Source organism: Simochromis diagramma, unplaced genomic scaffold (genome assembly GCF_900408965.1).
Source record: "Simochromis diagramma unplaced genomic scaffold, fSimDia1.1 OVJJ01000413.1, whole genome shotgun sequence".
Classification (NCBI taxonomy): Eukaryota; Metazoa; Chordata; class Actinopteri; order Cichliformes; family Cichlidae; genus Simochromis; species Simochromis diagramma.
The window spans coordinates 3,294,778-3,562,954 of record NW_024386948.1 but is presented as its reverse complement, the minus strand read 5'-3'; the positions used below and the strand labels follow the sequence as shown (position 1 = coordinate 3,562,954).

General features: G+C 41.0%; 16 protein-coding genes, 1 long non-coding RNA gene and 1 pseudogene across 23 annotated transcripts; 8 read left to right on the top strand and 10 right to left on the bottom strand.

Annotated features, from left to right (window-relative positions):
• Nucleotides 1-1,203: 1,203 nt before the first annotated feature.
• nop10 (NOP10 ribonucleoprotein homolog (yeast)) lies at nt 1,204-5,993 on the bottom strand. The gene is made up of 2 exons (XM_040038262.1): nt 5,760-5,993; nt 1,204-1,527 (listed from the first exon to the last, which is right to left on the bottom strand). The coding sequence occupies exons 1-2, from the start codon at nt 5,811-5,813 to the stop codon at nt 1,387-1,389; spliced, it is 195 nt and encodes a 64-aa protein (XP_039894196.1). The 5' UTR covers nt 5,814-5,993; the 3' UTR covers nt 1,204-1,386.
• Nucleotides 5,994-6,392: 399 nt separating this feature from the next.
• Nucleotides 6,393-10,768, top strand: LOC120737501. The gene is made up of 7 exons (XM_040038260.1): nt 6,393-6,538; nt 7,493-7,991; nt 8,076-8,173; nt 8,314-8,555; nt 8,674-8,802; nt 9,857-9,937; nt 10,053-10,768. The coding sequence occupies exons 2-7, from the start codon at nt 7,519-7,521 to the stop codon at nt 10,644-10,646; spliced, it is 1,617 nt and encodes a 538-aa protein (XP_039894194.1). The 5' UTR covers nt 6,393-6,538; nt 7,493-7,518; the 3' UTR covers nt 10,647-10,768.
• Nucleotides 10,769-10,825: 57 nt separating this feature from the next.
• Nucleotides 10,826-20,598, bottom strand: LOC120737503 (lysophospholipid acyltransferase LPCAT4-like). Its single transcript, XM_040038261.1, has 13 exons — nt 20,004-20,598; nt 18,230-18,593; nt 17,753-17,865; nt 17,573-17,633; nt 17,181-17,239; nt 15,578-15,612; nt 15,028-15,082; nt 14,634-14,716; nt 13,736-13,861; nt 13,472-13,625; nt 13,190-13,282; nt 12,970-13,108; nt 10,826-11,470 (listed from the first exon to the last, which is right to left on the bottom strand). Exons 1-13 carry the CDS (start codon nt 20,091-20,093, stop codon nt 11,313-11,315), a joined length of 1,530 nt encoding a protein of 509 aa, XP_039894195.1. The 5' UTR covers nt 20,094-20,598; the 3' UTR covers nt 10,826-11,312.
• A 7,160-nt stretch (nt 20,599-27,758) lies between these two features.
• lpcat4 (lysophosphatidylcholine acyltransferase 4) lies at nt 27,759-38,791 on the bottom strand. The gene is made up of 13 exons (XM_040038385.1): nt 38,357-38,791; nt 37,088-37,451; nt 35,076-35,188; nt 34,189-34,249; nt 33,953-34,011; nt 33,124-33,158; nt 31,106-31,160; nt 30,713-30,795; nt 29,729-29,854; nt 29,473-29,629; nt 28,636-28,728; nt 28,209-28,344; nt 27,759-28,079 (listed from the first exon to the last, which is right to left on the bottom strand). Exons 1-13 carry the CDS (start codon nt 38,447-38,449, stop codon nt 27,928-27,930), a joined length of 1,527 nt encoding a protein of 508 aa, XP_039894319.1. The 5' UTR covers nt 38,450-38,791; the 3' UTR covers nt 27,759-27,927.
• A 2,850-nt stretch (nt 38,792-41,641) lies between these two features.
• Nucleotides 41,642-47,974, bottom strand: emc4 (ER membrane protein complex subunit 4). Its single transcript, XM_040038301.1, has 6 exons — nt 47,836-47,974; nt 46,386-46,530; nt 45,540-45,654; nt 44,771-44,924; nt 44,534-44,694; nt 41,642-42,369 (listed from the first exon to the last, which is right to left on the bottom strand). Exons 2-6 carry the CDS (start codon nt 46,487-46,489, stop codon nt 42,334-42,336), a joined length of 570 nt encoding a protein of 189 aa, XP_039894235.1. The 5' UTR covers nt 46,490-46,530; nt 47,836-47,974; the 3' UTR covers nt 41,642-42,333.
• Nucleotides 47,975-49,768: 1,794 nt separating this feature from the next.
• Nucleotides 49,769-64,390, bottom strand: si:cabz01101003.1 (ubiquitin carboxyl-terminal hydrolase CYLD). 2 transcript variants are annotated; one of them, XM_040038298.1, is made up of 17 exons: nt 64,282-64,390; nt 63,812-64,034; nt 63,204-63,321; nt 62,709-62,866; nt 59,456-59,959; nt 59,165-59,270; nt 57,429-57,889; nt 55,793-55,958; nt 55,498-55,639; nt 54,286-54,408; nt 53,745-53,836; nt 53,587-53,650; nt 52,063-52,261; nt 51,866-51,974; nt 51,662-51,780; nt 51,036-51,243; nt 49,769-50,952 (listed from the first exon to the last, which is right to left on the bottom strand). In XM_040038298.1, the coding sequence occupies exons 2-17, from the start codon at nt 63,977-63,979 to the stop codon at nt 50,768-50,770; spliced, it is 2,922 nt and encodes a 973-aa protein (XP_039894232.1). In that variant the 5' UTR covers nt 63,980-64,034; nt 64,282-64,390; the 3' UTR covers nt 49,769-50,767. The 2 variants fall into 2 exon arrangements, with proteins under 2 accessions (XP_039894232.1, XP_039894233.1); XM_040038299.1 differs by lacking the exon at nt 64,282-64,390 and adding an exon at nt 64,106-64,275.
• Nucleotides 64,391-64,725: 335 nt separating this feature from the next.
• Nucleotides 64,726-91,357, bottom strand: LOC120737527 (adenylate cyclase type 2-like). The gene is made up of 26 exons (XM_040038297.1): nt 91,082-91,357; nt 88,280-89,530; nt 84,340-84,537; nt 83,979-84,140; nt 81,818-81,967; nt 80,931-81,085; nt 79,457-79,568; nt 79,212-79,339; nt 77,516-77,674; nt 77,275-77,434; nt 76,333-76,470; nt 76,159-76,184; nt 75,960-76,013; nt 75,034-75,097; nt 74,837-74,934; nt 74,652-74,736; nt 73,938-74,075; nt 72,822-72,899; nt 72,319-72,494; nt 70,288-70,372; nt 70,020-70,178; nt 68,611-68,757; nt 68,387-68,494; nt 68,079-68,193; nt 67,722-67,846; nt 64,726-65,967 (listed from the first exon to the last, which is right to left on the bottom strand). The coding sequence occupies exons 2-26, from the start codon at nt 89,174-89,176 to the stop codon at nt 65,833-65,835; spliced, it is 3,852 nt and encodes a 1,283-aa protein (XP_039894231.1). The 5' UTR covers nt 89,177-89,530; nt 91,082-91,357; the 3' UTR covers nt 64,726-65,832.
• Nucleotides 91,358-101,389: 10,032 nt separating this feature from the next.
• khnyn (KH and NYN domain containing) lies at nt 101,390-118,506 on the bottom strand. 2 transcript variants are annotated; one of them, XM_040038294.1, is made up of 9 exons: nt 117,618-118,506; nt 115,392-115,650; nt 112,749-112,883; nt 108,961-110,777; nt 107,269-107,399; nt 105,211-105,307; nt 104,965-105,072; nt 104,640-104,741; nt 101,390-104,553 (listed from the first exon to the last, which is right to left on the bottom strand). In XM_040038294.1, the coding sequence occupies exons 2-9, from the start codon at nt 115,611-115,613 to the stop codon at nt 104,304-104,306; spliced, it is 2,862 nt and encodes a 953-aa protein (XP_039894228.1). In that variant the 5' UTR covers nt 115,614-115,650; nt 117,618-118,506; the 3' UTR covers nt 101,390-104,303. The 2 variants fall into 2 exon arrangements, with proteins under 2 accessions (XP_039894228.1, XP_039894229.1); XM_040038295.1 differs by lacking the exon at nt 117,618-118,506 and having other exon boundaries at nt 115,392-117,611.
• A 3,233-nt stretch (nt 118,507-121,739) lies between these two features.
• Nucleotides 121,740-135,562, top strand: ripk3 (receptor-interacting serine-threonine kinase 3). The gene is made up of 13 exons (XM_040038296.1): nt 121,740-121,913; nt 122,752-122,915; nt 122,992-123,157; nt 124,137-124,292; nt 125,765-125,916; nt 126,320-126,369; nt 128,077-128,238; nt 128,924-129,006; nt 129,449-129,512; nt 130,975-131,039; nt 132,670-132,721; nt 132,845-133,035; nt 134,807-135,562. The coding sequence occupies exons 2-13, from the start codon at nt 122,758-122,760 to the stop codon at nt 135,026-135,028; spliced, it is 1,521 nt and encodes a 506-aa protein (XP_039894230.1). The 5' UTR covers nt 121,740-121,913; nt 122,752-122,757; the 3' UTR covers nt 135,029-135,562.
• A 4,066-nt stretch (nt 135,563-139,628) lies between these two features.
• On the bottom strand, nt 139,629-152,473 carry si:dkeyp-74b6.2 (cerebellin-1). Of its 3 annotated transcripts, XM_040038290.1 has the most exons (11): nt 152,260-152,473; nt 150,916-151,150; nt 149,950-150,316; nt 149,729-149,824; nt 149,401-149,634; nt 149,165-149,312; nt 149,054-149,080; nt 148,895-148,959; nt 148,619-148,741; nt 145,245-148,329; nt 144,027-144,327 (listed from the first exon to the last, which is right to left on the bottom strand). In XM_040038290.1, the coding sequence occupies exons 1-10, from the start codon at nt 152,273-152,275 to the stop codon at nt 147,928-147,930; spliced, it is 1,713 nt and encodes a 570-aa protein (XP_039894224.1). In that variant the 5' UTR covers nt 152,276-152,473; the 3' UTR covers nt 144,027-144,327; nt 145,245-147,927. The 3 variants fall into 3 exon arrangements, with proteins under 3 accessions (XP_039894226.1, XP_039894227.1, XP_039894224.1); XM_040038292.1 differs by lacking the exons at nt 148,619-148,741; nt 148,895-148,959; nt 149,054-149,080; ... (4 more) ...; nt 150,916-151,150; nt 152,260-152,473 and adding exons at nt 139,629-140,492; nt 141,484-141,603 and having other exon boundaries at nt 143,714-144,327; nt 145,245-145,377; XM_040038293.1 differs by lacking the exons at nt 145,245-148,329; nt 148,619-148,741; nt 148,895-148,959; ... (5 more) ...; nt 150,916-151,150; nt 152,260-152,473 and adding exons at nt 139,629-140,492; nt 141,484-141,603; nt 144,424-145,238 and having other exon boundaries at nt 143,714-144,327.
• Nucleotides 152,474-160,084: 7,611 nt separating this feature from the next.
• On the bottom strand, nt 160,085-166,025 carry LOC120737607 (E3 ubiquitin-protein ligase TRIM39-like). Its single transcript, XM_040038411.1, has 10 exons — nt 165,881-166,025; nt 164,604-164,834; nt 164,419-164,512; nt 164,216-164,320; nt 163,212-163,445; nt 162,910-163,057; nt 162,590-162,616; nt 162,202-162,266; nt 161,666-161,788; nt 160,085-161,303 (listed from the first exon to the last, which is right to left on the bottom strand). Exons 2-10 carry the CDS (start codon nt 164,828-164,830, stop codon nt 160,917-160,919), a joined length of 1,410 nt encoding a protein of 469 aa, XP_039894345.1. The 5' UTR covers nt 164,831-164,834; nt 165,881-166,025; the 3' UTR covers nt 160,085-160,916.
• A 6,269-nt stretch (nt 166,026-172,294) lies between these two features.
• Nucleotides 172,295-175,976, top strand: LOC120737577. The gene is made up of 2 exons (XR_005696767.1): nt 172,295-172,374; nt 175,518-175,976. It is a non-coding gene; the product is annotated as an uncharacterized LOC120737577 (long non-coding RNA).
• On the bottom strand, nt 175,557-180,478 carry LOC120737573 (nuclear factor 7, ovary-like). 2 transcript variants are annotated; one of them, XM_040038368.1, is made up of 8 exons: nt 180,289-180,478; nt 178,889-179,243; nt 177,884-178,117; nt 177,582-177,729; nt 177,262-177,288; nt 176,874-176,938; nt 176,338-176,460; nt 175,557-175,974 (listed from the first exon to the last, which is right to left on the bottom strand). In XM_040038368.1, exons 1-8 carry the CDS (start codon nt 180,375-180,377, stop codon nt 175,588-175,590), a joined length of 1,428 nt encoding a protein of 475 aa, XP_039894302.1. In that variant the 5' UTR covers nt 180,378-180,478; the 3' UTR covers nt 175,557-175,587. The 2 variants fall into 2 exon arrangements, with proteins under 2 accessions (XP_039894302.1, XP_039894303.1); XM_040038369.1 differs by lacking the exon at nt 180,289-180,478 and having other exon boundaries at nt 178,889-180,281.
• A 6,064-nt stretch (nt 180,479-186,542) lies between these two features.
• On the top strand, nt 186,543-190,414 carry LOC120737535 (annotated as a pseudogene).
• Nucleotides 190,415-194,438: 4,024 nt separating this feature from the next.
• Nucleotides 194,439-198,069, top strand: LOC120737575 (polymeric immunoglobulin receptor-like). 2 transcript variants are annotated; one of them, XM_040038372.1, is made up of 8 exons: nt 194,439-194,546; nt 194,963-195,301; nt 195,388-195,469; nt 195,653-195,879; nt 197,190-197,238; nt 197,324-197,406; nt 197,594-197,637; nt 197,751-198,069. In XM_040038372.1, the coding sequence occupies exons 1-8, from the start codon at nt 194,498-194,500 to the stop codon at nt 197,790-197,792; spliced, it is 915 nt and encodes a 304-aa protein (XP_039894306.1). In that variant the 5' UTR covers nt 194,439-194,497; the 3' UTR covers nt 197,793-198,069. The 2 variants fall into 2 exon arrangements, with proteins under 2 accessions (XP_039894306.1, XP_039894305.1); XM_040038371.1 differs by lacking the exon at nt 194,439-194,546 and having other exon boundaries at nt 194,815-195,301.
• A 5,829-nt stretch (nt 198,070-203,898) lies between these two features.
• Nucleotides 203,899-213,244, top strand: LOC120737572 (E3 ubiquitin-protein ligase TRIM39-like). The gene is made up of 8 exons (XM_040038367.1): nt 203,899-204,024; nt 207,250-207,842; nt 208,012-208,107; nt 210,225-210,458; nt 210,683-210,830; nt 210,927-210,953; nt 211,285-211,460; nt 211,552-213,244. The coding sequence occupies exons 2-8, from the start codon at nt 207,261-207,263 to the stop codon at nt 211,921-211,923; spliced, it is 1,635 nt and encodes a 544-aa protein (XP_039894301.1). The 5' UTR covers nt 203,899-204,024; nt 207,250-207,260; the 3' UTR covers nt 211,924-213,244.
• Nucleotides 213,245-213,847: 603 nt separating this feature from the next.
• LOC120737574 (C-type mannose receptor 2-like) lies at nt 213,848-218,879 on the top strand. Its single transcript, XM_040038370.1, has 6 exons — nt 213,848-213,907; nt 214,012-214,056; nt 214,198-214,563; nt 214,920-215,267; nt 215,858-215,946; nt 217,050-218,879. Exons 2-6 carry the CDS (start codon nt 214,020-214,022, stop codon nt 217,149-217,151), a joined length of 942 nt encoding a protein of 313 aa, XP_039894304.1. The 5' UTR covers nt 213,848-213,907; nt 214,012-214,019; the 3' UTR covers nt 217,152-218,879.
• A 24,716-nt stretch (nt 218,880-243,595) lies between these two features.
• On the top strand, nt 243,596-267,309 carry LOC120737588 (deleted in malignant brain tumors 1 protein-like). The gene is made up of 16 exons (XM_040038382.1): nt 243,596-243,668; nt 245,098-245,118; nt 245,518-245,862; nt 245,962-246,273; nt 246,795-247,106; nt 258,107-258,421; nt 258,612-258,923; nt 262,872-263,186; nt 263,319-263,630; nt 263,714-264,025; nt 264,216-264,524; nt 264,659-264,970; nt 265,097-265,408; nt 265,534-265,845; nt 266,280-266,377; nt 266,632-267,309. The coding sequence occupies exons 1-16, from the start codon at nt 243,611-243,613 to the stop codon at nt 266,731-266,733; spliced, it is 4,059 nt and encodes a 1,352-aa protein (XP_039894316.1). The 5' UTR covers nt 243,596-243,610; the 3' UTR covers nt 266,734-267,309.
• The last annotated feature ends 868 nt before the right edge of the window (nt 267,310-268,177 follow it).

Below are 268,177 nucleotides of genomic sequence, written 5' to 3'. Positions count from 1 at the left end.
TGAAGTTTAACTGACTTTGGGTTAATTTGTGATGACTGAGTGGTCCCTTAATTTAAATTAATTTTTTTTAGCAGTATTCAATGAGCATAAGGAGGTGAATTTTAGTACTTTTCTCCTTTTGGTCTGAATAACTGTTTGTTTCCCACAAAAATATGGGTGTCAGTCCAAATGCACTTTTTTGAATTACAACTTTTTTCCTTTCTAAACTTTGTCACATTTTAAGAAAGCAGACAAATTCTTTAAAAAAAAAAAAAAAGGACAAAAAAACAAAACAAAAACAAAACTATATTCACCAAGTTATAGTTCTCTAATCCATCTAAGTTAGAAAAAGGTAGCACATTATTCAGCTGACATAATGGTGACTTCCCTCACAATGTCCATCCATTATTTAACAATTGGAGGTCAGCTTTGTACCAGTTCTTTGTATTGGCTTCTTTTAAATAAGCAGTAATCAACATTTAGCATAAATACTGTTTGAGTTTGTTTTTTTAAATAATATCCTCTTGTTTACTCCAAGGTACAACACCATGACATCTACATTTCCTTTCTATTAGTTTGCATCATGTTGTGCACACATCGTGATGTTGGAGTAACTTGCAGTTCCACCTTTAACATGTTGTCAGCAGCAAAACACAAGTGAAGTGTTAACCTGCTGGAGACCTCTGATCACAGCCACTCAGTACCAGTCAGGACTTAAAGTGTCTTCTCTAACAGCACTAAATTTCAAAATGGAGCCAATCAGAATGTGGGACAGGTGGACAAAAGATATATTAAAAAAAACAACACAAAACAAACAAACAAACAAAAAAACCCCTGTGCAGTCACACACAAAGAGTCACCTGGCTGTCGTATATCTACAAATCGATCCAGTGTTTGGCTGCAAAAGTAAAAGAATGATTTAAAAAAAAAAAAAAGAAAGCTTTGAGAGGAAGTTATGGCTGTCTTGGGAAACAAATGGAGAAAATCTGCAGGCTCAGCTAAAGTGCTTCCTCAAATCTATCATCAGCTGTGTGTTTTCATAATGCCACAAATTACGTGATCGTGTTATTTTGGATATAGGGAAATCCTGTAGGACAACCTTCATACTACAGCGCCCCCTGGCTGGTGGGTTGGTGGCACATTAAAGACTATCTGCATTTAAATGCTTCATTTGTCCAACAAGCTGTCACCCAGTCTGGATTTTAGACACACACAGGCAACACGTGAGGAGCTATGACGCAAAGATTTATTTAGTATGAACAAATTAAAAACCGCCACCCTTAAAAAAATATGAACAAATTCCATCATCGCATCAATAGAGGGTACGAGCAGTCCTTTAAATCCGGCTCAGGTGTTTTCTCGCTCTTCTCCTTGTAGCTCCATCCTGGTATGTCTTTCTCCTCCTCCTCACATGACAGGCTTGGGCTGCTGGGTCAGCAGTATGTTGAAGCGTTTCTTCAATATCACCCGGTGCCGGGAAAACTTGTCATCTGGGGAGAATCGAGCCGGGTGGGCCGAGCTGGTGGGCTCCCCATCTGGAGTCACCTTCTGTGGAAAGAGAAAAGAGTGTGCTTGTGCTTTTTAAGGGTTTCAAATCATGAAAATAGATTTTCAGTGCGTTTTCAGATTTCTCCATGACAGCTGGCGGCGTTGCAGAGCTAACACAGGGAGAGAGAGACAACCATTCAGACCCAGGACCAGTTTAGAACTGCAGCAGTCAGAAGTCATGGTCCTCATAGCCCAGTTTTGGACCCTGAGACACAGACAGCAAAAGCTGTAGATGACGCTGAGGAGAACCACATCCAGCACCTGGAAAAAATCAGCTGTGGTGGCCTCAAGAGTTGTGTCCTCTCCCTCTACACAAACAACTGCATCACTAAAGACCTGTAGGTCAAAATCATGAAATGTGCAGATGACATGACTGATGACTCTCCATACAGATGTGGGGTTGAACAGCTGTCCCTGTGGTGTAATCAGAACAATCTTGAGCTGAATATGCTCAGAAATGGAGACTTCAGTTGGAGCTGTTCAGCACCCCCCCCCCCTCGCCTCAAGGTGCCGGTACACCCTCCGCAACGGTTACAGACAATTCCATTTATACTCACTGTTGAGGCACTGCAGTATTCTCCTCAACGCCACTCAGAAAATACTGCCAATTACAGAGCTGATATCAGAGGAGAAGTCACAACTAGATGCAAAGACATTGCTGAACTTTTCTGGGGGGGGTTTCCATAAAGTCTCATATTTTCAAACTGTTGAAACATATTCCTCTAGGTAACTGAATCTCTGAGCATCTGCAATGGAACATCATTAAAATGGCGTTAAAAACTTAAATGATCTTACACTCATGTCTTCAAGCCATCTGCACAATGTTTCAGGTTACAAAAATCTAGAGGTGCATGTCTGGTTCAAGTGACACGACGCGTCCCAGTGTTAAAGACGTAATGTTTGCCACAGGGGCAGGAAGTACTTACTCAGCATCATTGTGTGTGCTGTGGAAACCTTCAGGTTTCTGGGATCCAGAACCTCCCAGGATCCAACACAGACAAAATCATCAAGAAGACACAGCAGAGGATGAACAGCCTGAGCTTTTGCAAGAAGTTCATTCTCTGCACTCTGAAAAACATTACTGTATGGTTTGGATTTAACAGGACGAGACCAGACTATAACAGACACTGGGGTCTGCAGGTAAAACAAACAAACGTTGGTGCCGACCCATCCTCCATGCAGGATTCGTACAAATCCAGAGTCAGGAAACAAGCAGGTGTTTCCTGACTCTGACCTATCACAACCTGAGAACCTTCACAGACATACTGCAAACAACCTGTTCCAACTCCTCCCCACTGGTAAGCGCTACAGAGCACTTCATGCCAAAACAAGCAGACACCTGGATCGTCTCTTCCCACAGGCCGTCACTCTGTGTAACACCAACACTCTCATAGTGTTTGTACTTAAAACATCCATTATTACTGCTGCTGAACCGAATCGAGCTGTATACACCGTTTTGTTGTCTATATACCATTTACACAACACTGTCAAGTTCCCATTTATTTACTGTATGTATCGTAACCAGGTATCCCTTATTTATTCATTTAGTCCAACACCTTCACACTAATCTTGTTGCAATTGTTGGTGTCATGGTATTATTGTCTGAATTCATTGTTTGTCCAGTCTGAGCCCTATATTCCTCAATAAAGCTCCCAATTCAGACCAATTTGATCTTAAGTGGGCTGGAGGAATAAAAACCATTCTCCAGTAACCTATATCTGAAAGAACAGCTCCAACAGTTCCCTTTTCTTTGAGTGTACAAAATATTTCCATGTTCACATTCAATCACTGAGATTTCCTGTGTCTGCACACTGCTTCTGCCTCAGGCTGTGTGTTTACTGGCCCCAGGCAACTAGACCACCTCCCAACTTTACAAGCCAGCACAAGAGTTTCTTCACTTGTGACCTAACTAATAGGTAACCAACAGTTGTTGAGCTAAAACTTGCCCATAATTTCTCATTTCCTTCAAGGTGATTGGAAAGTCACAGGATGCAAGACGCCCTTGCTGTCGAAAGGGCTTTCCAACAGAGGCAGATTTAATAAACAACATGGTTAAAATGAAAAGCAACTCAAAGATGTACATTTATTTATTAGGAAGAAAGATAAAACTACACGACAGCTACAGGGAAGTCACGCAAGAAAATGCTCACATTGAATGTGACAAAAAAAAAAAAGCATGAGGTACCTCAAAGTCGACTAAAAGCATTTAAGTAAAAACTGCCAAGTGTTGGACATGTCCTTACGGTGGACGAAATGCATCGAGGGCAACTCCAAACATTCGTTTGTGGGCGCATACCCTCTTACGTGCCCAACATATCTGGTTATTCTGTAATCGCAGATTATTTCAAAACACCCCGATGAATACCACCAAACACAGAAACTGCGTCTGTGCAGTCCTAACCCAGGATCTGTCTGCTTAAAAGTTAATGTGTGATAACCTCACACTCAAGAGATGGAGGAAGATGGAAGCAAGAGCGGACCGCAGGGGAAGCAGGAGTTACGCTCTAAGGTAAGGACCGCTTAGCTGTGTGGGAATTCCAAGCTGAACGCCAACATCACCTCAAATTTCTACAGGTGTGCAATCGAGAGCTTGCCGACGAGCTGCATTACAGTTTGGTACGGAAGCTGCTCTGCCAGCAGAGCACATCACTGGCATGAGGCTTCCTGCCATTCAGGACATTTATCTTCAGCGATGCCTCCGTAAAGCACACAGCATCATCAAGGACCACAGCCACCCAGCACATCAGCTCTTCTCCTTGTTACCATCTGGCAGACGTTACAGGAGCCTGTCTGCTCGGACTACAAGACGTAAAAACAGTTTCTACCATCAAGCCATACGACACCTCAACCACAACACTTAAACAAACACACACACTCCACAGGACGCACTCAGAAGCTACCCTGCAGCTTCACAAGTACTCTGTATAATCTGCACTGGTCACTCCACTTTATTGGTATTTATATATTTTTAAAAAAAAGTGCAATACTGTAACAACTGCCACAAAAAACAAAAACTTTTGTACTGTTTAGTTTGTACTGCTGCTGCTCATTCCTGTGCAATATCCCATCTGCCCCCCCCCACCACATTCCTATTTAAGATTTTCTTTATTTAATCACGAGTGTGTACATATATTTATACACATACACACACACACACACACACATATATTTAGTCAGTTAACTGAAAATCTCTTTTTTCTTTTACTACATGTTATTAATATTTTGCTCTTACTATTTATTTTATTATATTTTATTTTTTTTCTACTGTACCATTCTGCTGAGTGACTGTCTTCTGCTCATCAAATACATTTCTTTGCGATGTTGACCCTGTGCTAACTTGCATATGACAAATAAAACTGAAAACTGAAAGCTTAACGTCCCAAATTATCTCATGATACCTGAAAATCAGACACTGAATCTGTGCATGCGTTGCTCGCTGAGGTTACCTGGTTGGTTTGCATTACTGAGGCACACTCCAGAGCAGTGCTGGACTACGGTGAAGAGGTGCAGTCCTCGTTGTTGGATTAGATTAAGGGTGGTCTCACATTTATACAAAATTTACAGGGGCGACAATTATAATGAGCTCTTCTAATACAGCTGCTTATAGAGCTGGCTCTGCTGTGACCAGTCAAGCTCTAGACGGGCTGTCAGCAGAGAGCAGCCTGTCCGCAAAACATTACACTACAGATATTAAAGAAAACTGTTGTTCCAACTTTCTGCAAAGTCACACCGCCCCACCACACCTGAGCTACATGCCAAAGCCTACTTTAACTTCTGCCCAATAAACTCTGTTAACGGTCGTGTTTTACTACTTTCAGCCACCTACTTTTATGTTTCACTTGCTCAATTTGACATATTCCACTATATTACACTGACCTACTACTTAATAGCTTTAATTAAACGCATACGTCTTGTATTTTGTCGTGTTTATTTTGATTTCAAAGCAGTTTTACCTCAAGCTATGACAATTATCGAGTGATACTCTACTCGGGCTTTTAAACGTATGCGACTGTACAAAATGCGTATGGTGGCTTCGTGACGATAAAATCCCCGAAACGTTTTGCTGTAATGTTTACTGTATACAAACATAAATATAAAAAACAAACAGACCATATTTTAAAGTTGGGCATTTTCCCAGGTGTTTCAGCTCTTTACATCTACGTTAACGTTAGCAGCGAAGACGCGTTTACAAAGAATAAAGCGAAACATGTCGGAGATAAACACAACTTTACCTTCAGAGTGTAGACTCTGTCCCCGTTTTCATTCAGGTAATACTGCAGAAACATCCCGACCGAGCTGGTTTGTTTTTACACTTCAGGGGTTCAAAATATGTATACGGAGCTGTTTATATCGAAAACAACGCAAAAATTGCTGTAATGCGCTCTTTTTCTCTTGGATCTCCACGTGCAGCGGATGTTGGTTCGCTCAGGGACGGAAGAGCGGATATCCGGTTCAGCACTTAAAGCATTCTGGGAAACGAAGTCTCACTAGCTTTTTCTACCCTTTGCATTCCGTTTGAATCTCAAACGATACCCTGGAGACAAGATCCGAACTCTGTTGCCATTAACGCGATCGCTTATTATTGTCACGTGACCCAGTTTTAAAAAATAAAATAAAATAAGATAAGATAAAAAGATTAAACCTGAAGTTTCTTGCATAATTTGCTTTTTTCCGTTAATGATTATGTTGTACTCCTTCATAAAACATTACAGCACTTTGTATCTGCAATCAAAAAGAGACAAATAAATAAATAAACAAAACAATGAGCCCACATGTCATAAAGAGTTGCAATGGATAAAAGCTGTACTATAAATAAAGTAATTTGTGTATGTATGTGTGGGGTGAGGGAGGGAGGGAGGGGGCAGAATTCTTGTGCATCACGGTGGGTGAAATATGGAATGTTTACGTACAAAAATTTGCCTTCGTTTGGTTTCTTTTGAATTTTGGTCTGAGCAGAGTGTGCACCTACTACAGCATCTAAGAGAAGATTAGTTTATCTTCACTAACAAAGGTAAGGCAACCGAGAAATGCTATTAACTACAGTGTGCACTGTTTCTGTCGTGTGCATGTAACGCTGAAAGGCTGTCTTGTGTTTGCAAACACCACTGTGTGGATATCTTTCACTGAGCACTGATTGTTTTCATAAAGGTTGTCATAACTGCTCATGTTAAGCCACTGTGTTGAAATTAGAGGTGACTCTGTACCACCAGTTCAGCTAACCCAGTCTTAAGCATCTAAACTCCCTCACCTAAACACTAAGTTAATAATAAAAACTTATCTGCATGCACTGAGCCCGGCTAAGTAATGTTGTTGTCTAACAGTCACACAGTTAGAGTATACTCTGCTAGAGCACACAGCCCACAGCATCACTGTTTTTATTCTTACTACGGTCTTTTCAAAGGCAGATCGCTCTTCTAAGCTTCTCAGGCTCGGCTTGTTTGTCGTTTCTGACATATGTCCACGTAGGTGACACGGTCACAGCTCGTTGTGTTATTAATGACACATTTGTCTTTACACCACGTTAAGCATTTACATGTTAGTTAATGTGGAGCTGTCCATACATGGAGTTCCAAAGCACCTGTTTGCAAGAGTGAAAGCTGGCTTTAAGATAAGACACGAGCCTTTGGGCATCAGAAGAGGCAACGTTTTTATAATCTTCAGTTGTCTAATTTTGGGAATTGTGTATAAATTGGAGCCTCAGTTTCCTGTTCTTGGCTGCCAGCAGTGACACCAGATGTGGTCTTCTGCTTCTGTGCATTCAGATATGCTTTTCTGCTTACCTTGTGTGCACCTACAAGTGTTTATTTGAGTTACTGATGCCTTCTTATCAGCTCCAACCAGTCTGCCCATCATGCTTTCACCTCTGACATCTAAAAGAGTGTAACACAGAATGGTCTTTCTTGATCCTCATCGATCCTTTAACTGTTAAAATCACCAATACGAATCGCCCTATTATCTCTGACAGTAAAGAAGCAAACGCACAGAACCAGGATGGATCCAGCTCGGTTGTTTCCATTCTCCCTGCAACATCCCAACCCCCACCAACACCTTCAGCAGCAACACTGGCAGCACCTTCAGCAACAGCAGCTCTATCCTGTGAGCTCAGCTGCAAGGGTACTTCCATTTGTCCCCCAAACAAGAGCTGCAAAAAGGCAAAGAAATAGAGTAGACTGGCATCCAGGAAAGGAGCAGCATGCTGTGCAGCATCTCCCAGCCCAGGTGGACTCCTTCCAAATCCTCCTGCCAGCTGTCTACCCGCCTCCGCTCCACCTCCAGCCTTTATCGCCTGGCGAGCCCCTGTATAGGCCCTACTCTCCTCAACAGTCCTACTGGCTGCCCATGCCCACCTACAGTTACAAGGCCCAGCCCTACATACAGCTGCCTTTCAGCTCCAGGCCCGGGCACCTCCCACCAATTCTGTGTCCGCAGATCATGCTGCTCCCTCAGACTCACTGTGCAAACCAGTAAGGGCTCTATTACTGCACATGTTACAATAACTAATACTGGATATGTCTTGATTGTGTCTGACCCCACCATTTGTGCCACAGGGTCTACATAAATTCGCCCGCAGAGGTGACAACAGCATCACAGTGGACAGAGGTGCATGCAGGGTCAGGAGGTCAGGGGTCAAAGAGCTGTGCAAAAGGTACCTGAACAGCTAAGCTGACCACCAGCTGAAAAAAAAATCAAATATGATTGAAATTTAATTAGACTTTTAGCAGAGTAGTGAGAAATAAAAGCTAATAGTTATTGTCCCATTTTTACTATGTCTGTCTTCACTAACAGAGGACCAGAAGAACAATCCACACAAAGGCAACCCAGGCAATGAAAGCAACCCAGGCAATGAAAGCAACCCAGGCAATGAAAGCAACCCAGGCAATGAAAGCAAGACTCCCAAAGAAAACATCCCAGCCAGTCTTACAGAGGACTGTTGTTTTCCCGGACCTACAGCCTCTTTAGATGAGGAAGCAGTGAACAAACATTCCATTGACGAATGTTTTAGTCTCCTAGGGCCCTTCTTTGACCAGGTGAGCAGTTGCATTGAAACTGTAAACAGCCTTTTTCAACCAAGTCATCCACAAGTAGAAAAAATAAATTTTGTAAGCTGTGTTTGTGTATAGATATTTTACCCTTCGTCTGTTCCAGCTGCTTCCCACTCAGGCTGAAGACCCCAGGGAGGAGGAGCATGGAGAGGCTGGGTACCTGAACATGGAAAACAGTTCCTTCCTGGAGTATATGGATGAGCTGTGCAGAGACGAGGAGTTTGTCAGTGAGGTAAACTGTCCATGCATAACACTTTCATTATATTTAGAGCAGGAAGACAGCATCACACCAATAAATTATGTGAAGTGTTATATATTTGTTGCCGTTAGCAACTGTTAAGAAAAAGCTGATGGGGACCTGTGGACCTGTGATTTGAATTACTTGTAATAGCCAGCAGGGGGCGATGCCTCTGTTTGTAAACATTAAATCTGAATGCAATAGTCTGAAAAACAACCTGCTCCTTACTTGATCGGCAGGCTCAATAACCACCGTCCTGATGAGTTCATGGCTCAGTCAATAATTTGAGGATTTACTGAATAAAACGCAAAGCTATGTTTTGTATGTTTTGGGGCCCATTGTAGAGAAAAAGAATGATTAAGCAGGTGAGGCTTTAGTGTGAGTGGACAGTTTCCCTCAGATTGTCCACCATCCTCCAGCTGTTCAGGAAAATGTGTAACCTCCCTGTGGTCAGTTAGTGGTTGCTGGAGGTAGCTGGGTGTAGCTAGGAGAATGTGGTCCTAAAAAGGGTCTGGCATGTCTGCAAATACTTGTCGACTAATTGCCGAGTCATAGTGAAGCTTGTAAAAGTGCAGCTGACGAGTGTTCGCAGGCAAGCTGGCGTCTTCCATGAAAAACTACTGACAGAGGAGGTTTGCAACTGGTTAGCCACCACTTGCCAACTAGTTGGTGAATACAGATTTTTACCTAGAGTCCAGTTTTTTTCCTGGATGACCCTGAAGGCCCTTTCACATTGGACGCAGCTTACGCTGCGCTCACCGCTAGCTAAAGCAAAGGACACAAAATTTGTGTCCCGCTGACCACTACGCTCTGCTTGTACTAGATGTGCATGATCCTCGTAATTTCAAAAAATTGTATTTCTCTAACTTTGTATCCTCTACAAGAGTTTGTTTTGTATTATGTTCACATGTTTAATAAAAACATGTTTCACTCATAAAAAAGCTTTGCAGCTATACTTGCAGCACATTTTGCACACAGCACTTCCTGAGTATTAGCCCTTTTTATGATGTTTTGTTGTTCAAACTGTTGCCTTTGCTCTTTGTGCCAGGTGGAGTCCACGGTGAATATCGAAGCCCTCATGCCTCTCCTCTCTGCCAGCCAGGACCTTTTTGAAGAACAAGAGCAAGAGGTAGCATCCTTTAAATACTGATACAGTACAGTAACAATAATTAAAAAACAAAAACATAAACATTTATTGAAAATGAATGTTTAGGGAATATTTTGTTTTTTCTCTTGCTCTACAGATGATCCTGCAGGAGGAGCTGCCTCCATGTCCTGCAAACAGCGATCATTTCTACGGAGAAACACCTTCGGTATCTTCACAGTCACTCTCTTTGGACGCTCCAGGCTCCCTCTTTGCAAGTAGCCCCAATAGAAACGGACAAAATTCATCCCAGAATGAAGTTGGGATCAGCTGCTCCCCCCTCCTGCTTTCAAACCTTTTACAAGAACCGCCTTCACCCAAAACTCTCGAACAGGAGGTTCAGGCGAGCGAGGAGAACCAGACCAAACCCAAGACCAACATTCTCGAAGCGCTTGCTGCGGTCCTTAAAAGAACACGTGGAACAGAGAAAGACAAGGAGAAGAAAAAACTGCAGAAAAAACAAGGAACCCAGTCATTTAAGAGAAAGCGGAGCCGGGAAACAAAACTAATGAGCACTGCAGAGCAGTTTTTGGAGCCGACAAAGAAGAAACGGCTCAAAAGTCCCAACGTTGAAGGGATTTTTCGCGACACAATGCCCCAAGTTCAAAAACCCCCCGCGTCAAACAACCAAGCCGGCGGGAAGAGGGGACGCTCGGGAGAAAACGCAGGGACGGCAATGGAGCAACTGGAGTAGAGTCCCACAAAAAAAAAGCAGGAAAGCCAAAAGAAGCTAGGAGCAACAGTTTGAAAGAAAAATAAATGAGTAAGAGAAAAATGATGTTTATTTGTGACAAACACCTCAGGACACTTAACGTCCATTTCCTGCTGCAGTTTGATCTGTTACAGGCGCTTAAGGCGGGAAAACAAACAAGGTTTTGTAAATGAATTCACAGTTTATTTGTTAAATGTAAACATGGTTCATTCACACAGAATAAATCTTCCAGAGTATACTTTGTTTTTGCACATGCAATTATCATCATCATCATCATCATCATCATCATTATCCCTTTAACAACACAAAAGTCACTAAAACACATATGAGTGGAAAGGTTATAAATACAAATGACAGTGACTGTACACGATGAGGATGAAAAAAAACCAGGAGCTGTCCTCACACCTCAGAGCACCACAGCAGCATCACTCAGACTAACTTTAAACCTCAGAGGTTCTTCTTTTGGCTTTTCTGTGTCGGTGCAGACTAATAGGATATGTAACACTTTTTGAAACATAACAGCTGGAAAAAAAAAGACTTAAAAGCTGAAAATACAATCTTTAGCTGTTTCTGTTCTGTTTCTATCTGGCCCCGCCATCGTGCACTCTGGGGAAACACAAAGAAGGTCCAATTACAGAGAGGAGATCATCATTCGGACTTCTTGTCCTCATTAACGGAGCTGTTCAGGAGGCTTCTGTTGTTGTTCACAGACGTCCCGTTGGTGGATGGCAGTCTCTTGGACTGCAGGATCTCCTTCATCACTTTCTGATATATCGGGTGGGTTGTCAGCACGAGCAGCAAGCTCTCTGTGGAAATGTGAAGACATTTTAGCCCCTCCCATCCCCCTCAGTTTAGTTTAACACAGCACAAGGCACCACAGCTCAGTGAAGACCAAGCTCAGGTTAAACACATGTATCCTCTAGGTTTGATGATTATTTTTTCTGATAGAAATTTGTAGTATAAAATATAAAGTTACTAATAAACTAGACAAAACTGGCTTTTCAGTCGGCTGATGCAGAGGCCCAGATCCCCAGGCTCGGGGAGCAAAGAGGTTATTTTAATCACTGTCAACAGTAAATAAGTACAAAAAACCTGAGCTGAGTAAAAGAGCTGTCACTTCATCAAAGAAGCCCACAAACATGGTCCTGCAGGCTAGCTATGTGTTTATGCTCCTGTGTTAATGCAGCTAGTTTATTATTTACAGACGTAACTCTCTGCTGGTGGATGTGATGGCCCTCGTGGGTTCTTAATCCTTTGAGTTATCTTCCTTCCAGCCTTGTGTTTCATGTAGTGTTGCACATCAAATGTCGGCGTGCATTATTCCCATTGGAAACACGAAATTCAGTTGGAAATTCAGCCTCAATATTCCAGTTTGTGGTTTCAAAGTTTTTGTTATCCCGTGTTTTTCTGACACGATTAGTTGTTAGTGAGTCCAAACTCTTGTTTGGCTCCTAAGCTCAAACACCGCAGCATCACCTAGAGTTCAAAACGTTCTTACTGAGGGATTTCTAATAAGCTAAAACGTGCAGCTCTGCTGTTACTTCACACATAAATGACAACAGGAAATAAACAGCAGCTATATTTGTGGGATTATTGAAGTTGGGCTAGCTGGGATATAACAGTGCACTGCCTGGTGGCTAGCTACAGGCTATGGTTAGGGTAATATAAACACATTAGCACAGTGAAGCTGGAGCATGAGCGTTTTCCCCTCAATAAAAATCAATGTGAAGGTCCCTGATGGGCAGAGACAAATGAAATCATATGACAAACAGGAGAACAGCTGAGAGGATCGATCCACAACACAAGGTTAGTAATTAATATGCTGCTGTGTGGTTTGTATTACTGGCTATCAAAACGTCCTGATCCTCTGCTTCATGTAGCCACTGAAATCTTAGGCCGACTCAGAGTGATTCTTTTATGGGGCACTCACTTCCGTGTCTGGTGACCCGTGAACCTTGTAAGCCTTTAAACACTGAGCTTAAAGATGTGCTGCACATAAACGGTGCTAATAAACAACCAGAGAAGCCCACAGTGACCACTGATTATTTTTAGGGGCTTGTTTAAATAAAATAAAACACAATACACTACAACACGTTAAAGCAGATATTAGCCTCATCCAAGCAAGGTCGATGCTTCATCACTTGACAAGCGGCTAAAACTTCCTGTGTCTGCACCTTTTTCGCTAATCCTCACACTCACCACGAGTTTGTAGTTTGTATGCAACAACGCTAACACGCAGCTCTATAATCTCCAGCGGCTGCACAGCGATGTGCTGTCAGCAGCTGCTTCGCCGTTTGACTCTCACCTTCAGTGAGCTGCTCCTGGTCCTCGGTGGCAGTGTCGTAGAGCTCCTCGGTGCTCTGCTGAGGAACACCCAGCAGTGCTCCCATGAGCTCGGTCAGCTCCTCTTTAGTCAGACTGCCCCTGCCCTCTCTGTCGAACGCCTGCAACACAAGAAGGCTGTGTCATCACCGACAAAAACAAGAGGTCTGCTCGAAATATGAATCTAAGAGAGCAGAACTTACAGCGAAAGCAGAGTGAAACAGAGAGATCTCGTCCACATGTCCGATAAGGGCTGCCATATTGAAGTAGATGTGTCTGAGGTCCACAGTGTCATCCTGAAACAAAACAAGCACACAAAAACACGTTCTCTGTCACCTGAGCTTTTATTTTGGTGGCCTTTCTTCTGCTCTGCTTCCTTCAGCAAACTCATATGCTACTGAATAAACTGACAAGCCTCAAAAACCAAAACATCTGGAACATCTGTGGCTGACGAAGAGCTTGGTTGGCTCTAACAATAAGAGTACCTTAGAGTAGAGGCTGCAGATGTGGATGGCTGTCTTTTTGTTAAGCCCGAGAATGGAGGCGAGCTCCTCTGCGTTGGCCTTTGTGCCCTCGGCTCCTGAGCGACACCTGTCAATCATCCTGTCCAACGCTGCCTCTACATCACGTGGGCCCAGACTGATAGGAGAGGAGGACAAAGACCACAGTGTGAGGAGAGGATGAGGAGGAGTTTCTCACATGATAAATAAACCAGATTTAGTAAAAGGTAAATCCAAACGGGCTCTCACCCTTTTCTGTATAGAAGTGTCATTGCTTCTTTCCCAGGAGACTCAAGCGGGACAGAGAGGTCATTCAGCTTGCTGACTGGAATCCGGCCTGCCATCACGTAGTCTGAGGCAGGGACTCCCAGAGCGCTAACATACAGAAGAAAAAAGCAAACAGATTACAACAACTGACACACAGAAGTCAAACAAAGATTTCCCTTTAATCTGCCTGAAGAGTCCTTTCAGGTCTGGAGTGATTCTATTTGAATTACTGGATGATTCTGTTATTATTCTAACATTTTCTTCTTTCTAAATGGAAACACTGGCTGTGAGCTCTGTTAGGATCAATGTGACTCCAAAGTGCAGTTTACACATACACCAACAAAAACAACTAATGTAGATATTTATTCTTCCTACACCAAAGTCATTATACAAATATTTGGTCCCTGAGATACCAGAAAAACCAACAGCAGGTGCCTTTCAGCAAGCCTTTTTTATTTAAAACAGCTAAAGCTAGTTTGAGTTTCATTTCAGAATGATAATGAGACATCTTTAACGACAGTACACTTATAAAAACACAACATCCAAAACTCTTATGAGGCGATCAATGAGCCTTAACTGGCTGTAATCAGGTGGATTCATCTTATGTAAAGCACAATACTGCTAAAACAGCTGAGTGTGACATGTCAGGGTCTCAGATGAAGGCCCAGCTAAGCCGCACAGTCCTGCAGGACACTGGATGAAGAAAATAGGCAGTTTTTGTCATGTGTTCAGTGGTTTCTGTGATTCCTTTTAGTTTGGAGGGTCACACGTTTTAGTTCGGCATGGCTGATAGCAGACGGCAGTTTCCAGAAGCAAGTACTGATACACTCAGGCGAACGAGTGAGTCATAATAAAAGCAGCTGTGTGACGTGGGTCTCACCTCGCCATGACTTTCTGAACGTTGCCTGCAAACAGTCTGGAGTTCTTCTTCTCCTCCTCGGACGGTGTGTAAACCGGCAGGAACTGCAGCACAACAAACAGGCAAACATTGATTTGTGTGTTTACAGCGTCTAGACGACAGTAACAGCTCAATAGAGAGGCAGGCACACGAATCAACACAAACGCACGCAGAGGATCTCGTCTGCAGACACGTGCGCTGTCAAAGCAGCTCTAAAAACTGAAGACGTAATCTCTGCCACACCTCCGCTCACACCCTCCACTGCTGATATCACCTGCGCCAAACGCACATTGTGTGCACCTTTACATCATCAGATGTGCTGATAACGTCTAATGATTGATAACAAGCGTGGTGGTTAACCTCGGCGAGCTCTTACCTCAATAGTGATGTTGGTGTACGGCTGTGAAAGCGTGTGAAACAGCACCTGAAACCTACCGAGACAAAAACAGGAAGATATTGGTTATTTTTTCCAAAATCCACACATCCATCTATTTTCTTCCACTTATACAACTTTCAGCCCTAAGAAGTAATTCATTGTAATATATGTGACTCATTATTACATATTTTTCTTAAATAAACTGATTGCTGATGCTAAAAAAGGGACCTGTGCAAAAACCTGTGCTTACATTCAGTCTCAGATTTAACTGTCTGAACTGTCTGTTAAATTCATTATTTTTTAAGTAGCCCTCTGTATAACTAACCATTCAGGATTTATAACACTGATGCAAAGCTAACAAGCTAATACTCACTTTCTGTGTATTAGTTAAAACTCATGAGCAGCATTTCTCAGGCCCATGAGCAAGTTCATAAAGTAAAAGAGTTAAAAAAAAAAAGGTCCAAAGTCCAGGAGGCTTCCAGCTGATTCCTTGTGCTGCCTCAAAATGTCAAACACACAGATTCTGAGCTGGAGAAGTGAGCAGACTCACCAGTTGCTTCCTTTGTATGTCCAGCGAATAGTATCCTGAGGGAGAGTCAGAGAAAAGCTTGCATTAAACTGTTTAGCATCAGTCTGAGTGACGCATTTTCTCACAGCATGTATGACTTGAACAGTATTTCATTTCCCCCGTTTGCACACGCTGACAGGACCCAGCGTGTGCAAACGCCACAGTGTGTTTAAATGGTGCCTGGCAGGCCTCACAAGTACTTGTCAGTCAGTGACTATATCAAAGACTCCCACATGACATTAATAACGCTGATTTGGCTCTCTCAGTCTAAGATTAACTCTCCTTCGGTATTAAGATTATCACTACGATTGTCTTCATTCTGTCTTGTTGTTTTGTTTTATTATGTAACTTTACTGCCCTCCTCTGTGTAAGGACCTCTGGTCAGCCTGTACTCTGATGTGTCTGCAGAGCAGTTTAGTTTCATCGCTCTGACAAAGAAACTCTCTTGGATACTTGGAGGTCAGGAGGTAGAGCCAGAGAAAGCCATAGTCGCTGGAAGGGCAGTGTTTCGATCCTCTGCTCCCCCAGTCTGCATGTTTACTTATCCATGGGGGAGCTACTGAACCCAAAAAAGGGCTTATATGAATCTCTTTGACTAGGTGAACAATGCATATAGTAGAAAGTGCTCAAAGTGATTGCTCCAGTGTGTTCATCTTCCTTTTAGCAGGACTATTTCAAAAGTTATTGGTGGTGGGCTTGGCAGCCTACATCCACCCCAGCTCCTCCTTTTCCTTCTGTGCTGTATTTGGCCTAAAATCACATCAGCTCACAGACGCCTGCTCTGTGACTCTTTCGCTGTGCTAGCTGAACAGCTGCAGATAGATGTAACCTTTTGACTGCAGCCATCTCGGCTAAAATAACTCACAAACCCTGCCTGGTACTGGGAGGAAAAATTACATTTCTGGTCTTCGCCTCCTGTCAAACTAGACTCGTATGTACGTCGCTGCAGAGGATGCTGTTATGGAACGAGATGCATGTAGTTGGCGGCGCTATCGCAGCGTGAATGTGATCAACTAACCTTCAGGCTTAAGTTACAACCTTTCATTTTGACTAATTTCTTAAAATGTTGTTATTACCATATAATCTGCCTTTCCATTAAACTGCTGCTCGTCACTCATCAGTGTCACGGCTGAGCAAACATCCTGATCTCTTACAGAACTATGCATCTCTTTAAGCAGAGACCAAGACCAGGAAATATTCACCGACAGATAAGCATTACTTAATGGAGTCCAGTAAGATGTTATTAATATGCCAAATCATGACAGCCTAAGGTGTGAGGCTTAAGCAGCTGCAGATAAATGTCTTTATTTGCAGCAGGTTTAACTGCATTCATTCAGATTAACTACAGGCAGCAAAACAAGTGAAAGCTTGCCTGAAAAACCCACCCCCAAATCAACACATAACTCTACTGGCAGGAAACTAAATGTTGCCTCTGCATTGTCGTACAATTACAATTTATTACATTTCATTTCATGGAGGTTTTGTCCTCGTCGTAATTGACAAAAAAGTTTGGTTTCATTCACAAAAAGCTGCTGTGTTGCTGATAACTAGCAGATCAAGCTGCTGCTTTAATGATTTTACTCACCAGCTCGTTGGGGTAATGCAACACGACGGGCTGGACGGGGACGCCGGGAACGAAAGCACCTGATGTGACAGAGACACAGAAATAAGACAGAACTCCTCACTCACTTCTCAATCTTTGATTCCTCCTATTACGTCGAGTGCTCAGCGCCTGAGACACGGAGTGAGAGGAGTCGAAGCTCAAAGCATGTAACGCGATTAGATATGCTTTTGACCTCCATGTATTTGTTCTTTTACGACCCAAATCTGCTGCGTAAGATCTCAGAAACAGTGTTTTTAACTTTTTTTTAATCATTATTATTATTAGGTTTCGTTTTTAATGAAACATGGCATCACGTGAGATTTTATTTATGTTTTAGGGGGTTTTCTTTGTCTCTGTGTGTAGATTTAACTCACCAGTCTTGAATCTGAGCAGACAGCGGCCATTAGTTGTGGTTCCTTCAGGAAACATCAGTATCTATGCAGGTATGAAGAAAGGGCAGTTTCAGTCTTTATACTTGAATATATTAATGATCCCTTTTTAGCAGAAAGACGACATAACCCACAAGAGTATCGAGTGACACAAAAACATCTCACCTGAGGCCAGGATCCATCGGAGGTGACCCTCTTGTTTAGCTCTGAGACGGCTTCTTTCCTGGACTCAGGATCCCTCCTGCTCACAAGAACAGACTGATTGCACTCCAGCAGAGCTGAAACATTAAAAAAAAAAATCCCAGAAATCTAATCAGGAACTATTAGAGCAGATAGAGCAGATTAGAAGCTAGAGGAGTGAAGCTCCTGATCTTGTCACTGGATCATCTTCATTTTTTACTTTAGATATTACTACACAGTACGTGGGCATCCTGTCTATACTGCAAATGCAAGCTAGACCTCAATAAATGACTAAAGTGACAGCTCAGCCTGTAAAATGTGAACTGTGTCTCAGTCAGCAAAACAAAGAAACGCCAACAGCTCCCATCAGGATACTTTAAAAAGAAACTCTTTAGCGATCCAACAGGTGCTTCCAGGTGTATAAACAATGGCAAAGTAAACAAATTCCATCTCTCGCTTCACCTCCTATGACCGGCAGGTTTATGTTTTCCGACCGCGACACAACTGACGGCACCCCGGCTGGAAACATGATCACCATGTCCAAGAAGCTGCTGTGGGGCGCCACTACCAGGATCGGCGCCTCCTTCACATCCGCCTTACGACCTTTCACCTTAACCCAATGGAAGCCCACGCAGAAGAACACTGCACGGCCCAGCAGCCACAGGATCGGGTGGAACAACCAGCGCCGCCAGCCTGATAAGGGTTTGGAGCGTTCCTCCTGAGACAGGCCAGCCAATCTCGGCACAGCGACGATCCAAGCAGCGATTAACAAGATCCACGCCAGGAAGACCCGTATGGGGAGCAGGGTGCAGCCCAGGATTATGCCCTGCAGGATCAGATGGGTAAAATTAGAGTTGTTTAAACATAATGCAGGGGTCCCATCAACTGAAACACATCATCGTGGCTTTCATTCATTTTTAAGAAAAATAATTCTTAAAAAACACACAATTGATGAAAAAAACGCATGTTAAAGCTTTAGTTCTCGTTTGTATGCGTAATAGTATGTTAGCATCATTAGAAGACCAAAATATAGATGATCTGGGTACAAGCAACTACAGTGAACTCCTCCGTGTCAAGGTTCAAACGAACTTTTCAAAGAAAATCCAAACAAACATCTGGTTTACAGATGTGTAATATTTATATACTCTGTACAGAAACACTATGATTTGGATTTATAATCTCTATATCAAAACAGAGATGCCTCATTGCGGAAGAACTGAGTTTTAAAAAAGTAGATGTGAGTTTGTATGTTAGCAGGTTAATGTGACTTGGTGTATAACCCATTATAAAAGGTCTATAAGTCTCGATAAGTGGCATGGGTAGATCTGACCATGAAAAACCTGACAAAAGATTTAACGTCTGACCTTCACTACATCATTGGCCTTAAGAAAAGTCACCAACATACAGTCTGAGAACAGACCTAAAAGTTAAATAGTTTCACCCCATCCCTGAATCAAAGCATTTACCTCTAATATGACCTTTAAATTCACTGCTGCTCCTAGAGACACACTTCTCTAAAATCACTAATGGAGCATTTTCCTCAGCCTTATTTCATCTGTTCAGTTTGTTTAGTTTTTAATGTATTTACAGCAAAAATATGTAAAAATTGGTTGATGATTTAGGTTATATCAAGTTATACATTCAGAGAAAAAGGTCAGAATAGAAGTTTTTAGATATTTTTCCCAATTTTAGGTAATTACTATTGGGTCCTTATACTTATTAAGTAATTAACTAATTTTATTTGCTAAATTTGATTACTAATTACAGTAAAAGCGTGGGGAGAATCAGGTTACATTAATTGAGAAATTCATACCAAAATTTACAGAGGAAATAACAAAAAAGGACCAGAAAAGGAGATTTTTACATACTTTTTCTAATAATAGTAGATAATTTTCCTCAATAAATAAATATCCATCTAACATTCCCGTTTCATTTACTCACTTTGATTATTTAATTGGATTTTGATTATTTTAATTCTGATTATGTTTTAAGTTAATTTTAAGCAGAAATATGTGGGAAACTGAGCTTTTAAAACAAAATAAAACAGGCGATCACATCTGGTAGCATAAATTAGCATTTTGCGGATTACCTTTATAACCTCCAAAAACCGGAGACAAACCCAGAGTTAGCAAGGGTCTCTGGTTAAGCAGAAGATTAACTGTTTAAAGCAGGGCAGTAGGTCTGCCTGACATCCTGCCCTACTTCCAAGCATAAAATCAATACATGTAATGAGTACCTTGATCCACTGCGCCTTGGTCAGCTTCAGCTCATGAATGAAAGGGTTGGGGTACTCCTGTGTAGCAGCCCTGCTGCTCTTCCTCTCCATGGCGAACTAGCAAAAAAAAAAACAAGTTTTACTAACTATAAAAAGTTCAAAAAGTGATTCAGGCTCCTTTGCTGCTGAAAGTTTATCTAAAAATGCCAGAGGAAAGAAAAAAAGAAAGGGAAAAACTGGTCAGGGTGCGCTCGTTGCTCAGCACCTCTCTTTTTTCAGAAAAGTGTCCTGGCAGTTTGGAGTTTGAAAACCTGAGTGTTAGCTGATGCTAGCTCGGACACCCTTAGAAACAAAGATAAGCTAGCAGAAACCACGAATTTTTCAGTTTCTACTGTCCTCATGGCCAAACCGCACACATACTAAAGAATTTATACCCTCTGTTTGTTACTTCATCACCTGTCCCGCCCCTTTGCTCAGCCCACGCCACTGAGCCCTGAAGTCAAAGTGCTGGGTGAGAGGTAAACTTTACCTAGGTGAAGGTACAGAAGCTCACTTACACCAGGGAGCAGTTACAAATTACACTTTAAAATGTCATTTTAATTTCATAGAAGTCCCAAATACCCATTATATGCATCTCAGCCTGTTAAATATCATATTAGCTCTGTATATAACATACGGACCATACAGGTTTTGGCTGCAATTTAGTTTGGAGCCACCGGGAGGTGCTAGAGAGATAGTTACTTACTCTGAATGAGGTGGCTGAGTTAAATTAAAATATAATTTAATTTATAATTAAACTGAAATATTCATTCAAATGAGTTTCCATATTTAAAAAACAGAACACATTTTATTTTAGTTTTAACACAGCATTGACAGTGTGTTCAAATGCTTGAGTTAAACTTTTATGCTGACTGGTTTTATAAACCCACCTTCCATTGGCTATATCTTATTAAGGCACAGTTTTCTCCATTTCTATTTGGGATTGTACTTTTTCAAGTTTTACTACCGTCAGGCTAGTAGTTAGTGGGTAAAAAATTAAAAACTGGTAATCTAACAACAACCAAAGCTATACTCTTATTTGCAACCAATCAGCAACCTCCACGAACCACTTTTATCCAGTTTTTCCATATACATTTTTCCCTAGAAACTGGTGGTTGTATCATACCCAATATGAAAGACAACTCTCGAATATGATGTGACGCATTAACAAAAGATTTTTGTAGCCACAATAAGGCATCCACTGGTCTTGGACTCAGTTTGACGCCTCAGTGTTAGCATGTTAGCTGCCGTACTGTCGATTTTTGCAGCCAGAACTTACTATATTTGAGTGTCATCAGTCATCAACACTAACAAACTACATTCATAAATGTGCTCAGAAGGGAAACCAGATGTCACCAAACTAAATGTGAGGCAAACACTGTGTATGTGTATGTGGTGCAATTCTGAGAGTTAGCCTGAATATTATTTCAGTTATTTTGGCTGCACCTCTGCTCTTCTTTGGGTTTCAGTTTGGAAGCGTAGATAAATTGGCAAACCTTTTTTGAGCCATATCAGAAAATTTTTAGTAATTTTATGCAGTTTTGGGACACACATATAAGGCTAGCAAAAACAGACAAACCCATAGTACTGCTTTATTTTCTTTATGGTAATTCCCATCATATTCATCAAAATCTACAAAACGGGAGCGACCGTGGCTCAGCGGGTTGGGAAGAGTATCTGTAACCGGAAGGTCGCCGGTTTGATCCCCGGGCTCTCTGTCCTGGTCGTTGTGTCCTTGGGCAAGACACTTTCCGCTGCAGATTTCTTTTTTCTTGCCGTAAATAGGTCAGAATTTCAGGTTATTATCTTGAGACACCAACCTGCAACACTTACAAACAGCAAAATAAAACACATAAATACTAAAAAATTCATTTGTGGAAACAAGCTTCCATACTTGTGTTACTTGTGTGATAATGCTATCTTTGTGCTAACTTCCACACTAGCATAGGAGTTGTTGTTTACCCACTAGTATCAGAGACAGCTACAGTAGTTCCAGTGTCTGGTTGATGGTATACCTGCTCACTTACAGTTATATATACAAACTCTCTCTTCTATTTTAATTCAGTTGCCAAAAACAGACAAAAAATACAGCTTAGCGCTATTTTTTATTCAGTTTTCATCTTCTGTAGGGGAGAGTGAGGTAAGATGAGCCACTTTTTACTCATGTTGCCCTGGATGTGAGAAAAAATGACACAGAAATAGAATGATAACATATTCCTTTATTTCAGGATGTCTCCTTTCAAATGTAATGATCAGAATCTATGTCTGATGACGCTGCCCAAAATAATGACCTATTAAAAAAAATGCTCCTTTGGCTCAACTTGCCCCAGATTAGGGGTAAATTGAACCTAGTCAGTGGGTAAACTGAGCCATCTTGGGGCAAACTGACCATGTAGTTTTTAAAATGTAAAACTGATCATATTGTGAAAACAAACCAGTTTAACAGTTGTAAACCTGTGAGAACAAACCTGGAAACTGGTGGTTTCTAAACAAACCACCAGTTCAAAACCATTTATTCAAAAGAACTATTCAATATTCCAATGATCAAGGTTGCAGGGGAATATGAACTGTTGCTCCCTCCTTGCAGTTCCTCCAGCCTGTTGAGGTTGAGGTAGCTTCTTCAGCACATCCTTGCGTGGGAAAGATGCCTCATCATTTTCCTTGAACACAAACGTGGGTTTCTTACTGCTAGTGATCCCTCGGATTCTTCTGAGAAATCTGGCACTCACTTCGTTGTCTGCAAAGCTGTCAACCAGGCCAATGTAATGGTAGCTCCTGGATTTGGATGCAAATCTTACGATGACAAAGTCACCAACTACCAGGTCTGAGACATCTGGTTCACTTCTTTCATCGCTGGAACTCTCATACTCAGAAGTGTCTTCAAATGGGATGGGAACATCACTCTCCTCAGAGCTGCTTTCCACTGCAATTTTTGTCTGGGTTTGTTTCCTCTTCCACATTCCTTGCTTTTTGTGGATTATTTCTTTTTTGCCTTTCAGTTTATTTGTCCTTTCTTCATGGGCTCTCTCAATTGCCTGCTTTTCAGGTGTATCAGTCAGGATTCGTGTCTTCACACGCTTTCGATTTGTTTGTTTCCTGGGCTGCTGACTTTTGGGTAAGGGTAGAATATCAGTGGGAGACACATATCGAGCATGGTTGGGGTCACTTCGTGAACCACATGCATGTACAGGGTCTGGTAAAAATCTGGAACTGCTCTGCAAGCTTCTTGATATGCTCTGCTAGCTCCTTCTCCACCTCCTCAGAGAAGACTCTCTTTGCTGAAGCTGTTCCACTATAGCCAACCGATTTGACCTCTTATGTGTCCCTCTTTTTAATATATCTCCTGAGTGTTGACCTGTCAATTTGTCTTTCTTTAGCCACTGATCTTATGGACTTTCCTCCCTTGACTTCACTCGCTGCCCTTTCAATCTCCTCCAGGGGTGTTGAGCCCCAGCTGGTCTTCCGTCTGTAGGTCCTTGGCATGATATCTTTTCTATAATAGTTAACATATGACAAATACAACAAAAGGGTTCAGTATACTGAACTAAAATACTATTTAATAAGTCAGAGCCTTAAATAAATTTCAGTGCCTTATGGTGGGGTAGGTTGAACCATTGGATCAATTTACCCCATAGCCTTTGGCTCACTTTGCCCCATAGCCACCATTTTGAAAAAAACGGGCTAGCTTAGCAATTTAGGCTAATCTTTAGAAAACTTCTTCAGATGATATTATATTTTAGAAACCCACCAACATGTATAATATATCATTTTAGACACAGATACATTTGTTTTAATATTACAGTCAATTTACCTGATATGCAGAAATTTTACTTTGACAAGCAAAAAACATTTTTTTGTGTAATACAGACTTACCCCTTCTCCAATGTGCTCCTCTTTAATATAGCAGGATGGAAATGATGAGTGCTTCCTGGATTTATGGTCACATGACAAAACATGTACATAGTTACCTAGATACAAGGGGTGGTTCAACTTACCCACTGGCTCATCTTACCTCACTCTCCCCTACCGGACGTCCAATCATATCATTAAATGATTTTAATCATGTGAAGAAAATCCGATATGGTGACAGCCCTAAATAACTCAGTGGTTTACTGTAAGTGGTCGGGGATGAAGTTAAAGTCCACCTCTGACTAAAGAAAACACATTTTCAAATCATAAAAACTGCAAATCCACCAAACTGATTTAAAACGAAACTAAAACCTAAACTAGTTATCACAGTTACAGCTAACACCAAGGTGTTTTCCAACCTTCCCACCTTCTACAACCTTTTCTCACTTCAGTCCGTATTTCTTCTGGCTCCTAACTCTACTTCTTTTGTCCTACTTTTCTATTTGCATAAACCCACTGGGGGTTATTTATTAATAGCATGCTGAGGTTTCTCCCCTGCCCCTGTCTCTCTCTGGATTACTGTCCCTGCATTAAAGGCCCTCCTTTCACCTTCATTTCATGAATCTACGACTCGTTCGCTTCTGCCTCATCACTCAACAAAATATTCTCCTAAACTCTTGGAGATCATCAGGATGTTATTTGGTAACTATGAAACAAGCATTTGTGTTCTTCTTGGTCAGCAGTGGGTTTCCTCCTTGGACTCTCCCATTTCTTTCCAGTCTCTTTTTTATTAGTCAATCGTGAACTCTGACCTTAACTCAGGTTTTTACATGTTGTTCTGGGGTCTTTTGTGACGTCCCGAATAAGTCGTCGACGTGATCTTGGAGAAGTTTTAGTAGCTCGGTCACTTCTTAGTGTTCTCCATTTGTGGATGACTGTGAAGTCCCAAAACCTTCGAAGTGGCTTTATAACCTTTTCCAGACTGACAGATGTCAGTGACTTTGTTTGTTAGCTGTTTAAGATCTTTTAGCCAGCCTTACTTTGTCACACAGCTCCTAATAATGGCTGGGCGTGCCTACTGGGCAGCTTCAAAAACAACTTTTTACTTAGTTTATCTTTGTCTAATATTAAAATCTGTCTGAAATTTGTCTAAAAATTTGTGAAAAATGTAGGTGTGACAAATGTGCAAAAAAAAAAACAAACCCTCAGAAATCAGAAAGTGGGCAAATCATTTTTCACAGCTCTGTCTTTTGTTGCACACGTACACTCTTTATAGAGGCAATTTGCTATCAGCTGTTGATAGCAATGAGTTGATAAATCTGCACTCGACTGTGTCATCCAGATAAGGTGACTTCTGGCTCCAAAACCACCAAATGGCAGATGCCAAGACACCAAAGTTGAGGCTTCAAAATGAAGAGATTAGATCCAAAAATCAAGTCACAGCAGCTATGTCCATGTTTTATGCCCTCTGTGGAATACAGAGGGCATTGGATCACGGTAACAGCTAATTTAGAGCTCTGCAGTGAGTCTTGGTAGATCCTACAAACCAACTTATGTGTTGATCCAGCTTGTGTTAATTACCGCATGGTTGTGTCCCAATGTGTTACCCGTGGTACCCAACAGTAGAAACAAATACAATGCTGCAACTTTCTTGTTGATGTGCATCTCTATGGAGATATAACTGCACAGAGAACACAATCACATGGTAAATAACACAAAATGCAGCACACACGACCATAAATGTGGCCAATAAAGCGTTTTCAGAGGGGTTGCATTGCAGCCCCGACACTGACTGGGATAAACAAACACAACTCCTGATCATCACTGCCTGATCAGTGCTGCAAAGCAGACATAGATCATAAAAAATGTGACATGTTCCTGATTCTCTTCCTGAAACGAGACCCGGTGTGCTCCCCAAAGCCTTCCCTAGAACAGATACTAGTTTGGTTTTTCACAGAAACAGGATCAAAGACTGTCCCGATTCTCTCCCTGTTCCACTGTGTCATTGATTTTAGAACGAGCTTTAATGTTTTTTTCGTCTCACTCTGTCCTGTTTCCCTTTGTTCCTTTACAGCCTCACGCCACCATTCCTCTCCTCGTGTCTCACAGTCAAACTCTTTAGACACTTTCCTCATGTCCTACTTTCCAGCTTTTTGAACTTTGCCTTTTGCGTGCCCTCTGCACTAATTGTTCACTACGCTGGCTGATCATAGTCTGAGGCCTTTAGCCTTCGGCGCAGAGACGTATTTATATAAGATTTGCCAGTTACGACTTGTAGGTTAAAAGTCGGTTACCGTTTAGCTTTCTCATTTTTCACCTTTAACCTTTGAACGTGAATAATTAGGCGCTAAGAAGCAGAGAGAGCTAGATCAAAGTATGCTCCAAATTAACCTGCGGATATATAAAATTGAAGAAATTGAAGTATAAAACAGGTCAAATGTTCTAAAACATTGATTCTGTTCATACAGTTGTTTAATGTTTTCTATTTTTTTTCATGATGTACAATTTTGGAAACTTTTGTCAACTTTTTCACAACAAGCCGGATATTTCAAAGGGTGAGAGGACTCTTTGTATAGAGCTGAATTGCTGCTGAACTTATCCAAACGCAAGGCTGGAACAAAGCGTGTAACATACTGTGTTTGTGGGCGACAGTCCATCTCCTCTTTAGGGATGAGGTTTCTCTGATTTCGAGTTTTTCGACCTGTCTCAGAGTTCAGAGAGCGCTGCAGCATGGTTCTGGATCTTCTTTATTATCTATATGTTTTTTTTTCTTTCCTTGCATGATGGAGTTTTAACTCGCCCTTATAAACACAGCGATGCTGGTTTTGTTTGCGTTTGAGAAGGCGTGCCCTCGAGGGGTAAAAGGTCACATACATTCACCCAGATCCAGTGCGTGTTTCAGAGATAATTTTTAACCCAGACTCTTTGCGGCTTTATTTTTTTCTTTAAATGTTCAGCTACGTTGCTCATGCTCTCTGGGAATCCTCGGTTTACAGCAGGCAGTGTTACTGAGTAACGTGAGCAGTTGTGAGATATTCCACCAGATGTTTTAAGAGGTTTTGCACTACTTTTGCAGCCTTTTATCTATTTCATTGTGCTCTTCAGTTTTTAAATATCATTATCTTGCTCATTATTACTCAGCTTCTTTCACAACCCTGTGGAGCAACAGCGTGAGCACAAAGAAGTTAACCAGCTCACCTCCTGCAACCACTTTTCCGAGAATATGCGCTTCTTTTGCAGTTTGGACTCCTGACATTTCTTTGGAGGTGGAGGAACACCAAAGTAATTGCTTAAAGGAGCTTGCTTCTTCGACATCTTTAAGAGTTCTGAACAAATGTCTGTCCTCTTATGAAAATCTTATGTACGCAAACACGCGTTGCAACTTCTTATCTGGTGCGCGTCTTTTATTTTGACAGTGCATGCGCACCTGTGTACCACTTATGTGCACCCCGGTTATAGTCAACTTTTTTAAAACTTATATTAGCTTTGTCATGTCTTTTATTGAGCTATACATTCAGATGGCACGTTATTGGGCATACGTGTACAACTGTTTTTGAGTGAGTGCATATACTTCTCAAAACGATTAAAGGAACACGTCAAGATTTGACTATGTGAATGAAAGAGAATAGAGTCAGAATTCAGGAATGATGGAGGACATGACAGCAGCTCATTTACTTGACACTTTATTTGTCACGTGTAAACAAAAATACACAAATTCATGTAGAAAAAATAAACCTTTGGACTCTTATAAAAACCCCACCTCAGCAAACATTCAAAGAAACTTTATAAATAACACGTTCAAGACCTTTGGACTTTAACAGCATCTGAAGCAAAGATTTATTCAGAGTAACACACACACACACACACACACACACACACACACACACACACACACACACACACACACACACACACACACACACACACACACACACACACCTGAGAGAGGAACTGTATAAATACTTCAATGAACACATCACGCCTCACATGTCTACAATCTTCTGTCCAGTATTCCGGTTCAATCTGCCCCCCCCTAAAATAATCCACTGCGAGGTCCTCATTCAGACTTCTTGCTGTTGTTGTAAACTGATCCGTTATTGTTCACAGACCTCCCGTTGGATAGAGTACCTGCAGCCTCCTCGGGCCTCAGGTACTCTTTCGTCACTTTCTGAAAGGTTGGGTGGGCAGTCAGCACCCGCAGCAGACTCTCTGTGGAAACAAATCCACAGCAGGGATGGTTTTTACTACTGTCTAGTAACAGGCATTCACTGACCGCCCTGGTTCTTGAGGGAAATTTGTTCTTTTGCAGCTCATCTACACTGTTCAGCTGATTCTCACCTTCAGTGAGCCGGTTCTGATCGGAGGCGGCGGCGTAGAGCTCGGCAATTCTGTGCTGAGGGATGCCCACCAGCGCCTCCATCAGGTCCGACAGCTCCCTTTCACTCAAGCTGCCTCCGCCCTCTCTGTTAAACAACTGAAAAACAAACAGTGAACAATCAAGAAAACAGCAGGAGGTACAAAAAGGCTCCTTATGGAGGTGAAGACTGTTTTTGTGCAAGCCGATCGAGCCTAAGTTCCACAGTTTGAACTCAGGGAAGAGTCACAAATCCCACTGGGGGAGTCAGTCTTAAAAACTAAAACATGCAGGGCTCTTTAATTCTGTAATTTCTTACTGTGGAGTTAAAATTATATCCTGACTATGTGTCATATTTCTAAAGGCAGACAGGGGAAAGTGGAGAAAGGTGAGGCGATCAGCAGGACTTACAGTGAAAGCAGAGTGAAGCAGTGTCTTCAGGTCAACACATCCAGTCAGGGGTGCGACACTAAAATAGATGTGCCTCAGGTCCACAGAGTCATCCTAAAACACACAGATTACATCAGCACCTTCTCCCTCTCAGCTTTTTAAATGTTGCATAATCTGAAAAAGCACAGATGAGTTATTATAACGCCTCATTTATAAATCAAAACACCAAAATCACAATGCACTCCTCTTTATGATATGCCCCAAGATCTGTTTGCTCTCGGTAAACACAGCAGGGCTTTTTAAATCCAGGATCCTGTGGTTAGAAGAAGCAGCTGCGAGTTTGTGACTTATCGGTTAACATTCATCAGGGTTTAGTTTGTCCTTGCTCCTCTGAATAGATCTGCTCTTTCTGTGGATTGTGAGAATCATCTGTACCGTTCTCACTCGAGCGTCGCACAAACTCTTTAACAAGAAGCTGGCCGACGAGCTTTTAAAATGCTCTGCTCAACCTGCTGCCAGTAAGTACGAGTTACAGATGGATGGAAGGGTTTGCGTTTCACCTCGTCACTAATTGCTACACAAACATCTGCAGTTTCTAACGGCAACAGAGAAACGCGCTGAACCTTTGTCGTGCCCTCCCTCCCTGAAGAATCAGTTCATCGAAAGCAGCTGAAGCATTTCATTTTGAATCTTGTCGGCTTATCGACTTCTCAGATCTGAGTATAGTCGACTCCGCTGTCGCGAGTTCTTGTGAAAAACAAATATTTGGTGCACACAGTGTGCACTCAGGCGCAGTTTATAGCCATAAAACCTAAGAGGACGGTCTGACTCGGCTGCAGCGCATACACCCGACCATACCTTAGAGTAGAGGCTGCAGATGTGGACAGCTGTCTGCTGGTGGCTCAGCCCGAGCATGGAGGCGAGCTCCTCTGCGCTGACCTTTGCACCCTGAGCTCCTGAGCGACACCTGTCAATCATCCTGTCCAGAGCAGTCTGTACTTCATGTGCTCCCAGACTGACGGAGAGGAGGATAAAGGAGGTGAAGTAAGCTGATGTGTGATGGAGATGAAAGGTTTTAAAGTTTAGTAAAACATGAGCGGGAGTAATCTCTCACCCGTTTTTGTGCAGCAGCGTCAGCGTTTCTCTGGCTGGAGACTCCAGTGGGAGGGACAGACCACCGACTTTGCTGACGGGAACCCCACCCTCCATCACGTGGTCTGTAGCGGGGACTCCAAGGGCCCTAACACACAGGAGAAACAGCTACGTCACAACAACCAGCAGACACAAATCCCTCACCAAGAGAAAGCTTTTACTTTTCTCCTCTATCTGCCTCGTACATAAGATCCAACCTAAAACTACATGAAATATAATTTCCCGTGACCGCTCACACGTAACTACACATCATAAAAATGTGACATTGCAGAGATAACACACAAAAATCACCAAACAGAGCCAGAAAGTATTTAAAAACTCAGAAATTCAAGGACCAGAAGGCATGTTTAAACCTGCAGTTTCTCTGCATGCCACCAGGTGGTGACAACTGTTGGTAAAAGATACATTCTGGTGCTTTTGAGACAAACTGCTAACCACTTGTTGGCCCTCTGGGATGTGTGATAGGTAGGATCAAGTGAATAAGGTTCCAGTCACACAGGCCTAGAGACTGGTCTGCAACCATCTGGCAACCGCCTGTTGCTATTGACATATGTGCTGCTGGGGCCTTGTGAGACCTTTCTATTGGCTTATCTGAATAAAATTAAGCTAAACGTGTGCAGTAAGTCTTTTAATGGTAACAATACTTAGTTGATGTGGTCAGTGGAAGTACTGCAATTTTTGAATCTCCACTGTTGGTTTTGCTTACATTTTTTTTGGTGCTTGGACACAGGAATTACAGGAATGTACCTCCATTGTAATGCATGTCTACTGTAACATGAGCAACAAACCGGTTCCCCATAACAGGGAGAACCAGTAAGTGGGATTGTTAAAAAAAGAAAAGAAAAAAGGAGGCATTCAACAATCCACTTTAACTTTAATTAATCAGCGGCTGCAGCCAAACTGTTAGGCTGACGTGTCATAAAATGAGGGAAAATGTGCGCCTCACCTGGCCATGAGTTTCTGAACGTTGTCTGCGTACAGGTTGGGGTCCTTCTTCTCCTCCTCTGAAGGGTTGTAAACTGGCAGGAACTGCAGCACAATAAAGAGATAAACACTGTTTGTGTAGTCACAGTAACAACTCAACAGAGAGGCAAAAGTCAACACACACACACACACACACACACTTTTTTTTTTAAACCACGCCAACTCTGTCACACCTTTCCCCACACCCAGTCATGGCTGTAACCTGTCACTACAATTAACAATAATGTCAGATTGTGCTAAACACACACGTGGGCGTACACACCCACATCACTGAGGTGTGGGTGTGTAAAAGGACATTTCCACAAGTTGTCGATATATACGCTTTTGTTTGATAAGCTGAATGACCAGTTCTCACCTCAACAGTCACGTTGGTGTACGGCTGGGACACCGTGTGCCACAGAGCCTCGGTCCTAACAGACAGAGCAGAAGATTAGATTCATCATGAAATAATTAGCATTTTGTTTTGATTAAATCACAGTTCAGGCAGGATCCTGTGTGCAGGGGTGCTACTGTGGGGAAATATGTTAAAGGGATCTTGGTGCATAGCGCTCGATAATACTGTTTAAGAACACCTGTTTTGGTCCCGTCTGGTCCCGAGTCATTTCTGGAGGGGTATTATATTCACCTGAATAACAATGGCGCCACATTTGGCTGCTATGATGGGACAAGATCACATCTGTCCCACCAAAGACGAGCTGTGAGGTAAGGCAGGATCATTGGAGTGGAAAATCAGCATCCCCCCTTCCCTGTGTACACTAGCTACCTTTGATTAACATTTTCCCCACCCATCATTTGTCCTTTGTTTTCTGTTCTTGTGTTTTGGTATACAAAAAGAGTAATTCTGAGTTTTGATGTTGTATATTTTGTGTCAAATCTCTAAAAACGCAATAACGACATAGCAGCAGACATGACAGCAGTGAGAGTTGTCAGGTGCGGTCAGTATTACGCTGGAAAAAACGAGCACATTTCCTTAGAGTGCGAAGTCCGGAACGCTTCAGCCTCGTTTAGCTTCACAAGGGCTTCTGAAAGGTCATAAACAAAAACGCTCTCTAGGAGGAAGGCTTCCTCCACTACCATACTCTGACAATATCACACTTCTTTCTTCACTAACTTACATTTACACACTTATTACACTAAAATTTTGACCCTTATGTAGAGCTTTTTTAAAATAAACAAAAAAAACCCAAAACAAAACACTGGTTTCTGCTTTTTAAATTTTGCTCAACACGATCTCCATTCTTCTATATTGTCTACATCATAACATTTTTACAAATGACTTGATTATTTGCAACAATATTGCCAATATCCTTGCATTTTCCCCCCAGTGTAACTGAATTATTGATATGTTGTATGTGTTAAAAACAGAAGCTAAACCTGTTGGTGTGGTGGGCGGTTCACCATGGCAACGTATGCTAGTCTGGAGCAAGTTATGTTGGAGATTAGTGACAGACAGGTATGAAAACGATGGCTGCTGACTAATCTGAAGAATTGCATCGACATTCCTGGATGATCTCTCAGCTCTGTGTACAGAGAGTAGGACAAACTTGAGTTTTTAAAGTCTTTTTCTCTCCCTGATGAGCATCAGTAAGAAATACAGATTCTTAAAAGCAGCTTCAAAGGTTTACAGAAGTGGGGTGATTCTGTTTATATTCTCTTCTTGCTCTCAGACTGTTAAACACCAACAGAGCTGCAGCTGGAAGGAAAAAAACAAACCATCTCCCAAACAAAACTTTGATGGGACCCTTAACTGTAAGCACATGTCTCTTAATATTCGAGCCGTGGCACCGAGAAGTCTTTTGAACTTGTGCAGTCAGACTTTTTGCCCACTTTCCATCCCAGCTTCAAACAGGCCAAACTTTATTGATACAAGAAATCTTTTCTAGTCTGACAAAAGCACTTGAAGCTCACACACATTGTGTGTTTGTTCTCTTCATATCTCTCTGATGTAGCGGTTTTATCTTTGTAAAAAATATACACCCGTGCCCGTGATTGGTCAGACTGGCGACGCCACCTTTTTCCACACGAACGCGCTCATCTCAAGCGACGTTCGTGCGACTGCTTATCCTGATTGCAGATGTTAGCATAAGTGAAACCAGATAAAGCCAGACGTCTTGGTTGTGTTGGACTTGTTTCATAGCACAGGGCCCTGCTGATCTGTTACAGCTGACAATGATAAGCACTGCATTGAGCTTCTAGAAAAAGCATAAGGATGCTGAAAAGCTGCTCTTGTATAATTATTTTAAGCACCAAGTTCTTACTTGGAGCTTACCTTAAGTAGATTTTTATTTTCATTTGTTTCTGGGGTTTGCTAAACTAAACCCTGACATTAAACATGTGTGACAGATGTGCAGGTGAAGCAATGAAGGAACTCACCAGGCTGTGCCTTTGTACGTCCAGCGAACAGTATCCTGAAGAAGAGACAACAAATTTAAATAACCATTTAAAGTTTTCTTATCTTTCCTCTGAGTTGCTTTCCCAGAGTGGGAGGGGTTATTATTCTTTTATTTTATAGCATATATAATACCAGTCAGTCCCGGCACACCTCGGTAGTACCCAGTGTGCAAACACAGTGCCTGAGTAAACATCACAGTGTGTTCACAAATGCAACCTCAGCTGATTAAAATACAGGACTGTGTGTGCCGAACGCATCCCAGGATATGATACACTAGGCACTAAGGAGTTAGAGTTATTTGTTTATTTCCCTAGCATGATAAATCTGATTTCAGGAAGTGAAATCAGATTTTCAAATATGCAAAATATAAAGACGCCGACAAGACACGTTACGAACCCTTAATGAACACCAAGGCCATCCTTAAAGACATGATTCATTAAAGCCATTCAATCATATCATGTATGGGGTGCATGGGAAACATTTGGATAATGTTTGAGGCCCCTTTACCCAAATAGCACCTCCCTGGTACAGATCTCTCTGTGGATGAACAGCTGCAGTTTCAGGCAAACCAGCCCAGTGTGGCATAAACCTGAGCTGTGATCACAGACCTCTTTAAAAACAAAGACCCAGGAACATTTGAGAATATCTGTCACAGACCGAGGACACGGTCCAGGTACGATAAACGGAATCAGAGCCGACAAAAATGGCAGTCCTGTGTAAAATATGGAAGGGCTCAAATGATTAATATAACCTAAAAGAGCCAAAGAAGGCGTCTGCTGTCACCAGCAGCACGCCCATGGTGTTACTCACCAGCTTGTTGGGGTAATGCAGCAGCACAGGTTGGACAGGAACTCCAGCGAGAAAGGCACCTTTCGTGACACAGATGGAGACAGGAGGAAGAGAGGAGCAGTTAATCACACAGCAGCAGCACAATGTGCAGCTTCGCCCTTCCCGCTCACACAGGTCATTCCTGCATCATTTGTTCGAACGGCTGGAAAACCAGCATGATGTCACCTACGTGAGTCGCACGCGTAGGTCCCACTCACCGGGCTTGAATTTGATGAGAGCACTGCCGTTAGTCGTTGTCCCCTCGGGAAACATCAGCATCTGGACAGAAATGAAAAGAAGCGGTGAGCTGAGAGAGCGATTTCCAGGCTTGTGATGTCATGGCAGTGTTGCCACCTCACACGGGACTTTCAGACTGCTTATGGCTCCTTTCACTTTAAGCTCTTTGGGAAATATCAACATCCCTTATCTTCTCATCCACAATTTCACATAGTTATTTTACTTTTCTCTTCATAAACACTGAGTCTTTTAATCTGTGTCCCCTCTTTTTCTACCAGCAGTAACAGCTGCCCCGAGGTGACTTTTTCAGTGTGTAAACCAGGGGTCCCCAATCTCAGTCCGCGAGGGCCGGTGTCCCTGCAGGTTTTAGATCTCACCCTGGGTCAACACACCTGAATCACATGATTAGGTCATTACCAGGCCTCTGGAGAACTTCAAGACATGTTGAGGAGGTAATTTATCCATTTAAATCAGCTGTGATGGATCAAGGATACATCTAAAACCTGCAGGGACACCGGCCCTCGTGGACTGGGATTGGGGACCCCTGGTGTACACTGTTGTTAAGGACACAAATGTAAACAAATGTGTTCCCGTGAGGCAGAAAAGTGGCTCATTTCCCTCTTCTTCCATCAAGAGGACCTAATCTAATCGTGATCAACTGCTCACTTGTGACAAACTACAGATTTTTTCTAAACCACAAGTAGTAAACAACAGAAGGACCATTCCCATTAAAAGATTATCTTTAATCTGCTTTGCATTCCTCAAACTGCTGCAAAGTCTGATGTGATAATTTGGTAGAAATTTCACTTCTGTAAACAAGAACCCAGCCGAGGGAGGAGTGACATTATGTCAGCCGCCAAAGTCTCACCTGAGGCCAGTAGCCGTCGGAGGTCAACCTCTCATTGAGTTGAGCGACAGCTTTTTTTCTCGACTCTGGATCCTTCCTGCTCACCAGCACAGACTGGTTGAACTCCAGCAGAGCTGAAACACAATTAAGAAAAGAACAAGAATCAGAACCAGAAAGCAAGACACCCTGTAAGACGCAGCAGATCAGGAGCGAGCGGTGTGGGCCGCTTCTTTATCTTTGGATCTCCTCGCATGCTTGCAGAACACAGGGGCGCTGAACTCCAGGCCTCAAGGGCCGGTGTCCTGCAGGTTTTAGATCTCACCCTGGGTCAACACACCTGAATCAAATGATTATTTCATTACCTGGCCTCTGGAGAACTTCAAGACATGTTGAGGAGGTAATGTAGCCATTTAAATCAGCTGTTTTGGATCAAGGACACATCTAAAACCTGCAGGACACCGGCCCTTGAGGTCTGGAGTTCCCCCACCCCTTACTCTAACTGTTCGATGGCCAAATATCGCTCTGGATTGTTTGTGTGAAAAAGGTGGAGAGCGAATGCCTGCTGTTATCAGCACACTGCACCGTGAATACCTCCACAGCACAGGAAAATATGATGTCACCCAGGCACTTGTCATTACAAAAATGCAACCAAGTGACTAAAAGCAGATTTACAATCCAGAGGAGAAAAAAAGCTTTCTTAAAAACTTATTTGGGGGCAAAGTTGGGAAACTTTTCAGGTGTTTATTATCAGTTGTGTGGTTGTTCTATATGTGCAGTTTAACCTGTGAAATTAAGTTAAATTAGATAATGCTGCAAAATAACAGCTCAACTAGAAGTGCTGAGGGGTTTCAGGATGGATTCCCAGCAGTGAGTTTGTTTTACCCTGTGGTGGAGCTTTCTGACTGACTTCAGTTAGAAGTCAGTCAGAGAATTCAGCTAATTCAGATGTAAAGACAAGAGGATGAAAAAAGAGAGAAACAAGAAAAGATATAACTATATCTATAACTGCAAATACTGCGCATTACATTTTGACTTCTATGAAATCCAACCTAGATAAACAAGTAACTGGATAAACAAGTAACAAGTTCCTTGTAAACAAGGAAGTCTGCACTTGAAGCCTCGACCTTCATGTTGTCATCGGAGGCTGAGTCAGCAGAATGGCCGAGGGGTTCCCGTAAAAGATAAAACACGCGATCAAAGGCAGATTTCTCTCCTACAGCAGACATGGAGACATCTGAAAGGAAGCAGCATGTACGCCCTATGTAAGACCATAGCTCAGCAGCACCTTACATCAGCATGCAATAAGCTGTGTGGGCAAGTTTGCAGGGCTTCTAGCACGGCGGCAGCAGAATTCTCAAGAAAAGGAGGCACACATTAATCTAACAGTTAATTTCTTTATTCATTATCGGTGTCAGAAATGTGCGAGTGTGCTTCAGCTCCTCAGAGGCTACGGTGATGGCTTCAACGCAAACAAGTTCACGGATCATCTGCCTCCATCTCAGTCTCTTTGTCTCATTTCTGCTCTTGTCCATTCTGATCATTCCCAGGGAAAATCTAAGCATCTCCATCTTTCTGTCAGTGCCATTGTCTCCAAACCACACATTACATCACATCACAGCAGGCCTCACTACTATCTTGTAATCATACCGTGTACATTATAACATACCATAATAGACCCATTTCTGTAATATACTTACATATCTATATTATTGCTAATATATATTGTAATATATCTATATCACTAAAGCACTTCTGGATGGATGCAAACTGCATTTCGTTGCCCTGTACCTGTGCAATGACAATAAAGTTGAATTCTATTCTAATTCTATTCTAAAGCTTCCCTTTCACTCTTGCTGCTATGCTTCTGTCATGTCATAGTTCTCTGACACCTATCCCTGTACAATGTATGTAATTTCTAACTGTTTTACTTGAAAATTGCCATTATTGTCGACCCACAATAAAAAAAAATGCGCGTGAAGGAAATGTATACATTGATAAATCTTAAGAACTAGCTAAGATCTACTCTTGTTTACCTCCTATGACCGGCAGGCTGGTGTTCTCTGACCTCGACACCACCGTCGCCAGCTGGGCCGGGCAAAAAACCAGCATGTCCAGAAAGCTGCTGTGGGGCGCCACCACCAGCACCGGAGCCTCCTTCAGGTTTGCCCTGCGACCTTTGACCTTAATCCAGTAGAAACCCAGAGAGAAGAACACAGCTCTGCTCAGCAGCCAGATGATTGGGTGGTAAAACCAGCGGCGCCAGCCTTCTACGGGTTTGGAGCGCTCCTCCTCGGACAGGCCGGCCAATCGCAGCCGGGCGATGGGCCACATTATAAGGAAGAAAAGGACCGCCAAGGTGACGCGTATGGGGAAGAGGATGCTGCCGAGGATGATACCCTGTGAGATCAGAAGAAACACATTAAATGCGCAGTCACACATACGACCCAATAAATCTCATACCGCTCAGAAACTGGACTTTGCATGATTTGAAATTAGCAGCGCTGCGATAAATACATTTGTTTAAACCTAATTTCATCAGAATGAATCACAGTGGACATTTTTGCTTAGCAAATATTTACAAATGAGGCACAGATTTCTGTCAAATAATGTAACAGACGTTCTCCTTTATTGGTTAGTTAGTTTATTCAGTCACCAAAGTCCCATTCTGTGACAGGAAAACCCTGATTTGTAGCTATTAAATAGGCTTTTTTTTTTAATGGTTTTACAACTTTAGTCTGAAACTACTGAATAAAATTAAGATTAGAGCTTTGCACCTGTGAAGTTCGTCCTGCGTATAAGGGGAACACACTCAGATGCCCATAGAGGTGCAGTTTCACACATGTTTATAAATTGAAAGCCTATCTCATTACTTCCCAGCCACACTGATAAGTTTTCCAAAGTTGTGCAACCCTCTGGTATGTTGTTCTCATCATCAAGCCCGCTTATCCGTGCTGGGAAACATTTATGACTTGGCTCATTTGCTTGTGATCTCAGAGAAACAGGGAGCTGTGGAAGCCTAAACTGAAGATTGTATCGATATGAGAAAAAAAATTTTGGGCAAAAATAGAAGAAAATGGGAAACCGGAAGAGTCCCACGAGAAAACGCTTGATAGTAAATACTTCGTAAATAACTTTTTAGTGACTGGCTCCTCTTTCCGTGTTGGTAAAAATCATCATATGGTTGGTTTCAGGTGTTAACACTCAATGTTTGAATGACTGATGGTCACTAAAATTAAACACGTCATCATATGCGTTTTTCTATTTTATTTTCTATATTAAATCGATATATATTTGAGCGTTACCCGGATCCTTTGCTGCCTGGTCAGCTTCATCGTGTGAATGAACGGATGTGGATACTCCTGCGTTGCCGAGTAACCGTCGTCGATCCTCTCCATGGCGCGAGGTAAACTGGAAAAGTTTTTATTAATTTTCTTAAAGGAATTTTAACACTTAAAAAAGTAATTTACACTCCCTGAGGGGTTGATTAAAAAGTTACATAAAGCTGTCACTTCCCCTGTTTGCTTTTATTTTAAATTAAAAAGTTAATTAAAGTGCCTCGCGCACTCTATTAAAAAGAGCAGTTAGCTAGTAGAAGCCAAACGCTCGCGTGCAATCCTTTGAAGCAGCAAAAACATAAGACGACAACCATCTAAAAACCATCTAAAAACCAACTTCTCCGGTCCTTCTCCTCCACATGGCCAAATAAACGCCACAGCAACGCCACCCAGCCTCATTTAAAGCTTCGCCTCACCCCGTCCGTCCCCTACGTAAGCTCACAGCCCGGCCCCACCAGCAGGACAGCCAAGTCGGACCAGACAAACCGGTCGGAAAGCATCTATGGAATTGTTATTAAAAAAGAAATAAAAATCTGTGTGTGGGGGGGTGTGTGTGTGACAAATTGAGTGTTACCATACGACTGTCAAAAAAGTGACAAGTGATGTCATACAAAAAAACAAAACAAATTTCAGTAATTTTAACACATCTAGATTAACTTTAATAAGTATAACCATAAAGTGCATGCGCAGAACCACCGCTCGAATCAGGATTCTATGACGATTGTCTCTCCCTCGAGGATCTCATCATTTGGATATTTCAATTTACCAGATTTTTACCAGTCCTAGCTTTTTCATTTGCTACTTGTGAATCTTATACCAGTATGCTAGCTGGCTAAAGCGGAATTTATACTAGTCTCAGGTTGGGGTGTACAGATGTTGGACAAGGGATTTAGACACATTTGGACAGGGTGCGAGACTGGGTGAATGAAGCTGGTATTACAAAACGCTCCGTCAGCTCAGTTAGAGGAGGAAGGTGCTGTGTAAGCACCAGTCCGTCAATCTCTCAGAAGGATGAAGTCTGCTCAGTCCTGAAGATGTGCAGTGGAGGAGAGAGTGTCCAGATGTGTAACTTTGTGTCACTGTGTGGCATGGCAGCTGCTCCCTGACAGAGAAGAAGGCTCTTTAAACATAATCTCTGTACCAGTAATGCAGACGATGCTACCCTCTCTGTGTGTCCTCTGTGCTGTTTGTAAATATAATGCACACTGTGTGGCAGTACTGTGATAAGATGAAGATACCTGTGAAGAAGACTATATATATTTAATATGTTTTGGCACATTTCTGAATCTCAGATGTTACATTAAGAGCCAAGCTTTCATGTTTATTCACTGATGACTACCAAACGCTGTGAAAGCCTCATGGCCTCTGGGGTTTCTGCCATACCTGATCGTTCTGTTCTGGGTGTTCCTGCTGATAAATCCACACCCACAAGAAGAAGCAAAAGGAATGGAGGAATGGAAAAGTTTGGAATGAGGCAAAGACAGAAGTTGAAATTCACTGCCGGCTGAGCTGAACTTTTATTTTGATACTTACTTCCTGTAATTGGCTAAATGTTGATACAAGCGCGTTGTAAAGGCCTGCTTTCAAAACAGGCTCATAAATGTTATTCACCAAGACGGCTCTGTGTGAAGCCTGAAGCATCCATTCAAAAATTATTTACTGGTATCATTTATGTTATATATATGTATTTCTTATTTTCCCATTAGACATACATGATTTAACAAAACACACATTTTTAATCTTCTCATCAGGGACCTATAAGTATATGTCCTGATAGCCAGCAGACACACACCCACGCATCCTGCTCACTACAGCAGGTGGTGAGCCCACGTCTCCTCTTCAGGCTGGGCCCGGTTGGGTCTCATGGGGTAAGACCCTGGCACCAGGCACTCTCCCTTGAGATCCCTCCCAGGCCTGGCTCCAGGGTGGGGCTTCAGTGGTTTTCTGAATCCCTCCACCAAGGTGTGGGGAAAGAAGCCAGTTGAGTGTGTACATACATATATAAGAAGTAGAAGGTGAAGCCCAAAGTGGTCCAGGTGGTAAAAGAAGGATTAGGAGCTAATGTGATGTTCTTTGGTTTTACTCTGTTAGTGTTTTTGTTAGTTCCTGCAGCACAGTCAGATATATCAAGAGTATAGAGGAGTTCTCCTGAGACAGGCCGTCACATAAGGAGAGCTGGATGGGGCTGTAGAGCGACTTTAACCCAGCAGGAGCCTCTGCTCCAACCAGTACCTTCATTTGCACCAAAACAGCTGAAATGGATTCAAAGTGGTTTCTGCTTCTGAACCAGAGACTAATCTCACTGAAGGATCTTTTAAAACCAGTTACATTAAAGGAATATCTTTGCTACCTCTGTGAATTCATGACTGTGGTTCAGGTTATTTATTTCCAGGATTTCTGAAAACATTCAGGACAGTGGGACTTAACTGAAAGTGATTAACATTTGAAGCCAACCCCAGTATAAATCCAGAAATCCTTTAAAGTGTTCTTTATGACTATGATAGACAAACATTTGAAAAAACCAAAAAGAGACTTGGGAGGCTTTGTGACATCTCAGAAAATCCAAACTAAATCAGACCTTTTGAACTGGGTTTGTGGACAGGGTGCGGTAAATATCAGACTAAAAACAATCTTATCGGCCGTGCCTTCAGGTGTGCATTTTTCTCTTGCAACCAGTCATATTGTGTAATATCATATCACTCTGACATATTAAACAACTGTGTGCTTATGGCTGAAAAATGTCATAACTGAGCAAATAAACTGAAGTTTTTTCCTCCAGATTTAAACATGTTGGACAAGAAGACCCAAAGTCTGACATGGTCCCCAGTAGTTCACACCTAAATCACCAAAAACATGAATGGTAAATGGCCTACATTTGTATAGCGCTTTACTTAGTTCCTAAGGACCCCAAAGCGCTTTAGTCATTCACCCATTCACACACTGGTGGATGGCAAGCTACATTGTAGCCACAGCTGCCCTGGGGCGCGAGGCTGGCGCCACCGGGCCCTCTGACCACCACCAGTAGGCAAACACGGGGTTAGTATCTTGCCCAAGGATATTTGGCATGCAGCCAGGAGGCAGCCTGGGATCGAATCACCGACCTTCTGATTAGTGGCTGACCTGCTCTGCCACCCCTACAGCCTTCATTAGAAGTTTTATAGTTTAGTTTCTGTGTAATTCCACTGAACATTAAGTATCTTCATGAAACAACTTACCAAAAAAACCACTGCAAAAATAATCAAACATCCAAACTCATTTGAATTCAACCAATAAGGATTTATTTCCTAGAATATTTTCATAGGGAAAAAAACAAATCTGCATAAATTAAACAAACCTATAAATTAAACAGGTGAGTAAATGCTGTGGGCTAGCTTGGTGAGTTCATGTTAACATAATGAAGCGTTCACAACAAACTGAACGACTGATGGAAGAAAAACAAGAAAGAAAACTACTCTACTATTCATGAGAAATGACCTCCTCCCAGGGACTCCCTCAGGAGTTACAGGTAACACTCTGCCATTAGTGATGTTTACCCTCCGAAAATAACCTTGTCGATAATCTCGTATTTTTAGCATGTGAAGTATGTGTCAAGTGAAATTACAGTAGTTGAACAGAAGTAAATATGATGATGATGATCAGCTGGCTTTAAGAAAAGAAGAACGTCAGAGGTGACGGCAAACGTAAGCAGAGCAGCTGGCGGAAGTAACGTTTCTCTGATAAAAGGCAAATAGTGTATGTGTGTGTGAGATGAAACCCTGGCGGTGCCATTTTAGCTGCTGCGCTCGAGCCTGGATCTGCTGAGGACGGGAAAAAAAAGCCAGCTGGATTTTCCTCCATGTCAGCTTTGCCGGGCGGCCTCGGTGGCGCGGCTCAGGCGGAGTATTTACAGTATCTAACCTCTGAAGGTCAACATATCAATCCTTTGCATGCACACGTGGTCCTCTTCACAACACCATCCCTCCTCCCATGATCTCCATCCTCTGTGGAGAAGACAAATGTGGGTACAGTGAGAGGCAGTAACCAGTGTGACAAAACACCTGCAGGGACCTGTGTGACAACTGAAACACTAAAACTGGGAAACACTACTCGGTTAAACTAATTACCCATACTTAATTAATTGGCAGTTAGCTGCTGGTTTCAAGCTCTTATAGTCAGGAACACGTGGCTGTCACTGTGACAGGAAAATAAAGAAGCCTGAAACACTGCGAGCTGGAAAATGAGTGGAAACTAGAAGGAGTTTTTTCACTAATAGTGTAAAATACAGACAATGTTTAACCTCGTTTAGCTCTTTTCCCCATACAGCCGACATCTGAAGACCTCCCCTCTGACACCTCAGCATATATCAATAAAAAGGTGCTTTGACCACCGTTAGAATACTTTCTGGGTTTTTTCTGGGTAGCTCCACAGGCAGACACCACCCTCACTAACTTCTGATGCAAACAGTCATTCATATTTCCCTGTAAACAGGCCTTAAATATGACATAAACCACTCAGTGATGAAAAGAGCTTCAGATGTTACTCCAAGTCTGCTTTCAAGGGGTAAAGAGGTAAATGATGCCCAAGTTGGACTGTTTTCTGACTAATTCACACAGGCCTACACACCAGTTAGCAACCATCAGGTAACCTTTGTTTGCTAAAGAAAAAAAATGTGTATTCCCCAACTGGTTGGGAAGTGGTTGCAGGAGGTTGCTGGGTAATACCAAGTGAAACTGGTAACAAAGTTACTTCCGGCTGTGCACTTATACAAGCGGTTGCCATAGCAACTAGCTCCGTATGTTTGATTCAGGGACATTGCATACTCTTCCTGAGGGAAATCCAGAAGCACATCAGGGAACTTTTGCTTGCTGCACCTACAACCAACTTGCAATCGTTTTACTTGCAAGCAGACCTGCAAATGATTCAGTCACACTGTGAAGGAAGGAAGGAAACAGACTCTCAGCATTAACTGTTTGATGTTTATGTGCAGTCACCCCTCAAAGGCCCACTCTGAGGTATTTTAACATTAAAAAGGTAAGATTTTATTTGTTCCTGCATGTTACAAAGATGTTTCTGACGACCAAATAAATACATCATTGATAACGCAAGGTTTCTCCCATGACCTCAGGAAAATTTGAAACTAAGCCAATTCTGCCCCCTACTGAGCTAGAAACAGTAGTTCAGCAGGTTGAGGATCGTGACACGTCTGTTTTATAAGAACTTAATGAAGAAGCCAAAAAGCCTGAAAACATGAAAAAATTACTTTACAGACCAAACCTACTGTGCCATTTTTCAGGTATTGTGTTTCTGGCAGACAGCGCAGTGGTTCACACATTCACAGAACAAGTGAAGGGTCACCACTTCCACACACATCCCTTCAAAGGCTGCATTAGAAAGAATCTGCCAAATCAAACATGTAGAGCTGCTCACAGCAGCTTTTATCAACAAACAGTCCGACGAAGCCAAAAGCTGAGCTAATGGAAAGCTTGTGTCAGACTCTGTACCTCATTTTATTGGCTGTATTTTTAACTAGAATTACTCAAAATGTGAACAAAGTGTGAAAATCTGCTCAGTGGCAGATTGTACTGCTCCGTCATGACAAACAATGAGGTGTTTTTATTTTCCCCTGTAAACAAACCACTTACAGCTTTCCCTTTTTATTTGTAAGCAGGGGGTCCACAGAAATTTGGGGTAATGAGCTGCAGAAACCTTTATCTAATTTAATAAAGTTTAAGCCCAAACATCGGCTGTGCTGCTGGATTTCTTTGTGGACAAACTGAGACAAGTTTTATAAATATGAATGTACTTAAACTTTACACTTAAACAGAAGGGACAATTCTAAAGGTTAACGTCATCATTTATTATCATTTTTTACTATTACTACCATTATACCCATTCTTATTACTACTATCATTATTATTAATATTACTACTAAAAACACTGGGTACCAGCAGTGCTACCTGTCAGCCTCCTAGTACACACATCTATGGTATCAATTATAGAATCTGCATCTCAGCCCTTGTTCAAGTCATTGCATATACAAGATGTACAGAAAACTTGACCTCTGACCTTCAGGTCAAGGTCAAACTCATCTTAGATTTTTAGTAGATACAGTTAGGGTATCAATTTGAAGAACTATTTATCCCTGCTGCACGTTTACGACCTTACCTGCGGCGGATCTATGAACGCCAGCCAATCGGACGAGTGTGTCGGGAGCAGTCCCATCGACTGACACTTGTAGATGGCCAGCGCCGAGCCCAGGAGGTTTCCGATCAGGTAGACGAGGCCTTGGAGCCACTGCTGGCTGGAGCTCTCCAGCAGCTTGAAGGCTGAGGCGGAGAGGATGAAAGGAGCAGTTAGCATCCGGTCAGGAACATAAACGGTGTCTGAGCGCTGGATACTCACTGGCAGACATGGACATGAGAGCCTGGATGGGCCTCCAGGCCATCATGCACACCATCATGATGGGGAAGATGGAGATAGTGTTGCCCGACATGTACATGATGAACAGGTTCATGGGGATCTGCTTCAGGGGCCCAAGGGCCACGTCCCAGCACCTCTGCACCACAGCAAGACGAGAGAGTGGGCGGGGTCAGACCAAGTACCACATGTTTGATTTAAATCCCTGCTAAAGACCCTCTTATGTCCACCCAAAACTAAGCCTCGCTTTCTTTACTGAGCTCTTTTCTTTTCATTGTAAGCAGATCACCTTCATTCTAACACTTTTGTGAGGAAACATTTTGACTGTAGTCCTATTGTTTTAAATGTCCTATCAAAATAAAAGCGACTGTCTTTAAGGCACCTATTCCAAAGTACGGGCTGACCACTCATGGTGAGAAGGCACATAGACTCTCCTCTGTGCCAGTTCCAAAATCCACATCCAGTTTCTGCCCAAAGTACTGATTCCACATGTTTGACAGAATAACTATGTACACCATGGTTATTATAGTCATTATAAAGCTAGTACAAAAACTATACAACTACAGTAAAAACAAAATCTGGATGGTCACTGTAAAAAGATTTGTTATTGTGTTTATTTCTCACAAAAGTAAAGCAAAACTAATTCAGCAATGGTAGCTTCACCTATGAAGTTAAATAGACATTAAATCCACAGACTGGTGGTTGGGACCATTCAAACAGGAGGGAAAATGTGTGTATCTGGAGCTTTTCTCACCTTCTCCACCAGGTTCTTGTCAGTCTCCTGGATGCTGGTGTCGGGGACCGGTTTCTCAGAGTAACCGATGGGGTAAACCACATCTCCCTGACCGCCCTGCCGGTCACCGCGGCTCCTGCAGCGGGAATAAAAATGACCAGATTTAACCTTTATTCACCGTCTCGTAAACTCTGCCGTTTAATTTAATATCAGCATTTAAACCACTCAAGACAAGAGTGTAAAGCCCACATGCACACACTGTGAGGACGCCCAGGTAAACAAAGAGAAACTGGATTAGGTGATTTCTAAAAAGTTTGGAGGCAGAAATAATCTGTAGTTTAGGCGGGACATAAGTAAAAGGTTGCTAGTTTAAGTCTAGCAGGAGACACAAATGCCCTTTGGCGTTGAATCAAGATGAGCATTCGATGTACAACTTCTAAGTTTAGACAGGACACACTCCCAAACTGTTCACTGGGAATGGGACAATTACCTGCCAGGAAAGATTTTGAGCCATACTGAATGTAACACAATTACTTAAATTCTCAGTTTATGAAACTTTAAATAAAAGCAGCGACCTGTACTGAACTGAATGGACTTTTTTCAACTTTAATTACACCTGGAACACAGCAGTCTGGCAATGCAGGGAGGCAGAAATATTGAAAGGGACGTGCTGAAAAGTGAAACCATTACAGGATAACAGACTTGTTGTTTAATAATTCATTAAAGCCAGAATCATATCTTACATGTAAATTCGATCACCTGGACAGAGCTGTTACCTGCACTACTCTCACCTCCACGCCAGAGCTTTTGTCCACACCTCCTGGTGGTGTGGACAAATGTTCAGGGTACGTGTCAGTTTCCATTTACCTGGTGTTGCCCAGGCTCAGCTCCAGAGCCCACTTCATCCTCCTGGCACCGCTTCCTCCTCTTGTTGACAGAGCTCCTCCTCCTTGTCCTCCTGGAGACGCCATGGCAACCAACTACACTGCTGGACCTCGGAGACAGAAAGCACCTGCACAGATAGGATGCATAAATAACTGCAGACGTAAAAGGCTTGTGCAGCTTTCTGTTAAGCCAAAGACAAAATATGAGAATAAAACACCAGTCGATAAAAGGAAGTCATTGATTTCAGACATCGAACAGGTTTCATCCTTTTAATCTTCCCCAAAAGGAAAACATTTTAACCACTTATTATAAAGTAATGTTACATTTAATCAGGAAAATAGAACCCACAAATCCATCAACACAGGCAACACTGCCTTAACCACACACAGCCACCTTTACTACTGCAGAAGCAGCAGCTACACAGTCGCTGTCACTTCAGACCCGTTTTAAATCTTCACAGAATAGATTAAAAGATGCTCAGTTGGTACCAAGAAGATGTTATGGACACCACTACACCACCAGCACCTGAACTGCAGATAAAGGCAGAATGGATCCATGCTTTCATGCTGTTTACTGGTAACTCTGACCCTACCATCTGAACGTCGCAGCAGAAATGGAGGCTTATCAGACCTGGCAACATTTTTTGTTGTCTAGTTTTGAAGTGCAGCAAGGCATTTTCACTCAAAGAACTTGGCTCGCTACATATTTTCCATGCAAACTCTAGAGATGGTTGTGTGCCAGCAGATCAGCATTTTCTGAAATACTCAGACTAGCATGTCTTGCAGCAGCAAGCATGCCACGTTTAAAGTCACTTAAATCAACTTACTTTCTTATCTGATGCTCAAGTTTGAACTTCAGCAGGACGTCTTGACATTTCTACTTGTCTAATGTATTGAGGGCAATGGAGAAAGAAAGGTGTACCTAATAAAGTGACCAGTGACCTGTCACCTTGTGTGTGTGTTTTAATGCTGTCAAATAAGGGAAACAGAGAAGACCTTACTCTGCAACTAACAGTGTGTGAACACACTGTGATCTCTACATGCTCTAACAGAGGAATGGCCCCTAAACAACATAAATTATTACTATCAGAGTTCCCAGTTTGTCTCCATCCTGTTCTTTCTGTAACAGATCGATCCTGGGATAACAGCCACTTCTCTGTTTTTTCTGCAGATAAAATGTCGGAACAGCTTCGGTGTCTCTGCACCTGCTAACAGCGGCCACCTCTGTTGTTATAGACCTAAAACACTAAGCACAGTTTCCCGGAGAGCTAACATTAACGGTTCAAGTGTGTACTCAACACACTGCCAGCTATAAACACAAGCGAGTCGACCAGAAGCTAAGCAGGAGGTCACCAGCGCCTCACAACGCTGTCACCAAGCAGCACGTTATAGGTGAATGAGGCAGCGGAGCGTTATTTCAAAAACTGTTGTACCTTACAGAAACATCCAACACTCTCAGGAGCTTCTTTAATCGGTGTCGTTTTAACGGAAAGAGTCGAAGCTTCCGACGTGCGCTCAGGTTTAGATAACCCCCTCGTCGCTCTCTCGACGTTTCCGGGGCTCTAAATGATGACGCAGTTTGCTGATACGGATATTACGTCATACGTCCGCTAAAATAAAATAAAATATTTATACCCAAGGGGAAAATATAATAATTAATTTTACTTTTTTAAGTTATAGAAAATAATTTGCGGGTTTAAAAAATTACCATGTACGGAGAAGATTTAAAGTGAATATTCATTTAAATAACATGGATGGTTAATTGTGGTAAGACTATTTAATTTGAGGAAAATTGAACGGCAATATGTCTGTGAAGGTTCTCAGTCATCCAGGTCATCGTAGTCAAAGGAGCTTGCAAAGAAAAGCGTCTGGACTTCTTTAAGTTACTTGAAGACGTTTCACCTCTCATCCGAGAAGCTTCTTCAGTTCTAAGGTCAAATGGTGGAGAGTCCCAGATATAAACCTAGTGGGAGTGACCCCCCACAGAGGGACAAAAGGACCCCCTGATGATCCTCTAATCGCCTGAGCCAAGGTGTGAAACTGGGTGTGGGTCCCAATCAGCCAGAGTTTCGGGTGCGCTCATTGTGAAACCTGGCCCCACCTTATCATGCGAATTCCTGAGATCAGATGGCCCAGGATGTGAGTGGGCGTTAAGGCGTCTGGGAAGGGATCTCAAAACTGGATTATAGATGGCAGAGAGTTGGTGTCATAAACCCCCGCCTCTGTTCAAAGATGGTCGCTCACAGTGGACATAGATGGCTTCTTTCACCCCTCTTTCAAACCATCTGTCCTCTCTGTCCAAAATGTGAACATTGGCATCCTCGAAAGAGTGTCCTTTATCCTTAAGATGCAGATGGACTGCTGAGTCTTGTCCTGTGGAGGTGGCTCTTCTGTGTTGTGCCATGCGCTTGTGAAGTGGCTGTTTGGTCTCTCCAATGTAGAGGTCTGGGCATTCCTCGCTGCACTGTACAGCATACACCACATTGTTAAGTCTGTGTTTTGGCGTTTTGTCTTTCGGGTGAACCAGTTTTTGTCTGAGCGTGTTGCTGGGTCTGAAATGCACCGGGATGTCATGCTTGGAGAAAACTCTCCTGAGTTTTTCTGATACACCGGCTACATAGGGGATGGCTTCTTTCACTCCTCTTTCAAACCATCTGTCCTCTCTGTCCAAAATGTGAACATTGGCATCCTCGAAAGACCTCAGAACTGAAGAAGCTTCTCAGATGAGAGGTGAAACGTCTTCAAGTAACTTAAAGAAGTCCAGACGCTTTTCTTTGAAAGCTCCTTTGAAAATTGAACGGCAGTTTTTTTCCCCCCGCAGGCGGTGTAGACAATACTCTCACATTCACACACTGGTGTGTGAATGTGAGAGTGAATGAATAGTGGCATTGTAAAGCGCTATATAAATCCAATCCATTATTATTATTATTATTATATATATAATGTAGACTTCACATGCTTGTGACACCAGTGTTCTGTTTGTGGTCGATAGAGAAAATCCACAGAACAGTGTTAAAGGTATGATGGGTCAGTGATTTTTTGTTTTATTTTGATATATTGATAATGTTTCTTGTCGTTTCCCGTTTAAATATTATATATTATAGTTTATTTAGGGAAAGCTTCACTGGAAGAAAGTATAGAAAATATACAGAACCCATGTTTTTAAGGAGCAGATTTGAGAAAATTATGATTATTTCTCACTCAGCCGTTTAAGAGTTGGGAAGCACAGCGGTGTGGATTTTTTGCTTCACAGCAAAAAGGTCCTGGTTTAAATCCACCATAACCAGAAGACGATAGATGGACATGTCCCACATGTTTTAGATTTCTTGACAAATTTGAACAATAAAAGGCAAAAACACTAAGACATAGGAACAATATCAAATCTTTATTCTCATTGCGTGTAGCTGGATTGCATTAAAGAACCTGTAAGCAATCTAACAGTTTAAACATCGATGTGCAATCTGTGCTGTCAGTTACAGGGAATACTATTATATACAGATGAACTGACGTGTAAATAAAGCAGTGCAAACTGAACTGTGGCAGTGGTTTCATACAGTGTGAGAGCATCATTAAGGCACAGGTAAGCTCACCAGCAGGTTGGCAAGTGTACACAGCTCTTTACCTAAACATAAGGCTCTTTGTTCAACAGGCACAGTAGAAGTGTGGAAGTATGGCTGACTGTTTTCTGGATGGACGGTGGTTTATTCTCAGACCCTCACCACTCGTCGTCCTTTACTGGGCAACACTTCACGAAAGAGTTTAAAGTGCATCTTGTTTTTAGACAAACTGCAACTCCTGATATACAGAAGATGTGAAAATTAAGGCCGTGCCATAAATCTGCAGCAGTTTGGCACTTAAACAGTTTTAAACATGGATGACCCAAAAAATTAGCCCCAATAACAGACCTACAGATGTAAAACAAACGTCAACCAGCTTAACCTTTGCTGTTTTACACCATCTTCTTAAAAACCTTTGGACTCTTGCTGCTACATCTGCTATTTTTACATCTCTGAGTGTGTGAAGCTGCGGACAGCCAATTCTGGAGAGTGTTCCTGGGGATGAGCAAAGTTTCTGTTACAAAAAACCTCCTGGGTCTGTACATGAAGGCCAGTTTGTGTGTCTAACATTACCCACAAAGAAAAGAAGCTGCACTTCAACATTCCCGTCTCACTGGGAACTTCAGTCTCTAACCCCACTTCACAGGAGGGAGTAATAAAAAAAAATGCTGGTCATGGTGAGAATAAGGCAGATTTCATGTTACACCTGATATTCTGAAGTGCAACGTTTTATTCAGACAGCTGTGCGAAGGGAAGAACCTGAGGACAACACGTCCACTTCAGTCTGCACGTGTGCTGAGTGTCCGTGTCACTTGTACAGGCTGAGCTCGGGGCTGTGGTACAGGCACATGTACGAGTCGCAGAGCAGGCGACGCGCAGCCTCCCTCAAGGAGCTGGGGTCCACTCTGCTCAGCTCCTCCTCTGACAAGCTCAGGTAGCGGCCCACCTCGGGACAAGCCTTCACTTGGGGGATGTTGAAGCCGTTCTCTCCACCTGTGTGAGAGCACATGGAGAAACGTGAGCATGTGCTCCTCGCTGGCTGAATGTAAGATTCGATTATCGTGTTTGAGTTTCACCTTCCCGATCCGCCATGCTGTCGAAAAACAGCCAGTCGGTGTCGAGGGGCCCGTTCTTGACGAAGCTCACGTAATGGCTCGTCTCGATGCACGTCACAGCGAAGAGAGACATTCGCTGTCGCATGCAGTGCAGGGGGCCTGTCCACTGTTCCCTGGGGACGCCAATCTTCACCGGGCTGTGGGACGCTCGTTTCCTGTGACTGTGGACCTGGTGATCAAAGTCAATGAGTAAAAAACACAGACTGTATATAAAAGAAGGCAGCAGCTACCATGAAGCCAACCACTGAATCACAAGTGCTCATACTTGGATGACAGAGTGGAGTGCTGAGATTATGTGAGGAGCAAGCAGCAGCATCCAGCAGTTACAGTTATAAACATATCTGATATTTAGTGCAGAGTAAGACACTTACAAAATAAGAGTGCTTATTTGGCAGCCAACTTTCAGCACAGGGTACAATCTTAATCTGGTATCATATACAGAGTACCGAGCGAGTCTACAGAGTATCAGCGATCCAGAAAACCACAACACTGGGCTGAATTAAGCTGGACTCCTGCAGACGATTCCATCCTTAAAGCAGAGGCTCTTTGGTGCATGTCTCTATAAACCTGAAGCAGTGAAGGGCTACCTGAACGTTGCAGGTCTTGCAGTACTGTTTCAGATGTCCAGGAGTGATGTCTACATCATCGTAACACTGCAGACACTCCCACTCAGCTACAGCCTGACAGATAGTACACTGCCTCAGAGCTGCAAGAGAAAGGAGAACATAAAACTTAAGCTACTTCAAATCTTCAATGAGCAGGAACAAATCGCTCCCTGTGATCGTCCTTACTGTCATCCAGCAGGTCTGTGATGTCCAGGCTGAGGGTCGGCAAGATGGCGTCAAACATTTTGAAGTCTTTCCCAAACCTCGGCATGAGCAGCAAGAGGCAAGAGGGAGCCTGGTGGGCACATCAAGCCACACATAAGAAAATATAGCAACTCCTTTTTACTCATATTGATGTGAAATCTCTGGCTTATTTCTACCACCTCAACAAACTTGAGGCCGGAGTGGAGGAAGGAGGACTCCAGCAGGGTCTGGACGCTGGCGACCCTCATGGATGACGCTGAGGAGAGGGGGATCGGGGAGTTGACTGGGGAGAGAGCCTCGGGCGAGGAGGGAGAGGGGGTAAGGGCAGGAGGGAAGAGCTGATAGAGGTGACACTCCTGTGGCTGCTGAGACATCGATCTGAGGAGAGGAAGAAGGCAGGAAATTAAATATGTAGAATGAGCTCAAGATTTAGGTGATGATCAGGCCTCAGCTCCTCTAACTCGAGCTACTGAATTTGACCTTTAACTGCTAAACCTTTAACGTTCGATGCATTGTTGTGGAATTCATAAACAAATATTACCTCCTGAAGCATGTGGTTTTCTGTGTGGTGCAGACCATCCAACATGTCTATGCTTCAGGTTTTATCAATGAAACACCAGCGTGTGTGTGTGTACGGTTTTTAAATGCAGTCTGCAAGCCAAGCTTGTGAGATGTAGCTGTCTAATTATGCTGCCCTCTGGCTGCACTGTGGATCATGTCTCATTCAGTGTTGCTTTGTTATTGTTTCCCTCGAGACCTTGTTTAACACCAGAACAAAGCCACCGGGTGCAATCCTAAAACACTGACAGAGCAGGGATTACAACAATGACCACCTTTGATGCTTGGCTGTGTAAGCATATAGTTATCCATAAATATTTGGATAATAACAATTTTCCTTGTAGTTTTTGTCTCTGCACGCCTTCACAGTAGACTTTAAATCAAACAAGATGTGAGCCAATTTCCAGCTTTAATTCAAGGGGTTCAATGAGAGTATTGCATTAACTCTTTAGGACCTGCAACCATTTTTACCCTTCAGCTATAAAAGACTGATGGGGTATTGTCATTACCCTGCCAACGATAGACAGGTGGGCGGGCCGCGTGGTCACGATAACTCAAGATCAGTGCAACACAGGACTTTCAAATTCATAAAACAGGTGCATCTATTAAAAAACACTGGCAAGTTTGAATAACAGTGACCTTGAAGTCAAGGTCAGAGGTCAAGTTTGAGATCCGTTGAGTCACTGAAGTACATAAAAGGAAGGTGAAACACTTCATGGAGCTCTAAGCAAATAACAACATGGACAAGCATGAAAACACTGAACGCAGTCTTCACAGGGACACTATAGACACAAGAGGCAAGTCAAATAGTTTTAGGAAGAGCCACAGTCTTTGACCTCCAGGCTGGAAGTCCCTTTTCCTTTAGTTAGATTTAGACAGTGTGAACTTCAACAACAACAAAAAACAACAACCAGACAAATATTTCCATCACCTTTGAACAAAAGTGAACTGGCGGCAGGTTGCGTTCTCACAGAGGAATGCATGAAATGTAGAAGAGCGACAGTGTTGGAAAAACGTCATCCAAATTCAACTTCCAACCACGTCGATGCAACAGCTAACCTGTGTGTGTGTGTGATAATGACTGTGTGCAGGTAATCTGGGAACAACAGTCCAGTGAGAAACTGTCCTAGTGTCGGCAACATTACCTGATCTTGAGAAGCGGCTCGACTCGGAGAAGCTGGAAAAGCTTGTTGAGAAATTCTTCAGGATCTGACAGAAAGAACAAGAGAGGTATGACAGCATTCCTCGAAGTCTTTAACTATGTTTGCAGCACAGTCCCTGGTGGAGGAGAACACTTGCATACCTTTCTCCTGGTTGGTGAAGCCCATATCACTGTTCGCAGCTTCCAGCAGTCGCCTCAACGCCATTGTCTTACTGGCACACACATAGCCGTACCTTTAAAAACACGGCAGCACAGGAACGCCTCAGACACGTCACACAGATATATAACAAGAATGTGAGCACAAGTTATGAGCGCTTCAGCCTAGCGACACGTGAACATGTGGTGTTTAATGACTGCAACCTTCTGGGCCTCGTATTAGAATGACATTTGTGTTTAACGACCACAAACAGAACACTGGATTAAACTCCACATGCTTGTGATACCAAAGGTCACTATTCTGGATAAGTAGCAGTAGTGTTAGTACTGTTATCAGATAACCATGGCCACTGACTCGTGTTTTAAAGCCAGTCTCAAGTGGTCACTAGAGAAACTTCAGTTTTTGTTGTAGAGATGGTGACAACAGAAACTGATAGTAAAGAGACAGGAAATGGGCACAACAGTCCCTCCATCATACCTCCCCGTTCATTTTAACCAAACAATGACCAGTGACAACAGCACAGACCTCCGCAGTGGGTTGACAATGTCGCAGCGTAGAAGGTCCTGAGCCTGACTGGAGCTCTGGTCGGTTTTAGGGTCGGTGGGCCAGAATAACACACAGTCAGCTGAACTGCAGCAGGAAAACAGACTGTGGAGACAAAAGCACACAGGTGGGGTATAAAACAAGCAGCTGGGTGGAATCTTGGTGCACCCCCTCATTTAATGCCAGGCTCCTTCATTTCTACCTGTAGGTAGATTAGTTCAGCAGTGGTGAATCGTCCATCCTCACGCGCACACTCTCAATGCAACAAATATACATCATGCAAAAAATATTAAAAGTGAGAATTATTAATAATTCATTTGGGGCATCATGTAGCCCACAAAACTGGCAAAGCTATAATTTGTTTATCTGCGTGACGGCTGCATAAACAAAGCTTTTTTTAAACCAGATATCTTTGTCCAGAAGGAGGAAACTAAAACTCTGTGCATAAAAGAAATCGAACCAGTGAACCGCTGCAACTGTCTGGCGTGCAGGGATGCTTGGGTTCAGCTGTGCTTCACCGATCAGCCTGTTAGACCACTTCACCATTTGACTGAGCGATATTCTGTTCTTTACATGTAAATATCCAAACCAGGACACCAAGAAGAAAAAGATAAGAACGATTCAGTAAAAGCGCAATAAAATAAAATCATCATTGTTTTTATCAACGTGGAAGAAAAGAAGCCTTCTCAAACATTCTTGCACACAGCTTCACAATAACTGCTCCAAGATATTTATAACACTGAACATATTCCACAGTCGGACATGTGACATCATATGCGAGTGCACTTTCATGTCTTTGCTTTGGATATGTTCAACTGAAGGTAGCAGTTTTAGACTGCTGACCTTCCTCTAAGTCACTGGTTTCCACGTGGGCGGAGTTGTGAGATGACGGTCTTAGTCATATCTACTCTCTTCCTCATCTAGCAGCAGAAATAAGCCTGTCACATGCATCACTTCTAATGGTCACATTTAATATGTATTGTATGTACAGTATTGTAACAGTATACACAGCAGAGGCACAGCATGTCTGCTGTAGATCACAGTGACAAAAAACATTCATTATCAGCCTTTTTGTGAACCATCTGAAAGATCTGGTATAAATCTGAAAAACCAGCTTTTGTCAAAACAACATATTTACACCAACAGTCTTCTTTCTATGAGATGTAGGACAGTAACTAATGTCTCAGATGTTACCTGAACAGCGTAGCATCCAGGTAGCAGGAGTTGAGGTGACCCTGGATGCCTTTCTTCCAGCCCTGGTAGAGCTCCCGGGCCTCATCCCCCTCCACAGGAGGAGTGTGCTCCTCCACGCGCTCACTGCCCCACTCTGCAAAGGCTGGCAGCCACAGACACAGAAGATAGTATTAGATATCAGAGCGTCATAAATGCTGCTTTAACAGCGATCATCAGCACGTATGCAAAAATGAGACAGAGAGCTTTGACGGCGAGGTGCTGGCGTGGCCTTGTGTCAGATTACAGCCTACTTTACCTATAGAGTTGCATCGCTCCACTTGATTGACAGGCATCTCGGGGGCGGGGAATCTGGAGTCCCGTCTACAGTTGCGAAGCTTTACGAAAAGCCCCTTGTTGGCCGGGCAACGAAAGTGACGCTCCCCGAGGTAACTGCCATCCGTTCCAGCAGACAGCTCCTGTTCCTGAAACACACAGACACAGACACACACACACACACACACACGCACGCACGCACGCACGCACACACGCACGCACACACACGCACAGAGGGTGGGAATTTATTAGCCTAGTGCAAACCAGCATGATAGAAGGTCATTAAACTAATGGAGTGAAACCTGTGACCTGCTCCAGGCAGGCAGCCTGAGCCCTACGTACTGACCTGCCCATCCTCCCTCTGGGGCTCATATCACCCCCCTGTGTGATATGCGGCATATTTGTGCCTAGAGCCCACACATCAAACTCCAAGTTTCCTCTGCTGCTGTAACAAAGTATTTGATTCAGCTGTTGATGGTAAAAATGAATCCATTGGAACAATATACTGGAAGAAATCAGTTTCTGTACTGATGCTTGATGCGCCATTACAACTGCTATAGATTAAAAAACAAACAAACAATTAATGTAGCTGAAGCTGTAACCTCTGTAACAAAAAGGTGAAACCACAGCACAAGTGCCAAAAACTGCAGTACCTCTAATGCCCACTTGAGGCTGTCTCCCAGGATGAGTCAGCCCCCACAGACTCCTACATAGCAGATCTATCTCTATAACCTTAAACTAATCTATACTTGGAGTGATTCATAGTCACATGGCCACCAGATACCACAGACAGTGAGCAGCATACTGCAACTTCAAGTGCAGGGGGCTAAGTAGTTCCTGATGCCTTCATCTACCTTCTTTTCAGTGCATGTGTAGGTATTGGGATGTCACACATTTGCATATCCTCTTTTGAATCTGCGAGTTCAGCAACTCAAACCCTGCTTTGTTTGACCTATTTCACTCTTAATGGGACGATAATTTACAAAATGGACATCATGTTGTAGTAATTCAAACTCCTAACTAAAGACTGGGCCCATGAACCCGCCAGGTAAAAATTTGCTGAGGTCATGGATCAAGTGACAAGAATAATATATACAGAGTATTTATGTAATAGGAGCTTTCCTCGAAAAACGCAGCATTAAAGCACTTCTGCAGAGGCTTCTCAGACAACCTGCGGCCAGCAGAACACAGAACAGGATCAAGAACAGGCAAGACTTTATCAGGAATCAATCCACAAGAACTGCCAACAGTTTCTTTGAAAAGCGAACATGCAGAAACATGAATGCTTGGTATGAAAGGTATCCTTTAACAAAGAGCGAATGATCTTCTTAAGTGTAAACAAACTGCGGCTTCCTTTTCCGTTGCCCTCATAAAAGTTAACAGGAAGTTTGTGTAATAATGAAAAAGGATATGTGGTGACAAATGTGGTGATGGAAATAACCCGTTTTTGTTTAAATAATAATGCTAACATGACTTTACCGGCATAAGAAAACAATGATTCAGTTATAAGCAGCACCTGCTTTCAATCCGTCTGGGAAGTAAAAAACTGATGTAGAAAACTCTGTATGAGTGTACAATCTCATTAAAGTCATAAAAACTGAGGCACAAACTGTCCTTACCAGTTCGATTCCTGCCACTGGCTCTGAAATCCCGTTTATCCATCCAATCCAGCGGATAACTCCAAACAGCGGCGGATCATTCACTTCAACCATCGACCCGACCTCCAGATTGCTGCCCGATCCTGCCTCTCCATTCTCTGCTGCGTCGTCACCGTTACCCGGAGCCCTCAGCGGTGAGGCGGGTCCGTGAGTGCCATTGGTGTGCTGCTGCTGGCCGGCTGTCAGGCCTTGCGGTTTGGGAGGGGGTAGAGGAGGAGGGGGAGGAAGCCCGGGTTTCTGGGCGGGTTTTGGCAGAGGCAGAGGGGGAGATTTAAGTGCTGGTTTGATTGGGGGCATCAGGGCTATCTTTGGTGCAGAGGCAGGCGGCGATACAGGGACTGATTTAGTAACTGGGGGGAGTGCCACCTTCAGGACGGTTCTGGAAGATTTCTGAGTGGGGTTGGTTCGATGGGACTTTGGTTCTGAGGACGCAGAAGTGAAGATGTTAGATGTTTATTTTTACTGTTATGCTCCTGCAACGCTTCGTCTCTACAAAGCTCAGGTGTAAACACAGTTGTGTCCACATAGCCCTCATTCACGTCCACTCAGCCCTTATGACAAAACACAATTCCTTGTTTTGACTGCGTTTTCATTTGGTTCAGTTACACATCTCTGTATTGCTTTTACTTAGTGATTGTTGGTGTTAATCGTTTCTTTTCTGCAAGATGTTTATAAAAAGGTGAGGTCAAAAAAAATGTGGCAAGTGACCCATTACAAGCAAAAACACTTCACAATTTGATGTAAACTTGGTAAGTGCCTCCTTCAAAGTTGTCATTTGCTGCTTTCTAGCTCTTCTAGCATAAAGAAAAAAGACAGCGACTTATCGAGCTTCGTTTCATTTTAGGAAGTGTATTGATTCACAGTTCATTTTAATTCCATATTTATTCATATAGTGCCAAATCACAAAAACAATATTGCAAGTGAAAGAGCCTACAATAATACAGAGAAAACCCCAACAATCATATAACCCCCTCTGAGCAAGAGCTTTGGCAAAAGTGGGAAAGAGAAACTCCCTTTTAACAGGAAGAAACCAGAACTGCTGTCAGGTCGATCTGTGCACGTTAGGTGGACAGAAAAGAGGCACTTGTCTTTTCCCTCTTGGTGACTTCAGTTTATGAGGAGGGAAAAGCAAAATTATTTCATCACTGCATGTAAACAGTTTAAACGCGTCTTAGTAAACCAATGAAAAGAATCCCCCTTAAGACACTGTGTGGTTATGTAGGCCCAAGGTTTATATGGTTGACGTGATGCAGGTAACACAAAAGTAATACAAGTATTGTAATGACTTACTTTCTGTAATGAAAGAAAAAAAGCTAGATTTGCGTAGTTTGTAAGTCAGGTTAACAAAGTCAGGTGTAATACAGGATTTTTTTGTTTGTGTTTCTGACTCAACCACAGAATCTAAAAATGGAAGCAGTGCTGAAAAAGGCACAAGGAAATTACCTTGATGTGGACAGCTGCCAAATTTAGGCAGGTTAGCCTTATTGTTTCTATGTTTCTCGGTCAATTCTCATTTGACCGTGTTAATTGTGGAAAAATACTGGAACTAAATCTGCCATTTTTTAATTTAATTTTTCTATATAGAAGTCAATTTATGTTAAGAAGAGTGATTAAAATCTAAAGTTTAAAATCTAAATTTGTTGAGTTACCTGAAATAACTGAGGCCTGAACTTTCTGAGTGTAAACAGCTGCTTTACCTAAGGAAACCTTGTTGACTGACACCAGCGCTCCATAAAGGATTGAAGGAATGTGGCAGAGCTTCTCTCCCTTGTAAGTCCCGTCCCAGTTACCATCAGGAGTGTCCTAATGTACATAACACAGAGTCAAACATTAAATGCAAATAGAACGGCTTCACCATTACACTGTATAAGACCGTCAAAGCGAGGGAAAATATTTTTTGCTAACAGTTAAAACATGTCCTATATTCTACAAAAAAATAAAACAAACAAACAAACAAACATCTTCTCTTTCTCATGGGTCATACTGACCAGAATGGCTCCCACGTACATTCCTGATGAGGCCCGGCCTGGCAGGGGCCCACAGAACACCACTTCCCCTGCACAGACTTTGTCATCCAGGGGGAAACACACACGCTGACCAGGGCGAAACAGCGGGGGTGACGCAGGGCCTCGGACATGGTTTTGAGCTGTGATGGGTGCCGAGTCTGCAGTTCGTGGAAGGATGCTAAAGGGGGACACCTGAGAAGAGCTGTTGGGTGGATGCTGGTGGAAACTAATGTGACGACTGTGCTGGTGCTGCTGCTGCTGCTGGGGCGGCAGCTGAAAATGGTTTGGGCGGCCATTGCTGCTATGGTGACCGTTGCTGCTGCGGTGTTCTCGCTCGCGGGGTCGCTGGTGTCCCTCGGAGCTGCTGGACCACTGGCGGGGCCTGATGTGACTGGCCGGGACGAAGAGGGCGCAAGCTTCGGGGCAGGTGAATAACCTCTGGCCTTTGTAAGTGCCGTTGCTTTTTCCCCTACCCACCGCTGAGCCCTGGAGGACAATCACACACACAGTTAACATAGTTACACTGCAAGTGACACAGCAACTCAGCTCCTACATCTGTGGTTTGTATATAAACCTATGATTTGATTCCCCGGATATTTTGGTGCAGTTTTATGCTCGCACCCTTGGAGCTTTATGTATGCAGTAATTGTGATGATTGTGGCAGCCACTGATTATTGTTGGCAATGGCACTCCCTGATGGCAGCAGCCTCCCCATCAGGACAGCACACTGTAGGAAAAGTGTGAATTAATGAGTTACATTATTTATTTTTATGAACTTCCAAATGTTTCTTTTCAGATAAATGTAGCTTTGGTTAGTCTCCACCCTGTTCATTTTAGCTTTTATTTATTTATTTTGTTTTTTAGAAATGTTCAATAGAACACATTTAAGAAACTAATAACAAGTACTACAACATAAACACTTGAGTTAAAGTCACACCAAAGCCTCCTCACACAGGTTGACATAATTACCTGAAGAGCGTTCATGTGTACTATTGTTTTATTTTAGTGAGTACACATCTAGTTTTTATTTGTATTTCTGATACCTGTATCTTTTTGTCATATTTCATTTTAGTTAGCTACAACTCAAAGTCAGAGTCAACTTTACTGCAGCAGACATGAGGACTGCACAGTGGACTCAACAGCTTTACAAATATGAAAACACAGCACAACAGCAATGAAGGTTAGTCATCATATGTGAATGTCTGTACTGATGAATATTAAACTAAAGTTATGCAAACAAAACTATTGCACAAGCCAGCAACAGTTAAAAAGGAAGCATTGTGGAGGATGACTGTGTGTTTTCATGTATACAAACAATTATAGGATTGTGTGTCTGTAGTGCATGATTATGTGTATTTAAAATGAGTACACAATCCTGACTGCCTGTGGGAAGAAGCTCTTGCAGAACCTGGCAACCTGGTGCCTCAGGCTGTGACAGCGTTTGTCAGATGAACAAGGTCCAAACTGGCCAGATCGCAGCCTGATCAAGCATTGCTTGAACGAACCTTATCCATGGAGGCCTCACCCAACAACAACAACCTTTAGGACACAAAGAATCAGCTGCCCAGTTGCTGCCAGTTGCTGCCAACACCACACTGCCAAAGGTATAGGACACTCCCAGAGGTTCACATCCCAAAGGTCTGCAGATAGTTTGGCAGCACAGGGGCAACCTGAACAACATTAGGAAGGATTTTTATAAATATCTGTGGGTCACTTGATTTCACACACAGGGGTGAGGATCCAGTGGTTATTTTATGTAATCTGATGTGAGGAAAATACAGTCAATGGACGACATGTATAACCAGCATTCAAAGTGGATATTTTCCAAATAGGTTTAAAAAAATTAATTTCTAATTTAATTTCTTCCTGTACTTAAGTACAAGGATTTCAGATGTGTCACCATTTTGCCAATGTCTGGAAGAAGATGGGAAAAACAAAACAAGAAACCTCTGATGGAAGGAAACTGGTCGGGATGTTTAGGAGCCACCAAGGCTCAAGCCTGACATGGAGTGGAAACTGCTGCATGACCAGTGCTTCTGTCCACAGTGAAGACAGCTTGACCTAACAATGCACTGAGAGGGTGCTGACCAAGAAAGAAGCCCCTGCTCCATAACTGACACCTTCAAGCGCGATTGAAATGGGGAACTTTTTTTAATAGTCAGACATGCAAACCAAAGAACACTGTAACAACTGTAAAGCATAGTGGTGATAGCATCATGCTCTAAGGCTGTTTTACTGCCAGTGATACTGATACATTGTCCTAAGTGGATGGAATAATGAAGGAGGACTCCCTCCAAAATTTTTCAACTTCCCCGCAAAACAGCTGGACAGTTGAAAGTTTACATAGTTGGGTGTCATCAGGACAATGTTCCCAAACACACATTAAAACTGGAATGGATGAATGAAGCTCACACTGAGCTTCTTGAATGGTATTCCCAAATCTCTCACTTCAACCCTAATGAAAATCTATGAACTACGCTTAAAAGCTGGGCCTTTGCCAGGAAACCAACAAGTTTAAATAAACTCTACCAATTCTGCCAGAACAGTGGCCAAACATTCAACCAGAATAATGCCAGAAGCTTGCTGATGGCTACCAATAGAGTCTGGTCATGGTGCAACTTGCAAAGCGATCCTTAACTATATATTAGTGGGGTGTATGTATATATTTGAGCCTGTATTTATACTTTTGACAATGTGCATATTCGAGAAAATCCAAACATTTTTTAAAACTTGTGCACCCAATTCTTGTTTTGTTTTTTTAAGTCATTAAAGATGTATGTTGTACAATTATCCCACCCTGGAAAAAGAACAACTGAAAGATATAATTATGAGTCCAAAATTACCCTGACATTCATTCCAGTGAAGAGTGGATGTAAACTTCTGACCACAACTGTAAATATTCTGCTGTGGAGGGTGGTTTTAACAGTGTAGCTGACTGGTGTACAGCTAGCACCCACAGAGCAATATCAGCACTGATCCTGTGACGCTTCTGGGTAATGAGTCAAAAAAAGATCCCAGGAAGTCTCTTCTTTTAGCGATTTTATACTCTGGCTCTTTAGCTGCCATCTTTTTTTTGCCCAGGTTTGGTAACGAACAGCTATTGTAGGTAGTGAGAAACCGCAAAGCAGGTTCAACAGTATCAGCTATACCATGCAACGCATATAAGTAGTTCAAACTGCTGATTAAAGCAACTTAAAATATTTGAAAATTCAAACAATCCAATGATTAAGCCAACCTTGAGTTGGACCCCAAAATACACAGCGCTGCTTCCTCTGGTTAAGGGCCCGATGTACTTCAGCTCTGCCTCTGCCAGCTCATCCTGCTGACCTATTTGGACCCACAGCGGGGAGTCAGACGGCAGAGAAGCCAACTGCTGCAGCTTCCCAGGCTGGTCTGAAAAACACAGAACAATACAACAAACAAACAAATAATTAGCAGATTACAAACTTCTAATTACATTTGATTAACATCCTCTGGGACAGTTTTTGGTCACATTTCAGGCCATAAATGTACTTATAATAGAGAAAAGCTTCAGTGTGCTCTACAATTACTGCGATAAACAGCCATTACAGTGTGCACAGTGTGCAGTAAAAACAGGGCAGCTTATGAGTAACTGGCAGCACTTAAGAGACACAAATCTGAACTCTCTCGCCTTAGAAAGTGAGCTAAATCAAGCTTCGAGCACATTTTAAGTAAGCAGCTGTAAAATCTGCAGTATTTTGCATCTTACTTAGAAGTTTTAGTCGAGCCTCTGGATCTCTAACAGCCTCCAGCAAGCCAGTGAGGTCAGTTGGGACATCAATTAAGACTCTCCTGTCTATTTTTCCCATGAAGTCATTGTCCAACACCTGCAGGAAAAGACGAAAAACACATGTGGGAGAAAAAAAACAGGGAGAGGAGGGATGGTGGTGTGGAGTATGAAAGAAAAATTAAGAACAAAACAACAGGAAATTTAACTCTGACGATTTTAAAAGCAGGAACTCAGCAGCGGCTGGTGGATGCTCGAATCTGAAGTGCAACATAGTGAATGTGTTAGGAGCAACATAAGACATGGGCCACCCAAGTGATGCATAATGTATATAATTAACTGAGATTGCACAAAAACACCACTTTAAAAGTCTTTTCGAAATATTATCGCAAAATACTCAAGATTACTCCACCAATCTTAATTAATTTTAATCATTCTAAGTAAGTAAGAGAAATAAAAACAGCTTGTATTAGTAAAGTTGACGCTGACAAATGGTAGCACCTTTCAGACTCTCCTCCTAGCACTACACAACAAGTTCCTCCATGTGTCAAATCTTGTGTAAATCTGTGAATGCAAATATATGTTAATACCTTAACCCAGGGGCTGTCCCCTTTTCTATCCAAATCTTGCTCCTGGCAGATGAACCCCCGCTGTAGCGAAATGGTACCTTCCAGCTGGTCGCGCACCTTTATGTCGGTCGAGATCAAGAACGTTTTGGGGGGGCGGCGCTTCCTGATCTGCTCATGGGCCCCTGACATCTTACGTGTGTGTGAAGTGTGGCCGGTTCACAGTCGAATTAACCCCTTCATTTTTCTAAAAATTTGAGAAAAATAGTTAATTAAAAGATACGTAAAGAGGGTTTAAAAAAAAAAAAAAGAAACAACCTGTCTGTCGGGCCAAGTGGCAGCAGCGGCAGGTAACGTTTAAATTTTCCTCACTGGCGTTCAAACTGAAGGTTTGTCAAAAGAAATGGCAAAAGGCTAACTTTCCGTCATTTTCTCAACCGACAAAGACACACGGTTAGTTTTGTAAGTTTCGTAGGCGTCTATCAGAAACTCACCAACTTCATGGGCTCCGACCGTCAACATTTCCCCTCACATTTAAAGGAGCTTCGCTGCAATAACAAACCATACTGTGAAGCAGGAAGCGGGCTGACTGACACCGGCGGGGGCCAATAGCAAGTTAGAAGCCATAACCGAGGGAGGAGCGTAGACCAATCAGAGCACTTGTGGGCGTTACCGTGTTAGGCAAAGGGGGAAATTCCACAGTTCTTGTTAAAGTGCTCACTGATGCACGTAGGAAGCTTCCACACACACACACACACACACACACACACCACAGAGACACATGTGTTTTTTTTAAATTTTTTATTAGCTTATAAATAGAGTGAATTCTTCAACTTACACAGAAATACACATCCAAAAAAAGAAGACGAAGAAATATTCTGAGCACAATCAGAATAGGATCCTTTAAAACATAAAATAAGTCTTTTTAAAGTGCAAAATTTCCAAATGTGCATCATGTGACTCTTTTTAATGGCGTAATTATACTGATATTCTGATGTTTTACAGCATAATTAATGACAGCTATGGGGCCACACTCGATAAATAAATCATATTTCAGAGCTATATGGTTTTATTAAATCTCTCTGGCTCCAGCAGTGAGGACATATGACCAGCCAGTCCTTATTTTTTTCAGAATTTCACAATAAAAGCACAGGTTAGAGAATAATAACAATAACAATAACTAAAAAAATCACAAAAATAAATATATTTTACACAAATATTTTTCTTTCCTATCCCATGGAACAGCTTGTGATTCCCTCAGGTTAAAGCAAAAATATTACCAAACCTGTTTCCAGCTGCACATATAAACCCTTTTCACAGGCGTAACTAAAGTTATGAGCAGTGCCAGTGTTTTTCCTTCAATGACGAGTCATTATATCAGAAGACAGCAAATGCAGCAATACAGTAAAAAAAACAAAAGTGAAAAATGTAAAGATATCTGAGCTAAAACCTAAATGTCTGTAGTGAAAAACATAAATAATCTAAAATAAAATCCTCTAAATGTAAATCCTATATGATCCTTCATATAACAGCAGTGATCTTTGGTACCTTATAACTTCATACACGAGTATTGTGTGATTCAGCCACGACCAATGTACCAAAAAAAGCATATTTCATTTAATGTTTTCATAATAATACAATGAAAAGTGTCTGCAGCAGTTTCACATGAAACACAGATACAGTACAGAAACAGTAGGCAGCATGCGTGGAAAGGTCCCTGCTTTCGGCTGCTTGCTTGCAGTTGTGCGCCTTCCTTTGACCAGTCTGAGGTGGCTTCTCTTCGGTGAATGTGAATGATTGCCGGGTGTTGACCTTTGCCGTCACATCACACAGAGGCCGTGCAGGTGTCTATAATGACTGCCGGCCTGGCTGAACATACAGTGGTGTTTTATTTTAAGTCCTTCACACTGATTGTGTTTCTCCGTGTGGAAAAAGAAAAAAAGAAAACCCCAGAATGAGTCATGCAAGTGTGAGCTTGGCTGCTACAGACAAACAACAAGCACCTGCAGCTTGTGTCTGGGCCGTGGCCTGCAGTGAAGGCTTGATCAGAAATCAGGAGACGTGTGATCCGTGTTAACAAAGTAGGTGGTGAGCTCCCCCTTCCCCTTCACATTCACTTTTCCTCTGAGAGTGACGCCGTATCCCACAGTCTGGACCATCTGGGATGTCTCCTCGGTCACCTGCGAGCCAGAAAATGACAATAAAAAGAGTTAGGTTATATGTCTCTCCAGGCATCTTTAAGCTGCTGTGCCAAAAAAACCCCACACCTGAGGCAACAGAAAAGCACAAGAGGCAACGAGCTGCCAAGGCAGAGCTCACAGCTCAGTATGAAAGAAAAGATGGTGTTGTGCTGGAGTCACATTAAGAAAAGTCCTGACCCCAGTTAATTCGATTATATGAATCCGACCACGTCCTGTCACTCAGCACGTCCAACCAATGAGGAGGGGAGTAGACATCAAGACCTTATTGTAACGAGAACCCGATGGTGCTACAGGACTGATCTTGTTCCTCTAGAACAATTTGTTTCCAAACACATGGCCCGTGGGCCAGAATTGCCTCAGCAAATTTGTTTATGTGTGTCTGTCTGTCTATCTATCTATCTATCTATCTATCTATCTATCTATCTATCTATACATATATACAGACTTTTTCTAGCTTTTAAAAAATCCATTTAATTTAAACTTAAGAAAATTGATTCTATACTTTTATACATGGTACAGTATGATGTTAAAGCCTTAGATTTGCTTCCAAAGAGTCAGCTTTCTTGTCATTCTTAAAATGCTCTTGGACAATAGTTCTCCAGGTTTTATGAAGGTATTTCAAAGTTTTCTTTGGACATTGGCTGCTTTTTCACTCGTTTTCAGTTCAGTCTTTTTGCCTTTTAAGAGTAATGTTTGTTGTTTTTATGCTTGAATCCTTCAAGCATAAAAAAAGGCTCCCAAACAAAAAGCAAGGGACCAAATTTAGCCACTTTGTTACTAACAACCTGTTGTAAAAACACTCAATTTGTTTTTAATTTCTTTAGTTGAATCTATTGAAAAAAAGCCAAAGATAGCATAGCTTGTGTCATGGTTCTGGGTCAATTTGACCCTACATTTTGAGTCTCTTGTGTTTTGGTAATATTTTGTATTATGGTTTATGTTCTGGTTCACTAGTAGTCTCTGTTTAGTTCCTTCATTATTAGATTCCCTCTTGTGTCTTGTTTTTCTTGCGTTCCACTCTACGTTTCCCCCAGCCCGTCATGTCCCCCCTTTGTCTGCCGTTCCTCCACTCCTCTGTCAAACTCGTGTGTCAGTCTTGCATTCCTTCATTTCCTGTTTTATTGTGAAGGTCTTATGTTCCATGTTCAGTGTGCTTAGTTTAGCTTCCCTGGTCTCGTCATGTCTAATTTGTCTCAGCTGTGTTCCCATGTGTTTTCTGTTCCCTCGTCGTTGTACTGTGTATCTAAGCCTCTGTCTCCCTCTGTCCAGTGTTGCGTCTCCTTCATTCCCTGCTGTGTGTTCTGCCTGCCTGCCTGCCTGCCTGTTTAGTTACTTGTACATTCCAGTTTTAGTTAGTTTTGCATTGTCTGATATTCTGCAATAAATTATTATTAACTTAAAAAATGTATTATTTGCCTCCATGAGTCTGCGCTTGAGTCCTCTCTTGCCTGCTTCACACAACCAGCACATGGCAGCTTGACATACATGAAATAGTGTTTTTGGACCAACAAGGTGATTCACAGGCAGCTATTAGCTGAAAACTTGGCATATCTCATAACAATATTGAAACTTTCATCAGACTGGCGTCCTTTAATAATGCATTAATGCCTTTACAAACATCAATAAACCACCATACAATATTTTATTATCATATTATAGGCTTGTTACACCAAATCCATCAAACACTGGTGAGAGAAACAGACTCAGGATATATTCCAAAAAACAAAACTGACCTGGATCTTGTCCAGTACTCCTGTACTGTCCATCCTGCTGGCCACGTTAACAGAGTTCCCCCAAATATCATACTGAGGTTTATGGGCTCCGATAACTCCTGCAATCACTGGGCCGTGGTTGATCCCTGAAGGTGAACAGCAGACAGAAGTTATTTCAGGGTTATCAAGACTGTCTGAGGAGGTGAGATCAGCACCATCCATGCACCCGTGTTGTCTTTCTTTAAATCATTTAGCTGTTTATAAAAATGAAAAATAAACAGACATCATGCAACTTCTGATTCGACTCTGAAAATAACAATAAATAACCAGACTATAAATAATCTGTAACATCTGCATTATTCTTCTGCAGAGACTCACCAATCCTCAATTTAAAGCTGTTAAAAGAGTGTGTGTTGATGTTTTCTAGTTTGGCCATCAAAGCGATGGCGAACTCCACCATGGAGCGCACGTGGCTGTAGGACATGTCACATTTCTGTAGGGGGAGCCAGAGATCACAGTATTCAGTCAGAGGGAGCGTGTGCAGTTTGTTTACACTTTAAAAGTAGACCAGAAGATGGCTTTGCAAGCCTGGATTTGCAAATCCAAATTCCTTTCCTGAGTATGTCAGTCATCCTGTGTGCAACCTGCAGGTAATAACCTAAAGCTGTGACTTCAGGGTCACCAACCTTTCTTTCATCCCCCGGAGCCAACTGTGTCAGCCCTGCAGCGGCCATGTAGGTGCTGCCGATGGTCTTAATCTTCTCCACCGAGGAGAACTTGGGCTTTGAAAGAAGCTGCGTGAAAGAGACACAAAGAGGAAGAGAGAGTGAGAAAGAGGCAGAAAAGACAAAACGTTCCAGCAGGCTGGTGCTGACAGCAGCAGGACTTCACACCGTCAGCTTCCTCATACCTCATCGAAGTCTGATATGATTTCGTTGAGGAATCGCAAACACTCCAGGCCGTCTTTGTTTTCGCTCGTCTCGTTGTAAAACTCCTTGAACTGAGGCACCGATGCAAACATCACGCACACGCAGTCATATGACTGACTGTACAGGTCCTGAAAGGATGTAAAATAAAATTAGGATTAAAAAAATAATTCCAGCATAAGCCTATTTTCATCCAATTTGCATGCAGGAGCCTTCAAAAGTCAAACCTGTTCTGCTGCTTTTTGCACGTGAAACTCCAAAAAGGTTTCATAACTGGAAACTAACGTGTTGGTGCCAACACTCAACTCACTCAACATCCAAAAATCATTGATTTTTTCCCCTCCACAGTGTTTTCAGACTAACTACTCTCAAATATGGCTGACTGAATGATTGAGGTGGTACAAATAGTAAGAAAAATATATGAAGCAGAAACTTTTTTCCCTTTATTTCCTGTCAAATATGTGCTGTTAACCAATAATTCACACGAGGTCAGAGTATGTACAAGTAAAGGCCATGAGAATTAAAACCACTCTAAGCACTGTTTTTGAGATTGTCGTCTACTCTTTCACTGTATGATGTCAAACAGAGTGGACATCCGTAATATGGCCATCTCAGCCAAGAATGCCCCACCCACCTATCGTTCACAAACCTTCTGTTTGCAGGGGACAGCCAATCAGAAGAAAACTGGCTTAAAGGCAGAGATAAAGCAGCTTGTCTTTGATAGAGGATGAACTGAGGAGCTGCACCAAAGCCCGATAAAAGACAAATATAGGGGTGTGCAACCGACTAGATTTAAACCTAAATTCTCTTTTTTGGCTTTCAAATAAAGTTTTTTTTCCCCATCAATCCATCCATCTTCTGTCATTTATCCAATTCAGGGCTGCAGGTGGGTGGCCGAAGCCTATCCAAGCTGCCACAGGGTGAGAGGAAGGGTACATCCTGGACAAGTCACCAATCTGTCACAGAGCTAACACAGAGGGAAGAACATGCAAGCTCCACACATAGAAAGACCAGATGGTGGATTTAAACCCAGGACCTTCTTCCTGTGTGGCTAAATCGCTAACCACTGTACCACCGTGCTGGTTTGTTAAAAATATTCCTTAAATCTATGTTCAATTGTGCCAAATAATCAAACAGGATAACTGATTTTTGCCTCAATCGAGCAGTTCTTGATAAATAAGAATTATTTTGAACTGTGAATCATGCAAAGCTCCAAGGACAAAAATGTGGTGCTGCAAATCATCCTTACACGCCCACTTTCATATTTCCTCATTAAATTCCTCGGAATGTCACACAGTGGAAGATAAATATGAGTATCAGGCTTGTTTCCAACTGGATCTGTATTGAACAGATAAAGGACAGAAGCTGTGCACCTTGGGAATGTCTTACTTACCTGGTTATTGATGTTTTTGCCCACGAAGAAAGAGGCGACGTGGAGTGGCAAGACGTTCTGCAGGAGGAGCTTGTTGACGTTCTCCATGGTCTCCATCTCATCTCTCTCTGTCTTGAAACAGCGCTCCAGCAGGAAATCTACACGGCAGCTCAGCTCATCCTGAGAGAGAAGCGAAGAAGCATTGGTTTAAACCCGGATGTGACATGCACGGCATTTCCTTTGTTAAAGAACTTTTTGCACAAGGACACACACAAACACACACACTCACCTGTCTGGCCAGTATGATGCATACAATGTAAAAGATGGACAGCCAAATCCCAGACATGATTTGAGGGTCCTTCAGGACTCCGGGCCTGTGGAAAATCCCATGCATGTTATTATATGTAGAACCGTGCAGGCTTCTAACATGTTTCCATTACATATGTTCAAAGACCAGTGTCTTGTATCACACACAGCCGATGCGGCCGGCGCCCCCAGGCGGGCCTCAGTCTATAGAAAGCCGATGAATAAGTAATGCTGATGTGAAACTCCAGACCAGGATTCACAATCTGGACTCTCAGAGGTAGACAAAGAGTAGGAAATCCAACACTTTGGCTTGGCAAAGCACACTATGGCCCAGTTCCACCTCATCTCCTACACCCTCTCCCTGCACACTTTTACTTCCTGTGGAGGCTCGTCCACATTCAGTGCTGTTCTAAAACAAATAGCTTAAAGCCGAAGTGGATAATTAAGACCCCCCCTATTAAAGATTAGCAGCACACTTCTAAAGTGGAGCGGCTGATTTGTGTCCGATCATTTATAAACCAAAATCAAAGGCTTATCCTGGTGATGTGTTTACCTTTTTTTTTTTCAAAAAGGTCATGCTTCTCAACTGGAAAAGGGTGGAGGACTTAGGCTACGTCCACACTAATGGGTTTTCATTTGAAAACGCATCGTTTTCTCTCAGTTTTGGCCTCCCGTCCACATTGACATCGAGCATTTCAAAAACGCTCACGAAAACACATACATTTGAAAACTGAGCTGTCCCGTCGCAGTGCGGGACACTCGAAAATGGAAACTTTCTAAAACGATGACGCATTTTAGTCATGTGATGCCGTCATGTGACCAATTAAACAAAGATAGCGGAGGGCATTATACAGCAGTTGTTTTGATTGCTCTCAATTTTGACAGCCCTAAAAAAGATTAACATCAGTTTGTACATGCTCTTGTACAAGCTTTTCAAACTCTTTAATTCTCACTCGCTTTTGCGCATGCACTGTACTGGAACGTAAGCGTTTTCAGCCGTTTCAATGTGGACGCACAACTCTGTGAAAATGACTGAAAACGCTAGTGTGGATTTTCAAATCTATCCGGGCGAGTGTGGACGTAGCCTCAGAGTTAGGAGCTCAGGGGCTCAGAGTAGACCCAATACTCCACATAAAAGGAGGCAGTTGAGGTGGTTCAGGTATTTGACTGGGATGCTTCCTAGATGAAGTGTTTTGTTTGTAGATTACATCTGTCAGCCAGCTTGAGAACACCAGGGTGTCACACTAGATAAACTGAGACTAGAGAAGGCAGCCTGGGGGTTGAGGGAGGTCTGGGCTTGTCTGCTTAGACTATTCTTATTGTGGAGGGGAGGGTGGTGGTGGTGGGGCTGGGGGGTGTTAGTAAAATACTGTTACACTTTTCTTTCATTTTTGGCTTTTTAAAAAGACACATGAAAACACATGTAGATATTAGTTGCAGCTTTATTTATCATGACAAGTTTAACATAAGAGGAAAAGTTCTGTCTTTAAAATCACATTTACAGCTTAAATTTGGTTGCCAACATTTAAAAATACTAACCACCACCCCTCATGTCCTGTTATTTGAAAATCGTTCCTTCCCAGTCATCGTGTTCACAGCATTTTCTGAAAACCTGAGATTGACCTTGAGGTTAAGATTCAAACTCATTCAAGATTTATTTATTTTATAATTAAATTTTATTAAATTTTATCATTTTATTTTATTTATTTGTTTTTACATTTCATTATTATTATCATTATTATTATTGATCGTTTTTACAATTCTTTATTTTTTTAAACATATTTATTTTTATTATTTTTTTCATTTTCATTTAGACACTATGGTATCAACTGATGCAATAGTGCCTTTTGAAATCTATTTATTAAAATCTGCTACAAACATGAGATATTGGAGGACTTGAACCTTGCAAAGTTATTGTAACCATTGCTCTGGGAAATGTGGAGAATGAGGCGAGTGCTTTGCTTGTTTATCAGCGTTGGCTTTTTCCATATGTGGAGAAGTGAAATGTACTCACTTGGAACCATTATAAAACAGTTCGATGAGGCAGGTTGATCTTGACTCGAAAACATAGAGGAAGAGGGCGAGGTAAACCACGACAGCCAGTGTGAGCAGCAGTGTTTTCACAGACATGCACGTCCTGGTGAACACAATCACTCCCAGCATGGCCAGCAGGCAGCAGTACAGGTAATACTGCATGTTTGGACAGAGGGAGGTAGCAGGAGAAATATGTGAGTACAACAGGTTAGGCGTGACTTGGAATACTTCGAGTGAAATGTTCCAATAAGTTCAAGCAGCTATGTAACTCTCTTGGCCAAATATCTTTCAGAAATGTAGGAGCTAAATGTCAAGTATTTTAGCAACGTTCCAGTCTGTGCAGAGACAAAAAAACAAGTCACATAGATCTATAGATAACAATGTCATTAAGAAATCTAACAAACTATCATACTGCTCCAAAGAAATGATAAAGTACATTATTTAACATGTAATAAAGGCGCAGTGAAGCATTTATTTACTCACAGGCAGCGTGTGGAGTTTCAAACTTTCCCACTCTGTAGTGTTGGCTATGCTGGTGCAGTTATTTCCAGGAAGGAAGTGCTGCAAGAAATTTAAAACAGTAAATGAGATATAACAGAGTAAAGAGGCCCATTTAGTTAATCTACAAAAGATCAATAATTATTTAGCCATAAACTGTTTTGTTATGAATGAATTTATAGCTAAACGCTATTCTGTGCCAAAGTCTTGAGTCACCCCTAATTTCTTTTTATTTTGTTAGGAATATAGGAAATAATTGCAGTGATTTACTGAAACAGATGCAAACATGCTTTGAAATACATTATATAGGGCATATGTTGAGATCTGGGAGAGTTCTGGGGAGGCTGATACTGTTTCTACACTGAACAAAAATATAAACACAACACTTTTGTTTTTGCTCCCATTTTTCATGAGCTGAACTTAAAGATCTGAAACCTTTTCTACAGACACAAAGGACCCATTACTATCAAATACTGTTCACAAATCTGTCTAAATCTGTGTTAGTGAGAACTTCTCGTTTGCCGAGATAATCCGTCCCACCTCACAGGTGTCAAGGTGCTGATTAGACAGCACGAATATTGCACAAGTGTGCCTTAGACTGCCCACAATAACAGGCCACTCTGAAATATGCAGAGAAAAGTAGATTGGCGGATTTTTTCTCTAAGGACATTACTTTCAGATGATGGTCATCTGCTGGTGTCCAGTGTGTCCTTAAAAAAGGTAACACTCATTATAATGAGATATAGCAGGTTTTCAGCTCTTTGGCAATAACCTTGTTGATACAAAAACACAATTTTTATGTCTGTCAGACTGAGTTATCTTTCACATTTTTAATAGATTCAACTAAAGAAATGGGAACAAATGTGTTTATTACGACCAGCTGCTAGTAGAAAACAGATAACTTCCTCTAAAAGTAAAACGACTGGACTGAAAATGAATGAAAAAGCACCCGATGTCCAACTTTGAAAGAACTTCAGGAAGCCTGGAGAACTGTTGGTCAAGAGCACTTTAAAAAAATAAAAATAAATAAAAATGAAACAAAAAGAGAGTTGTTTTTTACTCTGAGACGTTACTGGCAGAACGACCGATGAAGGAACTTACAAGGTTGAGCATGGCCATCAGCAGAGTGATGAGCACACAGATAATGATCACAAACAACCGCAGCACAGCCCTGGTGGCGACGCCGCGGGATAGCCCAGATATCCACTGGACACCCACCGGCATCTTGGAACGCCATTTCTGTGAAACAATAAAAAAAAATGCTCATTACGTCACCTATCTTAATAAAGCTATTTGCAGCGATTTCAGTTGCTTTAACTGTGCATAAACAAGTGTCTGCATATTGAGACGTTTGCACTTTTCATCCAAACTGTGAAGCAGTATTTAATTAAATTAAACTGAATTCAAATCGCTGCTCTTTTCAGAGTTAAAGTGAGATGATAACGTTGATAACACTCGGTAAAAGTGAAGGGGTACTCTTGTGCAAAAACGGACTGAGGAGATGGACAGAGGCGTGTTAAATGTGTCTCAGCGAGAGTTGGTATAAGATTGGGGTGTGCATGGTTTGGTTTTCATTGTTTTCTTTGCTTTTGTCTTGTATTAAAAATAAAAAATGCAGGACTAAATGTGCAAAAGCTCCTGTGTGTTCCTCTGGAGCCGTCAGTCAACCCTGAACCTGGACCGTTCACACCGCAGGTGCACGTACGCGTGTTTTCTCTTCATTTGAAGAACCACTGACACTGAAACCTGGACTGTCGATAAAAGGCGGATCACCTGTTGATATGTATTAAACACAGCCCGCCTGGGTTTGTTTACCTCCAAGTATCCAGTGAAAGCAATGAACAAGAACACCACCATCACTGCAAAGGTCACACCGTAGGACACCGCCATCACGAAGTTCCTGTGGAAGAGTGAAAATTCATAATTCACACCACTTTCTCCCCAAATAATAAAAGACGTGTGCGCTTGTGAGACGGCAAGCAGGAAACAGTATTACTCACATCTTAGAGACCAGCATCTGGACGGTGAAAAGAGCGACGAAAATTAAACCTAAGCAGCTCATTGAGTGGTGCAAACCCTCCACTTCTGAAAAGCGGAACTGAAAACAAAAATAGTGTAAATGGCTTAAAAATGCTCAATAGAACCTTAAAGGCGCTTAAAAGTCCAGTAATCTCATCTTTGACCTGAATGAATCTACCTGTTTCTCTAAGTTGATATCGTTGAACAGCAGAGTCAAACAGTTGAGCTTCTTTGCTCTCTTCCTGAATGAAAGATTGGAAAACAATCAGAAGACGAATCACAGAAGCCAGAAATATTCAACAAATCAAGTTTCTTAAATTAATTTTAATGACTAACAGTCACGCAGTCTTATGAAAAACTACATACACCCCCACGGCGTCCACAGGAGTTAAGAGGGTACGGTTGGAGTCAGGCACTGTTAATGTCAAATGTCCTTAATTAACTGAACATCAGCAGGTGTCAGAGCACCTAATTTGCTGTTCTGGAGCAGTCAGGTGTTTGTTAACACAATGACATGATCTGACAGCAAATTCACCCCCGAGGTCAGACTGTGCTATGTTCAGAGAAACTGCACAAAGCTCAGACTCTACAGGCCTCAGTTGGCATGTTAAATGTTAAAGTTCATGACAGCACAGTTAGAAAAAGATTGAACATGTATGGAAGGCTTCTTCTCTCAAAAATGAACAGGTTAGGTTTACAAAGCTGCAGCCAAACACAGACTATCAGCTGTGAAGCACGGTGGTGGAGGGGTCATGATTTGGGCTTGTTTTACAACCACAGGGCAACTTGTGCTCGCTGAGTCGACCGTGAACTCCTCTGTTTGCCAAAGTGTTCTAGAGTCAAATTTGAGGCCATCTATCAGTCACCTAAAGCCTGGCTGAAACTGGTTGATGCAACACAACACTGGTCCCAAGCAAAGTCCAGACCTCAACCTGAAACAAATGCTTAAGCGGGACCTTGACTGTGCATAAATAAATCCTCACTGCCAAGAACAGTGGACCAAAAAAGTTCTACGAGCGACTGAATCGTGGGGTGTGCTGAGTTTTTCAGAGGACTGTTAAAACCGTTTTAACTCTACAGGAGCACAAAAACAATAAATCTTACCTTTTAATGTCCAGCGTGTCCAGCGATCCCCTAACACTGTTATCAATGACCAAACTGGGAAAGAAAGAGGAACATGTTAGACACATCCAGGGATTAAAGGATGGATGTTATTGTTCTATTTATTTCTATTAAACTTGAATAAACAACTAATGCTTTTTTGCATGACTTCTCTAGTGATCTTTGGTGATCTTTTACTAACCAGTCATCTTGTGAAACCGGGCGTTCCTGAATCAATCACACAAACAAACAAAGATAAACACAATGGAGTTAATAATGAAACGCTGATTAGAGGCCAAGCAAAGGAGGTGATGTGACACGCTGCATTTCTGAGGGAGAAACTAAGCAGCAACAGCACAAATGCACAGATACATACGGTGGTTGACTTCTTGGGCCGTCTGGCCTCGGGGTTGCTTAGGCCTTCGAAGGGGTTGACGCTCTTCCAGGACTGGAGGTACTGAGACATCCGCAGTGACGCTCGCTGCCTGTTCTCCCCTGGTGTAAGATGGCTGGGCTGAAATTGGGGCAAATATTACAGCTTAACATGATTTGAACTGTGATTCATTTTCCTAACAGATACAATACACGCAACAGAGGGTTTCCAGAGGGGACACCACTATCATCTTCCTAACAGCTTTTAATCTAACAGCTTCCCTTTTTACACGTAACGGTTTACATTGTGGTTGCTGTTGTGAAATTACATATTACAGCAACGTGTTGATTCCTTAAGCTGGGCACAAATACGGCTGAAATTCCTAACATGGAATGAGGCACAACACGTTTGATCTTCTGGCGCGGCACTAGAGCGAGAAAACACTCAAAAGATTCAATCTGGCACCTTCTGCATTTTAAAGACAACGTGTCACAAGTTTGTTTAGTCACGGGTCAAGTGAGCGGGAACAGTGATGGTATTTTCACGAGTAAACTTAGAGTCCTTTTGAGATGATTTCCCCGCAGTTGTAAAGAAATTCACAAGAAGACAAACACGTGTTTTATTTGAAGTCAGAGGTTGGGATTTCCAAGGTTCGAGGAAATGAAAGGTGTTTCAGCTTGATTGGCTGCAGTGTTTTTAACAGGAAAATTTAATGTGGGTATTAATAAGGTTACCAGGGATCAAAAATACTACAAAAATTTGACTGATAAAGTAAAAACACAACACACTGTAAACTGAAAACCAAAGTATAAGAAAAAAACAAACAGCTTCTGCGAATATCTGTATTTACCACATAGTTTATAAACTTGGAAAGGAGTAGGATGAAGTTCACATTTGTTTGATATAAATACCTGACCCGTGTCTCACAGACGGGCAGACACCTACCAGTCCGTGCCTCCTGGGAGGACGGTGTGGCTTCTTGGGGTCAATCACCAGGTATGTTTTTCTGCCCTTCAGAAGATGGTCCCGACTCCCCCCGTCCCCATCCTCAACTTCGTACGCTCCGTCCAAGTGTTGGAGCGTCTCCTCTGTGATGTGGACCCGCCTATAGATGAACAGTAGAAATAATAAAATACACACAGCTCAGAGTTTCATTATGTTTAAACTGACTTTAAGCGTCTCTCACCCAGGGAGACCTCCGGACTCCATGTGGTTGGCTAAGGTGACGTCATCTGACCACACGTCGTACTGCCACTTCTGCAAGCCAATTACGCCGCAGAGCACATTGCCCGTGTGAACGCCTACTCGCATGTTGATCTGCACCCCGGTTGCCTCTCGCAGGTTACTACAGGGAGACAAAGGCATGAATCAAATCAGAAACGTTCAGCCCTGATCATTTCTGGCCTTGTTTCGTCCACAGTGCTAAGAAGACAAGAAAAAGTACCAAAAGACAAATAAAACAATATATATAAGTGTATATATATATAATATACATTGGTTCAAAGACCCTTCAATAATATGGAGAAAACGCCAACAATCAGACAGCCCGTATTTGAAAGCACTTGGTGACAGTGGGAAGGAAAAACTCCGGACCTGCTCCAGACTAGGTTTTGTGTTCAGCATCAGTTACCATGGTGATTTAGCTAGGTCAGAAACGAGCAATTTTCCTGACATGGAAAACTCTGACGTCAAGCTCGACACAGCTCGCTGAGGCGTTAATCTCATAGTGCACCACTGTGGACCTCAACAAAGGGCAGAGACGGAAAGACAAGTCAACAGGTGACAACAATGAGTGAGGGGGAAACAGGAGAGGAAGGAATAGAAAGTAAAACCAGATCAGGTCACATGCAAAAGCAAACCTTCAAAGTAAAACAAGGAGCCAGTGAGACAGACAAACCCAGAAACAAAAGAAAGGAAAATAAGAAGAAATCAAAAATCAAAAACATCCAGCACTTCCGTTCCTTTGTGTTTTATCTTTAAAACATCCATTGTGTGTGTTTGTGCTTTTTCCTTTTTATTTGTTTTTCTTCCGTTGCGTTTAAAAAAAAAGAAACTTCTGTTCTGTTATTCTCTACTTCCATTTCTATTTTTTTTACACTGTATTTTATTAAACTTCTATTCTTGGGAACTGCTAATGATGAAAGCAACAAAAATAAGAAACAAAGGGCTGCAAATACTTTGCAGAAGTGGCAATCCCCTGTTTGTGCAGTGAAACGCAAGAAAAGATGGTGATGCAGCGGAAGAACATTATAATCTTATGTTAACGTTTCGTTAGTTTAAACAATAACCCACACTGACCGCCCTGTAGAAGCTGCTTCTGTACAAAATGTTGTTTTTAATTTATGCCTTAGAGGGGAAATCAAAAATGAAAGACTATTAAAATAACCCCCAATCATTAATGTCAATCACTAATCTTCCCATCAGACTGACACATGACACTGTAATGTAAATTTATACACCTATTTTTATCCAGATGTGAGCAAAACCGTGCAAACAAAGCCAGATATTTTGACATTTCATGAACATTGTAGGACAAAATCACACAAGACCTCACTGAAATAAACAGCACCAGTGTATTATGGACTCTTTTTAGTTGCCTCTGTATGCTCCCAGCAGCAGGATAAAGTCTGCTTTCAGTCGTACATTTGAATATGAGTGCAACAAGCACAAAGAGGAACTTAAACAGGGTACATCACATGCAAATTCACAAAACCGACGTGCTTCACTCAGATGGAAAATTATTTTTGGCACGTCAGACGTTTTAAACAAACGTAAAGCACATTTCTTTTTCTTACAGTCATCTGTATGCGTGGAGAAAAACAAAATCGCCTGAAATACACCTAAATATGAGTAAAACTTGAAATAACTTGAGATAAACTGACCTGATGGCAGTGCACATGTCCAACCCCATCTTAACACAGTTCTTGGCGTGGGTGGGAATGGGGTCAGGCAGACCAGACACACAATAGTAGCAATCCCCCAGGATCTTAATGCGAAGACACCCATTCCTCTACATATGGAAAGAAAGGGACGAGAAAGTGAGTCCGGGAGGTCAGAGCTGACACAAAGCAAGTCTTTGTGGGGAAATGAAAGGGTTATTTCGGGGTGGGTGAGCTGGTATTTGCACCTTGGCGATCTCGTCGAATCTGCCGAAGAGCTTGTTGAGCACAGCGACCAGCTCTTCGGGTGTGCAGGTGCTCGCCAGCTTCGTGAAGCCCACGATGTCGGCGTACAGGATGCTACATGAACCCACACAGACAAACACACCACTTTACTTTAAGCCTTATTAACTGACACTCATCCATTCATTAAAGGATCTGTTCTATGCCTTAAAGTCCTTCTAATCATCATAATCATTGCACGCCACCCTCACACCTTCCCATTTCTGGCGACTAATGAATAAACTGCCTTCATCGTCACCTCTGAGGTTTCCACAAGTGCACTGCAAGACTGTGTTAGCCTGCTACCAAGCTAAAATCAGGACGTTTTATAAGCATTTAGATAAAACTGCTAAGATACCTTATCAGCTAACTCAAACTCTTTTTACACACATAAGAACAGGTGTGTAAATGTTAAAGGTGTAGCCCTATTGTACAATCTAAATATAGACCTTTCTATATTTAGATTGTACATTTGGTCATAATTTGGTAAGTCTGAACTAACAGCACCCTGCGGTAATGTTAAAGAACAACGTAAATATCACATATATGACGCCATATCAAAGTTGGTGCCATGTGGTTACAGATGATTATGTTTTTTCTAGATCAAAGTGGTTCACAAACACAGCGCTGCGTTTGTGTTGTCTTCAGGAAGGGGCCTTGTTCTCACGTCAGCATTATGTCATTTGATCAGACATCAGACACAAACAGATGACGCTACTGCTACATTTGTTTGTGGAGGGGGGGGGTGGTGTAAACAGCAGAACCGTGTGCTGGAAACTTTCACTGTGACCTCACCCGTCCACACCTGAATTTGAGACAATTTAATAAAGGCGTGCCAAACATAAGGGCCGTGTGCCGGAATTGGGCCGGTAAAGACGTCAATCGAATCTGACCCACTTTTAACTGTATTTTCATGAGTTTTACAGCTTTTCTGACAACTAACAAAAAGCTTCTGTTTTATAATTACGGGTCAGTCTCATTAATGACCACCCAGAGCTTTTTCTGATATTTGACACATTTACTCCTATTAGATTTCTTTCATTTATTACAGCAGCATTGCTTTGTCATGTAAACCTTCTTTTTCTTATATTAAGGTATGTCAGCGATTCAAAGAGTAGTTAAACATCTTCTTAGGAGAGTTTCTGACCCCTTTAAGATCAGTGCTTGTGTCCCACGATGCAAAGTCAGCTTGACATTCCTGATTTCCTACTTTTGAAGTCTTTTCTTGGTACATGTGTATACAGCCGGCGAGTCTGCCCCACTAACCTGCTTGAAAATGTCTGCTATCTCTTATTCTGATGTCATTCACTGCATATTTTTACATTTTCAGGACTTTGTGTACTTCTTGAGATAGTTAATCCCACCAAACATGAATAATAGAACGAGATCACAGTCGACATCACGAAAGGACAATCAGCACTTTCTCCCGGCGATGCTCACCTGACGTCTCTGTGCTGCCGTACATACAGGCTGTGAAAGTTGTTTGAAGTTGATTTATTCTCGTCGTCGCTCTTGGGACTCGACAGCCTGCTTATTACCTCCGTCTTCAGCTCCACGGCGATGTACCGTGGCAACACGGACAGCAGGAGCTGCTCCTGTTGCCGGGGAAACAGACAGGACGGGGGTTACATGTGTGTGTGTGTGTAGAGAAGGTGGGTGAGGAGTTCACAATGGCTGTAAAAGAAAGAGATGGCCATCAAAAGCCTCCTTGAAGCGCTGCCATGTTTACTCGGTGGATCAAGTTTCATCTGTTTGTTTACTTGCTGTAAATGGTTCCCATTCAGGCTCGCCTATTATATACGCTGCTCGACTTCAGACAAGTGAATGATTAATCTATTGGACTAATAGCAAGAAAAGCATACAGTGTCACATAAAGAGGACTTTAATGAGAGCGATTACACATACGAGTCAATTAAATGAGCTGCCCCCAAGAGGAATGGAGGAGAGATTAATTTATCAATTATCTCATTTGTTTATTTTACTACTTTAGCTGTAGGATGGATTACAGCACACTCTTGTATCTTTATTTTGGAAATTTGAAGCAGGAGCGAAGAAAATTAACTTTCTGGCTCGTCACGCTGGCAGCGAAAGAGACATCGAGACAAAATTATATTTCATTAAAGGCAATAAAACACTCCAAGCCAAAATCAGTAAAGGGCGGAGTCAGGTACTTTAGTTTTGTGTCATTCATGTAAGCAAATAACTGCAATGTGCTAAACAAAGGTAAGCAGAGCGGACGAATGCTCTGCCCAAATGAAACGACAATGAAACGGGTCTGAAAGGAATTCGTGGGCCTGATGTGAGTCACGTCTGTTTGAGAAGCTGACCTGCTGATATTTCTTTATTTCCTTCTGGGAGCGTATGGCGCTGAACTCCTCTCGCTTCTGATTGGATATCCGGAGGTCTTTCTCAGTCCTGTACAGGTGAAAAACTCCCACGGCGTTCACGCATGCAAACAGCACAGCGTTCGCCACCAGCTGAGAGAAGAAACAGTCAGAGGAGAGGGGGTGGTTATACTTTAGCCGTCCTCTCATATGCGCTGTTATATGAAAATTAGAGACACAGATCACGAGATATGTTTCACTAACTGAGAACTGCAAACTGCACAGCTGCTTACAAACACATTTAATTTGATTTGATCCATGGATCATGAGCTTGAATGAATGCCGTGGCAATTTTTGGACTTTTAATGATTTCTTTGAGCTGTTCTTTGTCCAGGGTGGACAAGGTTGAACATATACTGCTTAAAAGTATACATAGAGGCTCAAATATATACATGCACTCACTTAAACATTTAATATGTTCTACAGTGTCTTCTCACTAACTTCTCGTAAGTGGTCATGACTGACTCCAACTGGTAGTTTCTCTTTGCAGCATAAAAATGATTTGTTTGATAGAACTCATCGAGAAGATCTGAGAAGGAAAGATTGTAGATTTACAAAAGCTCATCAGTTTAAATGATTTTATGTAAGTACAAGTTATCCGATGTGTCACCACTAAGACCTGAAAGAAGACCCACGGATGTTCAGGAATAACCCACGAACCACCAAGGCTCAAGACTAACATGAAGTGGAAGCTGCTGGAACACCAGCATCACTGTCCACAGTTTGAAGCCAGTTTTACATCATGGATTGAGAGGGCGTTGACCAAGGGAGAAGCCTCCGCTTCAATCTCGACAGGAATTTGCAGCTCTCCACATGGACGAGCCAAATGCCATCCAGAGAAAAGTTTTCTTGTCAGATGAGACTGTTATGAATTGCAAAGCACGTACCCAAATACAGACTCAAAAGCTGAGCTGAATAAACAGACACTGACCTTTGTTTACAGAAGCAGAAAAATCCCAGACCCCCAAAACAAAGTCCTCAAATCCAAATGCGGAAACATGCAGGCAATGTACAGGAAACAGAGGAGGAAAAACAGTAAAACAAACACAGGCAAACAAAGGCTTTAAATAGACACGAGAGTTATCGGGAAAAACCAAACAGCAGGGCAATTAAGAACCAGATGAACCTAAACCAGGACAGGAAAGGAAGGAAAACTAAACACAATGTACATGAGGCAAAAGACTAGCAAACAAAACAGATGGGCCGCTAAGCCACTTACAAACAACTTGACATGAAGTAACCCTAGATACTGAGATTTCCAAACATACATAAAAACTGGTTTTGGATCCGATAGAGTAGGCTAACATTAAACTTCTGGAAAGACCTTCAAAAGTCCCCTCGACCACCTTATTGAGGCCAGGGGCTACTTATCTTCGCTAGCAGGCCTACCACTTATATTACTGCAGAGGTCCATGACCTTCGTAACACACAGTTATTACTGCTTTCTAGGGGATGCCTTCTTTGGGGATCTGCCAGGCCCGGGAGCCGCTGCCAGTCCCCATCCTCACTATGCTTAAAAGCCGGGTCTGTGCCAGGAAACCAACTTATTTAAATGAATTCTAGTGATTCTGCCAAGATAAGTAGTCACACATCTAGCCAGAATTATGCCAGAAGCTTGTTAATGGATATCAAAAGCGTTTTCTTGAGGCCCAACATGTCAAGAGACAGTAACCCAAATATTAGTGGGGGGTGTGTCTATATCTGACCCTTGAAAATCCAAAAGAAATCATTAAAAGTCACACACATGATGAGCGAATATGAACATCTGACCACAACTGCATGTGTTTATGACTTCACTAATAATAACAACAGGTGATTTACATTTTTCCAAAGTAACTGAGCCCTGTTGATACCGCTGTATCACTCTATTTGAATTTGAGGTTTGTTTTTTTTCTTTTCTGGCTCATGCAAAAGGAAGCATCTCTCCAAAATTTACATATGAACTTCCAAAGCACACACACCAATTATAATTTCAGCACGACCAAACCCTTTTCATTAATAAGAAATAGGGAAAAACAATTAACGTCACAAGAGGAAGGCTAACATGACCCTCGTGCCGTTAGAAACTAGTTTAAATATATTCAAATATGACATGTGTGTGAACCTGCACAGCCAGATCTGGTGTCTCTGGTCTGGTGACAGGAACGTAGACGCTGATGATGATGACGTGCGAAACACTGGTCCCTATCCCGACCATGAGGGCCCAGGCCAGCGAGAGAGGCAGCACCGTGTACACGCTGAGAGAGAGGAAGAGGAAGAACGCGACCTAAGAAGAAAGAAACATGCAGCAGTTTAGAGCTTATCCCAGCTGTCCTGGGCGTCTTTTCACTTTTAACTTCTCCTTTGTTTCCCAAGGAGTTGCCACCGCGGACAGATGTGTATGTTTATTTGGCGCAGATTTTACACCGGAGCCCATCCTGATGTAACCCTCCCATTTATCTGTGCTCAGGACCATTGGGACTCACCTGTTCCCACGCTGTCACTTGTCCGCCCGTGAAGACGAAGACCATCGCAGTGATGTATAGTATCCCCCAGACGAAGAGGGCCAGCGCTCCTCGACAGCGCCTCACCGTGGCCAGCCAGGGCAGGCAGACGAGCAGCATCGTGCTCAGGCAAAGAACAATGCTAACAATGGACAGAGCGCCCACATGTTCGCTTATTGTCTGTGAAGAGACAGAAAAAGTGAAATAGTGCTTTAATGTCACCAACATCTCAGCTGTTTGAAAGTTTTAAAAAATGCTCTAAAAGAAAACTAAATTGTCTGCTCCTGCACAAACTCCTGCACAGCATTAACAGTGGCAGGGAAAGGAGCACTTCCTATTAATATTAATGCATTTGGAAGAGCTTACTTTGCTGTTTACTATATCCAAAAAACACCTGCCTGCTTAGCACAAAGGAGCAAAATTAAAATGCTTTTATTCATCAGACATGAAAGACGGGCTCAGCTTCAAACAGGTGGTGCCATGTTTTTAATCTGCTTCAGCCACAGGAAGTAAAGGTATTTTAATTTTCACAATGACAGGGAGGATTGGTTATTTTTAAAATGGAAATATTAGTTTTGACTAAGTGTTACGGCCATCTATCCACTTTAAAAGTTGGTATTTATAAATTAAACGGGAGGGAGATTAGCATGCTAGCTTGGTGATGCACATGCAGTGTGTGGCTAGCGTTAGCACTAAATACTGCCGTGCAAACACAAGACTGGACAGTATTATGACTCAAATGTAGGTTTATGTGTTTCAGAGAACATAAAGTGAATTGAAATTCACGAGTACAATGAAAAGAAGTGCTTTCTCCTTTGTCATTATATAGCTTAGCTGGGCTATAAATGAGAAGCAAAATGTGATTATATTTTATTTAACTTCTTAGATGTCTTTTAGACCTCAAAACAGAAAACTTGTTGAGCAGGTAAAGGTGAATAGTGAATGTTTGGGATAAGCTCGAGTGAAAGCCTTTGTTCAAGCCTAAAAAGGCGATTAATCAACTTTCTCCCCCCCACCCAAAATTTAGATATAAAGTGAAGCCTTTGTAAATACCATTAGCAAAAATGTTACCTTGCATATATGTACATTTTATCTTGTATAATAATATTGTTCTTTGGTTATACTGGATCTATTTATTCTTGCTCTGTCCAATCTACTGCTGTAATGATATGAATGTACCTATCTACTAGGGGTGCAACGATATTCGTATCGATATTGAACCGTTCGATACAGTGCTTTCGGTTCGGTACGCATATGTATCGAACAATACAACATTTGTAATTTATTTTATCAATTTTCCTTCTGACGATGCTATCTGTGTTGAGCGCTCAGTGAATCTGTGTTCGACTACTCCGCCTAGGCTGCACTGTCGAGCGCAGATCCACTGAGCGCTCAACACAGACAGCATAGTCAGAAGGAAGAGCGCAGGGCAAGCTAGCGAGACAGAAGTTAAGCTCTACTTGCAACAGGCAAATTGAACCTCATTCAGATCTGGCGTTTGGAATTATTTTGGTTTTCATGTGACGTATGACCCTGAAGGTAAGCGAGTCATGGACTAAAGTAAAACAGTATGTTGGATGTGCCATGCAATGCTCAATTACATTGGTGTGAACTAGTGTGTTAGCGCAGTTAGCTCGTTAACGTGTTTGCCGTCTAGCCCCATGCACGGAGCGATCGGCGGTAGCTCGTTAACGGAGATTTGCCGTGTTGTGGTGTTAAGGTCATTTCAACGAGATTAACCTGAAAGCACTAGTGGGAACACAACGAATATGACTGCACATTTACGCCGACATCATCCTAGTGCAAAGACAAGTGGAAGCAGACAAAAAAAAGCAAGCATGCTACTAACTTTAGCCGAGTCATTTAGACAGCTGTTAGCACATGATTCTCCTTATGCTGCTGAGAATATAGCCCAGAAGAAGCGGATAGTATAGCTTTTATTTTGGAAAGAGCCATTTCTCTGTAATAAACTCTCTTTTCCAAAGATGAGTGATTCCTCAATCAGATACAGGGCTTGCAATGTCGCTAGCCCGACGTCCCGGAGCTAGCGATTTTTTCAGTCGGGCTACCAAAATCTATCTCTTCCCTGCCCGTCGGGCTATTGTAGGAAAAATATATGTCAATGCTTTTGCATTCTTTCAGAAATGTAGCTGGGTAATTATGTCATTGGCATCGGTGAGCCACTGTCAATATGTGACATATTGAAGTCGCGTTTGAATTTGCGCTTGTTTTTTTGCTTTCACTTTGCAATCGTGCGAACTGTGTATAGAGAGCGACAGCACTGATCTGTGAGTGATGATAATTTGTGCACCAATTCCTCTGACATCGTCTTATTAATCGTTAGCTTACTATGCAAACATGACAAGTGAAATCTCCCGCAGCAAGCTTAAACATGTGAGAGGTTGATCGCGCAGAGAATCGCTGAGCTTATGTGAGTGAGCGTGTAAAAGCATTTCAGTTCTGCTGAGCCAAATAAGACAGGTCAGGGTGAAGAAGTGACAGCCAAAGAAAAGCTTACCACAAAACGGAGAAGTTATGACAAATCAGACTATAAGGCAAAAAGAAAGTGCAGCTTTATGGTTTCATGGACAAAATAATTTCTGTGGCTGCAATATGATGAGCTAAATAACCAGGGCTGCACATAAGTGGTCCGCAGGTGCGCATTCGCTGTCAAAATAAAAAACACGCACAAGGGTTAGGGTTAAATTTAAAAACTGTACTTTTGAGTTAAAATATATATTTATAATTTTAATAAATGACAAATTAAAAATGCATGAACATTTTTTTGTATCGAAAAAATATCGAACCGTGACACCAAAGTATCGAACCGAACCGAACCGTGAATTTTGTGTATCGTTGCACCCCTACTATCTACCTATCATTTATGGGACTAATAAAGGATATCTTAGCTTATCTGATCTTATCTGAAAATGATAATTTTTTTTTAGCTTTTTAGATAATTTGATGTTTTATTTTTATTGTATCGTCTGATACGATAGCAACCGGTTCTTACAGATCACCCTTTTTTAGAGACAGAAAACAGTACTTAAAACAGACTTTTCAAAGGCAGGTAATACTTGTATATACGGCTTTCATGTACAACAGTGACTTGCAATTGTAAGAAGTCATGTGGTCTAAGTGAAGTGCAACAGGAATGCTGTTGCGTTTTGGTGAAACAGGTTTAATCCTCCATTTTCTTGGTGCCGCTGGCTGTAAGATTTCTCCTTTGCTTACGCTCATGTTGATAATCTCAAAAGTGGCAGTTCTGATCTTTTCTTTTAATTCTTTGGCATCTACGTGACTTGCACTTATCTGACTCTATATGCTGGCTATGTTTTGGTGCTTTAGGTCTCAGTCACAGGCCACCTACTGGCAACCATCTGCGCAACAGAAGTCAGATTCACACACACACACAGTTATAGAGCTCTTTACTGTTTACTGAACTCTAAGAACTTTTAATCTCTCAGCCTATCACACCTCGGTGGATGCATTTTGGGGTGAAGTATCTTGCCCAGGGAAACTTGGACTAAAATAGCCATCAATGAGGCTACTCTGCGTTAAGATAAGATAAGATAAGATAAGATAACCTTTATTAGTCCCACACGTGGGAAATTTGTTCTGTTACAGCAGAAAGTGGACAGTGCAAAGTTACATAGCAAAAAGTAGAAAAAACTCTGAATACGATAAGAATAAGATACTGATTATGTTGTCTGATCTACAATTTCAATCAAATTTTGAACTCAAGAAACTACAGATCCACGTTCTTTTATTTTGGAAACAGCAACTGTGTGTGATGTGGACATCTACTTCCCTCTTGCATCAAAATCAGACATAAAGGGACCAGGAAATGGACCTCTGGTGCTCAGTGGGGTGCATTTCCCAAACTGAAGCATGGCTGGTTAGTGTTCACTTTAATTCTCACCCTTGTGGCGGCGAGGACGATGATAATGACCAAACTGAAGACCAATGTCAGCACCAGTCCAGACACCATTAACGGAGTCTCCTCCACGCACTGCAGACAAGCCCTGTGGGTGGCCTGATAGCAGCAGCACACGCCCTCTATCACAGTCTGCCTGGACAGGTTGCTTCGTCGGTCGTCATCTTCGTTGGCCCACCTGATGTCGATGCTGTCCCCGGATTGGCTGGCCCTGGGGGAAACACTGGGTAATTCTGGCGAGCTTCCACTCAGTGAATTTTTCGTTTTTGCTTTAGTAGTTATGTCAGTTTTAGAATCAATGCTATAGTTGTCATGACTGTTTTTAGGGGTTTGCTCAAGCTGAGAGGTGTTCAAGCTGGATTCAGACAGATTGATGGGAGAGATCCGGCTAGCCTTTTCGAATACATTTCCATCGAGCTCAGACAGCTCTTCATCACAGGAATCAGCGCTTAAACTCGCGCCGCCGTAACCGGGAAGGGATTTTGAGCTGCCGTAGTCCGAATCACTGCAGCTGTTCTTTTGCATCGAATCCCTGCTGTCACTTTGTAGCTTATCACGATCTGCACCTGCTCCCCTCACCAAAGAGTTGGCTTTGTTTGGTTCGGGGGCCTGTGCAGTCTTGGCCACTCCCACCTCTACGGAAACCTGGGATGCACTGAGTCCTGACTCGCCTCCGATGACGAGGCTGCCTGTGCTACCATTTCTGCTTTTAGCAGAGCGCTTTAAGTTGTCTGTGAAGTCCTCCAGCTCAATGATGTTGCGCCCGTTGACTTTGCCCTCCCCGTCGTTGGAGACGACAACAATATTTGGCACCAAGGACAGCTGCGAAGCTTCTGCTCCAGGCTTCCCCTCGTCCTGGATACCTCGGGACTCGTCTGGCATGGTGACCCAGTGTGAGTGCGAGGGCTTTCGCAGTCTGCCAACCTGTCACTTTGCTTTTCCCCTTGTGCCCGTCAGCTCCTCTGCATGACAAAAACACACTAGAACAGTGTTTGTTTGTCTTTACTTTCCCTTGTCGGGTGCTGTTAACGTCTGAGCAGCAAGGAGAAGAGTCAGAGAGTATTTCAGAGAGAGTCCAGCTCCTCTGTTTTCAGCACTCTGCAAGTCAGGCGATGAGGCTAAAGACGCTCCCTCTGGATGTGTTACGGACCCAAAGATTGTCGATAAGGAATCTTAAACTGCAAGATAACCTCTTTAGATGAGCTCTGATCCATACTGGGGGGAAGAAGGGTCTCCCTGTCAACAAGAAAAAGACAGAAAGACCACACATTCAGCAAAGGTTAAACCAAGTCAAGCCTTCACCTTCAGCTTCCAAAGCCTGATAACACGCGCACTCAGTTTGTACCTGCCCTCGGTTTTAATGCTATTTTAATGACTGACTTCTTCTAGTCCTTTCCCCATTATGCAAAAAAAACTTGTTAGTCTGGCTGCAGGCACTTCCCCAGTAACACACTGTTACCCTGTTCAGGTGTGTACTGGAATGACACGCAGCTGACGCACTCACTGAGCATTGGAAACATTTTTTCAAGCCACCACCTAGATGCAGTGGTTTGCTCTGATCTGCCTCTTCCCCTTTCCTCACTCTATCTGATTAGTATGCAAAATATCATGACTGCCACTTCCAAGTCCCCATCAATTCACAGATTAAAATATCCTTTTGATCTGTCCAGTCTGCTGCAAAAAAAACATCAGATATCAGATTTAATAGCAGAGTCATGGAGGGATTACCCGGTAATTCATCTGATTCAAACCGCTCACCTTGACCAACCTGCACCCGGTGCAGGAGGTCAGCTTTAAGCCGCACACTTTGAGATTGAATGACAACAGCGTGGTTTCTTTCATTCACTCTCTAACACAGGAGCACTGTGTCTGCTCATGTGGCAGAGACAGCGCAGGTATTGTTCTTACTTTGTGGTCCTTTTCCCATGCCCGCTGGTTTCACTACTCTATTCTGTGTCTGTGAAGCACTTTACAGAAAGAAGAAGGGGCTTTCCAAGAAAATCAATGCAGATACCTGGTCCAGGTTCTCAAAACTGTGTAAAAGACTATTTCATAGTTAAGATTGACAGTTTAATAAAGTGTACAAAACAGGATCTCTTTTTTAACACTTACAGGACACTTAAAGCCATTTTTTAAACCACCTTTTTTAGGTTATATAACAAAGAAAGGCAATTTGAAAGCGTACAAAAAAAAATCTCGTTATAAAATTATTTTAAACTTAATTCTGTGTGCTGAATGCCACAAACTCGACCCACTGTCTTGACTTTGGCGACTAAAAATCATTGGTCAAGCCAAAGAAAGTCCCACAATTTAAGGATTTCTCGCACAAGTTCAAGGGCAGCTGGTGAAGTTTAGAAAGAGCCTCTCACAGAGAGATTTTACCTGCACGGAAAACCTGGAAATCAGAGTTTGTAGAGAGCTTTAAAAGCAAATTCAGACAAAAAAAGATAAAAGGGGGAAGGTAACAAAGCCACCTCTGTCTCTGTTTCTGATGGATGATGGAAGCATCTGTCAGAGTTTAATAAACTGGTAATTGGCTAAAAAGAGAGGGATAAAATATTAAGGAGTGAGAACAGTTTAAAATAGGTCTATCCGTTTGACGTGCGGCGCTTGCTTTTGTTGGGTGGTTATTGTCGCTTTAAAACCGATTTAACTGTAATAAATTAAAGCGGCGACGTGAACTGTGCGTCAAGGCGGAAAAAAGGCGCTTTTGCGCATTAACATCTGCGCTACAGTTACTCGATTTAAACGGCGTCAGTGTGTTAGAAAGACAGGTGAGATTCTTACCTCATTTTTTAATGATGTTAACGTCTCACTCACTGTCACTTACAGCCTTAGATCCCCCCCACACAGTAAACCTCATTTCCCTCTTTACGCGTAACTTCCTCCCTCATCCACGGAGCGCTCACACGCAGGCTTCACTTTCACAGAAGTTCACAAAAATTAATAATAAAATAAAAAAGGTGAAAAATATCCTGTGAATTTAGTCCTTTCTTTTCGAGAACAGACGTCAGAAACTTGCTGTATGTCTGTGCGCACCGAGCGACCGCTGGATTGGTTCTGGCGCGAGGCAGGCAGGTGAGCGGGGGCGTGTGTGAGCACGCGAGGACGAGCGCTCCGGTCAGGCAGCAGCAGCTATGCAAATATGATGAAGGTAAACAGAGAGGCAGAGACTGCCGAGGAGGACGGGTCAAAGGTCAGGCTGCAGGTGTGTCGTGTTTTCCTCAGCGATCCTGCGTGGAAGCTGAAGATCTGACGCTGTTTCGGGGTTTTAGAGGTGATATTAGCTAATGAGAGAGCTGCAGTGAACCTGGACTGTTTTCAGCAAAGCAAACCTCAGCTCTGGAATTTTGGATTCTTGTTTAAAATAACTGAATTCTGACTCCTGTGTGGATTTCACAGCTGCCCCCCCCCCCCAAGTTGCTGATTCTAATCTTTAGCTTTTGTGATCTTCCCGATTTCTTTGGGTTTTTCCCCCCCATATTTATCATGACTTCAAGTTTCAGATCATGAATCAAATTTTAATATAAGACAAAGATAACAGGTAATTAAAAAAAAGCAGATTTTAAATTACGGTTTCATTTATTAGAGACAAAAGCTACCAAAACTGAATCCACACTTCATGCAGAAACTCAGATGGGATCTTCTCTTTGGTCAGAAAAATGGTTCTTCAATTTCTTTTGTAACTGTAGACTGCAAAACAACTGGAGACATGAGATGAAAACAGTGCAAAAAAGAGTACACTGTGTGGAAAACTGGTGACAAAAAGTGGCCAACAGGAAACGCAAATATATGATAAAAACAATATAGCTCAGCAGAAACAGCAAAGATGAAGGAAAAGAGAGAAAATGGGAGGTACAAATAGTTCACAAGGAGTAAAAATATGCAACGAAAGGGGAAAACATCACAGCTGTTTCATTGCATAGATGTAAGAGGTCGAAATCACTGCACCAACTTGCAGGTATACATAGAGCCTGTTTGTTGACCCCTCTCAGAGGAATATTTCTGCTATTTGTTGAATCGCTTCACACTGACCTCTGAATCATTCAAGCATAAAACAGGGATGAACCAGTGTTGTGACAACTTAGCAAAGAACCAATTTTAAATTGTATCTTTAGGCCAAAGATATAATAGATTGAAAGGCACACACCGCACATATAGTACGTAAGTAATATACATTTAAATCTAGTATCTTTCAAATCAGGTTTATTGGCCGACTAATATTTTTTCTATATTGGCAAACCAGTCATTTTATGACATCAGCAAACACACACGTTCGTACCATGGTGCAGCTGCTGGTTTTACAATCCTGCAGAGCATGCGTGATGAATGCGTGCTAAGATCAGGTATGCACGATAACACTAAATCTCAAATTACAAACACACAGCAGTGTGCTAATTGTGTACTGACAGGGACTAGAAAGAGAAAGTATATTTCTTCTATATTGGCTTCCCTTCATTGGCTTCCTGTTAAATCCAGAATTGACTTTTAAATTCTGCTCCTCACATACAAGGTCTTAAATAATCAGGCCCCATCTTATCTTAATGACCTTGTAGTACCATATCACCCTATTAGAGCACTTCGCTCTCGCTCTGCAGGCCTACTTGTTGTTCCTAGAGTATTTAAAAGTAGAATGGGAGGCAGAGCCTTCAGTTTTCAGGCCCCTCTTCTGTGGAACCAGCTTCCAGTTTGGATTCGGGAGACAGACACTATCTCTACTTTTAAGATTAGGCTTAAAACTTTCCTTTTTGCTAAAGCATATAGTTAGGGCTGGACCAGGTGACCCTGAATCCTCCCTTAGTTATGCTGCAGTAGGCCTAGACTGGTGGCGACTTCCCATGATGCACTGAATGTATCTTCCTCAGTCATCTTTCTCACTCACTATATGTTAATACACCTCTCTGCATCGAATCATTACTTGTTATTAATCTCTGGTGGCAAACCTGACCTGGTTCTGCTGGAGGTTTCTTCCTCTTAAAAGGGATTTTTTTCCTTTCCACTTTCACCAAAGTGCTTCCTCTTAGGGGAGTTTTCTCTGTTTTCTTTCTATTATTGTAGGGTCTTTACCTTACAATATAAAACTGAACTGACTTGATCTGAATTCTAAGAAACAGAGAAGAAGTTTACTTGATGTGTTTGATTTATTTCAGTGAAACTTTGTTTTTTTGCTGAGCCAGTTTAACGTTTCCATAAAAGCAGTCAGTTTCTCAGGAGTTGCTTAACGCAGTTGGGTGGAACCACATTACACAACTTCTTAAAATAAAACTAAAGATGATTCTTTAAACCAGCAACAGTGAGATTTCATGTTTTTTGAGTGTATGCAATTTACAGTCCATGTCAGCACATTTGAAGCTCTATTATGAAACCTCATGTATAAATTTGTTTGCAGGCTCAACACTTTTGAGAACGGGATCATCATGGGCCTGATGGATATCAGGTTAATGTTATCGGTTTTTATTATGGAGACACTGGTGTGGATGTCTCGTCATGGTGATTACGCTGTCTTTTTTATTTTTATTTAACTTGTTTTTTGTGTTGTGTGACTTATTTTTGGCTTCTGGAATAAATAAAGAATGATTTTTTTTCTTTTAAACTTTTTATGTGCTAAAGGTGGCACTGTGGTGCAGCTGTTCTGGCTTTTGCATGAGTTTCCTCCATCCAAAGATGTAGCTGAAGGTTAGATTCAGTGTATCCTATGTAGGCTGGACGGATGGCACTTCTGATCAGCTCTATGTAAACACCAATCAGTCTCAAGACGACTCAGAGTCAGAAGTGTTTTGGGGTGAAAATGCTGAATTGACAATGAGGCGATCTGTCACTTGACACAACTGTTAAAGCAGAATCAAGGTCCTACGCTTAAAAAAGCACTTTTAAAAAAATGTTTTGTACCTCTCAGAAGGAGTTTTTAAAAGCAGAATGGGAGGCACAGCCTTCAGCTTTGTGGCAACACCTCCCAGTTTAGATTTTGGGAATTTGCACTGTCTCTACTTTTGAAATTATGCTTGAAACTTTCCTTTTTGATAATGCTTATAGTTGGGGCTGGATCTTATAGTTGGGGCTGGATCAGGGGATCCTGAATCAACTTTTTAGTCACATTGCTGTAGGTTCAGATTACAGCTTTATCTTGCATGATGCACTCCCAGCACTACTGCTGGCGACAGATGGCCGTTCCTACCCGAGCCTGGTTTTGCTGAAGGTTTCTTTCTGTTAAAAGAGAGTTTTTCCTCCCCACTGTCACCAAGTGCTTACACATGTAGATTTGTTTTATTCTTTGGCTTTATCTAAATCGGTGTAAGAGGACTGCTGTTGTGATCTGACTCTATGTAAATAAGATGAACTCAGAGCCAGCCCAAGGTTTCATGGAGCCCAGAGGTGAACTTGATTTGCAGCCCCTGCCTCTAGCGAAACCTATTACCATCCACCATTGTCCATACTTGATCATTTGTGTATTATACAGCTAAATACAGCCATTATCGTGGCTTGCTAGTGTGCTAGAAAGAAATAAAATAAACAGAGTGCATTTTTAAAACAAATTAAGTGTTTTTGAAATGTCCCAAAGGGCAGAACAGTCGCAAAGAATTTAACATAGACCTGAATTTATGATTTAAATAAATGTAAATAAATGAAACAGACACTACGTAACTGACTAGAGAGCTAACAACATCATCAGCATCACCTAAGCGCACCACACCTTGAATGACGTGAATGTGCGTCTGGTGCTTCTGTTGAACCCTTTAAAACCTGAACCAAGTTAAATATCAACTTGACGAGTTTTAATTTGTATCGTATTTACTACATTTGCATTTTTGGTGCATTTTATTGCTGAAACATGTATTGTGAAACTTTAAATTTAGGTTTTTGTAAAGGGGAAAAAACGAAACACTGACGCCAAAATAAAACAGGAAGCATGAACACTGAGACAGAGACCAAAGCACAAACTTCGCAGAGATGAAACGTAAACAAACAGATGAAACATGGGGAAGAAACAAAGGAAACTAGAAGGGAAATAACTAAATGGAAACGTAACATACACACGAATCGACTAAATGCAAGGGAACTGTCACAGGAGGAAGGGGACATAGAGAAATTTAACTAAACACAATGCACACAAGACAAGGAAGTGACAAAGTAAGACAGGAAGTACAGACTACAGAGACAAACTGACACACAGACAGAAAGGGAAACAAACACGGAGACAAGACTGACTGCATACGGGGGACGCAAGGGAGGACACACGGAGACGAGACTAAGACAGACTGGACATGAAAGGGAACAAAATTAAACATCTAGAAACACGAATAACTAAACTAGGAGAATACAGACGAGACAATAATCACAGTAACTCCGAACTGGATGAAGAACACAGGAAAAAAAACCTGAGAACCATGACATGCATCACACGTGATACACATGGAGTTACAGGGTTAACTAATGTCACTGATCTTAGTGAATATTAATGATAAATAGCTATATGTAGTAATTCATGGAGCCACTCTACTTTAAACCCCACTTACTATTGTCCACAAGGACGTCATTACTTTATTGTCTTACTTAGATATGATTTCAAACCATCTGCGTGTCCACCATCATGTGACAGGTGTCCAAAAAGGCAGCGAGTGCTGAAAAGTTCCCCCATAGAGGCTAATTTCCCCCTAACCAATGCCTGTCTTTTGTGCCTGGATACAGCCCAACATACAACACAATGGCAGCCGGTCATGGAGAGAGAGCAGGACTTCAGAACAGGCCAACAGGAAACAAGCTGCTTTCAGGAGACCTTTGCGACGTGTGATTCACTAACCAGCGTCACTCCATCAGTGCTGCTGATTCAAGCAAATGAAAGCTCACACTTATTTTAGTGGAACTGACACAATCTGATGAAATGAAACTGTGCAAGTTAAATCAGGAAACACAGAGGTGGAAAGTTACAGCCGATGATGCTGCTGTATCTCTTTTTCGGGTACCAGGCCTTACAACAGCAGTGAACCGCTTGACTTTTTATGTATTATGAGTAAAGTTTATCGCAATATTGACAGTTTTTTCTCACGCTGTCTGTACCTGTCAGTCACTGGGATACAGGGAGATGGGTTAAACTGGTTTTGCAAAGGCTGAGCAGACCTACAGTCTCTACCTTAAGCTCCTGCAGGGGTGACTAAGACACTGCTGAATAATTTATGACAGGCAAGTTAATTAAGTGACCTTTAGTTTCTCTCTTTATGCCTGAGGGCCTGTGTGAGAACGCTCCCCACGTTGCTCAGTATGATCCTAAAATAGATGTGAGTGTATTTTCTCTATTGTTCCAAACTCAACCAACCAGTTTAAAAAGCATCTATTCTCAGCAACAGGTGGATGACACGTCCAAAAAAAGTAGCAAGTCATAATCTCTACCTCTTGTTGTATACAAACAAAGAGAGCATATGCATTGTTGAGTCTTTTAGTTTTCTTATCTGCAAGAGAGCAACTAAACAAACTAACAATAGCAGAAAAGGAAGCAACAGAAGGGAAAGAAACCAAAAAAGCAATACAATAAACAGGGCAGGATTCTTTGGAAAAACAAAACAAAACAAAAACCAAGATCTTTATCCTTTTGAACTATCCCGGAGAAAACATGTCTGAACTTCATCCCAAAATCGAGCTGCTTCAGGGTAGAAAGTTTGTGAAACCTCGTCCTGTAACTCTGCAGCTCCACGTAGAGCAGAGCTGGTTCTGATGTAAGCTAATTACACTGATAAAAACTCAACATCTGTTTAAAGTCACTGCAGAGAGGTATGAACCTGAAACTGCAGCAAGGATCAAAGCCTGGTGTGCACAGACATGATAGCGGCTGAATCAGGTCTCAAAACGTGACAGAGAGCGACCTCTGGTGGAAACTCTTGCAAACTGCTAGTTTATTTCAAATAGAGATTAATGAAGTGATTCACCAGCTTAAAGCAAACCTGAATCTTATGTTTTATGTTTTTAACAGGCGACTGTTGTTGTGATTTGGTGCTATATAAATAAAATTGAATTGAATTTTTATTTTTATTTTTATCGCAAGGCATGAAAGTTTTTACGTTTAAAGAAGCCCTGACGAGGTGGATGATAACAGAATCAAGTTGGAGTAAACTGAAAGCGACATGCAGTACTGTGCGAAAATCCCATCACCTCAATATTTCTTTATATTTTGCTGTAAAAATAGCAAAATAAAAATAAATAGGTTTATTGAAAAATGTGCAAACATACTTGGGAATACCGTATATAATAGGGCAAACACAGAGTTTGTACAGTTCTATCAAGTTTAAAAGTCTTCTTCATTCGTCAGTTAAAGAACAAATGATCTGTTTTGTGACAGGCTGCTAGTAACAAAGTAAAGACACAATTTAAACTATTATGTGTAGATTTAGGTAAGCAGCAGGTGTGGACTTGTGTAGCTGCCGTGAAGCAGAGACGCAGGGCTTTTAGTTTGTTTTTCCACTGCATTTCCTGTATACAGCCCCATGTTCTTCTCATGTCCAAACTGATGCTGACTGAAAAGACACCACATATGCAAATGAGTTTGAATGCCCCTTTAAATTTACTCTCACATGCCTTTTAATGTTTCTCTGTCTGGTGCCAAGGCTCCAAAATGATGATTAGGGGAAAATATAATGCAAATCTAAACCTTAATGAATGGTTGGTTTGTTCAAACAGGGCTGGAACTAATATTATCCATGGCTGTGTTCCTCTCATTTCTGAAACAGAGCCGTCGTTATCAAAATTAATAATTCCCCTCTGGGTTATTCCTGTTGTTTATGGCTGCTGATATAAAAGTCTATAAATCAGATTCATTTGGGAAAGATAAAAAAATACAGCTTTTCCTTATTTGGGTTTTACAACATGTGTTTGTGTACTCAAAAAATATGAACAAATCCAACATGAGACCTATCTTTTACTCTAGATTACCAAAAAAGATGAAGCATAATGCTTTATTAAAAATAAACTACATTTTGAACTGCTTCAATTCTTCATGGCATAGATTCAACGAGGTGCTGGAAACATTCGTCAGAGACTTTGTTTGACACTGACATGACAGCATCACACAGTTGGACTGAGATCTGGTGACTGTGGAGGTCTTTTGAGGACAGTGAACCAATTTTCATGCTCAAAAATAAGTTTGAGATTATCTAAACTTTGTGACACGGTGCGTTATTTTACAGGAAGCAGTCATCAGAGGAGAGTACACTGTGGTCATACAGGGATGGACGTGATCAGCAATAACACTCAATTAGGTTGTGTTTTTAAAAAATGATTCCCATACAATTTATTCCTGGGCCTTGGTATGGATATGCTCTCTGTTCCTTTAAGACAGCCTTCTTCTCATTGGCTGGTCCTCACAAATAGGAGGTGTCAGTAGCACATCATGATAGTTATGTGCATATACCTACAAGTTCAATAGCCTTCTGAAGCCTGAGCTCCTTGTTTACAGAGATTACATCCACATTACATGTTCCCTGTTTCACTTAAACTTTTAGCCATGTTCCAAAATTGTAAGTGTAAAAATGATAGAAGGTAAGAAAAAGAAGAAAAAGAAGAGAGTGCTTGTTTTAGGATTTTTCTATTACAATATGATGACATCAGCTTTTATGGCACCAATGGGACATTATAGGGCAAGATATTGAAAAAATAAATCTTCTCTTTCATATGATATATTACTCAATATGGTTTCTTCATATTGGCTTTTTCTACTGGTCGATCTACAGTGGCTTGCAAAAGTATTCGGCCCCCTTGAACTTTCCCACATTTTGTCACATTACAGCCACAAACATGAATCAATTTCATTGGAATTCCACGTGAAAGACAAATACAAAGTGGTGTACACGTGAGAAGTGGAACAAAAATCATACAGGATTCTAAACAGTTTTTACAAATAAATAACTGCAAAGTGGGGTGTGCGTAATTATTCAGCCCCCTTTGGTTTGAGTGCAGTCAGTCGACATTGCCTGATGAGTGCTAATGACTAAATCGAGTGCACCTGTGTGTAATCTAATGTCAGTACAAATACAGCTGCTCTGTGACGGCCTCAGAGGTTGTCTAAGAGAATTTTGGGAGCAACAACACCATGAAGTCCAAAGAACACACCAGACAGGTCAGGGATAAAGTTATTGAGAAATTTAAAGCAGGCTTAGGCTACAAAAAGATTTCCCAAGCCTTGAACATCCCACGGAGCTCTGTTCAAGCGATCATTCAGAAATGGAAGGAGTATGGCACAACTGTAAACCTACCAAGACAAGGCCGTCCACCTAAACTCACAGGCCGAACAAGGAGAGCGCTGAACAGAAATGCAGCCAAGAGGCCCATGGTGACTCTGGACGAGCTGCAGAGATCTACAGCTCAGGTGGGGGAATCTGTCCATAGGACAACTATTAGTCGCGCACTGCACAAAGTTGGCCTTTATGGAAGAGTGGCAAGAAGAAAGCCATTGTTAACAGAAAACCATAAGAAGTCCCGTTTGCAGTTTGCCACAAGCCATGTGGGGGACACAGCAAACATGTGGAAGAAGGTGCTCTGGTCAGATGAGACCAAAATGGAACTTTTTGGCCAAAATGCAAAACGCTATGTGTGGTGGAAAACTAACACTGCACATCACTCTGAACACACCATCCCCTCTGTCAAATATGGTGGTGGCAGCATCATGCTCTGGGGGTGCTTCTCTTCAGCAGGGACAGGAAGCTGGTCAGAGTTGATGGGAAGATGGATGGAGCCAAATACAGGGCAATCTTGGAAGAAAACTTCTTGGAGTCTGCAAAAGACTTGAGACTGGGGCGGAGGTTCACCTTCCAGCAGGACAACGACCCTAAACATAAAGCCAGGGCAACAATGGAATGGCTTAAAACAAAACATATCCATGTGTTAGAATGGCCCAGTCAAAGTCCAGATCTAAATCCAATCGAGAATCTGTGGCAAGATCTGAAAACTGCTGTTCACAAACGCTGTCCATCTAATCTGACTGAGCTGGAGCTGTTCTGCAAAGAAGAATGGGCAAGAATTTCAGTCTCTAGATGTGCAAAGCTGGCAGAGACATACCCTAAAAGACTGGCAGCTGTCATTGCAGCAAAAGGTGGTTCTACAAAGTATTGACTCAGGGGGCTGAATAATTACGCACACCCCACTTTCCAGTTATTTATTTGTAACAAATGTTTGGAATCATGTATGATTTTCGTTCCACTTCTCACGTGTACACCACTTTGTATTGGTCTTTCACGAGGAATTCCAATAAAATTGATTCATGTTTGAGGCTGTAATGTGACAAAATGTGGGAAAGTTCAAGGGGGCTGAATACTTTTGCAAGCCACGTCCCTACCCTCACCTATGGTCACGAGCTGTGGGTAGTGACTGGAAGAATGAGATCGCGGATACAAGCGGTGGAAATGAGCTTCCTCTGAAGGGTGGCTGGCCTCTCCCTTAGAGATAGGGTGAGAAGCTTGTCCATCCGAAAGGGGCTCAGAGTAGAGCTGCTGTTCTTCGCATTGGAAGGAGCCAGCTGAGGTGGTTCGGGCAACTGACAAATATACCCCCTGGGCGCCTCCTGGGTGAGGTGTTCCGGGCAAGTCCCACCAGGAGGAAGCCCCTGGTCAGACCCAGGAAACGCTGGAGAAATTATATCTCTCGGCTTGCCTGCGAATGCCTGGGTGTTCCCCGGACAAGCTGGAGGAGGTGGCTGGGGAGAGGGAGGTCTGGACCTCTCTGTTTAGGCCACTGCCCCCGCGACCCGGCCCTGGATAAAGAGCACAAAGATGGATGGACGGTTTCTTCATATATTTCTTGAAGGTGAGCTTTGATCTTGGGGACGAACAATGAAGGTTAAGATCAAATGCTTAGCCCTCCTAGGCCTTACATCTCCCAAGGCCTGGATTATTGTTGTGAGGTTTGAAGATGATCGAGTAAGCTGTGGGTAATATACAGCTGTTTTTAGCAATCTACCGTCACACAAAATTTCAAAAATGATATCTCAAAAACCAGACTGCTAAGAAACAGACGGACAGACAAACAAACGCAATTGATTACATACTCCCTCGCTTTAGCTGGAGAACAATACATCCTGATGGACACAGGACAGAAATTGACAGAGGACAATAGAAACACCATTTAAAAAAATATTTTAATTACGAACATGAATAAAATATATAAATATTAACAATACAAATAAGATTACGGCTATTTACTCACACTGAAGTAGCCCACATTAACAATGACATTTGGATGAAGAATGAATTTTCCATGTTTTGGTTTGCTCTTAATTTCTTCATCCAGACATACCTTAAAGATATAATTATAGACTCATAACCAAAGTTATGCGAAACAAAAGACCTAATTAAAATAAGTTAAAATATATAATTGTGCAGATTTTTGCAAAGTTGGGTTTTTACTTTCTCAGCATGACACACTCTCTTACACCAGTTACTGTATATCCAAAAATCTATTCTCAGTGCCAACTGCCTCTGATAGAAATCTTTCAACCTATTTTCTAAGTAAACCGGTGGCTGTAAAATTAAAGGAAAAACAACAGAAAAATACACAAAATATGTAATTTTATATTACCCAAGGCAGACTAACTGTTTATAAAATGGCTCTGTTATGATACCATATGGGATTCACAATCGTTTTCCCAGAGTTAAAACTACCCGGAGAAAGATAGTTAATAGGTGTCATTACACAATGACTATATTGGTCTTATAAAAATACAAAAAAATAAAAATAAGACTCTGTTGCTGAGCTAGTGTCTCTAAGGCTGGTTTTATGGTCACAAATGTGTCCATCTGCGTACAGCTTTTGGTCAAACAGGGGGGTTTTCCCCCACCCAAGACGCTCTCCCATGCAGTCCTTTGAGATCTAGACTGCAGGTCGCTGTAAGTGGATGATATTTGCAACTGCAGAATGCTGACTGGTTGACAAGTGGGCTGGAATAGAGAAGGGAGCAATAGAAGAATTCACCAGGAATCGGAGAACCTCGAAAAATGACTAAAAAAATAAAGCACGAATAGCACAGACAGTGGCTGCAGTAATATTTTCATAGTTTTTAACACTCGGTTTCACTTCAGCTCTCTGTATGTAAAAAATTCGCTCACAGACAAACAAAAGTAGCCTGCACAATGGCGGTAACATACCTTGTACACTGCCTCCATCTGACAACAGCGCTCACTGCAGGTGGACAGGCAGTCCCTGCTACCTCTGCTCAACCATAAAACCAACTTAAACCTAGGAAGCTGTACTAAAGCTAAATGTCAATATTAGCATGCTAACCAATATGTTTATATATATTTACATTAATTTGGTGTGTGAGAACCAAAATGTTAATTTGGTGTTTTTGCATGCTAAAACGCTAACTATGTATGTTAACATTCTAGCTAATATATTCATGCTAATGTGTTAGTTTGGTAATTAGCAAGCTAACTAAGGCGTTAACCATATGTTTGTGTGTCAATTAGGTGATTTAGCATCCTAACTTATGTCTTGACCAAATTTTTGGATGTTAATTTAATGCGTCAGAATGCTAACTAATGTATTAACCATATATTCACATTAGTTTGGTGTGTTAGCATGCCAGTATTTGGCATTAAAGCTACACTGGAATGTCTTCAGTTTTACTGGTGCTTTGACAGAAATCAGACTAACATAAAATACACAATAAACACTGACAGCAATGCATAAATGTAGAAGAATAATACATCTGTATAGTTCTGAAAGAAAAATCAAAACAACAAACACAAATAATGAACTGACAATCACTGAGGGATTTTTCTGGTTCAGTTGATAGAGCTGGTCTAGTTTTAGCTTTAATTAAGGATCTATCTATCTATCTATCTATCTATCTATCTTTGTAGTTGCTGTTGTGCTATATCCATACAGACTGTATATGGGAGATGGATGTAACCTCCGAATTTGAAATGTGAAGCCAAAACCAGTGTTGCCAACTCCTCAGTAAGGAAAATCGCTATTGGCTGTCCTAAAAGTTGCTAGAAGTTGCTAAATAACGTCATTACCTAATTTGCACAATTGGTCATGCTTATGTACTTGTAACCTATGTTGTAGGAGACAGAAATATCGTGGAAGAGACATAAAGTGAGTAAAAAACACAATAAATTAATTTAGAATATATTTAGAACTACAAATTAAATTTCTTTTAGCAATTATTGTGTTTTTTTATGCCACAATTCTAACCCACCTCCTGTGTCTGGGCTGGGTACTGGCAAAAGTGACCTGAAATAGGCACTCTGGCAGAATTATTTTGTGTGTGTGTGTGTTTTTAAGTAGCTTTAAACTTTGTGATTTGCAAAAAGTTTGAGCAAAAGAAGAACTGACTGTGTTACAGTCAGTCACTCATGTGCCATTCATTTGCAGTTTTGGAGGCGTAGGGGGTCAACATCTCCTGCTCTGACAGCAGCTGGGTTGCGACTGCTGCGTGACAACAATCCGTCACCTGTGAGCGCTTTGGCACAGGCGAGGTGCCCATGGTGACATCCGCTGCTTGATGAGAGAAAGAGTGATACGTGCTTTCACATCAAAAAGTGGTTCTAAGTCTTCCTAATAACACCACCAAAAGTTGCCAGATTTGTCGCTAGTCGCTTTTTAGAAAAAAAGATGCTGAGGGGGCCTGAAAACTCGCTATATATAGTGACAAAGTCGCTAAGTTGGCAACACTGGCCAAAACTGAGTGTACAATATTCTAATTTTCTCAGCTAAATCCACTTCACCTTCATTGGTTCTGATTAAAAAAAACAAACCACAAACCAATGGATGATGTCACAGTTGCTAAAATCCATCTTTTACATAGAGTCTATAGTCACACGAGAAAATGAATAACAACTCTGTGAGAAAACTCTATGGTGAAACACTAGAACTGAGAGACTTCTAGTTTGTTGATTGCTGCTCCAAAATCAGATCAGACAGCACATTGATGTCCGTCTCTGCCGAGTGGCACTGCAGCACCAGCGTCACCATGTTGTCCTGATTAGGGAAAACCTGACAGAGCTGCTCTCTCAGGCTGGCTGTTTCTTCAGGACTCCTCTCGGTCCGGACCCCCTGGCCATGACCTGTAGCACCATACTGCTTCTGCTTCTGTCCCATGTCCCATCCCTTTCCTTGCCCCTCTCCCTCTACCCCTGCCAGCTGCTCCCAAAGCGTCCAGTGCGCCCCCTAGTGTTCGGTCACGGAAGTTGATGACCTCTGTTTGGGAGCGTGGCTGTTTGGAGGAACTGAAAGATGAGGCCGAGCCAGCAAAAGAGTGATTTCCTGGATTTGGACTCCTGAAAGATGTTGAGAAGGAAAATGAAGCATCATGTGAAATTATTCTCAAAGGATTGGATAAGATCGGATATCTTGGGTCTGTTACCTATGCTCTGAACGCAGGAAGTCATCCAGGTGAGGCCCTCCTCTTCCAAGAGGGTCATCAGGGACCATGAAGTGATCCCCGACAAAAGTGTACTGAAGAAGACTGGACGAGCAGCAACAGATCACAGAGGAAAAATGTATTTAGTGAAAAACATTGTGTAGGGTATTGACAGTATTTTCTGTCAACCCAACTTTTTGGATCTTTTAGATAAAAATGGACAAAAACGTCCGGAGACTGATTTTTTATTACATTTGGTAAATGTGAGTGAAACCATTTCAGTGCAAATCAAAATTTCAGTCCCCCTGACTGCGCAGCACTGCCCTACCTCTTTTTAATGATGTCCCTCCATACGGGGGACTCGTCCAAGAGGTCCCTCAGGTTGTCGTTGGTCACGATCACTCCGCCTGTCTTCTGTGCGTGCTGCAGTATCATTCTGCATAAACACAAAGACATGGGTATCAATTTTTGGCTTATCTGAACTGTATCCAGATAGACTGGAGTGTGTACAGCAACAAAACCACATGAAATGTGATGGGTTGTGTAAACAAAACAATATCTCAGTGTCTTGTACCTGTCATCATACGAGCTGATCCTCTTGCCTTGGACCTCTCTGGATGGTGTGTAGGAGAGCAGGCCCAGCTGCTGCAGCTCTGTCAGATAGTGCTTCTCTGGGAGACAGACACAAACAACTCTTTGTTTACGAAGCAGTCTGCTATGAGGGGAAACACCCACACGCATGCTGAAAGCTCACATGAAGTCTGCATTCACCAAGCATGACTTGTTTTCTCGTTTGAAGTCTTTTGCAGAATCCAGAGTTAGCAGGAGCAAGGAGCAAACACGCACAACAATGGGGTCACAGCCTGACCCCAATGAGATGCTAGCTACACACTCATAGAGCGGAAGTTATAGCCATGAAGTAGAATTTTTGGAATTAAACCTTTTAGTGAAATATTTTCTAAAGCTGCAGTTTCAATCACTCATTTAAATTGAGCTTCATCAACAGTAAAGCTTTGTTTTTATTAACTGAGTTTAACACATCTGCTTAGCAAGCAAAAGTTGCTGGTTCGATTGTGATCGGAGACACGGTGTCTTATGCAACACATTTGTTACCTCTGACAGACTAAACTAAGTTTCTTACTTCAACAAAAAAATAACCAAGAAATGAATCATAAATCAAGATTTTTCTTAGCTGGGGCCCTAAAGTCTACACACGTCACTCTTCCAGTGCTTTATATTTATCTGACTTTAACCTGTCAGCTCCTTTGTGGCAACTATGTGAGAACAGAAGGAAGTATTGGCCAGTAAACTCTGGCAGTAAAAGCAGGAAGGTGTCATGTAAGCTGAGAGCTGCATGCTCTCGGCTTACACAGCTCTCCTACCTACACCAGTGCTCTGAAAAATTAAATACACCCTTCATGCTTCAATAGTCTAGCAGGTTTTTCCCAGCACACAAACACTTGGACACAGTGCTCGGCTTTGCCTGTGTTCTTTATTTTCTTGTTGACTTCCACTTTTTAAAGTTGTCTTCTCAAATAATGCCCAGTTTTCGCTCAGTCCTTCTGGCTTCTCCAGCTGCCACCCGTGAGGTTCTCTCCCAGCCCGAGGATGCTACTGTGTTAAATGGGACACCGAAAACGCATACTAGTCTCTCCTGGCACTGCCCCCTGAAACCTCTGCTCTACAGCTGAGCCAGATTAGCCAGGCATTCACTTATGATGACAAAAATGTAATGACTTGAATAATAATAATTTATCCACAGAAACTGTAAAAAAAAAAAACCACACAAAAAAAACAACAACCAATGGCTACATCTCTACATCTCTACATCTCTACAGACTCTACAGGGCTCAGTTAGCAAGTTCGTGACAGCACAGTTAGAAAAAGACTAAATAAGTATGGTTTGTTTTCTAAGGGCGGCCAGAAGAAAGACTCATCTCTCTAAAAAGAACATGACAGCACAGCTTAGATTTAAAAGGCTACATCTGAAAAAACAACAAGATTTCTGGTGTAGATGCTAATATAATACCATAATGCACAGCATGGGGTTGGCTGTAGCCCAGGAGGTAGAGCAGCTCATCTGCTAATATCCTTGGGCATGTTGCCCAAGCTTCTATCTATGGATGCTAACATCCATAGATAGAAGCATCCATCGGGGTATGAATGCATGTGAATGTTAGATAGAAAGCACTTGCAGCAAATCTACAACAAAATAGCTGAAAAAGAAAAAAATCAAGGTGCTGTGAAAAGCTCCAGACTTTAACCCGACTGAAATGTTGTGAATAGACCTCAACAGAGCTGTGCACCAACTCATGCCTGAAAACCTCAACGAACTGAAGCAATTTTGTTACGTGGGCCAAAATTCCTCCACAATGATATGAGAGACTGATAAAGTCAACAATTCATTGGGTGTACCTAATTATTCACACAGTCATGTGAAAGACTTTCTTTTTCACATGTCTGTAAGTCAAAACTTAAACCAAGTGTATTCCAGTAATAAAAAAACTGCTCACATTTCCTGCTGTGTGCTACGTGTGAGAGAAGAGAACATCATTATGTGATAACGTTATGACACTCTCCTGACACTGACAAGAGTTCAATTTCAGCAACACATTAAGTTTTAAAGCGTTACCTTTGACCCTGGGGTCGCTCTTTTGCCTCCACTGTGGAATTAGGGCGCTGATTTGACGATGGCCTCGGTCCCAGAAGTGCTGTACAGCCAGAGCAATTCCCCGACAGGAGAAGAAATGACCCAGTCCGTGACTGTGGAAAAATGAAGATTGCCATTAAAGTGTTACAAATAATGCTTCATATGATCACAGTTCACTGGACTTTCTTTCTCTTTTATCACTATGTGTGTCTCCAACAAACATTAACATTGAAGTTGAAGTGCAGTGAAGAATAATATGCTGACTTCCAGTTCCTGGAACGATTGTGCTGTCCAATCAAAAGCAACAGATAAAAATACATCTAAGAGGAACTAGGCTACATGTCACTATGCTAATCACGAAACAGTTCCTAATCCCCTGCAGTATCGGACCTTGTGACCTTATCACCCCTTTGTTTGACATCTGTATCTCTGATGATATGTTGCACTTATATTTCCCACCAGAATAACCCTTCAAGTTGGAATTTCCACTCGAAAAGTCAGAGAAGGCCCACCAAACCAGACTTCCCAATCCAGGATAGCAAAACAGTAGTGAAACTGCAAAACTAGCACTCGCTATTACCACTATCGTGTATTTGTGGTTCACCAAATAAGCCATATGAAGAGCATCAGGCTTTACCCATGCAGTTCGAAGAAACCAAAATGTGTTGCTACGTCCCTCTGCAGCCCCTAATCTCTTCAGTGTGTTCAGCTGGTGGTAATTGGCCACACCTAGTCAGGTGTTGATAAAAGCATATCTGAGGCAGGCTTTCAAAAAGCCTCACCAGCCGTGCCTTGGTGGTACCAGCCATGTTAGCCAACCTGCTATGCATTTTAGGATTAAAACCTCTTCTCACCTACAATCTGGTATTCGTCTCCTCTCTTTTTTGTTGCGGCTTTTGAGCCGGGTCATAACTGTGTAACACGGTCAAATCGGGACCAATGCAACTCCCAGCTCTGAGGTAAAAATGACTGCAGCATATGCATTTGTTGATGGTGCCTACTCTTACCCATCAAACCCTTTAAAAAAAACTGTTTAGCACCTACATGCATAGATCTCTGTTCCTTCCCTTCGCTTTGTGTTTCTGTGTAAACGTCATGCTTCGCCAATAGTTCTGGGTCAGTTTATCTTCCTGCTCCCACTCGCTGGGTAGGTAAGCTCATCGCAGACTACAATTATTAATGAACACACTGCCATCACAACTTTATAAATCTTTAAACAGAGTCTACACATCAGCCACAGGTGTTCCTTTACCATCTATTACATGAGAAAATACAATCACCATTCCTGGAAAGTTTACAGAGGCCCACTGCAGCATGGGTATCTTATTAATGCACAATTCCATTGTTATAACATGTTTAAATGTGTAAACATGCACTCAACTAATCATGCACATTCATAAACTGTGGCATAATGTACCACTAAGCTGGAATAATAACTATATCTTTCATTTTAAGCTTTTGCTTTTAGAGCAAAAGGACACAAAGAGTAGATCCTCATTTCTAAATATGTTTTCAAATTCTCAAGAAGTCCTTCACATTTGGCCTAACAGGACTATCTATATTTCCTGTTCTCATATTCCCTTCTCATAAACACCCCACCAAAATAAATCTTCTACTCTATTGTATACTTTACCACATTTTCCCAGTACGAGATTTATTTGCTGTAATTCTTACCTCATAGCCACGTTACTCCCATCAATTATGATCGTCCTCAGTGTTGGGTCTCCGGGCTGGTCTGTCAGCTTGAGTTCAAAGGGGATCTGCAGGCTCTCCAAGAATCGCTGCTCTCCTGTCACCACCACTGAAGGAGTAGACACGAAACCCCGTTTGTCCCTCGCTCTGGTGGGAGACGAGTCCTTCGTGCCAGGGAATAAAGGCTGAGGAGCTTGAAGGGCTTGCTTAAAGGAGTGCTTTGAGCCATTGTTCTGAGCATGATGATTCTGTTTTGTGGCAGATGGATTAGGCAAGTAGTTGGTGTTGCCTTGTTGCTTATGAGATTGGAAATTGGTGAGCTGAGGATCCATGGATGAGGCATAAGTAGGCATTGGTGGCCCTTTGACCCCAGGTAGGATGATGTGGTGAGGAGTTTGTGACTTTGAAGGCTGGTGTTGCTTTTGCTGTGAGGTGTACAAGGTCACCGGTGACTGCTGGGGTTTATTATTCCAAATATCTTGTCCCTCAATAGGGACACTACTATCAATCCTTGACACCCTTATCTTTTCTCGCCCATCGAATTCTCTCTCTTCTGGAGGTGTATAAGGCTGAAGTTCTGGTATTATTTGAAGTTTTGACCCGCCAGTGTCCAAGACCACATCATCCATCTCTCTCGGTCCTTCTCTGAAGGCTCCTGCCTCTTTGACTCCCTCTTTCTGCAGCTGCAGGAGCAGCTGGTGAGTCGATCCATCAGGCAACAAGTTGTACAGTTTGGTTACGTTCTGTTCGGGGTACCCACAGCTGGCTGCCGCTTTCTTCAACACCCCCAGCACAAAGTCTTCCTCTTGCTCTTTATTCATTACGTCTGCGCTGACTTTTCCCTGATTGTGTCTTGCATCCCCTGTTGCGTCTTCCCCCTCTCGTCCTTCTTCTGTTTCTCCATCGCTACGTATGGCTCCACCGCCTCCTGCTATTTCTCCCCCATCTTCTCTGTGTTCTGTTTCACAGGGTCGGTTTTTCTCTGTCTGATTCAGGTCGACAGCGCCTTCCCTCTTTGGGTTTGGGAGAACCCGATTCCTCTGCTCTTGGTCACTGCGGTCCTGCTCCTGTTGAACTAAGTCCAGAATCTGCGATGCCTCTTTAGGTCCTGTTCTGGCAAGCACTCGTTTCACAACCTCCTCTGTGTATCCCATGGCGGTAAAGAATTTCAAAAGAAGCCAAAACTCCTTGTTTCCCATCGACAGCTGCAACTCCTGCTCTTTTTCCTTCCCGGATGCTGTTGCTTGGCCCAAGTGCTCTTCTCCCACCTCCTGTGGTGAATGCGCGGGTCTTTCCTCAGCACCCTCTGCCCTCCCTCGGGTGCCTGCAGACATGGAAAAGGCCTGGAAGGAGTCTTTATTTGCAAAGTCATTTCCTGCGCCTGCAGCCATCCCTTCAGCCCATCGCTCAGTAGTGGTAGAAGAATCAGGGACTGTTTGCTTTAGGGCACTGGGTATTTTAGACCTGTCCTCTGAATCCCCATGTGGCCTTGCCTCTGTATTTACATCAGTCAGTGATGAACTAGGGCTTGATCCAAGTCCCGTTTCTTTCACCAAGTCCAACAGGATTTCCTTTACTGATCCTGGCAGCACAAGAAGATCCAGGATGTGCCTGTCTTCCCACTTCTCCACCAGAGTTTTAAAGGCCCGTCGTGAATCCAGGGACTCACCTGAGCCTCCGTCCCCCATGCGCTTGGACTGTGTGCCCTCATACCTCTCTACCAGGTCTGTAATAAGAGAGTAGGCTCGCACCACCGGCTCCACCAGGCCAGATATGAGCAGGAATCCTGGAGAGCCGACCTGATTTGGTAGGAGAAAGACAGAAAGGCATTAATCTGAGTTCTACCAATGACTGAAAAATAATAATATAACAGATCATTTAGACCAAAAAAGACCAAAACAAAAGAATAAAAGAGTTCTACTTAAACAGATCAATGTTTAATTTATTTATTTTGCCTTTGCTGTTTCCTTTAATGGATTGTGGACCAACTGTTAATTTTCAGGTCTTGTATCCACGGACCATTATATCATACAATGCATGAAAATTCAATAAAAACTTAATAGAAAGACAAATCATTGTCTGACAGTATCCAATGAGTATTTCAGTATTTGCATTTCAACATAAACCATCACTACTTGAAAGACTGGATGATTCACCTGCGTGCAACCAAAACTATAAGCAGACTCCAAACAGAGTAAATACCATTCTCGCCTACAAATTCTTCATATTCAAATACAGAATCTATTTAAAAAAGACTGAGAAAATAAAAAAAGGAAGCAGGATGGTGACGGCTGTAATGGTAAAGTTAAGTCATGGAATTATGAACCCATGGGAGAGGCCAATGGTAGGTGTCAGGGTGGCAACGTTTTCATTACAGTCTATGGCTTCTCCAGGTGTGGAAATCTGCCAGTACAGTTACATACACTTACAGGGCACTTTGTTAGGTACACTTGTTCAACTGTTCATTAAAGCAGATGTCTAATCAGCCAGTCACATGGCAACAACCCGTTCAAGTTCAAACCAAGCATCAACCAAGCAAGTGATTTTGAATGTGCATGGATATTGGTGCCAGTGGTTTGAAAAGCCAGATGTCAGAGGAGAATGGCCAGACGACCTCAAGCTCATAGTAAAGCAAAAGTGCACCATATGGACAAGACTACTGGGCCACATCTCCTCCGGTCCTGCATGGACATGGACTTAGCTCCTACCTGGAAATCAGGTAGTCACCCATAAAACTCACTCCTTAAGCCTTAATTTAAACATTTACACACATTAAAACTGGGACCTCAAAATATTCTTACTGGAGTTTCCTCTTCCTCTTAAGTAAGATTATTAAGATACGTTCCAAGAAATTTACGGGCAACAAATCATACTGAAAAAGAAAGTTGTCAGAATGCAGAGTTGCATTTTTATGTTCTAGAAGTCGTCTTAAGAACAGACCAGAAGTTCCCAAAAACTGTTTCACGGTCTTAGTTTTGAAGGCAGTTTTTAACTTGTGGAAGGCGTGTGACACATTTCCATCTGATGGCGTAAAACTGATATTGACTAATAATGTGATTTCTTATTGGAATAACAGGACTGTAATCTCTTGATATCACACTATTAGTCACTTTGTTGCATCATCAGTGAATAATGGCACACTAAGCTTGTTAATGTATTACACCCTTTAAACCTTTTTTACTTTCATTTAATGTGTTTTTTTCATTTTAAGTCTCTGAGACCCAGAAATGAACTTCTGTACACTCCCAGTGGGTTCTAGATATCATGACTAGAGAAAATCCATAACAAATTGAAACTGGTGAACACAATTCTTGTTTTTAAGTCAATAAAGATTATGTATGCTGTGCTTATCCCACCCTGGAAAAAGAACACTTCAAAGAAATCATTAAATGCCCCAAATGACCATGACATTAATACCCATAATTATATGCACATCAGTTGTGTCACATTGGTTGCTACCCGTTAAAAATTGGGCAATGACAAACTGAAAGACTTTAAAACAGATCAGGTATTGTTTATAAGGAGGATTTCTTTGCTTATTTGGGGCAAAAGTGGAAATAAATACAAAAAAAGAAAAAAAACTGTTGTTATTCTAATATCAATATCAGCTCAGATTTCTACAATTTGTGCATCTTTAATAAAAATATCTATTCAGTAATGATGAAGTTATTAAAAGGTTAGAGAACCAATGTAGTAGACAAACAAAGGTGTAACAAATGCCTCTCTATAGTAACTAATACTGTGAAACCGGCCTGTTGTTGAGCTCTTACCACTATATGTGCTGAGGTGCTTTTGATCAGGCTGTCCATGAACAGGCCTTTGGCTCCGCAGAAGACACAGTGAAGCACCCCAGGATACTTAATCTCCTGCTGTTCCTCCTGGTTCACAACTCCTTTCACAAATAACTGAAAAAAATAAACAAAATAGTGTTGTTAAACTTTAGTAATTATGAAAAAGAAGCTCCATGGGAAGAGCCAGAGTTGAATGCTCTGTCCATACATCGTGCTGGGAATATTTAAGGTTTTGATTATTTTCTACACTTAGAGAGAAAGGTGGAAGTTCAGAGACACCAAAGGACTGACTGCACGAGAACGGTCAGTCCACTTACTAGCCGGATGTGTCTAGGTATTGTGTACTACCTAGTGGATAACGTGGATAAATTTGTGTTTATCTGGGAAACACTTTACATTTCGTAAAGCATATCTAGCTACGCGAAGGCGTTTAGCTCAAACATGCAGTCAGATTGAGGTCAGATCACGTTCTCACCATAAACACGCTTCGTAGTCTGTTTGGGACCGAGCCAAGACCACCTCCTCTAAATGGTCTCGGTGCAGTTGTTTTGCTGTGATCACCGTGTTCACATCTGCACAAACGAATCGCACCGAGGGGGAAAACAAACAAGAGTTCGTTTTGGCTGATGATGAACCTCTAGATTTTTGTAACCTCGTACCATTTGCTGTTGCTGCAAAAGCTGTGGCGAGCATAAATGGCTCTGGCTGTGTGATGATGTCACCATTGGCGCACAAAGAGACCGACGCGGTGGGTACGAATGACTGAACCCTGACCCCACTGAAGTCCATCCACAGGAGATCCACCTTCCCCTATTTGTGCTAAAGTTTCAAAGTCTGCAACGTCCACGCTCTAATCTAGCTGCGGACGTTAAAGAAAGCAGGAAAGGTAATAAGCAGTTTATTATAGTTTATGTTTATAAAATCATCTGGCTGACAGCAGCTGCAGCAGATCCACTGACTGACACTCTATCTCCACCTCCGTTGGTCATTTTTACACCTACTATTCTCGTTTGAACATCCACAGCTGCGGTCTGCACATGAAGGAGAATTTTTTTTAGACACAGCTAAAACAGGACAGTAAAACAATATAAAAATAAATAAAACACAATACACTGACATATCACTCAGTCAAGCTGATATTTGCGTCTCCCAAAATGGCCTTTAGCAAAGAGGAAGTCCACCTACGTATGGTTTGCATGTCTTCTCAAACTGCCTATATGCCCGACAATGGTGTGATTACAGCTACTACTGTTACACTACAGCGACTGACTTTGCAGTGCATCAGTCTGCTAGTCTTTGTATGAGTGAACGAATCTTTCTGACTGCATGTGTCAACAGGCACTTGCATATGTGGACTGAAACCTAACGGGTGAAACAACACTTAAAAAACTTTGATGACTCATTACCTGGGAATGGTACCTTAACACTCAGTAGACTGTAGACACAAAAAACCCAACTAAATTTACAGCTGACAAAAGTGGGTTAGCCCTGCACGAGGATGCAGAAATATGGTGCACAATGGAGAAAGCAGGGCGGTCGACGATACTGAAATAACAGTAAAATCAGAATGATTGCACAGGAAACTTGTTTACTTGAGTGATTAGGCAAAAAAAAAGCCAAAAACTGGCTCGGGCGGCCCCTGAGATAAAGGCTGTGATTCGGATAAAGAAGAAAAGATTTCCCGTGAAAGTTGATGCAAGAAAGATTAAACACTAAAAGAGAAAGAAAAGGCCTCCTGAAATGACAGATCGTGATGAGAAGCTCAAAGTAACGAACGGGCAAATATTCCTTAAAAGGGATATTGCCGAGAAATGAGAATAGGGGTGATGAAAGCGCTTCAGTTTCACAGCTCTTAAATAATTTCCAGCTACCGTACGCAAATATTTGACTACTCAGACGCACACTTTATCTCGCACCTCCCTCCTGCTTGATTAGCAGCAGCGAGGTGTGCTTTTTGGACATTTTGATGTCTCTCTGGCTCTCTTTGCAGTATTTCTAAGTAAGTCACAGCACATACATTAATTCAGTTCAGTTTTATTAATATGGAGGCAAATCACAACAACAGTGGCCTCAAGACTCTTTATATTGTAATGTAAAGATGATACAATAATAGAAAGAAACACGTAACTAAGGTCACCTGATCCAGCTCTAAATAGAAGGTGTATAATTCATCACAGTGAGTTTGTTGTGGTTATAAAGCAAATATGGGTCACTGTCACGCCCCTCCCACCGTCACGCCCCTCCCACCGTCACGCCCCTCCCACTCTGGTAACAGAGTGGCCCTTGAGCTATCAGCTGATGATTACTACTTAACTGCTAAAGCTCCCCATAAATGGTATTCTGGCTTGTTTTCTTTCACTGCTGTGGCAACTTTTTAAACTAAAGCTTAAAATCAATGCAGTAACACTGGATAAGGAAAAATTAGCACCACTAATGTGAACTCAAGTCCAGTTTCAGTTACCAGTTAGAATTACTGATAAGTGAAACTGGACTTGGCCAGAGGTTACTGCAGAGAGCAACCTCTGGCAAAGTCAACTTCCATCGTGTTTATGAGCCACACTGCCTAATAACTTATCTCTGTTCTGGACTGATAGGGCATTATAAACAAGAGCAGGGCCTCACCTTGGCGGCTTTCACACTGGCGCTCGGCCCTCGCAGTTTCAGCCATATTTGGCCGTTGCTGCCGTGAGGCAAATCGTCTGCCCCGATGCTGAACGCCACACTGAATATCCGCTCCACCGTGCTGTGCAGGGAGGTCAGAGACCCCCGCAGCATCCCGGCGCACGCAAACTCATCCTCCAACTCCGCCTCTCCTCCGCCTGCGTCGCTTCTCTCGTCATCCATCCTTTCTTCTTAAATTGGTGACAGACGGTCAAACATACTGCGAAAAACACATTTCAGTATCCGTCGGGTTAAAAAAGGTTAAAGGAAGAAAACATACAAACTAAGACTGCTGCCAGTCAATATCTTAGTTATTAGAGTGTCTGTTGTTTTGGATAACTACAGCTGGCTTTTTTCTAACATGGGTAAAAAGATGTTTACAGTTTTAGAAAGGTGAACTCACGTAGTCCAAAAAAAGCATGAGAGATAACCAGAACTCACAGTAGATTTTAACTATCTTTAAGCAGCTCCTGCTGAAAACCAGTTACGAATTTTCCCGTCTGAGGGAAGCTTGTCATTTCCTCTATTTCATTCTGCTGGGAATCTTTCCTGACATCAGCGAAAGACAGGAGTTTCAAGTCAGTGCAGCTTTTGGACACCTCAGTCACATGCTGACCTTTTCTCTCTTCCGACCGTAAATGATGTAAAGAAATATCTAAAAATATTTCAATAGTCCAAAATCTAAACATAATCAGTTTACCATCAAAATAGTTACTGGTTAGTAAATGTTGTCAGCCTATTCCAAGCCTGAAACTGCACATGGAACCTGAGGGTCTTGGCTCACCCAGTTCAGAGTATAGCTTGTGGTTTCAACTGTTAGGCTTCTGAGGTCTAGATCAGCTGGATAACTCTTCTTCTTCCTACTTCAGATGCTCTCTTTAGAGGTTGCCTCCCTCTTTCTGCCTGTTCTCCATCACTATTATCCAAAACGTCCTCTGCGGTCTTCCTCTTTTCCTCCTCTGCTTGTGTCCAAACCATCTCAGCCTTGCCTCCAAACCTGTCAAGCTGAGCTGTCCATGTTTATACTCATTCCTCATTTATCCATAAAAAGAGGACCTATGAAAACCTAACCCTACCTCAACCTGATGCAGGTCACTAGCAACCCGGTCTATCTTCAACCTAAACATAGAGCCCTGCGTCGGGCCTGCATAGAACCTACAAAATAACTGACACAACCAGGTACCAGCATGTATACCTGTGCGGTTGCAATCACTTAATTTCTAGGGTTTGCCGTTACGACTTGCTTATTGGGTGTAGATTTCAAGCAGACTCAAAAACACAATTCATAAACATGATGCAATAATTCTGAATAAAATGCAAGTGAAATATATAAAATCAACAGTTCATTTATTTTAAATAATAAGAAATCAAGGAAAATATCCTCACTATTCAAGTACGTGTCATTTGGCCAGATTACAATAAATGTAACAACTACAGTGTACTCAAAATGACATTTACGTGTATATTTTCTGCTCAAGCCTTCTGTTTGCCAGATGTAGCCAATGAGAAGAAAGCTATCCTAAACTGAGGGACGCTCCAATGGCCTGTTATCAATAAACACGGGTATAACTGATGCAAACACGCTCTAGAAGAGTCTAACAACTAAAATATGAAGCTGGAAATAATGGGAGCCCTGTGATACCGAGGCAGTGTTTGAATGCAGCAGGTCTTGGCTGGAGGGGAACCGTTCCCCCCCTTTTTTTGTGGAAATACTCATATAGTAACTCACAGTCATCTGCAACAAGTCAAGCGGCTAGGGGAACACCCGCTGTAATGCAGGCTTACCCACATTTCAAAGCAGGGGGCACAGAATGACAGCATTACAAATACGTCTCCGCCACCTTTGTACCTGAAATCATCGGAGTTCATGTAAACAAGACTCATATAGTATTACCAGCTCCATACAAAACATCCGCTTTAACGGCCAATCCGCCACTCCAGCTCCCACCCAGCCAAAGATCTAATTTATAGAAATAAACTGTAATCTAGCAGCAGCCTGTAAACAATGGCCCGATGATTCGGCTCTATTAGGACCTGCCTGAGTGTTTGGGAAACGCTTTTCTATTAGATCTGAATTCCAGGAAACGATCTCGCTTCTCTTAGCGGAACACACAAAAAATGGTTTCTAAATATATAAAAGCATCAAATAATAACGATAACAGTAACGCGTCGGTGTCGTTTTCTTACGTGAGCTCGATCCGCGCCGTTAAAGTTTCGTTTCCAGGAGAAACAGCGGCGGCAGCTCCCCTTCAGTCTTCCGCAACCGTAAAACAAAAACAACTACGCAAGCGGTCCAAAGTTTACCACATGCTCCTCGACGCTCACTGCTCGGAAGCACAGCTCACAGTCACGTCCCTGTAGCGGCGGCGGCAGCAGGGGCCGGGCGGATGAGGAAGCCAGTGAGCGCCGGGCAGGGACATCATACCAACCGGTGAAAACCCCCGAGCACAAAACCGAAACTAAACCAGCGAGCGAGGCCCGGGTGGTTACCTCTTACTGGGTCACCTGTAGTAATACCCTGATGATAATAACCCTGCCGAGGCCGTGCGCGGCTGCAAGGGAAAATTACCGGACACAGAAAGAATTTACGGTATGCTCCTTTATTGATTCAAATAAAGGAGGGCTCATAGGTTTTGTCTTTTGTTTACGTGAAGCTTGACAAAAATATACGACTGTGTGATTAAACCACGCATCGGAACATGTGTTTTAAAATACATTTAGGTGTTGACTTTTGTCAGAGTCACAATGGAGATAAAGGGGATTTCCACTGACGTCAGAACGGGTTTTTCTGTCGCTCCTTTTCTAGTTTTTCTAAATTTTTTTCACTTTGCTCACTGACAGGCTTTGTAAAGTGGAAAGCTGGGCTGTTTGGTAACGCATTTCTCTTTCAGTAGCTCAAATTTAAAAAAAAGATATTATTTGTTTTTAAATTTGCAGGTTTTTAATAAAAGTCTCCGTCCACGGTTCGAGGTGGAAAAAAGGGGGGTAGTTTGTCTATCTCGAAGACAGGAAGAGAGCTGCTACCTCCTACACTACATCCGGTGTCAACAAATCCAAAATGAATGACAATGAGCTCATCACCTTTAAAGCTTTTCTGTGTGGGTAAAGTCTGATTTAGGTCATATCGCTGAGCTGAGGAGCTTCCTTAAAACCAAAGTATACATTTATTATCCTAAAGTCTGGGAAAACTGTGTTTATAAAGGAAGTAAGATCTGCTGAATAGCAGAAAATATGATGAGGTGACAGCTTTACTCATTTTTCTACCATGACATTTATTTAAAAACAAAAACAAGCAAAGAACTTCAACAGCTGTTGTACATAGACCCTTTTTAACCACTCACATGCCATGTCATTAGGTACACTTGTTCAACCGCTTGTTACCACAGATGTCTGATCGGCCAATCACTCAGCAGCAGCTGGGTACATTTATGCGTGCAGATAATATTAAGACAAATGGCTAAAGTTCAAACTGAGCATCAGAATGAGGAATGAGGAAGAAAGGTGACAGTGAACATGGCATGGTTGTTGGTGCCAGGCTTGTCTGAGTATTTCACAAACCGCTGATCTACTGTATATTTGCACACAAACATCTCTAGTGTTTACAGAGAACCGCCTAAAAAGGGAAAATATCCAGCGAGCGGCACTTCTGTGTGCGAAAATGCCTTGTTGATGCCGACAGTAACCCAAATAACATCTTGTTACAACCAAGGTTTGCAGAAAAGCATCTTTGGATGCACAGCAGTCTGGTAGCAGACTACAGCAGCAGAAGACCGCAACGGGTGTCATTCTTGTCAGCTAAAAGCAGGAAACTGAGGCTACAGTTCAAAACTGGAGGAGAGAAGATTGAAAAACATTACCTGCACTGATTAGTCTCAAATTCTCATAGGTTTATGTTTTCCCTTTTATTCTGTCACCCCTCTGTTATCTGCTGAGTGACAGCTAACAGCTACCCCTTACTGTACAGCCTCATACATTTCTCTTGCTCTCATGATTTACCTCACAGAATCACTGTTTCACACGTCTTTGAGTTACCACCAACCATAACCTCCATTGTGTGACATAATGAGCTCTGTATACACTAGAACCCCCATATGATGTGTGTTAAGCAGTTTCTGTGGAAGATACTTGTGCATCAACAATCAACTGCCCTTCCAAGTCATTTTTTCTTCTTTACATCTTGATAAAGAATCAGAAACAACTGAGCATGCTCACTAGATGCTTCCACCCCACAGATGCAACTACATGACTGTATGAAAATCAATGCCTTCCTGCAACACGAAGTGCACGTACACGTGTTGCGTTTATCTCTAATTTATCTCCTGCATGCCTGCATGACACGTCACTGAGGAAGACAAACACTTGTTATCAGTGGTTATATCGTGTCTGTTCAGAGAATAGTGGTTTATGTTGGTAAGCATCATTTTTGTTTTAGACGTGCTGCAACATTTACCACGTGTTGTGTCATTCTTATGTAGGTTTGATAGCCAGATCAGGTTTTTTTTAGTTTTACACTGTTTCTGCTCTGTTGTTTAAAGTGAGAGATGAAGTATGGAGGATTGAAACACAGCACAGCAGTGCAAATCCTCCTTGTCAGGCCTGCAGACCTGATTAAAATGTTTCCCAAAATCTTGAGTTGTAATCTGAAAATTCTGACTCACGAACTTAAACGTCTGAGAAAAAGCTCAATATTAAGAAAATAACTTGAATTTTAAAGATTATAACCCATTGGTTTTTGCAGAAAATTCTAGATTTTTATTTCTTCCACCTATGACACCTCATGTTGCCCTCCTCAGGTGAGACATCCCCCTTCATGTCCCCAATAAACATTTGCAGCTGTGCAAACAGAGAGGTGCTCTTTCTGCACACCTGCATGCTCAGTACCTGGCTAACACAAAAGGCTTGAAAAAATGAAAGGTGACAAACAAGGTGATGGTTTTTGATAGTGAGGAACATTCAGTGGATTCTTTTTCACTGAGGCAGTCTTTGTTTTTCAAGAGCAAAGCCTGTTTGAACACTTTTATGTGCAGCTAGTTTCATACTTGAAGGGCTGGCTGTACCCAGCGTGATCGTACACTTTATGAAGGTCAGTTTGAAAAAGCAACCCAAAGATGATCACAGTAGCTGAGCTAACAGTTAGAACTTTAACCTGAATAGTTTGCTTGTTTTTTTCTGCTAGATCAGGTTTGTCAGACATAACCCCCGTGGGCCAGAACTGGCTGGACGAAGACTCCAATCCTCCAATCCAGTCATGCTACACCAAAGCAATTAGCTAATAGATAAACAATTAAAGGACAGAAAAAGGCACTTTTTTGTTTTTGTTTTTTTACAATCTGCTATAGAAATTTCAGTCTTTTTTGACAATGGGTCTAAACATAAATCATGTCACTATAGATTAATTTTGCTTTATGTCCCTGTATGTCATTGTGATTCAGCATGGCCTTCATTCAACCTGAGTTTGACATTCCTGCTCTACAGGACAAGAATGCTCAGCACACACGCCCTGATTCTTTAGCATGTGATTGCAGAGCAAATGATCAGTCTTGCTTTCAGGCTTACATCGAATAACAACATGTCAGGTGTGTGTTCAGACACACCTGTAATAAAAAAGCAAGACACAGGAATGTCTGAACTGGGGCGGTGTTGTCATTATTTTAATCATCTGGAAACAAAGCCTGTTGATGCGAACCTATAAACTGTTGTCATTACATAATGACGTGTTTGGCTTTTAATGCCAGTGTTTTTAATTGATCATGTTACAAAGTTAGGGCTAGTTAACCTGCATCTATAATGTTTAACCAACCTTTAATGAAATTACCCTAAGAAAAAAAAAAAGATCAACACAGGACACTATCTTTTCTTACCTGTTTTATTTTTAAATGTATTTTATCTGTATTTATTGGTGGGTATTTATTCATTTTAATTTCAGGATTATCTTTACTTCCTGGTCTTTATTTGTCTCATTTGTGTTTTGGCCCTGATTCATCCACATAAAGAAGCTCAGGCCAAGACAAAAGCGTGTGATGCCTGTTTTGTCAGTCCTCCATACTTGCGGTGTTGTGATTTTGTAAAACCCTCCCATTTACTATAACTCAGCTGACATACTGACACACTGAGTTGAGCACCATCTGCTGGCCAAATAAAAAAAAAAATCTTACAGAATGATTATTACTCTCATAGCAACAAAAAAGTCTTTTGTAACTTTTCACCTGATTATTTCTCCTCTTCCCTTTTTTTTGGTGATAAATAACACTTAAAGATTTAAATCTGTGAAATAAAACTAGGGTTAAAAAAACAAACAAAAAACGAGCAGGACAGAAGCAGAAGTTAAAAAAAAAGACATTTATTGGCCGGAGCTGAACTTTCGCTTCTGCTTCCACCAGGTCCAGCCTCTAGTAGCGAGTAGAAAGTCACTGAATAAGCACAAGGGTTTTCACACTTACTCGGTATGATTGAATGATGACAGAGAGGAGCGAATAACTAAGGGTGAGTAATTCCCCATGTTTTGAAAAATCCACTAGATTCTTTTACTAATGTTTATGTGTGTGTCTTGCAACGAGTTTGTAATGGTTTCAAACTTTAATGTAGTGTCAGTCTGGTTCAAAGAAGACACAACATTAGGCATCCTTTAAATTAGTATAAATTGCAGTTTAGGGGAACAACAGAAGCTACTAAGTCTCTAATACTTCACAGTGTTCACTAAAACAAAGTCTACAGAGGTAGCTTTCACAGCAGGGCTGTCGTGTTTCTGCATTGTTGACACGTTTCTTTTATTTTGCCGACTTTCTGGAATTTTTGTAGCGTGTCAAGGCCCCTGAAAAACAAAGAGTGTGGTTTCCTGTGTAGGCGTTGAGGTGTGTGTTGAAAAGCTAGTTCTCTGAATTTTACCTTTTAAAATGGACATTACCAGAGGCACTTTAGTTCCTCCTAACATACGGTTCAGCTTCCTCAATGACTGAAGCAATAAAGAAAATCAGTATTTATGACGCTGCTGGCAGCAAATTGAACAGATGACCACATAACAAGGTAACACCTGACAGAAGTTAACATTTTTCAAAGGGGAACACATTCAAACTCCATGACGTGAAAGTCTTTAGCTAACACTTCTGCTCTTTGGGTACCAATTTTGGCATTTCAAGCCAAATAAACCCAGAAAAGTATTTATTTTACCTACTTCTTATTTGTATATGGGTAGGCATGTTGAATGAAGCAGTGCCACACTGAATGCCATTCACACACACATTCACACACTGGTGGAGGCAAGCTACAGTTGTATAATAACAAAAGAAATTTCCCTGCTGTCTTCATTTATATAATATTCTAGTGAAATATGGCACTGCGCAGCTCTCCCACTCACGCGGAGATTGGAGACTCTGATCTGGCTGACTGGGAAGTAAAAGGCTCTGGAGGTTTCGGACAAGTCTACAAGGCCAGACATCAAAAGTGGTGCTGCGATGTGGCCGTTAAACTGCTCCACGATGACGATGGGTAAGTGGTTACCCAAACTGTTTTTAGATAATAACAAGAGTTGGATTTTACTGACGGGGGAATCCGACACACACAGGACCAGTTCATCCTTGCTGCGTGAAGTCAGAATGATGTGTAAAGGAAGCAGCCCATACGTCATTCCAGTCCTTGGGGTCTTTAAAGGTCATAGTCCCTCTTCTGGACCAGTAAAGCTTGGGCTGGTCATGGAGTTCATGGAGAGAGGATCACTTGCCAACCTGCAGGTAAACAACATACCTGATCCACTTAGATGAAGGCCAAAAGGCTTGACGAATTATAGTGTCTCAAAATTTATTGGATAGATTGGCCTAAAATTTCCTAAACAAGCCCTTCTAAAATGCTGTACTGTTTTTTTCAACATGTAAACTACCTCTCCTTGGGTCAGGGAAATGTCATGTTTTAAGTTAAGGGCTTGTTTGGTTGAGCTTAGATATAAATTGTTTTTTTCAGTGTACAAGAATCATTGCCATCATGGTAACAAGTCATGTGCTTAAAGCTAGGAACCACTCATAAGAAGAAATCAATGTTAGCTAATAGTAAATAAATCTTGGTTTGATATTGTTTAGGTTCAGATGAACAATACAACTCCCAATAATGATTATGGCAGTGTGGGTTATTTCATTACAAAAATTCCATTACTGTCTTTTATCCATATGGACAGGAGAGTAGACAAGGGGACTTTGTAGCTAACCCTAGCACTCGCTAATTATGCATACTGTAACTTCAAGTCTTAAAAGTAGAGCATTATAACATGGAAATCTATTGGGATTCACCTTTAGGGAAATCCACACATATTTGTGACTCAGTTTACGGTCAGTAGTTCAGACTTTATCAGTATGTCTGGTTATAAAATAATTAGCTTTACCTTAGCTGATGCTAACATGCTAAATTACCATGTCAGTTGCAATCATATAGACATCGTGTCTTTAAGCTCAACCTCAAAGAGCCTTTAGGGTGGCTCTAGACTAATATTGATTGTTCTCTTTCTTAAAATTGTTATAAGGATTAAAGGTTAGGCCGGTTTTCATGTGTAACATCTTTAAACAACAAAGCAGCTGAACTGGAAGAGTCCAGTTACAAATACCTGGGTTTAAATTGAGAAATTATGTATGAGTAGGAGATTATACTGAGCTAGATGAGAAAAATGTAAGACAAGAGATTGTCAAAGTGTAAAGCCAAAATGATCTGCCCTTACTCTAACAGAGAACTTTACAAGGACCCCCGCCCTGGCCACTGGCCTTCAGACTGACCCACCAGGTGGCCCTAGGTATAAACTTCCTCCACAATCTCTCTCCTGCTCTGCTGCACCTGGACCTAAAGCCGAGCAACGTGCTGCTGGACTCCTTTCTGAATGCCAAGGTGATTGTTTAGACTTTATAAAATGGTGCTCTGCTGATTTAGAAGTAATTATTTTCTATAAATTTTGGAAGGAAAAATACAAACAGCTGCGTTTTCTTCTTCACATTGAAAACTCAAACCTTTGAATCACCAGCAGAGGTCTTATATTAGGGTGACCATATTTTGATTTCCAAAAAAGGGGACACTTGGCCCAGTCATAAAGAAATTTAATAATACTATTTGCTTAAAGAAAATTGTATTTTCTCTAATGCTTTCCATCTGACTCTGAGCCACACTCTTTAGCCTAACCACAATGACATCATGGTGTTTACCACAAAAGGCTTTGCACAACTGTAAACAGACTTTAATGCGTAAAACTGGTGGAGTTTCCTCTTGAAAGAGTCCCAAACCTCATCCAACTGTATTTACTGTGACTGAATCAGAGACGTTATGAGAAACAGGACTTCCAAAGTATCTTGAGTAAAGATGTTGGCAGGATTGTTCGCGATGGAGAGCATCCACCCAGACAACTGAATACTTGTCAATCACAAGCCGTTAGCCAACAATTATTTATTTGATAAATCTCCTTTGGTACCAACCAAGGTGACCTTGTGTTCATCTGTTGATGATTAAATTTAGGTCCTTTTCAAGCTTTGAAGAGACAAAGCATGAAATGGACACGTTTATTACATGTTTGAGTGTTTTATTGGTGACTCTACAAATACAATAATGATAGCCAGAGTCTAGACTACCTCTTACCCTGTGACAGCGGCAATAGGTCCAACTTTCTCAACGAAGCTAAATTTTGATGATTTTGGTGAATAGATGGGTTTATTTTTTAATATGTTAGCAGATATTAGATTGATTTGAATAAAGGGTTTTAAATCCATTTCTTACTATTGTTAGCTTAATATTGAGACCATTTGACTACTTTATTATGAAGCACACCTGTAATAATTGGGTTATTAAAAGGTTTTTGGTGAATAAAAATGGTTTAAAATTAGCTTACATATGATTTTATTACTACTATTATTTTTTTCTAATTAATAATATCCTCTAAAACTCTTAATACATCTAAAGACATTTAAAAACATTTGTTCTGTGATGTGTTTATAAAATTAAAATGTAAGATTTTCAGAGAGTTGGCCAATATAATTAATTTTGGGGGGTTTTTACAAAGTAGTTTTACTTCAGCATTTCGCATGGATTTTTTGCTTTGTCATTTCAGGGGTTACTCAAGTGCAACTTACATACTCCACAAGTCATGAATGTAATTTTAAATAATTATCCATGACTGTTTTCATGGATAACATCAAAGACCGGAAAGATTGCAGTAAAATGAGATAGATAACAGGTTGAGCAGTTTCTTTTAAGGTGTCTTTAATAAAGCAGTAATATTTTTAATACAATGCACTGTAGGTTTGTGTAAAATACAGTATTTTTGTCCAAACAAACTGCCTGATTGTCTTCTCCTTCCCTCTGTTTCCGTGTAGCTTACAGATTTCGGCCTTGCCAAGTTTTCCCAAAGTGTCACACGGAAATCTATGAAGTACAGCGACGAAGAAGAAGGGGGAACTATCAGCTACATGCCCCCAGAGGCATTTAGCATCTCATACAACCCAACTCGGGCATCTGATATCTACAGGTAAAAGAGTCAATTTTTCCTTTGATATTGAGGAATTAGTACCAATGCCAAATTTCACCTTCACACTCATCTTAAAACATTAGATGGTGAACTTTGCATTCTAATCCACAGCCATTAACCACAGGCTCATTGCTGGTGGGTAAATAAAAATACGAGTGGTAACACACGAGGCTAACAGGTTCCAGGGAACTTGGCTGAGGAATAATGTATCGTAATTGTAATCATGTGACTTCCTCATTTGACGAACTGCAGCCAGTTGCTTAACTCCTCCCTCTGTAATCTGGTCGTGTTGTTGTTACTGATGTCATGGAGCAGACTGACAAACTGATAGCCAAACTCGACAATGACTGCAGATATACATTATTATAATTGCTGTGTTTGATTTTCTCCATCTCTCTTTCAGCTATGGTATACTGTTGTGGTCCATCGTCACAGGAAAAGAACCATATCCATGTAGGTAGCTTCCATAATCTTCCCCTTCCTTGGCTCAAAAACAGCTTCTATCCTTATTTGACTCTGAGCTTCACATTATTGAATGCATATTGACAGAGCCCCCTTTATAGCCAGTGTTTTTGATTCTAACTGGCAGCAAACTGAAGCCACATAGTGGAAATTCACCATGTGTAACCAGAAGATAGAATAACTAAACTAAAGACTCCACTGACTGTTTTCAGACAATGAACCGACAGTCAAACAGAAAGTTTGACGGTCTGTGATCAGCATAGAGTCTTAGGCTACGTTCACAATGCAGGCGAAAGCGCATCAAATCGACTTTTTTGACCCTATGCGACACATATCCGATCATGGTATGACAGTTTGAACAGAACAAATCTGATATTTTCAAATCCAACCTGGGTCACTTTCGTATGTGGTACTGAATCCGATACATATCTGATGTTTTAGAAAGCGACTGCTGTTTGAACGGTCATCATCATCAAACAGACAAAAAAAAATCGGATTTGATCAAAAAATAGGAATTGAGCATTAAGACTTGCAGTGTGAACGTAGCATAACAGATGGCAGTTACTCCCAGTCTAAAAAGTGAAGCCCAGTTGGCCATCATAGAACCACTGGTTGCTAGGGAAAAATGTGTATTTCGCAAAATTGGTGAATCCTGAATGTTTCTGTTAGTGAGTGAAATCAGTTGCAAAGAAAGTTCAGCTGTGATTGCCTTGATTGCTGGCAGATTGCAATAATTTCCTTTAGTTTTTCATGTTAAATTTTTTGTTCAGGAATTTTTAGTAAAACTTGTGTCCCAGCTCTGTATCACAACATCATAACAAGTATGTCTGTGCAGGTTCTCAGTCATCCAGATCATCATAGTCTAAAACATGCAGCTTTTACTTTGTAAGCAAACCTTCTCCAATCTCGCTTTGTGTCGCACTTCAGTTACAGCTCTGAGAGCAGCGGGACAGTGTTTGTAGATAAATCTGTCGCTTCCATTCAAACTATGCAGCAATATTCTTCTTCTTAAGTGATTTGTAGGATGGCATTGGCAGTCGTGGTCCTCCAAGATGCCCTCTCTCACATAGAGTGCGGCATCTCATTTGGTGTTTTCGTCACCAAATGTCACCTTAATCTCACACCTCTAAGTGGCTCACTGTTAACAGTACATGGTTAGCAATCACATGTCTGCAAAACTCAATAGATAAATGTGTGAAAATGGCCCTCGCTTTTTTAAAAGACAAAATCCTGAAACAGTAATTGATATGTCGAGAAAAACGTTCACAATGTTCTGCTGTCATGTTTATAACTTGTTTTACCTCTGAAAGTCATAAAAATATATGAATAAATAGGGCTGGTTTCAATTGCGCGGTTGCATCAAAAGTGCAGATATTGAGTTTATCTGGTGAATTGGTTGGCAAAGAGGCACCTTTTAACATTAGCAGGCTTATTTGAAGTCATGCTTTTTGCCACTCAATAAGCTTAAGTGTTAACACTTATGTTATAGCATAAGTGTTATGCTACCCTGGAAGAGGGCAGAGAGTGTCCCATAATAGTAAGGTAAATTTAGCAAACCAAAAAACACTTTACTTTTAGTCCTTTGTTCATATGAAGCTATTTGTTAGAGAAAATTTAAACACATCACTTTAAAATAATCATCAGTGCAGAAACGTAAAATGTTGATGCTCTCCTGACGCACACATCCCTCTGATGCAGATGCATTGTCCAGCATAGTTCGTCTCCGCATCCCGCAGGGAGACCGTCCATCGCTGGACGAGATCCGTTGTTTGGCTGCAGGGCGTGCCGGGTTAGCACGACTAATGGAGCTCATGCAGAAATGCTGGGAGGCTAAACCTGCTCAAAGACCCACTTCTCATGGTAAGAAAACTGGGTGGGATGGTTGTCTTAGAGCCTGAGGTGGGGCCCTACTGACTCTGCAAAAGCTTAAATCTGAAGGTCCTTTTGTCATCAGGGTCCCTCAGATTTTTAATGATGTGCCTGAGGAGATGAAGCTTGCAGAATCAGTGAAACAGTTTTATAAACTTCCTTTTATGTCATGCGGTCTTTCTGTTCACCCTTTTTATTGCTTTTTAAATTTCTTATGTGTATTATCCGTTTTTATGCTATTTTATACTTAATGCAGTAAAATAGTTTTTGAACCACAGAGGTTGAACATTAGCATTGTTCTTAAAACATCTAGCATAGTTGGAGACTCTTGTTATTGATTAGAACAGGACTAAGCAAAGAAATGGAGATTTTATTTCTATAACACATTTTAAACCAAAGTGCTTTACATGCACACAAAACCCAGCTTCCTTAAGAAGCTCAAATTTGGGTAAATTTGATTATAAATTTGTGAATTCAGTTCATTATTTGGCTAATAAATAACAGCATAACTTTTAGTTTTAAACGGGTGGACTAATAAATTTGTTAAGGACAGTATTTACTTTATATTTCACATTTTTAATTGCTGAAGAAATCTTTCAAACCAGGTTATCTAAACTCTGAAGAAAACCAGAGCAGCTTGGCTGGCCCTAATGTTTTGTCTTCACACCCTCTGCAGTGTGCACAATTGTGACAGAAGAGCTGTATAAGATGCACAAACGTGCAATTATTGACGCCGTTCATGGAGTGCTGAAGAAACTGGTGAGGGACAAACCTCTTGTTTTCATAGACATAAGTAATTTTGTTACTATGTGAAACTTTGACATGACGCAGCATATTTTTTTGTTTTTTCTTAACCTCCTAGGACCTGGCGTCCACATATGTGGACATCACATTTTGGGTTATTTAGACCAAAATACTCAATTTTGCTCTAGAAGGGCCTGATATCCACTGACGAGGACGTTATACTGCTACTGTTCTATCAACATTTTAAACAAATATCCTCATATGTGGCTCTCATTTTTCATAAAAACAAAAATAAGGTTAAAAAAAAAATCTGGTAATTCTTTGTTTTTACATTCATTGGGCCCCAATATGCCCAAATATCAAAGAGAAATTAAAAATGCATGCCGTGGAAGAGTTCGGGTCTTAGGAGGTTAATTTACGTCACGGACTGATTTTTTGTTTCTTTTCCTCTTTCCAGGACCAAACGGAATCAGAGGAAATGACTGAGCAGTTTGAGAGGTTTTCTATTGCTCAGTCTGCAGGTCTGTTTTACCATAATCAGCGTATATTAGATTCTGTGATATTGTTTTGTATGTTTCGCACCATGTTTAACACCACACATTTAAAGCGTACTTGTGAATACATTACAACTTGGTTATTTAATAGGTGTCACAGCAAGAAGAGCAATACGCCCTGGTTCAGATATTTATACCAATATCTGAAGCCAATAAGCATATTTTTGATTGAGTGCATTAAAGAAAAAGTCTTCAATATTTGAAAATGCACTCATTACATTTTTTCTTGTCTGTTGCTATGTCAGATTAGAGACTCAAGTCAATGCAAAGATAAGCTAATTTCTCACTTAGTGTCTAAAACATGATTTTTTCTAAAGCTTCCACTTAAAGTTTCTACGGAGCCCCACAGGGGACATAGGAGAAAAAAAATTAAGACGGACTTTTGCGAGATCTCGCAAAACTAACTCGGGATCTCGCAAAAGTTTTGCGAGATCTCGCAAAACTAACTCGGGATCTCGCAAAACCTTTGCGAGATCTCGCAAAAGTTGAATTCCAACAATGGCGGCAGCTACTTAGTTGTAATATTACTTTGTGATCCTTTCTGGGTCACAAAATAAACTTTTAAGATATTTTGAGGTGTGAATGTAGTTGTGTAAACGTCAGATATCTGCTCGGTTTACAAGACATCACATATTTGCAAAAGTGCTCCGACGTTTTCGGAGATCTGACACCCACCATCTCGAAGCTAATGGGAGGTCGAGACCTACTACAGCTGGGAGGAACACCGCTTTCCCGGCACATCATGCCTCGACCTCCTGGTCGGCTTCGAGCTGGCGGCTAAAACTTTTGCGAGAGCTCGCAAAACTTTTGCGAGATCCCGAGTTTGTTTTGCGAGATCTCGCAAATTTTGTGAGATCCCGAGTTTGTTTTGCGAGATCTTGCAAAATTTGTGAGATCCCGAGTTAGTTTTGCGAGATCCTGAGTTAGTTTTGCGAGATCCCGAGTTTGTTTTGCGAGATCTCGCAAATTTTGTGAGATCCCGAGTTTGTTTTGCGAGATCTTGCAAAATTTGTGAGATCCCGAGTTAGTTTTGCGAGATCCTGAGTTAGTTTTGCGAGATCCCGAGTTTGTTTTGCGAGATCTCGCAAATTTTGCGAGATCCCGAGTTTGTTTTGCGAGATCTTGCAAAATTTGCGAGATCCCGAGTTAGTTTTGCGAGATCTCGCAAAAGTCCGTCTTAATTTTTTTTTCTTCCATGTCCCCTGTGGGGCTCCGTAAGTTTCTGTGTGAAACAGAGCAAAAAAACCAAAAAAACCCCAACAGATTTGTCAAAACCAAACTTCGCTACAGCTTTCATGTTCTTCTAATTGTCATCAACATGTAGCAGTGTGAACTCTATTTGTCTTTCCGGCTAGAAAATGAACTGATGCTACAAGCCTGTTTTATCTATATAATAACAATAATAACAATAGCAGTATATTTTTTGCAGTGAGCACCATAGTGAAACCTGCAAACATTTGTGAAGATGTCCCTACAGGGCGCCCGCCCATTCAGGTGAGCAGAGAGAGCCACGTTTGCTTGAGTTCAACGCTGACAAATTATATATAGTTGTCAGAAAGGATTAGCTCCAAACACCATGTAGGTTTGAAATTATAAACCAACCATCAGTGTTGTAGTCAGAATGAGCTGAGTGGCAAAAAACAACATTCAAATACTCAAAATGTGCTCTATGACATTTCTTTCCCTTTTGTCATGAATTGGCCAATACAGTATTGTTTCAACACTGCGCTTCTTCAGTCACGGGGAAATACTGTGTGCATCACTTCCAACTGCACTAGGGGAATTTTCAAAGAGGAATCCTGAACACAGCAAATGTAAAATAAGCACGACAACCTAAGCATTACATGTACAAGTCATGGAAACCCATGCATGGGGCTCCTTGTGCACAGGTTTTGTGCTGACGGTAATGCCAGAGGAGGTTTGCAACTTTTAGACTCAGTGACCCCACTCTGTAACGCTACGTGGTCTCACCCAGGGTCAACATACCTGAATCAAATGATTAGTTCATTATCAGGCCTCTGGAGAACTTCAAGACATGTCGAGGAGGTAATTTAGCCATTTAAATCAGCTGTGATGGATCAAGGACACATCTAAAACCTGCAGGACAGCGGCCCTCGAGGCCTGGAGTTCCCACACCCCCTGGTTTAAGAAGCCATCAACCTGGAAAAATCCCTTAGTGACTATGGTTGCTCCCCTCCCCATAACAGACTGATAGACTTTCACTTCAGGTTACATATGTATTAGAATCATAAAGCGGACTTTTCTTGAAGGACTAACTAATGATTAATATCTAGAACTGCTGGTCTAGTGTTTTTTTTACATTAAGGTTCACATTGGGCCATCACTGAACAAAAAAAAAAAATCAAAAATACCCCTTCAACATATTGTAATTCAAGTGGTCTGAATGGTAACTAGACTTCTGCAATACATTGTGGTTTAAATTTCATAATAGAAAATAGTCCATATAGGAAGTAAGACCAAGTGGTGCAATCATCTAAGTAGAGGACTTTCATATGGGGGGGATGGAAATGGACTCTTACGTTAAGCCAAAATGTAACGCTGACTATGAATCACATACATGTAATCATAGTTGTGTAATGAGAGGGGCGTAGATGTAGATCTGTCTACCACACATTTAATTATATTGTTTCACTTGACAAAAAACAAGAAAAAACTAAAGTTTAAAACATTACAGTAAGTGTAGATGCTTTCCAAGATGTGTATTTTATAGATTTACTCATAAAAGAAATACGTTAATCTTGTTTGTACATTTTTAGCATATCTTGTGAAAGAACGACAATCGTGAGAGACTTTTAGTGGAAAGCATGTGTGTTTTTAGTACCATTATTAGTATCAGTGTTACTTATCTTGAGCCCTAATCCAAGGGAAGTTACACTGCGGTAAAGCTCATCAGCCACTGTCGTCACAGTTTTACACACTGTCACTACACCAAAGCCACAGGAAGCATCTAAATAATTTTCACTGCACTCGGATCCCATTGAGACCCTGTAAGAACTGTAAGAAAATGAGGCCGGTAAAGATTGTTTATCCTCACTTTATTCCACATTCTTCATCTTTGCTGTAACTTGCAACAGAGCAATTCTTTTATTTCCTTTTTTTACAGGAAGTGGCTGGCAGTTGGCCTGCAAATCAAAGAGACAACACTAGAGTCAAAGGTAAGAAGGAAGTTGTTGCTGAAGCAGAACAGAAACGGTTGACTGAAGGGGGAACCGTTTGTTGCAGTCAAATAAAGTGCCTGTTGTGGCTTCATGTCTGAAGATAAATGTGTTGCCTTCCAGAATCACCTTCACATCGAACTGCCAATGTGTCTCAGGTGGACCAACCCCACTCAGCAGGCTATAAAATGAAACCATCCTCTGTTCAGCCCATTCAGTCGCAGCCCCCGTCAGCTCCTTCGAGGAAGCCGCAAAACAGATCATCGAAAAACATTTGCCCACCTTTTAAGCAAAACCATTTCTCTCAGTACCAGGTGTGTGTGTTCGTTGTTTTTCACCGACTTAAAGACTTTCTCCACAATGAGCAGGTCTAATGTTTTTCAATTAAAAGAGCTTGAATATACTAATTAACTTCATAAGTTAACCTAATTCAACACTTACCAGGTCACCAGCAGAGACGGGCAGTAACGTGTTAAAAGAAGTATGTTACTGTAATCCAATTACTTTTTTCAAGTAACAAGTAAAGGGATTATTATTGCAAAAAAAGTAATTGAGTTACTGTTACTTTCCCATAAGCACGCTGTGTTAGTGCGTTACTAAAAATTCAATTGTATATGATGGATTATGCAGAAAAAAAGAATTGGACTGAAAGGACCATTGCTTTGTTACATATTCAAGTTTTGTATCATGTTTTTAAAAAGTAACTAAGTAATGAAGTTACTAATTACTTGCAGAAACTAAGTAATTTGTAAAGTAACTGGATGACTTTCTTGGAGAAATAATCTGTAATTAGTAACTAATTACTATTTTCAAGTAACTTGACCAGCACTGGTCACCAGTGACCTGGCAAGGGTTATGTTCATGTCTACCCTTTTTTCCTATATGGTACACCCAGTCTGGAATCTCAGATGGCCAAATGAATATATGAATGTGTGTGAATGTTAGATAGTAAGGAAAAAAGCGGTTGTATGGATGGCTGTGAATGAGGCATGTTGTATAAAGCGCTTTGGGTCCTTCAGTACAGTAGAAAAACAATATATGAGAACTGGTCCACTTTCCATAACTATTTTATGAAGATCTGCTTGTTTAGCATGCAGCTACATAACCCAAATGTGTCTTGCATGTTGTGCCTCATAAATGTTAAAATGTGTCAAAATAAAAGCAATTCTAGTAAAAATATATGTAGGCAGTAGTTAAAAACCCGAAAAGAGCGAACTTGTCCAAAGCTCTGCTGACTCAGTAACTACAGAGCTCCAAACATCATTTGGCACTAATATCAGCACAAACATATACAACAGGAGCTTCATAGCATGTGTTTCCATGTCTGAGCAGGTCCTGTAGGTGGTATGTGAAGGTGTCCCATTACTTTTGTCCACAGAGAGCCAAAATCTTCAGTTAGATTTGAGCTTCAGTCATAGTTTCTTATGCTAAGAAATGTTTTGATTAAAAAAAAAGATTAAAAGGTTTACTGCATGATACACAATTTTTAGCCACGAGATGAAACATGGTACGCTCCATTCCAGCTTCATGTTCAAATTTTTACTTTAACTTTGTATCATTTACAGTTCACAGCGGTGTCTGTGGCTCAGGAGGTAGAGCAGGTCGTCTACCAATCGGACGGTTGGTGTTTTGATCTCAGGCTTCTGTTGGTTGCATGTAGAAGTATGTTTGAGCAAAATACTGACCCCCGATGTATCCACTGAACAATGAATGTATGAATATTAGGTTAAAAACACTTAGAACGTAGGAAAAAAGTGCGTGTGTGTAAATGACTGAATCAGGCTTGTAGTAAGAAAGTGCTTTGAGGGTTCAGTGGGGTTACTGTATTAGGGACGTCGGCTCTCAGTGACATCATAGAGGTCCAAAAGTAGAAAAACTGAAAAACAAAAAGAGCTGTCTGAAGCTAAGAAAACCAAATGAAATGTTTCCAAAATAGTTCTTAGAAAAGACAAAAAAAGGACTGAATTTTAAGTGCTGGAAAATGAATGTAAATATTTTTGTTCAATCTTACAGCGGCTCAAACTAACATGATTTTCTTTTATTCTGAACCGCTTTAAACAAATATTCTTCTTCTTTTCTCTGCAGCGTCAGTCCTCTAGCCCTGGTAATTTCTGCTATCCTGCCACACCTAGAGTCAACATGCACTTCTGCAACGTAGTTGGATTACAACTTGGTGACAACAACACCATGCACATCTGCGCCACAGATCCTTTAGAGCGGAAGAGACACCCAACAGCACCATCTGCCGTTAACGTCCCTCTGCCACACTTGGGAAGCTGGGGGAACAAGGCTGGAGGAGTTGGCTGAGTGTATTGTCTAATCTTCCCTCTTTCTTTTTAACTTCTCAAATTTGAGATCATATTTAAGGGTTTTTTTTTTTGCACGTTTTTTTTTTTTAATCTGTTGTAGTGGATTTTTATATCTGGACAGGTTTCTGAAAAAGCTTTTTGTTTTCTATTATTTTCTGTATTTATTCTGTTTATTTTGTTTGAAATGCTGAAACCAGTGAAAAAAACATCACACCTTTCTTTTGCACTGTCAGCAGTAGAATTATGGGCCAAGTCTGGTCATATGGTTGATGCTTTTTCACCTACTGTGGTCAACAAATATCCAAAGACACAGTGCCAGGAAATCATCTTAAGCCAGAAATTGCCTTAACGGCAGACTGACTATTAATCACAACAAGTCAATATGTGTTATAAAACCAAACGTAGGATTTGCATTAATGCACAGGTCTCCGACTCCAGGCCTCAAGGGCCGGTGTCCTGCAGGTTTTAGATGTGTCCTTGATCCAACACAGCTCATTTAATTGGCTAAATTACCTCCTCATCATGTCTTGAAGTTCTCCAGAGGCCTGGTAATGAAATAATCATTTGATTCAGGTGTGTTGACCCAGGGTGAGATCTAAAACCTGCAGGACACCAGCCCTTGAGGCCTGGAGTTTGACACCCCTGCAATAATCCATGGATACGGGTGGGACTTCTTTGGCTTGTCAAGGAGGTTAAAATTAAACACATGCCTTTCAGCATATACTGTTTGTATTACTGTATTTTTCGGACCATAAGGTGCACCGGATTATAAGGCACACTGTTGATGAATGGGTCTGTTTTCATACTAAGGTGCACCGGAATACAAGGCGCATTAGGCAAAACAAAATCAGATCAAAGTTTACTCAACTCATTCTTCTTGTTTCCTCCACTTCCGTACCATTGATTCATTAATGTTGAATTCTGTCGCAGCTGCTCTATTCCCGTGTTTTTGCAGCATAATAATGACTAACTTCGTGTTGTGGATGTATTATGTCAGCTGTTCTCCTGACTGAAATTTGGTCCATTGACAGCATCAGGAACCCTCACATTAACTTTATCGAGTGGAAAAAAGTTAGCGTTCACCCTCCAGCTTCATTGTGTTTATGCTATGCTAACATAGCTGCGTCGCTCGTAGCGCATCATTATATAGCTAGCCAAACTTCAGCAACCCTACAAACATCACTGCTGTTTAGTATACGGTATGTGGAAAAACCTGGTTTGTACTGTATTTGTATGTTTGCTTACACATGCTGTTTTGTTGGCGCATTAAGTGCAGCCGAGATGTTAAAAAATAAAGGAGCTGCATTAAAATTGGCCCATTATGGACTGTCCAACCTCCATATTTTAAGAGGGCAGCTTTGCAGCGTTCACAGTTGAAAATAATCTTTATTTATCTTAAACTGTGCCTTGGTGCAGACCCCCCATTTTAGCAAATCTCCCCTTAGCAAGGTTTGAATAGCAGGTGGGTCACATTGGGGATATCCACTCTCTTGTTAAATCAAAGAGTGATTTTTAAGTTGAAACTTTTCTCTCACAGTGATAAACTGCATGTACAGTGTCCTCATTATTTAATTTTTTTTATACACATGCTTTTCCTTCATTAGATGATAATCAGTTAGATTAAAGTGTCACCTTAACTTAAATTTCAATCAAGAATTTGTTTTTGTTTCTTGCCCAAGAAACACATTTTTCATTGCGCAGAAGCATGATGTAGCTTCAATGAAGTGCTTGAACAATGCTGTGTGAAATATTTATTTGGTACGGTTGTGTTGTATGTGTACAATGTTCTCATATTAGGATGGTTTTTATCTGAACTTTACCACTTTTTGAAATCATCCTAATGTGTATCTGATTTATTTTAAATGATGGGTAGGTAATGTCCAGAAACTGGACTTTTTAAGAAACAGGACGCAAAAAACATTTCTTTTTTGCCTTCTATATGTTGTAATTTCAGATTTTTATCTCAAAACTTACAGTTAAATGTCTCAAATTTTCTACTTATTCAAAAGTTTGAATTTTGAGATAATAACTTGAAATGTTAAACCTTATGTTCAGCCTTAATTTTTTTTCTGTGAATTTTGTGAAAGAAAAAGGAAAAAATCTGATGTTGCTTTAAAGAAAAATCTGACAATTTAATAAAGAGTTCATTTATACTAAGAAGTTATTGGTGTTGTATTTCCTTTACATTTTTTATGTTGATTCTGTTAAACCTGAGATGTCGAACATACTGAACAGAGACCAGAACTGCTACAGGGTCCAGTACATTCATGTGGATGGCTTTGCAAAATGTGAAAGTTACAAAAGAAGGCACAGATTCGGGAGTTTTCACTATATTTTCATCTGAACTGCTAACTTAATCTTATCTATAAAAAAACATCTCCAACACCTTGTGTTAACTTTAACATTTATTATAGAATAAAATCAAGGCAATAAGCAGCTGGTTCTTTCTATGTGATTTTATATGAGCTGCACTGATAACAGTAGCTTTTCTTTACAATGTGGAAAACAGAAGCCCCAAAATTGCATTTATTTTTCTTAAGACACATCAGGTATGTCATTAGAATAATTTATTAAGCATTTTAAACAGTTAAAGAATCCACTAAGACTTTAATAGGTGTTTATTTTAGGTTATTATTTATTTTGTTTTACCATGCTTAACAAATTCATTAGACCACTTGTCATAAAACAAGAACAGTGAAAACCTGTTTCAAACACATAATATTTTGTTATTTATCCAGCAAGGGAAAACAAATTATGTTTATACCCAAATTTGAGCGAACACAGTGGGCTTACATATGAGAGGAGTCAGAAATGAATCAACCACTAAAACTAATGTTTCTCTTAATAAACATGAGTAAATAACTATAATAAAAATAAGAATCCGCTTTACTATTTTTTTTTACAGCTTTTATTTGGTTGGTAAAATAGTGCATTGGAAAATTTATAGATGACAACAATAATTGTATGTCATGGTCCTGGTCTGTGACTTTTGATTCTTGTATATTTTATATTCTGAGGTTAGGATTCTGTCCCTAGTTTTGGTTATTATAGTTGTAATCCCTCCGTTTATACTGGTATTCTTAAGTCTTAGTTTTGTATTTCTGTTATCATTTCTGTTACCATGTTACCATGCCTTCCCTGTCTGTAGGGGGCACTGCTGTTTTTTTTGTTCAGTGATTCAGCCCAATCACTGATGTATAGCCATGTCTTTTGTAATCTACATCAGTAATTGTACTTTAGCTGTGGTGGTGTTTTTATGAATGTTCCCTGTCACATTTTCTGTGTTTGTCTTTAACTTTGAAGAGTTTATCTCGCTTTTGGAACCAAAGTCTTCACTTCATGTTGTTTTTGTACTCCAGACACGACTCTCTAAAGTGCTAACACAGGCCTCTGCTGTGCACCGGGACGTTGACACTAATAGGTTGTGAAGGTCCAGTGTGAACTCAGCAGGCTCCTGGCAATGGTTTCATTTTCTACTGCCAGCCCTCCATCTGTCACCGGATCCACCGCTGAGAGGTGCACTGTCGCTGTGCGCACTGTGCGTCAGAGGGAGCGACGAATACAGACAGAAATTCATGTATAATTTATGACTTTTACAAAAAAAGCTGCAGTTTTCATGACTGAACACCTTTTCTATGTGAGAAAAGTACCTGCATTTTTTATGGGCATAGTAAAACTCTCAATAGTACAATATCTCTTACCTTCAGGACAGCTCTTGGGACAAACAGCAGGGAGGCCTGCTATTTTCAGAACAACCTTCTGTTTGTACAGAGCGATTTATAGAGCATATGTAAAGTGTGATAGAGGGTGTTTGGGGGCCACAATTGTGTCAGCATTTAACTAAGGACATATGTGGTAAGCAAAATGCAGCCTTTGTGAAGAAAAGGGAAACAGTATGTTCATTAAATAAACGGAAGAATGGTTAACAAGCTTGTATGGGCCTCTGTTTAATTGAATAATAATTATGGATAATTATGGATATTATAACTGAAAAGCTAAACTAGTTGATGTAGTCTACCTGTAGCTTCTAAATAAAAAAGTAAGCTTATCAGTTTCACAGCTTCCTTTGAGTCACATCAGTATTTTTTTTCTGTAACTCAAGCTAGCTGTAGCTAGCTGCTCTAAGGCCTCACCTGTGCTAATTCGAGTCACTGAGCTGGACATCTCAATGTCTACTTTTGGAGTATTTTTTATGGAAATATCTGACTCATATTATAGCTTGGTATGCATCACTTTCACTTCTGTTATTATATAGAATATATATTATTATATGGATATATAGCACTAATTAGCATAGGCCTGAGTGAAAGCTACAATCTCTATGGTCCTTGATTCAAAAAACTTGTTTTAGCAGTAAGAACTTAAAGATCTGTACAATATGCCATTATATTTTTCATCCATTCTGTTGCAGATTTGTGCTTTCAATTGTTTTTAGATGAGCCAGTTTGAGGCTAGCTTTAGCTGTCAGACAGATAGCCTCACATTTGACTTGAGGGTAATTTGGTATACAGAGGAGTTCATGGCCGTGTGAGTGACTGCACGGTGCCCTGGTTGAATAAAAGAATGAAGTCAGTGTTAGCCAATGAGTGTGCTGTTTCTCAGTCAAATATGCGTATTGCTCACATCCCATTTCAAAACACAAAGAACATTGAAAAGCTTCAGACTGGATTTTCACAAAACATCTAATCTTTGTATGTCTGCTAGCTAGCAAGCTTGCATACTGCTAACTTTGCCCAAATTTGTCAATCCTCTTTATTATAGCAGTCTGTATACTTAAGACAACAATGAAGTGCTACACTGAACATTTTAATGAAAGTGAAGTATCTTGGATCATATTCTCCTTCGTACCTTTCTGAGATAAAGCATTTTGGCAAGCTAGCACTGAAAATATTAATTTGTTAGTGCTAATAGATTGATGCAGTCAGTAGACACAATTATTTTCTTTATTGGCCATTTCTTATTTCATGCATTAAAAGGAAAACTGCAAGCAACCACAGACTAATGACAGAAAAACACACAATAAGCCATAAAAATGCAATGGAAATGGAAAATACATCCAAGATTATTTGGTGCAAGGTGAATTCACCAATTCATCGATACACATCAAGATGCGTCAGTGCAGTTCAATGTATCAGTTAATTCCTCTTCCTTTGTGTCGATGGCTGTGAAAGTAACAAAGAACTCTTTATGTTACACCCGCCCTCCCCTCCACACCTGTGACTATGGTCAGAACACCAGCTCTCATAATCCTACCTCAGTCAACCCTACAACGGGAACACCAGAAACCCAGAGAAGGTGGAGTACTTCCACCCTCCCATTAGGTTCCCCCGCTCCAGTTTGAGGTAAGCCTTGTCCCCCCTCTCCATAATCACCAGACCCGCATTGGTGGCAGCTTCCCTGGTCACATCCTGGTCGCCTGCGAAGGCTGAGATCACAGGCCAGCCGTTGAGAACCAAACTCACCTGGGAAAGCAGGATGTAAGATTTGTACGGAAAGTTTGGTTAGAAGACAGTGTCCCGAAACTCTTCCTCTGTATAATCTGTGAATTATTCTCTCTGCACTGATATCATTAAAATAGCAGTAAGAGGTAAAACTGCACTCATGTCCTCAACTCTGGAGGCAGAGGCACAAAGTTCAATGTGACGTGTACAACTGCGACTTCATTTTTGTCGTACAGCGCAATCGCGAAAGTGAGTGAAAGATGTTATTTTTATTTATAGTTGTATTTTAACCTCCTAGGACCTGGCATCCAGATATGTGGGCATCACATTTTGGGTTATTTAGATCAAAATACTCAATTTTGCTCTACATGGGCCTGATATCCACTTAAGAGGACATTATACTGCTACTGTTCTATCAAAATTTTAAACGAATATCCTCATATGTGGCTCTCATTTTTCTTAGAAACAAAAATCAGGTAAAAAGAAAAATCTGGTAATTCTTTGTTTTTCCATTCATCGGGTCCCAATCAGCCCAAATATCAAAGAGAAATTAAAAATGCATGCAGTGGAAGAGTTCAGGTCTTAGGAGGTTAAAGGAACACAACCTTTAGTGGCCATGTGAATGAGTGCATGTAAAACAGAATCAGGTATGTTTGGACGCTGATGCAGTTTTGATGATTGTGTCTATACATCAGTAGAATCAATTTTAAATTGAAGAGCAGACTTCCAGCTTTAATTCAAGGGGTGGGACAAAAACCTCACACTAATGGTTAATAAATTACAGCTGTTTTTAAACAGACTCTCAGATTTGCCCCTTCCTGGGACTCCTGTCAGTACTTCTCAGGTCCCAGCTCATCTGGTACTGTGTGGACATCACAGAAGAACCAGACTTTAGCACCTCTATGTCTGTTGTTAACTCACAAACCTTAGAACAGCAATAAGTCTAACTTTTCTTTGAGAAACAAACAGATCCGTTCAGTGTTACGTGACGCTTTTACATTTTTGTTCTTACTTGTATCGTCTGCCGGTTGTAAACTTTGACAACATGAAAGCTGAAACTGTAGACTCCTTTTCTGGGTGCCACAAAGATGCTTGTTGCTGGATCGAAATGGCTGCCAACGTTCACTATGATCTAAGAAGGAAAAGAGAGAAGCAAAGAGTTTCACAAATTCAACCAACCAACTAGCCACAAATGTGTAATCCACAATCTTTCACTGAGCCTCCACTGTGGTTTATTATTCTTATTTTTCTGACCTAAATTTTTCTAATGTTTCTCTTTTACAAGAAAGTTGGTCTGCTCGTCCTCGCAGGAGAACAAGAAAAGGAGGGAGAGAACTGGCAGTGAGTCACTCCGTCGTAATAATGCTTTTCTGTGAAGGCCTTTTTTCTGTTTGTACAGTGTGATCAGTAACTGGGGACTTTGATGGCAATAAATCAAGTTTAGTAACAGCAGAAGAGGCTGTATCTATAAATGGCGATGGCAGTCTGTTCTGGTTATTATAAAACTGGCTGGTTGGTCAGTTCACCACATTGGTTTCTCAGTAAACTGTCTATGCATGAGATTTTCTCACAGACATCAATGCTCCTCTTTTATCGACTGTTTCTTGTAGTCTTATTTGAGAGTCCTGAAAGTCATGCAAACTGTAACTTGCAAAATTTGCCTGCTGACCTGCTATTTCTATGTATATGGATAGAGGTCTTTAGTGTAGTGGTTTACCTAACAAGCTGGAGACAAAATTAAAACGACAAGGTTGAGATGGTTTGGACTTATGCAGAGGAGGGATAGGGGACAAAGGGAATGAATATGGGGAAAGGGAAGCCCACAGAGGAGGTTCATGGGTGTAGTGAAGGAGGACATGCAGAGGGTTGGTGTGACAGAGGAGGATGGTAAGGATGGAGTGAGATGGAGACAGAGGAGGAGACAGATGATCCACTGTAGTGACCCCTAAACGGAGCAGCCAAAAGAAGAATGGCCTGCATTTGTATAGCACTTTTCTAGTCCCTAAGGACCCCAAAGCGCTTTACACTACATTCAGTCATTCACACACTGGCGATGGCAAGCTACATTGTAGCCACAGCCGTCCTGGGGCGCACTGACAGAGGCGAGGCTGCCGGACACTGGCGCCACTGGGCCCTCTGACCACCACCAGTAGGCAAACATGGGGTTAGTATCTTGCCCAAGGATATTTGGCATGCAGTCAGGAGGCAGCCTGGGATCAAACCACCGACCTTCTGATTAGTGGCTGACCTGCTCTGCCACCTGAGCTACAGCCACCCCAGAAATAGGTTTACATCTAACAAGCCAGAAATCTCAGTTTGATCCTGGGTGGAGACACAAATCTCTTTGTGGTTACATCAGGAAGTGCATCTGGTGTAAAAATCTGCCAAATCAAACATGCAGAGCTATCTGCTGTGGTGGCTCTTTGCAAATAAGGGAGCTGACGTAGATTCTACACAGAGGTTTTTAGTTTTTAGTTGGGACCTATTGTCCCAGGTTTGCAGTTTATTTATATTTTTACTTTTTTATTCCACTATGAAAATTCACCTGTGCACAAAGGGACATAAGCTCAGAGGCTGAATGACCTACACATACATCTATTTATTTATTTAAATGTATTAATTTAGGGGGTTTAGAAATACACTTTATCTTTTACTTATTTAAAAGCTTCCTCAGTTTTAAGTTGGAAATTTTGAAACAAAGATAATCTGGTCTGGTATACAAATGTGTCGTCAGTGGTTTCCATCTTTCTGTGTCCAAACAAATGCATGTTTCCTTTGCGCTGTTTCCTTGTGTGATGCTTATTTAATATTTGCATTAATTTCTGTATCATTCCTTTTTGGTTGTTTCCTGTCTTACTTTGAAAGTTTGTTTTCTTTCCTCTCCTGTGTTAGTTTTGTTTACTGTCCTTCCTTGTCCTGTTGGCCATTCCCTAATCAGCTCTCAGTCTTTGTCACAGTGTCTATGCTTCCCCGCATGTTGCTCTGTGTTGACTGGACTTCTGTTTGACATTTTGGATATTTTTTTAAAAATAAAATACTAGCTTTCTGCCTGCAGTGTCCTGGATTTGGATCCTCTCCAGATTTGATACAAAATGAGGTCTATGTCCTTTGAAACACAAGTTTCTGTTGACCGTTTTTAGAGTGCAGCAGAAGGTGAAGCGTCATTTTTGGTTGAACTCATGAGTTTCAACCAAAACCTTAACTTGCACCACACTTTTCCAAAAACAAGCCTTAAAACCCACCTGGTCAAAGTAGATGGTCATGGTTCGGTTGCTCATCTCTGAGGGTTCGTGGTTGGTGTTACGAATGGCCGAAAATGCCACCCGCCCAGTTCCTGACCTCACTGACATGCCCAGGGCATTACCTGACGGCTCCGCCGACGGGGTGGAGTCGCACACCACCAGACACTTTCCCTCCAACACGATCGGCTCCGTGTCATTCTGGCAGCTGACCTCGGAGGGCCCCCGGTGGACGAGCAGCAGCAGTCCAACGACAAAGACGGAGTGGGCATCAAGGTAGAGTGCAGGGGTAAATGACAGACAAGACATCTTTTTTTTCTTCGCGTTTCTACTGCAGAATGGTCACCACAGCTCTTTAGCGAGACTCTTCTTGGCGCGCACCTCACTTTACCAGCAGGGTCATAATTTCACCTGGAAAGAAAACATCAGCCAGGGCTTTGTCTCATCTCTTTGGAGATTAAACGATTCAGGGACTCCTCAGCTGGCTTACTACGACTGACAGGAAGTCCATAAATGCGCGGAATAAGTGGTGGCGTCCGGTCCCTCACACCAGGGCAGGAGTGGCCATCAGCCAAGTGTGCTGAGTCAGAAGTCCAGACTGGATTGAAGCTTCAGGCCTGCGAGTCAGTGACACAGTTATTCACATGAAAACATTGCACGAATCTCAATATGACTGGACGACCTGATCATCTTTAGTTTGCAAATAAACTTACTGGTGAACAATGGCAACAGCTGTTAAAAAACCTGAACCTTGGTGACTCCTGCCCCTAGTTTGCTTCAACAACCCATACTGTTGGAGAATCCACCATTTTTACATATGTTTAGCCCTTTAAAACAAGTTCATGCATCAAAATATTAAGTATAAAAAACCATTATCCTCGTTCTTGTTCTGCGTTTTAATAACAGAACATGACGACTGAAAACAGGCTGAAAACACAGCACGGTGCTGCTGGAGAAAAGTTGTGTGCCTCAGCACAGTTAAAATCTATCAAACCCGCACTGCTGTAAATGTAATAAAAAGCCCATCCCGGTGCTCTGCCACATCGCCGCTTAATTAAACGGTGAGAATATTAATAGAAAACCGCTTTATATTGAAGCAGAAAATAAATAGAAGTGATGAGGTAATGCTTTGGCCAGGAAGAGGCCCGCGTGAGCGACGCCAGCTGGACTCAGGAGGGGGTACAGCGGACTATCACAATCCCACCGCCGAGAGGCCATCTGTGGGTAAACACTCCCACTCATTCACCTCGTGCACCTTTCCAATTTAATCCCTGTCTCTCTCTTTGCACTTGCATTCCTTTACACAAACACGCTTACTATTAAAAAAGCCACTGTTTTAAGAAGCAAACACAAGAATTCAGACAGTACTTTGATAAATTATAAAAGAACCTTTTAGCATTTCCTTGTGTGACATTAGAGATGTTGCTCCGAAAAATCCTCAAAAGCATGGACAATAAGTGCAATGACAAAAAGTACAATCGCTCTAACGAGAGTGACCCTCAAAGAAAGAATCTGCAGATGCTCCATCACCCACCTTTCACGTCGTCAGCGTTGCTCCTGCAGCAACATACAGAAGCCAGCTTGGCTCAGTAAAGTTAGAGCTTCGTTTCACACTCACCTTCAGCTTTATCTCTCCTCCTCTCCCCCTCTCTCTCTCTCATTCTCTCTCTCTCACTACATCTCTGTTCCAGGGGACCCCTGCGTTCGAGCAGACGTTTAATCACATCACGAGCGTTGCCATCCTTCTGTTTTCACTGTTCCTCAAACCCACCCCCACTCTACCTTTTTCTCCCTCCTTCTCATCTAACCTCAGATATTACAGAAAATGCGCTGGGACTTAAAGGATTCATCACGAACTCACGCGTATCCCTGCTATAATTAAAAAATGTTTTGTTTTTTTAATTAGTAAATGACTATTAATGGGTGATAGCGGGTACAAATAGCTTTTTTCCCCTTTTAAACATTCATCAATTTAGACAGGTATATCGCCATGGTAACTTATGCTGTGAACAGGGTATGTTTCGGATTAGAGATCAAGAGGTATGAAATCACCGCCTACTGATGGACCAGTGCTCCAGAAAATCACCATCCCTGAAGATTCCTCAGACTTCTGAGTGGGTGTAAATTTTTAACAGCATCTAAAGTGTTGATGTCTTCCCGATGAGCATCAGTAATAAACATTCATAGACACATCTTTATTCCCAACTTTACTGGTTTTATTTCCTTTATTGTTCCATAAATATCCTAAAACAGAGCAGGTACTTGCAGTATTTTTATGTAGTTGTGGATCTAATTCACTCAGAGAGTTACATTTATTCTTTACTCTCAGATCATTAAAGACACTCAAGCCTGCAGCTGAGAATAAAAAGTAAAACTTGCTCGACATTAATTTAATTACATACTTTACTGTAATCCATCAGACTGTGCTTTGTCCAAATGAGAGAGCTCTGTTAGAGAGATACGTTAATTTACACAGTTTGTATTTTTCCCTTTTGTTCCTGCCTTTCAAAAAGCTAAAATGTATTAGCATAGTGGCGCTCTTCCAGTCTTTCTCACCAAAGTGTTTAAAGCGCTCACACATTCATTCTGTCTTTAATACTAAACTACTGCGCAGAGCTTTTCCTCGCACACACACCCACGCTGCAGCTTTGTCTTTCAGTCCGTATTGTGTGTTTAACCTCTACACCACCATTTGTGATTGGTCACATACTGACACCTGCCCAGTGGAAACACTGAGTTAACTTATCATGTTGATAACCAGCTTTGTGTGTCCGCTTATCCTGATTGTCAATGTTAGGTTCAGCATACTCAGGGGTATTTTCCATTATCTGGATCTGCTCACTGTGACTCAGAACAGGGCCCAGGCCTAGTAAAATGAGCAGAGCAACAATTATAGGAGGGAGGAACAAAACCATAAAGATGCCGAGTACTTACGTCTGCTCACATCCAGCAGAACTGTGCTCTGACGTCAGACTCAGAATCGCTTAAATATTTATAATACTCTGTTACTGTTTGATGTAATTTTTTTTACTGAACACACACCACATCTGTTTAATCATTTTTCTGTTAACAGGGTCTAAATAAACTTTTAACTAACAGTTATATGACCTGTGCACATTTTTTTGTTTCCGTGATGGGTCTGATGGTGGATGATCTCTGTCATATGGTTCAGTGTTTCTAAGGAGATAATAAAGGAAGCACTAAAGCATGTTTTTAAGTAGTTAGAGGAGCTCTTATGAGGCCTTCTGGATCATGCACTCATAGGGCCCTCTGTTGATGTGATCTGTGTGTGTTCTGAGGATTTATGTTTTACTGTGTGCAAGTGCAGGAAAGTAAGTTGTTTAGTTTGTTGTCTGGGCACTGATATAGGATATGTTTCAGGGTGAGCTTTAGGTACTTTCAGCACAAATCTGATGAAATGCAAGAGTTTTTAAAGTCAGAACATCTCAGTATGCCTTAGAAGAAACCAAAAATTAAAACGTATATTCTGACAAACCTGTCTGATGACAGAACATCTGAACAACAACGTCTGAAAAATACAAAAAACAAATACTAATTCAAGGCCTTAATGTTCAAACATTAAAGCTGGATTTCTCCTCTATGTGAAGCCTGATGTGTGTGTCATAATACATAATGAATATAATGGTGAGGTGCAGCTTATTTAGACCTCACATTAAAATATACAACAAATCAGCTTCCTTCAAAATAACAGGACCCAAAAACGCATATTTGAGTTTTGTTTGTTTTTCTTTTTTTTCCCCCAAAAAACTAGAATTTATTTTCAGTTTCAACTTTTGCATCTCAAGTACAGTAAATACTAGTCTAGTAGTATTTTGTAAAGATTTGAATAATAAAAGTTAAAAATCCACTTTGCACACACTTCATGACAGAGAGAGCAAAACTTACTCCCATCTTACAGGCTGTACAGGTTTTTGCATGCTAGGGTTTGCACACTCAAACAGAAGTAACTTGCTATGTTAGCCAGTGGCAGGGTTGCTTAATAACATTGTGCACACTGTTCACATCACCTGTGGAACAAAGACGCCTGCGTGAGACTCAAACTACAGTGTTAGTGCCTCTTCCAGCTGGACTGCCTGCTAACTCAGACATGTGACATGTGGTTTCTGTAGGAACAACCATTTTAATCATCTAGGGGAAGCACTTGTTTAACCAAAAATGGTTCAGGAATGAGAACTAAAACATTAGTTAGCGTCACATCATACGGTTAAATCGATGCCTGTGTCCTGTTCTTCCCTGACACCTCCCTCGAAAGGACAGATAACCAGCGGGGCCACGTTTCTCCTGTTGTTTTGAACACAGGGGTTGAAATACGGGTAGAGAGGCTCACTGAAGCTGCATCCGCCGTAAGTATAAATGTGAGTCTTTGCCTCTGCGTCATAGAAGGACACCGACCTTTCCTCATAGTCCAGGAATATGCTGACTTTCTTGGGGATTTCGTGAAGGTTGAGGGTGACCGAGGGCCCGGTGCAGGCGCTCAGACTGCCACCTTTTCGCCGGCAGATGGCCCAGTAACCGTTTTCAGGACGAACTGTGATGGCACCTTTCCTGTTGATGGACTCCTGGGCCACACCAAGATCCCAGTCTGTTTTATCCCCAACCTGAAACACGGTGTACAAAGAATTCGATGGAAAAAGCAAGAGGAAGAGAAAATAATAGCCACTATGAATAATAGCTTTTCCCCCCAGTTGTGTTGAAAACTACATTACTTTCTTTCTGTTTTGCTAAGAAAATGGGACATTGGTGAAGGGATTTATTAAATTGTGCAATCATACATGTAAATACAGTATATAATGCAAAAACATCAACTGAAGGGCTAGAAGCATCTCTGGTATTTGTTGGATTTTTTTTCTATTTCTTAAGGACATGACTTCCAGATCCTGATCCCACCTGAACTACCCAGTAGCGTCTTCCAGATGTGAAGCTTTGTTTCCCCAAAATGCAGACGCAGGAGTCAAACCGCTGGGGACTGTCTGGGAGCAGAGTCGTCTTCTTCTGGCTGGCGAGGCTCACCTGAGGATCAACAATGGGCTCATCATCGCTGCCAAAGAAACTTTCATTCTGAATCTCCTTCTCCACTTGTGCATAAAAAGCTTACAAAATCAGCATGTCCATCTAAGTGTGTTTACTGTTATCGTGATAGAGTCAGTGATTATAGGCTGATACCTTCTTTTTATCTGGGGACAGAACCAGCCAGCCTGAAGCTGTCTCGGGATCCAGGGTCACATTGACTGCAGATACAAGAAGAAAACAGCAGGTCAGGTACGGATGAAGCTCAAAAAAATTTATAGGAAAAAATGTCTAACTATATATTTGTGATCATACCTGCATATGCACTCATCTTGTCCACTTCTGCATGACAAAGAAGTTAAAGAATTAGATAATATATTTATTTTTACAATGATTTGTTGTCCATGTTGCTGTAGGGTTACTCACCCTCTGCTGAGAGTTTGTTTGCAACTTCCTGGCACATGTCCCCCAGCATAGAAACGGCTCTCCTGACCATCCCCAGGGAGTTATCAGAGTGCACTGCCACCTCTGACCAATCTCTGGTGGCCGGGAGCCTGCTCAGAGACGGGAAACTCTAAAAGCAGAAGGGAGCTTTTTGTGAGCACCAGCTTTAAGATGCGGATGCAGCAGAGAGACGGTAAAATGCAGCAGATAAATCTGACCTGTAGGAGGTGGAGCGAGCTCCGCGTGAGCTCCAGGTGCTGCAGCTCGCTGCTCCTCGTCTGCAGTTCGTGGATTTCCTTCTCCAGCTCTTCGAGCAGCTCCTCAGCTTTCCTCTCGGCTTCCAGCTGCCTCTCCTCGAGATCCTTGGCGAGCTCGGCCTGCTGCCTCTCGATGGCGGTTATCAGCATGCTGCAGATCTGAGAACTGCTCTGGATCTCTCTCTCTGTGGCCCTCTATTGATTAAAATGATCAACTAGATAAATAAATAAACTGATAAATGAACTACTTGGTTGCAAGCCTGACTTTTTGAACCAATCAACGACCTACTTTGCTTAGATCCACTGGACTTTTGATGTCTTCCATTTTTTTCAGCCTGTCCTGGATCATCTGTTGGATGTCGGACTTTGTCTCCCTCAGATTCATCTGGAGAAGATCAAACAATGTAAAAATGACACAGCGAGAAGAAGAACGCACAAAAATCTGTGAGCTCAGGAAACCCCCCCTCCCTCCCAAAAAACGCAGGGCAAAGGAAGAAGCTTTTCCCTCACCTTCACCCTCCTGCTCTCCTTCTCCATTGGGACAATCTTGTGGTGCTTGTGGTCGCCCTCTGTGCATTTCGAGCACACAGGTGTGTGATCCTGCTTGCAGAACATCGTCAGGGGCTTGTTGTGCTTTCTGCACAGGTGGCTGGTGTTGAAGATTGCTGGATCTGTGAGGCGGTGTCTCTGCAGCGCTGGATCTCTCTGGTGAGGCACGAGGTGAATCTCACAGTAAGACGCCTGACACACCAGACACGACTTCACCGACGGCGCCTTGTTCCCGTGGCAGACGTCACAGGGCACGTCTTCACGGTCTGATAGCTGGTGTGCCGGGGGCTGGACGTCCTCCCCATGCATCAGTGTGGGTGACAGAGACCTTTTGAAGATAATGTTAAATATCATTGAATATATTCAAATATATCTGCCATCTGGAAGAGAACACAAAACGGAACAAGACAATAAATTCAAATTAAGGGACTCTGGTGTGCCAGAAACACAATGCATAGCCAGCTGGACATGGTGTAAACATGCACTGTATGTGACATTGCACTTCATGGTCAATATATGTGGCATTTAAGGTAGAGTAAGGCTCTATAAGCAAGTTAGGTTGGATATTAGCCAAATTAAGATATGTCGGTTTCCTTGTGAAAGTTTTTAATAGAGCTAACTTCTTGGCTAATGCTAACTAAATGGGCAGACAACGTGATTGGTCAGTTGATCCTGGATCTGCTTCCTACTCCACAGCCATGAAACCACACACAATTAAAGCAGTTTTAAGAAATTAATTCTAATTCAGCATCGTGAATGCAGGGACTGGTGTACACACATTTACTGTATGTCTCTCATTTTGTATATTATTATTACTATTTATTTATTTTTAACACCGTACATTACTGCCCTCACTTTTGTTGCACTTGTACAATGGCAATAAAGATACTGGGATTGGGACACAAAGAGTCTGGAAGTAACACAGACCTTTTGAAGAATTCAATCATGTCGGAAAAAGCTCGGTTGATCCTCAGCTCCGGTCGCTCTTTGAACGTCTCTTTGCACAGCGGACACTCCGACTTGTCCTTCGTGTCCCAGTAGCCTTCGATGCAATCCAGGCAGAAGTTGTGTCCACACGGGATTGAGACGGGATCCGTGTAGGTGTCCAGGCAGATGCAGCACCGGAACTGATTCTCCAATGGTACCGAGGCCATGTTTGTCACTGGAAAAGACCACAAAAAGGGTCAGTCCTGTCTGTCCTGTTTGCAGATGGTAGCTGGAGGCATAGTTCAAAAGTATATTTAACATCTTGACAGATCCTGGCAGCCTTTTTCTTTTTTTGTGTTGTGGTTGATTTGTTTTGAATCACATGTCAAATATGTGAGATCACATGTCTGCTCAAGATAATAGACTGTGGATTGTTTTTGTCTGCTTTAAATAGAAAACTTGAAGTCTGAAACTGCTGCTTTATCCATCCTTTCATTAAATTTAAAACATCCATTTTTGTTTTTGAGTCAAAAAGGAATGAAAGCTCGCAGTAACAGAGCAATAAAAAGTCCCAACACAGACTGCAAACTACAGATGAACCTCATTTAATGGTGTTAACTGAGCTGTGATCATGTAACGTCTGGTTCTGCTTCTACCAGCCAAAAAAGCTGCAGAATGGATTTTAAGATCATCATTGAAGACGTCTAGAGGGGACCTAAATCTGAATATTTGTTTCCAACAAATATTCCAACATGTTGCACCAGCAAAAAAATCAAGACAAAGTGCACTTTTGCAAATACTCAGTGTGAATACTGCAATAAAAGTGTGTTATGTTACAGAGGCTGACACCACTTACACTTAACAGACTAGTTTGTTTCCACTTTTAGTGCAATATGTCGCTTTGAATCATACTTTGCAAATCGGCTCTTTTTCAGGACAGGTTCAGTTGTTTTAAGCTCCCTGTGCTGATTGCTCGACTTCTTACTGCTCATTATTCCAAGACACCACAGAGGGATCACCCATCCAGCACAAGTATTTTCTATATTTACCAATGAGTATAAAATACTGAAACTCAGACAGATTATTGTAGATTCCTGTTTCCCACACCAGAAAACTGACCTTAAAAACCTAAATGCGACTGATTAAGTAGCTCATTTTTGTTGTGTTGTTTTAAAACATGTTTCTAACCATTCATGCCATTTACTATAACTCAGTAACTACATTTTTGAGTAAAAGTAATCTGATACATTTAAAGAAAAGCCTCAACTTGGTATGCATTGTTTCCTCTCACAGTTTACAGTTTCATCTTCCAGTTTCTGCAGTGTAATAATAATAACATTGTACCTGTTTGGGTGGACATGCTGGCAGCCCCGATCCTCACAGATGCAGCTCGTACTGTGTAGTTCACATTCAGCCTACAGAGACTTAAATACTCCTCACAGGTGCTCTTTGTTTGTGCTGAGATTATTTACACGAGCTCCTCCCTGAGTTAATTCTCGCAGGTTTTGCAGTCAGTCTGGTGTTTCTGGTTCTTCAGCTTCAGCTGCTGACTCCACTGTAGGTCATCCATAGCAAGAAATAAGGCGCAGTGATTGAGCAAACAGAGGTTAAAGTTTTGGAGTCATCTGTGTCACAACACTGAACTCTTATTGTAACGGTGACAAAGTTTCATCTGCTGCCTGCTACGCTACACCATGCAAACATTCCCAGTTTTTTTAGCGTAGCAAGAAAATACAAGTGAACACCTTACATGATAGTAGCATCAACTTTACTTTGTGAAGTTACTATCACATGTTTATATTGATTAAACATAATGATATAGAATAAAACAAAAAGTACTGTCACAGTAACTACTTACAGTAAAATCTCAGTAAATGCAATTTAATAATATTGTTCAGAATAGTTTTCTCTTCTTTTCTGTGTAATTCATATGAAGTTAACAAACTTAAATGCTTTTTAGTTTTAACTAACTTGCATTTTTGTCACATGACACAAGTTCGCCTTTGCACCCGCAGCTCGTTTAACCTCGGATCTTGAAAATCGATGCAGAGGAGGAGCCGTCTATGAGCATGCACATCACAGATTTGTTGCTTTGTCAGGTCGCAAGTGGCAACTTCAGCTTATCAGCTCCGAGTTGCAGAAAGATTTTCAGAGAGCCAAACCGGTTTTGTAGAGCTCCATCTTATCTTTGAGAGAAGAATAAACAGAACACCCCGACTCAGTCACACATTGGAGGGAACGTTGGTCCTTCTCTGTGTGCCAGATCATACAATGTGTCTGTCAGTTCCAGCAGACTCAGTTGCAGATTAATGATGCGTATTGTACATTAATCTGAAGTTAATCATTAATATTAGTAATTATTATTTAGTGTGCACACTAACTTCATGATGTTGCAAGTGCCATTTATCAAGTGTCCTGCACAAAGTTTTATCAGCGCTTAGGAAAAAAAAAGGAAATATTTCCCAATATTGGCTTTTTCAGAGGTGTGTTCTCTCTGTTCTTAGTTTAGTTTCAATTCACATGAAATTGAAACTTTAGCTATTCTGGTACACACCAAAGCTATCTGTGCAACATGATGAGATTTCTTACACTGAATAACATCGAATTTGAATTAATATCAAAATCTTGTAGAACTCTCTGTGTCCTTTTGTCACTTTAGCACTAAATCTTTTCTCTTGTTCTGGTTAACACTCGCTCCATCGTCAGCTCAGAGGACAAAATCTAAGATCAACCAGAAAAACAAAATCCTTCAAAATCAAAACCTAAAATTCAGGCCAGCCTTAGGAAAGACACAGTACGTGTTCATTTGCATTCATTTATCAATCATTCAAGTCACTTATGCACATGTACACACCTGTGCTCAAATAAATGAGTCACGTCCACACGAGTCCAGCTGAACGTCTTGTGTGTAAAGCGGAGTGTTTAAAGGTATGTTATGAATAAATGGTCAGATTAATTATTAATGTGTCTTTGTTGTATTATTACATAAGCAACGTTTCACTGTTTGCATCTTGATGAAGTACACAGAGCTCAGTATTACACATAATAATGTTCTTATATAATATAATCTTATATAAGTGATGCCACTGTTACCCCTGTTCACATATCTTATTTAGGAACAGCAAAACCAGTGTGTTTGGATCCTTAAACATCTTAGTAACAGGAAGGAAGTGGGACAAGGAGCATTTTTTGAATTACTAAACTGCCACTGAACAGAACAGGAAGCTCGTTTGTTAAAATGTGATGCTAAGGTGCTCTGACCAAGCTCTGCACATTACTACGTTTTGGAAATGATGTATGACCACAGCAGGCTGCACGGTGTCCGGAGAGGAACGGCTGCTCCCAATTTTCAGGAGTCCATTCAATACTTGTTGACACAAACCACCAGTACAGCCTCATGTTGGTTCAGTGTGAAGAAGCAGTAGTTCAGCTGATGAAGAAAACTCTGAACAAGTAAGCGCAAAGTGAAGTACTTCAACATTGCTCTACACGTACTTTTTCCTTGTTACTGTTTCAGTCAACAAACCATAAGAGCTCATCAAAAGGCACGTACATAAAACAGCCCACAGCGTTGTGCTAACCTGACTCACATCTGAAGAATGTTTAATGTTCCCCGCGCTGCCAAAACCTCCACATACCAGCTGGATCAGGTGATACCTGGTCATGGTTACAGATCAGCAAACATCCCTACCTCACAACATGAAGCAGACATTATCACCAGGTTGAAATGAACTCTGGGCCTTTTCTTAATTTAGATCCAGCTTTTATATTGTTTAGATCAGGTGTGTCATTTGTTGTTAGCTCACCTGAATAAGAGAAACAAGCTTGTAAAGAGAGAGCAGGTTTTGCCTCTCAGACCTCTTATACTTACACACCTGCTCTACTGCTAACACAAGGATCTAATTGGCCAATCAGATGGGAGTAACTGAGGGCATTTAGGCATATAGACATGGTCAAGGTGACCTGAGAGAACTCCTGATTGAGGGCCTTCAGTGTGAGCCTTGAGTCTTAATACAGATTTATTATCTGAAACAAACACGAGACCTTAGCTAAATGTTCTCAGCATGTAACATGTGGTTAATGTTGTGAACATGATTATATTTAATCCAAGCAACAATCTTTATCTTGTCTTAACTAAGAAAAAAATATCAATATTTTGCATTTTTACACAGGATACAGACTCTGGCCTTCAGTCTGAAAGTCTGGTAGTTTAACCATTAACACACATCATGTTTCGTTAACCAATAATAAGCTTTGTACACTTACAGACCACTTTATTGGAAACACATGTGCACCTGCTCACTGATGCAGTCATTTGGCAGCACCGAGAGTCCTAAACTCCTGCCGACAGACGTGAAGAGCCGCAGTTAATGTTCACATCCAAGATCAGAAAGGTGAAAACACAAGATCGCCGACTGAAACTTCATCATTAGTGACAGAACTGGCTCAACATTTAACATCAGCAGTACAAATCCATAACCCAGGCATTTTTATCAGCTTAATGTCAGTGAACGAGGGTTTGAATATCAGTCAGTTTGTTATCAGTCAATTTGAAGCGGCTTTTATCAGTTTTCTCTCCCCTAGATATTGGTAATATTGGTGGACTCCTTCACCTATTAGCAGACTCGGGAGATTGCTGTCACCTCCTTTGATTATGCAAACAAGACGACTGAAACTCCTCCTCTCTAAAAACAGCAACTAAAGGTAGTATGAGGGGGTCAGAGGGGCGGCGTAAGTTTTGGGTTTACACACAGGCTGATTCAGTTGGTTTAAACAACAAACTGAGGTTTGTAAATTACACAGGTATGAGTTAAAACACAGTTGTTCACAACCAAATGTAAAAAGTCCAGATTTTATTAGGTTGTCAAGCATCAACTAGACATAACAGCTGTGTGGTGGCCTGACATTAACTTTTAGTTCAAACTGGAGACTCCACAAAGTCTAAAACTGGTTCCAGGACAATGAGTTCACTGTGAGAGTGTCTGTGTTCACCCGAGAAGTGGGATGTGGTAGTACGGGTCATTGACAGGATGGATGAATGTGAATGCTCTAAATGTTTTTGCTTCTTTCCTGTTGAAAGAAGGAGCTGAAAGCCAAGATTGCAGAGGGTAAAGAGTCCTACAGACGGAGGCTGGAAAACAAACTGCAGGAAAACAACACTAGGGAGGTGTGGAATGGAATGCGGGCTATCACTGGCCTGAGACAAAAGAGAGGTGTTGGGATAGATGGGGACGTGGAAAGTGCTAACAACCTTAATCTGCACTTCAATAGGTTTGACTGCCCTGCGTCTCCTGTCTCCACACCCAGCTCTTCCCATCTTCTCCTTTTGCCTCCCCCCTCGCCTGCCCCCTCAGACTGTCTCACCCTGTCCCTCTCAGCAGATGACATCAAAAAAGAATTGGGCAGACTCCACTCTAGCAAAGCTGCTGGCCCTGATGGTGTCAGTCCCGGGGCCCTCAGATGCTGTGCTTCCCAGCTGTCTGGAGTTCTACAACGGATCTTCAACATGAGCCTGGAAATGCAGAGAGTCCCATCACTCTGGAAGACATCCTGCGTGGTTCCTGTCCCTAAAAAGATCAACCCGCCGACCCTCAGTGACTACAGGCCAGTGGCTCTGACCTCACATGTCATGAAGACGCTGGAGAGACTCATCCTGAAACATCTGCGTCTGCTGGTGGAGCCTTGGCTGGACCCCCTGCAGTTTGCTTATCAACCTCGTATCGGTGTGGAGGAGGCCATCATCTACCTGCTGGACCAGGCTTATTCTCATCTGGACATTGTTGGGAGCGCTGTGAGGGTCATGTTCTTTGACTTCTCCAGTGCTTTTAACACAATCAGACCATCACTGCTGGGGAATAAGCTCATGGAAATGCAGGTGGACGCCCCACTGGTTGGTTGGATTACGGACTATTTAACAAGTCGACCACAGCATGTCTGACTAAAGAACTGCCGCTCAGATAACATCCTGAGCAGCACGGGGGCGCCGCAGGGGACGGTCCTATCACCCTTCCTCTTCACTCTCTACACATCTGACTTCAGGTACAAGTCTCAGTCATGTCATCTGCAGAAATTCTCAGATGACTCTACCATTGTGGGCTTTATCAGGGATGGACAAGAGGAGGAGTACAGGAGTGTGGTGGACAGCTTTGTCGAGTGGTGTGAGCTAAACCACCTACAACTTAACATCACAAAGACAAAGGAACTGATTATGGACTTTAGGAAGCAGGCTCCTCCTCCTACCCCTGTCACCATCAGAGGGGCTGATGTGGAAAAAATCATCTTTTTCAAGCTTACTTCCTGCTGTTTATTTGGGAAGATAGAGAGCTTTCCATTAAGTGTTTTTTTTTTTATCATTTTAATTTTTTTAAACTTGTCAACAAGAATAAATCTACGTGTACCTCTTCTATAGATAAATATGTCTGCTAGTGTAAGACTACTGTGCTGGGATGTAAGAGATTTAATAGACCTGGGAAATATTTATATAAGTGGTGTATATGCCGTTGCTTTAAATATCACTGTAAACTGTAAATTTAGTGTGTGTAAAGTGTTGTTATGGAGATCTGAGTGGCACTGGTGGGGAGTAGATTTCTGTCCCAGGCAGGGCTGAAGAGGCCACAGGGAGCACTAGTTTATTTCTTGGTGACCTGAGGTTTGTTTCGACCTGCCGAGAAAATTCAGTCAGCAAATAGTTTACAGATCGCCCAGAATCCATCCAGTCCAACACATGAGCTGAAACACAAAATAAGGAGTAATCATCTGCACGAACAGAGCAGCCTGGGATGATGTCCTGGCCTGTGTCAATCAGGCGCCTGGAAAAAAAGAAGGAAGACATGACGATTCTCACTCTCGCAGTGGAAAAATCAGAAATTTCTGAACATATTTGAGCTGCAGCCAAAATCTTGGAAAAAAAAACTGCAACTGGTTCTTGTGATACAACCTGATAAAAGGTGAGGAAATCAGCAAAACCGGCATCATTGTTCCTCTGGGCAAGATTTGAATGTCTGTAACAAGTCTTGTGCTGAAGCATCACAGAGACGGTGGCATTCAAATCAAAGCATGGCTAAAAAGGGAGAGCTGTCTATATACTGCATATTTGTGCTTTGTCCCTCCACAGCATTATTATACAACAGTTTTCTTTTCACAGATGCCAGTCTGGACTCTTATGCCAGACAGTCAGGATGCGATCTGTGCATCCCAGTTCAGGGTCTCATGAGGATACTGCCTTGTCTACTTCAAAAGCCCCTTCAGTGGTTTTGTCCACATTTATCACAGCTGCTGTATAATTGTGCACTCCTCAGTGTCTGTTATACTGGAGACTGTTGTTAGTGTGGCAGTCAGGTGATGGTCAGCTGTAACCGAAACCAAAACACATATCAGGTTTAGTCAAAGCTGCAATAAATAAAAAAAAAAATAATAAAAATAAAAATCTTTAACCCTTTGCTGTCACAGATGTGCAACATCCTGTTTGGGATCGGTGAGCAAATATTTTTATTTTGACAGGAGCTCGATTGTCTCCAAATGCTTTCCGCCTTGAAGCAGTGACAGCAAAGTGGACAGTGTTCATGCCTCAGTCTGTTCCTCACCTCACCCACACACTCAGAGATGTACAGGCAGAGCAGAGCCAGTGTTTCCGGGACTTTTATCCTTCACGTGGGTTCATCTGTTAAATCGCGCCACCTGCCGAATGTTTCAGTCATCAGCCGCTTTTAGTGGAGACAACAGAAAGCTACAATCACTGCTTCATTCTGCGCTTACGGTCAATAAGTTCTATGTGAATTTTAGGGCTACAGCGACACCTAGTGGTCAATAAAAATGTTACTGTGGGTCAGTGTCTGCTCCTATGTGTGCTCCACTGAACGACAAACTGCTGCTCATTTCATTCAGTCACAGTTCAGACTACAGATGTTTTTTAGGTCCACACTTACAGAAAATATAAACTGGCAGAAAAACGATCCACATTTGAACTGACAGAATGTCACCGTACCTAACCGTGCTGTTCAGAAACTATTAGTGTACAGAAAATGAGAAAAGGAGTATTTTTTGGTCTGAGACTACTCGAGGGTAATTAGTACCAAAACCCTATCTTATCTGCATATTTTCTCATTCTAAGTAAGCTTCATTGTAAATAAACTCTTTAACTTTTGTTCAGGACTCCTGCATTTGAGCCCCTTTTCATTCATCTGACTACAAATTCAGATATGCTTAGTATAATGCCCAACGGCAGAAGGTTGTGACTTTCTGTACAACATGTTTAAGCACAAGACAAAGAAGTGCAATTGTCACTTAATACAACACACAGGGTATAGCACAACATTTGTGAAAAAGCAAAGGGCAAAATGCAAGTGTAACCTATAATGCAAGTGCTACTGTAAAATGTAAATATAAGTTATATTTTACACTTCACTTACATTTACACTGTAAAATGTTAGTGTAACTGTACAATTTAACTGTAACTTGCATTTTACATTTTGTTTACTTTTACACTGTAAAATGTGTAAATGTAAGTGAAGTGTAAAATATAAGTGTAATGTAAAAGCACCTGTGCACAAATGTAAGTTGCACTAAGTGTAAGAAATATTAAGCAGTGTGAGATTCTGTGAAAAGGAAATGATATGTTTTTTTCTCCCACTGCAGTTGCTGTTGCTACAAGTCAGTTATGAATTTTGAATGTATGACCTTTGAGCCGTGCTACTCAAGCAGGATAAAGCACACTTTTTTATTGTAGTTATTGGGATACAAATACACAAATATAATTAAGTAGCAGAAGTAGGTTTTAAGAAAGTATTTCAGCTTTTGTGTCGGTCTTTGATGATTTGTTGCTTATGGAGGTATGTTCCTGTGCTCTGTCTGTCACCAGTGGTTTGACTACTCCACGAGAGGTTGTTGAGTTGTTTTTCTTTTTGTTTAATTGTATTTTTCTTAGTTTGATCCTGTTTACATTCTAGTATCTGAAACATTTATTGTTGCTAATGCTGTAGTTAGGATTTTGTTTGTGGAGTTACTTGTTTTTTGTTTCCAGAGTATTACTTTTGTACCATGAACAGTGTGTCATGACTTTCTGCTTGTTATCTTTTGTTTTCTGTGCTCCATTTTCTAATTCTAACTTTAGAATTTGTCTAAACTCTGCGTTGGGATAAAAAGTTAAAAGAACACAGCAGACTCTCAGGGATTCAGTTCACATTTATTTCAGCTTAAATACATCACAATAATCCAAATTTTTACAATAATGACAAGAAATTATATATACTCGATGTCTTACATGCACATGATATACTGATGTTAATACACTATTGTGGTACTATGATCTACGTGCTACCAACTAAAACAGACATGCACCTCTGAACTCATAAGACCATGTGACGTGTCCCTGATCTTAAACCAAAGATCCAAACAAAGTTGGATTCATAAAGTTCTTTTAAATCAGGCCTTGAGCTATAATATAAGTTATACCATATTAATAAATTACCAAAGAATGAGTAGTGTAAAAATGTAGGCAGGATTCATGCAGTGCTATCCACCGTAGTGATCGTGTATAGGTGCATCTTATAGTTCCTAAACCATCACTAATGTGTCGTTGTCAGATAACTGTGGACTTATCAGTGGAAGTTTTATCCTCGTTTACATACATTTGTCCTCCCTTAGCAGACATAAGTGGATGGTTCAGATGAACCCTCGCTTGGGTCTTTAGCTCTTTTTAAAAACCTCTTTATAGATATCATCAGGAAGATTAAGAGACATTAGCAAACCTTGTGGTTAACTTATAGCTTTTGACTGGAATAAATAAATAAATAAATGAATAAATATATCCAAACACCTTGCAGGAGCTAAGCTTGGGCTTGCAGTCTGTACCAGGACAATATTCAGGGTGTTCGCTTTACTCTTGGGAGAAGAATATTTTCTCCTGTTCTTGGTCTTTTGTTTGCATTTACAGATTACAACTTATCCAGACGATGAATGTGGATGCTCTCGAGGTTTTAAAAAGGATCCTCCGAGTCTCTCGCTCAACGTGCTGAAGGGTCTACAGTGATCCCAGCCTCGATCGGGCAGATGACCAGCTGGGCCATGTTCTTCCCGTTGTCATGTATGCAGGGGTTAAAGTACGGATACAGCGGCTCAGTGAAAGTGAGCCCGCTGTAAGTATAAATGTGAGTCTTTGCCTCTGTGTTGTAGAAGGACACCGAGCCTTCTTCATAGTCCAGGAATATACCGACTTTCTGAGGAATTTCTTTAAGGTGAAGAGTGACGACAGGCCCAGCGCAGGCATACAGGCTTCCACCGTTGCGTCGGCATATCGCCCAGTAACCGTTATCAGGGCGAACTGTGATGGCGCCCTTCCTGTTGATGGACTCCCGGGCCACCCCAAGATCCCAGTCTGTTTTATCCCCAACCTGAAACACAAAGAAGGACAAAATGATGCTAAACTGCAGAGCAGAGCTTCATTTCTTTAGGTTGGTTTTTAAATGATAATAAATTTTTACTGAGAGTAAACACAGCAGATATAAAATCAGAAGTGAACATCATGTAGCCACCAGGGGGCGTAAAGAGTTTTATTTTCCTGCTTGTTTAGATCATATACATTATACAGTCCTAGTCACAGGTTGTGTCGTTGTGTTCATGTGTAATTTTCTTTGGTGTATTTTAATCCAAATCTTACTCTAAATAAAGCTGTTGTGTTCCACTTTGGATAATATTCACACTGATCACGACTATAAGCTGTTTAGCAGTTATTTATTTTATCCTTTTATCCTACCTGAACCACCCAGTAACGTTTCCCAGATGTGAAGCTTTGTTTTCCCAGCACGGCGACGCAGGAGTCGAACCTGCGGGGGTCGTCAGGTAGCGGGGTCCTCCACTGCTGGTAGCTCATGCTCACCTGTGGATTGCCAGGATCACATTCATACAACAACTACTGATGCCGTACTTGTCGTTAATTTGCATCTTCCTGACTTCTGATCCACTAGTTTCCATCATTTTAGTTCCTGCATAATATCTGTCATCCATTAGCTGTTGTCTGTAATTCACAGACTCTAATTTCACAGACAAGAAATGCAATTTCCCAATAATAGGTGTTTTAATAAGCGTTTTCCCAATAATATTACAGGGCTAAACTGAACTGGTGTGTATAACTAACTAAGCAAATGACTTTACACTTAATTATACAAACAGCTGCACATGTATCAACACTTTGTTGGATCATTTTTTACAGCAGGACAAGACTTTGTTTAACTCCGAGCTCTTGTTAAGGTGTTACAGTCAGGAATCATGCAGCTGATAATTACAGCTCACCTTTTTATTATCCGGGGACAGGACCACCCAGCCAGCAGCAGTAGCAGGATCCAGAGTTACATCCACTGGAGACAGAAACAGAAGAAAAACACATAAAAAGATTTGCTATTTCAGATTTATTCACATTTTTCAGGATTAAAGAAATAATATGAAAAAATAACCCTGTTGTTTTGAAGCATATTGTTACTGAAGTCACCTTTTTTGGCAACAGAGTATCTGTATTCTGAGTCATGTACATGTATAAAGATTATTTGAATCAGTGTGAAGAGCCACTTTCTTTCTACTGACATCAGTAAGAGTCTTTATTAGATATGATGGTGACAAATTTTCAATCTTGTGTAATCCATATAATGTAATCACAATATGAATATCATATCCATACACATACCTGCATATTTATTCATCTTGTTTACCTCTGCAAAAGATCAGAAAAGAAACTGTGTCATTTTAGTGTCATTAAACATTAACGTAGAACAATTAAAATATTCACTAATATTTTAGCGAATGTTACGAGATTTATTTTTGGACCCTAAGTGTATCACTAAAGTTAGTTATGTGCAGACTTATAGTGTAAAATATGATATAAATATATATGCAATGCAAAAAGTGGCAGGATTATGATAAAACCAAAGGAACCGGTGATGCAAAGAAAGTCTTGTGTTCTAAAATCAGAGACTATAATGTCATGTCATCATAAGGATTACAGACCCTCTGCACACAGCTTCCTCTCCAGTTCCTGGCAGATGTCGACCAGTTTGGAGAAATTTCTCCTCACAGTCCGTGCGTAGCTCTCCGATTGGACTCTGACGTCAGCCCAGTGCTTGACGGACATCGGAGCGTCCAGATGTAAAAAGTTCTAAAACAGCATCAGTGACAGAAATGAGCACAAATAAATGATTTCACTAACAAGCAGACAGGCCGGTTTGTATTCATATCATATTACAATCGCTTTAGATGCTTTAAACTTGCTTGGCCGAGCAGAAATATTAAACATAAATACTGATTCTGACCTGCTGGAGCTGAACTGGGTTCTCAATGTGCTCCAGGAGGTGCAGCTCACTGCATCTCTTCTGCAGCTCATTGATCTCCTGGCTGATCTCCTTGAGAAGCTCCTCTGCTTTCTTCTCAGCCACCTCCTGCTTCCGTTCGATCTCCTCGATGAGCAAAGCCTGGTTTCTCTCAATGGCAATTACCATCATTGTGGCAGCCTGAACGCTGGCCTGTATCTCTCTTTCTTTATTTCTCTGCAGATATGAAAAGAGTTTAATTAATATGTGAAATATGTTAAAATGCACCACCTTTGTACTTTGCTACCCCTTCTTCAATGAAATGCAAAACAAATTAAACTTAGGGTAAAGCTGCTTATATACGATGATTCTTATTAATATGCCCATAATTTAACACATTTCCCCCAAAAAGAAGACAAAGAAGATGATCTCAGTGAGACCAGCCTGCAGTCCTCTGATAACAGTTGATCTATTGTCCCAACCCACCTCCAGCCCTGCTTTTCCATGTCTCTTTATGTCTACATAATGAAGGTTTATTATATCAATAAAAACAACTAATAAAAAATCAAAAGAGCTCTTAAAACAGAGCCACGCTGCCATATATGAATTACTAAATATAGAAAAATACTTTGCCTGAAGTAATCCTGACTTTAGGAGATATGCAAGGATTTTAGCTTTTGAGTTTCTATAGTTACTCTGCCCTGTAATCAGAGTCTTTTGTGCACAAGGTTACTTACACTCTGCATGGATATAATAGCAGGATAAACTGCAAATAAAAGCCAAAAGTGGATTCCAGGCTTGAAAAGTGAGGCTAATGCATTTTTTAAAATGACCAGCAGGGGGAGTCTCCTCTGTCTTTTAAATACAGTCTACATGAAGCAGAACAACACTGCTGTTTTTCTACTGGTGTGAGCTTCTACAAACAAATTGGTTGAAGTTTTGTTTCTTAGAGAGCAAACAGGCGGAGAAATGGTCATGTCTGTAAATGATTAAAAAGCAATGCTCACTTTGCTCAGCTCCATTGACTGTTTGATCTCCTCGGTCTTTCTGATTCGGGTCTGGATCATCTGTTGATACTGCTCTTGGGTCTTCTTTATCCGAGTCTGCAGAGGCTGAAGTTGAAAACATGTATTTTACATCTTGGATTATCTGGAGTTCCTTACAAGATAATCCATGAGCATCGTTACATTTAACCACTTCTTTCTCCCACCTTGATCTTGATCTCCTTCTCTCCTCCAGACCTGGATGGCGGTAGTGGAATGATGGGTCTCTTTGGTTTGAATCCTGGCATTTCCTTTAACAAGCTTTAAAATGATGATGTACATCTGATTAGTTTCAATCAAATGTGCTAAAACATTGAAATAAAGCACTATAGTATAGTTACAGTCAACCAACCTTTGAAATCTTTCAGTGATTTCTTTTAAGGTCCAATTCACCCTGAGTTCGGGGCGACTTCTGAAGGATTCTTTGCACAGCGGACAATCCGACTTTTGCGCCACATCCCAATAACGTTTGATGCACTCCAGGCAGAAATTGTGTCCACATGGGATAGAGACAGGGTTTTTGAAGCTGTACAAACAGATGCTGCACTGAAATTGCTCTTCAGACAATGTGGAGGCCATGTTTCTGACAGAGAAATAACATTTTGTTACCCACACATGTTGAAATTCTTCTGTACACTATGGGATTTAAACTCTTAAGGTCAGATTGTAAAGATGCAGGTTTATAAATCTAAGTTTAAAAAAATCTAAATGGCAAAGCAAGAAGACTAAAGGATATTTTTAAACATAAGATCAAAGTAAAGCGTCCAGTGTGCCCTTTTCACTTATATTTCACAGAACAGGGCAAAACACATGAAAGCTCATCATGCTGTAGCGCAGAGAAAAGTGGACAAATTTATTTCAGATGCTTCTAAGACAACAACTATGTTTAAGTTCAATCTGCAGAGTGCAAATATACAAGGGTTCACAAACAGAGTCTGAAGGTCCTAGTGGCAACATATTGTTACATTTTTATGAATCTAATGGATTTACCAGTAAAGAGATCAAAAAATGGGCTGTGAAAGAGGCAATAGAAGGAGAAAATCTCAGACTTTTCATTGACTGAATTATTGACTACAATAATTTTCTTTGTAGTCAAATTTAAAATCAAAGAAATGCTCATTATTTCAGCGTAGATTAACTAAATTAAAAGAAAGACATTTTGAGACAATGGGTAAAATTCAAATGAAAACAATATAAAGAGAAATTGTTTCTGAACCTTTTCTTACAATTTCATCACTATATTAACTATTTTACTCACTTACTTTAATTTTTTCCCAATAAATCAGCCCTCAGCTCTTTATTAATGCATTTTATTTAGCCACTGCTCTCCCCTTACTGAGTTCTCTCTAACACTCAAACTCCAGTCAATGTGTTAAAAATGTAAAAGTAGTCATAGTTGTTGCTCTAAGTTAAAGATTGAAACCTGAGATTACATCCACAATACACACACCTACATTTTACACATCATCTCTGAGATATCCACTTTTACTATTTCTGTGCCTCTAATTAAAAATATTGCCGTCAATATTTGGATCAAAAGTCAGTCTATCTTGAAGAAAAGGCAGCTGATGTCTTGTTTCATGTATTTTTATTCTCTATGCTATCTGCTTGGTATAAATAATCACTTACTTGTTTAGGTCATGCAGGCAGACGGTCCTTGCAAGAAGTAATGAACACAGAAGGAATTTCACAAAAACATGGTACAAAGTTCCTCCCACAGTGGAGTTTCCCAACGAGTTATACCGGTTATTCTTGTTCTGCCTGTTCACTTTTCCTGGTATTTACTCTACATTTTAATTGCTATAATAATCTAATAATCTACCTTCCTACACAGATGCTGGTTAAAATGTACAAATAGAACTAGAACAATGGAAATACAAATAGTATAAATAAATAAATGGAGACAAAAATTGAAGTGTTAAATAGATTTGTGTGTAAAAGAGCTACGAGCTTAATATGCTGGTTTAATATGTACGATGACCTTATGTGCCAAAATTATTATGTTACCTTATATTATCTTGGGAAGAGGGATGATTGTTGTGGTCTTGAAGCATGTGGGGACGGTACTCTGGCTGAGGGAGAGGTTGAAGACGGGAGTGAGAACATCAGCCAACTCACTAGCACATGCTTTAAGGACCCGTCCTGTCTGGTCCTGCTGCCTCAATACATTGAAGGTCATCTAGCAGACTGCCTGCAGAGCTGATGGTGCTGATGTACCCGGTCACATATTCAGCATAGTCCTGTATATTGACAGAGCAGATCTCCTGTGTGGCTGCAGTTTGAAACACATCCCAGTCTGTTTGGGCAAAACAGTCCTGTAGGATGCTCTCAGACTCTGTGGTCCACAGTTTAACAGGTGTGATGACAGGGTTCGATTGTTTCAGTTTCTGTCTGTAAGCCGGGTACATGAACAGAGAGATGTAGTCAGACTGTCCAAAGTGGGGATGTGGTGCAGCCCTGTATGCACCGTGTATGTTGCTGTAGACGTGATCCAGGGTGTTAAGTAATGTTGCTGCGAGATGCCACAAATCGTAAAATCTTTCATTGTTAAGTTTGTAGTCATTTTAAATCTGTAAACAGAGTAATTCATTCGAGGAAGCTCTGTGTCACAGAGGCCTTGATGAACACACCCATGGTTGTTGGGATGAATCATTCCCAGGTCAGAGCTGGATTTTTCTAATCCATCCTATGTGACACATAGCCAGCTAAAAATATGCAGCAATGCTTTTCAGGTCATTTACAGTAATTGCATTAGTGGCATATCGGTATAAACACACCCAAATAAAGACAATAAACACCATCAGCAGCCAGCACACAGACTGGCTCCCTGATACCAGCACCTGTTAAAGCTTCAATTATTCCTAGTTTATGTAGAAGAAGAAATGAGGTGCTACAGCTCCTGCTTCTGTTAGAAATATCACAGTTCCTACTCTGCTCTGTTTTGTTTCACTGGTTCACACTCATACTGTGTCATCACTCATTCAGGTTCCCGCTGGACGCGTCCTGTTTAACCTTTCAGCTGAATGCCACACCAAACTCACGTGTTTCACACTTCCAGTACAATAAGTATTAATTCTATTGTTCTTGCTTGTTCTCTGCACGAGCGTTGCCAATATGCACGTGTGTAAACCTGGCACGCTGTCACAGCATTGCACTTTGAACTAGGAAGTCATTTTTACAATGACAATTTTGGTTTCCACTAATTTTCTAAAACAGTTACCCCAAAAGAGATGACAGGTGAAACTGCTAGTGTAAAACTTCCTGGTATTTTTTGTTATTCAGCTGTTCACGTGCTATCTATAAATATACTGAACAGTGCTGTGGGTATAACAGACTGGTAAAGAGGGCCAGCTCTGTCTTGGCCAGTCCCCTAGACTCCAAAGAGGAAGATGTTAGCCAAGCAAAGGTTTATTATGGACAACACTGCAAACCCCCTGCATGATACTGCGGAGGCCCTGAGCAGCTCCTACAGCAACAGACTCTTCCTGGCACTGTGTAGGAGACAGGTTCTTTATTCCTGCCTGTCTGGTTAGGCTCCTCCTACGCTCACCAGACAAAACATGACACACATGCTTACCAAATCCTTGATGAGAAGGAAGAATGAGGCTTTGGGAATTTAGGCCACGTAGTGAAAAGATTGACAAACTAGCTCATGTGGACATCAAAGTTCACTTCCAGTTGGATGACACAGTTTTATTTGTTTGAGCTATTAGCATTCATCTTTCAGTTTTTAGTGAAGTTTTATTTGGCTTAGTTGACTTACTTCCCTTACAACTACCAGAAAAAAAAATCACAGTTTGGTGTTAAAGTACTTCCTGGTACTCTGAAAGGCCTAAAGTGAAACTCCACACGTGTTCCCCTGATCCCCAACACAGCTGTCAGGAACAATGACAGAATGATAAATCATCTTGTAAACGTTTTCTCACGTGGCTGTTACGCCCATGTTTTTAGCCTTGCTAACTGTTCCTGTTGTGCTGCTCACAAATATGCAAGCCTTATTTACGTGTAACACACTTAAATATAAAGTCTGGAATTCTCGGGATTCAACACACTAACAAACTATTTCTTTGTTGATTTTCAAAGCAGACTAACCTGACATAACAAACAATATCTCCATTCTGGAAGTAAGGAGCACAACCTGCCTGTTTTGTTAAGAAAGCTATTATGATAACTCCAAATATCCCAGTCTCAACTAGTTTGGGTCAAGTTAATGGTTGATATGACTTCAAACACTGAGGCGTCCTCCCTAACTGATGTGAAAAGCACCTGATAAAATACAGAACAGATTTTTGAGCTAAATTAAAAAAGTGATGCCTGTGAAACCAGTTCAAACCTGCTTCCTGTCAACATTATGCCAGTGTGATTGCGTAAAAGGAAGCAACGATTCAATATTAATAATTATAAATGATTAAAAAAGGAAACCCAGAATGGACAAAAAATGCAAGTAGATAAAAAGGGATTTTACATGATTAAAGCAACTGACATGGAAAAAGAGACACAACAAAGTACTTTCATTATTATTATACATATTGGTTACGCTCATCAAAGAAAAAACACAAGAACAACAAAAGCAAACACTCTTCCATCACTTTGGACGCCAGTATTTGTCCCAAAATGAACAATGTTGGACTCTGTGGATAAAAGGCAGTAGACAGAATTTAGAAAACAAGAAAGAGCTAAAACATTGTATTTACTTCTTTCTAATCAAAACCATAAATTAGATCAGCGGACTCAAATGTTACTGAACCTCTTCTGAAAGTTCACAACTGCATTAAAAAAATGATAGCATATAGTCAAAGTCAAAGTCAAATTTCTTTATATAGCACATTTACAACAACAACCGTTGACCAAGGTGCTGTACAATTAAGACAATTAAAAGAAATAAAAACATATGACAAGAGTTAAGAAAAAGAATCATAAAACTAGAAGATTTGAGTGAGAAATAAGATAAATAAAAGTAATACAAACTCATTCTGATTTAAAAGCCAAGGAATAAAAGATACAGCAAATGAACAACAATCAACTACGTATTCTTACTAGGTGATAGGTCAACATTTTTTAATGAGTGAATGACTCATTAAAAAATGAGTGAATGAGTCACAGCTCATTGTTTGGTGACTTAACAAAAATAAAAACACATTCCTCTGAAGATGGTCAGGTACAAGTACTGAAAGTGAACAAGCATGAATGAAGAAACAGCCAAGAAACAAACAAACAACAACATTTATTTTTCACTTCCCGTTTTACACTTTCAAGTAAAAGATCCACGCAGGATCAGTCCCCTTCCTCCTGACATGTAAGAACTGAAGTCTCTCTCACAGGTTGAGACAGTGGTTCCCAAACTTTTTTTGCTAACCCCCCTTTGTTGTAAAAGAAAAATGTTGCCCCCCCCCCCCCCATCTAAACACCCCCGCACAAACACATCCTCCGACCACACACACCCATATTTTGTTTTCAAACTCCATTGCAGTTTATTTCACACCTCAAACATTTAGTAAACAATTAAGCAAATAGACGTAAACTGCAATAAATTACAGGTAGTAATAAAATAAATTACTAACTCTTTTACGATGCGTCAGGGGTCGGCAACCCTGGGCACGCGTGCCACAGCTGGCACGCAAAGGGTTAACTGATGGCACGACCATAGCTGGAGAAGTTCAGTAACATTTGAGTCCGGCCCACCATCGATGGTGATTTTCCATTGTTATGGGTAATGAGTTTTTTTTTTTCTTTTAGTAACAGTATAAACAATGAAAGCTGGTGGATTGGCCAGATGCTGGCAGATGTGTAAAAATAAGTCAGTTGTTTGGTGGTGGCTATGGCGGAGCTTCCACAGAGGCCAGCAGGTGGATGAAGGAAAGAGAAGCAGGAGGAGGAGAGACCCGAGGCGGCCGCCGGTGTTCCAGATTAACTGGCGTCGCAGATTATTTGGCGTTGGTCGAACAGATGTGTGGTAGACTTGCTTTTCTGGAGCAGCTACTGACAAAACAGCAAATAAACATCAAATGTGTCGTCTGTGACACTTGTGAGGTTACCGCAACCACACTCTGTCAGTCCTGTTGCTGTTGAACAACCAAATGTTTAAAAATGTCGCGAGGTTTAAAAATGTCGCGAGTTTACCTGGTGATATCCTCATGCAGGAGGCGAGCGCGAAAAAAGCTTTCGGCAGAAGGTGGTACCACACTGTGTGTGTGGACGTCCCCTGTACAGAAGGCGACTATAAATGTTGTGCATGCTAAATAAACAGAAACAAATGATCCCTGTTGTCATTGCTTAACGATTGGTTTTAATCTTGACAATTAACGTTGCTGGCATTGCATCTTTCAATATGTTTGTGGGTGGATTTGAATGCACCAGGGTAAGTGCAGCCACTCAGACTCTACTCAATGTGGTCATAGAAACAGGTGCAGATGTGTCACAAGTTAATCTAGTAGTAGGCAGGCTTTGGCACTTGGCCACAGGTGGCAGTAGTGGACTGACCTCCATTTGAGACTGCTCCAGCTGCTATGTGATAGTCAGTAGATCTGCTACAAATTGCAGATCATATGCAAATTTTGGAAATTACATTTTGAATATTCCTAACATAGCTTTAAAACCAAGAAATTCTAACTCTCCCCCGCACTCAAAAACAGATGACACACCAACTGACACACCTGAGTCACTCACTTTCTTAAATCCACTCACTCTCACTGGCTGTTTATTACTAATCACTGTGTAACTGCTGTAAATTCATAGTAACTGCAATGTTGTTCAACAGCAACAGGACTGAAGGACTGTGTTTGAGGTATTCTCACAAGTGTCACAGATGACACATTTGGTGTTTTTTTTGCTGGTTTGTCGGTAGCAGCTCCTGAAAGGCAAGTCTGCCACACATCTGTTCGACCAAAGCCAGTTAATCTGGAACACCGGTCCGAGTGTCAGGTGAACTGAACCTCTATGGGATCAGAACGATGCCACCTTGAAATGAAACCTAAAGAATTATTGAAACGGAAAAAAAATATTGTAACTGAAATAAAGGTACTGAAAAATCTTGTATTGAAACTGAAAAAAAAGTTTATAGTGAAAAACAATTAATTAAGCTGTAAATGTTTTGTTTCGCTTTTTTTTCAGTTTCAATCTGCTGGCACTGTTTTGGCGTCTGGGGGCGGGGCTTCCGACCCGCACGTATTTGCATACATTATCCGATTGTTCAGTCTGACGTCACTAGTCGTGTCTGGGCCTAAACTCCGCTGCAGGTCCATATATCAAACGATCACTATGGCATTACTGAGAGTTGAAAAACTGTCTAAAGTCTTTCATCTTTAATAAAATGATCAGCGTTCTGCTCTACCAGGTGTAACAATTGAGTTTAACATCCAGGCATCCATGAAAACGGAATTTATGACATTTAACAAAGTTAGAAGTTAGCAGGGAGTTAGCTCGCTAGCTTCTATCTAAATACAATATAGCATGTCCTGACTGCGGGGATTTGGAAACAAATTAAAACGTACAGCTCTGCTATCACTTCCAGCATAAATGAAGACAGAAAACTAAACAGCAGTGACGTTTGTAGGGTTACTGAAGTTTGGCTAGCTGGTATATAATGATGTGCTACGTGACCGCTAGCGACACATATAAGCATAATATAAACAAGCTAACTTTTTTTCCACTCGATAAAAGTTAACGTGAGTGTTCTCGGTGGTCAGAAACAAATGTAATCGCATGGCAGGATGCTATAAAAGGACCAAACTTCAGCCAGGAGAACAACTGAGATAATCCATCCACAATACGAGGTTAGTCATTCATATACTGCTGCATGGGCTGGGCTGTAGTTACATCCTAAGGTTTTAAAAACTGAGCTTAAATAAATGATTAGTGGTAATAAAAGCCGAGGGAGGTCAACAGTGATCACTGACTGTTTTAGAAGCTTTTTGAGATCAAGTAGAAGAAAATACATAACATTAAACATGTTAACAACACAAAAGCCATATTAAACGCAGACTACTTTAGACCCGGAAGTAGGATTCGTCGCGTCATCACTGAACAACCGGATAGAGGCCACTAGTGCTGACCAAGCTGCCATCTTTCTCTTTTCCCATCTTTCAATGGCTGCTTCAATTTCAGCTTGACCTTCTAAACCGCAGGTAAGTAATCATTTTTTGTCATCTTTCCTTGCTGTCCCACTGGACTGGACATTAGTTTAGTTTTTTTAGCTACATCTGGTGAAGTTGTGGTAAAATACTGGTATTAGCCTATCCGTCGTAGCAAGCTAGCCTGAAGCTAATATTTGCTAAATTTAGGGATACCCGTGTCTCATTCGGAGTTGGAGGCCGGTGTTTTAGGAGCGGCACAAGATCTCATCAACAGGCAGTGTTGGGGAGTAACATAATACATGCACCGGCGTTACATATTTAAAATACAAAATATGAGTAAATGTATCCGTTACAGTTACCGTTTAATAGGTGATATTCAGAATACAGTTACTTTGTTGAAATAAATGGATTACATGGTGGTATTTTCCTGTTTCATATGTTAGGCTATGGTCTCTCTATTTTTGGTAATTCCACGCCGGTGGAAACCCAAACAAAACACACAATAAGAGGCTCTAATGCCTGTCTCTCTATCTCGCGGCCCATGTCACCCCTACTTACGGCCCGTGAGTGAAGAAATATTTTTAAAAATGATTAGGCTCTTACACTCAAACAGATATACGTGTGTTTGCTATACCATATATCAATGAGAGAAGATACGACCTCTCTCATGACCCTAGGAGGTGTGTGATCTATGCCAGAACACTCTGTAGAGGAGTGAACACACTCCCCTCTTCACGCTACACAGAGTTGTTACAGACCCCCTAGGATGAGACATTCTTTCAATATGCAATCAACTATATATTTCTAAATGATTATTAATTTCCAAGAATATATGAATATGTATTTCTAAGCATAAATGACAACCCAACAATGTAAGCCTTACAGTCGCTGTTTTTCTTTTTGTTTTAATTGTATTTTTTCTTAGTTTGATCCTGCTTACATTCTAGTATCTGAAACATTTATTGTTGCTAATGCTGTAGTTAGGATTTTGTTTGTGGAGTTACTTGTTTTTTGTTTCCAGAGTATTACTTTTGTACTATGAACAGTGTGTCATGACTTTGTGCTTATTATCTTTTGGGCCATTTCCTGTTTTCCTTTTGTAGTTGGTCATCTGGCTTGCTTTGAGTTCTCCTTCACTAATGTGGTTATCTTGATTTTCTACATTTGGATGGCGTTTTTCCGACTCTAACTGCTTCCATAATCCAGCCATCTATCTGTTGAATTACTCTGTGCCTTTGAGTTTGTCTTTTCTTTTTCTCTTGATTTTGGCTTTTGCCATTCAAGATTTTAGGTTCTTTATTGTCACTGTAAAAAAAATAAAAATACAATGAAATGCAGTTGCAGTCAAGAATTAGAGTCAAGAAGGCAGCGGGTCCAGATGGCATCAGCTCAAGGGTCGTCAGGTCCTGCGCAGACCAACTGTGTGTGGTGATGGAGCCCATCTTCAACCTGAGCCTGAGGCTGGGGAGAGTCCCACAGACTTCCACAGGCACAAATATCCTCCACTACAACCATTGAACATCCAAGGTATGGACATTGAGGCTGTGGACAGCTACAAGTACTTTGGTGTTCATCTGAACAATAAACTGGACTGGACTCACAATTCAGATGCTCTCTACAGCAAAGGGCAGAGCAGGCTGTACCTGCTGCAGAGACTCAGGTCTTTTGGAGTGAAGGACCCGCTGCTGAAGACCTTCTATGACTCTGTGGTGGCCTCAGCCATGTTTTACGGTGTGGTCTGCTGGGACGGCAGCATCTCTGCCGGGGACAGGAAGAGACTGAACAGGCTGATCTGGAGGGCCAGCTCTGTTCTAGGATGCCCTCTGGACGCAGTGGAGGTGGTGAGTGAGAGGAGAATGGTGGCTAAGCTGTCATCCCTGTTGGACAACATCTTCCACCCCATGCAGGAGACTCTGACAGCACTGAGCAGCTCCTTCAGTGGCAGGCTGCAGCCCCCACGGTGTGGGACGGAGAGACTCCGCAGGTCTTTCCTTCTATCTGCTGTCAGACTCCACAACAAAGACTTCAACCGATCAAACACACATCTACACATGTGCAATAACACTAAGTGCAATATTCTTTTCTGGCATCGTTGTATTATACTCAGTTGTATATAGCATTTGTATTCTATTTTATTCTATCGTATAAAGTATTTTATTTTATTCTATTGTGTACAGTTGTGTACAGTATCTTATTCTTATTCTATTCCAGTGTTTTTCTCATTTTTGCTATGTAACTTTGCACTGTCCACTTTCTGCTGTAACAAAACAAATTTCCCACGTGTGGGACTAATAAAGGTTGTCTAATCTTAAAAAAAAAGGGGGGAATATTTTGATAGTGTTTTTTGCACTCCGCACAATAGATATGTTTTCTGTGCTCCATTTTCTAATTCTAACTTTAGAATTTGTCTAAACTCTGCGTTGGGATAAAAAGTTAAAAGAACACAGCAGACTCTCAGGGATTCAGTTCACATTTATTTCAGCTTAAATACATCACAATAATCCAAATTTTTACAATAATGACAAGAAATTATATATACTCGATGTCTTACATGCACATGATATACTGATGTTAATATACTATTGTGGTACTATGATCTACGTGCTACCAACTAAAACAGACATGCACCTCTGAACTCATAAGACCATGTGACGTGTCCCTGATCTTAAACCAAAGATCCAAACAAAGTTGGATTCATAAAGTTCTTTTAATTATACCATATTAATAAATTACCGAAGAATGAGTAGTGTAAAAATGTAGGCAGGATTCATGCAGTGCTATCCACCGTAGTGATCGTGTATAGGTTCATCTTATAGATCCTAAACCATCACTAATGTGTCGTTGTCAGATAACTGTGGACTTATCAGTGGAAGTTTTATCCTCATTTACATACATTTGTCCTCCCTTAGCAGACATAAGTGGATGGTTCAGATGAACCCTCGCTTGGGTCTTTAGCTCTTTTTAAAAACCTCTTTATAGATATCATCAGGAAGATTAAGAGACATTAGCAAACCTTGTGGTTAACTTATAGCTTTTGACTGGAATAAATAAATAAATAAATAAATATATCCAAACACCTTGCAGGAGCTAAGCTTGGGCTTGCAGTCTGTACCAGGACAATATTCAGGGTGTTCGCTTTACTCTTGGGAGAAGAATATTTTCTCCTGTTCTTGGTCTTTTGTTTGCATTTACAGATTACAACTTATCCAGACAATGAATGTGGATGCTCTCGAGGTTTTAAAAAGGATCCTCCGAGTCTCTCGCTCAACGTGCTGAAGTGTCTACAGTGATCCCAGCCTCGATCGGGCAGATGACCAGCTGGGCCATGTTCTTCCCGTTGTCATGTATGCAGGGGTTAAAGTACGGATACAGCGGCTCAGTGAAAGTGAGCCCGCTGTAAGTATAAATGTGAGTCTTTGCCTCTGTGTTGTAGAAGGACACCGAGCCTTCTTCATAGTCCAGGAATATACCGACTTTCTGAGGAATTTCTTTAAGGTGAAGAGTGACGGTGGGCCCAGCGCAGGCATACAGGCTTCCACCGTTGCGTCGGCATATCGCCCAGTAACCGTTATCAGGGCGAACTGTGATGGCGCCCTTCCTGTTGATGGACTCCCGGGCCACCCCAAGATCCCAGTCTGTTTTATCCCCAACCTGAAACACAAAGAAGGACAAAATGATGCTAAACTGCAGAGTAGAGCTTCATTTCTTTAGGTTGCTTTTTAAATGATAATAAATTTTTACTGACAGTAAACACAGCAGATATAAAATCAGAAGTGAACATCATGTAGCCACCAGGGGGCGTAAAGAGTTTTATTTTCCTGCCTTCTTTAGATCATATACATTATACAGTCCTAGTCACAGGTTGTGTCGTTGTGTCCATGTGTAATTTTCTTTGGTGTATTTTAATCCAAATCTTACTCTAAATAAAGCTGTTGTGTTCCACTTTGGATAATATTCACACTGATCACGACTATAAGCTGTTTAGCAGTTATTTATTTTATCCTTTTATCCTACCTGAACCACCCAGTAACGTTTCCCAGATGTGAAGCTTTGTTTTCCCAGCACGGCGACGCAGGAGTCGAACCTGCGGGGGTCGTCAGGTAGCGGGGTCCTCCACTGCTGGTAGCTCATGCTCACCTGTGGATTGCCAGGATCACATTCATACAACAACTACTGATGCCGTACTTGTCGTTATTTTGCATCTGCCTGACTTCTGATCCACTAGTTTCCATCATTATAGTTCCTGCATAATATTTGTCATCCATTAGCTGTTGTCTGTAATTCACAGACTCTAATTTCACAGACAAGAAATGCAATTTCTCAATAACAGGTGTTTTAATAAGCGTTTTCCCAATAATATTACAGGGCTAAACTGAACTGGTGTGTATAACTAACTAAGCAAATGACTTTACACTTAATTATACAAACAGCTGCACATGTATCAACACTTTGTTGGATCATTTTTTACAGCAGGACAAGACTTTGTTTAACTCCGAGCTCTTGTTAAGGTGTTACAGTCAGGAATCATGCAGCTGATAATTACAGCTCACCTTTTTATTATCCGGGGACAGGACCACCCAGCCAGCAGCAGTAGCAGGATCCAGAGTTACATCCACTGGAGACAGAAACAGAAAAAAAACACATAAAAAGATTTGCTATTTCAGATTTATTCACATTTTTCAGGATTAAAGAAATAATATGAAAAAATAACCCTGTTGTTTTGAAGCATATTGTTACTGAAGTCACCTTTTTTGGCAACAGAGTATCTGTATTCTGAGTCATGTACATGTATAAAGATTATTTGAATCAGTGTGAAGAGCCACTTTCTTTCTACTGACATCAGTAAGAGTCTTTATTAGATATGATGGTGACAAATTTTCAGTCTTGTGTAATCCATATAACGTAATCACAATATAAATATCATATCCATACACATACCTGCATATTTATTCATCTTGTTTACCTCTGCAGAAGATCAGAAAAGAAACTGTGTCATTTTAGTGTCATTAAACATTAACGTAGAACAATTAAAATATTCACTAATATTTTAGCGAATGTTACAAGATTTATTTTTGGACCCTAAGTGTATCACTAAAGTTAGTTATGTGCAGACTTATAGTGTAAAATATGATATAAATATATATGCAATGCAAAAAGTGGCAGGATTATGATAAAACCAAAGGAACCGGTGATGCAAAGAAAGTCTTGTGTTCTAAAATCAGAGACTATAATGTCATGTCATCATAAGGATTACAGACCCTCTGCACACAGCTTCCTCTCCAGTTCCTGGCAGATGTCGACCAGTTTGGAGAAATTTCTCCTCACAGTCCGTGCGTAGCTCTCCGATTGGACTCTGATGTCAGCCCAGTGCTTGACGGACATCGGAGCAGCCAGATGTAAAAAGTTCTAAAACAGCATCAGTGACAGAAATGAGCACAAATAAATGATTTCACTAACAAGCAGATAGGCCGGTTTGTATTCATATCATATTACAATCGCTTTAGATGCTTTAAACTTGCTTGGCCGAGCAGAAATATTAAACATAAATACTGATTCTGACCTGCTGGAGCTGAACTGGGTTCTCAATGTGCTCCAGGAGGTGCAGCTCACTGCATCTCTTCTGCAGCTCATTGATCTCCTGGCTGATCTCCTTGAGAAGCTCCTCTGCTTTCTTCTCAGCCACCTCCTGCTTCCGTTCGATCTCCTCGATGAGCAAAGCCTGGTTTCTCTCAATGGCAATTACCATCATTGTGGCAGTCTGAATGCTGGCCTGTATCTCTCTTTCTTTATTTCTCTGCAGATATGAAAAGAGTTTAATTAATATGTGAAATATGTTAAAATGCACCACCTTTGTACTTTGCTACCCCTTCTTCAGTGAAATGCAAAACAAATTAAACTTATGGAAAAACTGCTTATATACAATGATTCTTATTAATATGCCCATAATTTAACACATTTCCCCCCAAAAAGAAGACAAAGAAGATGATCTCAGTGAGACCAGCCTGCAGTCCTCTGATAACAGTTGATCTATTGTCCCAACCCACCTCCAGCCCTGCTTTTCCATGTCTCTTTATGTCCACATAATGAAGGTTTATTATATCAATAAAAACAACTAATAAAAAATCAAAAGAGCTCTTAAAACAGAGCCACGCTGCCATATATGAATTACTAAAGATGGAAAAATACTTTGACTGAAGTAATCCTGACTTTAGAAGATATGCAAGGATTTTAGCTTTTGAGTTTCTATAGTTTCTCTGCCCTGTAATCAGAGTCTTTTGTGCACAAGGTTACTTACACTCTGCATGGATATAATAGCAGGATAAACTGCAAATAAAAGCCAAAAGTGGATTCCAGGCTTGAAAAGTGAGGCTAATGCATTTTTTAAAATGACCAGCAGGGGGAGTCTCCTCTGTCTTTTAAATACAGTCTACATGAAGCAGAACAACACTGCTGTTTTTCTTCTGGTGTGAGCTTCTACAAACAAATTGGTTGAAGTTTTGTTTCTTAGAGAGCAAACAGGCCGAGAAATGGTCATGTCTGTAAATGATTAAAAATCAATGCTCACTTTGCTCAGCTCCATTGACTGTTTGATCTCCTCGGTCTTTCTGATTCGGGTCTGGATCATCTGTTGATACTGCTCTTGGGTCTTCTTTATCTGAGTCACTATAGTATAGTTACAGTCAACCAACCTTTGAAATCTTTCAGTGATTTCTTTTAAGGTCCAATTCACCCTGAGTTCGGGGCGACTTCTGAAGGATTCTTTGCACAGCGGACAATCCGACTTTTGCGCCACATCCCAATAACGTTTGATGCACTCCAGGCAGAAATTGTGTCCACATGGGATAGAGACAGGGTTTTTGAAGCTGTACAAACAGATGCTGCACTGAAATTGCTCTTCAGACAATGTGGAGGCCATGTTTCTGACAGAGAAATAACATTTTGTTACCCACACATGTTGAAATTCTTCTGTACACTATGGGATTTAAACTCTTTAGGTCAGATTGTAAAGATGCAGGTTTATAAATCTAAGTTTAAAAAAACGAAATGGCAAAGCAAGAAGACTAAAGGATATTTTTAAACATAAGATCAAAGTAAAGCGTCCAGTGTGCCCTTTTCACTTATATTTCACAGAACAGGGCAAAACACATGAAAGCTCATCATGCTGTAGCACAGAGAAAAGTGGACAGATTTATTTCAGATGCTTCTAAGACAACAACTATGTTTAAGTTCAATCTGCAGACTGCAAATATACAAGGGTTCACAAACAGAGTCTGAAGGTCCTAGTGGCAACATATTGTTACATTTTTATGAATCTAATGGATTTACCAGTAAAGAGATCAAAAAATGGGCTGTGAAAGAGGCAATAGAAGGAGAAAATCTCAGACTTTTCATTGACTGAATTATTGACTACAATAATTTTCTTTGTAGTCAAATTTAAAATCAAAGAAATGCTCATTATTTCAGCGTAGATTAACTAAATTAAAAGAAAGAAATTTTGAGACAATGGGTAAAATTCAAATGAAAACAATATAAAGAGAAATTGTTTCTGAACCTTTTCTTACAATTTCATCACTATATTAACTATTTTACTCACTTACTTTAATTTTTTCCCAATAAATCAGCCCTCAGCTCTTTATTAATGCATTTTATTTAGCCACTGCTCTCCCCTTACTGAGTTCTCTCTAACACTCAAACTCCAGTCAACGTGTTAAAAATGTAAAAGTAGTCATAGTTGTTGCTCTAATTTGAAGATTGAAACCTGAGATTACATCCACAATACACACACCTACATTTTACACATCATCTCTGAGATATCCACTTTTACTATTTCTGTGCCTCTAATTAAAAATATTGCCGTCAATATTTGGATCAAAAGTCAGTCTATCTTGAAGAAAAGGCAGCTGATGTCTTGTTTCATGTATTTTTATTCTCTATGCTATCTGCTTGGTATAAATAATCACTTACTTGTTTAGGTCATGCAAGTAGACCGTCCTTGAAAGATGTGAAAAATGAATATCCACAAAACACGCTTGTCTCTCTATAAAATAAAACATGGTACAAAGTTCCTCCCACAGTGGAGTTTCCCAACGAGTTATACTGGTTATTCTTGTTCTGACTGTTCGCTTTTCCTGGTATCTACTCTACATTTTAATTGCTATAATAATCTAATAATCTACCTTCCTCCACAGATGCCGGTTAAAATGTACAAATAGAACTAGAAAAATGGAAATACAAATAGAATAAATAAATAAATGGAGAGAAAAATTGAAGTGTTAAATAGATTTGTGTGCAAAAGAGCTATGAGCTTAATATGCTGGTTTAATATGTAAGATGACCTTATGTGCCAAAATGATTATGTTACCTTATATTATCTTGGGAAGAGGGATGATAGTTGTGGTCTTGAAGCATGTGGGGATGGTACTCTGGCTGAGGGAGAGGTTGAAGACGGGAGTGAGAACATCAGCCAACAACTAGCACATGCTTTAAGGACCCGTCCTGTCTGGTCCTGCTGCCTCAATACATTGAAGGTCATCTCGCAGACTGCCTGCAGAGCTGATGGTGCTGATGTACCCGGTCACATATTCAGCATAATCCTGTATATTGACAGAGCAGATCTCCTTGGTGGCTGCAGTTTGAAACACATCCCAGTCTGTTTGGGCAAAACAGTCCTGTAGGATGCTCTCAGACTCTGGGGTCCACAGTTTAACAGGTGTGATGACAGGGTTCGATTGTTTCAGTTTCTGTCTGTAAGCCGGGTACATGAACAGAGAGATGTAGTCAGACTGTCCAAAGTGGGGCTGTGGTGCAGCCCTGTATGCACCGTGTATGTTGCTGTAGACGTGATCCAGGGTGTTAAGTAATGTTGCTGCGAGATGCCACAAATCGTAAAATCTTTCATTGTTAAGTTTGTAGTCATTTTAAATCTGTAAACAGAGTAATTCATTCGAGGAAGCTCTGTGTCACAGAGGCCTTGATGAACACACCCATGGTTGTTGGGATGAATCATTCCCAGGTCAGAGCTGGATTTTTCTAATCCATCCTATGTGACACATAGCCAGCTAAAAATATGCAGCAATGCTTTTCTGGTCATTTACAGTAACTGCATTAGTGGCATATCGGTATAAACACACCCAAATAAAGACAATAAACACCATCAGCAGCCAGCACACAGACTGGCTCCCTGATACCAGCATCTGTTAAAGCTTCAATTATTCCTAGTTTATGTAGAAGAAGAAATGAGGTGCTACAGCTCCTGCTTCTGTTAGAAATATCACTGTTCCTACTCTGCTCTGTTTTGTTTCACTGGGTCACACTCATACTGTGTCATGACTCATTCAGGTTCCCGCTGGACGCGTCCTGTTTAACCTTTCAGCTGAATGCCACACCAAACTCACGTGTTTCACACTTCCAGTACAATAAGTATTAATTCTATTGTTCTTGCTTGTTCTCTGCACGAGCGTTGCCAATATGCACGTGTGTAAACCTGGCACGCTGTCACAGCATTGCACTTTGAACTAGGAAGTCATTTTTACAATGACAATTTTGGTTTCCACTAATTTTCTAAAACAGTTACCCCAAAAGAGATGACAGGTGAAACTGCTAGTGTAAAACTTCCTGGTATTTTTCGTTATTCAGCTCTTCATGTGCTATCTATAAATATACTGAACAGTGCTGTGGGTATAACAGACTGGTAAAGAGGGCCAGCTCTGTCTTGGCCAGTCCCCTAGACTCCAAAGAGGAAGATGTTAGCCAAGCAAAGGTTTATTATGGACAACACTGCAAACCCCCTGCATGATACTGCGGAGGCCCTGAGCAGCTCCTACAGCAACAGACTCTTCCTGGCACTGTGTAGGAGACAGGTTCTTTATTCCTGCCTGTCTGGTTAGGCTCCTCCTACGCTCACCAGACAAAACATGACACACATGCTTACCAAATCCTTGATGAGAAGGAAGAATGAGGCTTTGGGAATTTAGGCCACGTAGTGAAAAGATTGACAAACACAAGGATTAGCTCATGTGGACGTCAAAGTTCACTTCCAGTTGGATGACACAGTTTTATTTGTTTGAGCTATTAGCATTCATTTTTCAGTTTTTAGTGAAATTTTATTTGACTTACTTCCCTTACAACTACCAGAAAAAAAATCACAGTTTGGTGTTAAAGTACTTCCTGGTACTCTGAAAGGCCTAAAGTGAAACTCCACACGTGTTCCCCTGATCCCCAACACAGCTGTCAGGAACAATGACAGAATGATAAATCATCTTGTAAACGTTTTCTCACGTGGCTGTTACGCCCATGTTTTTAGCCTTGCTAACTGTTCCTGTTGTGCTGCTCACAAATATGCAAGCCTTATTTACGTGTAACACACTTAAATATAAAGTCTGGAATTCTCGGGATTCAACACACTAACAAACTATTTCTTTGTTGATTTTCAAAGCAGACTAACCTGACATAACAAACAATATATCCATTCTGGAAGTAAGGAGCACAACCTGCCTGTTTTGTTAAGAAAGCTATTATGATAACTCCAAATATTCCAGTCTCAACTAGTTTGGGTCAAGTTAATGGTTGATATGACTTCAAACACTGAGGCGTCCTCCCTAACTGATGTGAAAAGCACCTGATAAAATACAGAACAGATTTTTGAGCTAAATTAAAAAAGTGATGTCCGTGAAACCAGTTCAAACCTGCTTCCTGTCAACATTATGCCAGTGTGATTGTGTAAAAGGAAGCAACGATTCAATATTAATAACTATAAATGATTAAAAAAGGAAACCCACAATGGACAAAAAATGCAAGTAGATAAAAAGGGATTTTACATGATTAAAGCAACTGACATGGAAAAAGAGACACAACAAAGTACTTTCATTATTATTATACATATTGGTTACGCTCATCAAAGAAAAAACACAAGAACAACAAAAGCAAACACTCTTCCATCACTTTGGACGCCAGTATTTGTCCCAAAATGAACAATGTTGGACTCTGTGGATAAAAGGCAGTAGACAGAATTTAGAAAACAAGAAGGAGCTAAAACATTGTATTTACTTCTTTCTAATCAAAACCATAAATTAGATCAGCGGACTCAAATGTTACTGAACCTCTTCTGAAAGTTCACAACTGCATTAAAAAAAAAGATAGCATATAGTCAAAGTCAAAGTCAAATTTCTTTATATAGCACATTTACAACAACAACCGTTGACCAAGGTGCTGTACAATTAAGATAATTAAAAGAAATAAAAACATATGACAAGAGTTAAGAAAAAGAATCATAAAATTAGAAGATTTGAGTGAGAAATAAGATAAATAAAAGTAATACAAACTCATTCTGATTTAAAAGCCAAGGAATAAAAGATACAGCAAATGAACAACAATCAACTACGTATTCTTACTAGGTGATAGGTCAACATTTTTTAATGAGTGAATGACTCATTAAAAAATGAGTGAATGAGTCACAGCTCATTGTTTGGTGACTTAACAAAAATAAAAACACATTCCTCTGAAGATGGTCAGGTACAAGTACTGAAAGTGAAGAAGCATGAATGAAGAAACAGCCAAGAAACAAACAAACAACAACAACAACATTTATTTTTCACTTCCCGTTTTACACTTTCAAGTAAAAGATCCATGCAGGATCAGTCCCCTTCCTGCTGACATGTAAGAACTGAAGTCTCTCTCACAGGTTGAGACAGTGGTTCCCAAACTTTTTTGCTAACCCCCCTTTGTTGTAAAAGAAAAATGTTGCCCCCCCCCCACCTAAACACCCCCGCAAAAACACATCCTCCAACCACACACACCCATATTTTGTTTTCAAACTCCATTGCAGTTTATTTCACACCTCAAACATTTAGTAAACAATTAAGCAAATAGACGTAAACTGCAATAAATTACAGGTAGTAATAAAATAAATTACTAACTCTTTTAAGATACGTCAGGGGTCGGCAACCCTGGGCACGCGTGCCACAGCTGGCACGCAAAGGGCTAACTGATGGCACGTCCATAGCTGGAGAAGTTCAGTAACATTTGAGTCCGGCCCACCATCAATGGTGATTTTCCGTTGTTATGGGTAATGAGTTTTTTTTTCTTTTAGTAACGGTATAAACAATGAAAGCTGGTGGATTGGCCAGATGCTGGCAGATGTGTAAAAATAAGTCAGTTGTTTGGTGGTGGCTATGGCGGAGCTTCCACAGAGGCCAGCAGGTGGATGAAGGAAAGAGAAGCAGGAGGAGGAGAGACCCGAGGCGGCCTTCAGTCCGAGTGTCAACTGAACTTCAGGTAAGAAGTTATGACCTGCAGTCTATCTGGGTCAGATGATATAAACCATGTTTAGGTGGAGTTTATTTTTGTTGTGCTGACTTTTTACAGTCAGTTACAATAACTCGCACTGCATACTAGCTAGCAATTAGGTGGGTGCTATGATGTTACTGATAGTGAACTTTGTTTTATTCATAAGGTTAGTTAGTAAAGTTGCCAACCATCAGGTAAAAAACGTAATCGTCCCGTATTCAGAGAAAATATTACGTGTTTTGTATTGAGCTGAAAAGGAACACAGTTTGTCCCGGACTTCAGATAGGATGAAAAAGACACAAAGCTGGATTTATTCTGTCTTTGCTGCACAGCTGCCTCTTCTTCTCTCATTCTCTCCCCCTCTCTCTACTGTTACTACTTCAATCATGAAATGATGTCGCGTTAAACAACAGCAGCACGTTTAAGCTTGATCAGCTGCTGTTAGAATTTATTTAACATTAATTTCTAGTATCAGCTGAGGTTTGCTGGAGCCACAGCTGTAAAGCTGCTGGTCATGATGTCGGTTTGGATCTGTGGTGAGAGGGAAACACGAGGATGAAACCAGGAGATGTCCTTACTGAATCATCAGAGCTGTGATGGAGAAACAGGTTTACCTTTTAGGTGACATGAATGAGTTGAAGGGAAGTTATGATCTGTTTCTGAGAGACAAATAACACCAGGATCCTTTTCTATGTATCTGACAGCTGGTAACTGTGCAGGGGCGGATCTAGGAAAGTTTTGCCAGGGGGGCCAGGTAGGGCATTAACAGGGAAAGGGGGGCACAAAGAAATACTTTTCTTTCTTATTCTCATTTTGAAATATCTAGCTTTTATTAAATAATTATCTAAATCTTACAACCAAAGTTTTTATCTGACGTAAAATGTATAGAATGTAAAATGTACATCACTGTCACAACAGCGTTTGTTTTCATTCAAAGGCTTTATGGCTGTAATACCTGGTGGGCCGGTCTCTAGTCAAAATGCCCGGGCTGATTCTTTGTCCCAGTCCAGCCCTGTGCACGACACGCAGTGAATTAATCTGAGAAGGTGCATCAAAAAATAAATGGCCAGGCCAGCGGTGCACATCGCAAATTAGCTCGCATAGACACATTAGTTGTGCCGCTTCTTAATGACGGTATCTTAGCTAACAACCCCGACTACCAGATTCAACTTGTAATTGGCTAAAAATAACTTAGCCTACTGGTGAGAGGGACGTTGTTGGCTTTCCACATTCTGACACTTCAAAAGCTTCAGGAGCTTCAGGAGCTCAGCACAGCATCAGCACCACGGAGATACACGGATACATCCGTAGACTCGAGACACAATGCGTTTTTGGGACTTTCAGGCGTTTGGACCGATGTTTTATTTTCTGATCAAACCAGAAAGCTTTAATGAGCAGCTAGATTTGTCTCGCATTAACTGGCTAAGGTAATGCCAGTTAATGTGACATCCAAATGCAACTGATTGAAATAAATACCTCAGCTCTGTGTTGGTCAATGTTTGCACAACTATGAACGTAGCTGGAACCCACAGTTCATGGAGCCGCATTTTCACCTGGACATCACTACCTGACAAGTTTTACTGTCTTCAGAACATTGCAGAGGCCTTATTGACAGTATTTGGCTCCACATATCTGTGTGAGCAGATTTTCTCCCACACGAAGAGTGTCCTCAGGTAGCCGTCTGAATGCTGGAGATTAACATGTGTATCCCCGTATTAACAAACATGCCATACTGGCTCAGTTTATTTTTCTTATCAGTGTTGTGAGGAGACCATAAATAGCATTTGCATGTTATGGATAAAAAGTCCTTTTTTTTGTTTCAAAATAGCTGATAACTATTCGCTGATAGCTGCCAACATCTGCGAACAAATATAATTCTATAAAGTGGTTCTATATAGTGTGTAAATGTTAATATAGAGCGTTATTAAATTTATTGCTAATGCACTCATATGGCACATTGACTTCTGAGGAAATTTTAGATGGCACTCGTCATCAGAAAGGTTGCCGACCCCTGCTCTACTGTCTCCTCGTCGGCACCTTTCCATTCAATAGCTTTCTCTCGGGCTTCATCTCTTGCGTGGGCTCTTTTATTCTTGCAGGTAAATGTTTATTCGATTAAACGTGTTGCCGGTGATTTTATTTTATTACATTTTTTATACAAAAAGGGGTGATCCAGTAAGTGTGCTCAGGCACATGTTAGCTATCTATGCAAAACTAGTAGCGTGACTTCAGATTATTTATTTATTTATTAAAATGAAATGAATACACGTGGTTTACCGAGTAACTTTTTGGGTGACATTGGTTAATTATTTTTAAGGCTGCACAGATGCTTATTTTGCAGCTAGGAAAATGTGCAGTAAGCAGTTTTCATGCATTCCTGTAGCCCTGAACTTTTCACGAATGTCCAACGCAGGTGCATGGGAAGGCCATGGACTCAAAGACTGTAAATGTTAGATGGTCACACAGTGATTTTGACTATTGACTTGTAGGCTCTGCATGTCCAAGCCAAAATATTAGTTTTGTCAACTGCCATGTTTTTTTTTAAAAAACTAATTTCTTTTTCTTTCTTTCTTTCTTTTAAAGCCAACAATCACATTGTTTGTATGATAGCATAGTGGGCTAAGTTATTAGCTAACAATAGCAAGCTTGGTTCAAACTGTTAGCATGAATAAGCACATGTTTGTTAAGTAATTAAATACCAGAATGTCACTCATTAAAAACTGAAGCACAAACCAAGTCTATTTTGGATAGGCTCATTTCTCAGGTAATTCCATTAACACAATAAAATACAAGTTCATCTGTAATTGAGACAGTGTGAAGGGTTAAGTTTAGTTGTTTTTGTGGAAGTTTGTTGCTCGTCGTCCCTTCAGGTGTGCAGAGGTTTTGAACTAGTTGTTATACAATTTTATTAAAATGCTCAAGGTACCAAAAGTGCAAACATGTTGGAAATTTTTACTATACAGATGGAGATGGAAAAAACACCACCGTGTAGCTGCTATGAAGGGGAACCCATGCATTGAGGCTAAAACATTTTTTTTTGTTCAGGGCTCAAAACATTTTACCCCTCCGTCATAAAAGGCTGATGGAGTATTGCTGTCACCCTGCTGGACATGGGCACCCATGTTGGTGAATGTAAAAACTCAAAAATGAAGCGATTTTATCAATAGGCGTCAATTTGAAACAGTCTCAAATTAACACCATAGGTAGATGCCATAGGTGTATCTACTAAAAATCTCGGTGACTACGGTGTCACGTTTTCTGAAAATCTCATGAATGCGTTGACTGGATAACAAAGTGAAGTAGGAATTTCAGATTGATACCAAAGGTGTATCTACTAAAAGTCTTGGACAAGTTTAAATCTTACTGACCTCGACCTCAAGGTTAGTGGTCAGAGGTCTAGTTTTCTGAAAATCTTGTGAATGTAATAACTTGAGAACCAGTTGATGTAGGATTTTGAAATTCATTCCATTGGTGTATCTAGTAAGAGGCTGAGGCGTATCCCTGGCTGACAGCCAGCATTTTTTTTAAATAGAGTAAAATTAGGGTTTTAAGATGGGCATTGACTTGCTTTTGGAGCCAGCCTTAAGTGGCTGCTAGTATCGATTTATCAATTTATTTATAAAGGTGTTGTTATTGGCGTTTGTAATGGACAATAAATAAAAAATTTAAAAATACGGATGTTAGAGTTGATGCTTTTGAGATTGTGCTAAGATATATATATAACCACTGCTTTTATGTGTCCTAATATGGTTGTGATTGTGCAGAAAGAGCGTGACGATTAGCAGCTTTATTTTCGGGTTTAGAAGTGCTAACATAAGATGTAGGAAGCAGTCTCATCGCTATAATATTTCATTGCACACAAGAAACCACGAGTTCTTGTTTTTCTAAGTTAAGCAGGATTGCTTACTTCTGCTTTTGTGTTTAAAGGTCATGCCTAAATGGAGTGACTTGAGATGTCACGCCATATATGATGTCAGGAAGTGTCTAACAAACAGACCCACACACATGCATATACGGGTCGTGTCCAAATTCATGGGCTGCATCCTCCTGAGGACGCATTTGTAGGCCGATTATGTCACAGCGACGCACCGAAGACTGTCCTCCTTTTCCCCGAATTTGAAGGATGGGCCGGGTGTGTCCTTTGTGGCTTACCATATCCCAGAATTCATAGCGTGGCCCAGCCAAACTCCAGTTTTCAACAATGGCGGCCGCTACTAAGTTTTTAATTTTACTCTTATCAATCTTTCTGGGTCACAAAATAAACTTTTAACATATTTTCAGGCGAGAATGTGGGTGTGTAAACTTCAAATATCTGCTCGGTTTATCAAGATATCGCATATTTGCAAAAGCGCTCCAACATTTTCAGAGACGTCTGTTACCCACCAGCTCGATAGCTAGCCGAGAGCTCGAGGGTCACTAGAGCCGCAGAGAACGGTACAACTCCCGGCACATAAATCTCAGATCACCGCGGAGTTTCGCTACTCGGGTTAAACGTAATATGTAAGTCACTTAGACAACCTAAATGTTATTGTTGGGCTTTTTTCAGTGTTTTATTTGTTTGTGAGTAAATCGGTTTGGCTGAGATTAAAGTTATTAGATTAGATTAGATAAAATAAAACTTTATTAATCCCCCGGGTGGTTTTCACACAGCTGAATAAACGGCAAACAGAAAATTGATTAAGCAGAAGTGTGAGATGGTCGAGAATTTACGCCAGTGTCCTGTTATATTTTACATAGCAAGGAGCAGACGGCCGAGTTTATTAAACTCCACCGAGACGGCGGTGACGCAAATCAGAAGGCTAGACCGTCCAATTCCACAGCTGTTTACTTCCGGTGTACCCGACCTTCTGAGGACCCGGCCCACGTAGACCGCGAAGGCCGGGTCCTCAGGAGGATGCAGCCCATGAATTTGGACACGACTATACACACACACAACCTCACGCATGCACGCTTCAGACTGCCACGTGATTTGTTGAACTGTGTATAGCTGCTGTGGCACTTTTACCACCAGAAGATGCTGTTAGTGAACTCTAATTTCTTTTTCTGTCAGCTTGTTGTTGTTTGTGGCATTACAAACAAGCGATGCCAACAGGAAGTTGCAGAGTGCCCTCTGGTGTACACACTATGTAACATCAGCAATCATAATATGGTCAAAGGGCGTTTCTCCTATCAGGACTTTTTATCAGATTTTTATATCTCATCAGTTATAAATTCCAATACCAGCGGCTCTTCCAATAGCTACTAGAAGTCAGTAATTTAAGCCCATTGGTAAATTGGTGGGCTTTACAACTCATCATGTTGGACATTAACAAGTATGAGAATTTATTTGGTTTATAAATGTGATGGAGGTGTGGTGTTTTGAGGATGACAAAAAATGGAAATTATCAGTCTGCATTGACCAATCAGCTAATCAGTTAATTATTTCAGCTATACTGCATAGTATCTGTGCTTCCTATTTCCTCCTAAATGCAAAAACAGGTAACGACCTGAAAATTGTGAAAAAATTAGGCTGTCTGACTTTTGGTGTTTAACTTCTAAACCACTAACCCTAATATTTAAAACTATTTAAGTTATCATGAAAAAAACAACAAAAAAAACTCTGCTGTAGCCCCACTGCAGTTGTTGCAGTAGTTGGCAAGTGAAAGAGGTACTGATACTTAATCCCTTGTTTGTTTTTCAGTTTTTCATCCAGATAAACCCACAGAACAAATGAGATTTTCTGTCCATCTCCCCAGAGAGAGCCTTCGCCGACTTCCTGTTCGCTCACACCGTCCTCCATCTCGTTGTGATGAATTTCATTGGCTGAGGCAAACATGTAAGTGCGTCTAAGTGTTCCACGACACAATGGAGGCTATGCCATGGTTTGATGGTGGAATTTCAGCCAGCGGTGTTGGGATCTTGTCAGATTTGACGGTATTGTGAATGCTGAAAAGTACCATTAGATTTTGATTCACCATCTAATACCATCTGACCTAAATGTTATTGAAGCGGTGTCAGAGCATTTTGACAGACAACAGAACAAAAGGCAGTCAACATCCAAAGCTTTGAATGGCCTTCAAGAAGCCCGGAGAACTGCTAGATGAAAGCTTGCCCGAAAGAGTTCAGGCTGTGTTGCAGAATAAAGGTGGTCATACTAAATATTGACTTTGAAGCTTGGTAGGATTATACAAGGCCCTTATTTGCATTATATGCAGTATTTCTGTATGTATTTACACATGCTTCCTATTTCTCATTTTTCCTGGCAAAATATAAAGAAAGTAGTGGTGACTCCACACTTTTGCACAGCACTGTATTTCTGTGCATCCCCCCACCCCCCAACTTCTGCAGCTTCTTATACACAGTAGGATTGTTCAAATCTGGCTTTTCAAATGACCATTTAGTGCTGGTTATTGCAAAGAGACATCCTTTCTTCTTTTCAAGGGTGGCAGGGAAGAAAACTCTAACATCCAAATGGTTGTAGTAAAGGACTCCAGGCTCAGTGGTGGAACACACATCTTTAGAAGTTGTGCATTTCCATTTTATGCCACAGTCCAAAATGTCCCCCCCCCCCCCCCCCTTTTTTTTTCTTTCTAACTTCGGGGTCTAAGCTTAAGCATATTCAGTTCTACATAAAGAAATGAATACTGTATTAATGTGCCAAGACTCAGTTTTAATTGGAGTGGATTTACGGCAGTATTGAAAAGTGTTCCATAAAAATGCAGCAATTTTTACTGCAGAATTCAGGGGTGTGAGAATAATTGCACGGATCCACATCCGGTCATATTTAATCATTCTAACTGAAAACCATGTGGTGAATGACTGCTTTAAGTCTTAGACATCAGCAGACACTTTGTGTTTTCCCTGGAGATGCTCACACAGACTTTTACTGCAGACACCTGGGGTTCTCTCCACCTTTTCTCTGCCTTCACTTTTCAAGGTACAATGCATCCAAGTGTCCAATTACCTTTAAACAGCGACACTAGAAGGACCCTAACTCCCACACATTTCTTTCAATGTTGAAGTGAATCTATTAGGATTAAAGCCTAGACTTCTCTTATTTTTAAAATGAATACTTAGAGTCAGAGCCTGGATAATGAAATGTGTAACTGTTAAACAGAACAACGGAAACGGAACAGAACAACACAAGAGCCCCCCCCCAGGAATCCAAACAGCGAAAACAGTCACAGAACCAGCGGGCACAGGGGCCCCTGGCACACACAGGGCTGAACCGGCAGGCACGTGGGCCTCTGGAAAACACAGAGCAGACTGCAGCTGCGCAGAGCACTGACCCTGCTCAGGCAGCGACAGCCAGGTGCAGTCCTCAGCTGGGTTCTTAGCTCCCAGGGGTCCAGAGTGGGCTGAGGGCTGAAACTCAGCCTCTGGGGAGGCCCTGGAGTGAGTCACAGCCAGCTTTTGAGGAACCTTTCCATTGTTAACAGGTTTGTCTCTCTGCTTAGAAACAGTGGTTGAAAAACAGTCGTTTCAGGGTTGTGCTGACCTAGCCCTAAAAACAGGAGGGGGTAAAGGCAGGATAGATGGTAAGTGGCCTGTATTTGTATAGTGCTTTACTAGTCCCTAAGGACCCCAAACCGCTTTACACATCCAGTCATCCACACACTGGTGATGGCAAGCTACAGTGTAGCCACAGCCACCCTGGGGCGCACTGACAGAGGCGAGGCTACCGGACACTGGTGCCACCAGGCCCTCTGACCACCACCAGTAGGTAACTGGTGAAGGACACAACGACCGAGACTGTTGGAGCTGGGGTTTGAACTGGCAACCTTCCGATTATAAGGCGAACTCCCAACTCTTGAGCCACGATCGATAGGTGGTGCAGCTAATGACTGAACTGAGGAGTGAACTAATGGGTGGACAGTAGACTGTGCAGGAGAGAGAACTACAGCCTGGGAAGTAACTGACACAAAGTTACCAGGGTCACGATAAACAGAGTCACTAGAAATTAATTTGGGCTTAGAAGGGGCAAAACAAATAGAGTCCTTAATAGAGCGTGCATTAGAATGCAAAGCAGTCTCAGAAGAAACAGTCTTTACACCACTTGGCTCCGGAGCGACAAAAGTTGCACAGTCTTTAGAGCCCAGAGAGCTGTAATTATTCTCAAAATGAACACTCATTTTATTATCATGAACCAGAGGAACACAAGCTCTGGGGTTCATAAAGCTGGCGTTAGCAGCCTTGGGGAAAACAGTCTGTTTATCCCTTGACACAAAAGGCGGCAGAATGGAGTCTTTGTCACTCACCCCCGCTGGACATTCCTGAGGGAAGTTAGACAAACCAGTTATCACAAAAACTGCATTGCAGGAGTAGATGCACAGTTGCATTATCTTAGAGGTGCAGAGAGCAACATTTAACAACTGTCTGACATTGTCATAAATATAGACAGAGAAGCAGAACTAGGTAGAAAGCTTGCTGTGTTTTAAAATAGTTAATTTGTAGATTGCCCACACACATAGGAAATGAAGGCTTAAATTAAGGAAGAGACAGAGTTAGGGTGCATGATCATAAAAGGAGCTGTTTTGATCAAAACTGTGCATGAGGGGCGCAGGGGACACAGAGGGCTGAAGAACAGGAAAGTCAGATGCTGAAAACAAAAGTTATAAATGTAACAGACTGAGGGAGCGCCCCTCAGATCTGCAGGAGGCTGTGCATATCTCCCTTCTGGAAGGTTTTGTTGAATAAAGCATACATTTTGAATACACTGAGTTTGCGTCTTCTTTATCCAGCCTGAGAGCAAAAGAATTGGGTCTCAGCATCCGCTGACCCTGTAACAGTCTAGTACAATTCAGAATCAGAATGTCTTTATTGTCATTGTCACAGGTACAGTGAAATTAAAAATGGTCCCCGATCAGTGCATCATCCCTAACAATATCAAAATATAAATAAAACAGTAACATTCAATAAAATTGATAAATAACAATAAAAGTGATAATAGGAATAGTATTAGCAAACATTCACATACATTCCCACAAGAGTGGCGTGATGGACATCTTTTTTTGCAGTATTCAGACGTGTTATTGCAGTTGGATAAAAACTGTGTTTGAGTCTATTAGTCCTTACACCGATTGCTCTGTGTAAGGGGATCTGAAAAGAGCGGGGAATTTTAGGGGTTATTTTGCTGGCAAGGTCAAACTGGCTAAAAATGTCCCTTCTGAGATCATCACAAATGTTTCCAGGAAATAGATGACCATAAAAGGTCTTGTAGCAGAAGCAACAACTGTCAAGCAACAACTGCAGAAGTAACAACGGCACAGTTCAAACAGGGAGTCCCCAGGATGTGAGGTATCTTTTATAATGTTTTGAGCTTTTTTAAGACAGCGGGTATTGTTTAGATCTTCCAGTGTGGGGGGAGGGCAGCCAGTGTTAATGACCCCTTGGAGTGCTTTCCTCTGAGCCACTGTGCAGCTAGTGTACCCGATGCATATTGCAAATGTACTGTTTATAAGATTGAGGAAACCTGCAGTCAGCTGTTACTGAAGAAATCACTTGGAGGAGTGACGAAACGTTTCTCCCACAAAACGCTACGTCCAGATGAACAGAATCAACTTTTGTACCAGAGTTACATCTTTATAAAAGCATTGCTGCTTATCATTAGACATATCATAAAGAGACATTATAAACATTATAAACAAACAAAGTCAAAGATTCCATAAAAATCAGAGAAAAGCTGTTAAAATAATCAGCAGAACATCAACACAACATTCATCAAATTCTAATTCAAATCTAAAGAAGTGTTCATTACAGTGTCATTACAATCTGGCATTTATGTAGTTAACGTCTGAATCTGCCCAATGGTCACATGACAAAGGGAAATTTTATATATGGTGGAATCTGGAGTCTGTGTTTGCACAACACAGAACACTTTCTTGTTAAGCGTCAAACTTGAAGAGGGAACATGCAGCGACTCTTTATACTCACGCTCAGCCTGATACCATGGATCCCAGGTATTCACTGTGACTGTGTGCATTTGATTAGAGAAGTCAGACAAAAAAGATTTTCAAGCTGTTTTCAGATTAGGTAGAGGATCATCAGGGGGTCCTTCGTCCCTCTTTGGGGGGTTACTCCCACTGGGTTTAAATCTGGGACGCTCCACTATTTGACCCTTAGAACTGAAGAAGCTTCTCGGATGAGAGGTGAAACATCTTCATGCAACTTAAATAGACTAAAGCAGGAAACTGTGCTTTGTAACAAAGGAAACTGAAGCAGGTTAATATGGTGCAAGTGTTGCCAAAGGCCACACCTTTTTATTTATAGATAACATGTGTCCGATGTGAGCAACTGCTCTGTTAAAGTTGTGTCATGACTAAAAGTTTCATTTCAAATTGGTGTTTAACATTTAATCATTTCCACTTCTTGTCAGCTGTTCTCTGCTGGGTGACCACTCAGAAGGAGTTTATTGGCCCGGAGGGTGGATCCCTCACTGTCCAATGTCGATATGGTTCTCACTATGCTAACCATGTCAAATACTGGTGTCATGGGGGGACGAGAATTTTCTGCGAGATCTTGGCCCGAACTGACGAGACCTCCTCGGCCAATCCAAGTGAAGACAAAGTGAGCATTTTTGACGACCCGGCCCGGTTGATGTTCACAGTGACCATGAACGACCTGAAAGAGACGGACTCTGGGTGGTACTCGTGTGGTGTGGAATTAGCATCAGGGGCTGATGACGTGGCTTACACTGAAGTGAAAGTGTTTCATGGTGAGTAATGGAGAAATTTTGAGATGATAAACATTTATTAGCCCACAGTTTTAAAGAAGTTTGTTGCATTTTCATGATCTCTGCAGGTGTGTCAGTTGTGAACAGCATGGTGAGTGGGGAAGAAGGAAGTAGTCTCACGGTTCAATGCCTTTACACTCAGAGATTCAGGTATTTGGTTTTCCTTCAGAGGATTTTATCCACATTTTATCCTTTAAAACCCTTAGAACTGTCCTTAAAGAAGCACTGATCACACTTCAGTAAATGTGGGAATTTGTCCAGAAACTTTCATTGGTATCAAACGCTGGTGGACAGTGAGCATTCACTGACTCTCCTGTGACTGCCTGTCAACAGACTAAGTGAGAAGAAGTGGTGTCGGAGCGGAGACCCGAGCTCCTGTCTGTCGACAGGTTCTGAAGGGAGTTACGAAGATACTTCAGTGACCATCAGCGATGACAGAACTGGGGCTTTCACTGTAACCTTAAAGAAGCTGCAGATGAGAGATGCTGACTGGTATTTATGTTCTGCAGGGCAGCAGCAAGTAGCCATACAGGTTCAGGTCAGACCACACGGCTCTACTAGTAAGTTGATAAAGAGCCTTTTATATTTTAGACATAAAAAACATAACAAATTACACTTTTGAGCTTTGCTGTCTAACTGACTCGAAACTGTGATAATTAAACTTCATTATGGATTTTCTGTGTGCTGATATCATCAAGGATGATTTTTTTTTTCATCACAGGGAGTCTAGAGTTAGTCAACATCCTTATGTTGAATAACTCTAGACTTCCCTCTCTAGAAATTCACCCCGTATATTTTTATTGTTATTCAGCCAACATTTAAAAGATTTATGACAAAAAAATCACATGTAACACAGTTGGCCGTAAAAGAAATACAAAGAGCAACACCGCTGACGGCATGCACTAAGAGGAAAAGAGAAACCTGTATTCAGATAAAAACATTGCTATTTTCTCTCTCTGTTTCTATAAATATTAAGTGCTTCTCTCAAAATCAGCATGTGGTGCATTAATTAGACTAAGTCTAAATCATGATAGAATGTGTTATCAAGGAAAACTGGGTGACAGGTAACACAATTGACAATTCTTTAGTTTTAGGGCCTCGCAAACATGTCACCTCTAAATGCAGCCTAGTGTTAATTTGAATAGCAACACTTGACATTTAGCTAAATGGCCAGGAAAAAATAAATGATGGAAACTGTTGATTTTTAAAAAATCAATTAAAAACAACTATGATATTTATCATTACCTGAAATGAATGTTTGGCTGATAAAGCTCGTTGACATGAAATTGACCTGTAACTGTAGAACGAACCAAAAATTGCTAAAATGCTAAACAGACATAGTCTGAGATTGTGTCATTATTGTGTATCATCGGTTGCAAATGATTTTAACAAACATAATGCCATTTTGTGTTATAGACAACATTATTTTAAGTGAAAGAAAACAAACTAAGACCCTTCCCATGTTTCACAGTCCTTACATGCTAATACAGGCATATTTACCATCTCTGTGTTCTTAGGTTAGAGTAATAGCAACATTTCCAAGACAAATAAATGATTGCAGCTTATCATTTGCATAACCTATTAGCATTTTAAATCATGCATTGTAGTTTTTTTGTGATTGCTTGGCATTTTCTCCATGTTACCTTGTAGCTGCTGAAATGGGAAGAAGCAGCTTTAAAGATCAATATGTGCTTGTGACAGATGGCAGAGGCTCTCCAGTCTCTACTTGTTCAGGGTATCGAGTATTAAAAGTCACCTATGAACAATATTGATGTTAGGATGCTGGAAACACTCTTTACCTATCACAGCATATTTACAGAGTTGTTACAGTATTTTTTTAGCGCTACAATATCTTTACCTTCAAAAACAGAGCCCGTGACATCCCCACCTACTCCGAGTCAGCCCTGGAACCGTTACCGGTAAAAGTCAGCACTTCTTTATTTTCACTTTAATGGATGTCGAAGGTGGATTGTCTGCTTAGTCTGCTTTGTGCCTGCTTCCTAGTTACATGTTGGAGTCTATAGTGGGGTGTTCGTCTCTCCTGCTTCTAGTGGGCTTGGCTGTATTGGCAAGAAAGATACTGCGCAGTAAGGCAACTTAATATTCCTTTGAATTTTAAATTGTTATTAAGTGTGTGTGTGTGTGTGTGTGTGTGTGTGTGCGCGTGCATCAGCCACAAATTCTATATATAAATAAAGATTTATACGATATAACAAAATGCATTAAATATATCTGACTACTAATTCGCATTTATACTTTGGGCATTCTTTCTAGAGAAGGCTTCTTCACGCTTTAAGCAGACGGAAGAGATATTCCCTGTAAGCCCCCATTATCATGGCCATCTCTGATCTATTACACTCCTTAAGAAACACAATTATCAGGGATATTTTTTAATGATTAGATCACTCATTCTCCTTTCTGTCAATTACAGGATAATCCAAAGGGCATGAGAGACCTGCAACGAAGCAAGTAACACATTAAGTGTTTGACAACAAGGGTACAATGAACCTACTTGCTTACTAAGATCATTTTGTGAATTGTTAATTGTTACTCTTTGTAACTGAATGTAATTTTTCTATTAATTTGCCACACAGAACATATGGTCTTTGGTCCAGTTTTTTTACCAAACCAAACCACGTCTGAACAAAGCTATATGTTCTGCTTCCTGCAATATAAATTTGGCACATTATAGACTTGGCTTATATAGACTCAGTATTTTAGACTCAATAAAATAAATCAAAATACACGTGTATAATTATATGTGACTTTTTATTTATGTACCAGACTTTATATATTTTTGCAACCTGTGACCTTTTTGCTCATTATAGGGGTCTTATGACAAAGTAGCATTTAGGTGGAAATCTATGCGTAAAACTTTCCTTTTTAGTTACACTTCAATAGACCTAGAGTGTTTGGGGCTTCCCATGATGTACTGATGGTTTCTTCTTCACTACACTTTTTTCACTCTCTCTGTGCTTACATGCCACTTTGCATTTAATCATCATTATTACTCTCTGGCCTTCCTTCACTGTGTATTTAATTTGTCCTGTCTTGCTCAAGAAAGCGGTCAGTGCAGATGTCTTCCCCTCCCTGAGCCTGATTCTGACAGGTTTCTACCTGTTAAAAGGAAAAGGGAGTTTTTCCTTCCCACTGTTGCAAAGTTCTTGTTCAGGGTTAGCTCATTGTAGTTATATATAACACCTCGAGGCGAGTGTTGTGATTTGGAGCTAGATAACTAAAATTAAACTGAATTGAATCTGCCAATCAAAGTTGCAGCTGAAGAGAAGGAACACTCACTTGGGGTTTAAGTGTTTGTGTTTCACAGGTGGTGTATATGGACACTATAGTTTAAGTTGGGCTCTGCTTTAGTTTCTACTACTGCTGAGAGACATAATGCAACTGAGTAGGGGGTTTTGGTACTGTATTTGCTCAAAAGGGCCAAAAGTGCAAAAATGATGTCAAGTACTGTCAAGAGCATGACAGCGCTGCAGGTGGCGATATAATCTTGTCTGTATTAAAAGGCTGGCCAATCAGAAGCCTAGGACGAACTATCACCAACACTGTGCACATTCTGACATCGAAGAAGGAAATAGAGACCCACACCTTTGATGTCTGGAAGCCGTTTTCCTTGTCCACATGTGAACACATAAAGTAACTTTCTAAAACCTTCACCCTGTAAACAGTTTTCCAAAGTGCTGTTTTCAGTTATCTAAAAAGCTGTTTACATGTGGATGAAACACACAAAAAAGCTACATTTTCTTATGTAAGTGTAGACAGACCCACACAGAGCTCTCTTTAATTGTCTTTAATGCATCCACGAGTGCAGCAGTTCCAAGAGGAAGCAACTGTTACATGTCAATGAAACTACTACCAATTAAGAACAAAACTGACTAGTTCAACATTGTAAGACTTTCTTTTTGTTATCATAAGGCAACATAATTATTGCAGTCAATTAAAATAACATGTTAACACTGATGGTTCCCAAGAAATCATAAAGCCTGCATATATAATGTACATATGAAGTGGTAATGTTTTCAGCTCCAAACTGCTGCTTGTTCCTACAACGAGCAAACAGAAAGAATATCCAATGCAAACAGTAAATCTTGTCTGCCCAAAAAGCCCATGAGACTCAGAGGGGGAAAATGATTTCAGTTTTTGCTACTATTAGTGGAACCAGACTGCACTGTTTCATATGTAATATCGTCATAATGATATGGCTGATTAACACATTTAGACATGGATATAGTCTGACTGAAAACTTGTGGAGGAAAATGTACATGACGTTAGCGTAGTTGTGAAAATAGGATGTCGGCGAATTAACTCTGAAAGGAACAGCTCTACATTTTATGCTTGAAGTGTCTGTTCTCATACTGAACCACAAACCGGGCTTTAGAATTGTAAATTGCACAAGCTAATGAGCCCATGATTCAACTAGACCTTGAAAATATTATATTAATATTTAGCTCACCTTCATTTGAGGGGTAAAAAATATCAAAATTCAAAGAGTCAAGATTCATTCACTGTGCCATACCAGCACCTATGTTCAGGCATTTTTGTGAGGCTTGCTTTGATTACGTATACAGTGACGTTCGAGGCCTCGCGGGCAGTCCGTACCATGTGACTGATTCAGGAACTGGCTCGCCGGTTCACGCCAGATTAGACATAAAATGGGCGGCAAAACACAGCTGATTCCCCATCACTTTGTGTTGTGGAATTGGATTACGTACGTGCTACATAGTTACTTGAGCATTTCTACTTGATGGAACGAGCAAGGAAGAGAAGATTTTCCCCTGTCTGGCAACATTTTGATCTCATCTCTCCTAACGAAGTATGCACACAGTAATAAATATCACGAATGATAAGTACCATAATATAAATAAACAACACCACAGATTCCTATAATCTGATTTCTGTCTTTTAGTTTATTAAAGAGTGAAGCGTCACACACTAGTTTGTGTCATGATTACACAGTTACACAATCATACCAAAACTCTGTCCTGATAGTTTCCACTTTCTCTTTCGTATCAGACATACTGAGACAATATTCATGATAAATAACCATGAAAACAATTTATTTGTTCAGTTTAGAGGTTTACACATCACATCATTATAATCACAGAGCCTGTTTCACTTGAATCGTCCACTTGATGGCGCAGTAGAGCAAATGAATCATCACAGTGCTTCAAACTATGAGTCGACCAGTTGGATGGAAAGCTTCAGTTCACCACAAGGCTTCATCTCACCATCACTAGGTACAGCCTATGCTCGGTGATGTATGCAGCGCTTTAAAGGGCAGCGATGCCAAGCTTTTAAATCACCTTGTGTTGAACTCGGAGCTGAAGCTGGAGTGATAGCGTGTTCATTTGTTTATTTTCTTTCTTCAAACTGCAGATCTGACTGAGTCATTTGAACCATTTATGAAGAATCTTGATAGGCAAAAAGCGATCAAAGCAGAGGTATGAGGTCATAGATTGTGGTGCAGAGCTGCGTTCAGCCATGCAAACACATGCAAAGTTTTATGCCTGATGCAAACAGTTTGCTGACATCTGGGTACTCTTTCCTTTTGTATAAATGCATATTAAAATAAATAAATAAATTAGACAATATTCAAAAAACTTGATGGAGAACAGGCACAGTATTTCACTCCCTGCATGGACGCTTTGCTAAACCTGATCGTGTCTCTGCTGGAGTGTGTAAAAAGCTATAATTGAGCAATGTTTTCATAGCTATGGTTTTGCTTAAAATGGTCGTATTCAAATGGACTCATTAGCTGTTGTTCAGCAATAATGAGCAATGGATTTGTTTTGTGTACCAAAGCAGTTTTGCTATTGTAACTGCGAACTGGACTGCTGAGCCAGTAGATTAAAAATTTGCCAGTTTCGGATTTGAATTCCAAATTTGAAGCCAACACCTGAAAAAAGTCTTCCACACATTTATTATCGCAGCAAGCTGACACTGTGTGTGTTTAAAGCTACAAAGCAGAGATGTCGACCCCACAAGATGCAGTCAGCAGCCTTAGCTCTGTTAGACCAGTAGGTGTGCAGGAGCCCTGTTTTATATGATAGCATTACATGTGTTGTGTTTGAACCTCTGGTTATTTACTTGTTTTGTTTGTTGTTGCATTCTCAATCATAATAATTCTCTGTAATAATAAATATTTTCTTCCAGTGTCTGTTTTCTGTGACCTTTTGAATGAAAGGAGGAAAGCACAATAAATGTGACCTTTGAGAGGAAATCTATCTGTATTTGACATTTATAAATGTGCTTTCTTACTTAAAGTGTAACGAGCTTTATATTCAATATTTTATTCTTATTTTTGTATCTTTAAGGTCTTGAGCATCAAGTGGTGTTACTTCTCTCCCACTTAATTTTCACATGTCATATGAAGTGATAAACCTTCCACTGAAATGCTTTGCCTAACAAAAGAGAGAGCGAGATAAAAAGGAGCCGTGACTCCCTCAAGGCTTTGCAAATTATGATATTTAAATTTTTTTATCAACTTCAAACATATTCCATAACAGGACAGACACCAGGAGGACCAAACATCTAGTCCAACTCTTATACATTTATGGTAATGCGGATGACATCTGGAAAAAGAGCATTTTTAATGGTTTTAATATGGGTGTGGTATGACTGCTGTAGGCTACACAACTCATGATATGTAATCAGGAAATGTTTTCTGTCAGCAGTTGTTGATGTGAGCACGCCTGCAGGCACGTAAATGACAGCAGCACAAGGTTCTGCGTGTGCTTTGCATGCAGGTAAATAGTCACATTGAGACAGAAGGCATCAATTATGTCTTTTTTCTTATTGAATGTGAAACCGTATACACATGGGTGTAATTTGAGTCTAGTGTGGACACAACTTTTTTCTGATTTCGGATGCACAGTTAATGCTGATCCCCACCAAACTTTTCAAATCTACTCAGTTCAATTGCATTAAGTTTTGTTTATATCGCTCCAAATCACAACAACAGTCACCTCAAGGTGCTTATTATTATATTGTACATTGTACTGTAAGGTAAAGGCCCTACAATAGTACAGAGAAAAACCAGACAATCAGACAACCCCGCCTTTGAGCACTTGGCAACAGTGGGAAGGAAAAACTTGTAACAGGAAGAAACTTCCTGCAGAACCAGACTGCATTCCATGTTTCTCTCAAATGTGCTGCAATCTCAGCCTAGATTTATTTATAATTAGCAATTATAAACCTATCCCTGTGTGGAAACTCTCATTAAATACAGTGGAATATTTGAAAAATGTTTACAAACAACTAAATAAGCAATTTTCAACTTATTGACTTTATAAGTGCCAGTTAGGGTTCAGATTGAATCATAGTGCAGAAACAGGTCAGTGACCTAAAGATCAACGGTGACAGAAAGTCTCATTCTTAGGTGATCTCATTGCTGCTTTTGACACCGTGCATCGTGACATTTTAATTCAAAAGCTTCATGACTCAGTTGGTTTAACAGGTCAGGTTCTTGACTAGCTCTCATCGTATCTAAAGAGCAAAAGTTTTTATGTTGCAATTAGCAGTTTTAGATCTGCAAAAATAAAAAATCAATCAGGAGTTCCTCAAGGGTCAGTCCTTGGTCCATTACTCTTTAACTTTTACATGGTCCCACTTGGCACTGTCATAACAAATCAAAACATATCGTAGCGTTCTAATGCAGATGACACACAGCTGTACTTATCACTTTTCCTTCAGCTTATTGGAAATTCAGCAGCCAGACACCTTAGAGTTATGCAGAAATTTGACCGTATTAGCCAAGGATTAAAATCACTTCACAGTACATTATACCTTTAAAATCCTTCTACTAGTTAACAATGCTGTCAATACTTTGCAGCTGTACCCTGTACTTTTAAAATATTTCATATGGGATATGTACTCATCACTTCTTATCATCTGCATGAAACAATTTAAAATAGTAAAGCGCAATATGTAGGATAAATATAGAGTTAAAATTGAAATGGAGAAGAAGAAGAAACTTTATGAAACTGTACCACTCAGTAAATTTGTTCTAAAGTCGGAGCTCAATACCTCCAGTGCTTTGAAAAGACTCCATCACACGCCAGTCACATGATCACTAATCTGAAAATGAGCTCATACCAACCAGTTTGGCTCCAGTTTTTATCTAAGAGCCCCAGTGGGTGTGAAACAGCTACTGTAACTCCATTCAGAGATGATATCAGCCAGCCTTGCCTGTACCCATCTGTTCTTCCTCGTGGCTTTTATTCAAGTTTGATTATGAAAGCTGAACATGTCCTTTTAACCAGTGCAAAGCTCTGCAGCATTCCTCAGAGTATTCTGCTGTCTAAGGCCTTCGTGAGGAGAAAACATTGAACCATTGGACTTAAACACCACACCCATGAGGTAAACACACTCCTTGCTAGTATGAAACCTATTATTACACACTCCTGTGCACACAAAGTATGTGCTAAACCTGCACATTCATGTGGTATGTAACTAATGCTGGGCTGTGCTGAGAATGCTGCCGTTTTAAGATTAGGAAGTAAAGAGAAACCGGAGCAGGGCTCAGGAGTGGGAGGGCCGGGCTGATGAATAACAGTTGTGACGTTACATTTTCCTGTTTAACAGCTAGTCCTGTTATCTATTCATGCCAATTTATGCAGCAGGAGTCACCTGATCTGCTGTCAGTAAGAACACAGGAGTGGTTGGATAACTTCCATTACAGAAGAAAAGCTGTAAGTATGAGCAGAAAGTTTTTTATTTAATTCTTAAACTGTGAAACAGATCAGGTCAAGCAGCATCAATTAATTCAAAAGAGGAACAGCATGTGCACCCCTTATTGGACAGTTGTTTAGATAGCCGGCCTGCTGCACAAAGCTAAATCCTGAGTATTCAAAGAGTACAGTAATAACACATGTAAAATGTTGCTAGTTGTTTGCATTTGAAATGTAACAAGCTTCACTTGTGTGCTTAAGACTATCCTCTAAAAAAAACAGCCGCCTGTTTGTGCACTTGTTAACTGAATGCATTTAATTGGTGCCTTTACATGAGCTGCTTCCTCTTTAGTTTTGTAGCTTTCAGCGTAGTTAAAATCCACTCACTGCCCGATCAGCTTGTTCCAAGTATGGAATAAATCTTTATGATGACTGAAGTTTGTAATGATTGACTCAGTTAGATCTGTATATGGCCTAAAAGCCTTCACTGTGTGTGCGCTGCAATGTGTTCTTAAGGGAGTTTGGAGTAAAATGCCTGTTCTTGGCTGGGGAGATTCATATAAATCCGTTTGTGTAGTGACTGTGTAGCAGTTGTCAAACTTAGCTCACTATAAAGATTTTAAATAAGGTGTAAAAAGTTGGCTGTGTCTCGCTGTGGCTTCACGTTACTTGGATAAGAAACCACCACTGCTGTTTTTACACCTTGGTTTATGGAGTAGATTAAACAAATAATATGAAAATTTTACATTAGTGAGCTGGCTGGCTGATTCTGGTACTTCTCGAGAGAAGCAGTAATTATGCAAAGCTAAGGGCAATAAACTTTCATTTGTTAACCACAAATTTGGCTAAACTGATTCTGTAACAAAGGGCGTAAAGTTCAGTTTTTACTAATCGTAGTTATTTGGTAATAACTGCCGGGTTGGGTTTTCTTCAGGAGCTGCTTTCCTCATATTCTCCTGTGGTAGGAGTTCTTCCAACACCACTATGTTTGTGAGCATTTAACCCTTTAACATCTAAGTCAGCGGTCCCCAACCCCCGGGCCTCGGACCGGTACCGGTCCGTGAGTCGTTTGGTACCGTCCCCGAGAGATTTGAGGCTCAGGTGTGAAATGTATGGTTTTCAGGGTTTTTATCGGTTTTCAGCGTTATTTTGTTATCGTTTTTATCGTTAACTCGGTTTTCCTGGGTCTTTTCACGTGTGTTACGAATAAATCTTCTTTTTTTCGGTACCGATACTAGTTTTATATTGTTGTATTTATCCGCGACACCTTAAAGGCCGGTCCGTGAAAATATTGTCGGGCATAAACCGGTCCGTGGCGCAAAAAAGGTTGGAGACCGCTGATCTAAGTCATTATGATACTCCCAACCCTTAAACCCGTCTACTAGCCTACGTCAGGACCCCAACCCTAATTGTTTAACACGCTAGAAGAACTTGAGTGCAACAATACCTATAACTCAAGGCCCAGTAGTGACATATGATGGCCTGTGCATTGCTTTTATTCCCCTCTTTGCCAAATCAATATCAGATCAGATTGGGGAAGCCCAAAAAAACACACAGCCCTTGCCCCTCACCACCTGCTATTAACGTCTAACCCAAACTCTGAACTGGGACAATCAGAAAATGGACTTTTTATTAAATTGTTCTCTTCAGTTTTGTCCATTAGGCAACAAATGTGAACCAAGAGAGGGAACAAAGCCTGTTTTTGCTTTCTCCGAATTATAGGGCAAGGGTGAAATTAGGGTCAACAAGGGTTAGAAATAATTCAATTCAATTTTATTTATATAGCGCCAAATCACAACAAAAGTCGCCTCAAATAGGGACTCACACCTCAGAAGGTTAAGACAGAAACATATACTGTATATAAATGATGGACATGATCTTTCTGATCTAAAAATCAAAGCCAATTTCTACTAGAAAAGTCACCCTTGGTTTCTCAGACTGTCATCACACTTCTCACATTCACTATGGAAACACCAAGATGATGATGATAGAGGCAAAAAAGCACTAAGAGTAAAGCTTCAAGGCAGGACCAACCAATGAGATGGTGACAAGTTGGCAATGTTCATGAAGAAACTGAAACAACGTGGACTAAAAACCCAAAACAAACAAACCAAAAAAACCCTGAACACTTGTCAGAGCTGACTTGTCGGAGTTACTGCTCATAAATGACAGCAGTTAACTTGTGTAACTTAATACCATATTTCAGTTGATACATTTTATCTTAAATAAATAATTAATTAAAAACATATTATTTTTAACCATTAATATCAAATGTACCTATTTCATTGCAGAATTTCCAAATATCTGGATTCACCTTAAATGACTTTGCATAATATTTTTACAGTCTTGCCTTTAAAATAAATGGTAAATGGCCTGTATTTGTCTAGCGCTTTACTAGTCCCTAAGGACCCCAAAGTGCACACATTCACACACTGGTGATGGCAAGCTACATTGTAGCCACAGCCACCCTGGGGCGCACTGACAGAGGTGAGGCTGCCGGACACTGGCGCCACCGGGCCCTCTAACCACCACCAGTAGGCAACGGGTGAAGTGTCTTGCCCAAGGACACAACGACCGAGACTGTCCAAGCCAGGGCTTGAACTGGCAACCTTCCGATTACAAGGCAAACTCCCAACTCTTGAGCCACAATTGCCCCAAATAAAATCAAAACAAATTGCAAAAGCCTTTAATGTTTCTTGGGTTAAATTGCTGCTTTCATGCTTTGTGAAACTAGTCTCACACTTATGAATTCAGAAGTGCTTTTTGTAGCAAGTCACTATAATTATACCTCTGATCGCTAAGTAAGATATTTTGATTGGTGGAAGAGTAGACTATTATTATATCACAGTAATAACATGTGGAAAGAATGGGTGTGTTAGTTTGGGAAACAATGACTCATTCATTAAGCACACTGAAGAGTGCAGGGTGTATGCAGCCTGAATTTCAAGAAGTGCATGCTTCAACATATTTACACAATTACACACACACACACACACACACACACACACACACACACACACACACACACACACACACACACACGCACAATAGCAGAAGTCACAAGAGTGCTAAACGTTTGTTAATAAAGTCCTTTTGTTGCCTCAAGGTTGCTAAAATAATTTTTTTCTGGTAGTGTTTTCGGACATGAACAATACATTTTATCGAGCTCTCCTCTCATCACGACATTCAGACATTTGCATTTACTCCCTCTGCCTGCAGCTTATCATTTGACTTCCTCATTTACAGTTCTGCAGGTCATGGCCTCCAACATGCTACCAGAAAAGCAGTTCTACTGTCCCGTCTGTGAGCAGGTGTTCACAGACCCAGTGACGACTCCCTGCGGACACAACTTCTGCCAAGCCTGCATTCAGAGCAAGTGGGAAGGCACTGATGCCTGCCAGTGCCCCTCGTGTGACAGGTCGTTCCCTTCAAGGCCTGAAATAAGCATAAATATAGCTTTCAAAGAGCTCGCAGACACATTCAAACAGATGATAGTCTGCTCATCGGCCGCGCCGCTGTCTTCAGCCCAGCCTGGTGAGGTGGTGTGTGATGTCTGTGCCGCCACGTCCCTGCAGGTGAAAGCACTGAAATCCTGCCTGGTGTGTCTGACATCGTACTGTGAATCCCACCTGGAGCCTCACAAGAGGGTGGTCACCCTGAAGCTGCACAAGCTCATGGAGCCGGTGAAGAACCTGCAGGACAGGATGTGTAAGAAGCACGAGCGGCTGCTGGAGATGTTCTGCAGGGATGAGCAGAAGTGTGTGTGCCAGTTCTGCACTGAGACTGAGCACAGAGACCACAAGGTTGTTTCTGTAGAGGACGAGAGCACGGAGAGGAAGGTGTGTGGTGAACTTTCTAAACTGTCAGAACAATTTTTTTATGTATACTTATAAATCTATAGTTCCTCTTACACACACTTAAACACGAATCGAGGAAAAGAATAATGATTCAACTTCCTGTAGTCATGCCAATCAGCAATGCCTTTTCATTTATTTTGTGCCTGATTAGGTCCTTATTAATAAGAGTGAGGCCGACTTTCAGCAGATGATCCAGGAGCGACTGAAGAAAGGGGAGGAGATCAAAAACTGTTTGAAGCTCAGCACGGTGAGCCACGACGCAAATATTTCTGTCATGTGGTTTGTTGGATTCTCTCTTACTGATTTTTTGTTTTGGTCAAGGTAAAAAAATGTGTTTAGAAAGTCTGACATGAGTTTGGTAAAAGCTTAGAGAGACTTTTACACAAACACCAGTTCTTTAGGAGGCTAGGCGTATAAATAGTTCAGTTAGTTTCATGAAATTAGACCAAGACGATGTATAATCCATAGACCGTATATAGGACAGATTCACATTCTTAAATGTGGAGCGAGTGAGGAACCTGCTTCATTTTGAACAGCCACCAGGGGCAGCCCTTGCCGTTGCAAGGTGGTGGATTTAAAGTGTGCAAAAATGAAGATGCAAAACCACAGAGAACAACATGGGGAAGAACACAGACAAGCAAATGCATCATGTTGCACAAATGCAAAACTCAAATGAGAGAATAACATATATAGAGGAAACGGGGCACGTGGGAGAAGGGAGAGAGGACAAAAGGCACTCTGTGGAAGAAAACCAGAGAATAATTACACATGACTAAATGCAGAGTGGCGTATAAACACATAGGGAGTGAAAACGGTGAGTGAAGAAGAAACAGTTCTTGCATCATGGAAAGTGTGCAGCAGCCTGCACATATTGCAGCATAACTAAGAGAGGATTTAGGTCAGGGGTTTCCAAATCCAAGCCTCAAGGGCCGGTGTCCTGCAGGTTTTAGATGTGTCCTTGATCCAACACAGCTGATTTAAATGGCTAAATTCCTCCTAAACATGTCTTGAAGTTCTCCAGAGGCCTGGTAATGAACTAGTCATTTGATTCAGGTGTGTTGACCCAGGGTGATATCTAAAACCTGCAGGACACCGGTCCTCGAGGCCTGGAGTTCAGCACCCCTGGTTTAGGGTATGATTTAAGAAAAGCATGAACTAGTTTTTCAGCATCGCTCTGAGACAAGATGTTTGTCATTTTAGAGATATTGTGGAAATGCTACAAAGCAGTCTTACATATGTGTTTAATATGTGCATTGAAGGACATATGCTCAAAAACAACTCCAAGGTTGTGCCATCCAGATTAAGAATCTGGTTAGACAACATGAAAACACAAGATTTTTAGGTCCGAGTACAATAACTTCAGTTTTATCTCAATTTGGAAGCAACAAATTGGAGGTCAGCCAGGTCTTAATGTCCGTAAAATATTCCTTCAGCTTAACTAATTGTTGGATAGATAAAGCTCAGTAACATCTACACATCTATAGCAGTGAAAATGTATGCAATGCCTTGGAATAATACTGCTTAATCAGAATCAGAACAATTTATTGATCCCTAGGGGAAATTGTTGACTAAATACAGAGTGGTGTATAAACACTTAGGGAGTGAAAAAGGTGAGTAAAGTAGAAACACTCAGTGCATCATGGAAAGTCTGCAGCAGCCTACACCTATTGCAGCGTAACTAAGCGTTAGGATTTAGAGAAGCATGTATAATGTAGACAATAGTCACAGTATGAAACCCTCTGGAACTGTTCTGCCCGTTTCTGTGTTGGTCCTTTATTTGAAGACGTAACGCCAGGATACATAATTAATCATAATAGAGACAACCTCAGCTAAATGGCCCATGACATCAGATTGCATTTAGGTCTATGCAAATATCGTCTCTAGGTTCAGGTCCTATTGAAGAACACATGAACAAAATTATGGTTATTCAGAAGGGTAAGGACAACAAATTATCTAGGATATCTGAAGACTTATGATTGACTAGTTTTTTCCCCCACATCTTTTATACTATCTCTGGCACAGTCACGTAATGGGATTGATTTACTGACTTAAGTCCATGTGGCTTCTTGAGACATTCCTGTGTAGTTTTTGGAGTGTGATGGGCTACATAGTGCAGCAGGACAGACCAGAGCTGTCCCAGAGAGCAGTTTTTAGAGGGGCTGCTTGTATTAAAGGAACATGCATATGAAAATTCAAGGACCCAAAGGTCGTTGTAATACAACAAGACAGTCAGTGGTTTCAATGTCATGGTGGAGCTGTCCAGGAAAAGCAGGGAAGGATTTCAGAAACAGACCATCGAAAAGACCAAGATGATCACACAGCAGCAAACGTAACACATAACTTAATCTTTTCTTTTTCATTCAGGTAAGTGGAGAGATGGAGGTGAAGGAGAGCGATCGTCTCTTTACGTCTCTGATTCATACCATCAAGGAGAGACAGACCGAAGTGAATGCAGAGATAAAGGAGAAGCAGAAGGCAGTGGAGAGGAGGGCGGAGGAGCTCATCAGTGAGCTGCAGCAGGAGATCACTGAGCTGCAGAGGAGAAACACGGAGATGGAGGAGCTGAAGAACACTGAGGATCACCTGCACCTCCTGCAGGTTAACATTAAACTAGGACTTTGAGATAGACTGATGACGGTTGAAACTTTTTTGGCTTTGGCATCACTTAATTACATTTAAAAAAAAAATCTCATCTTTATATGTAGGAAATATTGAATGTGTGTTAAGGGCATTCATTTCGTTTTTGTCATTTTGTTATCTAAAAATACTAAATTTTAAATGCCAGCATTAAACTTTCTATGCTCTATTTCTCTCTTATAAAGCATTTGCCCTCTATTACATCACCTCCACCCACAAAAGAGTGGATGGAGATCAACATACCACCTGAGCTCTGTGTGGGGACTGTGCGGAGAGCGTTGTCTAAAGTTGAACGGACCCTCATGAATGAAATGGAAAATTTGAAGAAAGAAGGTGACACAAGCTTAGCAGGAAAAACAGCCTTTTATTTTTGAGATGGAGCTCTTCTTAAAAATGTCAGAACTCATCATCTTACTTTTCTTATGACAGAGATGAAGAGGATGCAGAAATATGCAAGTATGCACACATTTAAATGCATAAATAAATAGCACTGCATTGCTTTCTGTCTTATTCTGTCATATTTAGGCAAATGCATGTTTTGCGTGCTTATGTATAGGAATGCTTGTAAAGATACTTTTAGTCATATGCTTAGAGACGCTTTCTTAACTTTCTTAACTTTTGTATCTATTCTTCTATTCTATTCTAATTATGGGTGCAGGATGACTGGTGCATTTCTCAGCTGATTTTGGTGAACAAACCTTAATTATATGCAAGCCAATCATGTCTGATTTGCATACCAACCATTAGAAGTTGTATAAGCTAAAGTTATTTTCATTTTACCTTGTAGTTGACGTGGTTTTAGATCCGGACACTGCCCATCCAAACATCGTCTTAACAGCTGACGGGAAGCAAGCGGGTCGTGGTGAGCTTCTTCACGTTGTTCCAGACAACCCCCAACGCTTCGACCCTGTCATCTGTGTTTTGGCCAAGCAAGGCTACATCTCGGGGAGGTTCTACTTCCAGGTGAACTACTTAAATTATAAAATCCTAGTAATCCTAGAAATGCAAAACACGTTTTTGATCTCTCTCATTCTCATATTTGGTTTTTAATCAGGTTTCAGTCGGTCAAAAGACCTTCTGGGATCTGGGCGTGGTCAAAGGGTCTGTCAACAGGAAGGGCATGATCACCTCCAAGCCAGAGAACGGCTACTGGACAGTGCGCTTGAGGAACGGCGATGAGTATCGAGCTTTAGACTCCCCTTCGGTCCGTCTTCCTCTCAAGGAGAAACCGGAGATTGTGGGGGTCTTTACGGATTACGACGAGGGAACCGTGTCGTTCTTCGACGTGGAGGCCAGATCTCACATCTACACCTTTACTGGGTGCCTTTTCTCTGAGAAAGTTTACCCCTTCTTCAGCCCGGGCGTTTGCGACGAAGGAAAAAACAAAGGGCCATTGATTATCACAACTGTCAATCATGAGTCATAGACTGGAAGAGCCTATACCTGCTTTTTAAAGATGCAAGGGATGTTTTATCTTTACTAAACTCGAATATTAATATTAAAGCCTTTTTGGTATTTGGGTTCTATGTAACATGTTTCATGGCTTGAAGTATTGATGTGAATGGTGACAGTGGTGCTTAAATGAAGAGCCTTTCTCTAATATATTTGCTGTTGTTCTAAAAGGTTGTTTTTTTGGACAAAAAAGTTGCACTACCAGCAAGAAATGCTTCTTTTTTGTATATATTGTCTTTTTAACCAATCATCGTCCATGACGTGAAAGAAGCCACAATAAAACACAATCTCCTGTTTCAGATGCAATTTTTAATTTCTTCTAGCTATTTGGGATTAATTGGCCTCGACTAAGCTTCATCTTTGCATCTTTGAACAGAAAGTGTTTGGGTTCTTTTTAGTTTGATGAGTGTAGTTTAGAACATAATGTTTTAAGAAACATACAACATTTTAATGCGCAGATTGGAGTATAAGGTGCAGGAATGCCAGATGAGATGACGATGCAGGGACTCGGGAGGTTAAGTAAGAACTATAAGTCATCCTAAATGTAAAATGAATGACTATAGAAATCAATTTAAACTTCATCTGACTTACACTCAGAAACATGCAACACTAACCCTGTAAAGTCAAATGTATTAGATTTGGCCCATTTTAAGACGTAAGTATGATTTTTGAACCCTAACCCTCTTTATTTAAGTTTTCAAGATAAACAAACTGTAGACAAAAATGCCAAATGTAGTACAAATTAAAACTCCTATATATAATTTGATATTTAATTTATTCATTTTTAAATTTGATGAACACTTCAGCTTCAAAACATTAGAATTTGCTGGCAATTATTTCATGTTTCAGGCTTTACGGGGTTAAAATAAAATAAAGAATTGAGGCAAAAAATGTGAAAAAGCACAAAAACATCTTTAATGTTAAATGAGCGACAAACTTAATGCACTTAAATGCTTGACAAAAATGTCTTATTGTATATCCTGCCCTTTTCATAATGCAGCAGAGATCCAGAGCACTGCTGCCACACCTGAATTTGTATATAAATTGTATTTTAGTTACACAATGTACTTAACGTTATAATGTTTAATGGTGCTCATTAATTCAGTACAGTGATGGAGAGACATACGCCTTTGAGTCTGACCCTACTTCACTTGTTTACTGGTGCTTATTTATTATGGTTGTTGTTAGTTAATTTAAAAAAAAGAGAGAGAAATTGCCAGAATAAGGCTGTGACTATGTTTTGATCAGTGTTTTGTGGTGATTTGTTTTTTAAATAAATATTTGAATCAGCCCCAGCAGGACTACGCGTGTTTCCATGTGCTTTGCATTCACAGAGGCCTTCTGACTAAGGATAAATGCTGCAGGAGGGATTATTTGTCCTCTATGAGAGAGCAAGGACTTCTGAGTTATGTCCTCCTGCTTCTGATATGAAAAAATGCTTATAGGAAAATCTATGATAAGTTATTGTCTCTGCAGCTTAATCAGCTTTTATGCTTGGCACATGTTGAACAAATGCAAAGCACAATATTCAAACTTTCTTATCTTGTACAGGTGTTACGGCAAAGTTACTGCTTACGAAAGCATTCAGTATTTCGAGTCATCTTTCTTCCTCGACATGATGGATGTAATCCAGTCTTAAGGAAAATATAAAAGATTATCAAGAACACTTAATGAGATAGAGTCTTGTCAGTTCAAGCAGCAAATCTCTCAGTGGAGATGATGAAAACTGTGGAATTAGTTCGTTTATGAATTCTTACTGTTAAATATAATCCTCAGTTGAGTTTATGTTTGAGACGTGTCCGAGTTCGCTGGAGGTCACAGACATGCAAAACTCTTTTTCTTGAACAAAAGTAGATTTTTGCATCCACCTGCAAATCCAGGCAGACACCTGCTTTGAATTTGCAGATTCAAGAGAAGGCTGCATCCAGCTTTTCACATCAGAGCTGTCTCCTTCACAGGTAGGAGTTATTGGGGGCTTAGATTATTGTGTATCCTTTGCCTGACATTTGAATGTAATCCATCTTTTTGTGTTTTTATGAGTATACTTTAATCTCTCTGAAAGCAGAGACCATGGAGAAGAAGATGTTTTGCATCTTTCTATTCTCTGGTGAGTACATTTTCTCTCTTGCCTTTAAAGTTAATTGATCTACATCAATACTGAAGTGTTGAAGGACGGATGTAGAAGGCATAAAAGCTGTGATACAAATGTTTTTTTTTTGTTTTTTTTAATCTTTGGCATTACACACAGGTCTGTGCCATTTCACCTTCTCTTACCAACGTCCTCTGTACCACTTTATCAACAACCCTAAAGACTGGCTCACTGCCCAGCAGTACTGTAGAGACATGTACACTGATTTGGCAACCATAACTGATGAGCAGGACTTGGAGGATTTAGCAGGTCTGGTGGGGTCTGGTGGTCCCTTTGTGTACTTAGGTTTGTACAGAGATTGGGGCTGGTCAGTGTCTGAAAATGATGACTACAAAGAAGGAGAACCTGCATACTGGAACTGGGCAAGTGGTGAGCCCAGTGTTCAGTCCTGTGCAAGCATGTCAGCAACAGGGGGATGGTCTGCTACACCGTGCAACTCCACTTTAAGCTTCTTCTGCTACACTGGTAAGATTTTTAACACTTTTCTGTGCTGTTTACCTTTTGTGTGAGCCACAGTCCATACCACAGTCCTCCCCCCGCTTTGAAACGAGAGTCACTCTTTTAAAACTTAAAGTGAGAAAATTATAAAGAACCAAATCAGAAATTATGACACCAAACAAGCACATTAGAAGCAATTACAAGCAAAATGCTTATGAATTATGGTACAGCAACTTTTTGCACTTTGTTTTATAATATTCTGGAAACCTTTGATCTAACATTATGCACCCCGGGATCATAATCATTATGTAATTCGAGATATTAAAATTATTCTGCTGACTAACTGAGCATTTTTTCCCCCAAACATCTGTTTTTTTCTGTAGCACTTGCCACTGCCGTTTCTGAAAGGTTTGTCCTGATCACCAACACCATGGACTGGCTCTCTGCTCAGAGCTACTGCAGGACTACGTACACAGATCTGGCCCGAGTGCAGAACCAGCAGGAAAATGACCTGCTGCAAGCCTTGGTGACAAACCAGCAGGTGTGGATCGGCTTGACGAGGATGTCCTGGAGGTGGTCTGATGGAAGCGAACCCTCGTTCATACCCTGGGGACTCTCTGTGATAACGTCAGCTCAACTCAGCGATTGTGGTGTGCTTCAGGTCAGCAGCAATCCTCTTGGGATGGTCCAAAGGCGCTATGCTGAAAAACAGCCCTTTATTTGCTACACCGGTAATCATTTCTTTCTTCTGTCATAAACCACAAACTGTGATTTGTATGATAGCCTTTTAAAAATTCTCTGAGGTCAAAATCATTATCAGTGACTAACCCTGTACTATCAAAATAAGTAATTTTGATCACTTTTTAAATTTGTTTTCCTAAATCGAAGAAAATGTTATCCATTAAGGTATATATTGGGTTTATTTATAATCATTACTTATAATCATTTTCAAAGAGTGTGTGTAAACCTTGTGGGATCAGCAGTGCAATGTAGTGGCAGAAATTTGGAAGGACCAGTTCCTGTTATTAAAAAATAAAAGGTGTTTGGGAGCTTAATTTTAAATTGACCCCCCAAAAAATTCACTGTTATTGTACACGTAAAAAGATTTCTGGCGATTAGAGCAAGAAAACTAAAGGCAGATATAACTGGAAAGCACTGCTGAGGTTTTACACTTATATTACAGTGTAGTTTATCAAAATGTAGAGAACAAGAAATTACAAAAAGTTTCATTTAAAAATTAGTACATAATCGTATAATTACAACTGTTAGCATTTGAAATGATGATGAACTAAAATTAAAGAGGAATTTATAATCTTACCAGCTCCGCAGAAGAAGACATTGGTGCAAATGCAGCTCAGTGCTGATGTGGACATGACAGACCCGGGTGTGAGGGAGTCCGTCTTGAAATGGGTAAGTTGTGAAGAGTCATAAAATGCCAAGTAAAGTTTATGCAATGAGAACATCTGCCAGACGTTTTTGAGGTGGACTGAATATCAACTCTGTAGGTCACTGTAACATCAACATACATTTTAAATGGACACAACTTTATTAGACTCTTTTGTACAAAATTTAAAGGCGACCATCTATTCTCCCTGGACAGTTGATCACATACAGTGTAGTAGTACTCAGTTGGACTCATTTTTGCCTTCAGGGAGTTTTCATTTTTCATGGCTTCAATTCAACAAGTTGCTGTAAACATTCCTCAGACATTTGACTCCATATTGTCGTAACAGCATCACACAGTTGCTTCAAATTTGTTGCACATCCATAATGTAAATCTCCCGTTCCACCACATCCAAAAGGTGCCCTAATACATTGAGGTCTGGTCAGTATAGAGGCCATACAGTGAACTGTGGATACAGTAGATAGGCATGGTCAGGAACAACATTTAGGGATGATGTGGTATTTAAATGATGCTTCCTAGTACTAAGATGCCCAGGGTGTTCCCAGAAAGTTCCCAGATTCTGACACTTTCTGAATGTCGCATCAGAATCTGAGACATATCAAACACTTTTCTAAGTCTTCTTTTGGCCTAATTTGGTGAGCCTGCGTGAACTGTAGCCTCGGATTCTTGTTCTTAGCTAACAGATGGGGCACCCAGTATTGTCTTCTGCTGCTTTAATCTATCAGAGATGCTCTTCTGCATAACTTGATGTAACAAGGCAGTCTTTTCATTCTTCTCTGACCCCTGACATCAAGGTATTTTCAACCAGAGCACTTTAGCTCACTGGATATTTTCTCGTTTTCAGAGCATTCCCTGTAAAGCTTAGCTATGGATTGTTGGAAAATCCCAGCAGATCGGCAGCTCCTGAAATACTTAGACCAGACTGTCTGTCACCACCAACAATGCCATGCTCAGTGTCATTTAAACCCCCTTTCTTCCTCATTCTCATGCTCGGTTTGAACTACATGCCTGAATGCGCTGAGTTCCAGCCATGTAACTGGATTATTAGATTTGTTAATGAGTGTTTAAGTTCCGATATAACCATTACATTTTTGTTTCTCTTACACAGGTTAAAAATAACCTGGGCGGTACATCTGATGACCTAAACGTGAGCTGGTGGAAACCTCCAGAAAAGAAATACCTCTTAAAGCATCAGAAATGTCCCCCATAGTTACCATTGTTTGTTTCTATATCTGCAAAAAAGAGGCTCAATATCATAAACGTACCTAATATACCTTTGGTATATTACTTTTATCATTTGCAAAAGTGAAACCAAACATGATTGATTTGTTCTTTATTTCTTAGGTTATATTTGTATATTTCCTTTTTCTGTTGGAGTGCATAAATAAACATGAAGGAATGCAAACTTTCAGGGTTATTTAAGGTGACGAACGACTAAAGAAGACGAGTTGTGTTTGTCTCATCAGAGAGAAATATCAGATCTGAAAATTAGCATCTACTCAAGCTCAAGTAAACTGGATTTCCATGTAGTTTGCATACATCGAGGCAGGCCTTAGAGGACTTTTTCTAAATTGGTCATGAGGTGAAGTTAGAATAAAGTTAGAATAAAGTACAAGCCATTCTATAGGGAACATTTAGAACTGACTGCTGGGCTAATGCCATGCTTAAGCTAACTACGAGATTATGCTACTCAGGCCCATTTTGGTGTAAATCTGCATGTTAATTGGGGATCTTTCAAATGATCTTTATTAATAAAAAGAACAAATCTGTGTAACAGTAGTTGAGGACTAGCTTTCCAGTTTTAATATTTTGTTAATTCATTATTGTATTTAAATTATATGAAGATTGTTCTCTTGTGTTAAGACTGTGGTACATACAATAATTCTTTGGTGTGATTCGACTTTAGCTTGGACAGATTTCCATTTATTTATTTATTACTGATCCTGCTGTGTGTGCAGGTTGAGTGGCTGCTCGCTTCCACTACGCTTCTTCCTCTCAGCGACATCAGTTTCCAGTAATTTGAGGAAAAGTACAAAAATTCCCAGATTTCTGTGGAAATGTTCTTTCTTTAATGAAACAATAATAATAAAGAGTGAATTCTGTTGGAGATATTTTGTGATTTGATTTTACCAAGCATTTAAGTGATCTTTCATCACAACAATTCAAGGACTTTTTAAATCAAATTTCTTAATTGATGATTTCTCCAGGCTATTCTTACAGGTTTTAATGATGCACGGGAGTATTTTTAATCCAGTTTTAGTAGTTTCAACAATCTCCTTGGTTGTTTTCATTGCTTCTTGTAGGCCCTGCTGCAGAGTTACATGCAATTACAATTATTTTCTACAGACAAACACACCTGAAAGGATTGCTTTTATAGCATCATTTTGGCACCACCTGGTGGTACAATAACATATAATTGAGACTATTCCTTCTTTTTTTAACTGTTTTATTGAAGCATTGAAACATAATCTGAAAACATAATCTGAAATTTAAAACAAAAACAAAAAACCCTGAGTGAAATATTTATCATGAAGTTCATTTCATGATGACAGTGAAGCTCTGAAATCTGTTGTTTCTTTGGGATGCTTTTAATTTGAAATGTCTGATAAATAATTGATTCTCTCTGTGTGTACGGCTGAAATGTGAACCCAAGTATAATAAAATTAATTGCTTTCAACTGAGCTGTGATCCTATAATTTTATAACTAAATCACAGCCAATAAAAAGTCAGAGAGAGGTAGTCATTGTAGGAATATGGAGTTGCTCCTTGCCGGTTCCCAGGTCTACTCTGGCCTGATGCTGTAGCACGTGCCAGAACCCCATCATTAAATAGTCGGCCTGTCAGCGTGTTCTTCAGTGGCAACCCCAGGTGACTATTCATTGCATAGACAAAACTCATTAGCCTTATTTGGTAGCTTAGCTATTATAAACTTTTTAGAGTTCTTAGTATTTTTGCAAAATCAATATTCTGTTGAACTACATCAGGGGTCGGCAACCTTTCTGATGAGTGCCATCTAAAATTTCCTCAGAAGTCAATGTGCCATATGATTGCATTAGCAATAAATTTAATAACACTCTATATTAACAGTTACACACTATATAGAACAACTTTATAGAATTTGTCAGGGTCCTGGGTTGGTGACCCAGTGTTTTTGGTTTTTGTACTTTTACTTTTGACATTGTTATGTATTATGACTGTTGTGTTTTGGTTTCCCAGGGTTTAGTTTATGCTCTCTCTGTTTGGTGTCACCCCTGCCTGTGTATCCCCTCTTGTGTAGTCAGGTCTCTGTGTTTAATCTAAGTCTCTGAGTCGGTGTATTTGCGTGTCTGTGTGTTTCCTGTTTTACTTTGAAGGTCCCTATCTGATGTCAGTATGTTCTCTTTACGTTTCCCCTGCCTCGTCAGCTGTGATGTCTCCCAGGTGTGTTCCCCTCCTGTTTCCCATCCCCTGATTCCTGGTGTGTGTATTTATAGTGTGTGTTGCCTCGTCCTCGTTGCTGGTTCATCTGTGTATCTTCCTCCGTCTTCCTGTGCATTCTCCCCGCGTTGTTCTCCCTGCAAGGTATCCTCACTCATGTGCAGGTTTTGTTGTTTAAGTTTTAGTTTTCCCAGTTTAGAGTGTTTTCAATTCTGTTTCTTGCCACCCTTTTCTTTGTTTATTACCTCACCGTCAATAAAGCTTCCTCACCTCAGTGGTGCCGCGTCTTGGGTCCTTTAATAACATCACGCGGTTTGCCTCGCGATCCGTGACAGAATTATATTTGTTCGCAGATGTTGGCAGCGATCAGCGAATAGTTATCAGCTATTTTGAAACAAAAAAAGAAACTTTTATCCATAAAACGAACTCCATAACAGCAAATGACTGCACAACAGAAAATGCAAATGCTATTTATGGTCTCATCACAACAATAATAAGAAAAATAAACTGGGCCAATATTGCATGTTTGTTAATAGAGAGATACACATCTTAATGTGTACGTAAAAAAGGATCCTGATGTTATTTGTCTCTCAGAAACAGTTCATAACTTCCCTTCAACTCATTCATGTCACCTAAAAGGTAAACCTGTTTCTCCATCACCTGTTCAGCTCTGATGATTCAGTAAGGACATCTCCTGGTTTCATCTTCATGTTTCCCTCTCACCAGATAACCAAACCGACATAATGACCAGCAGCTTTTACAGCTGTGGCTCCAGCAAACATCAGCTGATACTAGAAATTAATATTAAATAAATTCTAACAACAGCAGCTGATCAAGCTTAAACGTGCTGCTGCTGCTGTTGTTTACCCCGACATCCGCTGGTTTCTTCTTTCTGGCGCAAAGTGGGCGATAAAAAAACAAGAGAGAAAAGCCGATCAGCTGATCATTGATCAGTTTCATGATTGAAGTAGAAACAGGAGAGAGAGGGGGGAGAATGAGAGAAGAAGAGGCAGCTGTGCAGCGTAAAGACGCAGAATAACTCCAGCTTTGTGTCTTTTTCCATTGTAGCTGAAGTCCGGGACAAACTGTGTTCCTTTTCAGCTCAATACGAAACGCGTAATATTTTCTCTGAATGCAGGACGATTCTGTTTTTTACGGGACGGTTGGCAACTCTACTAACTAACCTTATTAATAAAATAAAGTTCACTATCAGTAACATAGCACCCACCCAGCTGTATATAAACGCCGTCATGCTAGCTAGTATGCAGTACGAGTGATTGTAACTGACGGTAAAAAGTTAGCACAAACTTTCTTGGCCTTAAGACAACAATTCTGATGGCTAAAGATCCAAACGGGACACAAAAAAAAAAAAAAAAAAAAAAAAAAGTTAGCACAAAATAAACTCCACCTAAACTTCGTTTATATCTGACCCAGATAGACTGCAGGTCATAAGTTCTTACCTGAAGTTTAGTTAACCTGACGCTTGGACCGGCGGCCACTTCGGGTCTCTCCTCCTCCTGCCTCCCCTTTCCCTCATCCACCTGCTGGCCTCTGTGGCAGCTCCGCCATAACCACCACCAAACAACTGAGTTATTTTTACACATTGGCCAGCATCTGGCCAATCCACCACCTTTCATTGTTTACACCGTCACAAAAAAACAACAACAACAGCAACAAAAACAACAAGAAAAAAACAAAACATCGGCCCATAAAAATGAAAAATCACCATCGGGCCACCGGGCAAATGGCCCGTACGCCCGATGGCCAGTCCAGTTATGGTCGTGCCATCAGTTAACCCTTCGCCTGCCAGCTGTGGCACGCGTGCCCAGGGTTGCCGACCCCTCAACTATGATACCCTGGAGTAACAGACTACGTCAGGACTCCGGTAAGAGCAGGGGGGGAGGGCTCTGTATTTACGTGCATGAAAGCTGGTGCAACAACGGGACAATTATAAACAGTCACTGCTCCCCGAACCTCGAGTACATGTCAGTAAGATGCCGGCCTTTTTTTCTACCGAGCGAGCTAGCAGTAGTGATCATCACGGCTGTGTACATTCCACCCGATGCCAACGTAAACACGGCGCTCTCTATCCTGCTGTACACCCTTAATGAACAGCAGCGGGCCCACCCGGACGGTGTTCACGTAATTGCAGGTGACTTTAATAAGGCCAACATAAAAACTGTGCTCCCAAAGTTCTATCAGCATGTCAAATGTCCCACCAGAGGAGAAAACACTCTAGATCATGTTTACTCCAACATCAAGCATGCATATAGAGCCATACCCCTCCCCCACCTCGGTCAGTCCGACCACCTCTCCCTCCTGCTCTCCCCAGCCTACACCCCCCTCAGGTGCAGTGCCAGGCCCACCACAAAGACTGTTACAACCTGGCCGGAAAATGCTCTCTCCAAACTACAGGACTGCTTCACAGAGACAGACTGGGACATATTTGAACACCAGGACCTAGAAACTTTCACAGGATCAGTACTGGACTACATGAAGTTCTGTACTGCAAATGTGACTGTGGACAAAAGCATTCGGGTTTTCCCAAACCAAAAACCCTGGATGACCAGCCAGGTCCGCTCACTCCTCAAAGCCTGCGATGCCGCCTTCAGGTCAGGTGACAGAGCTCTGTACAGGGCTGCTCGAGCTGACCTGAAAAGGAGGATTAAAAAAGCCAAGTCAGACCACAAAAGGAACATCGAGTCCCACCTGTCCAGCAACAACACACGAGAGGTGTGGCAGGGAATGCAAGACATTATCAACCACAGAGGCAGCACTGCGAAAACAGAAAACCTGAGTGGGCAGCTGGCAGAGGAAATAAACAGCTTCTTCGCCCGCTTTGAAACACCACAACAGCAGCACTCATCTGCCTCAGCCCTGCTCCCATCCTCATCCTCACCCTCACCTGGTTCCTGCACCGCTCCACTCACTGTAACGGAGCACGATGTCAGACGTGTGCTCCTAGCAGTGAACCACATGAAGGCGGCCAGTCCAGACGGAGTACGTGGCAAGGTACTAAGAGCATGCGCACACCAGCTCACCCTCATCTTCACCAGACTCTTCAACCTCTCACTGGATCAGGTAGCCATCCCATCCTGTCTAAAATCAGCCACAATCATCCCAGTGCCGAAGAAGTCTCCCATCTCCAGCCTGAATGATTACCGCCCTGTGGCCCTCACACCAGTAATCATGAAATGCTTTGAGAGACTAGTCCTTCAACACATCAAGGATTACCTCCCCCCAGAATTCGACCCCCACCAGGTTGCATACCGTGCAAACAGATCCACAGAAGACGCCATTGCCACAGCCCTCCACGCTGTGCTGAGTCACCTAGAGCAGTGGCAAAGCTACGTCCGAATGCTCTTCGCGGACTACAGCTCAGCCTTTAATACAATCATCCCGGACATCCTCATCACCAAACTGGTCACTCTTGGCCTCCCTCCTCTCACATGTGCCTGGATAAAGGACTTCCTCACAAACTGGCCCCAGACTGTAAGACTCGGCCCTCATCTCTCCTCCACTCGCACACTGAGCACCGGCTCCCCACAGGGCTGTGTGCTGAGCCCCCTCCTCTATTCTCTCTACACCCACGACTGCAGTTCGACCCACAACAACACTCTCATCATCAAGTTTGCTGATGACACCACGGTAGTCGGACTCATCTCAAAGGGAGACGAGGCAGACTAGAGGAAGTCCTGAAGCTGGCAGCATGGTGTTCAGAAAACAACCTGGCACTGAACACTAAGAAAACCAAAGAGCTCATTGTTGACTTCAGGAGACACAGCACTGACTTGGCCCCCCTTTACATCAACGGGGAGTGTGTGGAGAGGGTCCACACCTTCCGGTTCCTTGGTGTCCTCATCTCTGCTGACATCTCCTGGACAGGAAACATCTCAGCAGTCATCAAGAAGGCCCAACAGCGGCTGCACTTCCTGAGAGTCCTCAGGAAGTACAAGCTGAACTCCAACCTGCTGCTGACCTTCTACCACTCGTCCATTGAGAGCCTGCTAACCTACTGCATCACGGTATGGTACGGCAGCTGCACCAAGGCGGATAGAGTGAGGCTTCAGAGTGTGGTCAAGACAACACAAAAGATCATCGGCTGCCCTCTCCCCTCCCTGATGGACATTTATTCCTCCCGCAGCCTCAGCAGAGCAGCAAACATTATCAAGGACAGCTCCCACCCTGGTTTCAACATGTTCAGCCTGCTTCAGAAGCGCTACAGGTGCATCAGCACAAAAACCCACAGACTCAAAAACAGTTTCTTACCCAAAGCGATAACCACCCTGAACTCACACATGCACCGATAACACAGCCCCCCCCCAATTTTTTTCTTCCCACTTCCTCTATGGACCACTACTGTGCAATACCAATTCTATGTGCAATAACTCAACTGTATATACACAACACTAGTTATTACATATTACTTTTTTTTTTAAAAACGGCTTGCATATTTGTACATTTTATATACATATATATATATATATATATTAGGGGTGCAACGATACACAAAATTCACGGTTCGGTTAGATACTTTGGTGTCACGGTTCGATATTTTTTCGATACAAAAAAATGTTCATGCATTTTTAATTTGTCATTTATTAAAATTATAAATATATATTTTAACTCAAAAGTACAGTTTTTAAATTTAACCCTAACCCTTGTGCGTGTTTTTTATTTTGACAGCGAATGCGCACCTGCGGACCACTTATGTGCAGCCCTGGTTATTTAGCTCATCATATTGCAGCCACAGAAATTCTTTTGTCCATGAAACCATAAAGCTGCACTTTCTTTTTGCCTTATAGTCTCATTTGTCATAACTTCTCCGTTTTGTGGTAAGCTTTTCTTTGGCTGTCACTTCTTCACCCTGACCTGTCTTATTTGGCTCAGCAGAACTGAAATGCTTTTACACGCTCACTCACATAAGCTCAGCGATTCTCTGCGCGATCAACCTCTCACATGTTTAAGCTTGCTGCGGGAGATTTCACTTGTCGTGTTTGCATAGTAAGCTAACGATTAATAAGACGATGTCAGAGGAATTGGTGCACAAATTATCATCACTCACAGATCAGTGCTGTCACTCTCTATACACAGTTCGCACGATTGCAAAGTGAAAGCAAAAAAACAAGCGCAAATTCAAACGCGACTTCAATATGTCACATATTGACAGTGGCTCATCGATGCCAATGACATAATTACCCAGCTACATTTCTGAAAGAATGCAAAAGCATTGACATATATTTTTCCTACATTAGCCCGACGGGCAGGGAAGAGATAGATTTTGGTAGCCCGACTGAAAAAATCGCTAGCTCCGGGACGTCGGGCTAGCGATATTGCAAGCCCTGTATCTGATTGAGGAATCACTCATCTTTGGAAAAGAGAGTTTATTACAGAGAAATGTCTCTTTCCAAAATAAAAGCTATACTATCCGCTTCTTCTGGGCTATATTCTCAGCAGCATAAGGAGAATCATGTGCTAACAGCTGTCTAAATGACTCGGCTAAAGTTAGTAGCATGCTTGCTTTTTTTTGTCTGCTTCCACTTGTCTTTGCACTAGGATGATGTCGGCGTAAATGTGCAGTCATATTCGTTGTGTTCCCACTAGTGCTTTCAGGTTAATCTCGTTGAAATGACCTTAACGCCACAACACGGCAAATCTCCGTTAACGAGCTACCGCCGATCACTCCGTGCATGGGGCTAGACGGCAAACACGTTAACGAGCTAACTGCGCTAACACACTAGTTAACACCAATGTAATTGAGCATTGCATGGCACATCCAACATACTGTTTTACTTTAGTCCATGACTCGCTTACCTTCAGGGTCATACGTCACATGAAAACCAAAATAATTCCAAACGCCAGATCTGAATGAGGTTCAATTTGCCTGTTGCAAGTAGAGCTTAACTTCTGTCTCGCTAGCTTGCCCTGCGCTCTTCCTTCTGACTATGCTGTCTGTATTGAGCGCTCAGTGGATCTGCGCTCGACAGTGCAGCCTAGGCGGAGTAGTCGAACACAGATTCACTGAGCGCTCAACACAGACAGCATCGTCAGAAGGAAAATTGATAAAATAAATTACAAATGTTGTATTGTTCATACATATGCGTACCGAACCGAAAGCACTGTATCGAACGGTTCAATATCGATACGAATATCGTTGCATCCCTAGTATATATATATATATATATATATATATATATATATATATATATATATCCTTTTCCCTATGTTAATACTGTCCATATGTATATAGCGCTGCAGAACTGTACCCCCCCAGCATGTTTACACTGAGTAGGAGATGCTCTCTATCTCATTGTACAACTGTATAGTGACAATAAAGGTATTCTATTCTATTCTATTCTATTCTAGTTAATGAGTCTGACATAAGGCTGGAAGAGTCAGCTCACTGCAGTTCAATTCAGTTGGATTTAGTTTTATTTATTTAGCACTGAGCACTTGGCAACTCCAAGCACTTGGAACACTATGCAACAAAAAAATGTACACTAAAATGTACCATGACAGAGGCCAGGGCAAAAATTTCCATACTCATTCTACCGGTGAGAATAATGTAAAGACTGTATTTTTACCGATATATTATAAAACCTCCAGAAGATTTTTTTGTTATTTTTTTCATGTCCCACAACCCTCAGTCAACCTTGTTATAGTGGGGGCTCTGATTGAGGAAACATTAACATGCTCAGATTGTAGGGTCAGAATTTGGAGTAAACAACATGAAACCATGGATCCATGGTATGCGTATTAAACTGGGTGATGGGTATACCAGTCAAACCACTCAAATAAGACAGAAGTTTTACAAAACAAGGCATCAAGAAATATAAGCTATAAACTAGGGAGCTGATTTACCACCATAATTAATAGGGGAGTCTGGAAGAGAAACACAACACTGCTAATCCCTAAATACACAGTCTTGATAATAGAGTGCAGGTGTGCATAGTAAGCCTGAGAAAATGCCACATTACTAATGGGCAGTTCCACAGGATTCATCCACATATCCATCTGAAAGCTAAAAGTGAAACACACCAGCATGCCCCAATCCTAACAGGGTCTTTATGGTTTGATTTAAGGTGAGCCCAACATCCGATAAACTGGGTCTGGATCGACGTGATGCTCATGCACAGCTGAAATTTATCACAATAACATCTGGGGAACAATCTGTGATGATGGCTGGGACATAAATGATGCTGAGGTGGTTTGCAGACAGTTAAACTGTGGGTCTGCACTGGAAGTTCCACAATCAGCTCATTTTGGTGCAGGAACTGGACATATTTGGCTTGATAATGTGACCTGTTCAGGAAATGAAAGTTCTCTAACTGAGTGTCAGCACAGGGGATTTGGATCACACAGCTGTGGACATGATCAGGATGCTGGTGTCATCCAGAGAAAACGTAAAATGAGCATTTCAGTAATACTGGAGACTGCAAAGATTAGTGCAGGATTTATAAAATTAAGATTTGGATAAAGTGATACCCATTTTAATTTAGTCATTTTCCATTGTGGAGGGCAAAAGGTTTCAAACTTGTCCAAGCTTTAAAGCTCATGTGTTCTCCTTATTAGTAGTAAATCCATGAAATAAGACTTTTTTTTTAAAAATGAAAACACTGAATAAAAACCTCTTCTTTGAAAAAGACTAAATTTGAAATGCAAATTTGATTGAATATTACATAATATACAAACTATATACAAAGTGTCTTTGAATGGCAGAGTTGCATGTAGCACAAAGACATGGGTTAGTTACTGAATCAGTCTCACAGGCCCTTAATGTGCGCTTAAAGTTTAAGCTTCAAGCTGTGGCAACAGAAAAATCCCATCTGAGAATTTGCTACCATATTAGGAGTGGCAAAATCTACAGTCTGGTGCATCCCAAGAAAGAAAGAAAGCACTGGTGAACTCAGCAACACGAAAAAACCTGGATGTCCACAGAAGACAACAGTGGTGGTTGATCGCAGAATTATTTCCATGTTAAACAGAAACCCCTTCACAACAGCCAACCAAGCAAACAGCACTCTCCAGGAGGAAGGCGTATCGATATTCAAGTCTACTATACAGGGAGTGCAGAATTATTAGGCAAATGAGTATTTTGTCCACATCATCCTCTTCATGCATGTTGTCTTACTCCAAGCTGTATAGGCTCGAAAGCCTACTACCAATTAAGCATATTAGGTGATGTGCATCTCTGTAATGAGAAGGGGTGTGGTCTAATGACATCAACACCCTATATCAGGTGTGCATAATTATTAGGCAACGTCCTTTCCTTTGGCAAAATGGGTCAAAAGAAGGACTTGACAGGCTCAGAAAAGTCAAAAATAGTGAGATATCTTGCAGAGGGATGCAGCAGTCTCAAAATTGCAAAGCTTCTGAAGCGTGATCATCGAACAATCAAGCGTTTCATTCAAAATAGTCAACAGGGTCGCAAGAAGCGTGTGGAAAAACAAGGCGCAAAATAACTGCCCATGAACTGAGAAAAGTCAAGCGTGCAGCTGCCAAGATGCCACTTGCCACCAGTTTGGCCATATTTCAGAGCTGCAACATCACTGGAGTGCCCAAAAGCACAAGGTGTGCAATACTCAGAGACATGGCCAAGGTAAGAAAGGCCGAAAGACGACCACCACTGAACAAGACACACAAGCTGAAACGTCAAGACTGGGCCAAGAAATATCTCAAGACTGGTTTTTCTAAGGTTTTATGGACTGATGAAATGTGAGTGAGTCTTGATGGGCCAGATGGATGGGCCCGTGGCTGGATTGGTAAAGGGCAGAGAGCTCCAGTCCGACTCAGACGCCAGCAAGGTGGAGGTGGAGTACTGGTTTGGGCTGGTATCATCAAAGATGAGCTTGTGGGGCCTTTTCGGGTTGAGGATGGAGTCAAGCTCAACTCCCAGTCCTACTGCCAGTTTCTGGAAGACCCCTTCTTCAAGAAGTTGTACAGGAAGAAGTCTGCATCCTTCAAGAAAAACATGATTTTCATGCAGGACAATGCTCCATCACACGCGTCCAAGTACTCCACAGCGTGGCTGGCAAGAAAGGGTATAAAAGAAGAAAAACTAATGACATGGCCACCTTGTTCACCTGATCTGAACCCCATTGAGAACCTGTGGTCCATCATCAAATGTGAGATTTACAAGGAGGGAAAACAGTACACCTCTCTGAACAGTGTCTGGGAGGCTGTGGTTGCTGCTGCATGCAATGTTGATGGTGAACAGATCAAAACAGTGACAGAATCCATGGATGGCAGGCTTTTGAGTGTCCTTGCAAAGAAAGGTGGCTATATTGGTCGCTGATTTGTTTTTGTTTTGTTTTTGAATGTCAGAAATGTATATTTGTGAATGTGGAGATGTTATATTGGTTTCACTGGTAAAAATAAATAATTGAAATGGGTATATATTTGGTTTTTGTTAAGTTGCCTAATAATTATGCACAGTAATAGTCACCTGCACACACAGATATCCCCCTAAAATAGCTAAAACTAAAAACAAACTAAAAACTACTTCCAAAAACATTCAGCTTTGATATTAATGAGTTTTTTTTGGGTTAATTGAGAACATGGTTGTTGTTCAATAATAAAATTATTCCTCAAAAATACAACTTGCCTAATAATTCTGCACTCTCTGTAAAGAGAATACTGAATGAAAATAAATACACTGGGTTCACTGCAAGGTGCAAGCCATTTATACCTTATGAGCCAAAGTAAAACTAAATGATGTCCCTGGTCTCAACCAAAGTGAAACAGCTCATGGGAGCTATTGCTGTCTAAAGACAAATAGGTCACACCTGCTGGCAACTGAATGGGATCAGTAGGTATAAACCTGCCCCATTTCCACAGTGAAATGATTAATATAATTAATATTATTTCTGGAGTTAAGATCATTGGGAAAATAGGGAAAAACAAAAGCTGTCATTTATTGCTACAATAGAGCCAGAAGCCTGTTACCAACTACCTTTTTTTTAAATGCAGGATCCCAACACCTTCACCCAATGCCTCCCACAGGAAATAGGTTTCATTTTATTACAGAGCCAGCAAACTCGGTTTCTACTGAATCAATCCTATTGAAATGTAACAATGTTGCAAGTTTGTGTGACAATAGCAGAATCAGAAAGACAAAATAAATACACACCAAACACAAAAGAAGCAGACCATGAAAGGAAGAGGAGGAGGACAGAGTTAAAGGATTCAGCACCTCCACATTTTATGACTCTCAGGACCACTGAGACTGCTGTCCGTCTGAATGCTGTTGGCGGGACTTTCATAGTGTTATGGTCCTGGGTCGGTGACCTAGTGTTTTGAGTTTTTGTATCATTATTAGGGATGGGTACCGGTATCCGGTGCCATGATGGCACCGGTTCTGACATAAACGGTAGTAACCAGACCGAAAAGCAGCGCACATTTCGGTGCTTTATTTCGGTGCTTTTTTTTCCTGAGCTGTGATACACTTTAGATTCTAGCCAATCATTTTATGTTTCCGAGGATAGTAGGCGGGGCCAGGTACGTACGTTCTTTTAGAGCAGAGCTACAGATTAAAAATGACCAAGGCAAAGCGGTCAAAAGTCTGGCTGTACTTCACAGCAAAAGATGCAAACTCAGCAGCCTGCAACAAGTGCTTTAAGCTGATACTGTGATACTGTCAAAGGAGGTAACACCTCAAATCCGATGAAACACCTGGCGACGCATAGCGTTTTTTTTAAAAGCCGAGAAACATGCGGCTGTCTTCTTGTTTGATGGCAGATACTCCCTTCACCCTGGCCAAAAAGGCTAAAATGACCAAAGAAAAAGTGGAAAACAGTTAAACATGAGAGGTTTTGGACAAAGTTTATGTTTTTTCCATTGTTTAAGCACTGCTTCCAGCCAAGAGTGATGCCATAAATCCCCTATAGCTGCAGAAAAGGCTAACATTGTTATCTTTGTACAAAAAAACAGCTGAACATGAGAGGTTTTTGGACCAATTTTGTGTTCTCCATTCTTTAAGCACCAGTTTGAGCACCGTTTAAGCATCGGCACCGTTTCAAAAGTACCGGTTTGGCACCGGTATCGGATAAAACCTAAACGACACCCATCCCTAATCATTATTGAACTTTGATTATGTCATTGTTTATCTTTCCTAATCTTTTGGTTTCTGTTTCTGTGTTCCATGGTTGCTGTCCCTCCCTAGTAAAGTCTGCGTCTGCGGTGATTCATTGCATGTCATGTTCTTAGTGTTTATTTCAAGTCAAGGTTTGCTCATAGTTCTTTTATGCACCTGCACTGAATCTTGTTCATAGTGCTCATAGCCATACTCTCCCTAGTTTCCATAGTTAAGTCATACTGTTCTCCAGTTTAGGTTCTAGTTAAGTTTAGCCTCCGTCCCAGCTATTTTTGTCATGTCATTGTATCTGCCACAATAAAGCCTCGTGTTTCGTTTGAGATTCTGTTCCGTCTCCTCATCTGTGTCTGCACCTGGGTCCACCTCACTCTCTCACACAAGGTCTGCCCTGCGGACCATGACACATAGATGATATAAGATCACATCCAAACTATAAAAGTCACACATTGGCAACATCCACAGTTTATCAAAAGAACGAGGGAAAACTTTAAAAGCAAATAAAAAAATAAATTAATGATGCATGAAGATTTATTTTATGTTAAAATGAGGAGCTTGGAGCTGCTACCGTGGATTTTTTTTTAAATTGCAAACTAAATGTTTAGATTCAGATTTGAAGTCACAGTTTTATTTTGCTTTCTCTCAAAGATATATTTTTAATGAAATCATAAAGACACAGAAGTAACTGACAACCAGTGTTGGGACTAACGCATTATTAAGTAACGCGTTACAGTAACTACGTTATTATTGTGGTAACGAGCACGGTAACTAGTTATTATGCCAAAACCAGTAACGCGTTACTCATTACTGGGATTTAGATAGGCTCGTTATTCGTTACTTCGTGTGGTGGCTATCGCGGAGCTTCCACAGATTCAATAACATTAGCAAGTGGTGGAGGCCAGCAGGTGGATGAAGGAAAAGGAAGGCAAGAGGAGAGACCCGAAGAGGCCGCTGGTCCGAGAGTGTCAGGTGAACTGAACTTCAGGTAAGAAGTTATGACCTGCAGTCCATCTGGGTCAGATATGAACTAAGTTTAGGAGGAGTTTATTTTCGTTATGCTGACTTTTTCGTACTGCGTACTAGCTAGCATGATGGAGTTTCTATACAGCTGGGTGGGTGCTATGTTACTGATGTTGAACTTTATTTTGTTCATAAGGTTAATTATTACAGTTGCCAACCGTCCCGTAAAAAACGGAATCGTCTCGTATTCAGAGAAAATATTACGCGTTTCGTATTGAGGTGAAAAGGAACAGTTTGTCCCGGACTTCAGCTACAATAAAAAAGACACAAAGCTGGAGTTATTCTGTGTTTACGCTGCACAGCTGCCTCTTCTTCTCTCCTCCTCTCCCCCTCCCTCTCCTGTTTCTACTTCAACCATGAAACTGATCAATGATCAGCTGATCGGCTTTTCTCTCTTGTTTGTTTATCGCCCACTTTGCGCCAGAAAGAGAAAACCAGCGGATGTTGGGGTAAACAACAGCAGCACGTTTAAGCTTGATCAGCTGTTGTTAGAATTTATTTAATATTAATTTCTAGTATCAGCTGATGTTTGCTGGAGCCACAGCTGTAAAAGCTGCTGGTCATGATATCGGTTTGGTTATGTGATGAGAGGGAAACATGAAGATGAAACCAGGAGATGTCCTTACTAAATCATCAGAGCTGTGATGGAGAAACAGGTTTACCTTTTAGTTAACATGAATGAGTTAAAGAGAAGTTATGAACTGTTTCTGAGAGACAAATAACACCAGGATCCTTTTCTAAGTAGCTGACAGCTGGTAACTGTGCAGGGGCGGGTCTAGCAAAGTGTTGCCAGGGGTCCATGTAGGGCATTAAAAGGGAAAGGGGGGCACAAAGAAATACTTTCTTATTCTCATTTAAAATGTCTCACCTTTAAAAAAATAATTATCTGAGTCTTACAACAAACAATTGATAGATTGATACATATATACCATCAGAACAGTGTACATCACTGTCACAACAGCGTTTATTTTCATTCAAAGGCTTTATGATTTTTCCTATAATGGTGGGCCGGTCTCTAGTCAAAATGCCCGGGACGATTTTTTTGTCCCAGTCCAGCTCTGTATGCAGCTCATCTTCAGTCTGGTGTTACCTACATCTTCCTATTCAGAAGGCAGAATTTCCGAGTTCTGAGTACAATCGAAAGCACCACGACTGCAGTTTTTGTGTTGGATGTAAAAAGCAGGCTAGGATAGAATCAGGCGTGGGATTTTTCTCGTGGAAATGTGCACATTATTTTTTCCTTTCTATTGGTAGGTGGCACAGTGCACTTGTGGCAAGTAAGCAAGCCAGAAGACTGGCAATCTTGCTTGGTATCCAGTTATGGAAGCAACACATTAACAAGAGAATTCTGAGTAAAACCAAAGTTACTTTCCCTAGTAACTAGTTACTCTGAAAGTAACAAGTAACTTGAAGTAACTGAGTTACTTTTGATAGAAGTAACTAGTAATGTAACTAAGTTACTAATTTAAAGTAACTTACCCAACACTGCTGACAACACATGGGTCAAGCACATCATCCAAGGGAGATTACTAGAAATATTTTGATTTGTTTTTTTTTAAAATGTAACCTTCATTTATAAGTAAGTAATCCCACAGTGACCTGTTTGATGCTATCCGGTCTTTAAGTCTGACGTCACTAGTCGTGTCTGGGCCTAAACTGCGCTGCAGGTCCATATATCAAACGATCACTATGGCATTACTGAGAGTTGAAAAACTGTCTAAAGTCTTTCATCTTTAATAAAATGATCAGTGTTCTGCTCTACCAGGTGTAACAATTGAGTTTAACATCCAGGCATCCATGAAAACGGAATTTATGACATTTAACGGAGTTAGAAGTTAGCAGGGAGTTAGCTCGCTAGCTTCTATCTAAATACAATATAGCATGTCCTGACTGCGGGGTTTTGGAAACAAATTCAAACATACAGCTCTGTTATCACTTCCAACATAAATGAAGACAGAAAACTAAACAGCAGTGACGTTTGTAGGGTTACTGAAGTTGGGCTAGCTGGTATATAACGATGTGCTACGTGACCGCTAGTGATACAGCTATGTTAGCATAATATAAACAAGCTAACTTTTTTTCCACTCGATACAAGTTAACGTGAGTGTTCTCGGTGGTCAGGAACAAATGTAATCGCATGGCAGGATGCTGTAAAAGGACCAAACTTCAGCCAGGAGAACAACTAAGATAATCCATCCACAATACGAGGTTAGTCATTCATATGCTGCTGCATGGGCTGGGCTGTAGTTACATCTTGCAGTTATATGCTAAATGTAAATATTAGACCATGTAATTTTTAAATCTGTGTTTTTCTCAACACATGACAAAATAGTGAACTTAGAAAATATACACAAATTGTGAAATTGCACCTCTTTAAAATGCAGCTCAATTAAACCTAGCTCCAAGAATAATTTTCACCGACAGTTCTGAGATAAGCTGCATGTTATTCTTGGATGCGGTTGTAGGACCGGCTTTAAAATCGCATGACAAAAATATCATACATAAATAAATGATTTTTTAAAAAAATATCATTTAAAAAAAACTGCATCACCAACGTAGCCTGGAAAACATTTGCTAGTTAGATGAAGTCAGCTATCTCATCTTAGCATATTTATATGCATATTTATAATTATACGGTTCTTGGAGTGAGTGCATACACTCATGAAGTTTAGTAACTTCCGGTCACTGCAACAAGCCCAGGTACAGTTTACCGACGGATGGGTGCAGGACCTTGAAATGCACCGTGTAGAAAGTAAAGACCATCGTACGTATCATAAGTTTACCAGTCTCAGAAATCGTCGTCATAAATACACATTCGTTAACCGTTTATTAATAGGACCTTTGAGCTCAATGGTAATTAATTAGCAGTGGAAATAATTTCTGGTAGCATCACAGAAATGTAGCAGTGACAATAATATTGTTATTGTATGCTGTAATCGCACTGGACAATTAGTGATACAAAACAACTGTTTTATCCTGTGAATAAAAGTATATGTTTTTGTCAATGTACCATAATAACAGAAGCGAAACGCAATATTGTGTCAGGACAATTCACTATTTATGCACAATAAATAAAGGAGCATAGCGCGACAATTTCTGTTCAGCGCCAGACTTGCTTGTAACCTATATCACCAATTATGTTAAGAAAAATGACGCATTAACTACTACAGCAGACTGACCTTTGTGGAAATGCTTGGAGCAGACTAACCTGTGAGCTGGAGTGTTCTGGGACGTTATATTTGGTCTTTGAATGGCTGCAATCCAGGCCATCCGTCGCCTCTTTGTTACTTCGGAAACATGGCTCGAACAATTTCTCTTCAACGACGTAATCCGATAACAACCGATCTCTTTACCCGTCGGCTTCCCGTGGCTGTCATGCGACCGGCTATTGCAGTTAATAATACAACAGCTTCTTGACATTTTTGTGTTTCTTTTTATCGCTGTATAACTGATTTTAATTGAAAGCCTGCGTGCGCTAGTACCGCTTGCCACGAGTTCCCAGAATCCTTTGCGGTTCTACCCGTGAATGACGTCACATTTTCAATCTCTATATAATATGCATGTTAAATTTTATATTTGGGGTAAAATATCAAGTCTTTTCAAGTAAACCGGTTCAAGTCCAATTCAAGTCCCAAGTCATTGGTGTAAAAGTCCAAGTCAAGTCACAAGTCTTAGAACATTTTTTCAAGTCAAGTCTAAAGTCATAAAATTAATGACTCGAGTCTGACTCGAGTCCAAGTCATGTGACTCGAGTCCACACCTCTGTTAAAAACTGAGCTTAAATGTTGTTGTTGTTTTCTCTGTCAAGTGTAATACCACTCTCAGATTTAATAACAGAAAGTCAAATAACTATGGTAGCATAGTGGTTAGCACAGTTTTGTTCTGCTTTGTTTTATTATGTTTTGGTGTTTTCACTGTCCTAAGGCATTCTATACCTACGCGGCTTCTTATGTTTTACCTTCTGTGTTAAACCTATAATATAATGACATATAGGTCTCCTCTCTCCAGGAACTCACTCTGCAGGTGGGGGAGATATAGGAGAGGTGGAGGAAGATTGTCTATTGTCTTGTGTAGTCTGGAAGATGAGTGGATGATGGGGTGGGTGCAGTTTTCTCTGTGGTGGGGTCGGGTGGGCTGTCCCGGGCTCTGTGGGGCCAGGCGGCGCTGCTGAACTGGGCCCTGGTCCGGATGGGCCTGGGCCCCCTAGCCCTGGTGGGTTGCAGAGTATGGGGGTGCCTACTGGGGTCAGCGGGGGAGCTTGCCCCTCCCTTCCTTCCCTCCCCATCTTCAGCTGCCTCCCTCTTCCCGCTCCACCACAATCACCCACACACGCAGGACCTTGGGGTAAAGGTGTGTCACCAGGGTGCAGAGGAGGCATCCCCCCCCCTGTCCCCTTCTGGCTGCCTGTGCCTCAATTTTATCCCACAACTTAGACATTCACATTACTCACACTCTCATTACACATACATATAGGACCTTGGGGGTGGGCACGCTACACGGCATCCAGAACACCATCACCTCTGTACAACCTCACCCCTGGCGTCGTTGCCCACCTCTCAATTTTAAATACACGTATACATTGAGGGCTATCAGGAGGGGCTATGCACTGACCTGCTGCTCTCTGGCAGGTAGCTCCATGCCCTCCTGGGTTTTAAATGCACCTTAGAACTCACATGCATCGACACTACATATGAGCGGGCAGAGGGAGGTTTGGAGTCTTCACACTCCCCCATTCTCTGTTGCCTGTTGGGGCGGGGGGGGCCGGGAGGAGGAGTTGGCCGTCCGACTGGGGTCTTAAATGTTGGGCCTCCCTGCTGCTGGGTCGGGGCGGTCTGCTTCTCTCCACCCCAGGGAAAAGGGTTACACTACCTGGGTCTGGGTGCAGTTTCCCCTTCCAGGGGCAAGGGTACCTAGACCCGGGGCTTAGAGTACGCTTGGGGAGTGTGATCGTGTGTACAGCGTCTCTTTATGTCTGTCTCCACGTTGGTTGAGTGTGGAGTAAGTACATATGAGAGCATGAGGGTGGGAATGGATGTTTGTATCTGTGTGTGCCTGTATGTCTGTGTCTATATGTCAGGTTGGGTATCAGATGCCACCTCTCTGGGGACATCTCAGGCCCTCCAAGGTATGGAGGCCTATCTCCCCCCACCACTCCCCCTGCCAGTGGCAGATGCCCTCAGACATCGGTGCGTTGGTGGTTCTTTGTGTCCAGGGATAGGCGTCCAGGTACACACCGGCTCACTCCTGGTGGCTGCTTGTCCGGGCCTGGAGCCTGGGGCTCACTCGGGCCCCTTTGGGGGTGGGGTGCCCTCAGCCTCTCGGCCTGGGGCTCGGTCGCTCTGGCACAGCTGGATGCTGGCGGAGCTCACAGGCACGTCACTGCAACCCCCCCTGGCTTCTGCTCCGCGGCTGCTGAGCGACCCCTCATCTGGGGCTCTCCTCAGCTCTTTCTGGGATAGTGGCACGGCTGCCCCTCTGTTGGTCTTCCTTGGTCTCTTGTGCTCTTGCCCCTCTGGATGCCTGGAGCCTGGATCTCCTCCATACCTGCTTCATGCCCTGGAGGACGAGGCTGTGGCTCCCCACACCCTCTAGCAGATCGTTACATGAAGGAACCTTTTAAGTACAAGCGCGCTCCTGCTCACAGGTATACACACGGGTGCTCACCAGAGGTGGGTCGAATATCCAAAAATTGTACTCAAGTAAGAGTAGCATTACTTTAAAATATTATTACTCAAGTAAAAGTAAAAAGTAGTCTTCAAAAAAGTTACTCGAGTAAGAGTAAAAATGTACTTGGCGAAAAGACTACTCAAGTAGCGAGTAACTGTTTGAAATGTCAGATTTATTTTATAAATAAATGTTATCAGACAAACAAAAATAAATAAATATACAGATTTTACCATTTTCAAAAGGAATATATGTAAAAAGATCAACAAAATAAGGCACAACAATTCTAATTCCCAGATTTCAGTTTTCACAACATAAAGCTTTTTTCACCAATACCTACAGTAAATAATATAAACATATAAACAGTGCAAACAATTTCCAGTGACAAGATATGCTGTAAACTTTATATTCATTTTTGCTCCAAATGGCACAGCAGCCTCAGAGAAAACAGAACGAGGCATCTTCAACATATGTTCATACAAGGCAGCTCAGTTTACCATAAGTTGTATGGGTGTGCATCTATTTCTGCATATTTAGCAAAAATGTGCCATTTCTTCACTCAGTGAGGTGATGGTTAAGCTTCAGCAGCAGTTTGCTCTCAAGGTTCTTGCTGTGAAGCTGTAACTGTTCAGCAGTGAACAGGAGTCCTGCATGACTGAGAAGTCCTTCACAAGCTCCAGATGCAGGAAGAGCTGTATTGATTTTGATCAACAGCTTCTTGATGTGAGGAACGCCATGCAATAGATCATGCAATAGATCATGCAATAGTTAGGCTGCTGTTTGTGCGGGCCTCATCCAGCTCTGTGTCCAGGTGATGTCTGATGAAGTGGAGACCTGTGGAAAGATGTATGGTTTTCAAAAGAATTAGGTCTGGTCATTATAGTGCTGTATACACTGCAAGCTGCGGATGTTTGGCAAGAAGATTTGATCACACTGGAGATGTTTTGAACTCTTGTTGAAAAACAAAATCTTGTCATTCATATCCCGCACAAACAGTTTGCAATGAATTCCATATTAAGTTTAAAACAAGAATGCTTGCAAGGCTAAGCAGTGCTAGCCAATAGATCCTCCTGTTTGGCTGTTACTCTGGGAAAAGACGAGAAAGACGGTGATGGAAGCGTGACTGGAGCTGCGATGTAGCCTATATAATATTTATATTGTACGAACGTGATAATTCTGTATATTGTAATAACGTGATATTATATTGTTCAAACGTGAAAGGTATATTGTACTAACGTGAAAAGTATATTGTTAGAACAATATACTTTTCGCTTTTCTATTTTTCTTTTGCCTGGGTGGCAGCTCTACACTTCCGTATCCAAGGCTTTTCAATGTGGCCTCACAAAATTATCACGACTACAACAACCATGAAAAGAGTTGGATGGACATTGCTGCTCAATCACAGCTGCCTGGTCAATGTTTTTCATTGGTAATTTAGCAAAGTTGACGGTGGTGGTGTGTGTGCCTGTGTGAGTGAGTGAGAGACAGATTTTGTATGATAAGCTTCATGTTATGGACGCACAGTTTGAGCACTCAGGTCGCATCAGAGCATCAGGCCATATAGTGTGAGACCCTGCATCGTGGCCTATGAACTTCTAACCCCTGAGATTCAATTGTACAGTTTGAGCAGGAGCTGAATAACGTGACTGAAAAAAATCGCTGTTCTTTTGTACTGCTTTTAAGCGAAACGTTCTTTGTATGTGAGGAAAATGCTGTTCATCCTCTTCAGCTCTAGCGTAGACTCTGCCATGTTTTCATGTTTCTTCTTTCCGTGTGTCCGCTACTTTGAAACGCTTGGGTCGCTCTGCCCGCCACAGTTTCAAACTGCTCATGTGACTGCATGGCCACATCTGATTGGTAAAAAAGTTACCGGAAACTCCACTGACGGCATGTTATCTAATGTGTTAAACTAATTCTTTTTTTAAAAAGTAACAAGTCAAATTTTGCAAATGTAGCGGAGTAAAAGTACCGTTTCTTCTTCACAAATGTACTCAAGTAAAAGTAAAAAGTATCGTGCAAAAAAGGTACTTTAAAAGTACATTTTTTCAAAAACTTACTCAAGTAAATGTAACGGAGTAAATGTAACTCGTTACTACCCACCTCTGGTGCTCACACACACAAACTACACCCTTTTTGGCTGCTACCTCAAAGCACACTGTGCGCTGTCGATCTTACGTGCTGCACAATAATGTTTAATATTTAGTATTTACTGTTATATTCACATATATGATCGTGATGTTGTTTATTCTATTGCTCTCTTTTTCTTCTGCTTGTTTTCTTTTTTCTTTCTCAACAGGTGATCCAGGTGATTGATATATGTATTTTTTGGCTGTTTGTTTTGTTGGTTTTGGGGGTTTTTGCCCTTTATCACTGTTCCTCTTCCCCACTGTTTTTCTTTCCCTCTTTCTTTCTCTCTTTTCTTTTCCCCAGTCAAGTCTGTCCCGTGTTTAGCAAGTGAAAATAAAATAAAATAAAATAAACAATAAAAGCAAAGGTGAATCAAATAGACCAATACGGCAAGGCTGGGATGGTCCATTTGGTAAAGTAAATCCGTTGGGCATCTTTCTTTGCCTTTAGACAATAACTCTGATGGCAAAAGAACCAAACGGGACAGGAGAAAAAAAAAAAGACATATAGCATATCAATAATTTTTCCATTGCCATTCTGTGACCCCCGAGGAAACTTTTGTAGAATGGTGAGTGATCATTTCGCTTTATTTTTTACTGTCTGTTTAAGTTTGTGGTCATAGTGTCCCAGACCTCTTAAAGATACAAATTTGCAATAGGTTCATTTGAGTTTTCGGTGGAAAATCACCCATGATTTCTTGTTCAACAGTACAACACTGAGTAATTTGCATTTGACAGGTCAATTGGGATGTTGATGTTGTAAACATACGAAGAGGAAGGAAAATATGCAAACTGGCAGCAGATGTAGTCCAGGAGGACAGAGTTAAAGGACGCAGCACCTCGACATTTTATGACTCTCAGGACTGCTGAGACTGCTGTCTGTCTGAATGCTATTAGTGGGACTTTCATAGTGTCATGGTCCCGGGTTTGTGACCCAGCATTTTGTTGTGGTTTCTTTACTTTGCATTTGTGTTTTTTAGCCATGAGTTTAGTTTTTTCAGGTTTATCAGTATTTCTAGTTTGTTTCGTGTCTGCATCTTGTCCTCAGCGCCTCCAGCGGAAGTCAGTATTGTCTCCTCCTTCACCACAACGGCATTGAGTGACAAAGCTCTGGTTTGGGAACTTTAAAGATCTAGGGACTACAAGAGATCTGTCCAAAATAGGTCTCCAACCTGGCTGACTGTGATCTACTAATTGTGATGGCCAAAGCATGACAAGGAGAAAAGAAAAGAGATGAAAACATTGATTGTTTAACTGAGAAATGTTTGAATGTTTGAGGATTTGATGCCCAGTCTGAATGTTGTCCAACAGTTTGCATTTAAAATGTTTGTAGAAATAAAAATTAAATAAGAATCATCCTTGGGCAGGATACTGAACTTTAAATTGTGAATATTTGCAAACACATTAATGTATAGACAAAAGTGTAACATGAATGTGTGTGATTTGATGAATGAGACTGGAGGAGGGAGCACTTTGTGTTAGTCGATGTAAGTAAAAAAGGTGTTAAGTAAGAACCAGTCAGTTTACTTTTTGTTGGACTTCTGTAGTTTTGAATTTCTTCTAGGATACATCCATTCGCGTCCGCTTATCCTTTACAGGGTCACGGGGGGCGCTGGCGCCTATCCCAGCTGTCATAGGGCGAGAGGCGGGGTACACCCTGGACAGGTCGCCAGTCTGTCGCAGGGCCAACACACAGAGACACCATTTGCACTCACATTCATTTGCACATTCACACCTAGAGGCAATTTGGATTAACCAATTAACCTATCCCCACTAAGATACAGATACCTCTAGCATTTATTTTCAAACTGTTGTTTTTTTCCTCTCTGTTTATGTTTACATAGATTTTAAAAAGAGGTGATAGTGTTTCATTTGTTTTGTTTTCCTGCCAGGAAAAAACATGCAAATTCATCTACGCCTCTGAAAGTTTTCCAAATGGTCTGGTATGCCCTTGCTGCCTCCACATTATTGTTATGGTGCTACTGCTAGATAAAAATCAACAAACTTCCCACACTCATATGTGACTTCATGACATGAAGTGCTAACAGAGGTTTTTTGTTTGTCTCGTGAATGACAGTTTGAATGATTTAAATTCAGGGCCACACAGGTTTTAGCTGTACACAGGATGCACGTCTCCAAAGAAAGAAGGGGGATTTCCCCTTTTTCTGATTTTACATGACTCCTGAAAAATTATTTTTATTCTCCCTGTTAGCAATGAAAAGAAAAAAAAACATCCCCAATTCTGCACTGAAAACCCCCCCACCATGTTGGATTTACTTAATTCAGCTATGATCTACACACGCTTTGCTTTGGCAACAGCTTAAACATTTGAGTTAAATTAACACTTTGTCAGGGGCTGGGTCTGAGACCCACTGTTGTGTTTTTTGTGATTTCATTTTGGTTTATCACTGCTAGTGTTCTGGTTTCTGTTTTGTATTTCTAGCTTTCTCAGTTCTCTAGTATTACTCTTTTATTTTGGATTTACATGACTGAATTTATTTTGGATTGGCTCTAACACACACAGGGTCAAAAGTATGTATGCAGCTTCAGATATATACATGCAAATACTGTATGCACATACACCCCAAGAAATATTTTGCTGGCTGCACCTCAACCAGAGTTTTTTTCTATCCATCAACGAGGTTTTGCCATAATTCTGGCTGAATATTTCACTACTCTTCTTGGCAGAAATTCTGCTTCTTTTAAAAGTTCATTTAAATTGCGCAGTCCACAAATTTTCAACAAGGTTAATCTTGAGACGTTGGCAAGGTCATTCCAGAAACCTAATGTTTCTGATTCGGATGATTGTCCTGCTGGAACAACCAACTGCGTACAGTTTTCTACCGTCTAGCTATTGGTTTGAAGTTGAAGAATTGGAGGTAGTCCTCCTTCATTACATCAACATTGTGCAATCTACCCATACTACTTGTTTGAACTGATGGTCTTGGAATTGTCAGTAGGTTAGAATTGGCTACAACAGACATTTCGCTGAGTTCCATTGTTCTGAGTATCATACCGTGTCATGGTCCTGGGTCGTTGACCCAGCGTTTTGTGTTTTGTGATTATTTTCCTCTGTTCTAGTTATTCTGTGTCCTCCCCCCTTGTGTCTGGTTCGGGTTCTAGTTTTCCTGTTTTGTTCTGAAGGTCTCTGTCTGTCTGTCATTGTGTTCAGCTTGTCTCCTCCGCTCATCATGTATTGGGTTCAGCTGTTCTTCCCTCCTGTGTGTGATTACCCGATTACCTTGTGTGTGTGTGTGTGTGTGTGTGTGTGTGTGTGTGTGTGTGTGTGTGTGTGTGTGTGTGTGTGTGTGTGTGTGTGTATATTTAGTGGGTGTCGATCTGTGTTCGTTGTCGGCTCGTCTGCGTTCATCTGTGTTTCTTGGTATCCTGTTCCTTAGTCTGCGTCTCTCTGCTCCGTTATGATTTCAGGTTTGCTCTTTAGTTTTTCCCAGTTTAGGTTTCCATTAGTAATTTCTCATGCTTCGTCGCCTGTTTCTGCCACTGCCACTTTGTAAATAAACGGCACTCTCATCACCAGTCGCTTGCCTGCATTTTGGGTCCTTTTCCTCCTACACCACATGGCTCACCCCGCCCAGCCGTGACAGAGCGACTGCTGTCAAACAATCATTTTTATGCTGCGAAGAGAAACTACTAGATATCATGACCTCTAACAAGAAATTAAAAGGCCTTGTCATCTTCTAAACATTGTATAGAACCTTGCTCTTGCTACACTACGTAGGTTAGTGTATGTATATATTTGAGTCTGTAGGGATACTTTAGACCAGGGATGTTAAATTTATTTTACAATGAGGCCCACATACAGCCCACTTTAAACTTCAGTGGCCACATGAATGAAACTCCCTTTCTGTCAGTGTAAAAAACATTTAACTACACATCAATCCCTGAAATATCTTATATCTAAAATGAAGTTTCAACAGCATATCACAGCATTCCTACATGATAAATACACCAAAATGCAGATGTGTTCTGGCAGCTCACTGTGCAGATGTGTCCCAGATTTATAAAACAAAGTTTTTCTTTTTTTTCTGCTTATTTTTATTAAATTCACACATCTGATTACTGGCTAAAGAAAGTGTTTGTGGAAAATTCAGTCTCAGGAATTTGGTCATGTATATGCTGTTCTGTTATTTTGTATTTGTGTGTATATGCTATATATTTTATATTACACTGTATATTTATACAGGAAAACTTTGCTGTCTTGTTTTTGTTGCTCATGTTAGTTCTGCAGTCAGTGAGAGGAAAGCCGAGTTAGGACACATGAGCCTGTGGGTGGGGTGGAGCAAATTTCAGTATTTAATAGCTGAAGTCAAATTAAAACAGGTATACTTAACCATGGCTCTCCAACAGTTTGTCTACTGTGTCTCTGTGATGACAATTCTCTTATGTAAAGGTGAGAAAGTCTGATTTTTATTTGGAGTACACATTTTCTTGTTACCAAGCTCTTACAAACTACTGTAAATTATTTTTAAAACTCTATCTGGAAACTGTGAAATGACTGGAGGTCAAGTAGAAGTACAGATACTTGTGTTAAAAATGTACTTAGAGTAGAAAGTAGAAAGTAGCTCATCGGAAGACAATTCTACTCATTGTTTGAGGTACAGGTAACTGAACCTTCTGCTATATTAATATAATACAAAAAATATGAGTGCATTAGAACATACATGTTATTCAAATCTAAATTAAAATTCTAATGAATGCACTCAGCTTGAATCGGACACAAGCAGTCAAAGAGGATAAAATAAATAAATAAACAAATAACTATTTTCTGTTGCATACATGTTAGAGAGTCACTTTGCCTCCACACCTGGACAACGTGTAAAACAGGGGTTAAAGTGAGATTCAGCAAGCAGGGAACACTAAGATCTGTTAGGAAAAGTACTAACAACTCCCTTTTTAGAGCTCCACTAGGCTTTCTTAGCACGCAAGCTGTAATCAGCTCACCTGCTGCTCTTTGTTGATTTACAGAACTTAATTAAAAAAATGTGGCATTTTCACAGTGATTGTGGCTGGTTTCCATTTCCTATGCTAGCAGTGCACTGTATGTTGTCTTTAAACTAGACTGTATAAAGTTAGTATAATGATTGAATTCAGTGAATGACTATAAGGGTCATCAACTTAAATTTAAAGTAATCTCTGCTTCACTTGATGTGATCCAACACTGACCACTAAAGCCACAGTTCAACACAGAGGTGGGAATTCCCCATATTAATGCAAACTAACCTGTTTATCCTGGAAAGAAGTACCCAGAATTTTCATACAACATTTGAATAGCACAAAATTTGTATATTTAGTTTGTTTTAAAGAATGTTTCATAAAATTAAAATATGTAATTCATCAAACACATCATATACAGATCCAATACTTGATTAAAACTTATGACTTTATATATGATCTTTAAATAGTTCTTTATTAACTGTCACTGTAACTGAGCTACATGCTAGGTGAAGATGGAGTTACATTTGAGTTTTTAATGTAATCAAAAGGAAATCAGTGAGTAGACTGCTGTGACCCACACTGCATTACTTGAAACTGATTAGTATACGGTTATTTGCTAATGTTCAGGGTTTTTTACTTGCTATTTAATCAGCAAGCCAGTAAAAATGATTTGTAATTCTTTACATTCAGATTTTTGACATAGTCAGCATCCCTACAAATGTTTGTTTAGCCATTTTGTAAGTTTGAAGAAAAAATCTTAGACATGGGACTAGGCCCTGGTTGAACTCACATATTTCCTTTCTCTAACACACATGTTGAGAAATGTGAATCATAATGTGCAATAAACTCATTTGACCTGTTTATCTCTATGATCCACTTTTCAGGTGGTCATTCACAGACACCCGGTAAGCATCCAAGAACAACTTTGCAAATGCTTCAAGTTCAAACAATTGACACGTGTATGTTACTTAACAAGCTAGCAAAAGAAGTACCATGGACCATTTTCTACTCTATTGCTAACAACATCAACAACAAAACTGTATATTACAACAATATCCAACTATAGAGCACCAAAGAGGAAGATCAAGCAACAGTCTGAGGACATTTGAAAACCTACAAAGCAGCCAAAGTAGCTACTATGTTGTAGGAACTTATAGGATTACACATTACCATGTTAAGCATTTTGTAAGACGTTTTGACCTCTAAGATTATTTTTACTACATGATTTCACAGCAAAATTAAGAAAACATTAAACATACTGTATGTTTTATTCACAATGTGTGTTCTCTGTATTTTGTTTTCAGGTGTGTCCATCAGGTTAGCTGGGTCTGGAGCAACACAGTGTTCTGGCAGAGTTGAAATTTATTACAATAACATCTGGGGAACAGTCTACGGTAATGGCTGGGACTTAAACGAGGCTGAGGTTGTTTGCAGACAGTTAAACTGTGGAACAGCAATACAGGCTCCTCTATCATCTTACTATAGTCCAGAAGCTAAACAAATTTGGCTTTATAATGTGGCCTGTTCGGGAAGTGAAAGTTCTTTAACTCAGTGTCATTACTCTGGATGGGGAATGTACAATAATAATTATTATTATTATAATAATAATAATTATTATCATTATTATGATGCTGGTGTCATCTGTTCAGGTAAGAAAATATTTTAAATACTGAACACAGCATAGGTCACTCTATGTCATTAAGGATTTATATTTTGTCAGGAAAGTATTAAAATATTTTTCATTTCAGATCTGATCAGATTAACTGGATCTGGATCGACTCGATGTTCTGGCAGAGTTGAAGTTTATCACAATAACAGCTGGGGAACAGTCTGTGATGATGGCTGGGACTTAAATGATGCTGAGGTGGTTTGCAGACAGTTAAACTGTGGGACGGCACTGGAAGTTCCTCAATCAGCTCACTTTGGTGCAGGAACTGGACAGATCTGGCTTGACAATGTGAGCTGTTCAGGAAATGAAAGTTCTCTAACTGAATGTAACGGCAGTGGATTTGGGACATACAGTTGTGGAAATCACCATGATGCTGATGTCATCTGTTCAGGTGAGAAAATTTTTGGTACCAATGACATTTCAGGTCAGTCTGCTATTGTGTGTCATACATGAAATATTTTGTTTATATCTTTTGCATCATAGATCGGATCAGATTAGCCGGGTCTGGATCGACTCGATGCTCTGGAAGAGTTGAAATTTATTACAATAACATCTGGGGAACAGTCTGTGATGATTACTGGGACTTAAAAAACGCTCAGGTTGTTTGCAGACAGATAAACTGTGGGACGGCACTAGAGGCTCCTCGATCAGCTCTCTTTGGTGCAGGAACTGGACAGATTTGGCTTGATAATGTGGGCTGTTCAGGAAATGAAAGTTCTCTAATTGAATGTAAATACAACCAATTTGGAACAAATAACTGTGGACATCAACAAGACGCTGGTGTTATCTGTTCAGGTGAGGCACATTTTGAATACTGAACACATTGCACATCAGTCTGTTCTTATTTGTTATACTTGATTTGTTTTTATTGCAAATAACATTAAAATATTGTCCATATCTTTTGTCTCATAGGACCAATCAGATTAGTTGGATCTGGATCGACTCGATGTTCTGGAAGAGTTGAAGTTTATCACAATAACAGCTGGGGAACAGTCTGTGATGATGGCTGGGACTTAAATGATGCTGAGGTGGTTTGCAGACAGTTAAACTGTGGGTCGGCACTAGAAGCTCCTCATTCAGCTTACTTTGGTGCAGGAACTGGACAGATTTGGCTTGATCATGTGACCTGTTCAGGAGGTGAAAGTTCACTTACTGAGTGTCAACACAGTGTATTTGGAACAAACAACTGTGGACATGGTCAGGATGCTGGTGTCTTCTGTTCAGGTGAGAAAATGTTTAGGTACCAAAGACACATGAATCATTCAGAAATTGTCTGTCATCAGTGAAACCATTTTCTTTCAAGGTCAGTCAAGAACATATTATCAAGTTCTTCACATCTTTTAACTAATAGATCTGATCAGATTAGCTGGTTCTGGATCGAGCCGATGTTCTGGCAGAGTTGAAGTTTATCACAATAACAGCTTTGGAACAGTCTGTGATGATGGCTGGGACTTAAATGATGCTGAGATCGTTTGTAGACAGTTAAACTGTGGGACTGCAAGGGGGGCTCCTCGATCAGCTCACTTTGGTGCAGGAACTGGACAGATTTGGCTTGATCGTGTGACCTGCTCAGGAAGTGAAGGCTCATTAACTCAGTGTCAACATGGTGGTTTTGGAACAAACAACTGTGTACATAATCAAGATGCTGGTGTCGTCTGTTCTGGTGAGAAAGATTTTTGATTCTGAAAGCATTTCAACCAAATCTTTTCTTGGGTGTAATATACTATCGGTCAAAGTTTTAGAACACCCCAATTTCTCCAGTTTTTTAAATAATGATTTTATTTATGCAGTGTAATGTGTCATTGAACTCTGAAATTAAAGCATAGTAAAAATAAGTAATTAAAATTAAAATTAAACCATGGACTAAATTTACAGACCAAAATGTATTCTAATCTTTTGACACATCGAAGTAAGCACCTTTGGTACATATAACAGCTTAACACACCATTCTATCTGCAATAGAAATAAAATATTTTTCAGAAAATTCTTCCCATATTTGTTGCAGAAGTTCCCATAAATGCATGATTGCTTTGCTTTCACTCTTTTATCCAGTTCATCCTAAACCACCGTGATGGGGCTAATTAAGACTGGAAACTGTGCTGTCCGTTCCATGTTTTCAAGCTTACGGTTTTGTTCTTTTTTTCCTGAGGTAGTTCTGGCATAGCTTGGACTTAGTTTTGGGTCATTATATTGCCGTAGGATGAACCTCTTACCAATTAGGCACATACCAGAGTGAACTGCATGGTGCTGCAGAATGCTGCAGTTGTAAAGGTTCTGGGTCCTTTTGAGCCAGCATTTTTTATTTTGTTGTATTCTAGTAATATTTTGTATTATGGTTTATGTTAAGGTTCATTTATAGTCTTAGTTATTGTATTGTGAGTTTCTTTTATTCCCTGTTTAGATTCTTAATTATTAGTTGCCCTCTATGTCTCTATCCGTCTGTTTTTATATATGTTATATGAGCCCCTTGCGTCTTGTTTCCCTGCCTGTGTTCCATTCTGTTTCCAGGGCTCGTCATCTCTCCTCTCTCTCCCTCATGTTCCCTTGCTCTTCTCGTCTGCCTCTCCTCCACTCCTGCATCATGTTCCTGCGTTTCCTGTTTTATTGCGAAGCTCTTGTGTTTCCATGTTCGGTGTTTCTAGTTGTGCTTCCTCTGTGACATCATGTTGTGTCAGCTGTGTTCCCTGTGTGTTCTCACTGCACTCGTTATCCTCCTGTGTATTTATGTCAGCATCTCCCTCATAGCTGTGTGCCTCCCTGTGTGTTTAGGTCTTCTAATTTCCCAGTTTGGGTTGTATTATTTTCCATTCATCAACTAAAGCTGTGTTTTGAGTCCATATCCCGCTTACGAGTCTGCATTTGGGTCCCTTCCTGCCTGCTCCGCACAGTCAAATCGTGACAGAGGAAGCCATTTTGGTTCAGAGTGCATCTCACTTTTCTTTACAAGTCACTGACACTGGATCCAGCTAAACAGCCCCAGACCATCACACTTCCTCGTCAATGTTTGACAGTTGTTACCACACAGCGTGGAACCATACTTACAACATACAAAGATCCCGTGTGATGAAGTGAAGATTTCAAATTTTGATTCTGTCAATAATACCTTCTTCCACTCTTCAGTAGTCCATTGGTGGCGTTTCATGACCTAGGCAAACCTCTTTGAGTTGCAGGTTTGACAAGATGAGTTAAAGCAAGAAAACCATTGCCAAGATATCAGAACAAGGCAAAGTCTTCTTTTCACAGTTGAAACTAAGACTTGCTTACTATGACCACTAATAATAATAATAATAATAATAATAATAATAATAGTAATAATAATAATAATAATACATTTTATTTATAGGCCCCTTTAAGACTCTCAAGGTCACCTTACAAAAGTACAGAACAATAGCAACAATACAATATAAGAAAACATGGCAAAATACAAATTTAGGCATAAGGTAAATAAGAAATAAAAGCATGAAATTCAAGTGGAAAAATTGGGGTGTTTTAAAACGTTCAACTGGTATATACTACCATAATTTTTCTTTGTTAATTTAAGACACATTAAAAATTTGCTTCACATCTTTTGCCTGATAGATCTGATCAGATTAGTTGGATCTGGATCGACTCGATGTTCTGGAAGAGTTGAAATATTTCACAATAACAGCTGGGGAACAGTCTGTGATGATAGCTGGGACTTGAATGATGCTCACGTGGTCTGCAGAGAGTTAAACTGTGGGACAGCACTAGGAGCCCCTCCATTCGCTCAGTTTGGTGCAGGAACTGGACAGATTTGGCTTGATAATGTGACCTGTTCAGGAAATGAAAATTCTCTAACTGAGTGTCAACACTATGGATTTGGATCAAACAAATGTGGACATGATCACGATGCTGGTGCCATCTGTTCAGGTGAGAATTTTTTTTCCCGATCATCTATACCATGTCAGACACTGTAAATACAACAGTTTCCCTTTACAGATTTTTTGTCCATTCGTTGAGGTGTTTCATACTGAAATTAAGCGTTAGCCATCAAATTAAGCTGCACAGTAACCATTCAATGCAGGATTTCAATGGTAAAATCTTTATCTGCAAACGGGGAAACTTTATTTCATGATTAATTTTTCGTATTTTGGGTGTTATATAGTTGTCATAAACTCAGATTTGGAAGTCTTATACCTTTCTGAGTCAGGATGAAATTCTATTTTTGGTTGGTTGATGTTTATTAAGTTATTTTTGTAGTTAACACAATTCTTGTGTCAAGAGTGTTGGTTTGCTTCAGAATTCCTAAATATATGGCTCAATGGATTCTAATATATAAGACGTCTCAACACAGTTGCAGTTGAAGAGACCAAAGAGGAAGATGAACAGGAACCAACCATACAATGGGGAAGCAGATTCAGGCTTAGTCACTCAACATTAACAAAACTGAACTAACAGAAATCAATCAGAAAATGAGACTGACAGTAACTTCCAACTTGACTAATTGTCACCTCTGGCGATGATGATATCAAAAGGCTCGCCTGTTGTTAGGGCTATACAAATGTTAGAAAAAACAAACAAACAAAGACACACACACACACAAAGGCAATGACAACTAGAAAACTAACAAACAAAACCTATACTGGGAAAGCTAAACAGGAAACATAACTATAAAACCTGAGACCTGGAAACACAGGGGAAAGACCAGCAAAGGCACAGACGATCCGACATGAAACAAAAAGGGAAGCACAGACTATAATTAAAATTATTTATATATAGATATATCTCTATACACACTATGTCTATGAAGGTTCTCAGTCATCCAGGTCATCGTAGTCAAAGGAGCTTGCAAAGAAAAGCGTCTGGACTTCTTTAAGTTGCTTGAAGACGTTTCACCTCTCATCCGAGAAGCTTCTTCAGTTCTAAGGTCAAATGGTGGAGAGTCCCAGATATAAACCTAGTGGGAGTTTCCCCCCACAGAGGGACAAAAGGACCCCCTGATGATCCTCTAATCGCCTGAGCCAAGGTGTGAAACTGGGCGTGGGTCCAAATCAGCCAGAGTTTCGGGTGAGTTCATTGTGAAACCTGGCCCCACCTTATCATGCGAATTCCTGAGATCAGATGGCCCAGGATGTGAGTGGGCGTTAAGGCGTCTGGGAAGGGATCGCAAAACTGGATTATAGATGGCAGAGAGTTGGTGTCGTAAACCCCCGCCTCTGTTCAAAGATGGTCGCTCACAGTGGACATAGATGGCTTCTTTCACTCCTCTTTCAAACCATCTGTCCTCTCTGTCCAAAATGTGAACATTGGCATCCTCGAAAGAGTGACCTTTATCCTTAAGATGCAGATGGACTGCTGAGTCTTGTCCTGTGGAGGTGGCTCTTCTGTGTTGTGCCATGCGCTTGTGAAGTGGCTGTTTGGTCTCTCCAATGTAGAGGTAGAGGCACAGAAAAGAAGAAAAGAAAAGAAAAGAAGACCAGACACCAGCGAGGGAGGATAAGAAGGACAGACGCAACAACATTGTCATCCCCTATATAGCCGGTGTATCAGAGAAACTCAGCAGAGTTTTCTCTAAGCATCATATCCCAGTGTATTTCAGACCCAGTAACACGCTCAGACAAAAACTGGTTCACCCGAAAGACAAAACGCCAAAACACAAACTTAACAGTGTGGTGTATGCTGTACAGTGCAGCGAGGAATGCTCAGACCTCTACATTGGAGAGACCAAACAGCCACTTCACAAGCGCATGGCACAACACAGAAGAGCCACCTCCACAGGACAAGACTCAGCAGTCCATCTGCATCTTAAGGATAAAGGTCACTCTTTCGAGGATGCCAATGTTCACATTTTGGACAGAGAGGACAGATGGTTTGAAAGAGGAGTGAAAGAAGCCATCTATGTCCACTGTGAGCGACCATCTTTGAACAGAGGCGGGGGTTTACGACACCAACTCTCTGCCATCTATAATCCAGTTTTGAGATCCCTTCCCAGACGCCTTAACACCCACTCACATCCTGGGCCATCTGACCTCAGGAATTCGCATGATAAGGTGGGGCCAGGTTTCACAATGAACACACCCGAAACTCTGGCTGATTGGGACCCACACCCAGTTTCACACCTTGGCTCAGGCGATTAGAGGATCATCAGGGGGTCCTTTTGTCCCTCTGCGGGGGGTTACTCCCACTAGGTTTATATCTGGGACTCTCCACCATTTGACCTTAGAACTGAAGAAGCTTCTCGGATGAGAGGTGAAACGTCTTCAAGCAACTTAAAGAAGTCCAGACGCTTTTCTTTGCAAGCTCCTTTGTCTATACACACTACACTACACCACACACATAAAGTAGAAAAGAATACACTGATGCAGGGCAGGGGACTGTCAAAGTAAAACATGAAATAACACGAATATTGACACATTGAAATATTGACACTAGACACAACACCAGGAACACAAGGCAGGCACAGAAAACACTTAAACGCTGGAAATAATTAACAAACAACAAGGATAGCTAACTAAAATCACTGTATATTAATAAACAAACTATGACACTAAAATTTAATATGTAAGGGAGAAAGACAGAAATCTGACCCCCAGAAATCTTCTCCAACTTTAAATGCCTGCCTGTGAGCTTTCTTGTCCTCTATTGGCACTATTGGCATGCTGTATCTCACTTTGACAGATTTGTGGTCTAGTTTATATTAGAGATGGCACGATACCACTTTTTTATGGTCGATACCGATATCATAAATTTGGATATCTGCCGATACTGATATGAATCCGATATATTGTCTCTTTTTTAATCAATAAAACTGTTTTTTTAATATCTTGCTGCATTTTGTATAAGTTCATACTCAAGTTTAAAAAAACAACAACACTAAAGCTATTCTGTTATACCTGTATGCAAAAAAAAAAATTTCATAGTTCAGAAATACTGATCAATCTAATAAACTTAAACCTACACCATCCTCCCTATTCTGGTATTTTCAAGAGTACTTAGCATAAATATTAAGCAGCCTAACTAATAGGGTTCCAACTCCTAGCAACAAAAAAGAAATAAAAAATAGGGAACCTCCCCTCACGCTCCACCTCATGATGCTTAATCGGCGTAATCAACTTTAATTTGATGCAGTGTGAAAAAAAATGCACAGAAATCAATTATTTTTCAAGAAATATTAAATAGATTCAACATCTTTCTTTAACAGAACTGCAGACTGCACAGATGGTATCTTCCCAAAGGAAAAAGTACTATAGCTTACTAGGGTATATTAGACTTAATAGTTACTATATACAGTAATGGACTTCTATTCATTTTACATCAAATTAAAACTTTGGGTGTCAGATAATTATTTAATAAAAGCTAGACATTTTAAATGAGAATAAGAAAGAAAAGTATGTCTTTGTGCCCCCTTTTACCTGTTAATGCCCTACCTGCTCCCCTGGCTAAACTTCGCTAGATCCGCCCCTGCACAGTTACCAGCCGAGATTAACAGATTATCAAGTTTAAACGTGCTGCTGTTGTTCAGCCGCTGGTTTCCTCTTTCTGGTGCAAAGTGGGCCAAAAACAAAGAAGAGAGACGGACTCGCGACAGAAAAGCCGATCAGCTGATTATTGATCAGTTTCATGATTGAAGTAGCAGCAGGAGAGGGAGAGAGAGAGGCAGTCGCTCCATATATCAGTTGTTAAGCTTAACGTGGGAATGCTTTACAAACATTCAGAGATGGACTGACAGGGGATTTTTTTAAATCACCCCGTAGTTCTTCAGCTAAGACACCTGAGTTAGAAAACACAAACACTGCAGTTGTCTTTACACGCGTGGGCAATGAGGCACACTCTGCGATCTGCGTCTCATCACTGCCTGCGTTCTTTATTTATACATGTGTGTGTGTGTGTGTGTGTGTGTACAAATAGCTTCTTATTCTAAGAAATATGAGCTGAGGTTCCCCTTTTTCTAATTCTGTATGTTCTTACAAAAAGAGGAAGCTATCAGTTGTTTATCACACAAAAGTACATGTCAAAAGTCACGTAGACGTTTGCTTAGTGATTAAATAAAAGAATACATTTCATGAAGCTGATCACATTATATAAAAACAATATTCTTTTGACATGGACTTACACACTTGCTTTACTTCTCTCGGGGATAACTTTGTCGGAGATGAAATGCTGGGTTGGTAGCGAAGCTTCAAATGCTCAACCAGACCTCCAACAGGTCTTGCACGCCACAGCCGCTCTATCACGTGATGCATACTGCTCCAACGTGCTACGGTTATGAGGCGAGTTATGCCATGTCGCAAGTTTTGTGAGGTGCTTTTCGTGATATTTAATTAATCGGATTACAATTTTTATTTCTCTCTGATATCCGATCCAGTAATTTAGGTCAGTATCGGAACAATACCGATACGCAGTGTTGGGTAAGTTACTTTAAATTAGTAACTTAGTTACATTACTAGTTACTTCTATCAAAAGTAACTCAGTTACTTCAAGTTACTCATTACTTTCAGAGTAACTAGTTACTAGGGAAAGTAACTTTGGTTTTACTCAGAATTCTCTTGTTAATGTGTTTCTTCCATAACTTTGCCAGTCTTCTAGCTTGCTTACTTGCCACAAGTGCACTGTGCCACCTACCAATAGAAAGGAAAAAATAATGTGCATATTTCCACGAGAGAAATCCCACACCTGATTCTATCCAAGCCTGCTTTTTACATCCAACACAAAAACTGCAGTCGTGGTGCTTTCGATTGTACTCAGAACTCGGAAATTCTGCCTTCTGAATAGGAAGATGTAGGTAACACCAGACTGAAGATGAGCTGCATACAGGGCTGGACTGGGACAAAAAAATCGTCCCGGGCATTTTGACTAGAGACCGGCCCACCATTATAGGAAAAATCATAAAGCCTTTGAATGAAAATAAACACTGTTGTGACAGTGATGTACACTGTTCTGATGGTTTAAATGTATCAATCTATCAATTGTTTGTTGTAAGACTCAGATAATTATTTTTTTAAAAGTGAGACATTTTAAATGAGAATAAGAAAGTATTTCCTTGTGCCCCCCTTTCCCTTTTAATGCCCTACATGGACCCCTGGCAACACTTTGCTAGACCCGCCCCTGCACAGTTACTAGCTGTCAGCTACTTAGAAAAGGATCCTGGTGTTATTTGTCTCTCAGAAACAGTTCATAACTTCCCTTCAACTCATTCATGTCACCTAAAAGGTAAAACTGTTTCTCCATCACCTGTTCAGCTCTGACGATTCAGTAAGGACATCTCCTGGTTTCATCCTCATGTTTCCCTCTCACCACATAACCAAACCGACATCATGACCAGCAGCTTTACAGCTGTGGCTCCAGCAAACATCAGCTGATAGTAGAAAGTAATATTAAATAAATTCTAACAATAGCTGATCAAGCTTAAACGTGCTGCTGTTGTTTAGCGCGACATCCGCTGGTTTTCTCTTTCTGGCGCAAAGTGGGCGATAAATAAACGAGAGAGAAAAGCCGATCAGCTGATCACTGATCAGTTTCATGATTGAAGTAGAAACAGGAGAGGGAGGGGGAGAGAATGAGAGGAGAAGAGGCACCTGACAGCGTAAAGATGCAGAATAACTCCAGCTTTGTGTCTTTTTCATTGTAGCTGAAGTACGGGACAAACTGTTCCTTTTCACCTCAATACGAAACGCGTAATATTTTCTCTGAATACGAGACGATTCCGTTTTTTACAGGATGGTTGGCAACTCTAATAATTAACCTTATGAACAAAATAAAGTTCAACATCAGTAACATAGCACCCACCCAGCTGTATAGAAACTCCGTCATTCTAGCTAGCACGCAGTACGAAAAAGTCAGCATAACGAAAATAAACTCCACCTAAACTTGGTTCATATCTGACCCAGATGGACTGCAGGTTATAACTTCTTACCTGAAGTTCAGTTCACCTGACACTCTTGGACCAGTGGCCGCTTCGGGTCTCTCCTCTTGCCTCCATTTTCCTTCATCCACCTGCTGGCCTCCAACACTTGCTAATGTTATTGAATCTGTGGAAGCTCCGCGATAGCCACCACATGAAGTAACGAATAACGAGCCTATTTAAATCCCAGTAACGACTAACGCGTTTCCGGTTTTGGCATAATAACTAGTTACCGTGCTCGTTACCACAATAATAACGTAGTTACTGTAACGCGTTACTTAATAACGCGTTAGTCCCAACACTGCCGATACGTAATATCGGATCGGTCCATCTCTAGTTTATATTAGAGATGGTAAGATACCACTTTTTATGTCCAATATTGATATCATAAATTTGGATATTCGATACCAATATAAATCCGATATAGTCCATTTTCTAACCGATAAAACTTTTTAAAAATGTTTTCTTGCTGCATTTTGTACACGTTCATACTAAAATATATATATAAAAAAAACTAAACACTAAAGCTATTCTATTATACTTGTATGCCAAAAAAATTATGCAGATTTTAAAAAATCTTTAGTTCTGAAAAAAGTGGAATATCAGCACAAAATAATGTTTATATTTAACAACTTAAAAATGCACAAACAAACAGGTTGTAGAATGGACACTTTTATACTTAAAGCTTAACATAAGACATCCAGAGTGGAAAGTAGTGCAAATAAATGTAAACACGGCTTAATAACACTCATCTTTTATCAAGATGGATGTCAGTGTAAGCTGTTTCTATCACACTTAACATGAGACTGAATTTTGTGTAATTTCTGAACAAACCTTAACAAAATTACGAAGAAAAAGTATTTTTCATAGTATTTTTGGAACCTTTAAACTGTTTGGCCATGTGTCGTGTCGGGGTGGGTGTCCCTGGTGGAATTTGTTCCCCTGTGTCTGGAGCACATGCTGGGCTCTCCAAATCACAGACAAACAGTATCCCACATTCTTGATTTTTAGTGGAATTTTAGTGGACAGTGCATTTGCATAGTTTCAGTCATTATGCAAATGTACTGTTTATAAGATTAGGGAAACCTGCAGTCAGCTGAGACTGAAGAAGTCACTTGGATGAGTGACGAAATGTTTCTCCCACAAAACGCTACGTCCAGATGAACAGAACCAACTTTTGGGGATTTACTTACCAGGATGATTGAGCATGCATCAAGATGCCATCCATCCACCCATCCATCCATCTTCTTCCGCTTTATCCGGGGCCGGGTCGTGGGGGCAGCAGCCTAAGCAGAGAAGCCCAGACCTCCTTCTTCCCAGCCTCCTCCTCTAGCTTATTCAGGGGAACACTGAGGCGTTCATTGCTGCGTGCAAAAAATGTATTCCAGTGTTTGCTATTATCCATATAAACACACAATAACAGGCCCTCTCGCTCAGTTTTTGCATTTGCTCTTGCTAAGATCTCTGTGGACCCGCTGGCAATGTGTTGCTTGTGCTCTCAACGTCTCTGCCCCCTGCGCGTTCAACTCTTTCTGTACACCGTTATATTTGTGCCACAAAACCAACCAGTGACAGACTTGGATGCAAAAATTCTGATTGTTTTTTTTGGTCTTCAATCAGCTTGCTAGCTACTATAGCCAAACCCAGGCAAATATCCCAGAATGCATTTCATCCAAAACTCAAACGAGGCAGTTGCAGAGGAACGCAGAGTGGCGGAGTTTGAAATATTACTCTTTCTAGATCACAAAATAAACATTTAAGATGTTTTGAGGTGAGAATGTTGCTGTGTAAACTTCAAGATATCCTTGCTTTTTTATAGCACAAAAAATAGCACTATTAATGGAATAACTGACCTCTGACGGAGAAAGGTTTAGGTAACCGGCAGGTAGCATTGAAGAAGATAAAAGTGGATGAATCACTGCCTTAAACTTACAGGACTTTCAGCATTACACCTAAGATAACAAAAATTTAACCACCACTGCTGTGTACTTCATTGTAAATTCAAATGTTGGTAAATGATCAGACAAAAGAGGGTTTTCAGGGAATATTGTTAAATGCTTGGTTTCTGACCAATATTTCGGGACAAGATCCAAAGTGAGAGAAGCCAACTGAGTCTAATAATAAATTAATTATTGGGGCTGTTGTTTTCACCAAGTACATGAATGTTAAAATCACCTGCCATAATTATTTAATCTGTACTGAGCAACAAATACAAAAGTCAGCTAGATAATTCAGATAGAAACTATAATGGTCTGGTAGATGATGATGATGACTTTTTAGAATATATGTTGAACATAATTAACTAGTCATGAAAATTAAACATAATACCATTTACAATGAATGTTCCCTGTTTTGTTTTCAGGTGTTCCCATCAGATTAACTGGATCTGGATCGACTCGATGTTCTGGCAGAGTTGAAGTTTATCACAATAACATCTGGGGAACAGTCTGTGATAATGGCTGGGATGTAAATGATGCTCACGTGGTTTGCAGACAGTTAAACTGTGGGACAGCACTACAGGCTCCTCGATCAGCTTACTTTGGTGCAGGAACTGGACAAATTTGGCTTGATAACATGGGCTGTTCATGGTATGAAGGTTCTTTAATTGAGTGTCAACACAGTGGATTTGGAACAAACTACTGTGGACATCAACAAGATGCTGGTGTCATCTGTTCAGGTGAGAAACATTTTAGATACTCATGTTATTGTTGGTCAGCCTGGTCTAGTCTGTCATACATTAAATGTTTTCACAGCATTTGTTCAGCCCTGCTGTTGTTTTTAAAAGTGCTTTATAAATTTATAAAAGTGTTGGGGTTTTTCTAGTGCAAAGAGGAATTGAAATATAAATAACTTCTATTGCCTGGCAGGTCCAGTCCGGTTAGTTGGGTCTGGATTGACTCGATGCTCTGGAAGAGTTGAATTCTATTATGGCAACACCTGGGGAACAGTCTGTGACAATGGCTGGGACTTAAATGATGCAGAGGTGGTGTGCAGAGAGTTAAACTGTGGGACGGCACTGCAGGCTCCTCGATCAGCTTACTTTGGGGCAGTAGGTGGACAGATTTGGCTTGATAATGTGACCTGTTCAGGAAATGAAAGTTCTCTAACTCAGTGTCAACATCTTGGATTTGGAACACACACCTGTGGATATTATCAGACTGCTGGTGTCATTTGTTCAGGTGAGAAAACTTCCAGATACTCAAGAGACTGAAGATCACTTTGTTCTTGGATGTTGTGTCTGAAATACTTTTGTTAATGTAAGGAAGAATAATATTAACAATCTCAGAATATTCTTCATTATTTTTCCTGACAGGTCTGATCAGATTAGTTGGATCTGGATCGACTCCATGCTCTGAATTTTGTGTAATTTCTATACAAAACGTAACAAAATTACGAAGAAAAAGTATTTTTCATAGTATTTTTGGAACCTTTAAACTGTTTGGCCATGTGTCGTGTCGGGGTGGGTGTCCCTGGTGGAATTTGTTCCCCTGTGTCTGGAGCACATGCTGGGCTCTCCAAATCACAGACAAACAGTATCCCACATTCTTGATTTTTAGTGGAATTTTAGTGGACAGTGCATTTGCATAGTTTCAGTCATTATGCAAATGTACTGTTTATAAGATTAGGGAAACCTGCAGTCAGCTGAGACTGAAGAAGTCACTTGGATGAGTGACGAAACATTTCTCCCACAAAACGCTACGTCCAGATGAACAGAATCAACTTTTGGAGATTTACTTAGCTCATGATTGATGCATGCTCAATCATGAGCATGTATCAAGATGCCATCCATCCATCCATCCATCCATCTTCTTCCGCTTTATCCGGCGCCGGGTCGTGGGGGCAGCAGCCTAAGCTGAGAAGTCCAGACCTCCCTCTTCCCAGCCTCCTCCTCTAGCTTATCCAGGGGAACACTGAGGCGTTCCCAGGCAAGCCGAGAGATATAATCTCTCCAGGGTGTCCTGGGTCTGCCCCGGGGCCTCCTCCCGGTGGGACATAACCAGAACACCTCACCCAGGAGGGTCCCAGGAGGCATCCTTGTCAGATGCCCGAACCACCTCAGCTGGCTCCTTCCGATGTGGAGGAGCCGCGGCTCTACTCTGAGCCCCTCCCGGATGGCCGAACTTCTTACCCTATCTCTAAGGGAGAGGCCAGCCACCCTTTGGAGGAAGCTTCATTTCTGTACTGAACAGTCATTTCAAGATTAGTTAGTAAATAACAATTAGCTCATGTTGTTCATGAGACTAAAGTCATCTCACTGTGGAAATGTAAATATAATATGGCCAATATTCTAGTATTGTCGGATTATTATGAGATATATGTATTTCAGTGTTAACTTGGTTGGCTTTACAACCAAGTTAACGCTGAAAGTACAGACATCACTAATGTCACACAACTTTGCCGACATGTGGCCAACAGTTTTAATGTTCTTCATTATTAAACATTCGCACATAAATAAGTGACATCATATTCAGTACTTACTTTTGACAGTTCACTCTTCGGCCGCTCCCTTCTGCCGTATTTTGCGGCAAAATTATCCACACCCACCGCTGCGCTATGAATTTTGGGGTTAATGGGACCACGAAGCGTGCACTGGACCACGCTTGATATTTGGGGAAATCGACGGTGCATTTGGAGTATAAATTTGAAGTACACTTCGAATTGGGACAGCCGTCGTCGCGTGGTGGTGACGTAATTACACTTAAAATGCGTACTTCAAGTGTGCAGACCCTGAATTGGGACACAGCCTAACACTTACTGGCTTGCTGGGGAACTAACAGGAAGTCACACAACAATCCCACTTCGATGGGTATGGTGTTATTTTTGTGCCACTATTCTGAGCGCACGTAAAAAAAAAAAAACTGAGGGCACATAAAAACAAAATTGCAGGTGCAAGTGTTGTTTTTTGAGGAGAAATTTATTTTGAGCGAAGAAAACCTAAATTTGTGCAAACAAAATTCATTGCTGCGTGCAAAAAATGTATTTCAGTGTTTGCTATTATCCATATAAACACACAATAACAGGCCCTCTCGCTCAGTTTTTGCATTTGCTCTTGCTAAGATCTCTGTGGACCCGCTGGCAATGTGTTGCTTGTGCTCTCAACGTCTCTGCCCCTGCGCGTTCAACTCTTTCTGTACACCGTTATATTTGTGCCACAAAACCAACCAGTGACAGACTTGGATGCAAAAATTCTGATTGTTTTTTTTGGTCTTCAATCAGCTTGCTAGCTACTAAACCCAGGCAAATATCCCAGAATGCATTTCATCCGAAACTCAAACGAGGCAGTTGCAGAGGAACGCAGAGTGGCGGAGTTTGAAATATTACTCTTTCTAGATCACAAAATAAACATTTAAGATGTTTTGAGGTGAGAATGTTGCTGTGTAAACTTCAAGATATCCTTGCTTTTTTATAGCACAAAAAATAGCACTATTAATGGAATAACTGACCTCTGACGGAGAAAGGTTTAGGTAACCGGCAGGTAGCATTGAAGAAGATAAAAGTGGATGAATCACTGCCTTAAACTTACAGGACTTTCAGCATTACACCTAAGATAACAAAAATTTAACCACCACTGCTGTGTACTTCATTGTAAATTCAAATGTTGGTAAATGATCAGACAAAAGAGGGTTTTCAGGGAATATTGTTAAATGCTTGGTTTCTGACCAATATTTCGGGACAAGATCCAAAGTGAGAGAAGCCAACTGAGTCTAATAATAAATTAATTATTGGGGCTGTTGTTTTCACCAAGTACATGAATGTTAAAATCACCTGCCATAATTATTTAATCTGTACTGAGCAACAAATACAAAAGTCAGCTAGATAATTCAGATAGAAACTATAATGGTCTGGTAGATGATGGATTAAGACAAATAAAGCTGTTTTTTTGAGTTTTTCAATTAAGTGGACAAGGCCAAGAGTCATATGTTTAATTGAAACTCTGTCTGGGTCTATGGTTGAATAATATGTGGAAGTGAAAGACTGCTGCCACTCGACCTCCTCGGCCTGTGCTTTGAGTTTTCTGGCAGTATGGCTCATATAAACTAACATATTCATCTAGCTCCAACCAGGTGTCTGTCAGGCCGAATAAATCACTATCTTGATCAACAATTAATTTATTTACTAACAAGGAAGAAAAGCCAACTCCAGACATCGAGAGCCGGTGTCCTGCAGGTTTTAGATCTCACCCTGAGTCAAAACACCTGAATCAAATGATTAGTTCATTACCAGGCCTCTGGAGAACTTCAAGACAAATTGAGGAAGTAATTTACCTATTTTAATCAGCTGTGTTGGATCAAGGACATCTAAAACCTGCAGGACACCGCCTCTCAAGGCCTGGAGATGGCCACCCCTGATCAATGAGAATAAGGTCTTTGGTGGATGGAAGATGCAAGGAGGCAAATAGGACTGTAACTCTCCTTCATGATGTTTCCGGGTGTTTAATAAATTCCTACATCTAAAGTGGGATGGATGCCAGTTTTTTTAACAGGACCAGGATTTCCCCAGAATTGTTTATATTACCTAAGAATCCCACATCATTCTGTGGACAACCCTGAGTCAGTCAGCAGTTTAAGAAGAACATATGGCTTACATGTCACATCTGGCTGATAGGGCAAAGGACGAGAGAAAACTACAGAGTCCATCATTGTTTTAGTAAAACTGCACACTGATTCAATATCAGTTTGATGCAACCGAGTGTCATCACAGCAACATGACTCTTACCAAATATACCTTCATCCTTAGTCAGCAATTTCAAATTTCCTTCAATTTTACCTGCTCTTTTCCTTCAACAATGGAAAAGGAGCAGGAAAGATTCTTGTTTATAAGAATGATTATTTGATTAGTAATAATTAAACATATCTGCTAGAAGCAACTGAAAACTAGTAGCAAAGTTTATGGTGGTGAGGGAGAAAGCAAGAAGGAGAGACCCACATGCTCCTCGTGCTCAGTTTACATGCATGTAGGAGAGCCATTTGCATCCAAACAGCATTAGGAATTACTACGAGAAATGGGCAATAGAAATGTGTGATGGCACGCTAAGACTTTTTAGAATATATGTTGAACATAGTTAACTAGTCGTGAAAATTAAACATAATACCATTTACAATGAATGTTCCCTGTTTTGTTTTCAGGTGTTCCCATCAGATTAACTGGATCTGGATCGACTCGATGTTCTGGCAGAGTTGAAGTTTATTACAATAACATCTGGGGAACAGTCTGTGATAATGGCTGGGATGTAAATGATGCTCAGGTGGTTTGCAGACAGTTAAACTGTGGGACAGCACTACAGGCTCTTCCATCAGCTTACTTTGGTGCAGGAACTGGACAGATTTGGTTTTCGTATATGGCCTGTTCAGGAAATGAAAATTCTTTAACAGAGTGTCAACACAGTGGATTTGGAACAAACTACTGTGGACATCAACAAGATGCTGGTGTCTTCTGTTCAGGTGCAAAAAAATTATAAACTAAAGAAAATGAAAGTCTGTCTGTTCCTTTGTATCATCTACAAAATCTTTATTTTTATGTAATTTAACCAACATTTTAAATATGTTTTTTTTCTTTTCATTTTTGCCAAATAGGTCTGGTCAGATTAGCCGGGTCTGGATCGACTCGATGCTCTGGCAGAGTTGAAATTTATCACAGTAACACCTGGGGAACAGTCTGTGATGATGGCTGGGACTTAAATGATTCTCAGGTTGTTTGCAGACAGTTAAACTGTGGGACAGCACTGCAGGCTCCTCGATCAGCTCGCTTTGGTGCAGGAACTGGACAGATTTGGCTTGATAATGTGACCTGTTCTGGAAATGAAAGTTCTCTGACTCAGTGCCAACACAGTGGATTTGGATCAAACAGCTGTGGACATGGTCAGGATGCGGGTGTGATCTGTTCAGGTGAGAAAAATTATAGCCATTGCAGATTAGTCTGGTATTGTGTGTCATATATGAAATACTTTTTCAACTTCTTTGCCTGATAGGTACAGTTAGAGTAGTTGGATCTGGATCGACTCGATGTTCTGGCAGAGTTGAAGTTTATCACAATAACAGCTGGGGAACAGTCTGTGATAATGGCTGGGATGGAAATGATGCTCAGGTGGTTTGCAGAGAGTTAAACTGTGGGACAGTACTACAGGCTCCTCGATCAGCTTACTTTGGTGCAGGAACTGGACAGATTTGGCTTGATAACATGGGCTGTTCATGGTATGAAAGTTCTTTAATTGAGTGTAAACACAGTGGATTTGGAACAAACAACTGTGAACATGGTCAGGATGCTGGTGTCATCTGTTCAGGTGAGAAACATTTTAGATACTCATGTTATTGTTGGTCAGCCTGGTCAAGTCTGTCATACGTTAAATGTTTTCACAGCATTTGTTCAGCACTGCTGTTGTTTTTAAAAGTGCTTTATAAATTTATAAAAGTGTTGGGGTTTTTCTAGTGCAAAGAGGAATTGAAATATAAATAACTTCTATTGCCTGGCAGGTCCAGTCCGGTTAGTTGGGTCTGGATTGACTCGATGCTCTGGAAGAGTTGAATTCTATTATGGCAACACCTGGGGAACAGTCTGTGACAATGGCTGGGACTTAAATGATGCAGAGGTGGTGTGCAGAGAGTTAAACTGTGGGACGGCACTACAGGCTCCTCGATCAGCTTACTTTGGGGATGGTGGACAGATTTGGCTTGATAATGTGACCTGTTCAGGAAATGAAAGTTCTCTAACTCAGTGTCAACATCTTGGATTTGGAACACACACCTGTGGATATTATCAGACTGCTGGTGTCATTTGTTCAGGTGAGATAACTTCCAGATACTCAAGAGATTGAAGATTACTTTGTTCTTGGATGTTGTGTACGAAATACTTTTGTTAATGTAAGGAAGAATAATATTAACAATCTCAGAATATTCTTCATTATTTTTCCTGACAGGCCTGATCAGATTAGTTGGATCTGGATCGACTCCGTGCTCTGGAAGAGTTGAAATCTATCACAATAACAGCTGGGGAACAGTCTGTGATGATTACTGGGACTTAAACGATGCCGCGGTGGTTTGCAGGCAGTTAAACTGTGGACCGGCACTTCAGGCTCCTCGATCAGCTCACTTTGGTGCAGGAACTGGACAGATTTGGCTTGACAATGTGACCTGTTCAGGAAATGAAAATTCTCTAACTGACTGTCAGCACAGTGCATTTGGATCAAAAAAGTGTGGACATGATAAAGATGCTGGTGTCATCTGTTCAGGTGAGATAACATTTAGATAATAAAGACATTGAAATGTAATCTGTCCTTGTGTCTCATACAATAAAAAAATCAATATTTATTTATCAGGAACAAATTCCAATATTGATCAAATCTTATGTCTCATAGGTCCGATCAGATTAGTTGGATCTGGATCGACTCGATGTTCTGGCAGAGTTGAAATCTTTCACAATAACGTCTGGGGAACAGTCTCTGATTATAACTGGGACTTAAATGATGCTGAGGTGGTTTGCAGACAGTTAAACTGTGGACCGGCACTACAGGCTCCTCGGTTTTCTTACTTTGGTGCAGGAACTAGATGGATTTGGCTTTATAATGTTGCCTGTTCAGGAAGTGAAAGCTCTCTGACTGAGTGTCAAAACAGTAGATGGGGAACATACATCTATGGACATGGCAATGACGCAGGTGTTATCTGTTCAGGTGAGAAATTTTAGATATTCAATACAGGGCAAGCTAGTCTGTTCTTGTGCATCATACATGAAATTTTTCTCTTTTTTACTTTAAGGAATATTTCAAAATACTCTTCATATCTTTTTGCCTCACAGGTCCAGTCAGATTAACTGGGTCTGGATCGACTCGATGTTCTGGCAGAGTTGAAGTTTACTACAATAACATCTGGGGAACAGTCTGTGTTGACGGCTGGGACTTAAATGATGCCGCGGTGGTTTGCAGAGAGCTGAACTGTGGGTCGGCAGTAAACGCTCCTCAATCGGCTCAGTTTGGTCCAGGAACTGGACAGATTTGGCTTGACAATGTGACCTGTTCAGGAAATGAAAGTTCTCTAACTGAGTGTAAACACAGTGGATTTGGAATAAAAAAATGTGAACGTGGTCAGAGCGCTACTGTCATGTGTTCAGGTGAGAAAAATTTTGGATCATCCACAGAATGTTAAAAATGGTAATTATAACTATTTCATTGCTTCATCATATATCTCATTGGGAAAATCATTTTGTCTATAATGCACCTCTATCCACAGAGAAAGAGAAATAATACAATCAGCTTTGACACAGACTTTACTACAGTTATGTTCAATCACCTCTCAGCTCATTCCTTTCACATCCCATCGGGTCATCATTACAATCAATTACACTGTAATGTAGTTGTTCAGTAAGTTGTATAGAACAAGAACATGCTGCCAGTTTGACATAAAAATGAGTGCAAACCAGTTTTGAACCTGAGACACCCACATAAACACCACTGTTAGAAATATTGACAATGTTGGTGGTGACTGTAATTATATAAACTGTATAGATATGAACTAAAATTAAAGAGAATTTTATGATCTCACCAGCTACACGGAAAAAGTTCTCAGTGAAACTGAATCTGGCTGATGTCAACTCCCAAGTGGACATGACAGACCCCGCTGTGAGGGAGGGCATCTTGAAATGGGTAACGTGTATAGAATACTTAAATGCAGAGTAAAGTTTCATCTTCAAGATGTTCGTATTTGTTGATGGAGATTTCTCTGTACTGTTCAAGTAAGGTAATTTACTTGCCTAATTCCCAGACAGACATGCTTATTTCTCTAAACAGTCAAATTTTTAAACACACAGCTTACTTTTACACTGAGACAACTTTCTAATCTTTACCCAGAGAATCTGTAAAATACAGGCAACAATTAAATCCTCGTTTCTGTTACACAGGTTGAAAAGAAGTTGGGAGGTTCATCTGATGACGTAAAAGTGAGCTGGCAGAAACTTCCAGAAAAGAAAAGGCTCAAAAAGCAAGAGACGTGTCCTCCATAGTTCAGTCTGTTTGTTTCCAAAACTGTATAAAAAAATACCTAATGTTATATAAAACCTTTAAAAAGCACCTTATTGATTCATTCCATATTTTTATAAAGTATATCTGCTTTTTGTGCTTGTTTACTGTCGTGCTGCATTTAGTTGTAAGCCAAACGTAACCTGTTAAAGAGTGCTAACTTCAATGGATTTAGAAAATATTTTCTGTGATGAATTTTCAACAGTGATGAGTTTGGTTTGTCTCAGCAAAGAGACTATCAAATTTAGATTTTACTTGACTTTACTTTATAATTGAAGTCTATATATTAAACACAACAGCAAGATCATTCTGTTAGGATCCATTTCAATATAAACCTGCATATTCAAGAAGCCTCAAATTATTTTGTCTTTATTAATGAAAAACGCTTCTTTTTATGAGACCAATACTTAAATAGGACACACATAGCAGGAGACCTTTGGCTTCTTCAATAATGTGTTTAAGTTAGATAATGATTTCTCTTCCCTTTGTGTTTGTTTTTCATGAGAGTGTGTAGTTCTGCTTTGTTTTTTGCTCTTATTTTACTTACTTGGATTCAGTAATGATCAATTAATAATTATTGTGAATTCATATAAATTATGTATTGTACTGCATTTTATGAATTATTAAAGATGAATTAATTGATAGATTGACTATTTTATTTTGAACTTGAAATAAAAATATAACACAATACACTGTAAACAGTTTAGGAAAAAAAAAGTTAAAAAATAATACAGTTGCAACAAATATCTTTAAATATTCTCAAAAAGCAGAAGGATGAAGTTTACAGTTGTTTAGTTTTACCCATTTTAACAGTAATAATTTACAAATCATGGTTTTCGTGTAACACCGAATCAGATAATTTATTTATATAACTAGTTGTGTCGACACACACAACCAGTGCTGCAAGAATAAGTGCATTACTGCTTAAAATCTTATGGTCCTATTTTGCAATAAATACAGAGCCTGTAATGAGCTACAGCATTTACTAAGACCTTCGCATAGGAACTTGGATACAGTAACGCCAAAGAACAGTAAAGACTGAAAAATGATTTTTAATTTATCCTGTGCTTTGCTTGAGCAAAACTGAAATGCTGCAATGTGCCATGAATATGACTAAAGTGCTACCAGCAAATTTTGGTATCTATGGAGATTGACAGACCACGTGACTTTCGCGCATTGCATTGTGGGTACGAGTGGCAACAAAATCAAAACACTGCAAGCGCTAGAATTTCCAGCACTGGTAATAATCAATTCTGCTGTTTTAATCACTACCTGCATTTTATTTGCCCCAAAAACAATTATGTACAAAATGACGGAGAACACGGCAGGTCCGTACAAAGACAGACTTGACGAAAAGGCAAAAAACCCCAAAAAAACAAATACGAGGAAAAAAAATCAAAGGAGTGAAATGGTCAGACCCATACGAGC

Bases quoted from the DNA above. Each gene is read 5' to 3' on its own strand.
- LOC120737527 (XM_040038297.1), bottom strand. From the start codon at position 89,176: ATGCCAGACGAGTCCCGAGGTATCCAGGACGAGGGGAAGCCTGGAGCA. The intron at 84,538-88,279 runs GTGAGAATTAAA...GTCTCTTCACAG, and splicing joins TCGTCCTCGCCGCCACAAGG to ACAATAAGCGAACATGTGGG. The intron at 68,758-70,019 runs GTAAGTAAGACA...ACATCCTTTCAG, and splicing joins GCAAAAACATCAATAACCAG to GACCTGTACAGTCAGTCATA.
- LOC120737607 (XM_040038411.1), bottom strand. From the start codon at position 164,830: ATGGCCTCCACATTGTCTGAAGAGCAATTTCAGTGCAGCATCTGTTTG. The intron at 163,446-164,215 runs GTGAGCATTGCT...TCATATCTGCAG, and splicing joins AGTCAATGGAGCTGAGCAAA to AGAAATAAAGAAAGAGAGAT. The intron at 161,789-162,201 runs GTGAGCTGTAAT...GGCAATCCACAG, and splicing joins TGTCCCCGGATAATAAAAAG to GTGAGCATGAGCTACCAGCA.
- LOC120737575 (XM_040038371.1), top strand. From the start codon at position 194,902: ATGACTAAAAGTTTCATTTCAAATTGGTGTTTAACATTTAATCATTTC. The intron at 195,470-195,652 runs GTATTTGGTTTT...GCCTGTCAACAG, and splicing joins CTTTACACTCAGAGATTCAG to ACTAAGTGAGAAGAAGTGGT. The intron at 197,638-197,750 runs GTAAGCCCCCAT...TGTCAATTACAG, and splicing joins AGACGGAAGAGATATTCCCT to GATAATCCAAAGGGCATGAG.
- lpcat4 (XM_040038385.1), bottom strand. From the start codon at position 38,449: ATGGAGAGGATCGACGACGGTTACTCGGCAACGCAGGAGTATCCACAT. The intron at 30,796-31,105 runs GTGAGAACTGGT...ATTGTGCTGCAG, and splicing joins ACACCAACGTGACTGTTGAG to TTCCTGCCAGTTTACAACCC. The intron at 29,630-29,728 runs GTGAGAGATTAC...CCTCTCCGTCAG, and splicing joins ACGCTGCTGCACAAAAACGG to TCTGGGAGCACATGAAGTAC.
- LOC120737503 (XM_040038261.1), bottom strand. From the start codon at position 20,093: ATGGAGAGGAAGAGCAGCAGGGCTGCTACACAGGAGTACCCCAACCCT. The intron at 17,866-18,229 runs GTGAAGCGAGAG...TTAATGTTTCAG, and splicing joins AAACCTGCCGGTCATAGGAG to CTCTGCTGGAGTGCAATCAG. The intron at 13,283-13,471 runs GTACTCTTATTG...GTTTTGTTTCAG, and splicing joins TCTGCAGCCTCTACTCTAAG to GATGACACTGTGGACCTCAG.
- LOC120737501 (XM_040038260.1), top strand. From the start codon at position 7,519: ATGGATCCAGCTCGGTTGTTTCCATTCTCCCTGCAACATCCCAACCCC. The intron at 7,992-8,075 runs GTAAGGGCTCTA...TTTGTGCCACAG, and splicing joins CAGACTCACTGTGCAAACCA to GGTCTACATAAATTCGCCCG. The intron at 8,174-8,313 runs GTACCTGAACAG...CTTCACTAACAG, and splicing joins GTCAAAGAGCTGTGCAAAAG to AGGACCAGAAGAACAATCCA.
- LOC120737572 (XM_040038367.1), top strand. From the start codon at position 207,261: ATGGCCTCCAACATGCTACCAGAAAAGCAGTTCTACTGTCCCGTCTGT. The intron at 207,843-208,011 runs GTGTGTGGTGAA...GTGCCTGATTAG, and splicing joins ACGAGAGCACGGAGAGGAAG to GTCCTTATTAATAAGAGTGA. The intron at 210,954-211,284 runs GTATGCACACAT...TTTACCTTGTAG, and splicing joins GAGGATGCAGAAATATGCAA to TTGACGTGGTTTTAGATCCG.
- si:dkeyp-74b6.2 (XM_040038290.1), bottom strand. The intron at 149,081-149,164 runs GTGAGTAACCCT...TTTGTCATGCAG, and splicing joins AAACAAACTCTCAGCAGAGG to AAGTGGACAAGATGAGTGCA. The intron at 148,330-148,618 runs GTGGGATCAGGA...ACCGTGTTTCAG, and splicing joins GACGCTACTGGGTAGTTCAG to GTTGGGGATAAAACAGACTG.
- emc4 (XM_040038301.1), bottom strand. From the start codon at position 46,489: ATGGCGTCTCCAGGAGGACAAGGAGGAGGAGCTCTGTCAACAAGAGGA. The intron at 44,925-45,539 runs GTGAGAAAAGCT...GCTGTGGTGCAG, and splicing joins ACAAGAACCTGGTGGAGAAG to AGGTGCTGGGACGTGGCCCT. The intron at 44,695-44,770 runs GTGAGTATCCAG...TCTCCGCCTCAG, and splicing joins TCTCATGTCCATGTCTGCCA to CCTTCAAGCTGCTGGAGAGC.
- khnyn (XM_040038294.1), bottom strand. From the start codon at position 115,613: ATGGATGACGAGAGAAGCGACGCAGGCGGAGGAGAGGCGGAGTTGGAG. The intron at 110,778-112,748 runs GTAAGAGCTCAA...CTACCAAATCAG, and splicing joins GCACCTCAGCACATATAGTG to GTCGGCTCTCCAGGATTCCT. The intron at 107,400-108,960 runs GTAAGAATTACA...ATTTTTCCACAG, and splicing joins GGGAGTAACGTGGCTATGAG to TCACGGACTGGGTCATTTCT.
- ripk3 (XM_040038296.1), top strand. From the start codon at position 122,758: ATGGCACTGCGCAGCTCTCCCACTCACGCGGAGATTGGAGACTCTGAT. The intron at 124,293-125,764 runs GTGATTGTTTAG...GTTTCCGTGTAG, and splicing joins ACTCCTTTCTGAATGCCAAG to CTTACAGATTTCGGCCTTGC. The intron at 126,370-128,076 runs GTAGGTAGCTTC...CCTCTGATGCAG, and splicing joins AGGAAAAGAACCATATCCAT to ATGCATTGTCCAGCATAGTT.
- nop10 (XM_040038262.1), bottom strand. From the start codon at position 5,813: ATGTTTCTGCAGTATTACCTGAATGAAAACGGGGACAGAGTCTACACT. The intron at 1,528-5,759 runs GTAAAGTTGTGT...CTCTTTCCACAG, and splicing joins ACAGAGTCTACACTCTGAAG to AAGGTGACTCCAGATGGGGA.
- LOC120737574 (XM_040038370.1), top strand. From the start codon at position 214,020: ATGGAGAAGAAGATGTTTTGCATCTTTCTATTCTCTG. The intron at 214,564-214,919 runs GTAAGATTTTTA...TTTTTTCTGTAG, and splicing joins AAGCTTCTTCTGCTACACTG to CACTTGCCACTGCCGTTTCT. The intron at 215,947-217,049 runs GTAAGTTGTGAA...TCTCTTACACAG, and splicing joins GGGAGTCCGTCTTGAAATGG to GTTAAAAATAACCTGGGCGG.
- si:cabz01101003.1 (XM_040038298.1), bottom strand. From the start codon at position 63,979: ATGTCAGGGGCCCATGAGCAGATCAGGAAGCGCCGCCCCCCCAAAACG. The intron at 63,322-63,811 runs GTATTAACATAT...CTTTTCCTGCAG, and splicing joins GGGACAGCCCCTGGGTTAAG to GTGTTGGACAATGACTTCAT. The intron at 55,959-57,428 runs GTAAGGACAGTT...TGTGTGTTTCAG, and splicing joins CAGTGGCAGGAATCGAACTG to GAACAGGAGCTGTCTGCTGG.
- LOC120737588 (XM_040038382.1), top strand. From the start codon at position 243,611: ATGGCTCTCCAACAGTTTGTCTACTGTGTCTCTGTGATGACAATTCTC. The intron at 245,119-245,517 runs GTAAGCATCCAA...TTTTGTTTTCAG, and splicing joins TGGTCATTCACAGACACCCG to GTGTGTCCATCAGGTTAGCT. The intron at 265,846-266,279 runs GTGAGAAAAATT...TGATCTCACCAG, and splicing joins CGCTACTGTCATGTGTTCAG to CTACACGGAAAAAGTTCTCA.
- LOC120737573 (XM_040038368.1), bottom strand. From the start codon at position 180,377: ATGTTTTATTTTATAGAGAGACAAGCGTGTTTTGTGGATATTCATTTT. The intron at 178,118-178,888 runs GTGAGCATTGAT...TCATATCTGCAG, and splicing joins AGTCAATGGAGCTGAGCAAA to AGAAATAAAGAAAGAGAGAT. The intron at 176,939-177,261 runs GTATGTGTATGG...TTCTGTCTCCAG, and splicing joins CAAGATGAATAAATATGCAG to TGGATGTAACTCTGGATCCT.